At 46.0% G+C, this 237,978-nt stretch overlaps 6 protein-coding genes and 1 non-coding gene across 17 annotated transcripts; 6 read left to right on the top strand and 1 right to left on the bottom strand.

The window, feature by feature from the left end:
- The first annotated feature begins 50,552 nt into the window (after nt 1–50,552).
- Nucleotides 50,553–52,078, top strand: LOC118089034 (ABHD16B-like). The gene has a single exon (XM_035123383.3). It carries the CDS (start codon nt 50,557–50,559, stop codon nt 51,883–51,885), a length of 1,329 nt encoding a protein of 442 aa, XP_034979274.1. The 5' UTR covers nt 50,553–50,556; the 3' UTR covers nt 51,886–52,078.
- Nucleotides 52,079–59,178: 7,100 nt separating this feature from the next.
- On the top strand, nt 59,179–60,594 carry ABHD16B (abhydrolase domain containing 16B). Of its 2 annotated transcripts, XM_088673591.1 has the most exons (2): nt 59,179–59,317; nt 59,393–60,594. In XM_088673591.1, exons 1-2 carry the CDS (start codon nt 59,203–59,205, stop codon nt 60,592–60,594), a joined length of 1,317 nt encoding a protein of 438 aa, XP_088529717.1. In that variant the 5' UTR covers nt 59,179–59,202. The 2 variants fall into 2 exon arrangements, with proteins under 2 accessions (XP_088529717.1, XP_034979265.1); XM_035123374.3 differs by having other exon boundaries at nt 59,179–60,594.
- Nucleotides 60,595–72,221: 11,627 nt separating this feature from the next.
- On the top strand, nt 72,222–101,158 carry TPD52L2 (TPD52 like 2). Of its 8 annotated transcripts, none has more exons than XM_035122296.3 (8): nt 72,222–72,338; nt 75,641–75,780; nt 77,698–77,846; nt 79,169–79,228; nt 83,824–83,883; nt 89,935–90,036; nt 98,601–98,649; nt 99,261–101,158. In XM_035122296.3, the coding sequence occupies exons 1-8, from the start codon at nt 72,320–72,322 to the stop codon at nt 99,354–99,356; spliced, it is 675 nt and encodes a 224-aa protein (XP_034978187.1). In that variant the 5' UTR covers nt 72,222–72,319; the 3' UTR covers nt 99,357–101,158. The 8 variants fall into 8 exon arrangements, with proteins under 8 accessions (XP_034978187.1, XP_034978186.1, XP_088530880.1 ...); XM_035122295.3 differs by having other exon boundaries at nt 75,614–75,780; XM_088674754.1 differs by lacking the exon at nt 79,169–79,228.
- A 7,412-nt stretch (nt 101,159–108,570) lies between these two features.
- On the top strand, nt 108,571–108,642 carry TRNAE-CUC (transfer RNA glutamic acid (anticodon CUC)). The gene has a single exon. It is a non-coding gene; the product is annotated as a tRNA-Glu (tRNA).
- A 1,446-nt stretch (nt 108,643–110,088) lies between these two features.
- On the top strand, nt 110,089–163,217 carry DNAJC5 (DnaJ heat shock protein family (Hsp40) member C5). Of its 3 annotated transcripts, none has more exons than XM_035121646.3 (6): nt 110,089–110,256; nt 132,058–132,148; nt 148,831–148,948; nt 152,477–152,690; nt 154,779–154,950; nt 156,103–163,217. In XM_035121646.3, the coding sequence occupies exons 3-6, from the start codon at nt 148,842–148,844 to the stop codon at nt 156,198–156,200; spliced, it is 591 nt and encodes a 196-aa protein (XP_034977537.1). In that variant the 5' UTR covers nt 110,089–110,256; nt 132,058–132,148; nt 148,831–148,841; the 3' UTR covers nt 156,201–163,217. The 3 variants fall into 3 exon arrangements, with proteins under 3 accessions (XP_034977537.1, XP_088530879.1, XP_088530878.1); XM_088674753.1 differs by having other exon boundaries at nt 132,058–132,253; nt 156,103–157,108; XM_088674752.1 differs by lacking the exon at nt 110,089–110,256 and adding an exon at nt 122,474–122,531 and having other exon boundaries at nt 156,103–157,108.
- Nucleotides 163,218–164,139: 922 nt separating this feature from the next.
- LOC118088418 (tripartite motif-containing protein 54-like) lies at nt 164,140–195,002 on the top strand. The gene is made up of 11 exons (XM_060277357.2): nt 164,140–164,721; nt 171,215–171,375; nt 173,427–173,592; nt 177,338–177,433; nt 178,940–179,173; nt 187,177–187,199; nt 187,329–187,453; nt 188,484–188,722; nt 189,574–189,822; nt 192,873–192,994; nt 194,728–195,002. The coding sequence occupies exons 1-10, from the start codon at nt 164,554–164,556 to the stop codon at nt 192,975–192,977; spliced, it is 1,566 nt and encodes a 521-aa protein (XP_060133340.2). The 5' UTR covers nt 164,140–164,553; the 3' UTR covers nt 192,978–192,994; nt 194,728–195,002.
- Nucleotides 195,003–195,097: 95 nt separating this feature from the next.
- On the bottom strand, nt 195,098–196,918 carry LOC118089389 (uncharacterized). Its single transcript, XM_035123995.2, has one exon. It carries the CDS (start codon nt 196,916–196,918, stop codon nt 196,484–196,486), a length of 435 nt encoding a protein of 144 aa, XP_034979886.1. The 3' UTR covers nt 195,098–196,483.
- Between the last annotated feature and the right edge of the window lie 41,060 nt (nt 196,919–237,978).

Below are 237,978 nucleotides of genomic sequence, written 5' to 3'. Positions count from 1 at the left end.
GATGGTCTCTTTAGATAGTAAAATTCATGTTAAATTGCTGTTTTAGGGGTTGCTGTTTTTAAAAGTCTGGCACGGATTAATCCATTATGCATTACTTTCTATGGGAAAGCGTGCCTTGGGTTTTAGAACACTTTGGTTTTGGAACGGCCTTCCGGAACAGATTAAATTTGAGATCCAAGGTACCACTGTACTGGACTAGATGGGCCTGATCCAATAGGATTCTGCCGTATGTTCCTATCACTTCAGCCTCATTGCAATTCCAAGTAGATGTAGGTTTCCCCTTTTCTTGGACTGGAGAGCTTGGTCATAGAATCATAGAATCATAGAATCGTAGAGTTGGAAGAGACCACAAGGGCCATCCAGTCCAACCCCCTGCCGAGCAGGAAACACCATCAAAGCATTCCTGACAGATGCCTGTCAAGCCTCTGCTTAAAGACCTCCAAAGAAGGAGACTCCACCACACTCCTTGGTAGCAAATTCCACTGCCGAACAGCTCTTACTGTCAGGAAGTTCTTCCTAATGTTTAGGTGGAATCTTCTTTCTTGTAGTTTGAATCCATTGCTCCATGTCCGCTTCTCTGGAGCAGCAGAAAACAACCTTTCTCCCTCCTCCATAGCTGCCAAGTTTTCCCTTTTCTCGCGAGGAAGCCTATTCAGCATAATGGAATTTCCCTTAAAAAAAGGGAGAACTTGGCAGCTATGCCCTCCTCTATATGCCCTCCTTTAATATATTTGAACATGGCTATCATATCACCCCTTAACCTTCTCTTCTCCAGGCTAAACATACCCAGCTCCCTAAGCCGTTCCTCATAAGGCATTGTTTCCAGGCCTCCTCTGGACACGTTCCAGCTTGTCAATATCCTTCTTGAACTGTGGTGCCCAGAACTGGACACAGTACTCCAGATGAGGTCTGACCAGAGCAGAATACAGTGGTACAATTACTTCCCTTGATCTAGATGCTATACTCCTATTGATGCAGCCCAGAATTGCATTGGCTTTCTGGTCAGATTGCTCTATTGGTATGAAGCATGTATTCAGAGGTGCATGACTGGCGTAGCCCGCAAATGTTACATCATGTGCCAGATTAGATTCGGCTGTCACAAGCTCTCATTTTTTAGGAAGGCCTCGAGGTCTCGCAAGGAGCCAAAGAGGAACTGTGTGTGCCTTGCGCCTGGTGGGACGACGAAGGGAGATGTGGCTGAAACAGCACGCAAGCCACAGCCACTTTCGGAAGCCAAGGTGGGCGAGGCCGCCTCTCCCACTCAAGACTCTCCACCAAAGAGCAGGCGAGACTGTGGCTGCCAGAGCTTCCTCTTTCAGAGTCAGTGGGAGAGGCTGCTTCTGCTCAGAGCTGAAATGGAACAAGCCAAAGGAGAAGCATTTGGTCCTGACAGTCATGTGACCAGATGCAAAGGAGGATATAGTTTCAGGCAGGTAGCCGTGTTGGTCTGCCGTAGTCGAAACAAAAATTTAAAAAATCCTTCCAGTAGCACCTTAAAGGTAAAGGGGCCCCTGACCATCAGGTCCAGTCGTGTCCGACTCTGGGGTTGCGGCGCTCATCTCGCTCTATAGGCCGAGGGAGCCAGCGTTTGTCCGCAGACAGCTTCTGGGTCATGTGGCCAGCATGACAAAGCTGCTTCTGGCGAACCAGAGCAGCGCACGGAAATGCTGTTTATCTTCCCGCCGGAGCGGTCCTTATTTATCTACTTGCACTTTGATGTGCTTTCGAACTGCTAGGTGTGCAGGAGCTGGGACCGAGCAATGGGAGCTCACCCCATTGCAGGGATTCGAACCGCCGACTTTCTGATCAGCAAGCCCTAGACTCTGTAGTTTAACCCACAGCGCCACCTGGGTCCCATCGGATGTGTAACTGAAGAAGTGTGCATGCACATGAAAGCTCATACCAATGACAAACTTAGTTGGTCTCTAAGGTGCTACTGGAAGGAGGATATGTTTTTAAGGAAAGCTAACATGGCGCATCATAATAATAATAATAATAATAATAATAATAATAATAATAATAATAATATTTTTTTATTATTTATGCCCCACCTGTCTGGCTGGGTTTCCCCAGCTACTCTGTGCGGCTTCCAGCAAAATTTAAAAACATGATAAAACGTCAAACATTAAAAATGTCACAATATAGGGCACCACTATTTTCAGGTGAAATTCAACAAGAAAGCAGAGGAAAATGAGTGCTGCAGCAGCACAGAAAGCTCTTTCATTTTTTTGCAAAATGAAAAGGGAAGTTTAAACACCGACCTATGCAACAGAAGGTTGCTTCTACACGACATGTTTATCGAGGATCCATCCCGCTTTGTTTCTGCAAAGTTTGTTGGGTGGTTATACAAGGCCGGCTATTTACTAACAGTTCTAATACATCTGTGGGGAGGTTAGACAAAGTTGTGCCAAAGTTATCCTACACTTTCCAGCACATTTCCCCATCCCTTTTCTTATTGCAAAAAGTATGATTTATTTATTTTTTTAAAAATTGGTTGGAGAACAGGTTTGTTGCACCAGAGTGTGAAAGCAACTTTAATTGCGCAACCTGAATTTGTAGGTCTGTGGTCAAATTCCACTCCAAAATAGGTACACTCTGGAACTTCCCTTAGGCCTTTGAACTTTGCTGTGTTTCTCCCCTAATTCCTGCAACTGAAGTTCAAAATCTGTGTGTGTGTGTGTGTGTGTGTGTGTGTGTGTGTGTGTGTGCGCGCACACACACACACACACACACACACACACACACCTGGTCCTTTTGCACTGTGATAGGTAAATTATGCACAGAATTGCTCCTTAGCACATTCAAAGCACATTCCTTCTCTCAAAGAATTCTGGGCACTGTAATTTACCCTTTACAGTTACAATTCCCAGCAACCCTTAGCAAACTACAGCTCCCATAGCTCTTTTGGGGGAAGAGGGGTATGCTTTGAATGTGGCTTTTGAGGTATAGTACCGGTACAGTGGTACCTCGGTTTATGAACACAATTGGTTCCGGAAGTCTGTTCATAAACTGAAGCGTTCATAAACTGAAGCGAACTTTCCCATTGAAAGTAATGGAAAGTGAATTAATCCGTTCCAGATGGGTCCGCTGAGTTCGTAAACTGAAAATTCATAAACCGAGGTATTCATAAACCAAGGTTCCACTGTACGTGTATGTAGCCTTGAAACGGCTTTTTGGACCTTAGTGTCTGAAAGGGAAGTCATGCATGGGAAATACAAAGGGGAATTTGTGCAGGGAAAGCTATAAGCATCCCTGAAGTTTACCCATCTTCTGTTAAATATATGACATCCCTTTGGCTATGGCAGTGGCGTCGCAACATGCAGGGAAGCCACAGGCCTCCTGCTGTTAGGCAAGGCTTCCTTTCATGTCTGAAGCGACTCCTGAGCCTTCACCCCCATCTCTCCCTTTCCTTATGCGAGACAATGCTTGCATTTTGCACTGCTTGCTGCTCCTAGCAGATAGCTTTCATGGTTTTTATCAGATCACAGGTTTTCCCGAGGAAGGAAGGGTGAGTCACTGAGATGGGGAGAGTTCTTCTCTCAGTATGACAAGCTGGGAGGATTGTCCGGTGATGCTATGAGAAGCCAATGTCTACATTCCAAGCCAAGGAGCACTCAATATAGTACCCTAGTCTTTTTTCCTTCAGTTCCCTGCCCAGGGTGATAGGGAGCGGGGAGGTCAGTTGAGATGGAAGTGCAAAGCTTATCCAGACACTGTTGTGGTCTGGGAAGCCATTTCAGACATGCAAGGTTATCTGTGAGTAGCCAGATCTGTGAGTAGCCAGATCTTACTACCATGCATGCTTGGTAGTAAGTGGAGCCGAGGATTTTCTGGGTCAAATCCTGCCTCAGCCATTAACTCCTGAGGCAGTCTGCAGAAAACCAATCTGCCTTAACCTCCTCAGCCCCCAAATTTGCAATCTGGGGATAGTACTATAATACTCACCAGCCTTTCAGGTAAACTGCTGCTGAAAATGGAGGCTCCATTGACATTCCAAAAACACTATAAAATACTAACTTGCAGTATTCAGCCTGCATCCTCCTCCTTGGCTTACCAGGTGACAGCACGGTCAGAAAATGCGTTTTCTGGGCCCAGTCCCCAATTTATATTCTGCTTCATCTCCTTATTAACATTGATTAGAAATCATATTATAACTTTTGGAGGTGGTTTACCCAAAGATATGATTAGTCACCACCTGGTAACTCAGCATTAGATTATCTGCAATAAGATGCCCAGGGCCGTCTTAAGCGCCCCTGGTGCCATGGTGCGACGGATCCCTCCCGTGCCCCCCTGCCCAGCGGTGGGTGGGCGCTGCTGCGCAGCGGGCGGGCAGGCACAGCGCGGTTGCCGTGGGCGCAGCTGCGCAGCGGACCGGCGGATTGGCCGGCCAGCGGGCAGGCACAGTCGCGGCGCCCCCCTGGCGGGCTGGCGCCGTGGTGCCCTGCGCCACCCAGCCTGGCTGTAGGGCCGGCCCTGAAGATGACTATACTGAAAAGTATTTGGCAGTTTTGGCAGAGTTCCCCGGGAAGACGGACTGGTTGTTAAGCCACTCTGGAAATGGTAGCTCTGGGAGGGGAACATGGGTCTCCTAACAATTTTCAGCACCCTTAACAAACTATAGCTCCCAGAATCCCAGGAGCGCTTTAAAGGTCTGGTGTGAATGTGGCCTGAGACTATATTCAACATTCACTGTGAGAAGAAGAGGGTGAAATGCACCATAGTTGGGACTCTTCCAGGCTGTGAGAAGCCATCATGAGCTGCTTCTTAGGTTTTGAGAGTTCAGTGTGATGTACTGTAGTGCAGGGGTGGGGAAATTCACGGCTGGGGAGTTCAAGACTTCCCATCTCAGGACTCTCCCAAGGCCATCCTGCTCTCAGTTCCACTCTGACCTTTCTTCAGGGGCTTTTGGCTAGATGAAATATGTCCTCGAACTGCAATAGAGTTTCTTGCGTGCTGGATGGAGGGTAGAGGACCGTCTCTCTCCTATGAACCAACCCAGACCTTGAGATCATCCACTGAGAGCCAGTGTGGTGTAGGGTAGACTCATAATCTGGTGAACCGGGTTCGCTTCCCTGCTCCTCCACATGCAGCTGCTGGGTGACCTTGGGCTAGTCACACTTCTCTGAAGTCTCTCAGCCCCACTCACCTCACAGAGTGTTTGTTGTGGGGGAGGAAGGGAAAGGAGAATGTTAGCCCCTTTGAGACTCCTTAGGGTAGTGATAAAGCAGGATATCAAATCCAAACTCTTCTTCTCTTCTCCTTCTCCTTCTCTGAGGCCCTTTATGTGTGCCTCCTTTGCAAGAGGTCCAGAGGGTGGCAGCGTGGGAGTCATTTTGGACTCACAGCTGTCCATCGAGACGCGGGTCATTTCTGTGTCCAGGGCAGCTGTCTACCAGCTCTATCTGGTACGCAGGATGAGACCCCATCCGCCCGTGGATTGTCTTGCCAGAGTGGTGCATGCGCTGCTTATCTCTCGCTTGGACTACTGCAATGCGCTCTATGCATTGTAGGTGACGACAATTAATCCAGAATGCGGCAGCTAGACTGGTGACTGGGAGCAGCCGCCGGGACCATATAACACCGGTCCTGAAAGACCTACATTGGCTTCTAGTACGTTTCTGAGCACAATTCAAAGTGTTGGTGCTGACCTTTAAAGCCCTAAATGGCCTCCTGCCCAGTATACCTGAAGGAGAGTCTCCACCCCCATTGTTCTGCCCAGACACCGAGGTCCAGCTCTGAGTGCCTTCTGGCGGTTCCCTCACTACAAGAAGAGAAGCTACAGGGACCCCGGCAGAAGGCCTTCTTAGGAGTAGCGCCTGCCCTGTGGAACACCCTCCCATCAGGTGTCAAGGAAATAAACAACTAACTGACTTTTAGAAGACATCTGAAAGCAGGCCTGTTTAGGGAAGTTTTTAATGTTTGATCTTTTATTGTGTTTTTAATGTTTTGTTGGGAGTTGCCCAGAGTGGCTGGGGAAAACCAGCCAGATGGGCGGGGTATACATGTTGTTGTTGTTGTTACTACTACTATACCACAAGAACGGACTTTTTTCTGCAGTGGCTCCCCGTTTGTGGAATGCTCTCCCCAGGGAGGCTTGCCTGGCACCTTCATTATACACCTTTATGTGCCAGGTGAAAATGTTCAACCAGGCATTTGGCTGATTAACATCTGTCAGGGGTTGTTGTGGCTACTCTTGAGTAATGACCCTCCACATCTGCTTGTCTTTAAGATGTTTTTATTTGTGCATATTATTTACAGTGCAAAGTGTCCGTAAATCATGTCTGCTCAGTCTGAGTCAGAACCTCGCAATGGCTGCTTTCTGTTTCGCGCCCAACATAACAGCCTGGCAACCCCAAAGTGCCTCCCCTTGCTCCTACGGGGAACCGTTCGTCTCAATTCAGGCGTTGGGGGGAAGGGCCTCCCTTCTGACTGTTTGCCGGTCCCTTCCTCCACAGCTCTTTCTCCCTCCCTTTGGAGCAGGGGCTGTCTGAGGCCTCCAGAGCCTTGGATCTCCCTTTCTGTTTCCTGGCTCTTGTAATCTGATCCGCTGCTGGACTTACTGCTCTGCGAGGAACTCGACCTGGTGAGGGGGGGGGCTGTTCCCTATAAGCCTTCCCCCTTACAACATAGAATCATAGAATCATAGAGTTGGAAGAGACCACAAGGGCCAGCCAGTCCAACCCCCTGCCAAGCAGGAAACACCATCAAAGCATTCTTGACATATGGCTGTCAAGCCTCTGCTTAAAGACCTCCAAAGAAGGCGACTCCACCACACTCCTTGGTAGCAAATTCTACTGCCGAACAGCTCTTACTGTCAGGAAGTTATTTCTAATGTTTAGGTGGAATCTTCTTTCTTGTAGTTTGAATCCATTGCTCCGTGTCCGCTTCTCTGGAGCAGCAGAAAACAACCTTTCTCCCTCCTCTATATGACATCCTTTCATATATTTGAACATGGCTATCATATCACCCCTTAACCTTCTCTTCTCCAGGCTAAACATACCCAGCTCCCTAAGCCGTTCCTCATAAGGCATCGTTTCCAGGCCTTTGACCATTTTGGTTGCCCTCTTCTGGACACGTTCCAGCTTGTCAGTATCCTTCTTGAACTGTGGTGCCCAGAACTGGACACAGTACTCCAGGTGAGGTCTGACCAGAGCAGAATACAGTGGTACTATTACTTCCCTAGATCTAGATGCTATACTCCTATTGATGCAGCCCAGAATTGCATTGGCTTTTTTAGCTGCTGCATCACACTGCTGATTCATGTCAAGTCTGTGGTCTACCAAGACTCCTAGGTCCTTTTCACATGTACTGCTCTCAAGCCAGGTGTCACCCATCCTGTATTTGTGCCTTTCATTTTTTTTGCCCAAGTGTAGTACCTTACATTTCTCCTTGTTAAAATTCATATTGTTTGCTTTGGCCCAGTTGTCTAATCTGTTGAGGTTATTTTGAAGTGTGATCCTGTCCTCTGGGGTATTAGCCACCCCTCCCAATTTGGTGTCGTCTGCAAACTTGCTCAGGATGCCCTCAAGCCCATCATCCAAGTCATTGATAAAGATGTTGAATAAGACTGGGCCCAAGACAGAACCCTGTGGCACCCCACTAGTCACTACTCTCCAGGATGAGGAGGAGCCATTGATGAGCACCCTTTGGGTTCGGTCAGTAAGCCAGTTACAAATCCACTGAATGGTAGCATTGTCTAGCCCGCATTTTACCAGCTTCTTTACAAGAATATCATGGGACACCTTGTCAAAGTCCTTGCTGAAATCAAGATAGGCTACATCAGGGGTCCCCAGACTTACCGTGCAGCGGGCCGGTGCCCACCGCGCCGACCGCGCGGTGGGCCGGAGGGCAGGGGAGTGCGCGCGCAGCGGGCCGGAGGGCGGGGGAGTGCGCGCCCGTGCGCATGCGCACACGCGCCCGTGCGGGGAAAAAATCGCCGAAAATCGCTTGTGCGCATGCGTATGGGCCTCCCCTGACCCGGAAGTGCACCAGAAATGACCTCTTCCGGGTCAGGAGAGGCCCATACGCATGCGCACAAAGGATTTTTGGCGATTTTTTGGCGATTTTTTAGATCGTCGCTGCGCCGCGCGCCGTGAGAGCGGGCGGCGGCAGCGGGCGGCGGGGGTCGTCGCGGGCCGGATTGGAAGGCCGATTGGGCCGCATCCGGCCCGGGGGCCGTAGTTTGGGGACCCCTGGGCTACATCCACAGCGTTCCCTTCATCTACCAGGCTTGTAATTCTGTCAAAAAATGAGATCAGATTAGTCTGACATGACTTATTTTTCAGAAACCCATGCTGACTTTTAGAGATCACAGCGTTCCTTTCTAGGTGCTCACAGACTGTTTGCTTAATGATCTGCTCTAGAATCTTTCCTGGTATTGATGTCAGGCTGACTGGGCGGTAATTGTTTGGGTCCTCTCTTTTCCCCTTTTTGAAAATAGGGACAACATTTGCCCTCCTCCAGTGACCACATCCAATGACCTTTTAAATGTGTTGTGGGAGCAGGGTAGTTTTACTATGTATTGTTATAGATTTTTTGGGGGGGACTCCCCCTAAACCTTAGAAATTAATAAATGGTAGGATTTTGCTTAATGGGGATATGGATGAAAGTACAAGCTGCACAACTGTGCCAGACAAGGAATCCCTGAGCTGGCCTATGCAAACCAGCCTGGCTTGCCTAGTGAAGTGCAAAATGTGTTAATATGACCAAATGGAATCTGAGAGGAATCCTTTGGCCTGGGGGACAAACGTTGCCAAGGTGGTATGTGTTTGAGGTGACAGGAAAAGAGAGTCTTTGAGCAAGGTGTTCTAGGAAGAAGAAGAGGAAAGAAAAAAAGACTGGGATCCATCTTGGGCAGGTTGACTGAAGACTGGCCACATGCTGTGGGGGACAAGCCCCTCTTGAAACGACCATTCTGTAAGATCTGGACTCACTCCATGCAGACTGAAAGTATAAATAGGTGAATAAACCATATTTCTTAAAGCCATGGCAGTCTAAGTTCTCCAAAGGAAGAAGACCCTGACTGAGTACCTGGAACACCCCTGGGATCTTGCTACTGCTAGGCAGAAAGAGAGAGAGGCAACCAACTTTGGTAACAGCAAAGTGCGACTTCAGATTGGCTGCAGGAAACTCCTGCAGCCAATCAGAAGCCTTGGAAGCCCCGCTGGATGTTCGGTTTCCAAAAATAGTTCACAAACCGGAGCAGTCATTTCCGGGTTTGCAATGTCCGGGAGCCAAAACTTTCGAGAACTAAGCTGTTTGAAAACCAACTTATGACTGTGTTGTAATTTTATGTTGTTAACTGAGAGATACATTCTACTGAAAGAGTGATCTACTAAGACATACATTCAACTAAGAGATCTAACTAAGAGATGCAGAAGGCTTTCTGGCAGAGCCTTATATACAAGGAGCGGAGCCCACGCCTGTGAGCAATGAACAGAAATCACCGGCACCTGTTTCTCTTAACGGACAGTATTTATATTAGACCGGCTCTAAAGTAACTTGACTATTCAAAAAATCCAAAAGGGTGGTATACAAATTTAATAAATGATAATAATACTCTCCAGTCCCCAACTCCCCACACCGTGAATAATAATAAAGGCTCTTAATAAATAAAGAAACTCAAAGCACTCAAACATTTTCAGACAACAGGGTCGTCACCATCAACCCAGAAACGAAAGAGCAACCTTTTGGTCCGAGGCTACCAAGCTGTTCCAAAGCTGGCAAGGCTGGACGTGTTGACTTGAATTATTCACAAGGAAGCTGCGCAGTCTAGCAGGAGAAGCCTGGGGCTGAGGAGCAGAAGAGATGAGCCTGTGTCTGTCTGAGGGGTGCCGGGGGGGGGGGGGAGAGACCTCTGGTTCTCATTGCACATCCTCACTGTGGAATGAGATGGCTGCAAAATGACGGGAGGCCAAGCGACTCACTTCAGCTGTGCAAGATCCGAGGATCTCTCCGGGCAGCTCAGCAGTAAAAGTGAATGGATACCATTTAGAATACAGTGGTACCTTGGTTTAAGAACAGCCCTGTTTACAGGCTATTTAGTTTACGAACTCCGCAAAACCGGAAGTAGTGTGCTGGTTTGTGAACTTTACCTCACTCTAAGAATGGAAGGTGAATGGTGGAAAAGCACTGGCGGCGGGAGGCCTCATTAGGGAAAGCGCGCCTCGGTTTAAGAACGGTTTCGGTTTAAGAACGGACTTCCGGAACGGATTAAGTTCGTAAACCGAGGTACCACTCTACAGTCGTACCTTGGTTTTCGAACAGCTTAGTTCTCGAATGTTTTGGCTCCCAAACGCCACAAACCCAGAAGTGAGTGTTCCGGTTTGCGAACTATTTTTGGAAGCCAAACATTCAACAGGGCTTCCACGGCTCCTGATTGGCTGCAGGAGCTTCGTGCAGCCAATCAGAAGCTACGCTTTGGTTTCCAGGCGTTTTGGAAGTTGAACAGACATCTGGAACGGATTCCGTTTGACCTCCAAGGTACGACTGTATAACAGGAGCCTGCTGGATCAGGCCAATGGCCCAGTCAGGCCACCATCCTGTCCTCAGAGTGGCCAGATGCCTGGTATAACCTGCTACCTGCTTGAATCTCTCTGCCAAATGCAGAAAGTCTGGAGGTGATCCAAGACTCTCCGAAGGGGTAAAAGGAAGATCTGTTCAATCTAGTTCATTTCTAAAGTTCATGGTGAAAGCCGAAACAAAATAAAAAAATTCCTTCCAGCAGCACCTTAAAGACCAACTAAGTTTTTTATTTTGGTATGAGCTTTCGTGTGCATGCACACTTCTTCAGATACACTGAAATAGAAGTCCCCAGACCCTTATATGTAGAGAAAGGGTGGGGAGGGGTATCACTCAGAAGCCGTAAGCAGAGAAATGCTGTTTAATTATCTGTCCTTCTCCTAGGAGGACACACAAATCTGTCTCTCTATTTGATTTATCAGCTGCTGGTGGGTTTTATTTGTTGCTTTCCATTTTCCTTCTGAACTCCCATGCACATCCCACTTATGGGCATGGTAAATGTTCTCTCCTCCATTCGCCGCCCATGCCATCTCTCTTAATAATTGCACTGTGAGAGGAAAGAGGGAGAATGGGCAGCCCAGCCTCTGCGGCAGCTCAGATGGAATTCCCCCAGGGGAATTATGTGGGGGGTGGAGTGGGGAAGCAGGGAAATGTTTGTCTCCCAGTGAGACAAAAAATGGGAACAACGATTTGCACACAGCGGAATGCTTCTGTCACCTGGAGGGACAGGACAGACCCCCCCCCCAGTGTTCCTATTTTCCAGGGACAGTCCCGGGTTTACAGAAGCTGTCCTGGTTTCTGATTTGATCCTGGAATGTTCTGCTTTTCCTTAGAACATCCCTATTTTCATTGGAGAAATATTGGAAGGTATGGAGCTATGCGACCCCCGAGCCAAGGAGATAACTAACTAGACAACCTTTAGAAGACATCTGAAGGCAGCCCTGTATAGTTTTATTATTAAAAAAAATCCTTCCAGTAGCACCTTAGAGACCAACTAAGTTTGCTATTGGTATGAGCTTTCGTGTGCAAGCACACCTCTTCAGATACACTGAAACAGAAGTCACCAGACCCTTATATATACTGAGAGGGTGGGGAGCATAGCTGCCAAGTTATCCCTTGTTTAAAGGGAAATTCCATTATGCTCAATAGGCCTCCTCGCGAGAAAAGGGAAAACTTGGCAGCTATGGTGGGGAGGCGTATTACTCAGAAGGGTGGTGGGAATACCCCTCCCCACCCTCTCACTTACCGTATATAAGGGTCTGTTTCAGTGTATCTGAAGAAGTGTGCATGCACAGTAAAGCTCATACCAATAAAAAACTTAGTTGATCTCTAAGGTGCTACTGGAAGGAATTTTTTTATTTTCTTTCGACTATGGCAGACCAACACGGCTACCTACCTGTAACTAGTTTTATTATGTTTTTATATTTGTTGAGCAGCTAGGCGGGCAACCCAGTCAGATGGGTAGGGTATAATAAAATTACAGTCGTATCACAGAATGCGTTCTGGGAGTCCATTCAACTCCCAGAACTGTTCAAAAACCAAGGTGCGGCTTCCGCCTGACTGCAGGAGTGTCCTACAGCCGCTGAAGCCACACTGGATGCTCGGCTTCTGAAAATTGTTCGAAAACGGAACACTCACTTCTGGTTTTCGATCGTTCAGGAGCCGAAACGTACGGGTTCCAAGGCGTTTGGCAACCAAGGTATGACTGTATTATTATTATTACTACAGAATAGGACATTTCATTGTCGTAATTTCATTGGAGAAATGTTGTGGTGGGGGCATGATAGGAGACAAAGGCTGACTTCAGCTTCCCCAACCTGATTACAGCTCCCACCAGCCCCTGCGAAGAATGAACTACCAGTACTGCTTCAGCCCTACATCTCGTGGACCTCCAGTGAAGCTGAATGCTGGAAGATGCAGGATGGATAATTTCCCCTCCTTTAAGTAAAAATAAGCAAAGCCATCCTCTGCCGCAAAATGCTCATAGAACTTCGCCATTTGTCCTTCTGCTTGTTTTTTTTTCTCTCTCTCTCCTTTCTTCCTTGGCTAGCCATGTGGTTACAAGACGCAGGCCCTTTTCTGAGAGCCCTCGGCGCTTCAGAACTGACCCCGGATTCCAAGCATCAAGCACTCCCTCGACAAACAAGAAGTTGGCCTCTTCTACCACCGCCCCCAGCCTCCAGTCCAAAGAGACAAAGCAAGGAAATAAAAGAAATCTCTACATGAGAGCTAAACCAAGTTATATTGCAAGAGAAGCCTTATGGGGGAGGCAGGCTGAGGGCTCAACCCTGAACTCCACCCCCCCAGGGCAGTGAACTGACTAATGGAATGTGACCAGGCCTGCCCCTTTCATTAAGAGCTTGGAGCTCTTCAAAATTACTTTCTCCCCCCCCCACCACCACCACCACCAAATGGGAGGAGGAGTGGGGGAATCTGTTCTCTCTCTTCTTGTGATGAATGCCAGCAGGTGTGGGAGATGTGACAATCTTGGATCCTAAAATGCAGCCCTACCTGCTCTGAGTCTCCTCCCCCCTCCCCCCCCAACCTTGGAGACATTAGGAACAGCCAGAAGGAGAGATGAGGGGTTCTGTGGATTGGGTCCAGAGTGGAGTCTAAAAGAGATGCAGCCTGATTCTTAAAAAATGTAGAATAAACACCGGCAACTGGGAAACACTGGCCTGCGAGCGCTCCAGTTGGAGAACAGCCTTTACCAAAGGTGTCATGGACTTTGAAGACACTCGAACTCAGGATGCAAGGGAGAAATGTGCTAAGAGGAAGGCATGCTTGGCAAATCCACACCGTGATTAACTCCCGACCCGCCGGGAAACAATGTCCCCACTGTGGAAGGACGTGTGGGTCCAGAATTGGCCTCCACAGTCACTTACGGACTCATTGGTAAAACTGTGTTTATGGAAGACAATTTTGCTCGGCTACGAGTGATCGCCAAAGAAGAAGGTGCATGTTTGCTTGGAAGTAAGACCTGTTGGTGCCAATGAGAGCCGGGCTATTTTTGGGGAAACAATCAAATGCACAGAGGACTGTAGCTGTGCAGCATGATGCTATTACATGTTGACCCAGGAACACCCCAGACTTTCTCCCAAGAAACTATTCATAGGCCTGCAATGCTGATCATTTCAACAGTTAAACAGTTTCAATCTTTAACTGGTAGATTAATCATAGATTCATAGAATTGTTGAGTTGGAAGGGATCACAAGGGGCATCTAGTCCAACCCCCTGCGATGCAGGAATCTCTTGCCTAACATGGGGCTTGAACCCACAACCTTGAGATTAAGAGTTTCATGTTCCACTGACTGTGCTATCCCAGCTTTAGTCTAAAAGTTAGGATTTAAGTAAAGCTCATCTGCTTTCCAAAAGGGCTTTCCCAGTGTCTAGTCTTGGACCATGCAGACTTTCAGACTTGTGGGCGTGCGCATGATTGCAACGCTCCCTGGAAATTGACGTTTATAGCTCAGGCAGTCCCGAGGCTCCTTCACAGCACATGGCAAAGTATGGAGTGCTATTTTTCTAGAAAAAAGGGTGTGCCGGAACTCACCATGAATGCCTCCCTTGTTCTCTTAGAATAGCTATGGTGCCCACCTGAGAAGTACCAGAACTGAGGTTGGGCTGAAAAAGTGGTTTTATAAATGAGATACCCATTTTAAAAAGCTAATGTAGTTTTCACAGCAATCAGTGAGAGTGACTTTTAACATCTACATGCAGCCGCTGGGAGATATCATCAGGGGGTTTGGGCTGGGTGTTCATCAGTATGCGGATGATACCCAGCTCTACCTCTCTTTCAAATCAGAACCAGTGAAGGTCCTGTGTGAGTGCCTGGAGGCGGTTGGAGGATGGATGGCGGCTAACAGATTGAGACTGAATCCTGACAAGACAGAAATACTGTTTGTGGGGGACAGTCCGCGGGCAGGTGTGGTCATTTTGGACTCACAGCTGTCCATGGAGGCGCAGGTCAATTCTGTGTCCAGGGCAGCTGTCTATCAGCTCCATCTGGTACGCAGGCTGAGACCCTACCTGCCCGCAGACTGTCTCGCCAGAGTGGTGCATGCTCTAGTTATCTCTCGCTTGGACTACTGCAATGTGCTCTATGTGGGGCTACCTTTGAAGGTGACCCGGAAACTACAACTAACCCAGAATGCGGCAGCTAGACTGGTGACTGGGAGCAGCTGCTGAGACCACATAACACTGGTCCTGAAAGACCTACATTGGCTCCCAGTATGTTTCCGAGCACAATTCAAAGTGTTGGTGCTGACCTTGAAAGCCCTAAACGGCCTCGGTCCAGTATACCTGAAGGAGTGTCTCCACCCCCATCGTTCTGCCGGGACACTGAGGTCCAGTGCCAAGGGCCTTCTGGCGGTTCCCTCGCTACGAGAAGCCAAGTTACAGGGAACCAGGCAGAGGGCCTTCTCGGTAGTAGCACCCACCCTGTGGGATGCCCTCCCACCAGAGGTTAAAGAGGACAACAATTACCAGACCTTTAGAAGGCATCTCAAGGCAGCCCTTTTAATATTTTGTTGGAAGCCACCCAGAGTGGCTGGGGGAACCAGATGAGCGGGGTATAAATAAATAATAATAATAATAATAATAATAATAATAATAATAATAATAATAATTGATGGTGCAGATAAAAGAACGTGAAATAATGCCAGCGATGTGCTTGCCTAGTAATGAACTGTGGATGTCTGGTTTGCCCAATGCAGAGACTGTATGTGTGCAGAATCTCATATTAACATTTGTTTGCTACTGTTTATGCAGCCGGTGTGTTATTCTTGTTTTTCTGTAAGTTGTACGTTATGCAAAACAGTTATCCCCTCCCCCACCTTTTCTACTTTAATGTAGGTTACTTAGAGACCTTTGGGTAACAAGTGACTAATAAAAAAATTCCTTCAGTAGCACCTTAAAGACCAACTAAGTTTTTATTTTGGTATGAGCTTTCGTGTGCATGCACACTTCTTCAGATACGAACACGAAATGCACACGAAAGCTCATACCAAAATAAAAACTTAGTTGGTCTTTAAGGTGCTACTGAAGGAATTTTTTTATTTTACTTCGACCCAGACCAACACGGCTACCTACCTGTAACAAGTGACTATTAAGTTTAATAAATCAAAATAAATAAAACAACATTTTGAGCTGGAGACAAAGGGCCCCTCCAGACTGGTGCTTTATTGCGGGCGTATTCTGCAAAATGCTGTGATTCCTGCATTGCTGGGGGTTGGACTAGATTTCCCTTGGGGTCCCCAACTTTGTAATTCTATGATTATATGTTCTTGACACAAAAAAGTGCATTTGTGGTGGATTTATTCTGTTTTATTAGTTTTAGTTTTTCTGTGATGCTTCTCCCCTGCATTGTTGCTGTCCAGAGGGGCGGCAGCGTGACAAAAGTGGTCAACCCCCACAAACACATAAATTTGCAGTACGAAAAGTTACAGGATTTCAGGGGGAAGTTACAGGAGATGCTCTGAATGGAAATGGAGCAGTATGGCTGCCCCAATCCTTTGCAGGAGCAAATAGCACTGAAAGCATAAAACTGTTCCGAGGGTACCCCGAAGATAAATCATCATGGATGTGCAATACAGAGGAGGATGTGCAATACAGAGGACCCTTAACTCTGGGAGGAAATGCCCTTCAGTTTGTGACGCAACTGAATATTGCAAGCAAGGGGGGCAGATCCGCATCTTATGTGTTCTGTGGCAAAGTTGTCACCGGTTCCTTTCTACCAGACCATTTCATTCACCAGCAGCTTTGCCACGGGCACAAGCATCTAACATAACATGAGAGCAACCCTGGACTTTTCCAGGTCTTGCTGGAGATAACGTCTCCACCTCCATCATTCTGCCCGGACACTGAGGTCCAGCACCAAGGGCCTTCTGGCGGTTCCCTCGTTGCGAGAAGCCAAGTTGCAGGGAACTAGGCAGAGGGCCTTCTCGGTGGCGGCGCCTGCCCTCCCAACAGATGTCAAAGAGGAAAACAACTACCGGTACTGTACCAGACTTTTAGAAGACATCTGAAGGCAGCCCTGTTCAGGGAGGCTTTTAATGTTTAATAGATTACTGTGTTTTATTTTTCTGTTGGGGGCCGCCCAGAGAGGCTGGGGAGGCCCAGCCAGATGGACGGGGTGTAAATAATAAATAATTATTATTAAATTATTATTGTTTTAAGTGTGTGCCAAGCGCTGCGGGAACGCCCACTGAGGGAGATTTCCCTTGCCAGGTAGAGGCGGTCTGGGCTGCAGATCTGAACAGCGGTGAACCATAACACTGGAATAAAAAAGCAGCTGTTGTCACTGGGGGCAACAACTCCCTTGCCTGGTGTGTGTGTGTGTGTGTGTGTGTGTGTGTGTGTGTGTGTGATGAGCAAATGGGGAAAGGGAGCCAGATGTGGGAGGAGAAGCTGCCAAATCAATCTCGAGAGAGGGTCAAGCCCACACTTAAATTACGATCTGTACTTGAGTCTCAAGGGTCAAGGCATTGCGCTTGGTGCCCTCCTAACCCTCAACAACAGACAAATGAAAGGAAGATATCAGGAATATTTCCATAGCTATCTGTCTCTCCGAGTTGAAAGCGCAGGGGAGTTAACAGCTCCAGACTCCCAAAATACAAGGAGTTAATGTGCATTGATGCAGGTGTCTTCATGCTGTCGGGGTGACACTGGTTTAACCTTCTTCTTCTCCTCCTAAAAGTATCGTTCACCTATGTGAATCACAAATGTGTTGCGCATAAGCCCCACTCGAGACACGAATGCAGCGGTATGGCAGCCACGGAATATTGTGATGCCCTCCAGATGTTGTGAACTACAATTCCCACTGTGCGTGACCATTGGCCATGCTTCCTCGACCTGATGGGAGTCATAGTCCATAATATTGGAGGGCCCCAGGTTGGTGAAGGCTGATCTAATCTCTCAGGCTGGGGTGGCCTGCAGACCCAACAAAATGAACTGTGTCCATTCTGGCATCAATCTATGGAACTCTGGAAACTGTGTGGATGCTTGGTAGTTTCTAACAGAATCCTCATATCCATGCGCTCAGCAAAATATAATGATCAGGATTCTTTGGGAGAAGCCAAGAGAGTTTGGCTGGTGTAATGTTGGCACAAAGGCAATTTAAGTTCCCAGTGGGCACTTCCAGACAGCTTGAATTTAGCATTTATCCTGATTGGTTTGCAGGGAGATTAGATGATGTCAGGTCTATAATGAGCATTTTCCAAATTTGTTTGCAGGGAGATTAGACAAAGTGTCATCAAAGCAAGTGTTATCCATCACTTTCCAGTGCATTTCCCCTTTCCCCTTTCCTTTTCACAAAAAGATAATTTGGGGGAGGGGGCAGGTTTATTGCACAAGACCTTCCAATCAGCTATACCTGTATGACTTGAATCTGCGGGCATCCCACTTGAAAACAGTGGCAGTCTGGAATCTGCTTTCTTGTAACATGAAGCCATTGGTTCGAGTCCTACCTTCCAGAGCAGGAGAGAGCGAGCTATACGTGGTTCAAACACTCCTCATTTAATCCCTACAACAACCCTTTGAGGTAGGTTAGGCTGAGAGGCAGCGATTGGCCCATGGTCACCCAGTAAGCTTCATGGCTGAATGGGGATTTGAAGCCTGGTCTCCCAGGTCTTGACACTCTTCTAACCACTATGCCGCACTGCATCCTTTTCTCACAGCGACCAGCTCAAAGTGGAACTGTAATTTATCCTGTACTAGTTACAGGTAGGTAGCCGTGTTGGTCTGAGTCGAAGCAAAATAAAGAAATTCCTTCAGTAGCACCTTAAAGACCAACTAAGTTTTTATTTTGGTATGAGCTTGTGTGTATCTGAAGAAGTGTGCATGCACACGAAAGCTCATACCAAAATAAAAACTTAGTTGGTCTTTAAGGTGCTACTGAAGGATTTTTTTTTGTTTTATCCTGTACTGAAAGGGAATGGTGCATGCCTTTATTGCAGGGCATACGGAAGGGATTCTCCCAGAAGGTATAGGAATCTTGAGATGTGAAAACAAAACCTGATCCTTGCAAATGGGAGCTTGGCAGTCTCACTTAGCTTGTCTGGTAGTCAGTGAGCTCTGCAGCTCCTCATCATGACTGCAGGCAGATTCGAGAGGGTGAAGCCCAGTGTATTCTGGAGGCAGGAAGACAGCTAAATTAAGCAAGCAGCTGAACAATGCAGCTTAAAGCTGGTGAAACTGAGACTTTGTGGGGGGTGGGTGTGCATCTGGTGGGGGAAATGCGACCTTGGTAGGGAAAAGGAATAAGCAACCCTGAAAAACAAGAAGAAGAACTGTTGCACGCAGGGGGTGTCACAAAGGTGAAGGGGAGAAGGAAGTTGAATCTGGGCTGCGGGTGGGGGGGGCAGGGAGAGAGAGAGAGAGAGAGAGAGAGAGAGAGAGAGAGAGAGAGAGAGAGAGAGAGAGAGAGAGAGAGAGAGAAGCCAAGGGGCCTGGGTGGAAACAGCCAAACGAATGACCTCTTGGAGAAGCAAATGATGAATGTTCTACAGTTCACTATGTATGTGCTGTGGGCATATAATGTCAGTCCTGGCTTGACAATAAGTTCCCAGGCCTAATTCAAAGTGCTGGTTTTGACAAAATGAAGAGGAGGAGAACTGTGTAAGTTACAGACCCTCTAAGGGTCCCTATTTTCCAGGGACATCCCTGATTTAAAGAAGCCATCCCAGTTTCGGATTTGATCCCGGAATGTCCCACTTTTCCTTTGGACGTCCCTTTTTTCATTGGAGAAATGTTGGAGAGGATGAAGTTATCTGACCCTCAAGAAGTCTGAAGGCAACCCTGTATAGGGATTTTTTTAAAAAAAAAAAGTTTAATGTTTTATTATGTTTTTATATATGTTGGAAGTTGCCCAGTGGGGCAACCCGGTAAGATGTGTGGGGTATAAATAGTAAAATTTTCGTTATGGAATGGGACGTCCCTATTTTCATTGAAGAAATGTTGGAGGGTATGAAGCTACCTTGAAGGCCTTGGAAGAAAGGTGGCATGCAAATATAATAAATCTTCTTCTTTGGCGATCCCTCGTATCTGAGTAAGAACAAGACTGTCTTCCTTGAACACAGTCTTGACAGTGAGTCTGTGACTGTGGAGGCCAATTCTGGATCCACACGTCCTTCCACAGTGGGGACATTGGCTTCCGAGCAGGAGTTGATCACGGTGTGGATTTGCCAAGCATGCCTTCCTCTTAGCACATTTCTCCCTTGCGTCCTGAGTTTGAGTGTCTTCAAAGCCCATGACACCTTTGGTAAAGGCTGTTCTCCAATTGGAGCGCTTGCAGGCCAATGTTTTCCAATTGTCAGTGTTTATACTACATTTTTAAAGATTTGCCTTGAGAGAGTCTTTAAACCTCTTTTGTTGACCACCAGCATTACGGTACGCTTTCCATTTTTAAGTTTGGAGTAGAGTAGTTGCTTTGGAAGGCGATAATCAGGCACTCGAACAGCATCACCAGTACAACAAAGTTGATGTTGAAGAATCATTGCTTTGCTTCTTCCAGTACACTGGCATTAGTTCTATCTTCTTTGTCCTGATTCTACACATTGTTGAAGAGAAACTCCCCACTGGAGTAGAACTCATATATTGAACAGATGGAAAACTCTTTAATCTGAGCAGGCTGAAAGCAAAGAGTAAGGTTACCATAACTTCCGTCATAGAGCTTCCCTATGCTGATGACAATGTAGTGTGTGCACACTCAGAGAATGACCTCCAAACCATCCTAAATATCTTCACCGAAGCTTACGTAATAAATAGCAACAACAGCAACAACAAACCCACCTGCCCCCGCCCCAAAATAGACATTTTGCAATCAGGAAAGCACCAGAAAAATGTACTGGAAAGTGTGTGAGAAGAACTCTGGGTGCAATAACATCTCACCTCCCTGCAAATTTTGGGTGCTTCCAGAAGACCTGTTTATTGAGCACCCATCGTTATTTGCTTGCAGGGAGATCAGATGATGTCGGCTGCTTAATGAGCATTCACCCTGAATTGTTTGTGTCAGGATAGATGTCGTTGCATCAGAACAGTTGTTCTGCCCATCATTCTGTTGGATCTCTCTCTGTGTGAGAATCATTTGTTCTAGAAACAGAAAAACAGAGAAGAAGTTTCAAGAAGCTGCAGAAGGCTGAGCTTGTTGTGTCTATGCAAGGACATTTTCTGTGGGAATTGTTCTTTGGACAAGCGCAGTGTGACAGGAAGTACTGATAACAACGGTTCTGCGTAACTTGTTGTACGGTAACTTGTGAGTCTCTTGTTTGCGCCTTGCGGTGAGAGAAGCAGAGAGAGAGTCTTGGACTCTTGTTGGACTCTGAGCATGCCTTGACCACGACAGTGGTGAATGTCTGTACAGTGGTATCTTGGAAGTCAAACGGAATCTGTTTCGGAAGTCCACTTGACTTCCAAAATGTTCAGAAACCAAGGTGCGGCTTCCGACTGGCTGCAGGAATCTCCTGCAGCCAATCGGAAGCCACAAAAGCTGCGTCAGATGTTCGGGTTCCAAAGAACGTTCGCAAACCAGAACACTCATTCCAGGTTTGCGGTGTTCAGAAGCCAAAACGGTTGACTCGCAAGGCATTCGGGATCCAAGGTACGACTGTATATATTTGCTACTCATATGCTTTTATGCCTGTCACGCAAACTTCTGCACTTGACCAAATCTTTATGGCATCCATGAGTGTTTATTGTCTACTGTATGTACCTTCAACCCCAAAGACGCTTCCAAGAAAGGAGCTGTGTTGAGATGTAACTCTGCTGTGTATGGATACTGGCACGCACACACACACACACACACACACAGAGAGAGAGAGAGTGCAAAAGTGATGCCGGACCCAATCCTTCTAAATCATCCATCAGAGGCTGATGGATTGATCCAACTCACTCTCCTTCAAGTCTGATCTTTGGAGGAAAGCAGGTTTGTTGCATCTCTAATTGGGCAGCTTAAATTTGCGGAAATATTTCTGGATCCTACCCCAAAATAGCGACAGTCTGGAATCGCCCTTTGTGCAAACAAACTTGGGTGTCTGCTCAAAAAGGAGGGTTGTCTCGAAGCAACCTAAACAAAGGTGTTTGGAATACGGCGAATGTAAGGCAGCGGGGTGAGGACAACTTCCTGAGCAGATACAGTCTAGCCCTGCCCTCTCTTTCAGCCAGCATCTGGCCAGCTGCAGTAAGAAGCAGGATGTTGACCTGGGCGATGCAGACATCATTCTGACCTGTTGAGGCTTTCTTCTGCGCTGGAGGGCAAGGGAAGGGAAGCCAAACGCTGTGGGGGGTGCCGCTTGGTGTCAGAAGGCTGAATCCGACTCAGGAGGGATTTTAAAAATGGGGTCAATGATGGCTGGCCGGCCTGCGACGAAGTAACTATGGCAACGGCAAGCCGCTTCCAGGTGGCAAATCTCCTTGCTCCACTGTAAGATCTGACACAGCCTTAATTAATTCATTAATTAACCCACCGGGGAAGGAAATGCATCACCAGCCTTTTGATTTAAAAACCTCCCAAGGCGGCTAGAGCAAACATCCTTCCCGCAATGCAAATTCACACAGCATCGGTCCCCTTCGGAGATCCCTTTTTACGTCGCCTTCATCAGGATTTGTGCTCAAGGTGGTGTTGGGGAGGCTATAAGCAGCCCTTACTGCTTGTACCTCACAAATGTTTCGTGCTGAGTTCCTGTAACTTTTTGCAGCACAAGTGCTCCAGGGGAGTTGCTGCACTTTTGTGTGGGGATGTAATGCATTGGAGCAGTCAAGTACAGCATTCCTTGTTTCCCTAGAGTGGACACAGACAGGGGGATGTTACTCCAGGCAAGGTAGAATTTCCTGTTATACCTGGTCTGGAGCACCCTCCCCCTGAGAAACGCGCTAAGAGGAAGGCAGGCTTGGCAAACCTTCACTGTGACCAACTCCCGCCCGGAAACCTATGTCCCCACTGTGGAAGGACATGTGGATCCAAAATTGGCCTCCACAGTCACTTACGGACTCACTGTTAAAACCGTTACAGGTAGGTAGCCGTGTTGGTCTGACGCAGTCAAAATAAAAATAAAAAATCCTTCCAGTAGCACTTTAGAGAACAACCAAGTTTGCCATAGGTATGAGCTTTCGTGTGCATGCACACTTCTTCAGATACACTGAAACAGAAGTCACCAGACCCTTATGTATAGTCAGAGGGTGTGTGGGGTGTGTGTGTGATGGGAATGGGTGATGGGCTGATAGGAGTGGTAAACCTGTTGATGATGACTGTTAACGACTGTTAATGACTGCAATTGGTCTTGCAGGAAAAAGCAAGGTCTGAGGTGCTAAAGAAAGCTTGATCATGTATAATGTTAAAACCGTGTTTTTGGAAGACAATCTAACTCGGCTACGAGGGATCGCCAAAGAAGAAGAACATTCCCACAATGAGTGCCCCTCCCAATGGCAATAATGTAGTAACTTCAGGGAAGCAGCATCTTTGTGGCAACAGAGCAACTTCTTTGGACATGTAAATGGCAGTACTTAACTGGCCATTTTAGGCTGTTATCTTACAGAGAAGCTAATCCGATCAGTTCAGCAAGTTTCCGCCCACAGAGTCACATAAGCAGGATCACAGGCTTGGAAGGGACCCACAATGATCATCCAGACTGACCCATCAAACCTGTAAAACTAATAAAGAATGGAGGAAACTTGTGGCCTGCGGTCGTACCTTAGTTCTCGAACAGAATCTGTTCCAAAAGTCTGTTTGACCTCCGAAAAACCAAAGCGCGGCTTCCAATTGGCTGCAGGAGCTTCCTGCACTCAATCGGAAGCCGCGTTGGACGTTCAGCTTCCGAAAAATGTTCGCAAACCGGAACACACACTTCTGGGTTTGCGGCGTCCAGGAGTCAAAACGTTCGAGTCACAAGGTGTTCCAGAACCAAGGTACAACTGTATTTGAAAAACCATCGTAAACAACTGAACTCATTAGCAGGATTGAAGTAAAACGAGTAGTGAAGAAATAATTCAAAGGGCGTTTTAAGGAGAACTGGGTTAAAAAGTAGTCTTATACGCAGGAATATACTGTGGTATAAATCTGGATTAAAACAGAAACCGGGGGTGGGAGTAGGGGTTGGTTTGAGGACTGGTTGTTATTTTTTAATTGAATTTGTATTGGTGCATTTGTTGTAAAATTGAAAAATGATGTACAAAATTATAAACGAAAAAAGAAAAAGAAAAACTTCCCAAACCAACTGAATTCCAGCTAGCAACAGATTGAACATGAGCAGAATTCAATTGCAATGGAGAAAAGAGTCGGAGCTGAGTTTGCCAGGCGTCCTGGTTAGAATCATAGTGTTGGAAGAGACCACAAGGGCCATCCAGTCCAACCCCCTGCCAAGCAGGAAACACCATCAAAGCATTCCTGACAGATGGCTGTCAAGCCTCCGCTTAAAGACCTCCAAAGAAGGAGACTCCACCACACTCCTTGGCAGCGTATTCCACTGCCAAACAGCTCTTACTGTCAGGAAGTTCTTCCTAATGTTTAGGTGGAATGAATCTTCTTTCTTGTAGTTTGAATCCATTGCTCTGTTTCCGCTTCTCTGGAGCAGCAGAAAACAACCTTTCACCCTTTTCAATATGACATCCTTTTATATATTTGAACATGGTTGGTTGGGCTTCTGCCTGGATTTTACTCAGGCAGCCTGATGCCCATTTGGCCCATTGACTGGCCTGCATTCCCAGTTTGTCTAGCCTTAATATCTCAGGTGAAATTATGCAAGGTTCTAATGCCAGCGCTGATCTTAACATGCAGGGGGGTTCCAATGGGAGCAGGCTGACCTTGAAGTTTCCTGGACCCAAAGACTTTACAGCTTCAAAGGTCCAAAAAGACAAGCCAGTCTTTCAAACTGGGCACAGGAACCAACCGGGTGCCTTCGGCGCAGCACGGTCAGTGTTCCGTTTCCCTTAGACCCTTACCTGTCTCCACACCCTCCTGGCTTCGTCTAGAGCGCATTGCAGCTTCCACCACAGCACAATGTAAAGGCACATCCTCCTCCCACGGCAAGATGTTTCAGCGGTGGTGGTCAGTGGAGGGAAGGCTGGCTCTGGTGAGGTTATTATGGGATATGCTAGCATGCAGTAAGACTGGAACTCAGGAAGCTGTCTTACGCTGCGTCAGAAAATTGGTCCACCTGGTTAAATACTGTTAAAATGACTGAACGTAGCTTCCTGTCTGGGTTTGCAGGGCATCATAGAATCATATAATTATACACCAATTATCTCAGTTTAAGGGGTTACGTTAAGTTTTAATGTTGGAATGTGTTTGAATGTTGAATGTGTAATTGTACTGTATATCTAGACACACACAAAAATTCCTTCCAGGAACAGACTGGAAAGAGAAGTTACTGAATTGGAACTCATTACCAAGCTTAAAACCATGGAGCCACCTGGGATGAACAAAGACATAGGATTCTTATCTCGTTATGCATGATCAAGCTTTCTTTAGCGCCTCAGCCCTTGCTTTTCCCCCGCAGGACCAATTGCAGCCATCAGCAGTCGTTAACAGCCATCTACAGGTTTACCACTCCCATCAGCCCATCACCCATTCCCACCTCCCCCCACCACCCTCTGTATATACATAAGGGTCTGACTCTTCTGTTTCAAGTGTATCTGAAGAAGTGTGCATGCACACGAAAGCTCATACCAAAATAAAAACTTAGTTGGTCTTTAAGGTGCTACTGAAGGAATTTTTTTTAAGTGTTTAATGGTTATTGTATTTGTTTCAAAACCAATACCAATTTGTTTTTAAAAAAGAATCATAGAATTATAGAGTTGGAAGGGACCCTGAGGGTCATCTGGTCCAACCCTCTGAAATACAGGAATCTCAACTAGATCTAGGTTGCAGGTTTGATCCCTGTTTGGGAGACCGGCACATTCCTGCATTGACTGATGGGTCAGATCTGGGGCTGGGGGCCTCATGATATGGATATTGTCCTGCTGATGCCAGATAGAGGCTAGTCGCAGGAGAGCGCTATTAAACCCAGGACGGTTTAACTCTGGAAACTTTCTTCTTCGTATCATGACAAAACAGTCCCAAACCTCCACGTGGGGTTATGTAGCCAAGAGGTCGGAAGTGGCCCACAGCCTTTTTATATGCGTGTGATTCTCTGAGTACATTAATTCCACAAAACACTGACGACATAACATTCGCGGAAACACACAACAATAGACAGCAAATGGAGGAAGGACAAAGGTAAATGAGGTAAACGAGAGAGGAAAACGGGTGGAAAACAGGGTTGCTGCCTTTCTTTCTGACAGAAGTCCCAGTCCCTTTAAGCAGCGGCGCAACAGGCAGAAATAATAATAATTATTCTTATTTTTCCAACAGAAAAATAAAATAAAACAATCTATTAAACATTAATAAACCATAAAGAAGGCTGATCGCCGAAGAATTGATGCTTTTGAATTATGGTGCTGGAGGAGACTCTTGAGAGTCCCATGGACTGCAAGAAGATCAAACCTATCCATTCTTAAGGAAATCAGCCCTGAGTGCTCCCTGGAAGGACAGATCGTGAAGCTGAGGCTCCAATACTTTGGCCACCTCATGAGAAGAGAAGAATCCTTGGAAAAGACCCTGATGTTGGGAAAGATTGAGGGCACTAGGAGAAGGGGACGACAGAGGACAAGATGGTTCGACAGTGTTCTCGAAGCTACGAACATGAGTTTGACCAAACTGCGGGAGGCAGTGCGAGACAGGAGTGCCTGGCGTGCTATGGTCCATGGGGTCACGAAGAGTCGGACACGACTAAACGACTAAACAACAACATTAAACATTAAAAGCTTCCCTAAACAGGGCTGCCTTGAGATGCCTTCTAAAGGTCTGGTAATTGCTGTTCTCTTTGACATCTGTTGGGAGGGCGTTCCACAGGGTAGGCGCCACCACCGAGAAGGCCCTCTGCCTAGTTCCTTGCAACTTGGCTCCTCGCAACGAGGGAACCGCCAGAAGGCCCTCGGTGCTGGACCTCAGTGTCCGGGCAGAACGATGGATGTGGAGACGCTCCTTCATCAGAAATCCAACAGGCGCAGTCCCCACCAGCACTCCAGTGCTGGTGGGAGCATTACTTGCTATGTTTGCACCCCTTGCACATCTGCTGCATTTCTCTCCCTAATTTTGACAATTCCCCCCCCCTCCTGCCCCAGCAAAGTTCCTGTCTCTGCAACACGGCAGAAATCCAACAGTTGCTGAGCATGGAGAAAATGCCCCATCCCCCGGTGCACGTCCATTGCTGCTGTTCAAAAGTGGAAGAGCTCCAGCAGGCCAAGGAAAGCTGGCAATCCCAAAAGGAAGCGCAAAGGCAGCATGGGCAAGTCCCAGCATGCCTAGCTCACAGGGTTGGCGTGCCAGGGATCCGTGGCCTGGGCTGGCATTGTACCGGCAGGACAATGCATCTCACTTTTCACGTAATGCTAGATCTGTGGGAAGTCACACACACACACACACACACACACACACACACACACACACACACGACAGAGGCCTGTGTTATAAGAATTCTAAGGTCCCAAATATAAAATGGGCACTCATAAATGTACAAGGCAAACACATACATACCGGTAAGTATATAAACCACATGTCTGCAATCCTGAAGCCATTTTGATTCTCCCAGTGACCTCAAATATTCCTCTGCAGTGAGGAAAGAAATAGGGAATCTTCCCTATTGTCTTTTTGCTCACAAAGCCTGTCTTAAGGGCGTATTTGTGTATGAATACGGTGAGTCTGTGACCAGGATTCAGGAACTAAGTATTTAGCATCTCATAAAGAATGGCCAGGCTGCCCAGGTAAAGCAATCAGTGACCATTATCAGGAATCCTGACACACAGGATTTCTGTTGGAGACCGCCTCCTTCAGTGATGTATGTATGTATGATGTTTTCGGGGGTGGTCTTCAGCTACAAACCTAGACAGCATCTTAAAAAGCAGAGACATTACCTTGCCAACAAAGGTCCGTATAGTTAAAGCTATGGTTTTCCCAGTAGTGATGTATGGAAGTGAGAGCTGGACCATAAAGAAGGCTGATCACCGAAGAATTGATGCTTTTGAATTATGGTGCTGGAGGAGACTCTTGAGAGTCCCATGGACTGCAAGAAGATCAAACCTATCCATTCTGAAGGAAATCAGCCCTGAGTGCTCCCTGGATGGACAGATCCTGAAGCTGAGGCTCCAATACTTTGGCCACCTCATGAGAAGAGAAGACTCCCTGGAAAAGGCCCTGATGTTGGGAAAGATGGAGGGCACAAGGAGAAGGGGACGACAGAGGACAAGATGGTTGGACAGTGTTCTCGAAGCTACGAACATGAGTTTGACCAAACTGCGGGAGGCTGTGGAAGAAAGGAGTGCCTGGCGTGCTCTGGTCCATGGGGTCACGAAGAGTCGGACACGACTAAACGTCTAAACAACAACAACTTGAGCTACAGGGAGGGCAATTTCAAGGGCTTGCACACCATTGTTCTGGGTCCCTCCTGCTTGTGGTGAGCGAGCACCCTGTTGCAACAGTTAATAAAGATCAGGCTTACTAGCTGCCTTGCTTCTCAATATTCTCTGTTATTTTCTCCTACCCGTAAAGACTCTATATGGGCTCTTGGATACCCCATAAGGGAAAAGGAGCAGCTTTTTTCTTAAAATACCTGCAAGCTGGTTAAATCAGGGCCAGGTGGGCACAGCGCTGGCAGAAGCCCCTTCGGTTCTGCCCCTCTCCCCACCCCAGCTGGGCACAGGCCGCAAAGCAGGCACCCTCTCAGGAATCAGACAATGCCACTGTTGTCTGTGGCCTGGGAGTTTCCAAACTAACCACATGCTGTTTGCATTTTGAGCCTGTTCCCCTCCTCGGGGCTGTTGGAGAGCCAGCGGGGGTGGTTTCCTGGCCTTTTCATCCCTCTCCCCCTCTTCCTCCTCCCCCCCCAGCTCCCCCACCACCTTCCCCTGGCTTTCAGAAGCCTGTCTGCTTCCTCTCTTACACCCCCAGGGGCTTTCCATGCTTCCAGAAAATAAATCTCAAGCTATTTTTAAAATGGGGTGTGTGTGTGTGTGGAGAGAGGGAAATGACGGAGGTCCCCTCCTGCTTCGAGGCTGGCTCTGGAGACAGATGCAGCAGACCAGGAGGCAGGAAGGCTCCCCTGGTGAGGGGGGGGGGAGGAAGGGAGGAAGGGGGGGTTGCAAAGGGTGGATGGGGGACTTTAATCTCTCCCCCTCTGAGCTGGATGCCCAGGGGGAGTGAGGGGCAGATAAGGAGGGAAGGTGGGGGGGGGGGTCTTCTTCTCACGCTTTGGGGGTGGGGGAAGTGGTGGGAGCCATGCAGGAGCAAGCCTCCAATTTCAGCAATTCCGCAACCCCCCCCCCAGCACTCTAGTAATTGCCAAGAATGTGAGTTTCCCACAATGCCCCTCTGCCAATGTAGCATCACTCTAGGGCACTGTTGTTGTTGTTGTTTAGTCGTTCGGTAGTGTCCGACTCTTCGTGACCCCACGGACCAGAGCACGCCAAGCACTCCTGTCTTCCACTGCCTCCTGCATTTTGGTCAGACTCATGTTCATATCTTCAAGAACACTGTCCAACCACAACGCTTACTAGATACCTACTAGCGGATTTTAATCCAGAGTGCACTAAGAATGTAGCTAAATTTTGTTACTACGCATCAAGACTAAGACACGCCGTGGCATCAACCGATAACAGTGATAAAGCCGCCTATTAATTCTCAGCGGATAATAGTTAAAGGGAACTATCCCTCATTAAATCTTAACCCAATTTTAATTTAAAATAGGATTATGAAACATAATTGTTCAAAGATGATACTTAAGAACTATCTATTTTATGTATTATTGGTTTTCTTTTTCTTTTTTGCTGGTCTATGACCGTAATAAAGATATTACTTACTTACTGTCCAACCATCTCGTCCTCTGTCGTCCCCTTCTCCTTGTGCCCTCCATCTTTCCCAACATCAGGGTCTTTCCCAAGGATTCTTCTCTTCTCATGAGGTGGCCAAAGTATTGGAGCCTCAGCTTCAGGATCTGTCCTTCCAGTGAGCACTCAGGGCTGATTTCCTTCAGAATGGATAGGTTTGATCTTCTTGCAGTCCATGGGACTCTCAAGAGTCTCCTCCAGCACCATAATTCAAAAGCATCAATTCTTCGGCGATCAGCCTTCTTTCTGGTCCAGCTCTCACTTCCATACATCACTACTGGGAAAACCATAGCTTTAACTATACGGACCTTTGTAGGCAAGGTGATGTCTCTGCTTTTTAAGATGCTGTCTAGGTTTGTCATTGCTTTTCTCCCAAGAAGCAGGCGTCTTTTAATTTCGGGACTGCTGTCACCCTCTGCAGTGATCAAGGAGCCCAAGAAGGTGAAATCTCTCACTGCCTCCATTTCTTCCCCTTCTATTTGCCAGGAGGTGATGGGACCAGTGGCCACGACTTCAGTTTTTTTGATGTTGAGCTTCAGACTATATTTTGCGCTCTCCTCTTTCACCCTCATTAAAAGGTTCTTTAATTCCTCCTCACTTTCTGCCATCAAGGTTGTGTCATCAGCATATCTGAGGTTGTTGATATTTCTTCCGGCAATCTTAATTCCAGCTTGGGATTCATCCAGTCCAGCCTTTCTCATGATGAATTCTGAATATAAGTTAAAAAAGCAGGGAGACAATATACAGCCTTGTCGTACTCCTTTCCCAATTTTGAACCAATCAGTTATTCCATGTCCAGTTCTAACTGTAGCTTCTTGTCCCACATAGAGATTTCTCAGGAGACAGATGAGGTGATCAGACACTCCCATTTCTTTAAGAACTTGCCATAGTTTGCTGTGGTCGACACAGTCAAATTCTTTTGTGTAGACAATGAAACAGAAGGTGAAACTCGGAAAATTAGAATATCGTCGAAAAGTGCATTTTTTTCCAGTAATGCGACTTTTTATTTTATATTTTAATTTTAATTTTTACAAATGCTTTCTTTTGGAAATTCCACAGTACTAAAACAAATAATTACAATAACACAAAAATAAACATCACTATTACATTTCATTAATTACATTCCATTGATAATTGACCTGCCTAATGACAAATAATTACAATTACAACATATAAAGGCTTGACATATTTTGCTTTGCATGTCATGCATCTATCTCATATACAGTATTGGTTGCACCTTTTAAGTTGCATTACTGAAATAAATGCACTTTTCGACGATATTCTAATTTTCCGAGTTTCACCTGTAGATGTTTTTCTGGAACTCTCTAGCTTTCTCCACAATCCAGCACATGTTTGCAATTTGGTCTCTGGTTCCTCTGAACCATAGGGCACCATGGGAAGTTAAAGCATTGCCTCATCGCCCGGCAGTGACCAGAATGCTGCTGTTGCTGTCTGTCTGCCCCTCTTCCCCCACTGGGCATCCAGCCCAGAGCGGCAAAGGTGAATGCCCCACATCGGTCCTTGCAAACCCCTCTCCCTTCCTTCTTCTTCCCTCTCAGCAGGGAGAAAGAATAATGCCACATGGATAAGGGGGGATATTAAATGAGGCACAAGGGGTTCACGATCGATCAGCATTAAGCCAAGGTATGAGGGCCCTTCATTGATGGTGCTGTCCTTCCTAAATCCCAAGATTCCCTGGGCTTTGAAAGTCTGAATAGGAGAGATGCATTTAGGGAGGAGAAGGTGAGGACAAGGGAGAAGTCAAGAATGTTGCAGAGTAAAACTGTAAAAAAAAAAAAGTTTTTAAGGGCCCCCAAAACTAGCTTCTCTCTCCATCCTTAACAGCACTTGCATGTGTTCATAAATCTAAAATTTAGCAAAGCTTTTTTCTCAGTCGAAATAATAAGAAAATAATTGTCCAGTAGCACCTTCGAGACCAACTAAGTTTGTTCTGGGTATAAGATTCCGTGTGCATGCACACTTCTTCAGATACCTAGAACAAACTAAATTGTTTGTTCTTAGACTCTAGCAGGAAGAAAGAACAAAGAGGCTTGACCACAAGGCTGAGCCTACTTTCTTTGGCCTTAACTCCACACACACCCCTACCTTTGTCCTACCTGGCCAGGTGGCGGGTCATAGGCCAACCCGAGCAGGTGGGTGGCACCTGTTACAGGTAAGCCTTGTGCGATATCGCAAACCCCGCCCACCCGAGGGGAAGGGTGAGGGAGGGAATTGGTGTCTAAGGTGCTACTGGACAAATTTTAATTTATTTCAACTGTGTCAGACCAACACAGCTACCTACCTGAATCTGTTTTCTCTGTGTAAGAGCTCACAGGCGGCGGAATTAAGTTTATTTGCAGTGTGTGTAGCGGGAAGGTTTGAATGAAGTCCTGTATTGGAATAGTTCTTAAAAACAATGGAATAAACATGCATTTGGGGGATGTTTTATGCCTGACCACGATGGCCTCACCTTGATGCACAAGGGACAGAGATTGCTCCTCAATGGCTCTTTCACCCTCATCCCTCTCACAGCCGCTGCTGCTGCTTCCCTGGCCCCCTCCAACGCCCCTGGCCCATTCTTTACCTCCATCTCCCCCATTCCTGAAGCCCCCGGGGGAGGAGATGATAAGGGTGGGACTTTCTTGACCTCTTGCTCCCAGCTCCCTCTTTGGGAGGAAAAAACCTGATAAGGCTCAGATTAAAATAGCCCCCTTATCTCTGCTCCCCCCCCACAACTGTGTGTGTGCAGCGGGGCTCCCTCGGTCTCACCAGAACCCATTTAGTGCCTGAGAACAGAGAAGCCTTGTAAGGAGAGCTCAGGAAGGGAGCTTTAAATGGGGTCTCCTGGGGTCAGGGCTGGGACATTGGCTTGCTGGTTTTAATCTGCGTAAGTGACTTAGAGGTTGGAAACGAGATCGGCTTCTTAACAGCAGTCTGGATGAAAGCTGGTTGCTGTGTGTGTGTGGGGGGGGTGTTGCTCGGCAGCTCCAGCTGGCTTTGCAAGGGTTTGAGTCCCCAAGGGTATTTGGGGGTGTGCTTGGAGGGCAGAAGAGGAGGGGGTGGATGGAGCAGCAGAGGAAATGACAGCTGGAGCTTGTACTCTGCAGTCAACCATTCAATTGCCTTCTCCCTTCTCCTTGGGCCGGAAAGCACCTTGGCTTCTGAAAGGCAAGGTGACGTAAATTCGGAGGAGAAATTGTTGAGTGGGCAAAAGCCTGGGGGGTGAGAGTGTCGCAGCAAGGCTGGGAAGCAGCTTTGAGCGAGGCAGAAGCAGGGAAGCAGGACCTGTGAGACCAACAATAACAACAACAACAACAACAACAACAACAACAACAACAACAACAACAACGATTTATTATTTATACCCCACCCATCTGGCTGGGTTTCCCCAGCCACTCTGGGTGACTTGCAACAAAATATTAAAATACAATAGTGTGTCAAACATTAAAAGCTTCCCTAAACAGGGCTGCCTTCAGGTGTATTCTAAAAGTCTGGTACTTGTTTTTCTCTTTGACATCTGGTGGGAGGGCGTTCCACAGGGCGGGCGCCACTACTGAGAAGGCCCTCTGCCTGGTTCCCTGTAACTTGGTTCTCGCAGCAAGGGAACCGCCAGAAGGCCCTCGGCGGTGGACCTCAGAGGCCCCAACTCAGGAATAATCAATGAACATGCTGGAGCCCTGGAAAGCGCAGGGGAAAAGAACTACAGTATTTATTATTTATTACATTTCTATTAGTGTGGACGAGCCCCCAAAGTCCAAACGGCTCTGTAATGAGGCTGCTTGCCACATGGGGCAGTGGTGAGCAGTACCGGACCAGAGAAGGTGGGAAGTCACAACCCTACGTGGTCTGCAGCTTGGGCTCTGGGCAGGTGTTGCTTCTTTTGAATCCTTCTGATATGGAAAAATCCTGGCACCCAGAAAACTAGCATGCCAGGGATGAGAGCAGGAGGGCTGGAGACTGTATCTGTTTATTCGTTCATTTACAAATGGGCACAGTGGAAGCAAGCGTACTCCAAACTCCAAACATACTGCCAAATGCAGCTAAAAATTCCCCAGCGTTCCCTCTGACTTTCTCTCCCTCTCCCTCAAATTAAATGTGCTACATATTATTTTGCACCACTTGCAGGACGGTTTCCAGATATTTTCACCCAGTAAGGAAAACTCATGAGGTTAGCTGGACAAAACCAAAGGACTAAAGGACTGTGCATTATCATCTGTTGTTGTTGACGGCATCTGTTGGTCTAGAGAGACAATGGAGTGTGCCTCCAGGGATGAAGTCAAACCCCTACCTGGGGTGCAAGCTTGGGCAGTGTGTAGAGGTGGGTTATGGGGAGTGCGACCGGTTCGCCCACACTGGGCAGTGAGCCGAGCCGAGAGGGCACCACAGGGGGTTCCACAGCAATGCTGAAGGTAAGAGGTGGCTCATCTTCTCCTTCCCAGGCTGACGAGCCCCGTTTGCCCCTCACTTCCTTCTACAGCACATGCAGAAACCGCCTTCTTGACTGCAGGACCCACTATTGATCTTGTCTGCTCAGTCCGCCGGAGCCTGTCTTCACATGCAGAGGAAGACCCTAAGTCACTGAGGGTTTGAGACCCACTGGCTCCCCTCACCCGGGTATAGTCGGTGAATTGAAGCCATTCCCAGAATGTGGCTGCTGACACATACGGACAGCTTCTGGGAGCCACCGGTGAGAGCTGAGTGCAGCGTTGAGGCCAAAAGTGGACTAACAACCCTACCAGAAGTGCTATCCCTCTTCTAGCACCCCAAATACCCCATGATCATCTAGATTGATAGGAATAGTGTAAGGCAGCCTTCCACAGCAACACTCATGCTGGAATCTGCTTGCAAGGCTTCACAGAGGCATCTAGTTGGCTGCTGTGAGAACAGGATGCTGGACTAGATCCAGCAGACTTTTCTTATGTTCTTCACCTGGCCTCCTGCAGATGCTTTGTGAAGTGTAGGTGGGTTCCCACGAGGCAAGACACAGTGATAACAGCAATAACCTTTATTGAACTACATAACTGGGAAACAGGCAAAGCAACTGCTTATATACATTTCTGAAAACCTGGACCATTCCCACTCCCAATGTGATTGGCTGTCTAAACTCCCAAGCTGCAAATCACAGCTCAGAGTTCAAGGGCCAATGGCAGAGGCCGAAATCCTGAAATGTTCTGTGATTGGACATCATGTATCGAATCGGAACACAGGAGCTCCGAATCCTTAGTCCTCCAGACTCAAGTTCAGGCAAACACAGACCACTGAATACATAACACCTTGGACTACAACTCCCAGCAGCCCTTGGGAGGGCACATGGTTGGAGATGGCTGAACCAAACGCATCAAAGATTACGGCTGTGCCAAACCTCCTGGGAGGAAGGAGAACTAAAGCAGTCAAATCTTAAAGGATACAGGAGAAGGTTAAAGGCCCTGCGAAAATCCCTGAGTTTCTGTTCTTTCTGCCGCCTCCACTGTGCCAGGATTAAGAGTTGAGCTCTGAGGCAGCAACTTGTCTTTTCTGCAATTTGCCAGCCAAGAAATCCAGCACGGATCAGGATATAGGTGTGTGTGTTCAGCACTCTGGCTTTCTTCTGTCACATCTCTGGGATTAGGGATATCTACTCATTTTTTTTAAAAAAAAATTCCATTTGTTCCACACCCAGTTCCTCTCCTTCGTTTCATCCTGAGCCCCTGAGTGCTGCGCAGGTTCCCTCTGTGTCCACCAAAACAGGACTTTGCAGAGCTGCTTAGGAATGGAGCCAATTCACCCCAGGGCCAGGTGGTGCCTGTTAAAAATAGGTTGTGCCACATTTCCAGAGCCTGGCTCATGCACGTCCCGGAAAAATTAGGGTCACATTCACATCGTACATTTCAGGCACTAAGATACCACTCGAAACCGCAGTGGCTTGCTGCAAAGAATTCGGAGAACTGTAGTTTGTTAATGGCACTGAGAATTGTTAGGAGCCTCTATTGCCCTCCCAGAGCTGCAGTTCTCGGAATAGTTTAACCATCAATCCTTCTTTCCAAGAGAACTCTGGGAATTGTAGCTCTGTCAGGAGGCTGTATTGGGTGTTGGGGAGGCATAGAACCTCTGGCGGGGGACACGTCATGCTCCTTCTGGGGTCGTTTGTCCACCTTTGGTCCCCACCCTGCCCTCAGCTCTCGCCTGCGGCTCCTAGAAGCTATCAGCATGCGACAGCAGCCACACGCTGGGAATGGCTTCGACAGGCTGGTTGAACCACGTGAGGGTAGCCGGTGGGTCTCAAAGCCTTGGTGAGTTGGGGACTTCCCCTGCCTGCAAAGACAGGCTCCAGTGGATTGAGCGGATGATACCAGCAGTAGGTTCAATGGTCAAGAAGGTGGTTTCTGCATGTGTTCCTAGAGGGAAGTGAGGGGCAGGTGGGAATTGTCCACCTGGGAAGGGAGTCCGTCTTGGAGAAGGAAGATTGTGATCTTAAACCTCTGCTGCCTTGCAGGATATCTTTGGGATATCCAAAGATATCTCCTCCTTGAATTAGTCTAATCTTTTAAAGCCAGCTAAGCTGGTGGTCCTCATTGCCTCCTGTGGAAGGGAGTTCCACAGACTTGAGTTTGCAATGCACTTTCTTTTAACTTGCCCTTCTCTCTGTCCTTCACAACATGCAGGCCACCTGGAAGAGCCCCAGGTCTGGTGAACTGTGCTTTAAAAATGAATAATCTATGTGCAGAACTAAAAGGAAAAAGAGGGACCCAGAGTCCCTTGCACGGGTGACCTTGTAGAATAAAATCCACTGAACAACCCTGCAGGCTCTTGGAAAAGGTTAAGGGAAGTAGAGGACCCACCATCATCCTGTTTTTCCCTTTTGGAGGGTGGTTGAAGAAGAGAATTGTCTTCCAGATCCTGGAACGATATGGGATGGCCCCTGGGGGTTTGCTCTAAGAGGGGAGCAATGAGAAGGAGTGGGCTTTAAAGGCCATCTGGAGCTGGCATTCGTCAGAGACCTCAAACAGACAACCGTCTGGGCTGGAGCTCTTAGGCTGTCTGGAATGAATTATTGCCCTTTTTCATGTTTGGTTGAGGAGGTGAAGAAAATACACATACTGAATAAACAAGATTTATTAATTTTTTTAAAAGGGGAGGCGCTGGCTTTGACTCTGGACTCAGCTATACAGCTGCAAATAAAAGGTTTCCATTGTGTTGTAAAGTGCATTATACAAATGCGACAATAGATGGCGATGGCGAGCTATGGCAAATTCAATATATGTTTCGATTTTAAAAAAACCCAAGCATTTCACAACATTTTTTTATATGGGTCTAGATTCCACCTTCCTTGAACGTTCTGGGTTTGCACTTTCTCAACATACAGACCACAGAACAGACCTCAAGGCATTGTGGAAAGCTGGCTCAATCCCCCAGCATCTCCAGAATGTCCTCCTGAAATTCTGGAGAGCTGCTGCCAGTCTGTGTAGACAATACTAAGCTAGATTATTCTTATTCTTATTCATTTCATTTCTATACTGCTTTATATCGGACCGAGGGTCTGCCTTGTTATGAAGCAGTATCTATGTTGTTAATGTACGATCCCCCCGATGACCTGTGTCCCAAAACACACTTCACTTTTGCTGTCTTTGGAATAAATCTTACAGGCCATTTCTGAGCTGCACTCATCCTGGGAGTTTCATTTGTTGTTTGGACTGCATTGGGGGGGGCAGTGAGCAGAGGAAAATAGATGAGGCGAGGACACATCTGGTAAGCAAAAGGCTGGTAAGCAAAAGGCTGGGGTTTCCAGGAGTGAATTCCCAACTGCCAGATGTACAGCATCTGCCTTGGCTACATAAACCCATCACCTCCAGGAAGATCCACTGAGTTTCCTCAAGTGGTCAAGCTGCCCCCCACCTGTATCCTTTCCATTAAGTCACCACCTCTCGAATTCTGTTCTCTCTCTCTTTCACTCCCATAATATTTCTTTCTCTTCTTCGAGCTTCGTTTCAGCCCATCAGAAGTAGGCAAAGAAATGCTGGCAGGGTCTGATCTCAGGCAGAATCCGTTTCAAGGCCAAAGGCAGGAGAGAAACAGGTCAAGGCCAGGGAGACACTCAAAGCATGTATTCACACGACCGCCTTAGAGGGCAGTGGAATTCACGGTGCAAAATTCACCGTCCCAAACCCTCCAAGGTTCAGCTCCACTGGATGTCTACGCGTCCAGTATCATGATTTCTTTCTTTCTTTCTACCCGCTTTCCCCTTTCCTTGGATGATTTTACAAGCTTCTATCATGTCGACTGTTACTCGCCTTTTAAAATTTCTGCCCCACCTTTCCTCTAAAGAGCTCCAGGCGGCATTCCTCCTCTCCCCCCTCCCATTTCATCATCGCAACAACCCTGTGAGGTAGGCACTGGCTTGTGGTCACCAAGTGAGCCGCATCGGATAAGCGGGGATTTGAACCCTGTCCTCCCGGGCCCTAGTCCAACACCGTAACCCCTACGGCACATTGGAGGCAGAATGCACACTGGCTTGAGAAGAAGAGTTTGGATTTGATATCCCGCTTTATCACTACCCGAAGGAGTCTCAAAGCGGCTAACATTCTCCTTTCCCTTCCTCCCCCACAACAAACACTCTGTGAGGTGGGTGGGTCTGAGAGACTTCAGGGAAGTGTGACTAGCCCAAGGTCACCCAGCAGCTGCATGTGGAGGAGCAGAGACGCGAACCCGGTTCCCCAGATTACGAGTCTACCGCTCTTAACCACTACACCACACTGGCTTGAGGGGTGTATGTTTGCACTACTCCTGGGAATCCTATTTCTTTTCATTCTCCCCATCCCTTTTCTTTTAGCCTTTGTCTTTCTCTCTCTTCCTCTTCCATTGCCGTTTATCCCCATGTATTTCTGTAACCTAGAATTGCTCCAGGGGGACGGGAAGAGGGTTGCCTGATCGCAAGCTCTTTGACGACATCTTCTTTGCAGAGAGTCCACCCTTCCCTCTCTGTGCCCTGGGAAAGTGGGCATGCTGCTGGCAAGCAGCTTTGCGAACCCACGTTGGAAAAAGATGAGATGGAGGAGAAGAGGGAAAATAGGGCAGATGATGCAGTTGGGGGGAGGGGGGCTGGTAATCTGATATTTATGATGGACTCCCACTGAACTGGGATGCTGTGCAGACAGACACTTCAGTTCAAAGCCAGCCTTGTCAGAGGCAAAGGCTTTCCTGGGGTGGGTGGGATGGAAGCAGGGGGTTCAATCTGGCAAGGGGGGAAGGAGCCATCCATATGTCTGAACAATTAGGGGGTCGTTAGGGGATTAGAAGTCATGTTAATAAGCCCTGGCTGTTTGGAATCAGAGGCTCAGCTGCAAAAGCTGCCGGCGGAGAGATGGTCTTGGCAAGAAAAGGTCACAATTAACACAGCCCAATGCAAGTGTCTCTCATCAAGGTCATATTATTGCGGGAGCAGGGAGCCCCCCCCCCCCAGAATGGCAGGGTGTACAGTATTGGGGAAACACAATCTACATGCCTTTGGCGAGAAACAAAGCGGGCATTTGGGGTGGGGGTGGGGGAGAGAGGATGGTTGGGTTAATTGCAAATCCAGCTGACAGCATGAATCCATTTTGGAGGGAGTTAAATCCCCTTCGAAACCTTGCAAGACCCAATCTGCGTTCCTCCTAGGAGGGCACGATTAGGAGGTTGTGCCAAAGCTCTGCATGGCTGCAGTAGCCCGGAGGGACATCTGCCGGCCATTCTGCATGGAGGGGAGGGGAGCTTGGAAGGGCAAAGGGTCAGGAGCAAGGCATGCTGGGGAAACAGGCCTAGTGGTCATATAAACACCAGCAAGCTGTTGGCAAGCCGGTGCCACAATTGCCACTCGTAGGATCATAGGATCATAAAGTCGGAAGGGACCCCAGGGGTCATCTAGTCCAACCCTTGGCAATGCAGGAATCTCAACAGAAGCATCCACAGCAGATGGCCATCCAACCTCAGCTTAAAAACCTCCACGGAAGGACAGCCCTTTAAAAAAGACCCTCACCCTCCTTTCTCTTCTTGCTTGAGCAAAGGGCTGTTGGTCAGCCAAAAGAGAGGGGATGAGGCCTCAGTCCTACTGACTGAATTTGGTGGGTTTTTATTTTTTTATCAATATCAATATTTCTCCCCCCCCCTCTTTGGCTCCCCCCCCCGTATTTCCGTATTGGTTTATTAAACAAATTCTATACCCTGGTAGTTTTATATACTGTAGTTGTGAAAGTTTAGTCAAAACCTGCCAATGAGTCCAAATCTTTAAACGTACTGTCTTTTTTATATAGTTTATAAATGGTTCCCACTCCCTTTTGAACTCAATGTTGTCTCTCTCATGTATCCTCTCTGTTAGCTTAGCCAGTTCCACATAATCCATAAACTTGGCTTGCCATTCTTCCTTTGTTGGCGTTTTCTCTGTTTTCCATACTTGTGCTAATAAAATTCTTGCTGCTGTTGTTGCATACATAAACAATCTTGGGTTTTTAAAGCAACTTGATAGTCTCTTATAAACACTCCTGTAATAATAATAATAATAATAATAATAATAATAATAATAATAATAATAATAATTTATTTATTTATTTATATCCCACCCATCTGGCTGGGTTTCCCCAGCCACTCTGGGCGGCTCCCAACAGAATATTAAAAACACGATAAAACATCAAACATTAAAAACTTCCCTAAACAGGGCTGCCTTCAGATGTCTTCTAAAAGTCACATAGTTGTTTATTCATTGGCATCTGGTGGGAGGGCATTCCACAGGGCGGGTGCCACTACCAAGATGGCCCTCTGCCTGGTTCCCTATAACCTCACTTCTTACAGTGAGGGAACCGCCAGATGGCCCTCGGAGCTGGACCTCAGTGTCTGGGCTGAACAACGGGGGTGGAGACGCTCCTTCAGGTATACCGGGCCGAGGCCATTTAGAGCTTTAAAGGTCAGCACCAAGACTTTGAATTGTGCTCAGAAATGTCCTGGGGGCCAATGTAGGTCTTTCAGGACCGGTGTTATGTGGTCACCAGTCTAGCTGCCGCATTCCGGATTAGTTGTAGTTTCCAGGTCACCTTCAAGGTAGCCCCATGTAGAGCGCATTGCAGTAGTCCAAGCGGGAGATAACCAGAGCATGCACCACTCTGGTGAGACAGTCTGCAGGCAGGTAGGTTCTCAGCCTGCGTACCAGATGGAGCTGGTAGACAGCTCCCCTGGACACCAGACTGGGGGACGCTATGCCAGCCTGACTGGATGCTTTGAAAGCACGGTGCTTGGTCTCGCCCTGTTCTGGAGGATTCGGTTTGAGTCAGTGTTATACAGCCACCACCCTGCCAAAAATGAAAACAGAAACATTTGTCCACGTAGCACAGTGTTATTATGCCAAGGGGTTGCCCCGCGGAGGGCAGACACGTGTTCTGCCCAGAAACCACAGGGCTGCCTGCCTCCCTCTCACTGAGCCAACGTGCTGGTCTCCCGCTGACTGGTGGAACAAAGGCACAGATCCAATTGACAGAGATTAAAGAAGATTAGCCTCCAGGGTGGGAGATTTCCCCCCCCTTCCCCCAAGCAAGCAGATGGCCTCAGGCGGATCCGGGTGAAGGAAGCCAACTGGGGTTAAGACCTAGTCGGCTGGCCTGCCCTGACTCATCTGTGGTGGGTATTAATGCCCTTCAGTTTACTTTGCAGAGGGACAAAGTAAGGTGGGGGAAAGATGGGCCTCTACCTCAAGGACTTTGCAAAAGAGAGGCAAGGCAGGGGATCATAGAAACCCAGAACTGTAGAGTTGGAGGGTACTCCAGGGGTCATCTAGTCCAACCCCCTGCAACGCAGGAAGGAGGGAAGGGGATGTGATACTTTCATCAGGGAATTTCATTCTTGCCGTAATCCTAGAACCAGCATGTTTTCCTCCACTGCAAAGAGTTGCCATTGCCCCTAGTAACGTGCCTTAGGTCCAGGAGGAGTCCCAATATGACTCGCAAGGCCATTTCCCCCCAGGCCACCCCCTCAAGACACCCCCCCCTTTATCATATGTGGTGGTCATGTAAAGTTATAAAGGCTTTCTGGGAAGTGATATGTAATGAGTTGGAAAAAATGTTTAAAATAACTTTTGTAAAAAAACCAGAAGCCTTTTTATTAGGAACTAGCTGGCCCTGCACGCGTTGCTGTGCGTTAGTCTGTGAAATGGAGGGTAATAGCCCCCCTTCAGATCCCCCTGAGTTGAGGTGAGACACTGTGGAGAGGGCAGGTTTCATCCCTGTGTCTCCCCCCCCCCCGTTCTGACCCATTACGTATCCCTGCCCTCTATTGTCCCTCCCACCTCCACTTGGCCTAGTCTGGAAAGCGGCCTAGTCTGCAAAGCCAAGGGGAGATATTGTAGAGAGGGCAGGTTTCATCCCTGTGTCTCCCCCCACCCTGTTCTGACCCATTACGTATTCCTGCCCTCTATTGCCCCCCCCTCCACTTGGCCTAGTCTGGAAAGTGGCCTAGTCTGTCTGATAATGGCCGCCTGTGTGGTTTCAGTTGCTTGGTTGATGATGTCATTTGGTTTGTGGGTGTGGCTTAGATTTCACAGGACGGGAGGGTGTGTACTGTGGGAGGAATTCCACTTGAGGGTGCTGTTTGAGTTGGTGGAAAACCAGGTCTGTACCTGCGCAGGTGTGCTATTTGAGGGATTTTTGCCCCCAACAATGCACGGGGAGTGGCCTGGATTGTTGTGTCAAAATTTCAGGACGATCGGTCAAGTGGTTACGGAGAAAAGTGGAACCTGGATTTTCACGATTTTTACATTTTTATATATATAGATTGTAGGTACCAACATCCCAAAGGAACAGAAAAGACTTTTCATGTGTGTGACAAGAGCAGCACAGATGCTATTAGCCCAGAGGTAGAAAGAAGACAAAAGTCCCTACCAGGGAGAAATGGCAAATCAAGCTGTTAGAATATGCTGAAATGGCAAAACTGAACGGCTCAGGGATCGAGAAGACAAAAATTTCAAGAAAGAATGGGAAAATGTTATAATTTACTTAGGAGACCACTGTAGGCAGATGAAAACATGAGCAGCATTTTAATCTCACTTGTAACATTACAATTACTATGGATAATATGGATAGATGTAAAATATAGACTATGACATAATATGCAGTTGAAAAGTTGACATTAGGACCCATGGAGGGGATTGGGGGGGGGAGTATTGAGATTTGGATAAATCTCTCTCTATGGATATGTCTTTGGTTTCGTTATAAATTTATATTTGTAAAATCAAATAAAAACGATTTTTTAAAAAACGGCAGACCCCAGACATTAGCCGTAACATCTGTAGTAGAACAGATACATGCTGTGTACCTGTTACTGCTTACACTGGTGTGTTCCCAGTGCTCATGTGTTCTCTGTCGCAAAGGGAAATTGAGGCAAGATTGCTGCTGATAGACCAGGATGAGCTGTGAGCTGCCGGGATTTCGAATTTCTGTGCGCATCTTGAATCCCAGCATATTACCCTGCAGTCATGCCCCCCCAAAAAAACCCTCTCAAATAAAACGACCCTGTCCCTCCATGCCACTCCCCACATCCCCACAATCCAGCCATATTTCAAGGGAGAGGTTTTGTTTTTCTTCGAGACATCCTGACCTCCCCTTCTTTCTCAAGAGAGTCACCCTGGGCCCTCCTTTGCTGCCCCAGTCGCCCTCTTCCTCCCCTCTCGGTGATGAATGTGACCTTTCACTTGCCAGTGTAGCCCTTGATCCCATTTTCTGCAGCCTGTTCCTCCCCCTGTTCCCTCCCATCCATCCTTGCAGAGGAGATCAACCCAAGGACTTTGTTCAGCTCTAGGGGAATTATTGCTGATTCCAAAACAGGGATGTTTTACAGCCGGAGTTAGAGTAGCAGCAAATTCTTCCCCGCCGGAGCTGGTCAGCAGCCAGGGGGGCCTTTGCAGACTGTTGCTATCGTGATGTCATGGTTTGAGTGTTGGAATGGGACCTGAAAGGCATCTAGATCAAGGGAAGTAATAGTACCACTGTATTCTGCTCTGGTCAGACCTCACCTGGAGTACTGTGTCCAGTTCTGGGCACCACAGTTCAAGAAGGATACTGACAAGCTGGAGCATGTCCAGAAGAGGGCAACGAAAATGGTCAAAGGCCTGGAAACGATGCCTTATGAGGAACGGCTTAGGGAGCTGGGTATGTTTAGCCTGGAGGAGAGAAGGTTAAGGGGTGATATGATAGCCATGTTCAAATATATAAAAGGATGCCATATAGAGGAGGGAGAAAGGTTGTTTTCGGCTGCTCCAGAGAAGTGGACACGGAGCAATGGATTCAAACTACAAGAAAGAAGATTCCACCTAAACATTAGGAAGAACTTCCTGACAGTAAGAGCTGTTCGGCAGTGGAATTTGCTACCAAGGAGTGTGGTGGAGTCTCCTTCTTTGTAAGCAGAGGCTTGACAGGCATATGTCAAGAATGCGTTGATGGTGTTTCCTGCTTGGCAGGGGGTTGGACTGGATGGCCCTTGTGGTCTCTTCCAACTCTATGATTCTATGATTCTATGGTTCATATCCCCACTTAGCTGTGAAGCTCACTGGGTAACCTTGGGCCAGTCACTGCCTCTCAGCCTAACCTACCCTATCTCACAGGGTTGTTGTGGGGATTGAATGAAGAGGGGGAGAACAAGGTGTGCCACCTTGTGCTCATTGGAGAAAAAGGTGGGATATAAACACCGTCAGTCAACCATTCAATTTTGCTAGATTCCCATTTCCCCCCCATCTCCCAGCCAGCATCACCAAGGTGATAGGACCTATAAAGGTAAAAAAATAAAATAAAAAAGGTAAAGGGCCCCTGGATGGTTAAGTCCAGTCAAAGGCAACTATGGGGTTGTGGTGCTCATCTCACTTTCAGGCCGAGGGAGCCAGCGTTTGTCCACAGAAGCTTTCCAGGTCATGTGGCCAACATGACTAAACCACTTCTGGCAGAACAGGACACCGTGATAGAAACCAGAGCACACGGGAACACCATTTACCTTCCCTCTGCAGTGGTACCTATTTATCTACTTGTACTGACATGCTTTTGAACTGCTAGGTTGGCAGGAGCTGGGACAGAGCAATGGGAGCTCACTCCGTCGTGGTGATTAGAACCACCAGCCTTCTGATCAGCAAGCCCAAGCGGCTCAGTGGTTTAGACCACATATCTGGAAAGCCACAGGTTCCCTTACACCTGTTGTAAGAGTTCACAGAATCACAGAATTCTAGAGTTGGAAGGGACCACGTGAATCATCTAGTCCAGCCCCCTGCAATGCAGGAATCTTTTCCCCAAAGTGGGGCTCAAACCCACGAGCCTCAGATTAAGAGTCAAACGCTGTACCAATTGAGCAATTCCTCAGTCTTAAATAAAACTCCTTTGTTGGGGACTCCTGCTTGCATCATTCATGAAGCAAATAATACATCTGGAATAGACACTATTATTTATTTACTTGTTTCCTTGCAGCGTTAAAAACCTAGTCTTTAGCAAAAAAGGGGGGGGGCTTTCAGAATGCCTTCACAAAATCCAATTCTTAGGTGGTCCCTGCCCCCAGGCTTATGATATAAAAAGATTCAATATGCAAGTGAAAAGGATCGGGGTGGGGGCTAGGAAAAAGAAAGCACAAATTAAAGTTACACTTTTAAAAGTTATGGTCCCATCCACACTATTCATTTAAAACAATATCATACTACTTTAGAACTGTGAGAGAACTATTGTTGCACACCACCTTGAGTTTCTTGCAAGGAAGGTGGGATATGGATGTAATAGAGAAATACGTTTTTGGGTGGAATTCAGTTGCATACTGGGTAATCCAGGCTGTGCAATTAGAACTGATCTCCTGCACAACATTCATCCCTTCATTTTATCTGTATGCAGCTTTTCCACGCCAAATAAAGCTCACGACAGCTTACAACAAAACAAAGAAAACAGGAATACATTTCAAACAAACACTTCTAAAGCGGTTTCATAACAACAGCAGAACAATAGCAAATTCAATAGCACACAAAACCCCCACATTTTGATACTAAAAACATTGCAAGATTACTTAAACAACATGTAGCATTTAACAATAGCAAAAATTACAAGGGAGCTTCACAGTTTCACCTGAGTCCTAGAAATACCCCTCGTAAAACCCCCACAGACTTTTCTTGATAAGGAATAAATAAAGAAATAAATGACTAGCCAGTGTCACCTGAACTTTAAGAAACTCTGTGCAAACAGATCGGCAAGAAAGCTCAATGAACAGGTTATCTGATCTGAACGCAACCCAGGCGAAACCCACATTGATCATGTTATTTAGACGCCTGAGGCAGAATATCCACAAGCACCACTCTGCTTCTCTGGGAGTCAAAACAAAACAAAACCCACACGCAACAAGAAAATACTGTAAGCTGTTGCCCTTTCCTGACACTTGGCCCGGGGGGGGGGGGAATAGGGACCTTCCGGGATCAAATCAAAAGCCGGGATGGCTTTTATAATTCCACGACTGTCCCTGCAGAATAGGGACCTTGGGGGGGGGGGTATGTGATGCAAGCAGTCTTCAATCTCATAAAGACATGCCCCCCCTCTAACACCAAACGGCAACTATGCGGAAATGGCAACAGGACCAGTCTGGCCCATTTTTGACCCCCAGGCCAGTTGCCAGAATATTTTGTATGTAAAAAATCTGGAAATTGGGGCAGTTGCTAGATGCTTTTCAGTAAAGCCAGGATTCTCCCCTCCTTCCCTGCCCCCAGTTGAAGGCAACAGCTGCATGTTCTCTCTCTCATATTCATATATATATATATATATATATATATATATATATATATATATATATATATTCATTACATTTATAGGTCACTTTTCTACCAATTTACCAATTCAATGCAGTTCAGAGTTTTTAAAATATGTTAATGGCTTACTCATATAATAGAATTGAGGAAAGGGCCAGAGAGGGAGGAGGAAGATAAGCATGTCCTACTCTCCTTCTCATGCAGCCAGGTGGAATGGCAGCTGATGAGGCACTAAGGCTGTGTGGCATAGTGGTTAGAGTGTCAGACCTGGGTTCAAATCCCCACTCGGCCATGAAGCTCACTGGGTGACCTAGGGCCAGTCATTTACTCTTAACCTAACCTTCCTCACAGGGTTGTTGCGAGGATAAAATGGGGAGGAGGAGAATGATGTGTGTCCCCTCAAGCTCCTTGGAAGAGAGGTGGGATACAAATGTGATATAGAGCAATGATGACCATTCACTCTGGTTCTAATGTGCTCCCGCCACTAGTGTTCGAAGCCGAGTGCCCACAATTGTTTATCCTATATAATAATGTCCATGTTGTCCCTGCGTCCAGATGTCCCGTGTGTCCCTGGGTCACTGCGCATGTGCCCCAGGGATACAGGGATTGGACAGCAGAGACTGCGCGCGCGCACTCTCCCCCCACTCTGCCTCCTCCAACCGCCGCTCCCGCCGGGGTGGAGGCCGGCGAAGGCCTCCTCACAACCCTCCCTGGCCGTGAGGAGCGGCGGTTGGAGGAGGCGGGGGGGGGAGAGTGCGCGCGTCCTTCCTGTCGGCGGCTGGGGGAGAGGAAGGAAGGAGGAGAAAGCGCCGCTTTCTCCTCCTCCGTTCCTGTCCCCCTGCCGCCGACAGCAAGGACGGGTCCCAGGGTTCGGAGAAGCGCTGCGCAAGCGCTTCTCCGAACCCTGGGATGTCTGCTTCCTGTCGGCGGCTGCGGGAGAGGAACGGAGAAGGAGAAAGCAGCGCTTTCTCCTCCTCCGTTCCTGTCCCCCTGCCGCCGACAGCAAGGACGGGTCCCAGGGTTCGGAGAAGCGCTGCGCAAGCGCTTCTCCGAACCCTGGGATGTCTGCTTCCTGTCGGCGGCTGCGGGAGAGGAACGGAGAAGGAGAAAGCAGCGCTTTCTCCTCCGTTCCTGTCCCCCTGCCGCCGACAGCAAGGACGGGTCCCAGGGTTCGGAGAAGCGCTGCGCAAGCGCTTCTCCGAACCCTGGGATGTCTGCTTCCTGTCGGCGGCTGCGGGAGAGGAACGGAGAAGGAGAAAGCAGCGCTTTCTCCTCCTCCGTTCCTGTCCCCCTGCCGCCGACAGCAAGGACGGGTCCCAGGGTTCGGAGAAGCGCTGCGCAAGCGCTTCTCCGAACCCTGGGATGTCTGCTTCCTGTCGGCGGCTGCGGGAGAGGAACGGAGAAGGAGAAAGCAGCGCTTTCTCCTCCTCCGTTCCTGTCCCCCTGCCGCCGACAGCAAGGACGGGTCCCAGGGTTCGGAGAAGCGCTGCGCAAGCGCTTCTCCGAACCCTGGGATGTCTGCTTCCTGTCGGCGGCTGCGGGAGAGGAACGGAGAAGGAGAAAGCAGCGCTTTCTCCTCCTCCGTTCCTGTCCCCCTGCCGCCGACAGCAAGGACGGGTCCCAGGGTTCGGAGAAGCGCTGCGCAAGCGCTTCTCCGAACCCTGGGATATCTGCTTCCTGTCGGCGGCTGCGGGAGAGGAACGGAGAAGGAGAAAGCAGCGCTTTCTCCTCCTCCGTTCCTGTCCCCCTGCCGCCGACAGCAAGGACGGGTCCCAGGGTTCGGAGAAGCGCTGCGCAAGCGCTTCTCCGAACCCCAGGATTCTAGCGCCCGTTATTGAACGGGCTGAAAACCACTAGTTTAATAATATTTGCATGCTGCTTAACTGTAAAGAAAACCTCTAAGCGGCTTGGGACCCTTGTACCTACGGGACCGCCTCTCCTGGTATGCCCCGCGGAGGACATTAAGGTCCACAAACAACAATATTCTGGAGATCCCGAGCCATAAGGTGGCTAGATTGGCCTCAACTAGGGCCAGGGTCTTTTCAGTATTGGCCCCAACTTGGTGGAACACTCTTTCACAGGAGACCAGGGCCCTGCGGGATTTGTCATCTTTCCGCAGGGCCTGCAAGACAGAGCTGTTCCGCCTGGCCTTTGGGCTGGATTCAGTCTGACCCCTGTGTTTTCCCTCCCTCATGGTTTGGATTTATGGACTACTTAAAATGAGGCTGCATTTTAAATTTTAATATTGTATTTTAATCTGTATTTTAATTAATTGTTTTCTTTTATGTCTTATTGTAATTTTATTGGTGTTAGCCACCCTGAGCCTGGTTTTGACTGGGGAGGGCGGGGTATAAATAAATAATAATAATTTTTTTAAACTTTATTTATGAAGAATATAAAAGAGGCGTCGATTTTTTTAAAAAAAATCAGCATGAAAAGCAACATGCAGAACGAATAAAAGCATACATTGCAAGATAAAATTGCAGATTAAGATACATGTCTGTGTACAGCATAGCTGCCAAGTTATCCCTTTTTTAAAGGGATTTTCCCTTATGCTGAATAGGCTTCCTCGCGAGAAAAGGGAAAACTTGGCAGCTATGGTGTACAGTATATGTAAAGTTATTAACACAGAAGTAACTAAGAATCTGATTAGAGACAGAGTTTGTTTCCTCTGCTGGGTGTGTGTGTGTGTGTGTGTGTGTCCCCTATTTTCACTTTTGTTCAAACTGCACTTACAGACTTGTTCTCCCAGTGATGAAAATGGGATGATGGATTTGTACCAAAACCAGGCTCCTCTCTCTTACACACACACACACACACACACACACACACACACACACACACACACACACACACGCTGGCTCTCTGGGGCTTGAAAAGAGCATCATCGCTGCCCTTTCCTCCTTCCTCAAAGAGTTTCACAGGCAGGAACCCCTCCAGTTCTCCAACAGTCATCTGTCTCCAGCGGGGGCTTTTGCAACCACCCTGCTGCCCCCTCTTCCCTCTTCCTAGGAAAGAGGAATCGAGGAAATGCCGTCCGCACCCCGCAACGGCGTCTGCCTCCTGTTGCATGGGGGTTATTGTGAGGTTTTTCCAACACTGTGGGTTGAGATTACACATCACCCTGAGAGCTGCATTTGTGGCGAGGAGGAGGAAAGCGATGGCCCTATGGTCAGTGCTGTGGGTGGGGTGGGGGAAGAGTTGGGAGAGTTGGGAGAGCAAAAAGAGAGACGGCTTCTCCCACTGGCTGGTCACACTTCCCTTTCAACTTGAGCATCAAACTGTACGTGGCATAAAACGTATCTAATGTGCGGCTTTTACAAAATGCTTTTTCCATCAGTTGGGATGATGGCTCACAGCAAGCATGGAGGGGGAATTTAAACCTTTAGGAGGAATTTAAACCTTTTCTCCCCTGCAGATGCCTAAATGACAATGGTTCCCCTCAAGTTGGAATTTACACTGGGAACTTCTCCCCCCTCAATTCAAACGATAGCTGCCAAGTTTTCCCTTTTCTCACGAGGAAGCCTATTCAGCATAAGGGAAAATCCCTTAAAAAAAGGGATAACTTGGCAGCTATGATGCAAACTGAGTACCAGTTGCTGGAAACCACAGGCTCCTGTGTTCGAATCCTGCTTGCTGCTTTCCCACAGGCATCTGTCTGGCCACTGTGAGAACAGGATGCTGGACAAGGTGGGCCATTGGCCTGATCCAGCAGGCTCTTCTTACCTTCTTAACCTTGTTGCCTGACCTGGTACCTTAGAGTGAAGGATGGGTAACAAGCGTTAATAATGTTACTGATGGAAGAAGGTGCCTAACCTTCGATGAGGCCCACTTTCCGGTCCCTGAGATAAAGGGGCGCTCTGGCCTGCAAAGAAGCCTTTGTTCCATGGGACCGACAGACGAGGCTGGGATTGATGCAGCAAAGTGGACAGACTCTGTGCTCTTGCTCCACCACCCCAGAGAGGAGTTTGCAAAGTCCACCTCCAGACCCCCCCTGGCAGCTGATGCCTTACCAGCCAAGTCCTCAGAGGAGTAATTGCTCACAAAGGGGGCTGACCTTTGCTTATTATTACCTTTGCTTTGAGTGACTGGCCTGTAGGGACTCTTGGAGGAAGTGCCCGGTTGCCCTTTGCAGGATATGACCCTCCCAACATCAGCCAAGGGCAGGTGGGCAGCAGCCATCTCAAGACATTCTAGTGCTGCTCCACATCCACTTCTGGGTTGAACCCTAATCGAAAGTTGCTAACTCCCAGCCTGGCTCTATAAATATCACTTTGGCCTTCTCTTCTTCAGGTTCCCCTTCCTTTAACTGACCCAGCTTGCTGAAAGGCGCCATCGTTTGATCCCTTGAACGTTCCCCCCCAAAGAGCTCCAACATGTGTTACAAAATGAAAACCTACTTGATGATCAAAGACAGCTGTCTGTTCAAGAAGTGCCCGGTGGAATATCGCTGGGATGAAGCAGGGACCAGCACCGTCACCAATGGACACAGCAGCAGCAGCACCATCTGCATCGACAACCGGAACCCCCAAGGGATGCTTACGGTTCCCCAGGAGGGCGCTGTGGCAGAGAGCTCCACATCCAGCATCTTCCACTCCTTCAAGCATTGCTCCAGCAAGTTCGCCAGGTATGCGATTGCTCACTCCATCGGCCGCTGGCTGCTCTACCCGGGTTCCGTTTGCCTCTTGAACAAAGTCCCCGCCAATATACTGGTGAATGCCCGAACTCGCCTCATCGAGGATTTCCATGGGAAACGGGCCAAACTGATTGCCCGCGATGGGAACGAAATTGACACTATGTTTGTGGACAGGAGAAAGAGGAAAAGTCCAGAGAAACGGGGGATGCAGCTGGTGATCTGCTGCGAAGGCAATGGCAGTTTCTACGAGGTCGGATGCTTTTTCACCCCACTGAAGGCTGGGTACTCTGTCCTGGGGTGGAACCACCCTGGTTTCGGCAGGAGCACGGGCAAGCCCTACCCGGCGAATGACGTCAACGCTATGGATGTGGTCATCCAATATGCCATACGTCGCTTGGGTTTTGCCCTGCCGGACATTGCCATCTACGGCTACTCCTTAGGGAGCTACACAGCCACCTGGGCTGCCAAGACTTACCCGGAGCTCGGTGGGTTGGTACTGGATGCCTCCTTTGACAGCTTGCTCCCTTTGGCCATGAAGGTGATCACAAAGAGCTGGAAGAAGCTGGTCATCAAGACCGTGATGGAACACTTCAACCTCAACGTGGCGGAGATGCTGTGCCAGTACCCCGGCCCAGTGCTGCTTGTCAGGAGGACGTTGGACGAAATCACCAGCACCCACTTCCACTCGGAGAGCAAGCTGCCTGTCATCAAGACCAACCGAGCCAACGAGCTGCTCCTGCAGCTCTTGAGGTGCCGTTACCCCGACCTTATATCCGAGGAGGAGGAAGTGGTGCGCAGCTGGCTGGCTGCCGACTGCCCTCAGATGGACAACCTCATCTACAGCTTCTTCTACAAAGTGGATGAGGACTGGTGCCTCCAAACACTCCGCAGCTACAAAGCCAGCCTTGGCTCAAATTGCAGCTTCCCGTGGAATGTCGGGAAGAACCTTTCCCCCGCGAAGAAGAAGCAGATGGCCTTGTTTTTGGCCAAGAAGCACCTGAAGAACGTGGAGACCACCCATGGAAGAACTTTGCCACCAAACGAATTTCAGATGCCCTGGAAGGTCTAGCTCAGCTGGGGAGGTGGCGGCTTGACTATAGAGAGAGAGAGAGAGAGAAATAAAAACTAGCATTCATCATTGCGGTTGGTTTGTGCAGACGGTTGTGAGGTCTTTTGGGTCAGATTCTACCTTCTGCTGTTCCGGAGGCAGGACCCAAACCACCGGATTCAAATGACAAGAAAGGAGATTCCAGCTAAACGTTAGGAAGAGCTTTTGTACAGTAAGAGCTGCGTGTTGAACAGACTGCCTCGGAAGGTGGTCAATTCTCCTTCACCTGAGGTTTTTAAACAGGAGTTGTATGGCCTTCCGTCAGATATTCCTTAGCTGTGATTCCTGCATTGCAGGGTTTGAGCTAGGTGACCCTTGAATCTCTTCCAACCTGTAATCTATGAATCTATAGCTTCTGAAGTTTGGTTCTTGTGACTCCCAGCTGGGCAGAGATGCCCTGAAAGCACAGCTATTGCTGCTGGTTATTTCTTTAATTCCAAAGAGCTGGGACCCATTATGCATTATGGTCCCATAGAGCCGAGGGCAAATAATTCCTACTCTAGATATAATATTTGGGAGTACGTAGGAATAAGTATGGAGGATCAGTGTGGCGTAGTGGTTAGAGTGTTGGACTAAGACCTGGGAGACCTGGGTTCAAATCCCTACTCAGCTATGAAGCTCACTGGGGGGACCATGGGCCAAGCACTGCCTCTCAGTTGAACCTATCTCACAGGGTTGTTGTATGGAAGGGGAGAACCATGTGCTCCTTGAACTCCTTGGAGAAAAAGGTGGGTTGCAAATGCAATAAATAGGGACCCAGGTGGCGCTGTGGTTAAACCACTGAGCCTAGGGCTTGCTGATCAGAAGGTCGGCGGTTCGAATCCCTATGACGGGGTGAGCTCCCGTTGCTTGGTCCCAGCTCCTGCCAACCTAGCAGTTCGAAAGCACGTCAAAATGCAAGTAGATAAATAGGTACCGCTACAGCGGGAAGGCAAACGGTGTTTCCGTGTGCTGCTCTGGTTCGCCAGAAGCGGCTTTGTCATGCTGGCCACATGACCTGGAAGCTGTACGCCGGCTCCCTCGGCCAATAATGCGAGATGAGCGCGCAACCCCAGAGTCGGTCACGACTGTACCTAATGGTCAGGGGTCCCTTTACCTTTACCTTTAAATGCAATAAATAAAATAAAATGGGAGAGTACCTTGCACCAAATCAGGCCGTTGGTCTACCCTATATTGGTTCTCCAGAATTTCAGGCTGGACTTTTCCCTAGCTCTACCTGGAGATGACGAGGGCTCAGCAAGGGGCCTCCTGTATGCATTTAGGAGCCTTGACCCTAAGCTATGGCTCCATAGGCAGGTATAGCAGTAGAAGGAAGGGTAAGTAGAGAGCGTGACATGTGGCCTGAGCCTCTGCTACCAGCAGAGCCAACCTACCTGGAAAAACAGAGAGGGTGGATTGATCACATGGGCTGCCTGGGTGAGGGGATGGGCTATTGGTCAATGCAGCGCTGCTGCTAATTGGCCCACAGTGTCCCAAGAGTGGGAGCCCCTCCTCCTTTCCCCAGTGTGCCAGTGTGCCTGGATTTGAACCAGCAGCTCCTCCTGGCATGTAAAATATGAGCTGCACATTCCTGGGATCGATGACTGGGGGCTGGGCCAGTGGAGACATCTCAATTGGGGTGAATGGGAGGGCACTGCATCTCCAAACTCAGCCGGCCTTCTTACTTGCAACAACAAGCAAGGTAGGCTCCCTTGCTGTCGGGCTTCCTGTTCCTCCTTAATCTCAGGGCTGCCCTTGCAAGACGCTGCAGGGAGGAGGACGGATGGGGACAAAGATAGAATGAGTTGATTCGGCCTCTCTGGTGCCACCACTTTTAGCCTCCCTGTCTACTCCTTACCAATCCCAATGGCCACCAGCCACCACTGGCCTGGGGCTGGAGGAGGGAGAGAGACATGGCTGATTCCAGACAGTCTACTGCTGTAGCTGAGAGGCTAGGGAGCTGCTTTGTGGAGCTTGCAGGGCAGGGTCAAGTCCTTTGTCTCCCTCTAATATGATGGGTGGGGATACGCATGCAAAAGGTAAGTGGGGGTGTGTTCCCCTCCATCCGCCCTGGTAGGACTTGATCTCCTGCCTCCCGACCCTGTTTCCTATGCATCGAGCCAGTGGAAGCTGCTGCTCTCTGTGTGTGCCTGGGGTTGCCCTTCTTGAGTGTTCTCTGTTCAGTTTCTGTTAATTGGTTCTCATGGGAAACTTACAGATTCTTGCTTCACTCAATTAACTCAAGGCAGTGTCAATTTACTCTTGGCAGAAAGCCAAGGTCTGCCTGGCCTGGAAACTACTCTCTGATTGGTTAATGACCAGCACTGAACTCTGTTATCTAGGAATGCTAGCACAGTTGTTCCTTGTTGGGTGTTAGGAGTAGGAGTGCTGCGTATGGTTGAAGAGAGAGAGAGAGAGACAGAGAGGATTTATTTTGCTTTGCTTTGTATGCAGAAACTCTGCTGGTTTTATTTTCTTTTAATAAATCCTGTAAATAGTTATTCTGCGTCTAGCCGACTAGTCATTTCCACCTCAACTAGCTTCTGTGCTGTGCAGGAAAACTCTGCTACGTTTGGGCTAAAGCCACTAGAGCTATGCCTGACACTTCAAAATTCTAAGATTCTCATGCCACCCCTTGGCTTCTCAGCAAAAGGGTCTTCCCCTCCCAGGCGGGTCTTGAACTCTTGTTCCAGGAAGAGCTGGCGTGCTCTGCACGGCCTCCACACACATTCCCCTCCATGATAGCCAGGGAGCTGTGCCGAGTGCTGCATTGCGGGTCTTTGCCTTCCTGCGCTTTGTGAGTGTGTGTTGCAAGGAGCGCAAGGGGATTTGAACTCCAAGCCTGTAGGGGTGAAAAGCGAAGACTGACAGTAGCAGGGTAATTGCTGGCTGGGCCACTGGTGCTGATGCTCTGGTGAGATCTCACATGTTGCATGTTTTCTGATGCAATGAGGAGGCGTGTCCTCATTGTCATGAGTTCATTGGCTGATTCTCTGTGTGGGCGTGGTTCGCAGCACATGCCCTGATTGGCTTCTAGGGTCTCTGTGGGCAGAGGCATCTTTCCCATAGAGCTTAGTGGCGCGTTGCCCCACAGCACTGCCCTTTTGGAAGAAATCATTGTCCAGACCCATAAATATATGATTCAAATTTTTACTAGCAGAACTCTTCAGAATAAAACAGAAACATCAAATGATACACCCAAAATGTCCATGCAATGTCTTGTGCTGTCTAGCACAGGCTCAGCAACGTACAGAATATGACAGGATTCCATTTTTAGCTTGGAGTTGTTTTCTCTCTCTCTCAGTCAGAGAGGGTCTTTTACATGTCCTTATTTCCCAGAGCCTTGAGACAAAAGATTTGCAACTCAATACCTTCGCCGCATGATCTAATGACTGCGATCCCAAATGACTGCGATCTACTCACAGAGTTTAAAAACAGGCTGTGATCTACCCCCCTTTTTTGGGGTTCAGGTCAAAGTTGTTGAGCTTTTTTTTTTTAGGAACGAAAGCCCTGGTTTTTTGGGTTTCAGGTGCAAGAGTTGTTTCCTTTTTAGGGAGGAGGAGGAGAGCCCCGTTTTTGGGGGGTGCAGGGAGAAAATGTTAAATGTTAAGCTTTTGTTTTAGGCGAGCCAAAATTGTTGAGCTTCTATGGGGGGAACCAGTGATCTACCAGTGATCTACCACAGACATCCAGTGATCTAAGGTTACAACACTCACATGTTCGCTACCAGAGAACAACAACCAGTTAATTATCAACTCAGCGAGAGCTCAGAAGGCTCTCCTTGGCTTTAATATAGCCCCCTGGAAAATCCCCATGTTAAACCTGTTCATCAATACACATTTAGGTATTCTCATTTCATTGTCTATTAAACTATTATACTTAACAGGGACAGGCTCCCAAATAGCTGGACAATATGTCTTGATCCATGCATTAGTCTAGGAGGTGCAGATGAGGCCAGTTCCCACCGAAATCCACCGAAATCAACTTCCTCATGCACCCCTAGAGGAGGAGACTTAACCCAATGGGATGAAGCGGACACGGAGCAATTGATTCAAACTACAAGAAAGAAGATTCCACCTAAACATTAGGAAGAACTTCCTGACAGTAAGAGCTGTTCGGCAGTGGAATTTGCTGCCAAGAAGTGTGGTGGAGTCTCCTTCTTTGGAGGTCTTTAAGCAGAGGCTTGACAGGCATATGTCAAGAATGCTTTCATGGTGTTTCCTGCTTGGCAGGGGGTTGGACTGGATGACCCTTGTGGTCTCTTCCAACTCTATGATTCTATGAAATGCACATTGTTTACAGAAGGGCCCAGAACCGATCCCAGCGTCTTGCAGGATGATCAGCTCAGGCAGCAGGGCTGGAAAAGACCCACTACAAGAACTCTGAGGAAATGCCGGCAATGTGAACCTCAATCGAGGCCTCCAGATATCGCTGAACTCCCAAATCCATCAGCTCCAGCCAGTGCGGCAAGTAGAGATGATGGGAGTTGTAGTCCAGCAATATCTGGAGGGCCACAGGCTCCCCATTCCTAACCTTGATGGACCGTTAAATGCCTGAGGGTGGCAGCTCCTCATGTGCTTCTTCGCTTACAGGACCCACAGAAAGGCAATGCATAATGTCATCACACTTAAGTGTTCCATGGCAATGACATCACTGGGACCGAACTGTGATGTCATGAGGGTCAGGCTGATAATGGGAAATCTAATCTTCTCCCTCCCTCCTTCCTCTCCATTTCTACCTTTGGGATACACATAAGGTATCTAAATGCTCGTCCACACTTACCCTTCTAACAACATTACGATGAGCTTTGCTGGATCAGGGCAATAGCCCATCTAGTCCAACATCCTGTTCTCATCTCACAGAGGCCAGCCAGAAGCCTGTGGGAAATCCTCTGTTTTTTCCTTAAACTGTTATTAGGAGCGGGTTCCACAGAGAAAGTTTGTGCTTGAAGCTGACTGCTAAGTGTTTGCTTCCGGGGGGGGGGGGGGGGGAGCACATAACACAATCCTTCCCTAACGGTGTCATTCATTTAATGACACATTTTTGAAAACGTTTTATTGGATACAACTTTCCCTCCCTCTTTAGGGCTTATCGAGTGCTATGCTCCCTCTCTTTCCAATATTTATCTCTTAGTAACAACTGGGACAGGTGTTGGGGGCAAGTGAGTGGCGGCTGGTAGCAGAATCCTAGGCCAGGAGAAGAAAAAGATTTTGGCCTTGAAACATCAGACATGCCTCTATTGAAAATAATGGGGGAGAAGATAATTGAGCTTGGCACATATGTCTATTTTGCTTAGAGCTTCTTGAGACAGGGGGAAAAATAGAGTTCAGGCTTTGTTACCTTTTTATATAAGTGATGTTTATGGAAGTTTATAGAGTTACAGACAAGGAGAGAGAAGTCTCTGCCCCAAAGAGCTTGCAGTCTAACATTTGGCAAAGGGGAGGTACAAGAAGGAAGGAGAAGGGTGTTGAGGAGAACCAGGACACAAATATGTGACCAGCTTTAGTCTGGGTAGCAGGGAGAGGTGAAGATTGGCGCCAGAAGTTTTATGATGGGGTAGGGAAGCTCTTTCAGCCCGAGGGCCACATTCCCTCCTGAACAGCTTCCTGGGGGCCACTTCCAAGTGGTGGGCGGGGCAACAAATGTAAAATTTGCCTTCCTGTGATAGGCTCGCTTCCATACACATGCATTTCTTTCCTCCACCCGGACAAGCAGTTGCAATGGGTCTACTCTGAGTAGAATTTAGTTGGCTACAGCCCCAGGTTCATGTAGAGCAGGCATCCCCAAACTGCAGCCCTCCAGATGTTTTGGCCTACAACTCCCATGATCCCTAGCTAAGAGGACCAGTGGTCAGGGATGATGGGAATTGTAGTCCAAAACATCTGGAGGGCCGAAGTTTGGGAATGCCTGATGTAGAGAGTCATCCCTTATAAAAACTGCCAGTATGTGTTAATATCATTATAATTGCATTCATAGCTCGCCTGTCTCATGAACTCAAGGCAGACAACTGCGATTTCACCTGAGGACCACCCGATGAATGTGAACATGCAGGTTTTCAGGAAGCAAGGTTGGTCATTCAGTCAGTCACTCTCTCTTCATTGAAAACTACAGTGGGGAACCTCAGGTAAAGGGGCCAAATCCAGCCCCTCCAGGTCTCTCTGTGTGGCTGGAAATCTTCCTGGGTCATGCCACAGATGTTCATAACCTCAGGTGTTTTTGCCAGAACCTTAGTTGATGCGAGTATTAATCTGTTTCTAGTCTTTTGTTATTTTAACTCTTTGAACATTTAAGGTCGCAGTGGCTAACTTTTCTTATTGGTGTTTTATTGTTTTGTCTTGTTTGTAAATCACTTTTGAGGCTTTGCAATCAAATGGTATATACGTTTTTTTATGAAATAAATAAATGAGGGGCAGGGAATGTGTCTCAGTGCGGGCACGCCGTTACGGAAGTGAATGAGAGTGCATAAGAATGTGCATTAAACACACAAGCAAAACAACCCAATTGCTGTCCTCTAGAAGTTAACCCACCATGTTTCTTCCGTGGCTTCTCCAGCCCAAGGCAACAATAGCCAAGTTCTTATAGTTTGCAACAGAACCCTGGCTGTTCACAGCCCTGATTGGCCGCTGTTCGATGATGTCACAAATCCTAACCTCATCTCCCCTGCAGAGCATCCCTGCAGTGTTTTAAAGCTTGATCATACGAGTGTTAAAATAAAGCACATTCACACACATACAGCCTGATTCCTCCTCCTTGCTCTGGAAGAAGGCGGGAATGAACTTTGGGTTGCCGAAATATCCAAGGAGGGTTTGGGGAGGGTGGACTAATACCTGAAGATTGGGGGAGAACATGGCAAATGACCAAGACACCTGCTAAAAGCGATGGAGGTGTGGGCAATAAAAGTGTGGGAGTTCCAAGGAAGGAAGGACCTCGGCCACTCCTCTTTTCAAAGTGTATCTGGGGGCACCGGGACTGGTTGGTTTGGCTACTTCTGAGTGCAGGCCTCTGCTGAAATGTTCACAAAGGAGGCATGACCTCACTGATTATGACACTCCCCTGTGGACTAAGGGTGCAGAGGCCCCCTGATGGGCAGGCGCGAATGACCAGTTCACCATGGCCAAAGGGGTGAACTCCAACCAGTTCCAAAGCCCGCATCATGTACCTATGAAGTAATCTATCCGTCAACGGGAAAGGTTCTGCTCTGGAGACATCAGAAATATCTGCCGTGGGGCAACCTTCCCTGCCCACACCTCTTTTTATGTAATTTATGCCTCTCCTAGAAGATAACCATTATCTCTCTCCATGTGCGTCTTCTGTTTTCCAAAGGCTCTGGCCCACATATTCAAAACCTATTTTATGGCCAGCTACGACTTTGATTTCAGCAACTGGCCTGTTGACTTCCGGTGGGACGAGGCCGGCGTCAACGGCAGCCCGCCCAGCCATGTTGGCAGCAACAGAGGCCACGGTGGCCGCCCGATCCTGGTCAAAGCAGCGGCGAGAGCGTGCCCGCTGACCACGGCCTTGATGCGAGGCCCTAGCAGAGACCGGGCCTCGCGCTGGAACTTCCTCAGCCACTTCAAGCAAATGCCCAGCCAGTGGGCCAGCTACATCATGGCGCACTCTTTGGGCCGGTGGCTGCTCTACCCCGGCTCTGTCTTCCTCCTGAACCAAGCGTTGTTGCCCGTCCTGGCCAAGGGCCAAGCTCGCCTCTTGAGGGATTACAACGGGAAGAGGGCCAAGCTGGTGGCTCGCGACGGGAACAAGATCGACACCATGTTTGTGGACCGGAGGGACAAGCTGAAAGGACAAGGGGATCAGCGGGGGAACCGGCTGGTGGTTTGCTGCGAAGGGAACGTCAGCTTCTACCAGTGGGGCTGCCTCTTCACCCCCTTGAGGACCGGGTATTCCGTGCTGGGGTGGAACCACCCCGGTTTCGCCGGGAGCACCGGCCATCCCTACCCAGAGAACGACGCCAATGCAGTGGATGTCGTGATCCGGTATGCCACCAGCCGCCTGGGCTTCAAGATAGAAGACATCATTGTGTACGGGTGGTCCTTAGGGGGCTACTCGGCCACGTGGGCTGCCATGACGTACCCGTCTCTGGGAGCCTTGGTGCTGGACGCCACTTTTGACGACCTGCTCCCCTTGGCGCTCAACGTCATGCCCAAGAGCTGGAAGAAGCTGGTGGTTCGGACGGTGAAGGAGCACTTCAACCTCAACGTGGGTGAGCAGCTGTGCCTGTACCAGGGACCCGTCTTGCTGATCCGCAGGACCAAAGACGAGGTCATCACCACCTGCCCGTCTGGCCTCGAGGACCAGATCACAAACCTCAGGTGCAACAGAGCCAACGAGCTGCTAGTGCAGCTCTTGAAGCACCGGTACCCCGAAGTCATGTCCCAGGACGGGTTGGAGGCTGTCCAGGTCTGGCTCAGGGCTGCCAACCCCAAACAGGAGGAGTCTGTTTACAAGCGCTACAGGATAAACGACGAGTGGTGTCTCAAGGAGCTGCAGAAGTACAAAGACAGCTTTGAGAATGGGAGCCCCTCCTTCCCTTGGAGGGTGGGGAAGCACCTCGCCCGCCGAGGGAAGCAGCTGATGGCCGTGTTCCTGGCCAAGAAGCACATGAGGAACGTGGATGCCACGCACTGGTCTCTCCTCAAGCCGGATGACTTTCAGATGCCCTGGAAGTTGTAGCAGGAGATGGGGAGAGGGATCAGGAGGAGAGAGAAAGACACATAAAGAAAGAATGAGAAAGAGACAGGCTTGGAAAAGTTAATTGGGTGCCCAGATTTATCCTTCCCCCGACAACAACACTATGCTCCGTCAGTTCCTTTTGAGTTGTGGGGGGAGGAGAGGGAGGGAGAAAAGAGACGGACATAGAATCATAGAGATGGAAAGGACCCAAAGCGTCCCCATGCAATGTGGGAATCAAATGCACACTGTTGTGAAATGCAGAGAGTTGCCAACAGACAGCTCTTCCTTGCTAATAGTGCTTTTGAGGGTGGGCTTAGGGTGGAGGTCATAAGCTTTGTTTGGCCCCACCCACGGTTGTTTGCTTTATTACCCTGCTGCGATGGGATGGTCAAGGGCCTGGTTTGCTTCCAAAGGGAGACCGAAACCTGGAGAAAAAAGCACAGCGTTCTCTCTGCCACAGCTGAGAGAAGCAAGCTAGGTTAGGGAGCAGAAGGCAACCCACACAGGGCACATACAGCTGTGTCTTCACACAACTCCCTGTCCCTCAATTTTTGCCACCCGAGGCAGCCCCTTCACTCCACCCAATGATAGAGCCGGCCCTGGTGTGTGGAGGAGCTGCAATAAAGAACAAACTTCAGGCAGCTATTTGCTATATTTTTGGACTTATCCTAAAATTAGAATATATTGCGAGCAAATGTTCACATCATCCCTGCTTGTGTTCACACCAGGGGGTGTTCACAGCGGCAGGGGTGTCTTTACGCCACCTTGGCTAGACATGAATTAGGAAGGGCTTAAGGATCCGGATTAGTGTGAAGCTGGTTTGAGAAGCAACACACCAAACTAGTATTTTATAGCAAAGTACAGGATATACCCAGTGGCGGAGCTTCATGCTCCAACACCAGGGGGCATGACGTGTGTCCTGGGGGTGTGATGTGCCGCCTGAGGGGGTGTGGCGCCCAGCGTGGGCGGAGGGGGGCAGCGGTGATGGCACCCCACCGGGATCACGCTGCCGGGGACAGTGCGCTCCCCCCGCACTCCTCTTCCTCCGCCAGCGGATACACCTGCATTTTGGATAACGGTATGTGAACATGGATTGAAAATCCCGCACTGGAAAGGCAAGGAGTGCATGGTAGATGGGAATGTAAACACAGCCTAAGGAAAAAAAAGAGAGTGACCGTCCCAAAGAATAGGGATTTGAACCCGGGTTCTCCCTAGTCTTGGCTTGACCCTCTAACCACTCCCTTTATTTTTGGGACATGCAAACACTGGTGCTTTTAGAAGCTTGTGCAGAAGAGTGCTTGAAATCTAGGGGTGGTATTCGAAGTAGTTTATTCTGTGTAGACCTACTGAAATAAATGGACCTAACTTGTTCATTAATTTCAGTGGGTCTTACTCTGAGCAGAATTTCATTGAATATCACCCTGTGGGGTGTGGGGACTGATATGCAGGAGGAGGCCAATTTTGCAAATGGATAGCCTTTGAACCCACTCTTGTTTTTTTAATTCACAGACATTCATTTATTTATAGAAGTATTTACATACCACCAATCCATACAGCATAACATGGCAGTGTGCAATGATATTTTATTGTACGTATTGACCATGTTTCATGGAAGACAATCTTGCTTGGCTACAAGTGATTGCCAAAGAAGAAGAAGGCAATACAATACAATAAAACAGGAAACACCATTAATCAGTATATAATTATAATTGTAAGGTTATAATTAAAATCACTGATTGAAAAACGCAGCTGCATAGGCCTATCGGCATTCAAAGGGTCTGCCAGAGACGTCTGAAAAATAGAAAGTGAGAGTGCCTGCAAATCTCTGCTGAATGAGTGGTCCCAGTGCCGGATTTACGTATAAGCTAAACAAGCTATAGCTTGAGGCCCCACTCTCTTGGGGTCCCCTCCAAAATTTCACTATTAATATACTTCTTCTTTATTGTATTTCAGTTCAACAATTACTTTGATAAAATACATATTTTGTTCTGTGCAAATGGCTTTAGATACCTATTAGGTCCATAAATTACCACATAGTATATATGTCCATGGAGATGCAGGTCAATTCTGTGTCCAGGGCAGCTGTCTATCAGCTCCATCTGGTACGCAGGCTGAGACCCTACCTGCCTGCAGACTGTCTCGCCAGAGTGGTGCATGCTCTGGTTATCTCTCACTTGGACTACTCCAATGTGCTCTATGTGGGGCTACCTTTGAAGGTGACCCGAAAACTACAACTAATCCAGAATGCAGCAGCTAGACTGGTGACTGAGAGTGGTCGCTGAGACCATCGGTCTTGATTCTTGAAAGACCTACATTGGCTCCCAATACATTTCTGAGCACAATTCAAAATGTTGGTGCTGACCTTGAAAGCCCTAAACTGCCTCGGTCCAGTATACCTGAAGGAGCATCTCCACCTCCATTGTTCTGCCTGGACATTGAGGTCCAGCTCCCGAGGGCCTTCTGGCAGTTCCCTCGTTGCAAGAAGCCAAGTTACAGGGAACCAGGCAGAGGGCCTTCTCGGTAGTGGCACCCGCCCTGTGGAACGCTCTCCCACCAGATGTCAAAGAGAAAAACAACTACCAGATTTTCAGAGGACATCTGAAGGCAGCCCTGTTTAGGGAAGCTTTTTAATATCTGAAGGACTATTGTATTTTTATATTTTGTTGGAAGCCGCCCAGAGTGGCTGGGGAAACCCAGCCAGATGGGCGGGGTATAAATAAATAAAATTATTATTATTATTATTATTATTATTATTATTATTATTATTATTATTAAACACAAAAAACAGCCACAATTTGTTGTTGATAAAGGACAGCTGGAAATATATGGGGCCCCATTAGCTTCAGTAGCTTAGGGCCTCATTAAACCTAAATCCGGCCCTGATTGGTCCACAGCAGGGGTCAGCAAACCTTCTCAGCAGGGGCCAGTCCACTGTCCCTCAGACCTTGTGGGGGGCCGGACTATTTGTTGCCATGATTATGACCCACATTTTTGGCAAAAACCCTTATTGGGACCAACCCCAACGTTGCCCAAATGTGATTGTCTTTTTTCGAGCGGGGGGACACGTTGGCAGTCATTATTTATCTTGTAAGGTGGGGTGGGGGCTGAGTAAGCGCGCCATTCCTGTCAGCCCTGGAGAGCGTGTGCGCATCTGTGGGTGAAGGGAAAAGCCGTTGGCCACACAGAGTCAGGCCGGTGCCGCTCAAGCAAAAATGTTATTTTCCCCGCGCGAGGGAAGAGGAGGCAGCGGCGGCTGTTTTCCTTTCCATGGCTTGCACCATGTAGCTAAGGAGCGGCCTCCCCAGCAGAGTGCAGAACTGTTTTGGAGTGCAGCCACCCAGGGGCTCCCCACTTCCTGTGGTGGGGAGCACCGCCGCCACAGACACTGGCGGGGGTTGCTCCCAAGGCGCCTCCGAGCCCCTGCCGCCGCAACTGCTTTTCCTGAGGTCAGTCGCCGGCAGCTCCATGGTGGAAATCTGAACTGTGGCTCCTTTTCCCTCTTCCCCACCCTGAAAGAAAAGATTGCTGTGCGCGCGCGGCGGACAGAGAAGGGGCTTGTCTCGAGCAGCCACCCGCCTCACTTTTGACCCCCAAGCCTGGCTCAGTCGCAAAAACCATCGTGCATGCACGCTATGCTGGCTGCCTGGATTCCCGGACGCTCCGCGGGCCGGATCCAGAAGACAATTTGGTCTGATCTGGCCTGCGGGCCTTAGTTTGCTGACCCATGGTCCACAGCATGGGACCAGTGACCCTAAATGCTCAACTTCTAGTCGAGTCCAGTCAGATCTCTCTAGCATTGAGGACAGCAGAGCAATGCATTTCTTAGGAACTATTGCAACGTCAAAAAAGGATGCCTGTTATTATGCAACGTTTTGAGTTCGACTGAAAAATGGGTTTAACCATATTGTTTACATTTGGGTGCTTTCTAACAGCCAACGCTTCTACCTGCAATGTTGGTCCACTGTAGGGGTCACTATAAAGCAATGAACCTGCTGCTCGTCTCGGATGTTGTTCTGCTGATGGCGTTTATGGGATTTGTAGTCCAAAACAACTGGAGGGCACTAGGTTGTCAGAGGCTGCTATAAGGGATGGGCGAATCAGTCTAGTCTTGACATCAGTCTAGTCTTGACAGTCTAGTCTGTTTGCACTTGTTCCCCATAAACCCACCCCACCCTGTTTCAACATTAACCAGAAATTTTTTAAAAAAGAAAATATTAATATGAAAATGCAATTTTTTTAAAAAAAAAAATGTTTCCTCTCAAAATATGGATTTCCATGCAGTTTTTTTTTAAAGCAGCTTCAGGATCTGTCCTTCCAGTGAGCACTCAGGGCTGGTTTCCTTCAGAATGGATAGGTTTGATCTTCTTGCAGTCCATGGGACTCTCAAGAGTCTCCTCCAGCACCAGCGGTTCTGGGTAGGGAACTCTAAAAATTGTAGCTCTGTGAAGGGAATAAGGAATCTCTTAACAACTCTCGGCTAGGGTTGCCATACCTCCAGGAAAACCCGGACATGTCCTCTTTTGGGGGGCCAACATGCCTATCCGGGAGGATTTTTTTAAAAAAAATTAAAAAATTATTGCATTTTTAAAATTTACAAAACAAGAAAATAAATTAATCCTTACACCCACATATACTGAAAACAATACATAAACGAAAATATGAAAAGAAAAAGGGGGAAAAGAAGAAAAAGATTAAAAAAGAAAAGGGGAAAAAACATTTGTCAAATACACAAAATTATTTAAGGAGTACAAACCACAATTTGAATATTCTATATCCAAAGTTCCTAGAAAGACGTTACCTTCATATTTCATATTTTCTATTTTTCTTTACTGTCACTTTCATTCTATTCCACTGAACTGGTTTGAGTCGCTTCTATGTTCATTGACTTCCCTCTATCTCTTTGCGGTTTCCATATTTCTCTTACATTTGAGTAATCTGTATTACATTATTATTATTATTATTTTAAATCCTTATTTTTACATTTGTTTACATTTTAAAGGAAATGTCTGAGTTTTTTTTTTAAAAAAGGGGGGTGGGTGGTTTTTTTGGGGGGGCACACACATGCTCAAGAGCAGGGATCAGCAACCGGTCCACTGTCCCTCAGACCTTGTGGGGGGGGACTATATTTTTTTGGGGGGGGGAATGAACAAATTCCTATGCCCCACAAATAACCCAGAGATGCATTTAAAATAAAAGGACACATTCTACTCATGTAAAAACACACTGATTCTTCCCGGACCATCCGCAGGCCGGATTGAGAAGGCGATTGGGCCGCATTCGGCCCATGGGCCTTAGGTTGCCTACCCCTGCTCAAGAGGGTGCTGAGCCCCACAAGCGCTGCAGCAGAGCGAAGCCGTCACAGTGAAGATCAGATATGAGCTGGGGTCCTGCCACCGCTCGGGCTGGCAGTGGCTCAGGCTTGGGCTGCTCTGCACACCGCAGCTGCTGCCAGCCCGAGCTGGGGGAAAAGGCTTGCGGGTGCAACAGTCTCTCATGCCTCTGCTCCTCTTTACCCGGCTTGGGCTGGCAGCAGCTCAGGCTGTCCTCTTTTTTGCTCGTCAAGATATGGCAGCCCTACTCTCGGTGTACTTAACAAACTACAGCTCCCAGAATTCTTTGGGGCAAGGGAACCCATGACTTCAAAGTGGTCTCATACTGCAATAATAATAATAATAATAATAATAATAATAATAATAATAATAATAATTTATTTGTACCCCGCCCATCTGGGTGGCTTTCCCCAGCCACTCTGGGAGGCTTCCAACAAAGATTTTAAATACATTAACATGTCACACATTAAAAACTTCCCTGAACAGCCTTCAGATGTCTTCTAAATGTCAGGTAGTTATTTATCTCTTTGACATCTGATGGGAGGGCGTTCCACAGGGTGGGTGCTACTACCGAGAAGGCCCTCTGCCTGGTTCCCTGTAACTTGGCTTCTCACAACGAGGGAACCGCCAGAAGGCCCTCAGCGTTGGACCTCAGTGTCCAGGCAGAACGATGGGGGTGGAGACGCTCCTTCAGGTATACAGGACCGAGGCCGTTTAGGGCTTTAAAGGTCAATACCAACACTTTGAATTGTGCTCGGGAAGGTACTGGGAGCCAATGTAGGTCTTTCAAGACCGGTGTTATATAGTCTCGGCGGCCGCTCCCAGTCCCCAGTCTAGCTGCCGCATTCTGTATTAATTGTAGTTTCCGGGTCACCTTCAAAGGTAGCCCCACACAGAGCGCATTGCAGTAGTGCAAGCAGGAGATAAGCAGAGCATGCACCACTCTGGCGAGACAGTCCGTGGGCAGGTAGGGTCTCATCCTGTGTACCACATAGAGCTGGTAGACAGCTGCCCTGGATACAGAACTGACCTGCGCCTCCATGGACAGCTGTGAGGCCAAAATGACTCCCAGGCTGCACACCTGGTCTTTCAGGGGCACAGTTACTCCATTGAGGACCAGGGAGTCCCCCACACCCACCCGCCCCCTGTCCCCCCAGAAGAGTACTTCTGTCTTGTCAGGATTCAACCTCAATCCTTTAACCGCCATCCTTCCTCCAGCCACCTCCAGGCACTCACACAGGACCTTCACTGCCTTCACTGGTTCCAATTTAAATGCATAGTGCAGGTGGGGCCAGCCAGCCAGTTCTGGGGTCAGAAGAAGGAGGACCCATTTCTTTTGCTTTCTGCTGGGACGTCACAAGTCAAGATGAATAGAGACATCGGATTCTTATCTCATTATGCATGATCAAGCTTTCTTTAGCACCTCAGCCCTTGCTCCCCCCCCCCAGGACTAATTGCAGCCATCAGCAGCCATTAACAGCCATCTACAGGTTTACCACTCCCATCAGCCCATCACCCATTCCCACCCACCCCCACCACCCTCTGTATATATATAGGGTCTGACACTTCTGTTTCTAGTGTATCTGAAGAAGTGTGCATGCACACGAAAGCTCATACCAAAATATAAACTTAGTTGGTCTTTAAGGTGCTACTGAAGGAATTTTTTTATTTTGCTTCGACTCAGACCAACACGGCTACCTACCTGTAACAAGTCAAGACTGTCAGCCCAGAATCTCTTATCTGTTTCTCCCCCCCAGGTGCAAGGTGGTCATGGACCCTCAGGCCTATGTCCCTTGGACGGTCTCTCTCTCTTTCAAAAAGCACCAGCATGATCAGTAAGTATGGACAGCCATAGAATCCTAGAACTGTACAGTAGGAAGGGACCACGTGGGTCATCTAGTCCAACCCCTTGCAATGCAGGGTTCTTTTGCCCAACGTGGGACTCGAACCCACGACTCTGTGATTAAGAGGTTCGTGCTCTTCCGATAGAGCTATCTCTTCCTTGCCACGTTACTTTGGTGGACGAAACAGAAATATGATGCATGGCTTAGCCCGTCTGTGCCGTACATGTAAAGCACTCTTGTCAGGGCCGGCCCAAGACGTTTGGGCACCTGAGGCAAACCACAAAATGGCACATGTACACCTGCCAGGGAGGAATGGGGGAGTGGAGAACTTGACTGGGAACAAGGTGAATTAAATCAAGCTTAGCTGATGGTTGATGTGGGAATCAACGGCCATTGTGGGGTGGAAGGAGACCAGCATTGCCTCCCGTTCATTGAGAGGTCACTGTGGAAACGGCATTGGTGAGGGGTTGCCAAGGAGGTGGCAGAACCAACCTCCCAGCAGGCAATGCATTCCATGGAGACCAGATCTGCTGCCCCTGTGGATCCTGCCACCTGAGGCAGTCACATCACCTTGCCTCATGGGTGGGCCGTCCCAGACTCTTTGTTGTTGTTTAGTCGTGTCCGACTCTTCGTGACCCCATGGACCAGAGCACGCCAGGCACTCCTGTCTTGCACTGCCTCCCGCAGTTTGGTCAAACTCATGTTCGTAGCTTCGAGAACACTGTCCAACCATCTTGTCCTCTGTCGTCCCCTTCTCCTAGTGCCCTCCATCTTTCCCAACATCAGGGTCTTTTCCAAGGATTCTTCTCTTCTCATGAGGTGGCCAAAGTATTGGAGCCTCAGCTTCACGATCTGTCCTTCCAGTGAGCACTCAGGGCTGATTTCCTTCAGAATGGATAGGTTTGATCTTCTTGCAGTCCGTGGGACTCTCAAGAGTCTCCTCCAGCACCATAATTCAAAACCCAGACTCTTATACCAATTCAATTCATTCCCCGTAAGAATCCTGGGAGCTGTAGTTTCTTTGAGGTGCTGAGAGTCGGCAGGAGACACTTGTTCCCCTGGCAAAGCTACAGTTCCCAGAGTGGTTTAGCAGTCAACCCCTTTTCCCAGGGAACTCTGGCAACGGGGATCTCCTAACAGCGCTTTTAACAAACTACAAACTGTCATGCCTGGAATTATTTGGGACTCTGAAAGTGGTATTAAAGTGTTTTAAACGCATGGTGCAGATGCTGAAGATGGCAAGGATTTAACTTGGGACCAGGCCAAACTTCCGAAAGGCTAGAAGTTCAGCCTGGGTATTTTTGTTTTTAAGGGGAGAGAGCAGAACCGAACGAATGGTGGTGTGTGAAACCAGTTCCCTTATTTTGCCTTTGGGATGCTGGTGGGTGAATTTTGTAGGAGCATGAAAGTCATGTCAGCCAGGGCTCTGCTACTGACAGCTGCCATTTTAATATCCCCACCCCCCCAGACATACCCCAGAAGGGCAATACTTTGTGATGTTTGTGTAATTTATTGATTTGTTAGATATCTTATTCACTCTTTATACAAGATGCAGGGTGGGTTACAACCATAAAATATATACTGATAAAACAGATAAAGCATTGTAACCATCAAAAACAGCAATTCTATATACAGCAACAATGTGGACATTTTAAAACAATTCCACATATGAAAACAGGTATAACAAAAAAATTAGAAAAATTCCTTCAGTAGCACCTTAAAGACCAACTAAGTTTTTATTTTGGTATGAGCTTTCGTGTGCATGCACACTTCATCAGATACACTGAAACAGAAGCCACCAGACCCTTATGTATATTCAGAGGGTGGGGGTGGGGGTGATGGGAATGGGTGATGGGCTGATAGGAGTGGTAAACCTGTTGGTGACTGTTAACGACTGTTAATGACTGCAATTGGTCTTGCGGGGGGGGGAAGCAAGGATTCTTATCTCATTATACATGATCAAGCTTTCCTTAGCACCTCAGCCCTTGCTTCCCCCCCCCCCCGCACGACCAATTGCAGTCATTAACAGTCGTCAACAGGTTTACCACTCCTATCAGCCCATCACCCATTCCCATCACCCCCACCCCCACCCTCTGAATATACATAAGGGTCTGGTGGCTTCTGTTTCAGTGTATCTGAAGAAGTGTGCATGCACACGAAAGCTCATACCAAAATAAAAACTTAGTTGGTCTTTAAGGTGCTACTGAAGGAATTTTTTTATTTTGTTTCGACTCAGACCAACACGGCTACCTACCTATAACTAAAAAAAATTAGTTCTACTACAGATGCAGACAAGTGGGATAGCTGAAGAAAGCATTCCATTCATGTAGAAAAGACAATAGAGGTGGCTGTCTAATCTGTAAGGGGAGTCCCAAAGGGTAGTTGCCACCACAATAAAAGCCCAGTTCCTGAGCCGAAAGACCTCTTCACTGTGTAATGCGGTATACAGATGTCCCTGAAAGCAGAAACGGTTAAGTCAGAATGATTTCCCCAGAAATCCCTTTAAAAGTGGTTAAACTGGATTGCCTCAGCTAAGCTGCAACATGAGAGCTTATTTTCCCAGCGACTCACCACTTGCCCCTCGCTTGCAGAACATCTTTCTGCCAGGATGCTAAACCAAGGTGTGTGGATTCAGAGATATTAATTTGGAGATGTGAAAGCAACAAGCCTGGGGCAGAAGGGATACCTGGACTGATAACTCCACCTACAGTCCAAAGGGAGACATAACAGACTGGAGGAAGGAGAGGGGAAGACTCCCCTACTAATCACACCCACCAGAGCAGCCTTTACCAACCTGCAGATGATTGTTGACCAAAACTTCCCTCAGTCCCAGGCTTAATGGAGTTGGAGGGTGCCAGGCTGGCGAAGGTTGTACTAAGGCATGAGTCCCATTAAACTCAGCAGGGCTTAGTCCTGAGAAAACACCACCCTGCCTAGTCCCCTTCAGCCTGTGTTGTGTAACATCCTACCCGCTGAAGGACTCGAAAGCTTGCCACACCTTTTGCGATGTTGTGGTTGGACCCAATAAAAGTATTGTTTAGCTGTTGGATCTGGGGGGCTGGCTGATTGAAATCGGTTGGGCCCAAAGGAGCCTGTGAACAATTCAAATCAAAATGTGTTGGGTTAAATTATAGCATATTTCTACACAACTAGAGCAATGGTTACAAAACCGCCCACCGCCCATGACTTGAAAATTGCTGAGGGTCTTGGTGGGTCACTGAATGGCTTTCCTGGCTGTAGCTGTTGTGCTGTGCTGTGCTGGGTGCTTGAGTTTAAATTGTATTGTCGCTGCTGCTTTTATTTCCGAGTATAGCTTCCATACCAGGAGACTGTGAGCTATTAGGCTTGCTTACTCTTTGCACATAGGTGCAAACTGTTGTTTCTGCAACCTGCTCAAGTGTTTGCGCGAAAGGGTGTATACAGTTCATTTGTTGGGTACACACAAACTACACACCTGTTGAACGTTATCTGTGAACCCACCAACTGCCAAGTGTAGTTACAGGTAGGAAGCCATGTTGGTCTGAGTCGAAACAAAATAAAAAAATTCCTTCAGTAGCACCTTAAAGACCAACTAAGTTTTTATTTTGGTATGAGCTTTCGTGTGCATGCACACTTACCAGAATAAAAACTTAGTTGGTCTTTAAGGTGCTACTGAATGAATTTTTTTATTTTGCCAAGTGTAGTGGCGCTAGTTAATATATATATGACTAAGTAACCACGTCCAGGGCAGCGCCGTCAAGACTGCCCGGAAATCATGGTATCTGAAGAAGTACTGAAGTATCTGAAGAGCACACGAAAGCTCATACCAATGACAAACTTAGTTGGTCTCTAAAGTGCTACTGGAAGGATTTTTAAAATTTTTGTTTCGACTATGGCAGACCAACACGGCTACCTACCTGTAACCGGAAATCATAAGCACAACTTTGCGATTGAACCCCTTTGACCGTCTGCAGCCAAAGAGTAACACCAAAGGGCTGCAGGCTGGAGCGAACCTGCAGGCTAGTTCCGGATCCCGATCGCAGGTCCTAGCAGCGCGTGGATTGAACGGCGAAGACATTTAAGCTTCAGTGCAAAATCAGAAACAGAAATGGAATTTCTGCTTCAGATTTCTACGCCAGCTTTTAAAAATGCTTCCGAGATAGGTTAGAGGCAGACCGCCCTGCTTTGAAACAGCCACGCTTTTCTCCCCAAAGCAGGGGGAATGGGGGGAACCGAAGGCTAACGACACTTTGATCACAACCTCGGCAAATGTGGAGAAAGCAAATGGAGCGTCTAACCCCGATTTATATTAATGATTTATCCTCAATATAGAAGCGTCAAAAGGGAACCGGAAATTAAGGCGGCAGCCGTGGCCCTTTGTAAGCTCCTCTTAAGGCTGCAAGCGCCTCCTGATGACGTTGACAGCTGCGACTTCCGGGGGAGGGAGGAAGTGCGCGTGCGGAGAGGGAAGAGCAGGAGGCGTGTGACGTCGCCGCGCCGTCAAGCGAGGAGTTTGTTGTCGCCGCCGCCGCCTCCTTCCCTCGCGTAGCTGCGCAGCGGCCTCCGGGCGAGATGGAGAGCGCCAGCCAGGGTAAGCCAAGGCAGGCCAGGCTAGGGAGAGGGCCGCCGCCGCCTCGTCCCCCTGGGAAGGCCGCGCTGGGTTGGGAGGAGGAGGCCAGGCCCCGGGGCGGGACGTAGCCCACCTCCGGCCTGCTCTCGGCTTCCTAGGGCGACACCGCTTCGGTTTGAAGGAGGGCGGCAGGCGGGGCGGGGCCTCGCAAGGGAGCGCATCCCTGCATGTAGAAAGCAAGCTTCTAGGCCATGTAAGTGGAAAGAGAATCCTGCATGAATAAGGCTAGTTATATGTCGAGGGGAAGGTTTTATCTAGGCTGTATAAGCGAAGAGATTCCTGCATATAGAAAGGTAACTTATGGGGGTAGGATTTTAGCCCATGTGTAAGTAGGCAAAGCCCTGTACAGTATGTAGAAAGCTAGTGTATCGGGGAGACGGTTTCTAGGCTGTGTAAGTGGACAGATTCCTGCATGTAGAAATGTGGTATATTGCAAAGAAGGCTTCTAGGCTAGCCTTCTCTCTGACATTAGATTTTTATGTGCAGGGGTTTTGAAAACCACTTGAAGGTGTTTTTTTAAAAAATTATTATTTTACGATCAGGGGGTGTATAAATTTTATGAAATGGGGGGAAATTATTCTTTCCCCCCCTCTCCCCTCCCCTTTTATTTGTATTGTGGAACAACGTGAGTTTCAGTGAGCAGGCTGGCAGGCATGTTATGTGGGAGCCTTCTCAATGGCGGCCCCATGATTATGGGATACCCTTCCTGGTGCCAGTAGCTCCTCCCTTGCGAGCCTTTAAATGGGGATTGAGCATCTGTTTGTTTTTGAGGAGTGGCCTTTGAGAGCAGATGCTGGGGTTTCAGCTGGCTGGAGAGTTTGTAAAGTCATAGCTGGTGCTGGTGTTTTTTCCTATGCTGGTTCTTGTAATTAACCATGTATTGCTTTTAAGCTGGCAAGGAAGTTGTCTTAAGTAGCACCTACCCTATGTATACCCCACAGCTTCTTTATTATTATTATTATTACTATATAAAAATAAGACCACCTCAAAGTTGAGAACTAGGACTGGATCTAAATCCAGTGCAGCAGGAATGTTTGCTTTTGAGGTGGGTTGGGTTAGGGTGTGCCACATGGAGAGTGAGTGGGAAGGGGATTTATTAAGAAGGGAAGGTGTTTACATGCAAGAGTTGTTTCTGTGTAGGCCCAGCTGAGGGAAGAAGTTGGTGGATCAGAGAGCTTACATAGTTCTCCTCTCCTCTTTTAATCCCCACAACAAGTCTGTGAGCTAGGTCAAGTTTAGAGGCAACGGCTGGCCCAAGCACACTCAGTGGGGTTCGTGGCTGAGGGGGGATTTGAACCCTGGTTGGATGGGCATGATGGTTGAATTTAGGTGGGCAGGGCATATAGATTGATGAGTGATTATGGGAGTCAGGAGACTCAAAATGTTAAGCTTGGTCCTTGATTTTGCGCTACCCCTTACGTAGGGAGCCCCACGGATTTGATCAGGGGGCTAGGTGGGGAGGACCTGCGATGGAATTCCAGGAGGCTGAATATAGAGCTCGAAAATCTGAGCTCCCCGCCATCCTTTTAAGTGGGTTAGCTTGAGATCAAAGAGTTATAGCTTTGAGCTTTGGTAGATTCCCTGCTTTCATTTTTCTTGAGAGCTTTGGCTTTGATGCTTACCAGCAAAGAATGAAAGTATATGGTCTGTGCGATTCTCTCCTCTGTTTTTCAAGCAGTTGCATTAATTTTTAACGTGCTTATGTAGGCTCTCGACTCCCGTCCGCTGTGAGCAGTAACACACAGTCGTGTGTGTAGTGAGGTTTTGTTTGTTAAACTAACCTTTTGCCTGCTCCTTTGTGTCTTTGAAAGTGCAGCTGCTATCTTATCTGCAGGGCTTTTGAGGGGTAAAGACAGCAAGAGTACTTCTTCTTATGCTGAAAAGTGGGCAACTTGCAATCTCTAAAGCTGGGGTGGGAGCCTGTGGCCCTAGACCCAAACTTCTCATCTGCGCCTTGCTGTCTGGAGCGGATTTGGGGGCCCACCAGCTCAGGTGCCCCCCCCCCGCCCTAGAGGCTGTCATTGCAATTGCCGAAGAGTAACGTAATTCAGCACATTTGTGTGTGGCTGATTTAGCTGGAAAGGCCTCCCTTCCATTTTGCCCAAGAGTCATCTTTGTGGGATATGGTTAGGGCTTCGACAGCGAGGTCATATTGCATTAGCTTCTTTTAATCATTTGTTGCACTTCCATCCCTCTAAGCAAGCAGCAAGGTGATTTATAGCCTTGCAGCAAAACGATGAGGTAAGCTCCGTGTAGAGATAGCAACTTAGCAAGCTTCTTCTCCATGAACTTTGGAACATAGTATGGATTTCAGCTTTTCTACCACATCTGTATCACAGTTCCTCTGGCTCTATCCTGCCCCAAGCTCATGTTGAGCAAGCAACTAGAGACCTTTCTGTTTACCCCACCCTTTTGGGCTTGGAGGACCACCTCTGCCAGCAACTGTCAGCTTCACCCTTCCATAATATCACTCCTGAGGCAGCATTGCCACCAAATCCCTTGGCACACTTCCAATATAGATTACAAGAAGCAAGGCAACCCATTGTGTTCTTAATAGGCCCACCCCTTCATTTTGCAAGGGGAATGAGAATAATATGAGGATGTGTGCAGTATAGATGCGGTCTTCAGAATGCCAGTACTAGCGTTTGCTCCCTGTCAGGGGTATGGAAGGGGAAGGACTGTAGTTCACGGATCTGCCCTCAGTGCAGAAGGTCCCAGGTTCAAATCCTGGCATCTCCAGGTAGGGCTGGCAGAGACCCCTTTCTGAAACTGGAGAGCTGCTGCCAGTCAGTGTAGACAATACTAAGGTAGATGGCCTTGATAATAAAAAGGCAAGTCCCTATGCATGCTCTGACAAACCTGGGTTTGTTGCTGGGTTACTGTGCGAGGCAGCCTTGAGTTACCTGCTCTCCCTGCAAGGAGAATGACAAGATCACTAGATTGCCATTCCCGAACTTGTCAGCCGGAGGGGAAGGGAAGAGGCCATGTCTCCAGGGACAGCAGACGGTGCACAGTTCTTGTTGTTGTGGATGCAGCTTGTGGGAAGCTGCTTCTCCGGAGCTCCTGATAATGCAAATATGCTTCTGCGGGTCTCTTGGGCAGGACCTGATTTAGAGCAGCCTGTTCCTCTTTTCCCTCTTCATCTTCACTGTATAGAGCGGCGCCTGCAAGACTAACATGCTCTGCCTTTTAGCTGCTTATCCTTTCCCCCCTGGTTTGCTTCTTGTCCATGACAGATATCAACCTTAACTCTCCCAACAAAGGTCTGTTGTCGGATACTATGACAGATGTGCCTGTGGATAACACGAGTGCTGCCGCCCCCGCTGCTCCTCCTGCAAGGGCCTCGGCCTACAATGGGCTCACAGAAGCGGAGGAAGAGGAGCTAAGGGCCGAGCTGGTCAAGGTAAAGGAGGCTGCCTTCACACACTGCTTTTCTCCATGCTGTGCTCTGTTGCTGTGGTGCAGGGAGCCCAGATAATTTATTCCCTGTAGCTCTAAAGAGCTCAGACTTAGAAAGCCCACAGACCAGAATTTCTAAAGTGCCTGGTGTAACCTTGTAGTTCCCTATTTTGTAGACATGTTCCTTCAGAGCAGTTTTTCCTCAAACCTGGCTCTCCAGCTGTTGTTGGACTACAACTCCCCTCACCCTTAGCTAGCACCAGTGGTCAGGGATAATGGAAATTGTAGTCCAACAGCAGCTGGAGACCCAAGTTTGAGGAAACACTGCTTTAGAGTCTTAGACAATATTGTGGCATTTGAAGGCGCTACTATGTGTACAGCCACATTACCTAGGAATTCAAATATCCCTTTAGTAAATTTTTATCCTGCCCGTCCTCTGAGAAGCTGAGGGTGGCAGATGTAGTCTCCACAATGTTTATCCTCAGAACAACTCTGTGAGTTAAGTTAGGGTGACGCACTAGCTGAAGATTACCCAGTGAGCTTCATGGCTATCTCTCTGGGGATGTAAAACTCTCCCCATTCCAGTTCCAACACTGCACTGTTATTTGGCAGTAGGTCTCTGTAATACAGGTCTTGCTCATGGTTTTCTAAAACTGGGGCATAGGACTGGTTTTCAAACCCTGCTCCTTAGAAATCCTGTGGTTGCTTAGTAAAGAAAGGTGGCTGAATACTGTCCATTTAAAAAACAATTTCTTTGATTTGAAGCCTCAGAGTTATGGGTGCGTTCTAGGTGGTGCAGTTGACTTCTGTGGAATAGTGTTAAAGTCTAGCATGCAGGGCAACTGACCAGACCTAAGCTGAAATGGTATCTCCCAAAACATGCCCAAGAACCTTCTGCAACACACAAGGTCCTCTGTAGACAAATGACACTGGATTTCCTTGAGGACCAGAAGCAAATCACTGATATGTCAGGTCCACTGTTCACACATTGCAACACTTTGATATTTTCTCCTGATTGGGCTTCATACCACAAATCAGCCTGCATGTGAAACTTGACTGCAGAAACAGAGGGCTGTGTTCATACAAACACATCCATCAGGAATGTTGCTGTGTCAGGTTTCCATTAAAGTTGATGTGCTGGGGAAACTCTCCGATCAATTATATTCTTTGTACAAAGGCCTGCAGTCTACTTTTTCTTAATCAGAAACTGCATGGTCTAAACTCACAAAAGTAAAAGTGCATGCCCATAATACTTAGGCAGTTAAGGAACAACCGATCTGTAGGAAGTGGCCATGAGTTCTTCACTTGTGTACACAGAGTGTTTGCAGAATTGGATCAAGGTCCAGCTAGTACAGTGTTCTGGCAAGAATCCCAGAAAACCATCAGCTGTTAGGCGGTCCGCTGTGGCCTACTTTCTGGCCATCTCTACTCTAGAACAGCGTTTCCCAAACTTTGGTATACAGCTCTTTTTGGACTACAAGTCCCATCATCCCTAGTTACCAGGGCCAGTGGTCAGGGATGATGGGAACTGTAGTTCCAAAACAGCCAGATGGCCAAGTTGGGGGAACAGTGCTGTAGATAAATAATCTTCAGTCTTCTGGGGACCTAACTTTAGCCCGAACTACTTCTTAATTTTGCGAAGTATTTGTATGTTGGTAGCACCACTGCTGCCTCACACGTTACAACAGGCTACAACCCAGTTGTGGGCGCAGCCCACTAGTTGCAGAACAAAGCTTAAGCAGTTATGTTGATTAATTCATTTAAAATGCTTTGTGGTCCATGTCTTGCTTGCCTCTTCTCTTGGAGGCCAGGACGTCACTGCTCACCTTCCATGCTGAACAGTTACGTACCTGCTCCTGCGACACTTGGGTCTCTAACCCAGATACCTCTCCTCTCTTTTCTTTTTCTTTTTTTTTTGCAGGTGGAAGAGGAGATAGGCACCCTGCGCCAGGTATTGGCTGCCAAAGAGAGACACTGTGGGGAGCTGAAGAGAAAGCTGGGCCTGACCCCCTTGGATGGCCTGAAGCAAAACCTCTCAAAGAGCTGGCATGATGTCCAGGTCTCCACTGCGTAGGTGTTGCCTAGGGTGATTCTCCACCTTAACCTGTAGAATTAGACGTGGTGTTCTATTGGGGCTTGCTCTGACAGGAAAAAAAAAGGCCTTCTCCACCTAGCACGAGTCCTATCTATGAGCTTTTATCCTTTGAGATCCTGAAGCCTTAAATCTTCCTTTACCATAGCAGTGGAGGACCTCTGGTCCAGGAGACTTATCCCCAAACCACAGCCACAACCGATAACACATGTGACAGGGCTGCCAGTGCACAGCCTTAAAATGCTCCCAGTTGTGTATTGGCAGGGGAGGCTTGCTATCACCACCAATCAGTGGAGCAAGCCAGCTGGGATTGGCTGCATGGAGGGGCTGGCAAAGAGCCGTGGTGCTCTTTGTAATCTTGCTCCTGCCCAAGAGGCCCTGCTCAGTTCTTTGAAGGACTGACCACCAGCTGATCGGCAGGGCTCCAAAGCACCACACAGGGCTCCTTGCATGGCCTGCCCAGCGCTCTGAAGCCGCAACAGTTGTTGGAACGTCAAATTGCCCCCTCACCTGACACCATGCCCACCTCCCAGATCGTGACCCATGAAGGGTAGGAGAGATAAGGATCTGGCTCCCAACAGTCAGAACCACTTCTTCACACTTGCTTTACAGGGAAGGAGACTTGAAGGATGCCTACATGGAGCTCCCATTGCCAGTTACGTCATATAGAGGGTGCCCATTAGGCCACTGAGCACCCAGCTTGTTTGTCATAGCGGTGGAATCATAGAATTGAAGAGTTGGAAGGGACCCTGAGGACCATCTAGTCCAACCCCCTGCAATGCAGGTATAGGCAGCTGTCCCCTACGGGGATCGAACCTGCAGCCTTGGCGTTATCAGCACCACACTCTAACCAACTGAGCTATCTAGGCTTGATGCTTCTTTGGATCACAGTCTGGGCTTCTAATTGCCTTGTTGAACCCACTGGTTTTAAAACCCTCCTTGCCAAGACTTCTGCTAGCCTGAGGAACAGCTGTAGCAGCTTTGCAGCGCACACCCCAATCCATTCATCCCCTGCAACACCTTTAATTTTATAATTCTAAATCACAACCTCTTCCCAAAGGCACCTGAGGAACTGTGCATATATCAAAGCTAGAAATATACTGTAGCTCCCCATCCCAGGATGCTGTGAATCTCGCATACTGCTTCATTTTTCTCTGACAGGAGTATTGCCAAGACTGGGTAAGGCTGGGTCAATATTTCATCACCTGCCTCTTGGATGTTGGGTTTTCTTCTCCTCTCTTGAAACCATTTCAACCCCAGCTTTCAAAAGTGTGATTGACCCCCAGGTTTTTGTTTCTAGTTATATGAAAACCTCTGAGAAACTTGGAGAGTGGAATGAGAAACTGACCCGATCGGACCTGTGAGTTCCTCTCCCGCCTTACAAGCACCAACTCCCTCTTCCTTGCTCTTTTCCTCTGACTCATTCTACCCCTTTGGTCCCAGAGGAAGCTGGCTGTGTGCTTGGGATGTTGGAGGAGCAACTTCTGGGCCTTTCGCTTATTAACGTCAAAGCTCCATTCTTTTGCCCATAAACATTTCTTGTCCCCGTTCAAGATTAAGCTAATCTTGCTGTCTTCCGTGACATTTCCTTGCATAGAGAAAGGAAAATTCCAATCAGTTACCAGGCCACATTGAAACATTGCAGAAGTCCAGCCGGGAATTGGCTATGTTAATTTAGCATCACTCCTGTACATGGCAAAAGGGAGGTTTTACCATTTCAGATTCTGATGCTCACATGTAGACCATGGACAAAGGAGAGTGGGAAATGTAAAGGCTGGGTGTTAGCAAATGCAATTTCGTAACTTTTGGTTTTAGCTTTCAGTTGGAACCATCGGGTGGTATAAGTTTTACGCAGAGTAGACTCATTAAAATTAATGACTAAGCAAGGTCTATTAATTTCAGTGACTATACTGTGAATTAAACTTAGTTGAATACCCGTATGTTCCATGGCTACAAAGTGGTGTTGAAAGGGGGAGATCAGCAGTGGGAAAGGATGCTCAACTCTTGCCCATTGCATTCCCCCTGCAAACACTTGCGGGCAGCAGAGAAGGGTTCTGCACCCTGGCTCACTGCTTCTTCACTGAGGACCTCTTCTTCTGAAAGCCAGTGTGGCGTAGTGGTTAAGAGCAGTGGACTCGTCTGGGTGACTTTGGGCTAGTCACACTTCTCTGAAGTCTCTCAGCCCCACTCACCTCACAGAGTGTTTGTTGTGGCGGAGGAAGGGAAAGGAGAATGTTAGCCGCTTTGAGACTCCTTCGGGTAGTGATAAAGCGGGATATCAAATCCAAACTCTTCTCTTCTTTTTCTGGAGGCTGCTTTGCAAAGGAGAAATGGTGCCTTGGATTTCACTAAGTGAGGTGGCTGGATGAATCCGAAGCCGGAATTAAGATTGCCGGAAGAAATATCAACAACCTGAGATATGTTGATGACACAACCTTGATGTCAGAAAGTGAGGAGGAATTAAAGAACCTTTTAATGGGGGTGAAAGAGGAGAGCTCAAAATATAGTATGAAGCTCAACATCAAAAAAACTAAGATCATGGCCACTGGTCCCATCACCTCCTTTTTTTGTATAATTTTTATTAGGTTTTACATGAAGGGGGGGGGAAGGAAAAAGAAAAAAAGAAATTTAAAAAAAAGAAATACAAAAATGCAGAACAATATTATCACATCTTATATCTTCGAACTTCTTCCCTTCCCCTTCTTCCGTCCTTATTAATAATTCTCATAACATTTCCAAATCTTAACTAGACATCATAGAATTACATCTTATCTCCCATTTCATACCTTATTCATAAATGATTCTTATTCATTTTATATAGAAGAGCGAAGGAAAAATATAAAGAAAAAACCCAAAATAATAAAAAGACATAATCATATTTTCCAATTTATAATCTAAACATTTCAGACTTCCTCATTCCCCCTTCTTGAGTTCCTTATTGATCACTAATTATTGCAGTTTCCCAATCTAAAATTACATTCTTCCAATTTATAACTTCTTTTTGACTATTTGCCCTTCATACTTCTCTTTAACTACATTACCCAATATTCTCTACCCTTTTACCCAAAAATATTCAAAATTAATTTTCAAAATCTTTCCCCCCTTTTTATTCCCACCCTTAAAACTAAATCTACCCCCTTTCCTTTGAATCGATGTCTCCAGAGATTTCAGCCAGCTCCTTGATGCTTTCCGAGTTCAAACCATGTTTTATCCACCTATAGAAATTACCTCACTTCCTCCTCACCCCACTCCTCCTCTGTCCCATTCTAAGTTTTGCTCAACCCTCCCCCCCGCTGTATTCCCAACATTTTATTTTCAATCTCATTCTCTTTCTGCCCCCCCCACCTGCTTCCTTCTCCTCCTCTCTCACTGGGGTGACAACCTTTTTGTTTCCCCCCTTTTTGGGGGACTTTTGGATCAAGTCCCTTCCCTGTTCCACCCCTCCCACCGGTGAAACAGTGATTTCTTCTTCATCCTCTTCTGTCTGGTCCCATCACCTCCTGGAAAATAGAAGGGGAAGAAATGGAGGCAGTGAGAGATTTTAATTTCTTGGGCTCCTTGATCACTGCAGAAAGGTGACTGCAGTCACGAAATTAAAAGACGCCTGCTTCTTGGGAGAAAAGCAATGACAAACCTAGACAGCATCTTAAAAAGCAGAGACATCACCTTGCCGACAAAGGTCCGTATAGTTAAAGCTATGGTTTTCCCAGTAGTGATGTATGGAAGTGAGAGCTGGACCATAAAGAAGGCTGATCGCCGAAGAATTGATGCTTTTGAATTATGGTGCTGGAGAAGACTCTTGAGAGTCCCATGGACTGCAAGAAGATCAAACCTATCCATTCTGAAGGAAATCAGCCCTGAGTGCTCACTGGAAGGACAGATTGTGAAGCTGAGGCTCCAATACTTTGGCCACCTCATGAGAAGAGAAGACTCCCTGGAAAAGACCCTGATGCTGGGAAAGATTGAGGGCAGAAGGAGAAGGGGACGACAGAGGACGAGATGGTTGGACAGTGTTCTCGAAGCTACGAACATGGGTCTGACCAAACTGCGGGAGGCAGTGCAAGAGAGGAGTGCCTGGTGTGCAGTGGTCCATGGGGTCATGAAGAGTTGGACACGACTAAACAACAACAGCATGTGAGGTGGCCACAGAAGGCATTGTTCCTTCGTTGGGGTGTGAGAGGCAGCAGCAGCATTCGCAGCTTGCCATTCCAGGTGCAAGAGGCAGCAAAGGAGGATGAATGGGGCCGTGGGAGACCTTCAAGCTGATAGTCCTGCAGTGTTATTCTGTGCATCTCTGCTCAAAGGTTCCACGGAGTTCAGTGTGGCTCACTGCTGAGGAAGCACACCTAGGAATGTATTCTAGGATTAGTTCTTGGCCAAGACGGAGCAACTTTGGACATGACTGTGTTGCAGCCTCCTGGCTGGCTTGGGATTTGGGCTGGGGCTGCCTGGTGTGGTGTTGCTGAGGTGGGGGAGGGAGCTGTGTCCATATGGTCGACTGCTTGCATCCCTATATCTGTAGGTCTGCATGCTGGCATATGAGCACCCTTGCCTGAATTAGTGTATGAGAATCTCGCCCCCGCCCCGTGCCTAGTGCAGAAATCCAAATAAGCTCCTGAATTTGGGACAGGGCACTCTGTTGCTCCTTGGTCCGCCCCTTTGAGCAAATGTCAGGGTAGTGGTGATTCTTTCAGGCTTTATTACTTTACAAGCCTGACAATTCAGCTTAAAGCTGGCACGCTAGAACTGTTTTTGACTCAAATTATTTGTCTTGGCTTGTATTTTCCTTTATATTTGGGACTGGACTAGGTAATTATTGCCAGCCAGCTAACTATTAAGCAGACACTCTCCCCCCCCCCCCCCGTGCAGAAGTTTTTTTTCCAAAAAGCGAAATCTTAATTTTATTTCATTTATGTACTGCTTGATTGTAAAATGCCCCACCCAAAAAACCCCTCAAAGCGGTTTCTGAAAACTGGGTGTTAATAGGCTGCTATAGCACTTGTATTTATAGAATCCTGGGCTTAGTGTGACCTTAAGACGCTCAATTATGTCTTCACTCTTTATTTTCCCAGATGCTGCAGTGCATCTAACTGCAAATGGTAGCCCAAGCCATAGGCAACAGTGAGACACATTCCCCCCCCCCAAAAAATCTAGCCTTTCAGATTGATTTTTCCGCAGGGGAGGCATAGAAATAAATGTTTGAAACGGCAGTTTAAAACCTGCCTTCCACCAGTTTAAAACTTGCCTTCCACCACTATCTGCACTGCAGCAGCCTTGCAGCCTTTTAAACTTAATTGCACTTTAAAACAAAGCACCTGGCAAATGTTAAGTCACGTAAAGGTATGTGTGGCAATTTCTTTGAGACACTGCTGCCTCAACCAAACGATAGTGGGAGAGGGAGAGGCTGATTAAAGTAGCTTTGGGGTCACTGGTGGGTCTGCCTTTGCCAAAGGAAGGAAGAAGAACGGTTGCTGTTTTGATGCACTTCCGTGAACACCCAGCGTAAACTCCTGTGCTTGAATCCTGCCTTGCTGGTTTCCCATTAGAGCATCTGGCTGCCCGCTGTGAGGACAGGATGCTGGGTTAGGTGGGCCATGGGACTGATCCTGCAGGGATGGGCTCTGTCTGTTTCAATCTAACTGCAGCAAAGTAGGAACTGCTAAGTCTAGTGTGGTGCCTTCCCCTCTGCCCTCCGCAAGCATGAAAATGAAGGAACAGGATAGTCCATTTTTGTAACGTCTGAACATTTTATTTTATTTTAAAAAATAAGACTTGTGTGTCTTTGATGGTTCGCCCCAAGAACAGGAAGGAATCTGACCTCGAAATAACACAAACTAGGGAGGAATAAATGCAAAAGCTTGAAGAAATAGTGATGTCTTTGTTACAGCCCTTGTGGTTTGGAGTGCTGTGGAAGAAAGGTTTTGGCCCCTTCTCTAACTTCCATTGTATTTATAGATATGTTTCGGCCAGCAGCACCCTGGAGGACTGGAATGAGAAATTAACCCAATCAGAAGCGTGAGTGTCTTAACCTTCAGCCTAAAGCACGTTCCCTTATTCCAATAGCATCCTGCAACTAACAGTTCCTTCCCTGCACTAACTTGCCTTCCTGCTTGGTCTCCATTCTCTATAAACGGCCATTTATTTTGCTGACTAATTAGGGATAGCGGGAGATGGATGACTTAGACTCTGCAGCTTACTGCGTGGCAGCTTTCCCTATGATTCCATGAATTGATCTGTGATATCCTTGCCACCCTGACGTTTGCCCATTGCTCTTTGGCAGTAAACACCGTTTGCCCATTGCTCTTTGGCAGTAAACACCTTCGCCTGCTTCTGCGCTTCCTTTTGATAGGCCTCGTTCAGGTCAACGCGCAGTTTAAGCTTGCAGATGATTCTTGCTTGTGGACTGCGGTGCTGCGGGAGTGCAAAATGTAATGCAGAATGTAATAGCGGGACCAGAATCCTGAGGTTCTCTTCTTTTAATTAATTTTTTCTAAATGCATGAATTCTAGCCCTTAGGGGTGTAAAAAAAGTTTGAAAGTATGTGGGCAGCGTGTCTGAAATTTCAGCAGCCAGAGAGCTTCAGTGACTGTACCCCACCCATGACTAGCAAAGCAGAATAAATCATGCAAATGAGGGGGAGAAAACCCACAGCATAGAGAGAAATGGTTGCAAATGGCATAGTTTTGCAAATCGTAGAATGCATTTTGTGTGTGCGTGCAGAATTTAGATGGTAAGGGAATGGAGTTTTATTATTTTTTAAAAGGTTTTGTATTCAGTAGGCTCACAGGGCCTTGCAGTGAACCTAACTAAGCACAGTAATGCTCCTGTGTGCAGCATTACTGCATATAATTTAAAGCGAGCTTAAGACAGGTGCATTGTGTAACCCTTAGATGGGGGTTCTGGAGAACCGTAGATTCCCAATCCTAGTTTCAACAGGAGGGCACTGCAACAATTTCATTTGGTTCACCTTATGCCTAGGAAACTTCTGGTTATAGTCCTTATATGATCTTACAGTCATTAGTATCAAGCATGTGAGTCTCTCATGTTAGCATCTCATCCCTGTTGAAATAAGTGGAAGTAACAGAAGAACCCAGCAACTCTGATTGTTTCCCATTCACTTCAATGGAGCTGATGACAGGAAGAGTCCCTGGTTACTTGAATTCAGAGAAGCTGAGGCTGGAATGGAAGGCATTTCTGCTTGCATGCATGTGAGGGGTGGGTGGGTTACTGATTTCCAGTCCTGCTGCAGCACTTCATTCATTGAATGCCATTCTGAAGGATCTCCCAGTCCTTTGGAGTGGCTTTACAGCAGGCACCCCCAAACTGCAGCCCTCCAGATGTTTTGGCCTACAACTCCCATGATCCCTAGCTAACAGGACCAGTGCTCGGGGAAGATGGGAATTGTAGTGCAAAGTTTAGGGATGTCTGCTTTACAGGGAGGATAGACTGCATCAGAAATAAGGAACTGGGAAAGACCTGTTCTGTGAGAAGCTCCTTTGGATTTACAGTCATACCTCGGAAGTCGAACGCCTTGCGACTTGAACGTTTAGGCTCCCGAACGCCGCAAACCTGGAAGTGAGTGTTCCAGTTTGCAAAAGTTACTTGGAACCCAAACATCCGAAGCGACATCCGATTGGCTGCAGGAGCTTCCTACAGCCAATCAGAAGCCATACCTTGGTTTCCAAATGTTTTGGAAGTCGAATGGACTTCTGGAACAGATTCTGTTCAGCTTCCGAGGTACGACTGTATAGTACTTGGCCTTAGTGACTTGTTTGTGGAGCTTCACCCTTCCTCCCCCCTGCCCACAACACTTTTCTGCTTTTGGGGGTATTTTATTGTTTAACTCATTGCCCCTCAGTGCCACCTGCCCTTTTTCCTGTTACAATTTAGGCTGATTAGGGGGAAATTCTGATAGAGGAACTTGACCTCCATTAAACTGAGATTGCTACCTGCTTTCTCCCATGAAAGTGTATGGTTACCTTGCTGTGCATTGACATAACCGGCAGTTGCTTTGAGTTAACAGAAAGCAATTTACTTTGGTGGGGTTTAATCAGAGTTTGTCCTGAGTTTAATCTGAGTGGACACCCCCAGGCAAAGCAGGAAGTTTTGCAAACTTCAGCTTCCTGAAAACTGCAGCAGGAAGTCAACTTCGGTGGAAAGTTTCCGGAGCTGAATTTTTAAAACACCTCTAGGCATGCTATAGGGACGTGGGTGGCACTGTGAAACTACTGAGCCTCTTGGGCTTGCCAATCAGAAGGTTGGCAGTTTGAATCCCCACGATGGGGTGAGCCCCCATTGCTCGGTCCCAGCTCCTGCCAGCCTAGCAGTTTGAAAGCACGCAAAAAGTGCAAGTAGATAAATAGGTACCGCTGCAGGGGGGAGGTAAACGGCATTTCCGTGCGCTGCTCTGGTTCACCAGAAGCAGCTTAGTCATGCTGGCCACATGACCCGGAAAAACTCTGCGGACAAACGTCTGTTCCCTCAGCCTGTAAAGATGAGTGCCGCAACCCCAGAGTCGTCTGTGATTGGACTTAACTGTCAGGGGTCCTTTACCTTTTACCTTTTTTTAGTCATGCTATGCTAGCCTTCCTTTTCAGGTTTTCGTTAAGTACCAACGCTTCACTGAATTCGATGACAAATGACTAGAGGGGTGGAGGTGTGCACCATCCTTCCCCAACCCAGTGCCCTCCAGATGTTTCATAACGTAGTTTCCATCAGCCCCAGCTATCACAGATGGTTCAAAATATGTGGAAAGCATTGGCTTGTGGAAGGCTGTGTATTAGGGTATTGCAAGGCAAATATCTCTTCCCTATATTTGTCGGAAACTTCAGCTTCTGCTAAGACAGCTGGGGCTGCAGGGAAGCCGCAAAGGCAGGATGGGTTTTTGGGAGGCCTCAGCTGAATAAGCAGTATTATTCCAGAGTGGTTCAAGCAAATGCACGAGCTTTCTTGTCAGTACAGGAAGCAACACGTGGCTTCTGGGACGCTTAGGGTAGAAGCAGCTTTTGTACAGTGCTTAAGGAGCTTCCGTGTTGCATGTCTGAGCCAAAGAGAGAGAGAGTGTTTGAAATAGTGCTGGGGCTTAGGGTTACCATTAAAAAAAAACCATAATGTTTGAGGAGTACAGAGACCAGGTGCTGCTGGCCTACGCCTTCAGATGATTATACCCCACGTCTTGGGGGACAAATGGTTAGGAACTTGCTGGACTGTAATCGGGGTGCTTTTGGTGTCAAGGTGAATAATAGGTACAGCTACACGACAGCTGGTCTTGCTAAGTCGTCCCCAGCCGACCCTTGCAGTATCTTAACAACTAATGCAGGGCAGGAGAATGCTGAAGAAGACAAATAGCATTCACAAACCCTTTTAAACAACTGAGGACCAACACCTGGGATAGCTGCAGCCATGTTTAATGAAGCTGCCAATGCTTTAAACAAGGAAGCAAGTAAAATGGCCTAGTTGCTAGATCGTGGGCTCCAGTCCAGCATGTTACCAAGATTCTGTCCCTGAACAGATGGGAATTTTTTCCCCACATTTAAGCTGAACCTCCGCATTGTTCCTGTTCTGTCTGTCCATTGCTTCAATGGGTACAGTTTGGTTTAATTGAAAAAGGACCTTCAAATTCCATTAATAAGGTGCAACTCAAAAGATGCATGCTAAATTTGTAGTACAGATCTTATCCATTTGGCTCCCTCGCAGAGAAGGTTCTGCCTCTGTTCATGCCCTTATTCTGCACAGACAGGGTTGAGAAGCCTGAGGGTTTCTGCTGAAGCATGTCTAGCCTAGGTAGACAGGTAGAAGAAGTTTAATATCTGCAGAGCAGTGTAAGCTTGGGTCCACAGCTGTCATTGCACTACAACTCCCATCATCCCCTAGTTAGCAGGACCTGTGGTTGGGGATGATCGAAGTTGTAATCCAAGCTTGAGAAACACTGCTGTTGAGGAACTCTTGCTGGGACCAAGGCCTCCCTTTGGATGAGATGGCCGACCTGCCTTCTGAGTGGCCCTCTTGAGGATGCAGCTGTGGCTCACATCTCAGACCCTCTACATAGAAAACTGGGGTAGCGGGAGGGTCTAGCAGGTTTGTTTTCAACGGCTGTGTTCCTACTGGAGCACTACTTTTAACTATTAAGCTTCAAAGTGAGCACCCATCTGTAAATCTAAAGTAGCCCAGGTTACACACAAGAATTGCCAGCTTCAATGAGAACTGGGCACCTTTGGGAAGAAGGCTGCAGTGCAGATTTAATAATTAGATAATTAATAATTTTTCAAAGGAAGGAACCAGAGGCCTGGGTTCATGGGCGAGGACAAGTCTTGCCTCTCCATGGACCACAGTCTGAGCTTTCTCTCCAGCTTGGCTCTGATACTTGAAGTGATATTAGCTAGCACACGAGAGCCCGGGGCAGTGAGTTTATGAGGATTCACTGTACAACGGTTTACTTCGTTAGGATATGGAATATACTCGCCACCAGCGATGCTGTTTGTACAGTACAGTGGTGCCTCGCTTAACGAATGCCCTGCTTAATGAAATTTCCGCTTAACGAAAGGATTTTTCGAGCAGAGGTTGCCTCGCTAGACGAATTCGTTTTATGAAAAATTCGTCTAGCGAATCGCGGTTTCCCATAGGAATGCATTGAAATTCAATTAATGCGTTCCTATGGGCAAAAAAAAATATCCAATGCATTCCTATGGGATTCGCTAGACGAATTTTTCGTTATAAGAAAAGACCCGTGGAATGAATTAAATTCGTCTAGCGAGGCACCACTGTATACAAACAATGCAAACATTAGGAAGAACTTCCTGATCGTAAGAGCTGTTCGGCAGTGGAATTTGCTGCCAAGGAGTGTGGTGGAGTCTCCTTCTTTGGAGGTCTTTAAGCAGAGGCTTGACAGGCATATGTCAAGAATGCTTTGATGGTGTTTCCTGCTTGGCAGGGGGTTGGACTGGATGGCCCTTGTGGTCTCTTCCAACTCTATGATTCTAGTGCTATCCTAATTAATGGCAATGTGAATAGTGGTATCTTGTATGTGGCTGATGAGGGACAAGTCCCACTGAGTTTAGGTTGTTAGTGCATGCAGAATTCCAGCATTAACGGTCAGGGGAAGAGTTTAGAAGGTGCTTGGCTGTAATCTTTAATCTGTTCCCTCCGTGCACTGATTTTTTTCTGGGGATGTTAGTGACTTACTCCGTAGGGACTGAAATACTGTGTTAGAACTAAAACAATAAAGACTGTGCCATCTGAGTCTTTGGATTGATGGCAGAAAACTATCCCAGAAATGGGTCCTTCAGTTCCTTGGAGTGTGTTGCTATTGTCCCTGTTTTAAAATAGCAATGTTAATGGTAACTGATGGGAAACATTTTCCTTACATAGCAGAAGCAAGGCTGATTCTTTTCTGAATTAACTTGTCACTGTTAACCGTTCCTTCTAAATTTCTAATGCTGTTGCCAGCTGAAAGCTTTTTTTTTGCTGGGGGAGGGGGGGGGCTGGTTGTAATTTCACGGGTAGATGAGAAATCCTCTTTTTAAATATGGGTGCAAAGGAAAATCATGGCGTCGTTAAGGAGAACGAATGCCCCAAATGCAGTTTGACTGACTTGCAGTGAGAAAACGCTTCTAGCCCTGTGCAATGAGATTTTTTTTTTAAAAAAAAAAAAACCCAGCACTGGTAGTAAAGGCATACGTTAAAGAAACATCTTTACCGCTTCTGTGCAAAAAGGCTTTAACCCATCATTGCACTGGGAACCAGCTAAACAACTTTCCAGCCATTCTCACATATTCACTGAAGTCTTTTAGTTTCAGTAAATGCCTCTGAGGATGTGTGCCAATGTCACTTGCAGCTACGTATGCCCTGTTTTAACCACAGCCGCATGGTTTTTTGGAATGAAGAGCCATGGAGGACCCTCAAGTGTTGTTTGCGCACAATGAGACCCTGGTCAGAAGTGCCGCTGCCCCCTTTATCCACAAGAGCCCTGTTTGCCAGACACCAGCTGCCTTTTCCCCTAGCGCTGCCTAGTCCTTCCTCCTTAATTGCTATCTTCAGCAGCTAACAGGCCTTGTTTTTCTTGCCTAGCTACAAGAAGACGCAGGAAACTCTCTCGCAGGCAGGGCAGAAGACTTCGGCTGCCCTTTCCAACGTGGGTTCTGTGATCAGCCGGAAGCTTGGAGACATGAGGTAATTTTTGCACTATATTTGCTTCAAAGGGAGAGGAAATTGAGCATGCTCCCAGTGCAACAGTAGCAATCAGTATCGTAGCAGCCCTGGTATTATTAACTGGTTCCAGTTACAGGGGCGAGAGGTGCAGGTTGTTGGACTGCCTATTTCACTTACATTTTCTCTGAAGCCAAGAATGGCCTTTCCTTGGTGGCCTCTCCAATAATAATAATAATAATAATAATAATAATAATAATAATAATAATAATGCCCTATTGATATCTGATAAAAGCAATATTCTTCTTAGTTCTGAGGAATTTGCAGCTAGTGTACACTGCTTTTAGAAGCATGTCCCCCACTGCCAGGCACTGTAATGTTACATAAACTGATCTTTTAAACAAATTATTTGATTTCTTTTCTTTTCTTTTCTTGCTCCATCACTGTTTTTCTGAGATGAAAAACGACAGAGGATTTTTTGATTTGTAGAACGTGTTTTGCCTACACATGTGCTTGTGTACTACTACTATAGGCAACTAAGTTTAGAACTTGAGTCCATAACTTAATAACAGTTGTTTGGCATAGATTTCTCTATTTGTTACACACCTAATGTTTTATAAGCTTGATTTAAATGGTCAGTTGGGGGGGCATTTAACCCATTAGATGGTCTAATCCTGTTTGTTCATGGGTTCAGTGAGAACTTGGGTTGTGGGCATACCCCTATCGGGAGTGCAGCAGACCAGTACCAAAAACTTTATTGCTGGTTAACTCTTGTGTTGTGTTGTATTTATGTACTTAAACCTAGAAATGTGTGTGTGTGTGTAATATTGAATTTATTCTCTGTTTGCCAAATCGGTTTATGCTTATTTATTTATTTAATGACATGTTCTGTATTTTGTATATTTGTATTTCTAAGGCTTTATATTTTGATGTTTGCTGTAAGCCAGTTTGGCCAATCTCATTATGGAAAAGCGGCATATAAGTAAATAATTAAAACATCCCCTAAATGTTCAGACTTTCACTAGAGTTCAGCTCCATTGCAAATTATCTATGTGCTCCAAACTTTGCTAGCCTGCAGTCAGGTGATAGTTGTGTAGCGTTTGCTGAAGGGTGCAGTTTCTGGTTTGGAAACTCTATTCAGGTCTTCATTTTAAACTGAACTGCTGGTAGTCTAAATATTTACAGGGCCAAAAGCAGGCTAGAAGCTTAACTCTACCTTTTCCCATGAAGACACATGAAGTCTTACTTGAATACTGTATCCCCACGTAATGCAACACTAGCATTGACTTGCAGCAAGTGAAGTTGCCACTCTGATTCGGTCAAGAGAATATGGAAGGAAGTTATCCAAGGTTCACAGGGTATGTTCACACTTATTTGTGAAATGCAGGACAGCAAATGATTCTCCTTCAATCCTTACTCTTGAGGGTTTTTATAAATGCAAGCTGCGTTGTGCTACACTATATATATATATATATCTCAACTGCTTAATGTGTCAATAGTACTTAATGTAGAATTGAGCCCTTGTATTCACTCCAACATTGATTCTTCTCAGAAATTCTCCTTTCCCTCTCTGGCTGGGAATATCGGGGTGGTAAGCGCTTGATATAAACTCTGATCACATAATAGCACTTTCAGGACTATTGCCACCTCTAGTACATTGTGGTTTTGTGTGTATGTGTGCATGTTGTTCTTTGAGTTAGCAAATAGCACCGTTTTCTTACCAAAAGCAACATGCTTGCTTAAATGTCCCAGAGAATTATTTCATAAATGTGTTGGTCTTGACAACCTTTTCCTGGAAACTGATACAGCTTGCAAACAAGACCCATGCCTCCTCTCCCCCCCCCCAGCTTATTAAGAACCTAGTTTGCTATTTTAGTTTTACATGGTCGACTTCCTGAAATTCACAAATTACAATGTGGCATCTAGAGTGTGAATAGCAAATGTATTTGTCATTGTGGCCAAATCACACAGGATCTGAAAGAAAGCAGGAATAGAACTCATAGCTAGGCTAATGAGGAGAATAAACCTTTGAGAAGGCAGAGCAATGCCCTGTGCCACTTAGTGTAATGTGATAAATGGAGACTTTGGTGGTTTATCCTCGAAGAGAATGAACTTTCAACCCACATCTTAACAAAGGTGTGGTTGAAACTTAGTTAGGACAGATCATTTGTGGTCTCCTCTTTCCCACACTCTGGTAATGTCTAGTTAAATGTCAATAAAGTACCGCTGCATGTAATTTTCTCTGCCCCAGATAGCAGCAGTCAAACAAGTGGGAGAGAGAAGCTGCCTCCTCCTGCAAGTTCTCCATGTTGTCATCCTGATGTCCACAGAGGCTCTTCTCCTAGTCCTTACTGAACCAATTCCCTCAAATGAATGGCAGACTTGTGCCACGAAGCTTGACTTATGTGATCGGAGACTAAAAGGAGTGAAACTGGTGTTTTGCAGTGAACCTCTTTCCTTTGAGTAGAAGAGATTTTTTTCTCTGTTCAGCCTCATTCATCTTTGTCATGTGCCTTTGAGATTCTGCTCTTTTTATACTATTTTCTTAAGAAGCAAACTCCATTCCTTTGTTTTGCTAGTGTGAAGTGTGTTCATAGATGAAACTTTCCAGCTTGGCTGCTCCAAGTAAGGGGAAAGGTAAATGATGAAGGGACAAGGAAGTCATCTGATCTTGGTCAGGTCTAAGCACCAATAATCTCCTTGAACTCGCAGACACCTGCTGGATAAGCCTTCAACTTCGATGCATTGCCTGTATATTTTCTATAGTATCTAATCTGATTTAACTTCCTCAGGGTCCAACTTGATAAGTTTAGTCACACTCCAGTTCCACTGAACTAAATGGAACCAAACTGTGACATAACTTCCTCTGGATCCAACCCATCATAACTAGCTAATTGTTGTGAAAAGCCCCAGTAGAGAAGCCTCTGCTAATCTTTTTTTAATGAATGGAATTAACGGCCTTGCAGCATTGGCCAATGGCATGGTTCTCATGATCCCTCTTGAAAACAAGGGACCACTATCATCAAACTTTTATGTGCAATGCAAATTGGGCCAAATCGCACTGGACTTTTTGGGATGCAAGATTTCATAACAGCTGTTCTCCCAATATTCCTTTGGAACAGAGTCCTTTGGAATCTTAGTCCTCTTAATTCTGACACTGCCACACTCAATTCCTGGCTACCAGACCTTGGCCTGCATTTTCTCCTTGCTGCTCTACAGCTTGTGAGGAATCGAGGGCAGAAAAAGATGCTTTGCGCATGCTGCCAAATCCCACTCACATGACTTAGGAGAAGCAGTTAAGGATCTAAACCAGGCACCCCCAAACTTCGGCCCTCCAGATGTTTTGGACTACAATTCCCATCTTCCCCAACCACTGGTCCTGTTAGCTAGGGATCATGGGAGTTGTAGGCCAAAACATCTGGAGGGCCGCAGTTTGGGGGTGCCTGATCTAAACTCTTCTGCTTTGTTAGGGTGTCCCTGAACCTCTTGGTACAATAGTGTCTGTCCCTTCCAAAATCCATACTTGGGCAGTGTGTCTTATTAAAGCCAACTGAAATGTCTCAAAATCGTGCACAGGATTTTAGGGGTCGGGAGAATGAGGGGAAACATGAAGAAATAATAGTAATAACTCTGCATTTTGAAGTCTCCATTTAGACACTCATCTGAAGATGCAGATGGACTCGGGTATCAGGTTGCCTGTAGGATTCTGGGATGAAGGGGCAAATGCTGAAAGAGAGAGTCCAGCTGTTACCAGTATCTGTTTCGTCCCTTAAGCAAAAAGACACACACATTCCTGGCTTGAAAGGAAGTGTAAAGAGAAATATAGCAGCCCTTACATACAGTGGTACCTTGGGTTACGAACTTAATTCATTCCAGAAGTCCGCTCTTAACCCGAGGCGCACATTCCCTCCATAAGCCTCCCTCAGCCCCAGAAGCGGATTGTGTTCGTATCCCAGGGCAAAGTTCGCAATCCGGGACACCTACTTCCGGGTTTGTGGAGTTCGTATCCCGACGCGTTCATAAGCAGGACTGTTTGTAACCCGAGGTACCACTGTATTGGCAAAGCTGGAGATTAATTTTTGGTGGTGTACTAAGTAAAAGTCAATTGAACCCAGATAGTGTGTTATGCATTCGTGGCTGGAGGGCATGCTGCCCTCGAAATGCAAAGCCCCTCTCTACAAAGTTGAAAATCGTTATCTAGTTGTAGATTTCTACCCTGAAGGGCTAGATACAGAATTCTCCATAGCACGTTAAAATGACACACACACCCCTAAGCCTCTTAGGGAGGTGGAGGTTTTCACTCTCCAGGCAGGATTTACACAATAGTTCATCATGGTTGTTTTCCTCCCAGGCACACTTGCGTCTGAGATGCTTTTTGAGACCAACTCCCCCGCTGTGTGATCTGTGGGTCTGGTAAAATTGACCCACTGGCCACATAGTAAATACAGGTGGATTGAAGGAGTCAGGTTTAACCAGTTAGCAGTGCCTCTGGATGAAAAGTTGGCAAGCGTATCTCTTTACCTATGAGAGTTTGCCACATGCTTAATGATGCAATAAATGGCAGGTTAATTTAGCGTGGCTTAATGCTCTCATGGTCAGTGCCCAGTGCCAGGAATACAGCAGGGCTGGAGCTTACAGTGGCAAGGAATCTGCTTTGCATGCATTGGCTACAAGGTTCAATCCTGAGCATCTCCATGTAGGGCTGGGAATGTTCGCCACCCGAAATCTTGGAGAGCCGCTGCCAGTCTGTGAAGACAGTGCTGGTGTACCAATGGTCTGACTCTGTATAAGACAGCTTCCTCTGTTCCTAACCTCTCCTGAAATCACTGCTTGCTCTTTTATCTGTTGGTCTTTAGGTGGGTTCCTTTGGGATCTCTTGAGTGTTGTACTGGTTGGTGTGGGAATTTGCAACTAATCACCTCTTTCACTGCTTTCCTTTCCTGCTGCCATTGGATTCTTCCAGGGCCCACCCCTTCTCACATTCCTTTAGGTAAGACTGTTCAGGAGGGATATCTGCAAGGAATCTGGTTAAGCAAGGTTGTTTTCAGAGGAATAGACATGAGCCTCCCTTTCAGTTGAAAGGAAAGGGAACCACAAATGGCAACATAACACTCCAGCCCTCCAAGCCCAGAGCCATTTATAGATGCTGCCAGTATCTTTCCAATGAGCTCAAAGCCAAAAGCTTCTGGTTATCCCTCTTAAAAAATGAGAGGTTATTGGCTGTCGGAGGGGCTGCTTAATCTCTCACGCATACATGCTCCCAAATGCCTTTTTGGGGTGGTCATGTTAAACGCAAGAACTGGTTTGACACAACAGAAGAGTCTGAACAGCTTTCCTTTGGCTTCATTCCGCAACTTGGCTCAGATGGGGGCCAGATAAAATGGCTGGGAAGACACTTGAGAACAACAGCCAGTTGGCCTACAATAGACGGTGCTGGGCAAGCTGGACCTTTGCTTCTCCCCAGACAAAGGCAGCTTTTTTTTTTACACAAAACTGTCACAACTGGGCGAGTTCATTACACGCTTGGCAGGAGGAGCTTTCACCTGCTCTCCTTTTCCACCCATGGCTTTAGATTGAAGGCAAGTTGGGGGGGGGGTCGGAAACCTAGTGCTGCAAAAGCCATTTGAATGCCTCTTTCCCACTTTGCTGTGTTGACAGCATTGTGTGCTGCCCTGCCTCTCCCCCCACCCCCTTAAACAGAGGCCACTCCTGGGCTTGGTTGTGGGCCAGATGCGTCTCTTGGGCAGAGCGCAGTATTAAAAGGCTTTCCCTTAAATTAAAATGAATTGGTGCTTGTGTGGGCAGCTTTGGCTTTTTGACCAGAGGCAGTGTAGCTGCAGTGCAACATCCAGCCAGCTCCTGTAATGTGGGATGTTGGACTTTAGGCTCCTCTGGCTGGTGACATGTCCCGTTCATGTCGCCGTGCGACGGAAGAGGGGACCCTGGTGCCTGCAGATCCCACCACCCATCCCTGGCCAGTGGCTGCTTTGGATAGGTCTGAATTGGAGTTGTAGGCAGGAAGGGCTGTGTGTTTGTCACGCTTGCTCTCTAAGGTGCGGCAACACCAGTGGATGCTTTGAATCTGGGGTCCCCAACCCATTTAAGCCCAGGAGCGCATTTGGGAGTCTAAAACTGCTGCGGGTACCACAAAATGCCCATTTCGCAGGAGAAAAACTGGTGGTGCTCAGAGCCTTTCACTCCCCCAAAGACCCAAGCTAAACCCCTACATAGCCCCAAAAGCAGACCACCCTCCGAGAAGCAAAGAACACCCCCCAGACCCCCTCCCGGGATGTTTTAGTGCCCAAAGGTACCATATTGAGGGACCCCAGCTTTAAGTACTCCTCCTCCCAGGCTGATTTGAATCAAGATCAGTAGTGGTGTTTTGTATCTATTTGCTAGTCGACAGGTAGCCTGGTTCTTTGAGCAGAGGAGTAGATTCCTTTGCTTTTAGTTATAAACCTCTGGCACACTTTGGAAGGGGGGGTCTTTATGGGGGCGGGTTCAGAACCTCGGAGAGCCTACTTGTAAAAGGTTGCATTTTCAGCTGTGGTGGCCTATCGAGCAAGGGGGGGGAAGCTATACAATTTGCGCCCCCAAAACACAGTTCTGCACAAAGGAAGTCTCCCAAAATGCTTTGCAGTTTTGTACATGGCGCTGTGTGGATGGGGGCAGCTGGGTGTGGCGGCTTCCAGGGTTTTAACTGCTTCTAATATGTTCCTCCTTTCCCCTTAACGCTTCCGAGTAGCAGCTACTCCATTCGTCACTCGATAAGTATGCCAGCTATGAGGTAAAGTAGCAAAAGCCCCCATCTCTTTTGCAACTCCCATATTTGACTAAGGGTGACTCTGGCTCTGCTAAATGTATGGGGTGGTGGTGAGGCACACACTCAGAGGGGAAAAGATCGTGTATTGTGAATTGTTCATAACTTGGATATTTATGTCCTGCCTGTCAACAAGGTTTTCTCGGCAGCTAACAAACACACAGTTACAAATATTGCAAAATATAAAATACAGGATAAAAAGGCAAATCCATAAAAATGTAAGCAGTTGCGACAAAATATTACAGGAAGAAAATGAAGGTATCTGACTGGTGCTTAAAATACATTGAAGGAGGTGCCAGGCAAGGCACTCTGGGGAGGGTGTTGCAAAGTCCTGGCATCACCACCGAAAAGCCCCTCTCCTCTTCCACCCCCCCATCCCCAAACAGCCACTTGCCACGCTCAGGACCCAGTTAAATTGCTTTGCTTTAAAAATATTTCATTCTGTCTTGCCTGCTGCAAAAGAGCAGTGGGCTGGCTGGTCATTGGATATTAATAGGAATGAATCTTCAGTCTACAGATATTAACTAAGGCAGTTATGGGGGTCCCTTAGCATGAGCTTGCAGCCTTGCCTGCAGAAAGTGGACCGTAAGGGCATCACGTCAGCTTTATGTAGACAATTTTTTTAAAATCAACCCACAAATGTTCTGTGCAATGGATCACTTTTAACTGGTGGGCCTGGCAAACTGCTTTTTCAGAATCGGTCACTGTCCACTCTTAAGTGAGTGCTAACATCAAAGCTGATGAAACTACTTTTCAGCTCCTGTGTTTGATGGCTGGTTCACATTGTATTATACAGTTCTAGTTTTTTGAAATGGCTATCGCAAAGCTTTCATATGGCTCAAGAACACATCTATGGGGACATCTTCTCAACCATGACTAAGTCCATTTCGATAGCTGGTGCCTCGGCCTACTTTGAAAGTAGGATAGGCTGAGAGATTGTGACTTGCCCATGGGCTTTGTGGCTGGGAGGGTGGGGATTCAAAGCAAGGGATCTCGGGCCCATAGGCAGTGTGGCATAACGGTCAGAGTGTTAGACTGGGACCTGGGAGAGCAGGGTCTGTATCTCCACTCAGCCATGAAGCTCACTGGGTGACCTTGGGCCCAGTCGCCATCTCTTAGCCCAACCTACCTCACAGGCTTGTCGTGAGGATGGAATGAAATGTGGAGAACCATGTACACCACCTTGAGATCCTTGGAAGAAAAAGGTGGTATATAAATGTAATAAACAAATATATTCTATCAGTTACACCATGCCGAATCTCAGCCTACTTTGGGAACGTGACTCTTAGGTTATGAAAGTTTGGCAGCTCTTGGTAACCTATTCTCCAAACTAAGATAAATGAAGACGACTGGAGGCAACTGAGATACTTTTGAACTAATTCCACTAAATATTTTTTGTGTGTTCCTGGGTCTCTTGATATTTGATTTTTCTCTTTTTCATTTTGGGGAGGAGGGGACGTTGTGTATGTGTGTGCTACCTTAGGATGTTCTCTGGTTGGGACCCTAAATTAAAAGCTGCCAAGTAGTTTTTGATATTGACTTCCTCTGCAGTTGGGTGCACGTTTATTTCTCTGAAACGAGTTGGTGAATGCTGGTAGCAGAACCAGGAATTTGCAGCAGCTGTGGTTGAGCCAAGCTTTTCAGGGGCCATGAGTGCTTTGGAGGGGTCTGTAGATGCTTCGCCACCTGCCTCAAAACGGAATGCAAGTTTCTAATATGCTTCTGCAGTTTTATTTTCTCACTTGCTTCTTCCTCTTTTTCCCTTAAGAAATTCTGCAACCTTCAAGTCTTTTGAAGACCGCGTTGGAACCATAAAGGTAATTTCCCTCCTGTGACATGGTTACAAAGCCTCAATGTGTTTAGGATCGACGCGTTTCTGCTAGACAAGCAAAATGCCCGCTGTCATAACTGGCTGGGTGTGTGCAACGGGAGAGGTTGCATATTGCAAAACCAGGGAGAGAGACCCATATGAATGAATGAAAAGCCTCCTTGGATGAGAAAGGGGATGTAGGTGGGGGCAGCCGCCTCTGTCATTAAGGACCTGTCCTCCTGTCCGCTGAGTCCCATCCTGTTTTTATATTGCTTGATCACACTCTGTGTGAACTGGCTTCTGTACAAAGGTTTGTGCACAGGAAAGTAGATTGTGGGGAGGGCAAGGATTCAAATGACGCTGGGTGGAATTCAATGCGCTATTACAAATGTTCCAATCGTGCAAGCAGTTCAGCTTGCCAGCTGCAATGGTCCTTCCTGTCCTCTCCCCATGCTCTGTTCCGGGGGCACATCTCACTCCAGTCCAATTTCAGGGGAAATAGAAGGGAGGGGAAGCTCCGTTGCACAACTGGAGGGCTTCTGCTGATGGGGTTCTTCGTTTGAGTCCTGGCCGCTGCTTCCTGCTCTCACCTGTTCCCATTTCTTCCTTTCTGTCCAGTCCAAAGTTGTGGGCGGCAAAGACAACGGCACTGATGAGCTCCACTCCCCATCAGCATCTGGCGACAAGCCCTCCCAAGACAACGCGCCTTTCTAAGTCTACATCCGTGGTGCATGACTGCCAGAGCCTCGCCCCTTGTTCTTCCCAACATGCAAGACAAAAGGAAAAGGGTCCTGGGCCGCAGGTCCCACTCTGACGAGAGAGATCCATACATCATATATGTAGACGTTCTTTTGCTGCTGGATTCTTCAGGTCCAATAAAGTGAACACACAGTTTTTTGTACACTTATATATTTTACACTAAAAAGGTTTCTAGATGGAACACATTGCTGGGCTGCCTTTTTTGGAAGAGCACCAGCAATGAGGATTCTGCAACCCTGGCCCAAAACAGCCCTTTTTTTTGGCACCAAAGTCCTGCACTCTTTCCTCCCACCCCGATCCCCTCTAATGTGCAGGCAAAAAAATGATTTCTGTATGTCATGTAGAAAGAATAGTTCTCAGGTGCCGCTAGCTGCACAGGGAGCTTCTCTCGATTCCTGCTCCATCTCCTCCTCTGCATATAGCTAGCCAGCTTTCTGCTATCGTGGCTTTCTCTGCGATTGGAAGCACCGGGAAAGCTTCGGAAGTCTGCAGTTTCCATTTAAGATATATATAACCAGGTTTGGGGTTTTCTTCCGGGAAGCAGGGGAGGGAGGGTGATAGAAGATATTTAGAGCCTCTATTTAGCGACTGCCTAGCTTTGCTACACCGATTCTCTAGCTTTAATGAATCTCAGAACCTTTATTTTTTTGGAATGCAGTGGACTTCAGAACATGCCAGCTTTTAGCATCGACATTTAGGGGCAATCTACCTTTGAATGCGGAAGCTGAAACACAAGCCTTACATCACCACCTGCTTTACTGGTTTATAACCTTTTTTATATCTCAAAAGCGCAAAGAATTCTTTTTTGGGGGGGAGGGAAGGGGTGAAGCACTGGAGTTCTGCATCCTACCATAGTAATCGCATGTGGATGTGCTGGTCTTGTGTTCATTTCATCGGTGTGTGGTGGTTCACATGCCTGCTTTTGCTCTCTTTCTCTCTTCTGAGTGTGTGGAACTTGCTTCTCTGCCTCTGGGCTTATGCCTCTGTTTCCTTAGTCCACCCATTTAATCAGATTAAGGAAGGACATGTTGATCGCAGCACAAGAGAGCTATTGTGGAGGGCTCCTTCTCTCTCTCTCGGTTTGGTTCTCCTACCAGGAACCTCCTTAAAATACGTTGTACACTTTATGTGATGACAAAGAGATCCACCTCTGATGCTTTTTGTTCGCAACACTTGCCACCGGTTCCTGGCTCTGTTTTCATTCAATGCTAGGAGCACTAGTGTGTGGTGTGTCTGCTCCTCCTTCCAAAAAAAGGCTGCAAACCTTCCACTGTCCTGGCCCCTTAGTACTAAGGCAAAAGGTGCCTCTTAAATTATCCAAACCTTTCTGTGCCTTAGAGGCTCGGTGGGACTTCAGCAGTGCCCGAAGTACATATCGATAAAGCTGTTTTGCTTCAAGGCCTTGGTGCCCCCAGAAGGCTTCAAGCTCTTATCTGACCCCTCTTGCCCAGCCGCCCACTGAGAAGCAAGTTTCAACACTTAACGTGCTGATTGTAGAACTCTCCCTGTTTCCTGTGTTGCCTATGGACGATGACCATGCCGTGTAGACCTGGCACAACGGAGGAGAGAATCTGCAGGGTGTGGGGGGTATCATTTGCTGGAGTTCGTTCAAGGGTAAAGTAGGCACCCGTGTTGGGTGGGGAAAGCGGTGCCACTGGGACCGGGGAGCTGTTAGAACACAGACTGAACTGTTTCTCCTGTACAGGTGACTACGGGGGGAACTTTGTCAATAAAATATTCTTTTTTGAAAAGCAAAACGGCTGTCTTCATCTTTGGGTTTGTGTCCCAGGTGCGAACCTGCCCAAGAGCCATGTGGTTTTGACCTTGGCTTCAGGGTGACCCTCCTTGCATCACAGAGAGTTCAGACATTTCTAAATGGATGACATGGTTGGTTGCTCCCGATGTGATTGCCCTTGTTCACTGCAACTTATTTGTGCCAGCGGTGCTGAACTGAAATGATGGCAGCTTAGGGTGCGGGAGGCTTTGTCTGCAGGGGATGAAATATGAAGGTGGTCAGGGGTTGGGTGATGAGTGGAGGTGGGCTAGAGGAGAGTCATCTGGCAATGAAGAGGTGATTCAGATGGTTTGGGAAAGGCTTTGGAAAGGAGGCGGGGGGGAGGGAAGTGGTTTCACAAGTCTCTGTGCCCATACACAACGCTGTCTGGAATCAGTGGGTAGATGAGCACACAAGCAACCTCTCTAAGGGTAAAACAGTCAAATCTCTTAGTCTTTAAACAGAATTTATTAGCTAGAGGCCACTTACATGCACCTGACAGTTTCATGTTGGACGATCAGTACAATGCTCTTACACCCATCGCTGTAGCAATGAGAAACGGCAACCATATTTACACCTGTTGTTTGCACAGAAGGCCTGTTGCAAACCATCTGTACCTTTGCATTTCATAGCTTTCTGACTCACCTGTGTATACTGCTGTTCCTATTTGTCCTCCTGCCCCTGCTGCCCCCCCTTCAAAGATGAAGGTATTTGTGTAATACAATCTGCCAACTGAGGTTAACTTTATGCCTTGAATTTCTATACCACGCTTCACCCAAAGATCACAGCCTGGCTTACAATATAAAAACACAAAAATGCATAACATAACACAAGAACAAAACCCTCCCCCCCCACCCCGGGCCACTCACACAGTTTAAAAGGCCGTAGATTTTTTTAACTAGCCAAGTGTCTGGGAGAAGAGGAACATTTTTGTCTGGTGTCTAAAGATACATAGCAAAGGTGCCAGGCATACAAATTAGCAACTGCAGAAAAGGACCGTTCTCTTTTTGCCACCCACTGGACCTCTCGTGGAGGAGGCACATGAAGAAGGGCCTTGGATGATGATCACAGAGTCTGGGTCAGTTCATATGGGGAGAGGCGGTCCTTGGGGTATTGTGGCCCTGAGCTGTTTAAGGCTTCATAGGTCAATGGCAGCACTTTGAATTGGGCCCTGAAACTAATTGGTAGCTATTGCAGTTGGGCCAGGATAGGTGTAATATGCTCAAAAGAAGAAGAAATATGCTCAAACCATCTTCAGAGGCAGCCTTAAGTTCAACTTGTTGCTGTAATTCATCCTAGTGGTTAGCAGAACATAGAAAAACTGGTTAGTTTTAACAAGCAAGCATAATAAACAACAGTTTGAAGTTTGCTCAGGCAAATCATAGTTAAAACTAGCAACTTTTCTCCCATACCATAACATAACATTCTGTGGTTAGTTGAAAATATGGGAAGCAGATATCCAATGTATCTTGTAGTGATGCTCAAGGAGGAGGGGATGTTAGCCCACACTCTTTCCTGAAGTGCTAAAACTGGGCTGCATATTTGGCACGAAACCCGTCTGTTACAAATACAATTGGGTGCCAAAGTATTAAAAGGGCACAAGAATCACTGTTGCGTTTGGGTTCTGCTTGAGGGGTTTCTCACGGGCATCTTGTTGGACACTGTGAGAATAGGATGGTGGACTAGGTGGTCCTTTAGCCTGACCCACCAGGGCTTTTTACATTCTTGACTGTTTCGAAATTTGTATTTGCAGAAAGGAAAGCAGACAGTAAAAGCCAATTTGGCAATTAGACTTTTTAACAGCTGAGGCGTTGACGTTTAATTCCTGGCATGTTGGGTGCAGATTGTTAGAACTTGTCCAGTAAAAGCACCTGTTCACAGCAGCTGGAGAGTGGTTAAATGCCTTGTTGATACTGCAGTGTGGATTTCCTTCAGATAGGAAAATTTCCTTTAGAAATGTGTATCAGCATTATTATACAGACAAGAGATCAGTTTGGAATTCTCTTTCTGCACAACGAACCAGGACTTGCTGAGATGAGTCACCTGGACAACAAAGATAAAACAGCAAAAAAAGTTTGCGTCCTCTGCCTCTTCTCTCTGGTGCTCAAGGGATAATGCAATGCAGAAAGACAATTAAAAACATCATGAATCGTGCAAAGCAGTCTGTCTGGCTTCCTTGGCTCTTGAGATACTGTCACAAGCAGACACTTGAAGTAGCTACTGTCTTAAGCTTGGGAAGGATTTTGCCTGTAAATTTAGGCACTGAGCTTGAGTTCACTCAGTATATTAGAATTCTGGATCCCACAACAAAGCTAATTAGCCACACTGATCCAGGACGCGTAAAAGAAAACACAAACACCAGACCGCAATCCTAACCCCACTTAGGTGCATGCAAGGTTTACTGAATTCAACAGGACTCGCTTCTGAGTAGACCTGGTTAGGACTGCACTGTTAGATAACTTTAAACATGGTTGGACAAACTGATGGAGAATTGGTCTAGTTGTGCCATCAAATAGAATGTCCATATACAGCCAGGACAGCCAACATGACAAAAGGATCACCAAACCTTTGTACCTGCATTAAAAACTCATTTTTACAAATGAGAACAAATCTGAGGCATAATTGTCTTAAGGGCCGAGGGTAATTAAAGCAGTTTGAATGGTTAAGGTATCTGTCTCAAGTATTAGTTATAGGTAGGTAGCCGTGTTGGTCTGACGCAGTCAAAATAAAAATAAAAAATCCTTCCAGTAGCACCTTAGAGACCAACTAAGTTTGTCATAGGTATGAGCTTTCGTGTGCATGCACACTTCTTCAGATACACTGAAACAGAAGTCACCAGACCCTTATGTATAGTCAGAGGGTGGGGAGGGGTGATGGGAATGGGTGATTGGCTGATAGGAGTGGTAAACCTGTTGATGACTGTTAACGACTGTTGACGACTGCAATTGGTCTTGCAGGAAAAAGCAAGGGCTGAGGTGCTAAAGAAAGCTTGATAATGTATAATGAGATAAGAATCCAGTGTCCATATTCAGACCAGGTCTCTCCATGGTTTTAAGCTTGGTAATGAGTTGCAATTCAGCAACTTCTCTTTCCAGTCTGTTTCTGAAACCAGTAGGAGAACACTTCAATCTCCCAGGACATTCTATACAAGATCTCAAAGTAGCTGTTTTATTTCAGAAAAATTTCAGAAACAGACTGATTACCAAGCTTGAAACCATGGAGAGACCTGGTCTGAATAAGGACATCAGTGTATCTGAAGAAGTGTGCATGCACACGAAAGCTCATACCTATGACAAACTTAGTTGGTCTCTAAGGTGCTACTGGAAGGATTTTTTTTAATTTTTATTTTGTCTCAAGTATGTTTTAGACAAGGAAAATATATAGCCACAAATATTTCTTACAGATGTTCTGCCTTGTGGCTTATTTGGAGTTGATGCCTTGGGCTCCTTTGGGAGAAAGGGTGAGATATAATTTTAATACGTAAAATAATAAATAATGTGGTGCCCTTCAGATGTTGCTGGACTCTGATTGCGTCGGCCTCAGCCGGCATAGCCAATGGCTTAAGGATGCTCACAGCTGTCACTCAAGAGCAGCTAGAGGCTGCCATGCTGACTACATCTGATGTGCAGAGACAGCATAGATCTGTGGACAAATAAAAGGCAGGCAGCCTCCTCATGCCCTGTTTGTAATTGCCTGGGTCCCTCTGCACGACTGCATTTGGAGATGGCGTGCCAGACGAGACAAGGCTTTGATCTATTCCAGCAGGACTGTTTCATATGATAAAGTAGCTCAGCAAGAGATGCTCTCATTAAGCAATGGGTGGGAGGGAAGGAGACACACAGCCCGGTGAGGTGTCATCCTCATGGCTTTTTGTGTGGTGGAGATTTTGCATTCCATAACATCCTGTCACCTCTTCTTTACTAGATAAAAGCCAAATTCCTGGACACCTTGGGAGGAGCATAATTAGCCAAAAAGAAATCTGCAACTAATTCTGATTTTAGAGTTTGAAAGTGGTGCATGGACCATGCCTCCGACAGCTGCGATGCATGACTGCAGCTGCCTGCATGAAAAGTTGGCCCTAGGGCGAAGGAAGGTAAATGGTGCCCCTTAAATCTCAAGTTCTTATTGCAATGCTCTCATGATATTTTTCTGAAGGCTAATTTCATCAGAACCTGAACTGCTAATTGAAAGAAAATTGGGAGCTTCCAAAATGAGGCCAAACTAATTTGCTATCATAACAAAACTAGTCTTCATGACTAGAAGAAAATGGAAGAATGTTATAAACAAAATTGAGTGAAGCCAAGGATGATGATGGGTATTTAAAATTATGAAATTCACAATTTCTCCTCTAAAGGACATCAGAAAACTTCATCAAAATTTGTTTGTCTAAGTTTGCCTACAAACCTACTAACCTTGCCTACAAAGGTCCGTATAATTAAAGCTATGGTTTTCCCAGTAGTGATGTATGGAAGTGAGAGCTGGACCATAAAGAAGGCTGATCGCCGAAGAATTGATGCTTTTGAATTGTGGTGCTGGAGGAGACTCTTGAGAGTCCCATGGACTGCAAGAAGATCAAACCTATCCATTCTTAAGGAAATCAGCCCTGAGTGCTCACTGGAAGGACAGATCGTGAAGCTGAGGCTCTAATACTTTGGCCACATCATGAGAAGAGAAGACTTCCTGGAAAAGACCCTGATGTTGGGAAAGATTGAGGGCACTAGGAGAAGGGGACGACAGAGGACGAGATGGTTGGACAGTGTTCTCAAAGCTACCAACATGAGTCTGACCAAACTGCGGGAGGCGGTGCAAGACAGGAGTGCCTGGCGTGCTATGGTCCATGGGGTCACGAAGAGTCGGACACGACTAAACGACTAAACAACAACAACAAAGTTTGTCACTTTCAATGTACAGAATGCTCAGTGAGCACAACCTCTCTTGAGACATTGTGGCCCTTAATTCATTTTTAATTTTTTTGAGTCTTGAAAAACTTCTCTCTCCCGAGCAGTTAGTGGCCATAATAATATTTCAATATTCGGCTTCCAACCGAATATTAAAAACAGTACAGCATCAAACATTAAAAACCTCCCTAAACAGGGCTGCCTTCAGTTGTCTTCTAAAAGTAAAACAGTTGCTTATTGCCTTGACATCTGCTGGGAGGGCATTCCACAGGGCGGGTGCCACTACCGAGAAGGCCCTCTGTCTGGTTCCCTGTAACCTCACTTCTCGCAGCGAGGGAACCGGCAGAAGGCCCTCGGTGCTGGATCTCAGTGTCCGGGCTGAATGGTGGGGGTGGAGACGCTCCTTCAGGTATACAGGACCGAGGCCGTTTAGGGCTTTAAAGGTCTTTAAAGCTAAGAAATTGCAGCAAGATTGCTTCCACATTAGGAAAGGCCACCTGAATTTTTCCTTGTACTGTATATAATTTGATAAAGGTCTGTATGAGACAGAGAGTGCTCTGCTGTAAGCCTATGGCTTTGTCTCACATACAGGTGAAAGTGCAAAGTTTCAGATCCATCTCTTCTGGGTATGCTCCCATCAACAGTTTGCTGAATTTCTTGCTTAGATGCTTTCAGAATAGCAAGAATGGAAAACACGTGTGCAACATAACTGTACACAGTACTTTTTAAATTGGCTTCAAATACATCTAATATAGCAGGGGTGGCCAAGTCCGAAGAGACTGTGATCTACTCACAGAGTTAAAAACTGGCAGTGATCTACCCCCTCTTGGGGGGTTCAGATCAAAGTTGTTGAGATTTTTTTAGGAAGGCCCATTTTTAGGGGTTCAGGTCAGAGTTGTTGAGCTTTTCTGAGGCGGGAGGAAAGCCCTGTTTTTTGGGGGGTGAATGGCTAAAATGTTGAGCATTTTTTAGGGGAAGCCAAAGTTGTTGAGCTTCTTTGGGGGGAGCCAGTGATCTACCAGTGATCTACCACAGACGTCCAGTGATCTACCGGTAGATCACGATCCACCTGTTGGACGTGCCTGTAATATAGGAATACTGTAATGGATTATATCCTAAATGTATCTCTTAAAGAAAGTGCATCTAAGGCCCTAGGCTTCAGCCAACTTAGCCTAGACATAAATCCAGCACTGGGGACATCCAATGAAGCTGGGTGCTTGAAGAATCAGGACAAATAAACAAAAGTACTTATTCGTGTAGCGTACAGGTAAACGATGGAACTCACTGCAACCAGAGGCAGTGGTAGCCACCAGCTTGGATTGCTTTGAAAGAGACTTAGGTAAATTCATAGAGGAGCGGCAACGCTTCTGAATACCAGTTGCTGAATACCAGCCACAGGAGGGGAGAGGGCTCCTGCGCTCGGGTCTTCTTTGTGGGTTTCCCACAGGCACCTTGGTTGGCCACTGTGAGAACAGGAAACTCACAGCACAATCCCAAACACTCAGAAGTCCTATTGAGCTCAAAAGGGGATTTTAAAGTATGCTTAGAAGTGCCACTGATTTTCATGCAATGAAAGCGGCATTGTGTCGTACAGTGCACCATGCAGCCTACCTTACAAGGCTGTTGTCAAGATTACAGGTACTGGATATTTGTAATGGTTGGACCACTAATCCTAATAATAATTTTAAAAAAAGAATGAGAAAGGCAAATGCTAAACACTGCTACAATTTTGATTTGCCTAGACTAGCCACGGCACTTCTCCAGATCCATGCTGGAAGGGCAAATGGCTAGAATCACAGAATTGTTGATATGGAAGGGAGTCATCTAATCACACCCCCCCTTCAAAGCAAGAATCTCAACAGTGGTTTCCCATCCAATTTGAAACCACATAGGACCCTGCTTAGCTTTGATAAATGTGCTAGCAAAATAAAAAAATTCCTTCAGTAGCACCTTGAAGACCAACTAAGTTTTTATTTTGGTATGAGCTTTCATGTGCATGCACACTTCTTCAGATAGCTGTTCTTGTTTATTGCAACAGGTTTGTCCCTTTACTGCTTTTGACAACAATGTACAGTAGCTGTTTAATTATTTGGTGGTGCCCACAGCCCTGACTGCGTCCCAGTGGCCAGTCGGAAAGCCATGAGGTTCCAGGGGCAGATGAATCCATGTGTTCCAGAGGTCATGCGGTTGCAATATTTTTACTTGAAACAGAGTGCACAATCCATATTTACTTTTCATTTCCGGGCAGTGCTGAACAATGACATCTCGTTATTCCAAATTTTAATTTAAAAATGTATTATTATGTAGCTAAATACCTCTCCCCACCCCCACCCCTTTCATGGATGCACTCTGGCCATTTCTTGCTGTTGCCTTGCCTGGAAGTTGGTGTAGAGATGAGACCTCATTATAACAACATGCACTCAACTTGGGGGAGGGGAAAAAGAGACTGACGTCATTTCACGAAGATAAGCATGTCAGCCAACTCCTCTTTTAGCCTTCCCTGGTGGTCTAGTGGTTAGGATTCGGCGCTCTCACCGCCGCGGCCCGGGTTCGATTCCCGGTCAGGGAATGACATTTTTTAAATCAAAAATTTCTTAAATCCACGTAGATTTACAATGGGTGGGGAGCTCGCTTTGATTTTTGCATTTGCTTCTACACTGGCTGCTCTTCATTCCCTGAATGCAATACTCTGCAGGCCAGCCGCTTTTGCTTTTTTTTTGCATTTGGAAGCGTGCACCATCCGCTCGATGCATGCGCCCTGTTCTTTCCAAGGGAGGCCGCCGCTACTTCTGCCGCCGGCGGCTGCACCCTTCACGCTCGCTCCGCGGCCGTGCACACGCTTAAGAAGATTGCCGCCGCCATGAACGAGGCCGGCGAGCGCGCTTTGCAAGGGGGAAGCCCGCCCCGCGCGCCTCTGCAGCGCCAGGCTGCGATCCCGCGCCTCGTTGCTTCCGAACAAGCCTCGCAGGGCTCGGTGGACCTTGCTCCCGAGTAAGCACGCCTAGCAAGGCTCAGCAGAAGCAGGGGGCCGGGGGGAGTCCCCGATCGAGGATGCGCGCTGCAAGGAGATGGTTCGGGGCAAAGATTTGCAAGGCCATTCCGTGCACCAGCCAGAGAAGAAGTGGGGCTACATTGCCTGGGGTGCGCCGAGACGTTGCCACCGGCCTCCTCCAGAAAAGCGCCTCCTTACAATAATTATACTATTACAGTATTACAAATTGCGCGCGCGCTCGGATACCCTGCGTCGCATCCCGCACCTGAACACGTACACGCCCACTACCACCCCTCTGATTTGTGCCTGCAACTTTACTCAAGCTTACACCTAACGTCTACTCAGAAGTAAAAACAAAACAAAACACCCCATTGAGTATGTGTGCAATATGACACCCAAGTAAGAGGGTGTCCGGGATTGCGGGTGTTTTAGGATTTCCAAGAAAACTAAAACCGACGGTTGTTTTTATTATTCTTATTCTTATTCTAGAGTGCACGGCGTCCCTCCTTTATTTTTATTTTTTGCAAAGCGCACGACCCCTCCTCCTCCTCCTTAACCCTTGAGTCGAGATTCCTGCATTGCAGGGGGGTTGGACTAGACGACCCTCGGGGGTCCACCCCCCACTTCCCAGCTCCACAACAAGTTTTACGATTCCCAACTCCTTCCTTCCTCCTCCCCACTCCTCTTACGATTTTTGCTGCATGCCCTCCCTTCCCCCTCCTCTTTTCCCCCTCTCCAGGCGAACCAGACAGGCGCCTGCTGCCGAAGAAAGGGACGGGGAAAATGGATAGGCAAGCAGGCGCGCCCCCGCGCGCTCCCTAGTTCCCCGAGCCTTGCCTGCGTCAGGCTGTCTTCTTTTCCTGCGCGGACGGGGGGGGGGACGGGAAGGTGAGCGAGGGGGAGCGCGCGCGCCCACGCACGGAGACAGGCGCACGGGAGCGAGCCCTGCGCGCGCGCACCCTTCGGAACAGCCTGGCGCGTGCCCGAGCCTCTTCCTCCGTGAGCGCGCACGCTGCTGGCTCCAGTCGTCGTCGGCGTCGTCCTGCTCCCTCCCGGCCGCCTAGCTCTGTCTCTCTCTCTCTCTGCTCGGTGCTGCCGCTGGCCCCCTTCTCCCCCCAAGGAAGGAAGCTGCGCAGGATCCGACCCCACCGTGCCCAGCCCGCCGGGAGACGCCGACGGAGGATCCGGCAGGTGAGGGCGCAGCGGAGGAGGAGGAGGCGGCGGCGGCCCAGGCGGGGGAGGAGGAGGGAAGCGGCGGATTTTCTGTCAGCGTCTCTCGGTCGGTCGGCCGGGCGGAGAAGGAGGGAGGCCGCGAGAGGGGGGGGGGAAGAGAAGCCATGGCGGGAGGGGCTCGTGGTCTCTCTCTGTGGCGCATTTGGGGGGGGGGACGTCGAAGAGGGGCGTGTGGGGAAATGGAGGGTGGGCGAGAAGGGTTTGAGGGTGGGAATGAGGAATTGGGAGGGGTCGTTGAGGGTGGGGGGGCAAGAGGTGAGGGGGAATGAGGAGGGTTTGTGGGGGGTAAGGAGGAATGGAAGGTGAGGAGTCATGGAGGGGTGTGTTTGAGGGTGGGGTTTGGGAATGGGGAGGGGTCGTTGAGGGTGGGGGGGGCAAGGAAGAATTGAGGGTGAGGAGGAATTGAGGGGACCATTGAGGGTGGGGGAATGAGGAGTGTGCGAAATGGGGAGGGGAGTGTGTGAAAGAGAGGAGAATTAGGGGAGAAATTGAGGCCCACCCCAGAGGTGGGGGGGGGAGAGGGAGAAGAAGATGGGTGTGTTTTTTGGGGGGTGGGATGTAGTCAGATTGTGGTGGGTAGGAAAAGAGGAGTGCAAGGAGGTGGGGGATGGGGGTCGTTCAACCAGGGATATGGGGAGGGGAGAAGAAGGGATGAGGTGGGTTTGGGAAGGGCTGACGAAAGAGGAGGAGTGGGAGATGGGGAGGGGAATTGGGGGTCCCGTTTGTGCGGAGGAGGCCGCCGGTGCAGTTGAAGGGCAGAGAGAGGGCTGCTGGTCCGGGTGGGGATGACAGAGGAAAAGGGGTGGGGAGAGAAATCGAGGCTGGAATTAGGTGGCTGTGGGCAGATCATGCATAGGGCTGTTTGGGTGTTTGTGAAAGAGAAAGTTGGGGTTGGAAGCTTCTGTCTCTTCCTGCATGACATAACATCCCCTCTACGCACCCCCCCCCCGCCAGAGTCTGCCTGGTGATGAGGACAGCCCTGTTAATGCTGAAAGACAGATTGGCAAGAAAAAGGCCTCAAGTCATTGGGAAGAAACTACGAGGGGGTAAAAGAAGATGAGGCGGGGTTCCCCCTGGGCTCTATTGCAGATGTGTGTGTGCATGTGTGTGCTCCTCAACATAATGTGGAGAATGGGGTTGATAAAGCAGTAGTTCCTGCAGGGGAGAGCTGGAGGTTTATTCTTGGGAACCTCTTTCATCCAAGGTAGGCTGGGGGAACTCCTCATCCCTTCACTGACGTACCTTTACTCTGTGCCAAGGGAAAGCTATTATCATAGGTACGTGCTCAAGCTCCCTTCTCATGCAGTTCCAAGATGATTAAAGATTAAAAAGCTCATAGATTATATAAATAATGGTTTTATAGGTAGGATCGCTGTGTATTCACTGTGATTGATAATGGCAAGTGACATGGGTGGGAGAGAATCAAGAAGTCTCGTCCCCCTAATCGATGATTCCACAGAATCATTGCACAGTTGAGTTTTTATGACGCGATGCATTAACTGCATCTGTGAAATGAGCTTGAGAGTTGAATTTGCATCCTCCCTTTTTTGGTTTTGACTGGTGGCCACCCCACAGATAGTGCCTTTAAATGTTGCTGGATGAAATGAGCAAGGGCCATGAGTCAGAGCAACACTTAGTTGTCCCTTCTATGCTTTACCAATACCTTGCAGTCGTAGACATGGCGGAACAATTCATTTGACATATTACTGGAGCATGTTATGTTGCTGGAGCCATCCCCCCCCCCAAGAGGTGAAAGCCATCCATGCCAGCTGCTGGCGCTGTGACACAGAAGGGACTTAGAAGCTTTCACATCTTGCTTGCATTTTATCCACTGAAGTATCAGTTTGCAGTTAGTGTGTACTGCTAGCTTTTGCTGTAGGTCTCTGCATTTTGTGCTGTGTCTCAGGCTGCAAGCTCTGTAGTATAATGTGTATTCAAGGGTAAAAGACAAAGTCAGTACATCATTTTGAACTAGTGTGAGATGAAATCTGCCTTATCTGTTCAAGCTGTTTTATTGCTGTGATTTTCTCCTTGGACTCTGAAAAGGTGAGGTTACCTTTCATTTATGACACAGCAGTTGGTCACTGAAGCAAAGCAATGTAAGCTAGAACTAGATTGGTCATCTACTGATGAGCTTAGCAAGTATATAGCCATCTCATTAAAGAAATTAAGCTCTGATTTGGGATGAAAATGGTTGTATTTATGCATTTCCAATCATGTAAAACCTGGCATCCGCCTTTAAGCCCAATGTTGGACCTAGGAGCTACTTTTAAATGATTTCTGAATACATCTCTTTTTCTGTCACCTTTTCTTTGAAAGAGAAACAAAACAAAACAGAAAACCTCACAAATGTAAAGGTTAGGGAAGTAGCCAATATGGAGCCCTCCAGTAATTGTTGGGCTATATTTCTCATCAGCCCAAACCAGTTTGGCCAGTAGTTCAGGTTGATGAGAGTTGTATTATCTCAGAGGCACCACATCAGCTACCCCCTGGGTCAGACTGTGCTCATTTGTGGGTCACAGGCATGCACACGAAAGCTCATACCAAAATAAAAACTTACCGGTAGTTGGTCTTTAAGGTGCTACTGAAGGAATTTTTTTATTTTGCTTCGACTCAGACCAACACGGCTACCTACCTGTTAATATTGCTAGTGATGCATGATTCATTTCTTTTACAGACTCTCATAAAGCCAATTCAATTAACAAATGGTTATAGCACATTTTAATTTATTCTGTGCCTACTGAAAAGGGAGATTAAAATGGAGGAAGAAGCAGGGTGGGAAGTGAAGGTGTTGCTCTTAAATTTGCACCAGTTGGATATGCTTCAATTCAGTAAATTCTGGGAGGTGGTGGGGGACTTACTCTGCACTTTTCCATAGTGTGGCACTTTCATTTGCAACCAAATTGCATTTCCACATTCTGTAACTCCCTTTCAGAACTGGGCCAGTTTGGAAATCAGTTGGGCAAGAAAATATGTACAAAAATATTGTAGGCAGCTTCTCTGCTTCTCCAATGAAGTGTTGGATTGTGGACGGAGTGTTGCTCATTAAGTCATGCTATTCTTGTGAGCGGAAGCTTCTCAGCTGCACAGCTGCTGGTTCCCAGTGATCTGGCTGCTTTATCACCAACCTCTCTTACAGACCCATGTGTGTTGTCTGGTAAACTGATACTTGTTGTTTAGTCGTTTAGTCGTGTCCGACTCTTCGTGACCCCATGGACCATAGCACGCCAGGCACTCCTGTCTTGCACTGCCTCCCGTAGTTTGGTCAAACTCATGTTCGTAGCTTCGAGAACACTGTCCAACCATCTTGTCCTCTGATACTACAATAAACTGATACTATTCTATTGTATTTTGGAAATAGAGAGAGCTCTCATGCATACGCATGACATCTTTCCCTGTGCTATAGAAATGTAATCTGTGGGTAAATAAGAATCCAGGAAATATAACGTGTCAATTTCCTGCTGCCGTGGCCGCAGAAATTATTCCTATAGTTTCCTGACTTCAGTTTTATATGCCATGGTTAATGGAAGCTGATGGCTCACACGTGCCTTTGTCAATACTGAACAGAAGACTGGTAATTGGTGCCTGAAAGAGAAGGGTAAGCCTTTCTAACACTGAGATGTTGCAGGCTTTCAGTTCCATTTCTTTGAGGGTGGGGAAGCGCATAGTTACTGAGCAAGAAAAGAAGCTGATGCAAAACAGAAGTCACTGCCACAACTAGAGAGTTAAAGATGGAAGCATGGAAGTGTCTTCCAATAAAAACACAGATCAGGTTGAGTAACCAGGGTACCATTTTTGGCTTTCTCATCAGTCTGTTTACCTCAGGGACGTCTGTCTATGCATGTGACAGTATCCTTAAACTGGTCCTTAAACTGTGTAGCAGGCCCCCCCTGATGGAGCGCGGGTGTAGGGGACTGCTTTGTGCGAGATAATATTATTATTTGTTAGGCTTTTATCCTGCCCTTCCACCCAGGGTTGGGGCCGTCTGGGAATACGCATGCGCATTCTTGTTTTTCTTCCAGTTTGGTCTCCTGGAAGGAACATGGCTAAGCATGAGAATTAGTAGGAAGCAGCAGACCTATTGGGGGAATGTTGTAGCTGGTGAATCCACCCCCTTATGTTTAGACTAGAGTAACGAAACATCTGTCTTAAGATGTCTTCAGAATGTTGCTCTTACCAGCTTGAATGTAACGTTCAGGTCAATGTATGTATAGACATATATGCGCATGACACCCATCATATATGTGCAGCGAGGGCTGCATGCATTAGCTACCCCAGCACACATACCAGATTGCTAGCCACGAGTGACTTGGCCTTAAGAAACTTTAGATGACTGGCATCTTTTGTTCCCCTCCCTGAAAAGCTGTAAGGGAGGAAATCCCACCATAAGGATATAATCAGAGCCTGGTGACCCATCTCACCTGCATCCTGTACTCAAAATGGCCCAACCAGATGCCTATGGAAAACACAAAAGCATGACGAGTGCAGGAGCACTCTACCCACTTGGGGTTCGCCAAACTGGTATTCAGAGGCATAATGCGACAGTAAAGGTTGAACATGGTCACCATTTCCCACCTTAGTGTGGAGCTGAATGTTATATGGGAAACATGAGGATTACCATCCTCAGTGATGATGATGGGGGGGGGGATTTGAAGGGGGAGTATCTGCCAGTTCTTACCTTACTGGTCTGTGGTATACTCTTCCCTGGGGTGAAAATGAGTAATTTGCCCAGCTAAACTCGTACTGGAACTAAACCAAACTGAGTGTGCGGGGGACAGTTTGGGGAACATTTGCAGGTGAGAACTAGTGGCTGGGGACAAAAAAGGCACATTTCACTCACTGATCCCCCTCTGTTCCCTGTAAAGGTAAAGGGACCCCTGACCATTCGGTCCAGCCGTGACTGGCTTGGGGGTTACAGCGCTCATCTCGAGTTGTTGGCCGAGGGAGCCGGCGTACAGCTTCCAGGTCATGTGGCCACATCATGACAAAGCCGCTTTTGGTGAACCAGAGCAGCACACGGAAATGCCGTTTACCTTCCCACTGTAGCGGTACCTATTTATCTACTTGCACTTTGACATGCTTTCGAACTGCTAGGTTGGTAGGAGCTGGGACCGAGCAACAGGAGCTCACCCAGTCGCGGGGATTTGAACCACCGACCTTCTGATCGGCAAGCCCTAGGCTCTGTGGTTTAACCCACAGCGCCACCCGTGTCCCTGTATCCCCAATACTGTATTTTAACAAATGTAGGTTGGGCAACAGGTGTTTGCCTAGTTCTGCTCTTACGCCGTTTGTTCACTTGTTCATATGGTTAGGAAGTTGTTACTAAAGTTCAGCTAAACCCAACTTCCTCTGATTTAAGCTGCTTGTTGCTTGTGCTGTTTTTCTTTTTAACGTTTTAACTATTTTTTGAATTGTCAATATGCACCCTACACCTTTTCTCTAGGCTTAAAAATACCCTGCTATTTGTCTTCTAGAGCTTAGATTAGGCTTCAGTTTATATGTCGCCTTTCCAGAAGGAAATTGTGTTCATGGCAGATTACACTGTGCAAGCTAAACAAACTGCAAAGCATAATAAATAGTTAACAAGCATTTCTGACTTTAGATTTATTTATATCAACATGTATTTAAATCAAAGTTAAAGATACAACAACACAAACTCTGCATACATATTCAAATTAAACTATGCAAATGCATACTGTAGCTTATAATGCATGTTTTTTTCAAAGTTATTTTCAGGTTATCACTGTCCATGCAAAAAATGCATCCAAAACAGTAGTCAGAATGAGTAAAAAGTAGGTCTGTTACTTCCTGGCTTGAACACATGTGATGACACTTCAGTTATCAGGAGTTATAGTGGCCGTTAACTTTTCTGCCATAGCACCCCATTTTTGACTAATTTTGATTTTATTAAATGGTACCCAAGATTACTTTCATTCTTATCAGTGCAATACCTTTTCAAACTGCCTTAAGAGATTTGATTCATTAGTTTACAGCAGCATTAAATTGTGCTCCAGTGAGTTAATTGTCTTCTCTTATCTCTTCGATAACTCCTAAGAGCAAAGCAGGTAAGTGCTCAAAGGAAGGGCTACAGAAGATTCATTTTCTGTTGGTTTATTGCATTATGTAGCAGTTCTCCTTTCCCCCCATGCAAATGCGCCTAGACATACAGTCTAGAGTCACATTGTGGAAAATGAAAATGAAAATATTTCAAAGTAGCAAAAAACAAACAAAACAAAACTTCCTAGTATGCTCCAGAAACAAAATGCATGCCAAGGCCATTCAGGAACAGATGCTGGTTGTGTTTTATGCAAAGGCTTGCTGTATAACAGTCATAAATTGGGGTGGAACTAAATATGACATTGATCACTGGTGTGCTGCTGAAAATGACAACCCCATGTTGAGTTTCTCCCACCACCTGTTATGTGTTGCCATACCTACGTGTTATGGAAAAGGTGTCACACGCAGCACTTACCCTTCTGTTCTGTGTGCTTCCTTTGTGTGTTGTTGCAACTACTTCCAGTCTAAACAGGCTGTTGAGTACATCAGAACTTTTATTATTATAAAAAAAAAACACATTTGGGTATTTTCGTTTTGATGTTTGGAGCAGCTTCATGAAATTGAGCATGGTAAGCTGGTGAAATCAAATCTCTGTCTGCAGTCTTATAAGATTATTTACTCCAAAATATGCAGATAGCTATTAACACATTTACCTCTGACATAGCTGATCGTGAAATGCTGACTTGCTGAATAAAATAATTTTCTAAGTCATGTCTTGAGGCATCTGCAAATGTATCTATGGAAATGATTGGTTGCTTTTAGCTAATGACAAAAAGATGAAGAATCAGAGTTTTACGTTTTTGTTACTTAAACTGTCAAACTAGCAGTTCTTTTAAAATTATGTATGCCAGTTAATCCATTTTATGCTCATTAGTTTTGCTCACTTTCAATTTTGAGTAGTCCATAAAGAAGTCCAGGAGTTGGAAAGCACAAACACATTCTTGGGTATGTTTAATTGAATCATGGTGTCATTTACTCTTGCATTCAGATTCTAAGCATTTGTGCCTCTGGAGCTCCATTTACTGTCTCTGCCATGCTCACATAATGGCTTCTGACTTTGGGCTTGTGACCCACTAGTGCATTAGAACCAAGCTATGAAATTTCTTATAAAATGTAGAATTTGCAAGCAGTTTGTTGACCTGCTGGGGAATCTTTTGAAGGGGAAGGTAATGTAGGAGACTTATAACTGCTTGGCAATATGTTCTCTTTACAGTGGTGGTGCATGGAATGTCAGTTTCACACGCTTAGTAATTAGGATGAGAATTACGTTTCTCAACTATGTAATAAATTCATTTGCTTAACAGTGAAACTTGACCCACCAGCAATCTCCAAGATCGTTTTATTTTTCATACCTTATGGGTATTCACCTGTGCTTAATGTATAAAGACTGTTTCAGTTAAGCCTGCGGAATCCTGTCTTTGTCCAGAAAATGTAGGGAATTCTCAGTGCATGGTAGGTATACTCCTCTTGGAGCTGTCCAGCATGGGAAATCTTGAGTTTGGTTTCCTCTCTGAAGTGGAGTTTTAGGGTATCCAGACTCAAGAGTTACTGGATTCTACTCCTGATGGCCCCTTTATCTTTGAAAAATCAGCTTTGTGTGTGTGATGAAATAGGAGGGCAGAGAGGAGGTGCATAACCCTTTCCCTACCTCCTGTGTTTCTTCTCCAGGTCACCCGCTCCCAGTCACACTTTCCCTTGCAGGATATCAAATGCGTTTTAGGGGAAGTTAGCAGATGTTTGGAGCCTAGCTTGGAGGGTGGCCAGATTGGTGGGTGATTCAGAGCAGAAAAGTGGGTGGAGAAAAGATTAGTATCTCTTTCTCTCCCCCCTTGCTATTTCTCTGCTAGGCATTACTTCCTCGTGGAGATCCTTTTTTGGGTGTTGGTGGTAGGGAACAGCCATTATAATGAGTTACATGCAAACATTTGTAATATGTAGCTCTGTCCTTTTCCAGACATGGACAGGCTTTTACAACGGTTTCCATGGAGAGGTGTCCATAAGACCGTATTACATTGAAGTAAAAAAATTCACATAGCAGGTTCAGAGTTGAGTGTGAATTCTTGCTCTTTTCTCTTGCTTATCCGTGTGTTACCCCAGATTTGTTAGCCTTGGGTAAACAGGTTATTAAGGGAGGTTGGTGTTTTTCCTTGTTTGCTGCATGCTCTCAGTACCGTATTGAGGATGCTAGCTTGAATACAATGTGAGGAAGCAGGTCAGGAACAAGCCATAGTTGTAGAGATAAATCTGAAAATGTGATGGCAGACTTGCTGATATGTTAGTCTATATCTGTATTGGATTTGCTTTTAAGATTTTTTAAAAACACTTGTTTGCTGCTCTGGGCTCCTTTTGGACGAAAGGTGGGATATCAATTTAATGAATAAATAAAACACTGAAAGCAAGGAATAGAGTAACAAAAATAACTATGTAGTCCATCTTTGAAGCTTCTGGTTATTTGTCTTTACATCTTCCCCCCCCCCCCAAAACGGCTCATTTATGATTTCCGACAGTTGTACGTAACTATATCAGATTTAAAGATCTTGTAGAAATGAGACATGTCCCAGTTTTCTTCGCCATCTGCCAACTGAATGAAAGCAACAGAATTCGGCTTGTTTTGTGTACTTCATAGAATTCTAGAGTTAGTTGCAAGAATCATCCAAGTCCAGCACCCTGCAATGCAGAAATCTCATCCATGACAAATAGCCATCCAGCCTCTGCTTAAAAGCCTCCCAGGAAGGAGAGTCTGCCACTTTCTGAGGGAGTCTATTCCATTGTCAGACAGCTGTTAGCCATCAGAAAGTTCTTCCTCATGTTTAGTTGGAATCTCCTTTCTTGAAGCCATTGGTTTGGGTCCTCCCCTCTGGAGTAGAAGAAAACAAGCTTGTTCCATCTTCCTTGTGACAGCACTTTAGATATATTATCTTAGTCACCTTCCTCTATACACGTTGAGGCTTATCAGTATCCTCCTTCGATTGTGGTGCCCAGAACTGGGACTAGCCTTTATTTTTTCAAATATGAAAGGAGGTCCTGTCTCTCCCACGTGGTGTTATGGTTAATTTACAAACTAAAATCCTATTGGTGAAATGGTGCCTTCCTGTTTCCTGTTGCACATGCTTTTTTGGTGGTGGTGGTGGTAGTAACATGTTTTAAGGATGCCAAATGCGGAAGTAACACTGCCTCGCTTATGTAACAGTCTTTAATTCCAAAACTTTTCCAGATAAAATATATTGCATAGTTGCCAGTCTGGTTACTAACAGGGGCTGCTAAAAAGCAAGTATGCTAAAAATGGTCCATGAATCACCAGCTGTGCGTAGACCTGACAATCTGCTGAATGAAGCACTTTGGGGAAATGAGCACCAAGGAGGGAGATGTCCTAGCATGGGTATAGTCTGAAAACTGCTGCCATAGAATATCGGTGGAATAGAGTGCACAGTCAATACTGTAATAGCACTTGCAAGGATGCTGATGAGATTGTGTCTAATAGTATAAAGGTAAAGGACCCCTGACAGTTAAGTCCAGTCGCAAAACCAGAGCAGCGCATGGAAATGCCGTTTACCTTCCTGCCAGGGCAGTACCTATTTATCTACTTGCACTTTGACATGCTTTCGAACTGCTAGATTGGCAGGAGCGGGATCTATATTTCAGGTGTCAAGGCCAGATTTGAGGTTTATTATACCTGAATATGGGACGTGGGTGGCGCTGTGGTCTAAACCACAGAGCCTAGGGCTTGCCAATCAGAAGGTCGGCAGTTCGAATCCCCGCGGCGGGGTGAGCTCCCATTGTTTGGTCCCAGCTCCTGCCCACCTAGCAGTTCGATAGCACGTCAAGTGCAAGTAGATAAATAGGTACCACTCTGGCGGGAAGGTAAATGGAGTTTCTGTGCACTGCTCTGGTTTGCCAGAAGCGGCTTAGTCATGCTGGCCACATGACAAAGAAGCTGTCTGCGGACAAACGCCGGCTCCCTCGGCCTATAAAGTGAGATGAGCACGCAACCCCCATGACTGGACCTAACAGTCAGGGGTACCTTTACCTTTGCCTTTACCTTATACCTGAATATAAAGCCTAGGTTAAGGATTGGTTCCAAGCAGGATATCAAGCCTCCTTTGAAGTGAATCTTCATGAAGTGGTTAAGCATTTACTTCATTGAAGGAAGTATGAAAAACTGTTGCCCCACTTGCCCAGCCTCTTTGCTTGCAGGTAACAAGTAAGTTTCATGGTTGACTTTTGTATGCTCTCAAGGACAAGACTTAGCTCAGTAAACTAACCAATGGCTTCCATGACCCAGCTTGAATATCACAATAAACTGCAGTTTCGTGCTATGTGGGGGAGCCTTGGGCTTGCTCCTGTCTTTGGGGACTCGAAGCACCTGCTTCCCGTTTTTCCTCTAACTTCTGTTTATTGTTATATCTGGAAAGGACAAACTATGGTCAGCTTTAACTGTGGTTTATTAAAAGAAGGAAGTATTGAAACTGATTTATGGTCCTGGTTTGTAGTAAACTATTTCTTAATGCAGGGATAGGAACTGTCACGGAATTCTACTCATTATTAATCCAGAGCAGAACTCCGACATAGTGTTAGCAGAGTAAAAACTTAAACACGTTGCAGGATTCCCCCCAAAATAGACCAGAGGCAATTGTATTTCATCCAGCAGAGCTTTACTGCTACTGAAGGCAAATGAGCATAATGGTCAAAAATACAAAATACATTCAGGATTGGCACTGTCCATAAGAAATCTAATTGCAGCAGCCCTAACTTAAACTTACAATAACTTATAATAAGACTAAACTTTAACACTATACAGTATACAGAACACCACACCAGAAGGAAGAGAGACAGAAAGAGAAAGTGAAACCCAAGCTCCTTCTGGCCTTATTATTATAGTCAGCTTGACCTTGACAGAAGAGATAACAGAATCTGTACCAGCTGTACAGTGCTTGACTTCTCTGAAGGAATAACCCAAACACCATGAACCTTCTGCTTGTTTCTTTCACACACACAAGCTTCCAGAACCCTCTTGAATTAATTAGAATAGGAAAGATCTCTACACATCAGATCAATACCTCCTGTACTAAGAAATGCAAACTGTCAGGAACTTGTGGCGCTCCATACGGTAGGTTCTTGGACGCTCAGCTTCCATCAAGCCCTGGCAGCATGGATACTGGTTAGGTGTGATGGGAGTCCCTATAGGTCCTCTCCAAAATACCTTGTAAGTTTGGAGTCATCAAGGGTTAAGGCAACATCCAGGGTCTTGGTACCATGGTTAAGTGTAACATTTGTACTGAGCTTCAGTGTTCCCTAGAAAAAGCTGTACCCAGCGTGCTCATAAATCAGCAATATATTATGTTAAGTACCCAAGGGAATATTGTTGCCACTACTTTCAAAATTCCTAAGGTGATATTTATTTATTTTACATATAGAGAGAAAGAAACTAAAAATAAGACTTAGTTGGCTGTTACTGTTAATCTTACTTGACAGAAATTTGAAATATATTTGATCCCTAACATGGGCATTTCTGAATTCTCTGCTAGCTTTTTCTGAGTACAGCCAAGTATTTAATGGTGTTTGTATGGGGCCAGGCTGGAATAATCGCCAGGTTGTCCAGAAACTTGAAATATGTCCTCACCCTGCAGCCCTTGTTTTTCTTAAGGCTGGGTGGAGTGCTATAAACCTGAATACAGTAGAACCTCTACTTACAACTGCCTCTTGTTGTTGTTGTTTAGTCGTTTAGTCGTGTCCGACTCTTCGTGACCCCATGGACCATAGCACGCCAGGCACTCCTGTCTTGTACTGCCTCCCGCAGTTTGGTCAAACTCATGTTCGTAGCTTCGAGAACACTGTCCAACCATCTCGTCCTCTGTCGTCCCCTTCTCCTAGTGCCCTCAATCTTTCCCAACATCAGGGTCTTTTCCAAGGATTCTTCTCTTCTCATGAGGTGGCCAAAGTATTGGAGCCTGAGCTTCACGATCTGTCCTTCCAGGGAGCACTCAGGGCTGATTTCCTTAAGAATGGATAGGTTTGATCTTCTTGCAGTCCACGGGACTCTCAAGAGTCTCCTCCAGCACCATAATTCAAAAGCATCAATTCTTCGGCGATCAGCCTTCTTTATGGTCCAGCTCTCACTTCCATACATCACTACTGGGAAAACCATAGCTTTAACTATACGGACCTTTGTCGGCAAGGTGATGTCTCTGCTTTTTAAGTGATGTCTCTGCTTTTTAAGATGCTGTCTAGGTTTGTCATTGCTTTTCTCCCAAGAAGCAGGCGTCTTTTAATTTCGTGACTGCTGTCACTGCTCTACTTGGGCCCAATCCATGTTGCAACCACAATCCACAACAATCACAATCCACAATCCACAACAATCCATGTTGCAACCACAATCCACAATCCACAACCACAATCCACAACTGCCTCTACTTGGGCCCAATCCATGTTGCAACCGCGGCAAACCCAGAAGTAAATACCGGGGTTGCCATGATTCGTGCACACGCAGAAGCGGCTGCCGCTGTCTGCACATGCGCAGAAGCGCGCTGCCGCCAAATGCACCTGCGCACAACAGCGCTTCTACCAGTGACCCGGATTGACTTATGTACGGACCTCTGGAACCGATTATGTCCATAAGCAGAGGTTCCACTGTACTCTGTTTCAAGGAAAGAATATCTCAGTTGGCAGTACATGCAGTGCAGGACACTTTGTCTCATTTATGAGCTTGCATTGCCTGGTAGTATTTGACCAGAGTGCACACTTTTCTTACTGGCATTGTAAAACGTGAAGTGGCAAAAAAGCACAGCTAAGGTTAGAATCTTTTGAATGCCACACCCTTACAAAAATGGATGACCATTGCACTGTAGTGTGTGATTCGGTTTCCCTTGTGCAGAAGAAACTAAAACAGCTGGCAGGATGGGAACTAAGCTCCTCTTTCTCTGTGTGTACTTTGCCTGGACACATCCCTGCCTAAACACCCTTCCCTTCTACCCAGTGCCACTTCAATTCACCTTCCTTTGTTTTGCAGTTGGAATGATGATCCAAACTTTACCTCCTTGTATCCTGTCTTGACATGTCAAAATATACCTTCTGACTTCAGGCATGCCTAGAGATTCATGAACAGGGTCTCTCGCTGTTTGTTTGTTTGGGTTTTTTTTTTTTATGTTAATGACACTTTGGAAAGTTCCAATTCGGATTGAAACAGTGGAGATGCGGGAGGAGTGTGAGTTTAACCCTCCCCTCGCAGTCATTTCCCCAATTAAAATATATCCTCCCCAAGCTGCTGTTTGCCCCATGGCAGGTCACTTGGTGCGCACCATGCCCCATTGATTGAGGAGAAAGCTATTTAGCACACAATCTGATAGCAATATAATATCTAAAATAGATGGTGTCCAATGCTTACCCTCCCATGATATAAGCACTGAGGTTAACCTTCAACTCAGTGGTCTTGTTCTTCTCAGTGACATGAAAGAAATTCTCAATTGTATTGTTCTCATAGGCAATACCAGGAACCAGAAGGAAAAAACCCTCTTGCACTCTGTGAAGAGTTTGAAGTCTTCTAAATGTAGTCTTTGAGTCCTTTACTCTCAACCACCTTCATTCCCCATTTAGCATTGACTCCTCATTCTTTATTTGTTGAGCTGCCATCCAGTTTGACAGCCTAACATTATTCATAGACTTATTGGAATACCCATTCTTTCTTACAGGCCTGCACTCTATTCACTAAGCAACTAATCTTCCACCATTCCAAATAACCTTTGAGCAGCAACACTTTTCATTTGCCTCAGAGTATTTTGGGACTGATCCTCTTACAAACATGGGGTCCTTTTTTTTTTAATAGGTTATGTGACCAGTAGTATTTAATACTTGTATGCCATCCTTTTAAAAAGTCAGGGTATGCTGATGGTCTTTCCAACATCCTGTGATGAAGAATTCAATGAATTAAGCATGTGTTGTTTTCTGTCTTGAACCTTCCATAGAAACTTGTGTGTCCTTATCTGTCCTTTGCCTAGAGCTGGACCATCAAGGGCTCAGTCGTGTCATATTTTTGTTCTTACAGATCTTAATTAGTGGTTTTATCTGTTTAAAGTCATCCCCTTATGGTAGAGAAGTTCCTGGGTGAGAAGCAGACAGGCTTAAGGCTGGCAGGGCCTATTCTATTTTATTTGTTTTACTAGAATCCTGAGTTACATCCATGAGAGCTTGGTATAGAAAACATACAGTTGGAAAGAAAAGAAATATGAGCTCATGACTTGGTTTTAAGTACCAGAATGGAACAGAGCCCAGTCCTTCCACAGAAAAATCCACTTCAGGCCATGGTCACTTTTCTGGAGGAATATCAAAGATATAGTGTGTTGGATGAAGTGTTTGTAGTAGCAGTTCCCAAAATAAGGGTAGGGGGTGAGGCAGAAAGACGGAAGCTAATTAATGAATTCAGATGCTATTTTATGGGGGTAGAGTGTGTGCAAGAGAATTTATATAGAGCTTGTGAAAGCCTCTAAGCGGTTTACATAAAATATAAAATGTACAGTATGTTAAAGTTACTTATAAAAGTCAGAAGCAAAAAGCAAGTTGAACTAAAAATATATATAAGTAAAACCAACAGTGTAAAATATATAATAAAATTAAAATGCATGTTAGCATCACTTGTTAGCTACAGTGGGCTAACATGGTTGCTGTTCTGAAATCTCTCCCTTGGTCTTTTGCAGGTGGCTATAAGGAAACATTGCACATTAAATAGTATGATTCACATTTCCACCTAGCATCCTTGCCCTTTGTAAACAGCCTCCTTTCTCAAAAAAACAGCAAACCAAACTTAAAGTGTGTGTTTTTCTTTCACTCTTGTCAGATGCATCTATAATGTATGCATATAAATCATTGGCCCTAAGTGTGCCTGAGATTCTGGGATTTTGAAGGTGTCCTAGTGAGTTCCTCTAAGAAAAAGGAAAGAAAAACTTTGAAGTTTTCAAAAAATGAAAACATTGACTACCCTTTTAGTTGTTGGAGCTTATTCTTATCTTCACCAGAAGGGTCCCCAAACCCTTTGGAACAGATTTTAAAGGGTGCATGGGAACGGGGGGGGGGGGGGGCGCACAGAGGAGGGTGAAGTTCCATCGTAGAAGCAGAAGTCTGCTTCCTTGTTTGCAGCTCATTGTCAGGAGATTTTGCTTCAAGACACTGTACACAGCCAGTTCTCCTGTTAACCACACCTTTGAAAAGGGAAAACCATCAACTACAGTATAAATTGCTTTGCATAGGTCCTGGCTGGATGCTTCCATTGCTACTACATTTGGAAAGATTGCTCCGGTATTAGTGTAGCTTACCCACACTGGAGGCGCATCCTCTTACGCACTTGACACCCTGCCAGGCCTCTCGCTGCTGCCCGTGGTGCGCAGTCTCATGAAGTCACTCTGACTCTGCTGGTGCTGCTGATGTCACAGTTTCTGAGCTCTGCTCTTAGCGCTCTCGTTTCACATTCATAATCTGGTGATTCTAGGGCAGAAAAAAGCATTAGGCTTTTTATGTGAGCAGGCGGGTTTCAGGATAATGTCAGTCAAACGGCTCTCGAGCAGCAGATAGAATAAATATCTGATAGAATAAACAGTATATTGCTAATGTATTTTGACATGTTCATATTGTAGTGGAGGTTTCAGCTTTAGATTTTATATATAATTCATATTTAGGTCAAATAACAACAGTTCTTCATGCCTTTGTAGCTATAGTTGTTTCTTACCTTCCATCTTTAGGCTATTCCAAGTGGGTTTCTGCTGACTCTTTCTTTCTCAATACATAGAAGTACTTTATTTCTTTTTCTCCTGACAGGATATTTTCCATAGGAAAGGTATGAACCATCTATATTACCTTGGCACTGTTTTTTCATAACCTGGTCTGGTTACATATTTAACTAGGTCCCAGCTTTTTGGGATATTTAGCTACACTGTTTGAGGTGATAATATGTTGCCTTAACTCTTGCACAGTTTTGATATATTAAAAATTAGCCAGCATCCTCTCAAAGCCACATGCATGATATTAATGCCTGTCATTTCTGGGAGGCAACTGATGTTGGTTTTCTTTCTTTCCTTTTCTGCTTGATTTGTATATTTGAATCCTAATATAGTTGTTTTTTTATTTTAAAAAAATACTTATTTTTTTAGAAATAAGTCAATAAGCAGCCCAGGTTAAAAGGCTCTCTTCTAGATGACTTGTTTCCCCCCCCCTTTTTAATAACTTTTCCCAAAAGAAAGCCTTCATTGTTTCTTTCATTTAACCAGTTCAGTAATTTAGTATGTGAAATGGAAGGCTTTGGGAGTTTCTAAAGAATTCAATTTCTTTAACATCTTAGGGTCATATAAGAGTTTGAATTCTACTTGCTATGGTAACTGCTTTTCTACCTTTGGTGAAAGCCCCTCTTAGTGGGGGGGGGGGGGGTGAAGGGTGTTTGGGTTACTACTGAATCCCTTCAAAGTGTGCATAAGGAGGGAGCTTTTTATGCACAGCATGAGAGGTAATTAACTTTCCACCCTGTATTGTTTGCTCCCTCAATGCTTTTTACCAGTGTTTTCAGGGTGGGGGTGAGTTCACTTCTGACAGGAGAGGCAAAAGCTGCTTCAGGGGCAAAGTGCACTTGGAGGAGTCCCAAACCACCCCACGGTGTGGTTTAAATCATTCCTCCCCCAAAGCATACTTTATAAGGATTCTGCATGACTCTGTGGTGCCCCTCTTATGTCTAGTTGCACTCAATATCAGTGTGTCATATTCTTACATAGAGTACAAGGTCACAGGCCTTTATAAGAAGTTGGTCAATTAGACTTAAATGGCTAAATTTTAATCCACTAAGCTTATTAGAGCAACAACATTTGGGCAGCGGTAGTTAAACTTGTCACAAGAGAGTGTAACCTGTAAAACAAGGTTAATGATGATGGTTAAAAATATTTCTTAGTGTGAGCTAGTTGGGGGCCGTAATTAAGCTGAAAAATTGTGTGCATGTGGTATGTACTAGATTGCTCCAATTAGGTGATGGAAACATAACTTTTTACCTAATAAAAATGAGTTTAAACAACTCTAGATCCTCAGCTTCTCATAGTGTGTTTCTAGGCCAAGAGACCCACTAAACACACAGATTGGTCGTGTTCATATATCACGCTAAGCTGTACTATGGCTTAATGTATATATACGCCGTTTCCTGTGAAGAAGCCAACAGCTATTTTGCTCATCTCTGGACTTTATAGGTTGGACTGGCAAATAATCCAAGGGTAGGCATACTGTGTCATCTGAACCCGTTAAAGTATTTCCTCCTAAACCATGATTTGTAGCCAAGGTTGGGGAGGAGAGACTTTAAACACAATCCTGGGTTTGCCCAACACTGTAAGCTAAATCCTGGCTGTGTTACCATTATGTGCTGAACTAAAAATTCTGCGGGGAGCAAAGCGACTGCAGGCTCTTTGTGGGGAGCCAGCATGTTTATATGGTCATGATAAGACACACTTTCGCTTACTATGATGTGCAGACCTGGCCATTGCCTCTTCCCATGTGGATTCCTCAAAAGAGCTCAGCAACAGAGGACCCAGAAAGCAGTAAGGGTGATTTGAATCAACCAAACAAATCTTTTTGTGTTGTGCATCTCTCCAAGTTGCGACTTGACAGTACTCGATACGATTCAACAGTGTATTTCCTCTGGGTGAAGGCAAGGTGCTTTAGGTTTGATACAAAGCTCCAAGCCTATAGGTCTGCTGAAAAATAGGTTTGAGGCAAACATTGCCCACTTGGGATCTATTCTGAAAGAGGTCGGCCAGCCTGATGATGGCTTCTGATGCTGATGAATCTCCCCATAATTTAAAACCTGGCATGCTGAACTTGGCTGTAGAAATGTCTTAAATATTTCAGCTATACAACAAGTTTGGGTCCTTGAAACAGGAAGGACTACATTACTAACTGGAATACTGGTATGCTGTTGAATTTCATCTGAATCAGGAGAGACTATTCAGGTCCTAAGCTGGTGTCTGGGGGCATTGACCAGCTTCATTAGGGCCAATAAATGGGGCAACAAAGTACGATCATATAACGCCAATCCAGAAAGCATGGCACTGGTTGCCTCTGAGCTATTGGTTCCTGTTCAAGGTGTTTGCATTAGTATTAGAAGCCCTGGACAACTTAGGGCCTTAGTACTTATAGAAGCATCTTTTCCAATACTTGCTGACTTGTGCCTTAAGATCTGTGGTGGAGACCTTATTCCAGGGGTCAGCAACCTTTTTCAGTCGTGGGCTGGTCCATTGTCCCTCAGACCATGTGGTGGGCTGGACTATACCGTATTTTGAAAAAAAAATATGAACAAATTCCTATGCCCCACAAATAACCCAGAGATGCATTTTAAATAAAAGCACACATTCTACTCATGTAAAAACACCAGGCAGGCCCCACAAATGCAGTACAAAAGGCATTGAATAATAGGTCATCAGCCCAAATCTTCCTTGCCAAAGGTCCAGGCAAACAGGTACATTTTAAACTGTAAGCGAAATTACATCACCATAGGAGACAAACACAATTCTACAGGGGGAGAGGTCCAAAGTCAGGGTGCTCCCTGCGGGCGGTGACTTATCTCACATCATTGCCAAATAGGCCATGCCCAATGGTGTGGGTTTTGAATAAGCAGGGGTAGGCAACCTAAGGCCCATGGGCCAGATGCGGCCCAATCACCTTCTCAATCTGACCCACGGATGGTCCGGGAATCAGCGTGATTTTACATGAGTAGAATGTTTTCTTTTATTTAAAATGCACCTCTGGGTTATATATAAACTCCTTTACTGATACCCACATAAAAATGCTTCTTAACAGTATTTTAATTAGATTGTTTTTATCTAATTTTGTACCACTCTGGGCTGCTATGGGAGGAGATGCAGGGTAAAAAAATATAATAAAATACTTTCAGGTTTCAAAATTTATTATAGCAACAATATTTAATATTGTCATTGGGTTATATCCATTGTTAGTCATCATACTTTGAGTAGATCCATTGAAATAAGTGGATGTGACTAACTTGGAACCACTAACTTTAGTGGGTCTACTTGTGAGTAGAATTTAGTTTCCCCTCCATCTGTTAAGAGCATCAGGCATAGCTGACAACAAATCTATCAGTTTTTTGAAGGCCAAGTGTTGCTGTTAGCAACCTAAGATGACAATAATTTTCTCTGTATACCTACTGCCCCTCTAGCATATGAAGATACTTTATTAATTTCAAGGAAAGTAATATGAGTTTAAAGGGGGGGAAATGTGATTGTAGAACCTGCAGTTTTAGTGCAGTCAGAAATTCTGTGCAAATGGAGGAACTGAAGAAAAGTACCATAGATTTCAAAGCATTAACACTGAATTGTGATTTTTCTCCTCTCATTTGGATGTGTGTGGAGGGGAGGGACCAATCTCTTCTCTGTATAAAATGCAGTTTATGAAAATATAGTCAGAGTATTCCAAACAACAAAAAGATTATTCAGTAAACACAGAGCTTTATTTTAATCCAAACCTCTGCCAATAGGCTGGGATCTGAGACCGTTCCATACTAGCAGGGAGGCTGTGTGCGCCTTCCTTGCTGACATGTGCATTAAGCATCATTGATGGTAAATAGACAAAAAAATGACATAAAAAGGGCAATAGAAGCCAGTAGGAGACCATTACAACCTCCCAGGAACACTGTTACCGACCTTAATTAAGGTGGCTTTTCTTGAGCACAGATACTTCAAAGGGAGACTCCAGTGTGAAGCTCCTGAAATACAACCAATAATGAATTTCAGTTTAATCACCTGTGATCTGAATAGGAATAAACAGCCTTTTATCTCACTAAGGTGTTCATTAGCTTACCAATTTCAAGATGTCAGTGGGCACAGTCATAATTTTACATAAATACATGTAAGCTGTAACCTAAATGACAGTCTTGAGTTTCCTTCTTATCTCACTACTAACATTTCTTGTCCTTTACACCCAGTTGCTGCCATTTTTTAAAAAATCTAGTTTTATTCCTTTTTAATTTTAGCTGGATGGCTAATTAATTACACCCTCATGCGTTCACAACCATGAAAACAGACAGAGCTGTCCGTGGCTCTGACAACCCACAGCATTGTTTTCTACAGTGAAACTAATGCATGGAACCTCATTGCACATTGCAGATTTCACCACAAAATCCCATGGTGTATTACCTTTTGATGTAATTTGTTAACCAGCCATTTAATTTAAGTGTAACCTGAGTAATGAAACTCCATAGTGCATCTGCAGCAGCACAACTGGGCACGGTCATCTGCCCCAGCTGCAACCAAACATGTCTCTCCCATATTGGTCTCTACAGCCACAGCAGGCACTACAGTACAACCTTCCAACAGTTTGACTTCACCCCAAAAGGTGCACTTCTCTGCTGTCTCCCGAAACACATGCCAGCCACCAGAACAATGGGGCACACACTTGTTTGAATCACTTGTAAGAGTATTTCATATGGCAAAGGCCAAAGGTTCTTGGCCAAACCCTTTTAGATTTTGCTTTAAAATCTTTTATGTGGGATTTTGCTGAAAGGTTGCAGTCATTTCGCTCAACTGATCCTGCTTGTTCTAATCCAGGCTTCCTCAACCTCAGCCCTCCAGATGTTTTGAGACTACAGTTCCCATCATCCCTGACCACTGGTCCTGCTAGCTAGGGATAATGGGAGTTGTAGGCCAAAAACATCTGGAGGGCCGAGGTTGAGGAAGCCTGTTCTAATCAGTTGCACAAATTAGCAGCTGATGAACATTAGAAGAAGAAGAAGAAGAAGAAGAAGAAGAAGAAGAAGAAGAAGAAGAAGAAGAAGAAGAAGAAGAAGAAGAAGAAGAAGAAGAAGAAGAAGAGGAAGAAGAAGAAGAATTTATTATTGGCCAAGTACATTTTCCAACATGGGGTCACAAAGAGTCGGACACGACTAAATGACTAAACAACAACAACAACAACAACAACAACAACAACAACAACAACAACAACAACAACAACAACAACATTTTCCAACACACTTGGAATTTGTTTCAGCTACATTGCAATGTAAACATACACACACTGTTCCACACACAATACAAATAAACAAAGAAACCCACCCATAATTGACCTCCCCTTCAGCTACACATCTACAAATTTAACAATTTAATGGCACAAGGGAAAAAACTGTTCCCGTGCCTGGCCGATTTTGTATATGAAGACCTGTAGCAGCGTCCAGATGGGAGTAAATCTAGCAGATGATGACCAGGATGTAAAGGATCTGCTGCAATTCTCTCTGCTCTCTTCTTAACTCTGGTAGCATAGATTGTCTCTATTGTAGGCAGGCTAGCACCAATTACCCTTTCTGCAATTCTTACAGCTCGTTGGAGCCTTTTCTTGTCTGTCTTGGAGGCACTGACCATATCGAATTCTAGTGCTGTAAGAGGCTTCACATAAATGGGAAGTCCAAGTCACCCATCATTCCCAGTTGCCTGTAGAAATTTGCATGTATCAGCTATGCAAACTGCAGTTGTTGGAGATTATATTTTTCTGTCAATGAGTAAAGTAATAAAACTGTCTTCTGGATCATTTAAATCAGTTATTATTAAGCAAGAAAGATTTAGATTAGTGTTATTATAAACATTTGACATTGTTAAATGTTCTCTGCCCCTCCTCTGTTCTCCCAATACACAGTGTAATATTAGCAATCTGATATATTGTTGTTTACCTGTGCTTTGTCCTTAGGAGAATCCTGTTCTGGAACCTGAAGGCTGAATTTTTGGGATCCCACATCTAGGATCTAGCTCGGCTGTTTCATAAGGACGGATTTGTTAAGGCAAGTGAAGCCTCTTAACCTCTGTTAAGAGTTTGAAAATCTCAGCTCTCTGGCAGATGATGTGGCAGGAGCAGAAAGCAGTTTGGTTCCCTTCAAATGCAGCAGGTAGAGAGCGATTCCATCATTGCTTTGTGGGAGTTGGTAGAAGTGGAGGATGAGAATTCTTTCTAGTTAGCACTAGTTGCAAGGACTGCATCTTGGATTAGCCTTATAAAGGATATTGTACATGAGTTGAGCTACGCTTGAAAGTTGCCAGATTTTAACTTTTATTCTTAATTAACATTAAGCTGGTAGACTGTATGTTTGATCCTGCACTGGCACTACAGGTTGGGGAAAAAACAATAGTTAGTAATCTGTCATATTATTGAGTCATTTTATTGATTAAATATTGACTGAAAGAGAAACAACCCTTTTAATTTCATTCCTGTAGCCATCCCTGTTTCAAAAGTTCAGGGTGGGCAACTACAGTTTTACATAAGAGATTGAGTTGCATTGCCAGAGAGCTCTTGTTCCTCAAAGGAGCAGTAAAAGGGTATATTACAATTCCAAGATGTGCATTGGAAAGTTAGGTTTTAATAGTGATGTGAGGTGAGAATATTCTCCGGAGAATATTCTTGAGAATGAGAATATTCTTGATAATATTCTCCGCTAGAAAATTCTTTGGACAGTATTCTCCACAAACTGTAAATTCTAATGTAAGAACCAGTTTTACAACCCACATTTTAAAAATCTAGTAAATAATAAGTTAAGCTGTGATATTGCCAGTGTAAGTAATGAATACTGTTTTGTTTTTAAAAACAATCCAGTTACATTACTGGGCATTGTGTCATTCACCATTGGCAGTTCTGAATTGTGAGCTACAGAAAACATTTTTTTTTTAGTTTTAAAAATGCTATTCATTTAATTTGATGAACATTTGAATTCGTATGTATTTCAACTATATGTAATAGCTTTTCCTCCCCTATTTTGGAGTGACCTTATTCTTAGCAATTCTATACCCTGGGCCAGACAGTGTGATATATATATATATAACAAAAAGTAGCTTTAATGCTTTATACATTTAAAGTACCTAGGCCTATACAGTTATGTATAACAGCATGTGAGGTGGCCTTGATTTAAACAGTTGACGTTTCTATATTATTATTTAGTGCCAGTAACTGGTTTTGGCAGTGCCATTGAATGGTATAATATTCTAATTAATCCAGATTATTCTCGAGAATTTAGCATCACCAGGTTTTAAATAGAAAGATGATGATGATGATGATGATGAAATAAATAAATAATAAAGATACCCCGCCCATCTGGCTGGGTTTCCCCAGGCACTCTGGGCGGCTTCCAACAAAAGATTAAAAATACATTAAAACATCAGTCATTAAAAACTTCCATAACTAAATAAAACTAAAGAGTTCTGAGATCTAATGTGACCTGAGTTCTGGAACAATAACCTTTGAATGCCCAGAATTTAACAGGTGCTGGTGTGCAAGACTCATCCCTTGTTTCCACAACTAGTTGTCATGCATGCAGTTTGAGAAATGTGTAATGGAGTGCCAAAGCTAGTTTTGAAGGGTAGAAGGTGGTATGCTGCATTGGCATCTAAGTTCTCAAGAGTGATAGAGCAATAGAGAGTGACATGCACAACTAACTAATAGACATCAAAATAACAGTCTAATGAAGTCAGGGTCCCTCCTAGTTTACCATTGATTAGCATAGTCCTTTAGATGCTTGGGTTTCCTCATCACTTGAACTCTGGGCTCTTTTTCTCCATTAACTCAAGCCCCCACCAGCCGTGGATCAGCAGATGTGGCTATCTTTTAGCTATGTCTGCATAAATGATTTCAGGGAGGTCTAATGCACATCTGTCCCATGCAATCCACAAGGGATTGACTTCGAAACTGCACTGGCCTTTTACCTGTTATCTCGAATGCGGGCATCTGGGACCTCTGTGGACTATTTCAGAGCTGGCATGGGGTTGTCCTGCACTCCTTTTTAAAGGATTTGTTGCAGCGCTGTTGTGCTAAACTGGGAAGTGTGCCATACCTGTGTGCCCTTGGTGATCCCTCTGTAAGGGTAATCAGGCATACCTTCTGACATGGTTGATTTGGGGCTGGGAGCCGTTTCCCCCTAGGAATAATTCCTGGCTGGTGGAGCACCTACTTTTCTTTGCTGGCTTCTTATTCATAGCCACCTGTGCACTTACAGGGAGCGCTTCATACAGCATACTTCTGTATACCAGAGATTAGTGTGCTGCTATTTATGAGTGTAGCTACAAAATGAGCCACAAGGGATGCTAGCATTTTAAAAGGCATTGGCATTTTATAAGAATATGCTATACCAGCAGAAATTAACAAAGCTATTACTTTGAGAGGTGAGAACGGAATCCCCTTCAGTCTCACAACCTTTCCAGCAAGTATAGGCCAGCAGTTCTGCTTGCTGTGGCAAATGTTCCATCACACTCAGATGAGTGTAATGAACCCCAGCCTTCCTTCCACCCTTGGAGATAGAGGGTGGGGATTATCCTCTTCTCCAGCTTTGGTGGTCGGGAAGAGAACGGTACAAGGGAATGCTGAGGCTACTGCTGAGCTGTCAAGGCACTTGAAGCACCTCAAGGACATAGGACAGAGCTTGCCAGGCCCCATAGCTTTCATGCAGGCCACCTTCCCATCATTATTAATCTCCATCTGCCAACCACCTGTTCCCATTGCTTGTTTCCATCTATTGCATTTTGGTCGCTCCTCTTTTTGTAGGAACACATGATTCTGCCTTACTCTGATTCATTTCTCCCAATTGATCTAATCCAGTGCAATCTGCTGTGGGGGTGGGCTGCAGTTTTTACTTTGCTACTACTTAATGGGTTTTTTTTGTGTGTGTTTCCATATTGTATACCACCCTGTAATCCTCGGATGAAGGGTGGTATAGAAATTTAATACATCAAATAAAATAAATTAGCAGGCTCTCAAGGCCTTAGGCAGAGAGATCTGTTTTGACCAGGGGGATAAAAATCAATTATTATTTTTTTTAAAAAAATAAAAAATCAGATTTTTTTGATTTAAATCGGATTTTTTATTTAAATCAGATATTTTTTAAATAAAATGCTTTTCGAGCAAAATATATTACCATCCAAAGGTTGTTCCATCATGAAATAAAGATTAGTTTTTTAATTATGTAGAATAAGGTTGTATATGTTTAATTTTTGGGGTAAATAAATTCCATTAATCCATTTACAATGTCATGCTCTTCCAGAGGTTTTTGTAAGATTATTGGGCAGTTTCTCTGCCTACAAGATATTATCACAGATGCTTGGTTTACTTTTGCAGTTCTCAAAACTGAATTTGACTCAACAGAAATCACATGCCTCTTCTTTACAGCAAAAATGTTATAACATGAACAGAGTTGAGAAAAAGACCTTAATCCTATTGTTCTACAAACCTATGAATACAGAAACAACCCCTTCAGTGCTGAAGTTCACTGAACAGAATAGAAACAATATTTTTCTGATTGTTTGGAGTAGACAGTGTTTAAGTTTTTCATGTGTAGGCTGGGCTGACAGTCTAAGTTTCTTAAAATATATATATTTTGTTTTTGTTTAGCCAAATTAGTTAACAAACATGGTTGTTTGTTTAAGCAAATAACATATGCTGTAATGTTATTGTTTCAGTTGAATAAATCTATTTAAATTGTTATTATTAAGGTAATGGTTATTTTTCTCCTTCCTAAGTACAACAGTAAAGTTGTCCAAATATGAATGATTAACCTATTAAACTGGGGATAAAAAAACTAATATGAAAAGTTGTTATTCTAAAAATCTTCATCTACTTGCATATTAAAGTTATACGAGCAAGAATTAGTCTTTATGTAGAAAACTATGATTTAAATCAAGCCTTACTGACTAGTGATTTAAATCGTGATTTAAATCAGTTAGATTTAAATAAAATCCACCCTGGTTTTGACCCTATTCATGGTGGTTGCTTAATTGAAAATGCTGGGTACTCAGCCTATGTCTTTTATGCATGCCAGTCATGTGCTGGGCCACTGAGCCATGGCTTCCAACCAAGGTAGCCCTTTCACAACTACCCATTTCATTCCCTTCATAATAGTCTTTCCCAGTGCTCCCCCCCCCAAAAAAGATGTTTAGTGGTACTCTCATTTTCCTACTCATATTGAAATACTGCCCCTCAAAGAGGCCAAACTTAGATTCACAAAATATTTAGGGGTATGCTTACCCCTGCGTCCCCCCAGAAAAAAGCACTGACCCTCCTTGTATCTGACCTCCTCCCGATGCCATATGAGCCCCACAGTTGATTTACTGTCTTCCTTGCTACTTTTCTATCTCCCCACCCCTATCATTAGTCAGCTATTCTTCCCTGGCCAGTTCCCATATCTTTGGTCTTTAGCTACTTCCCCTCCCATTGCTAGCTAGCTATCCTGCTCACTCTACACCTGCCCTTTTCTCTCTCTCCCCCATCACTGACAAACCAATGTCAGTTGTGGGTACTTCTCCATTTTAGTTGTCACACTCATTCTGGGATTGCGGTACTAACCTTTTGGCACTGTCATCTCCAGCCAATCTTTGCCTTTTGTTTCTGTGGTTCCTTTCCACGTGGTCCGTGTCATAGCCTTCAGCCCTATAGTCTTGCTGGGGCTTCATCACTTCTGAGCTTCAGTTGTGCTGCCTCTCCTTTGCAGCCACCGATGTTCAGTGCTCCTTCAAAATTTCTTTGGCTCTTCTGTTGCTTGTTCCATTTTGTGATGTCAACCAATTCATTGTGATATCAGAGCTCCCATTAAGTAGTTGAGAGGTCATTCAGCTTCATAAGAAAGGAAGTGTTTCACCCAACACGCTTCTTAGCAGTTGGCAATGTTGAGGATGGTCATTGAATTGAAGTTCATTGATTTCACGTAGGTTTGTATTCTTATCATCAAATGAGTGTGCATCTCTTGTGAACAAAGCCTCATGCAGGATCCGAAAATGCATTGTGGAATGGGCTTGTGTGTCTCTGCAGATCTAGTGCTGGCTACTGCTGGAAGACAAGGGACTTGGGCAGGTGGGTGGTAGATATTTTGATGTTGCAGGAGGGTGAGAGTTGGCAACATGCAAAATGCCAAGTCCTATAAGGCCATGTTGAAAAGAAGGTCTCAAAAGATTAATTGTATTTTAAAGATTTCAAAGCCATGTGCTACTAGAAAATACCAAAGTGGCGTACAGAAAAGAGAAAGTGCATAGCATAAAAGCAATATAAAAATAACATACAGGTGATAAAACTGCTGCCAGTGGACCAAATAAATAAATAAATAAATGGAGCTGATTTGCAAACTGATAATCCTGGATGGAATTCAGTTGATGCACCACACTATCAGTTTTGTAGGATTCGGTCATACTAAGTGGGCAAGCCTGGTACACAATGCACTAAAATAACATCAGCTTGGGGGGGCTTTGTGCCATATATGCACCTGTCCATAAAGCTAAGGAGGTCGCTAGTCTCAGGCCACACATTTGTGCAAAAGGGTAGGGAGATGTTACTGGACAGCTTTGAAATTGGACCATAGCCCAAGAATTGATGCATTTGGAATAAAGAGATATTAAATAATTATTTTTTACTGCATTTATAGCCCACATTTTTCTCTAAGGAGCTGTCCCCCTCCCCAGTTACTGGCCCAAAGTCACCCAGTGCGCATTGTAGCTGAGCAGGGATTTGAACCCTGGTCTCCCAGGTCCTAGCCCAACATTCTAACACTATACTACATTGACTCTATATTGAAGATCCCAGTGGCTGAAGATTTCAATCCATTGCTTAATTTCATGTCAGCATGTAGGTGTTCTAGAAGTGGGCCTGGTCAATTGGCTTTGCGAATTCAGAGGAAGAAGTTGATCAGGCTCTTTGAAAACCTCCTCATGTGCTGTACAAGCTGCACATAGAGGCTGATCATTAGAATGTTCACAATTGGGGCATATTTGGCGTTCTTTCACCGTAGCACTTTAGAAGACTAATGAAGTTTGTCAGCTTGCTGGCTTCAGAGATGTATTTTCATTGCCAAGGCAGAGTAAGCAACTTGGGATCAGTCACTCCTATTAAGCCGCTTCAGTTTGTTTAGTTAGACATGGGGAATACTCTTAAAATCGGCTGTAAAAGGAGGGCTATTGTAAATGACAAAGCATATGTACCTTGCAGTTTCCTTACAGAGTTATATGTTGGTGCTGATACTAATATATATCAGAGATTTTGAAGGTGTTGGATTGTTAGTTTGAATAGCCCCCCTTCTTATTTTCCTGAGGGGGGGCCGCATGAAAACAAGACTGACAGCTTTGTACTCCCCCCCCCCCAGCGACCAAATTAGCTTGCATTGTGCAGTGATTCCACCATGAGGCTGGGTGTTAAAATGAAGGCACAGATGTTCACTGATAAAGGAGGGACTCTGAGTCACTGTAGTGACTCAATGCGCAAAGACGTGTGTTAATCTAAATTAAGTCTGACATGATACACTTAAACATTGGTTAAGATACATGAAAACAATGAAAGTAATGAAGAAATGTGGAGCAGACATATGTGCATGTCTGTTCCCCTCACCCCCCCCCCTGCAATAGTACTAACTATAAACCCTTAGTGCTTGGTATTTAGACAGTTAAGAGTGATGCTGTTTTAATCCAGGAGATTACCTTTCTTCATAGCCTATGGAGAGAAACCACTTCAAGGGAACCCTCCCTGCCTCGAATGCATAACAGATGGCTGGTGAGTGTGTAGCAAGGCATGCTCTTTAAAGGTACAGAACATAAGTGGGACCCATGAAATAGGGCTCCCCAAAAGGGCTGAATCTGTGGAAAAGATAGTGATATGGTTGTTCTCCAGAATATAAAATCTGTACACATTAGATATTCCATTACCTGTGAAAAGCGAACTTGTAGGTTTTCCATTATATGGAAACTCTTTTGTCATCTCACATTTAAATTAGTTTTGCTTCCATTCTGGCACCTAACTTTATTTTTGAATGCAAGACCATCAGGTTCAAAGCAGAATGAGGCTAAAACGAAATGTTTGTTTGTAGATTTGGGGTTCTGGAAGTTTATAGTTTGTAGCAAGGCAGAGATTTGCAGAAGAAAACTGGTGAGGCTGGGTTTAGAGAATCAAACAAGCCACACTTTGGGTTAAACAGACCAGGGTGTTATATGCCAATCTGTCCACTATCTGCCGAATCATGAGAGCAGCTGTGTTGAGATATGTGTTGCTTCTCCAGGTTACATTTGCTAATGGGGTAAGATAGCTTTCAGGACGCGGGTTGCGCTGTGGGTTAAACCACAGAGCCTAAGGCTTGCCAATCAGAAGGTCGGCAGTTCGAATCCCCGCGATGGGGTGAGCTCCCGTTGCTCGGTCCCTGCTCCTGCCAACCTAGCAGTTCGAAAGCACGTCAAGTGCAAGTAGATAAATAGGTACCACTATAGCAGGAAGGTAAACGGCGTTTCCGTGTGTTTCTCTGGTTCGCCAGAAGTGGCTTAGTCCTGTTGGCCACATGACCTGGAAGCTGTATGCCGGCTTCCTCAGTCAATAATGCGAGATGAGCGCCGCAACCCCAGAGTCGGTCATGACTGGACCTAATGGTCAGGGGTCCCTTTACCTTTAAGATAGCTTTCATGCATTGAGAAATCCTCTGAGCAATGCTGGTATAAGCCTACGTTGTTGGACCTTCCTATTTAACTGCTGTCCCAAACTGAAAGAGTCTAGATTTTAAAGCAGGCATCCCCAAACTGCGGCCCTCCAGATGTTTTGGCCTACAACTCCCATGATCCCTAGCTAACAGGACCAGTGGTCGGGGAAGATGGGAATTATAGTCTAAAACATCTGGAGGGCCAAAGTTTGGGGATGCCTGTTCTAAAGTATCCCTGTCAGATTGACTAAAGTAGGTAGCTAGATTTGTCAGATTAGCATCATGTGACAAGTTGAAAATATTTTGCAGTATGACTGCTGATATTAATAATCTATAGAAAACAACTGCAAGGGGAAAGATTTTATCCAGAAACTAGGACTGCTTTTTAATGGAAACCAAGTCTACCAATTGAGAAACAAGGAAGGGATAGGACTCTTCTATAACTTTCTCAAAAATCCTTGTGGGTGCTCAGTGCTTAGAATCATAGAATTGCAGAGTTGGAATGCAGGATCTTGCCCACAGCAGTCCCTTGGGTGGGTTCAGACCACCAACCTTCTAGTTAACAGCCAGATGTACTGACCCATTTTTTTAATTTAAAATTTTAACTTACTTTATTCAGATTTTTTAAAAAATACAAAAACAAATATAACAACATAAATTCAAACTTAAGCCACCCAACGTAAAACAATACATAAATTAAACCAAATTAATTTATACCTATTGGGCAAAATAAACAAATCAACGAATTAAAGCAAATCCCGAAACAGAAATCTATAGAATAAAAACATAAAAACCTATACAATATAACTTAAAATTGACTTCCAATCGTTAGTACATCATTTCCCTTAATATATACATGTAACTTGCTTTACCTCTTAAAAATTTGGAATATAAAACTAATTAATTCACCTTTCTATATATACGTATTCTCATGTGCCCTCTTAATCAAAACAAATCACTAACTCCATTTTTATACCTTCTTTTTAAAAAATAATCTTCCACATACTTCCATTCAGCTTTCGATCTTTGTTTTGGTATATTCCTAATTGCCGCTGTCATCTTTGCCAAATTCATAAATTCTACTACAGTAATTTGATCTGCCACTCTTGGATTATTGGTGTTTCCTCCCCTTTCCAATTTTGAGCTATGTGTAGTCTCGCTGCTGTGCCGGCATACAAAAAAATAATTTTCCTATCTTCTGGTATATTTTCTGGGATCAAACTTAATAAGAAATACTCAGGTTTCTTTTCAAATGTAATTTTTAACATCCTTTTCAAATTCTCATATATCTCGTTCCAAAATGTATAAATATTTGTACACTCCCACCAACAATGAAAATAACTGCCGACTTTCTCCTGACACTTTAACATTCCTTCGATTCTGTTTTAAAGATCTTTGCCATCTTTTCTGGTGTCAAGTGCCACCTATACACTAACTTCATCATGTTTTCTTTGATTCCAGTACAGGCTGTAAATCTCATAGTTGATCTCCATAATTTATCCCACTGTACTTTATAGATCTTGGGCTGATCAGTACATCTGATCATCATCACATAAGATCTAAGATCAGATGTACTGACCCATTGTGCCATGTTCTGTTCAATACAAAGGATATTCTTAGTGCTAATTAATTGTTTAGTAGTAAAATTTTCTCAGGTATCTCCCACATATTCTCATGTTCTCTTTACTGGCATGAGAGCCAGAAACTTCATTTTTAAAATCTTAATATTGATATCCTTAAGATGCCAAATTCAGTTCCAGCTACTGTACTTTTGCAAGCACCCATCAAAATACTTTGTCCACCTTACACAACACTGAAAATGTTAAAGTGTAAAGAGGACTCTCAGTGCCATCCAACGAGGGAAATAATTTGGTTTCTGAATTTCAGTTAATCTCAGATGAACATGCAGGGAATTTCATGCTGATGCAGCTCTGTGTTTTCATCCTGCGTTGCATTTGGGCCTTGGAGCTCAAGGCATAACTGCTTAATTTAAATACTATAAGGCACCTCAGCCAGAGCTCTCAAAGCACAATGTAGCTGCAGTGCAAATGAAATCTAGCATTAAATGTGAATGTATTGGGATTTTCTGGTTTGTATCTAAGAAAGTCATAGAGTACTTGAAATCAATGAACTGAAGATAGTCATGTCCATTGATTTCGGTGGGTGCACTCCGAGCTCATAAATTAAACCCAGATGCCCTTGTTTCAGTGGGTCTGCTGTATTTGCAGAAGTGGATTTCAGGCATATATGCAAACCATCCTTACAGCTGGGATCATTATGCCCACTGAGTCACATAGCTTCCCCCATCTTAACATGGCTTTGGGGGGGGGGATTTGCAAAATGTCTGCTTTTTTATTCTAGCTGTTGCAAGTCTTATTTACTTGTCACACTCACACACCCCGCTAAATTTCTTTACCCACCACCAGGATGGGAGCATGATTTGCCTCTGGTATGCAATGCATCTAGTTCTTTTGAAGAGCCAGCTTTGAGAACCAAATAATGCTCAGTTTTGCTTTGTTTTTATAAGCATCTTTTGTTGAAAATAGATAGGCCCGTGCCACGAGAGAGAGAGAGAGAGAGAGAGAGTTAAGCTGGCTGAGAGCCACGTGCTTTAAAAATACCTCCTCCAAAGGCCTATTTAATCTAGTGTGGGCTAGCTGAAATGACCTAATCCAAAAATAGCCAGAAGCCTGTCTTTTCCCAACGTGTCTGCTGCTGAAGAATGGCAGCTCTTCGTTTTGTTAGCGGCATTGTTGTGTTGGGCTTGATTTTGAGGGGGTTTGTACGTTAAAATGTGAACCGAGGAGAAAACCCAAGCATAGGATTTTTTTAAAGTCCCTGTGTAAAGCAATTTGCCTTTTTACTAATAATGCCTCCAAAGGCTGAATTACATCCTGTGAATGTTGATAACATTGTGCTTGTCATCAAGGTATTACTGTAACTGGATTCTTGGGTTACTGTAGTTTTAAGCATTAACGTTCATGGAACCATAAGAGAACAACGTTCATATTGATCACATCACATTGGTGCTCTTTCAACTGTGCTGGCTACCAATTTACTTCTGGGCTCACTCTGAAGTGCTAACTTCAACCTTTAAGGCCCTAAGCAGTCTGAGTCCGTGATACCTGCCTTCTTTTATATGAAACAGTCCAGATGCCCCACTTTCAAGTGATGCTTTGGGAATGGTCTTCCCGCTGTCCAATGTTTGAGATGCAAACCATGGCCTTTTGCAGCCTTCCACTGGGCTCCACTGGGAGCCGGTAAATGATTTTGTCCATCTGGCAAGTCAGCTATGACAGTGGCTTGCCCCTCCAGAAGGGTACGGGAGTATGTGATGCTAATGACCAATGCCAAGATGAAGGTCTACCAGGCTTGCATGTTGAGCATGCTATTTTATGGTGGTGAGACGTAGGCAGCTTGCACCTGCCAGGAGCAATGCCTCAACGCCTTCCACATGTACTGTGTCAGGAAGGTTTGGAGCATCACATGGCAGGATAGGGTTTCAAACAAAGATGTGCTCTCCCAGCATGTTCTGTCTCACCGATGTCTACACTTGCTTGGTCATGTCCACAGAATGGAAGATGGCAGGATCCCCAACGACATGCTAGTATCTTTTGATAGCCCTCTCCTCCCTGAAGTTGGTGCCTCCTGTGGGAGCAAGTTCCAGAGTTTAACTGTGCTGCATAAAGAAGTGCTTTCTTTTATGTACTGCCAGTCATGTGGGTAGTAAAAAAAGGTAGCTGAGAATCATTTTGCATTTCAATCATGCTTTGGAATGTTTCACCATTGTTGTCGTTTAGTCGTGTCCGACTCTTCATGACCCCATGGACCAGAGCACGCCAGGCACTTCTGTCTTGCACTGCCTCCCGCAGTTTGGTCAAACTCATTTTCGTAGCTTCGAGAACACTGTCCAACCATCTCGTCCTCTGTCGTCCCCTTCTCCTTGTGCCCTCCATCTTTCCCAACATCAGGGTCTTTTCCAGGGAGTCTTCTCTTCTCATGAGGTGGCCAAAGTATTGAGGCCTCAGCTTCAGGATCTGTCCTTCCAGGGAGCACTCGGGGCTGATTTCCTTCAGAATGGATAGGTTTGATCTATGTTTTAACATAGCATTTCCCAAATCTGCAGATTCCTGATCATAAATGATTTAAAAGCTCATTCTCAGAAGGTAAAAGCATCAGAGGGGGGTGGGGTTTTTTGTTTTGTTTTGTTTTATTATGAGTTTTGTGTTTTTAACTTGTATTTTTATGCTGTAAACCACCCTGAGATCTATGAATGAAGGGTGGTATAGAAATAATAAGTGGAACTTTGCAGCATTTCAGCAGCCAAAAAGAACAATGAAAGAAAGTTACCGTATGTTTCCGAGAATTTGGGGCCTGTAAGAAATATCCATTGCAGAGGTACAATTGTTGGTCTTATTGCCACTTTAGGAGGCATATGGGTGGTGTGTGTGTGTGTGTGTGTGTGTGTGTGTGTGTGTGTGTGTGTGTACACACATGGTATACATGATACATACATACGGTACACACACACACACACATATATATATATGAGAGAGAGAGAGTTTATGCTTCACTTCTTGGCCCTAAAAAGCCCCCCCCCTCCCGTGATCAATGATAAAATACCAGAAACAGTACTGTAATATAATAAAATTAAATATGGGGTGGGGAGAGAGAATCCACACCAAAAGGGCAGACAAAATTAAAAGAACTTACCTGAAGTTCAGACAAAGGCAACCCAGTGAGATGGGCGGGTCACATCATCATCATCATCATCAAGCACAGCTAGCACAGAGTCACGCGGGCGAGGCCTTTTGAGAGTTGTAGTCTAAAAAACATCTGGAGTGCATCAGGTTGAGAAAGACAATGCTAACATTTGGTGAGCATTGTGTCTAAATGCAGCTGGCGCGGCAGCATGAAGATCCAGCTCAGTATCAAGTTAGTTTTGTAACTGGATAGCAAAGAGGTCAGGAAAGAGGTTAATTTATCTGTGAAGTGCTAAAGGAGTCTACGATAGAATCTGTAGAAATTGTTATATCTGGCTTCTGTCCTCAGGTTTATTGTCATGGAAGGTGTAAGAACTATGAGTGTTGCGTTGTGGATGGCGGGAGGACGTTGTCATTTATTACCTTGAGGTTGTAAGAAGAATTATCTTTTTTGTGCAGAGTCAGGTGACAATCCCGTATTGCACTTCTAAACCTGTGGAATGCGTCCCAGCCAAATGGAACAGCTCGAAATGTCCGATGGTTTCCGCAGAATTTGAGTTTGCTTTTCAGACTCTTATTAACATGCCTGACAGACTTCTTGGTCTGCTGTGAGTTTTGGAGCCTTGAGCCGCCTGATGCTTCTTCTCTTACCTGAGAACATGAACAATGTTTGAGGGTTTTGTTGCCCTTTAACCATTTGGATCCTGCGTGCTTAAATCTTTGACATCTGTTTTGGTTGTCATATAATACAGGCTCCTGAAAAGTGGTGCTTAAAATATATTCTAATTATTGCCTTACCAGATGGCATCGAGGCTTCACGTGTTTCACACTGTGTCTCAACAGGAACTTATTTGCCTCACTCTAAAGTAAGATTTTTATTCTAGTTTTTAAAGTAATTGCCCATGGAGCAGCTTCTACCTGGTTTCCGATTTGCCTTCATAGAATCATAGAATCATAGAGTTGGAAGAGACCACAAGGGCCATCCAGTCCAACCCCCTGCCAAGCAGGAAACACCATCAAAGCATTCCTGACAGATGGCTGTTAAGCCTCTGCTTAAAGACCTCCAAAGAAGGAGACTCCACCACACTCCTTGGCAGCAAATTCCACTGCCGAACAGCTCTTACTGTCAGGAAGTTCTTCCTAATGTTTAGGTGGAATTTTCTTTCTTGTAGTTTGAATCCGTTGCTCCGTGTCCGCTTCTCTGGAGCAGCAGAAAACAACCTTTCTCCCTCCTCTATATGACATCCTTTAATATATTTGAACATGGCTATCATATCACCCCTTAACCTTCTCTTCTCCAGGCTAAACATACCCAGCTCCCTAAGCCGTTCCTCATAAGGCATCGTTTCCAGGCCTTTGACCATTTTGGTTGCCCTCTTCTGGACACGTTCCAGCTTGTCAGTATCCTTCTTGAACTGTGGTGCCCAGAACTGGACACAGTACTCCAGGTGAGGTCTGACCAGAGCAGAATACAGTGGTACTATTACTTCCCTTGATCTAGATGCTATACTCCTATTGATGCAGCCCAGAATTGCATTGGCTTTTTTAGCTGCTGCACCACACTGCTGACTCATGTCAAGTTTGTGGTCTACCAAGACTCCTAGATCCTTTTCACATGTACTGCTCTCAAGCCAGGTGTCTCCCATCCTGTATTTGTGCCTTTCATTTTTTTTTGCCCAAGTGTAGTACTTTAAATTTCTCCTTGTTAAAATTCATCTTGTTTGCTTTGGCCCAGTTGTCTAATCTGTTAAGGTCATTCTGAAGTGTGATCCTGTCCTCTGGGGTGTTAGCCACCCCTCCCAATTTGGTGTCATCTGCAAACTTGCTCAGGATGCCTTCTGGCTCCAACATATTCTGTGAACTGGAGTTCTTTATCTGGGTGCCATGTGACCCGTGCTATAGTCTGGCAAACTTAAGTCAAACCCTCAGTGCTGTTTGAAAGAAAAAGATACCTTTCAAAAGCATTGAGCATTTCCTTTTCTTAATTGCTCTTTGCTATTATATACGATTATAATTATGTCCATCTTTAGAACATTGCACATAATACTGGTTATCCAACACTGAAATAATTAATCATTATTATATGGTCAGAGACATGGATTTTCTGGAAAATATTCCTCTGCACACTGAGGTGTAATTTGTATTGGAACAATTTTTGATGCCCTATTTACTTGTTTTTAGTAAAGCTGCTAAGCTTGCCTATAATCTATTTGTGGTTCAACTGATGAACTTATAAAATGGAAAGTTTCCCCTGGGAAAATAAAGGAGTGATCCTCCCCCCTTCTGTGTCACTAATCATGGCTGAGAGGAAGAAGGTGCAGAAAGGAGCGATTTAAGTTGCGAGAAGCTAAGTTGCAGGGAACCAGGCAGAGGGCCTTCTCGGTAGTGGCGCCCACCCTGTGGAACGCCCTCCCATCAGATGTCAAAGAGAAAAACAGCTACCAGATTTTTAGAAGACATCTGAAGACAGCCCTGTTTAGGGAGGCTTTTAATGTTTAATAGATTATTGTATTTTGTTTTTCTGTTGGAAGCTGTCAAGAGTGGCTGGGGAAACCCAGCCAGATGGGCGGGGTATAAATAATAAATTATTATTATTATTATTATTATTATTATTATTATTATTATTATTATTGGGGTATTTGTCGGGGTGTTCCATGAATATAGGTTGGTTGAGACGCTATGGCTCTAAGTCTTTGAGAGAAGAGAAATGTTTGAGACCATGAGAAGTATGGACAGAAGTGGATTCTCAAAATGAAAATGCAGTTGGGGCGGGAGAGGAACGAGAAGCTCTTCCTCCTCTGAAGCCACCCGCCGCCGCTTGCAAAAGCGGAGCGCGCTGGGAGCGGCTTCTGAGGAGGAAGAGCTGCTCGTTCCTCTCTCCCCCACCGCCGCCGCCGCGCTCCGCTTTTGCGAGCGGCGTCAGGAGGGGCAGACGGGCTTGCCCCTGGAGAGCCAGCAGCGGCATCAGCGCGCTCCTTTCGGGGCTCTGGTGCTGCCACCGGCTCTCCCAAGGAGGGGGGCAAACGGGCTTGCCCCTGGAGAGCTGGCAGCTCCTCCCCCTTCACCGACAGCGACAAGGGGGAGGCAGCATCAGCCCGAAAGCCAGCAGCTGAGGGTTGAGAGAAGCGGTCGAAATTGTGCTGCTGCTGTTGCTGCCGCCTCCCAGCCTTTTAGAGGAGGAAAACCAGAAAAAATTTTTTTCTTGTTTTCCTCCTCTAAAAACTAGGTGTGTGGTATGGTCCGGTGCGTGTTATGGTCCGTAAAATACGGTAATTTGCATCTAAAGCTAGATTGTGAAGTGTTGCTTGGATTCTAATGGTTGCCAAAAACATATTGCTTATGTTCTGCGAGAGTTTTCTGTGACCCCTTTGTTGTGCAGAGTATTGATGGGAGGTTATTGGCTATACATAAACAGCAATTACAAACTGTGATGTGGGATTTTTGCTCCTCAAGTAGTGCAGGAGTCAAAGAAGTAGTAGACCGGATCACACACCGTGGCTAAGTGTGAACAAGCAAGCCTGTTCAAATTGGTGCCACTTTGCTGCTCCCCCATTTCTGCTGCTGCTGTGTTACTAGGAATTAAGTCATGGTTTGGCTTAGTGCCGTGTCCTAACCTGGTTTCGTGGGTTGTCTCACTTCAGACAAGCCATGAGGTGAAAGTAAAGTTTGCCCTTGGCTTGCCACTCATGGTTTGTTTGGGGGAGAAAAACCACAAGTCAGGTTCAAACAAACTGCTTAACCAAACCATGACTTAGCTCTGTGTAGAGCAGCGTTTCCCAACCTTGGGCCGCCAGCTGTTTTTGGACTACAACTCCCATCATCCCTAGCTAGCAAGACCAGTGGTCAGGAATGATGGGAATTGTAGTCCAAAAACAGCTGGAGGCCCAAGGTTGGGAAATACTGGTGTAGAGCAACAGCAGCAAAACTGTGGGTAGTGGTTTTTGTTCTTAAGTCCCGGCGTGTTTGCTTGTCAATGCTTAGCCACAGTTTGGCGTAGTGTTACGTGCGAACTGGGCATAGTCATATCTTCAGAGATGTTAGGTGTTTTTCTTAAGTTACTGTCTACAAAAAAGGGGGTTGGAAGAAGCTTGAGATTATAAACCAATTTCATCTTCTTTGTGTCACGCCCTTCCTTCTGGAAGCTTAGAGTGGCATATATGGGTTTTCCCGACAGTTACTCTCAACACTCTTGTGAGTTTGGTCAGGCTGGGAGATGGTGATTTCCCCAAGGGCACCAAGTGAGTTTCATGGCTGAGCAGGGCTATGAACCCTGGTACACCACCTAGTGTGAAATCCAGCACTCGGCCCAATTATGATTTTTATCCTAAACTCTTCTCTCCCCAGGTTAGCTCAAGATGGGAGACCAGAGGCAACGCTCATTGTCTACGTCTGGGGAATCATTGTACCATGTTCTAGGACTGGACAAGAACGCCACCTCAGATGATATTAAAAAGTCATACAGGTAAGAAGGCTAAGAGCTCGCTCTAAACATAGCATACATTCTAACACAGCCAGCTTGCCTCATGATTATCACCTCCATAAGTTTCTGCTACCTCGGAGATGCTAAACACTGCAAGTGAGATGATTCTGTTTATCTCTTGGGTTATCTGAAACATAGATAACTATGGTTTCTCTCTGAAAAAACCCCACACAAAACATGGTAATAGGAATCTAACCCAACTTCCTTGTTCAAAGTACAGTGGTACCTCGGTTTACAAACAGTCCCGTTTACGAATGCCGCGAACCCAGAAGTGTTTACATCCGGGTTCCGCAGCGTTGGATGCGCAGATGCGATCTGCGCAGCGTGTGTGCGCGCAGAAGCGCTCGGTGCTTCGCCCATGCGCAGAAGCGTGCCTTCGGGGAGCGAATGCCTCCGTTTACAAACGCCTCCGTGGAACCGATCGCATTTGTAAACCGAGGTTCCACTGTAGTTGAGTAGAAGATATCTATATGTACCCCCTTTACATAGTACACTGTTTGCTCTAGTTGTATCGTGTGATGATTTTGAGATAAGTAGAACCTGAGATTTGTTCACTTATATTTTCAGAACTTCAGCTTTTTCAGTCATAAGTCATGCCACTGAGAAATAAAATCTCTCCTAAAGTTTGGAACATAATAAGGCTTGAATCATGATCTACAATTTTCTTGTCAGTCCACATAATGTTGCTTTTATAAAGTTGTGTCTTCATCACAGCTATTTTACTGGGCAGCAATGGAAAAAGAAAGTCCAGTGACTCAGTGATGGGTCTTGTCTTGGGAATAAATCTTAGCTGTAGAGATCAGTCTGCTTTTCACACCAAACTTTTAATCACATTTTTTTAAAAAATCAAAACTTTTGATGCTCTTGCTTTAAAACTTTTTGGGAACAGTGGAAGATAAAAGTCCATAGGCTAAATAGATGTGCTGGTGAACCAGCAGTAGTCTTCTAGGCATCAGTTTGAGAGGTTTCTTTCTTCTTTACTCTGCTTTTCCCAGGGAAAACCACAGTTTACTGCTGAATTGGAACAAACGTCAATTGAGTTTTCTGCAGATTGACATATATTTCGATTCAGCAGTAAACAATGTTTTTTTTCCTGGGGAAAGCAGCAGGCCAAAATGAAAATCTCCCGGACCCGTGTCTTGAAATCATGAGAAGAACAAGAAATCTCAGGACAAAGAAAGGGAAGTGAGGATGAGCCCAGAGGTGAGTTCAGGGGGCATACTAGTGATAAACTGCAATGAACTGAATTTTACACTAGGGGTCAGCAGTAAACCTTTTCACGATGGTAAGTGATTTAGTGAGAGCAAGCTACTTTTCCTGAGTTTGCACTAACAGGGTGGAAACGATGGGTTCCAAATAATAAACTTTAATTGTATTCCCACTATTTCTAAGAGCAGAAGCAAACAATAGGAGATGTGTGGAGATTCTGGCTACAGGTATTCTTTTGTGAACAGAAATTTGTGGAAATTTATGTTAGCTTTCGTTGTACCATCAATATAATGCAGCTTCCTATGTTCAGTACCACAGTGAATCTTCCCTTTCTTTGAAAAATGTTGTATTATTCCTCACTGTAAATGGATAGCTGTGCATCTGTCTGGAAATATTAGTCTTTTGTTCCTCCTGAAGTGGAAGAGTCAACCGGCAACTGCAGTTCTCTGCTTTGGGCAAACATCTGCTTGAAGTTGTATCTCTCTCATGTGACTTTTGAGACATGGAGCTCTTTGCAGGATATTTATGTGCAGAAATTGTCAGCCTTTCCAGAGTTGCAGCTATTTGTAGTTTTCTAATGGGCTTTTGCTCTTCATATAAACCACCCCTACATTGACTATGTTGGATGCTTTCTGCCATTACTGACTAAATCTGGGTACAAACAATTTTGCTCTTTTTGACTTGATCAGCTGTATGCTGTAAAAATTTGGCAGTGTCGGAAACTGCTGCAGAAAATATTAGGAGGAGTAGATTTGGGTTGTAGTCCTGTACATGTTTGGGAGTAAGTCCCATCTGCATTTCATATTGTGCGGCAGCTAAGAAAAAGGTGAATTCCATTCTAGGGAACATTAAGAAAGGAATTGAACACAAAACTGATGCCATCATACAAATCTATGGTGCGGCCACACTTGGGATACTGTGTATAGTTCTGGTTGCTTCACCTCAAAAAGAATTTTGTAGCGTTGGAAAAGGTTCAGAGAAAGGCAACCAAAATGGCCAAGGGCAGAGGTTTTCAACCTTTTTGAGTTCATGGCTGTGGGATACCAGGTAAAAACATAATTTCCCTCCCAAACCCAGAGCCAGGCTTTGCAAGTGGCACAAAGTAGACCCAGGTCTGCCACCAACTGCAAACATCCCTCAGCCTGGGAGTTGCTGCACTCAGTTCTCAGATTCTGCCCCCAGCAAGAGCACCCACATGAGACTCGCGTCAGATACGTTCATACCTTACTTTTTTAAAAAAATGAAAACAAGGTACACCCAGAAGCGTGAAGAGGCCCCCAAAGGAGGTGGGGCTTTAAGGCACCTTGTGGAATAAAGGCAGGGAGCAGACAGCACTGTCCTCCCCCACTTCCCCCACCAGCCCTTACAGACAGGACTTCCAGGTCAACTATCTCTATCCCATGACAAGTGAAGGTTTGCTGAACCTCAGTATCCCAACTCGGAGATGCCTTGATGGAAGCAGAGCATGCAACTTGTTTGAGTCCTCCTCCACCCCTGTAAGGTCTTTTTAGTTTAGAGAAAGAGTGAGTAAGGGGGAACATGTTAGAAGTTTATAAAATTACGCATGGCATGGAGAAAGTGGGTAGAGATCCCCCCCCGCCTCTTAACACTAGAATTTATTGATACCCAATGAAACGGGATTTTGGAAGATTCAGGACATACCAAACAAAGTACTTCTCCGCACATCACATAGTTAAACTATGAGAGCCAGTGTGGTGTAGTGGTTAAGAGCGGCAGACTCGTAATCTGGGGAACCGGGTTCGCGTCTCCGCTCCTCCACATGCAGCTGCTGGGTGACCTTGGGCTAGTCACACTTCTCTGAAGTCTCTCAGCCCCACCCACCTCACAGGGTGTCTGTTGTGGGGGAGGAGGGGAAAGGAGATTGTTAGCCGCTTTGAGACTCCTTCGGGTAGTGATAAAGCGGGATATCAAATCCAAACTCTTCTTCTTCTTCTTCTTCTATGGAATTTGCTCCCACAAGGGACAACGATGGCCACCAACTTGGAACTTTAAAAGAGGATTAGACAAATTCAAGGAGGCTATTAATCAGGCTATTAATAGCTGCTAACCAGGATGTCTGTGCTCTGCCTCCACTATCTGAATCAGTATGTTTCTGAATGCCAGTTGCTGGAAACCACAGGAGGGGTAGAGTTCTGCTGTACCCAGATACTGCTTGTGTGTTTCCTATAGGCATTTGGTTAACCACTATGAGAAGTGTGAGAACAAGATGCTAGACTAGATGGACCTTTGCCCTGATCCAGAAGGCTTGTCATGTTCTTCTGTGGTTTCTTCTTTCCACAGGAAACTTGCGTTAAAATATCACCCTGATAAGAACCCAGATAATCCAGAAGCTGCAGAGAAATTTAAAGAAATCAACAATGCACACGCGATATTAACTGATGCTACAAAACGAAATATTTATGATAAGTATGGCTCCTTGGGTCTGTATGTAGCAGAGCAGTTTGGAGAGGAGAACGTGAACACGTACTTTGTGCTATCCAGCTGGTGGGCAAAGGTAAGCAACAGACAGATTCTCCTCTGAACATGTTCTTTGTGTAGCACAGTAATAATCCCATACAGGATGACGTTTCAACAGTTTCTAGGAACCTTGAGCGATTCTGCTGCCTCCCCAGTAGGTATGTTAGTTTTTCAAGATAATCATTGAATCACAGAATTGTGGAGTTGGCGGGGACCTTGAGGGTCATCTTGTCCAACCCCCTGCAGTGTAGGTATCACAACCAAAGAAACCTTGACAGTTGACCATACAACCTCTGCTTAAAAACCTCCAGGGAAGGAGGGTCTATACAGTGCCAGTTTCTCAGGGAATTCGTTCCACTGTCAAACAGCTCTTACGGCCAGAAAGTTCTTTCTGATGCCCTAGGGGTGCAACCTATTATAGAACTCCATTAATTAATTAAACAAAACTCATATAATCTATTGCTCAGATTTGTGTATGGGTAAAAACGTTTCAGAAGCAAGAGACGTTGCTGTTCTTGTTTTTAGATGATGTGCATGTGCTGTTGTGGCAGACATATTTCTGTTTAGTTTATTCCTGCATTGCAGGGGGCTGAACTCCATGACCCTGGGGGTCCCTTCCAGCTCTGCAATTCTATTATTCTATATGGAAGAGACATGGCCTCCTGTATGAGGGAAAAAAGCAGAATGCTCCTTTTTAAAGATAGTACTGTCATAAATTTTTGGCTGTGGTGTCCAGTCATGATTAAAAGTTTAAGTGCATCCATTTAAAAATATGGATTCTGGCTTAAAATGGCAACTGATTTAGAAATATTCCACAAGCAGCAGTCTCCGAAGCATTACAGTGGTGCCTCGCTTAACGAATGCCCTGCTTAACGAAATTTCCACTTAACGAAAGGATTTTTCGAGCGGAGGTTACCTCGCTAGACGAATGCTTTTTATGAAAAATTCCTCTAGCGAATCGCGGTTTCCCATAGGAATGCATTGAAATTCAATTAATGCGTTCCTATGGGCAAAAAAATAAATAAATAAAAATTCAGTGCATTCCTATGGGATTCGCTAGACGAATTTTTCGCTATAAGAAAAGACCCGTGGAACGAATTAATTTTGTCTAGCGAGGCACCACTGTATCTCTTGAAAGTCCTGGAATGCTTTTGTAGGTTCCTTGTGGTTTGAAAGAAGATTGTTTTGACTCAAGTTCACAGTACAAAAAGGGTGTGTGGTCTTTTATCAATTAAAAGCTCAGTGTGTCATGTGATGTCAGTCCTTGAAGTCTCTTAACTTGCTTTCTGAATGTGTTGGTTTCCTGTTTTGATGAATCACCCATTGGGATATTTTCTTTTCCTGCTTTCTCCTGACTACTTTTTCGTGAGAGAGAAGCTTTTGAGCGCCATGGAGCAGATAACTGAGTGGCAAACTGAAACAGTTTTGAAATGATTAGCTTTCTTGTAATTTTTGTACAAATCAGGCATGTTTTATTTTATTTATTTTATGCAGTAGCTGGGCTTCTAAGTGCTTCTTGGGGCATATTTTGGATGTATTGGCTTGCATTTTGGGGGAATACAGGGTGGGATTCAACTAATCAGTCTGCAGAAGGACTTCTGCAATGGGCTTCCTTCCCTTTCTTACTTCTGCATGCCCTGCGCTCCCAGAGTTGGCTCTGTGGAGCTGGGAGAAGCTCCAGAACACAACATGGAGTTGTTCCACCTGGCAGTACTTGTGCAGACAGAATGATTGGAAGAGCCCATGGTTGAATTCCACCCACAGTAATTGATGAGAAGCCATAGGCTGGGACAGTCCATCAACTGCAATAGCATAAACTACAGCAGTGCTTGGGAGTGCTAGAGCAGAGGGGTTGGCCTTTGCTTCACCTCAAGACATAGTAACTTGCGGTTGTACAACACATGGGCAGTTTTTCATGAGACCATCATATGTGATTATGACGAGGCAAACCTTTGTCTGAGAGGTTCCCTTCCCATTTTAGATTTTCTGCTACAGGAGGGTGCAAGCTTTTTAAGTTCAATACGCTGTTTTTCTGCTGCTGATATCCCAAGCATGAGATCTAAGTTAAGTTGGCATTCGTCGCAGAGGCGCCGGTTGGAGACACTTTCTCTCTTCCTCCGTGCAGGCGCTGTTTGTATTCTGTGGACTCATCACGGGCTGCTACTGCTGTTGCTGTCTCTGCTGTTGCTGTAACTGTTGCTGTGGAAAGTGTAAACCGAAACCCCCTGAAGGTGAAGAGCAGGAATACTATGTCTCCCCTGAAGACTTGGAGGCACAGCTACAGTCAGATGAGAGGGGTAAGTCTTCTTCTCTCCAGGTCAGCCACTCATGGAATGTCTCAAAATCACAGGGCAGAGTAGAGAAAGGAAAAGGAGGGGGAGGAGGTGTAGCTTCAACTGAAGCTTACCAGGAGGTCCCTAAAAAGCAAATGTGTTTTCTTTCTGAAGACCTGGCTTCATGGAGATTCCTAAATATTTCCCTGAATGAAACCGAGGTTTGCTCATGTACAAGATGGTGAAGAGGTGAGCAAATTAGTTGCTCATATCATTTAGAAGATTTTATAACTTTCCTTTCAGTGGAATGGCCCTTGAGCCAGCTCATAATACCTATACACAAATTGCAAACACACACACACACACACACACACACACAGCCGGGCACCCCCTTTGTCCCCTTTCTGGTGGTTGGGGGCCAGAGTGTGCTGCTTCTCACTTCTGCAGTTCCAGGGCTTGTGGCAGTTGCACCCAGGGGTTCTTTCTGGCAGGGAGAGGGAAAGGCAAGCTTCTTGCAAGCTGCTCCTTCTCTGATCCATGGGTTTGGCCAGGCTGGTAGGTCTCCTTGCTATAGGAGGCAGAGAGTGCAAACGTCCAGTGGCTCTTGACTCCCGGCTTGATGGCAGAAACTGGAGAGTGCTTCCCTTCATCTTTGCAGTCCTATTCATGGAACGATGGTCTAAAGGCACCCAGTGGGTATGCTTCTTTTGAAGCTAGTTGGTGTAGCCTTAAGAGGAAAGGCAAAGATAACATTTGTTGACACAGTTAGCAGTTTATGGAGGAATTTCCCCTACCTTGCATATTACTCACTGAATGGACACCAAGAACTAAGAATATGGTGTTGAAACAATTAATTAAATACAACCCTTCTGTCTGTTTAACTGAAACTGATGGAAAAATAATGAAGCAAACCAGCATCTTAAGAAGGAGGAACTTTTATAAAATTAACGGCTGCACAGAAATCTTAAGTCAGCAAATTTCCCTGTTTCCCCCACAATCCTACCCTGGTCATTTGTAGCTGCAATGAAGAAAAAAATTGTAGACGCCCTTACCCGGTTGCCGAGAAGCACTTAGGGCTGGCAAGTTGCTTTTGACAAGCCTGGTCTTCATTGCGTCGTTTCCTTTCAGCAATTTTAGGAGCGAGCTCTCTAACCACAATTTCCTTTGATTTTTCAGACACCTCAGATACACCTATTGTGATACAGCCAGTCTCAGAGACCACCCAGCTCACAGCGGACTCCCACCCCAGCTACCATACCGATGGATTTAACTAAGTTAAGGAAGCACTGTTAACTAGAATGGATAAGAATAAATAATATGGCCAATCCAGCACTAGAATCATGGACATTAGATAATAGAGTACGGGGAAGGGAGACGTCCTGCCACAAGGAGGGCCGCCTCCAACCTGCTGAGAATATTTTGTAATCCCTTCGCCTTTTGTCACCTTCAGTGTCGTATCTTGATGATACATGGATGATACTGTAGCATGCAGTATTTAAAGCAGTTTAGCTTTTGGTCTTATTTTGTTTCCTTTTTTAAAAAAGAAAAAAAATTAGCATGTGTGGAGTTTATGTTATAAATGTCTTTGTGTTGTAATGTATTGAGGAGTTATCACAACGAGTGTGATGGATACATTCTGCATTTTAAGCAGCGATACCAGCCAAAAAACAATGAGAGAATTTAAATCTGCCACAGAAGCCCCCACACTTCCATACAGTTGAGCTACGAACGTCACTTGAAGGCAGCTGTTGATCATCCACTTGATAGCAACTAAGATTTCCAGTATACCCCGACTGCCCCTTTGCTCCTAACACCCCTGTGTCAAGAGCTAACCTTGAAAATGGCTGATGTTGCATGGAAGGGATTTTTTTTAAAAGGAAAAAAATACTCCCTGCACATCTGTTTCATCTTCTGAGTGTCAGTGGCTTTATAGTTAAGATGTTCTTGTATAGGAGAGGGCCAAAATGTGGGTTTTGCTATAAAACCAGATGTTACTTGAATTATCTCAAATTAAAGTGCACACTAGTTTTGTTTGAATTTAATCATTCCCCTGCACTATTTATGATCAGTTATTGCCATTTTTTTTACTTGTGCATGAACATGGAAAACAGAAACTTATGTATGCTCTCACTGTCGCGTTTGAATGAAGTCTAAGCAAATAAATAGCCAAGAGCAAAGTTTAGATTTCTGTTGTTTGAATATGCATTGCTTTTTACATTTTTACAAGCACCTCTTAAAGAAAACTAAGGCCACTTTACACATTATGCATTCTAGGTATACGTCTAAGAGTACTTTTAAAAAATATCTCTAGTATAAATGCTGCAGGTATACTTATCAAGGGACAGAGATTGGCTGTGGCTCCCTTTTGAGTGTTCACTGGGTGGCAAGCTTCAGTTTGCTGCTATGTGATGTAGGAAACAGATCTAAGCTGATTGGCTCAGCAGACAAAACGCTGCGTTTTGGAGCTGAGACATCCAAGTATAGCTACAGCCATGTGGCTTCCTAGCACAAATTTGATTGCCTCTGTTCTACCTTGCTAAAATGGGATCAATAAGTCTGATCTGCTCTAACCAGTGTGCAGTGCTTTACAAAATCGAAGCACTGCATGGTTGTTTAATTAGTATTGCTGAATGGTTGTCAAATAACTAATCACATCTGTTTCCTTGTATGTGGACCCGTGAAATGATTTGCACGTGTTCTTTTTAAAGATAATGTTTATTTCGTTTGGGGTTTCCCTTACTTCCCTTCATTGATAACTTTGTGATGGATATTCTGGAACGGTTTCCCTCTCTACGGTGGAATAAAAATTATGAATGGAAATTGTGTGTGTGTGTGTGTGTGTGTGTGTGTGTGTGTGTGTGAATGTGGTGGGTATCATGAGGCTTCATTAGGTATCTTAGCATCTTCTCTGCTATTGTTTGTTCAGTCTCATTTTAGAAAATGTTCGATCCACTTAAAAAATGTGTCACCCAGAGACACTGATGCTTTAGAGTTTCAGAGCTCAGATCAGTCTTCCTTCTGTTCCCTTTCTCTCTCCCCCCCCCCCAATTTTGTCTCTCCTCCTCCTCCTTTTTGGAATTAACTGTGGCTGTCTCTATGTACACACCATTCTGAGGTGGTACCATTTCAGATTGCAAGTGGGAGATGCCAATATGAATATTCCCCAGGGCATGTGGAGAAAAGCAAAGTCAATGCAAATAGAAAAATTAACACACAAGGAAAAGTGAGTCTCATTCAGCCCTTTGCCTGTTGGACAAGTTTATTGGGGAGCATTGTAGAAATGTCTTCCCTTGTCTGCAGTCTGAAATAGTGCAGTTGGGCTCTGCCAGCACCTCCTCAGCATCCCACAGTCTCGTAATGCAGATTGTGTGGGATGAGGCCTGACTTTGTTCTACATGTGTTCTGCTTCCCCACAAGCAGGGTTTGCTTTCTTTGCAGGACTTCGTCTTCCCTACACCTGACCTGAAATCTGTACTAAAGGAAAGATCTTTGAAAGCTTCTTAACCATATGGACCAAAAGAGTCTTTTGAAAGCCAAGCCAGCTCTTTTCTTTCCTCCCCTGCCCTCTCCAGTCTTCTTCAAAGGTGCCCAATATGACATGTTCTCTTTACTTAGGCTAGGCAGAAGGGCAGTTCTTTACATTTGGATGAGCTAACACATTACTAACACTCGTTTTGATATTACACCCTTAGTTTTCGGATAAATACTCTGGACAGCTCAGTACTTTAATATTCCTTGAATCCATCTGCATGATTCAAAGTTAATATATTTCAGACTTGTATCTCTAGGCAAAAACAGGCTTATCATGCATTCCTAATGCCTGCCACTGGATTTTACTCAACGTCCCACACACAGAGATTTACATATCTAGACTTGAAAGCCTCATCCATCTTGTTGAGGGTTACATGGAGGGTATAATATGGAGAATTTATAGGTGACAGAGTTCTTTGCCTAAAAGTAAAGAATGATCTCAGCTGCGCTCCTGCTGCCCGGCTTCAGTCTTGATTTTAACATAACTAAAATTGACCATGTTGGACTGATTTCATGACCTAACAACATTGGCGCTCCAGAGCAAAGCATCTAGTGAAGAACTTGGGCCATGATCCGGTTATTACAAACATGTAATAACCCCTAAACAGTTTGCTGCCACTGGAAACAAGCTGCTTCAATCTCTAGCATAGTTAATTGTTTTAATACAGTTTCAAGGCACTTTCCCCCTCCCTTCTCCTTCTCAGTCTTGGAGTTCAGAGTATTGCTATTTGTGTTGATTTAAAGTAGATCAATTTATTAATCATTTTGCTGTTGGGCAATGATTTCCATAATCATTCCAGTAGCAATTTGGGTGTAAAGCTGTAGTACTTCCTGTGTTTTCTTAGGCCACTGTGTCCTTTAGATTTGCATCCATCTGAAGCTTGTTCTAAATATCCATTAACTGCTAAGCTAAAATGCCAGGATGAAGGTGCTTCACATAGTCTTAAAACACAGTCTCTGCTCTCTGCTCCTAACCTTGTGTTGCTGCACACAGGGAACAGGGGCTCTTTCAAAGTCTGCTTGCTGTTTGATCTAAAGGAAAGTTTCTAATTCTAATTTCTAATAGCTCTATCTTCAACTAAAATTCAGCAAACAAAGCTGAAAATTATTTGAGAGGAGTTTCACCTTCCATTGCATTTGTGTGCTTGCTGTAAGTCTTCTTGTTTCTGCCTCTGGACAAACAGGACTTGAGGGTTTTTGAGACCATACCAAAGTCATTTAATAGAAGGTGAGAGTGGGGAGTGAGCATACATGATGCTGAGTGTGAGCCACCTTTCAAGCTACCTTTAAAATTTCTGGAACAAAACCCACATCCATCTATCTTCAGTCTTATTTATCAAGTCCACTACCTCATCCCCTTACAGCAGTTTTCCTTTAGACTGCCATGGCTCACCCTTTTTCATTTTTTTCAAACTCATATTATGTTGTTAGAAGACTTGCAGAAGGTTGTCCATTAGTCCCATTTAGCTGTGTCAAAACCAGTGGATCCAGCCAATTAAAGTGAGTTCCACGCGGCTTTGTGATAGGCATATATAATGCCCCAAGCCCAGAAGTACCTGCTTCGCTTTGCATGGTGGCCAAACCACACCCTAGCTCTGGCTCTTTGGCTCAATTCAGCTCCCAGGGACTTGAATATTCATTTGGAGCTAGTGAGAATGAAGAGAGAAATGAAAAATGGGCAATGAACTTTTCAAAAGTCCATTGGCACTGGCTTACATGAAGAACGTTCACTGCCAATGCATATGAAACTTTTGCACCATTTTTCTATGCTTAAATGTGTTGCCAGCAAATTAAATTAGTGTGTTCATTTTTACTTTAAGTGATGCTAGCTTTCCCAAGCATCTTCATGAGCCTGCCCATTTTGCTCTCAGATTGTATTCGGGGAGCTGGCTGTGTTAGCAACTCCTAACATAACATGTTCATACTGCCCAGTCGTCAGACTACTTGTGCAGAGTCAGGGAGGATCTGTCCAGCTTCCTGTGGTACGGAAAGAGCTTTGAGGGCTGCCGTTTTGATTACCTGGGAGATGCAATTTGGGGCTAATGCAACCTGAGGAAGGTTGGTAGTTTGCTGGTTGGACTTCCAAGCTTCTTACTAAATCATGCCAAGCCACAGGCTTGCATCCGGAAACTTGCTTTGAGCGCTGATTCTACACCCCTTTCCCAACACAGGAGTGACCCTGGAAGGCTTTCCCGTGTCTGAAAATGTATCATGGATGCACTGATTAGATATAACTGCCGTGGAGAAGGCACACTGTTCTCAGAGTTACTAAGAACCAGATGTTACGTTTTCAGACACCAAAGTGCCAAGTCCTGATGTGTTCAGGAAAAGTGTCGCTTGGGAAACTGGTCTTAATTTGTTCTACATTCCAGATGAGCTCCAAATCCCCTCAGCAGCAGCTGCTGTTGAAGTGATAAAAAATAAAAATAAAAGAAGTTGTTTGGTGCAATGAGCAATGCAGTCATCCTTTGTTTGGAGAGCCAGGGGGCATTGTACCTACGAATGCTAAATAAATTTCACAGGCTGTGTATGTATGAATCTGTTGTTTTTATCTGTATATACATGTATATATAAAACATTTACGTAAACATCCTTGCAGCACTTGTGGGTAGATTTCTGCCATTTCTGATGTTACCAAGAGCTTTTTTCTTTCAGCTTAGTAACTTCCAAAAATTGATTCTCTCCACCCCCCCTTTTCTTATAGCCCTCGTAGTAGTCAATAAAAAGTGATGCTCCATAACATTTCATTGTGTAGTGACCTATAATAAGAGCACCCCTCCCAAGCTTATTCAATGGCAGAGTTTCACATTATGTTCTCAGTGGTGGGGTGGTGTTGCTGGGTGGGGTGGGGTCTGCTGTTCAATCAGCAACCTTTGTGGCAGTTTTTACCTACGTTACAGGTGGAGGTGGGCACTGTGCCCTGATTCTAGGAGCCTCCTGCAGCAATTGGGGCTCCTGCAAACAAACACATCAAGAACGGACAGCAAATGCATGTTGGCTTGATTCAAAGAGAAGGCAGCAATATCCTGAGAGGCAAAGAGTTGTTTCTGGTATGGTTGTCATGGGTTGAAGTGGGGAAAAGGTGGCTTCTGAAATAGTTTCAGGGCATGGCTAAAAATTAGATGCCTCTAAGCTGTTTCAGGAGGCAGCGTATTTAACAAAGTGGGGCATAGCATGGGAAATCGTAGGATGAGTGCTTGCATTGCCATGGTTCTTTTCTGCTGGTAATTCAGCTTTGACTGTTAAGGAGATGAGTCGATGTGATTGTCTAAAGCAGGAGTTGGCAACCTGCGGACCATGGGCCACAAGTGGCCCACAGGGTCGTTTAAATGGCCCACGAGCCGCCCCTGAGTCCCCGCGCGCTGTGCTAAACTGGCGCAGCACGGAGCGAGGACTTGCTTCCGTGGTGCCAGAAATCACGTCTGCACAGACGCAAACACCGGAAAACGCACCTGTGCATACGCAGACACTGGAAATCACATCTGCGCAGACGTGATCCGGCCTACGGAGCAATCTCCACGGGAGTGAACTGGCCCAGGCAATGTAAACCTTGCCAACCCCTGGTCTAAAGACCCCAAAACTAGGCATGGCAGAGACAGCCTCCCCCCCCTTCCCTGTTGGAGGAGGAAGACAGGGACCCTTCCTGTCTTTCCATTGTTTCTTTACCTCTTCCCGCAGTCCCAATGCCTAATTATTAGACTCTAATCTGCAGGCCAACAATAACACTTGACATTTGATTTTTGGTATTTCGCTGGAGGCAAACCAACCCAAATTGTTTAATTGCACAGCGCAAGACCTGCAGCTTATTTCCGTTTCGATGTTTTGACTCGGCGATCTTGTTTTACTTTTTGGTACGCCTGTGTGTTGTGTGTCAATGGGTGGGCTGTGTGTGTATGTAATGAACCTGGAGATTTGCCAAGCTGCAAAAGCTGTAGAAGTTGCGTTTTCCACATTAGTTGTGTGGGTGTATGTGTGTGTTGCGTCGTTCAGCTACTGCTGGTGTTCTATTAATTTTTGTATCATCATCTCCTGCTGCTGCCCCTTCTCCTCTATTGGGGAACATGGTGTGTGTTTTTTGTTTTGTGTAGCTATCGCTCTATTCAAGGCAGCCTCTTCTTGCATATGAGTTAAAAAAAAGTTCGGATGAGCTGTGGCCCAGCCAGCCATTGCTCCTTTCATGCCGTTCCTTTCAGTGAAGGTTTGCAAGCCCCATTGAAATGAACCATGGCTCCAGAAAGCAAAGTTTGGTAGATTCCATCATTCACTTAACTGTTGATTTTTTAGTAAGATTTATTGTGGCCTCTCCTGAAGTCTCTGTGACCTGATGAAGATGTATCAAGAGTCCCATATTGCACTTGTACTTGCTGGAGAAAAGGGGAAATCCAGATTTTTTTTTTAATTAAGAAAAATGTTAGTTGTAAAGAACAATCAGAAAGTATAAATGCATTTGAAAAGCAATTATATATATATACATATACATAGAAAATATATATATATATTTTGTTATGTTACTTAAAGGGTCATCCTTTAAATTGTATGTAAGTAGCTGTGGCTGTCCGAAGTTTGTGGATTGTTAACACTCGCAAATACTGAGCTCCTGTACATACCTACAGTTCAAGCAGAAGGAATTTATTTTATGTTTTAGCATGTAATTTATGTATTGTATGTCTGAATAGGAACATAAAATTGAAAAAATAAAGACTGCTAAATTATCAGAAACCAAGGTTGTAAAATAAATGTTTTCAAGGCAAAAAAAACCACCCAAAGTGTTCTCTTGATCTTTTTTTTTAAAAAAAAATGTTTATTTTAAGGCTGGATTAGGGCATTTTCTGCCATTAACCAAAATGCTGTGGCTTAAAGGAGGAAGAAATCAAACATGGAAGCCACCTTCCTTGTGTAGCTTGGGTTCTTGTCCCGAGGAACTGTGATGATAATCATAATAATTTATTATTTAAACCCCGCCCATCTTTGTGGCAGCCTTTGGACGCAAAGCTATCTTGTGTAGAGTGGCCACAGAAATTTCTGAGGAATTCTGAGGAGAAGTGGAAGTTTTCAATAAGACCAGCCTATCTATATCATAACCTTTTCCTCTAAGGCAGGCTTCCTCAACCTCGGCCCTCCAGATGTTTTGAGACTACAATTCCCATCACCCCTGACCACTGGTCCTGCTAACTAGGCACCATGGGAGTTGTAGGCCAAAAACATCTGGAGGGCCGAGGTTGAGGAAGCCTGCTCTAAGGGGCTCAAGTGGGCTCATATGGTTACAACAACCCTGTGAGGTAGGTTAGGCCAAGAGGCAGTGAGCTTCGTGACTAAGTGAGGATTCCCATGATCTCTGACCACTGGCACTGTTAGCTAGGGATCATGGGAGTCGTAGTTCCAAAACATCTGGGAGCCAAAGGTTGCCTATGCCTGCACTAGCTAGACACTATCTCACCAGAGATAATAGCCGCTGACTGCATTCTATATTAGCTGCTGTTTCCATGCAGTCTTCAAAGGGAGCCTCGTGTATTGCCCCCATCCCAACCAAAAGTTGCTCCATAAGGTTCTTCTCTATTTTCAAAGGAAGGGGTGGAGGTTTTAGCTCTGTGTTCTGATTTCTGGTTCTTTATAGTGTTGTGAAGACGGTGCTTTACAGAGGAAAATGCGCACAAGGCAGGTCCCTGCCCCCAAGCAGATTACAAATAAAAGTTTAAATGAAACCATATATCCTAAAGACGCCAACTTCATTCCTGCTGGCCTTCATTCCAAAACAAAACCAAGCGCTGAAACTCCTGGAATCTCTCGCTGCTTGGAGATTGGGGTAACAGTATCTTCAATGTGTCTGAGCAGGGATGCTGAGGCAGAATAAAAAGGCAAACTGTCCCCTGTCTCGAGACGGCAGGAGCAAGAGAGTCTCCACCATCACATTCCTGGAGCATTCGAGCCGAGCTTTTGCGGACCTCGGGGGAAATCAGAGCAAACAGCTGCCTCCCACATGGAGGCGTTGGCAGGGGTGAGCCGTTCCTCTTGCCCTTTCTCGCCGCCGCACTCCAGGACTGGCGCGAGGGCACACAGGGAGCCACGTCCAGACCGGCACTTGCCTCTTCCCTTGTCATGTCGACCCACATGGACTACAACTCCTGCCCGAGAGGTTGCCCCACCATGGATAGCCTGGAAAGGCAGCTCATTTGCCCCATTTGTTTGGAGATGTTTACCAAGCCGGTGGTCATCCTGCCCTGTCAGCACAACTTGTGCAGGAAATGTGCCAACGACATCTTTCAGGTGAGCCGGGGACGTGCCTGGGTTAACAGCTTAGTTTGGTTTTCATTTGGGGGCTAAAAGCGCATAGTGTTCAGTTGCCTGCTGGCAGGAGAGAAGGTGGCACCAGGGATATGGAATCGCTAGCAAAATGCCCGTCGTCATTGCAGGTGGTGTGAGCTTTGAAGAAGGGCCTGTGTCTTGTAAGATCACTGGGGGAATCTGCATGGACTGATGGACACATGCTATAAGTCAGGGGTTCCCAACAAAATTTTCTCGAGGACCCCTCATTGAGCCGCTATTGTGACAAGGACCCCCATTAATTCCTAATCCTAAAATTAAAAAGTGAGAGCCAAATTAAGAGCCTTTTTATAAGAGTCCAGGGAGGAGGGAGGGGAATGGAGAAGACAGGGTACCTGCGCAGTAGCGCACAAATGAAGCCGATGCGCGCAAAGCATCTTGGGGAGGTGAGCGTTAGTAGAATGCACGCGCTGCCTCTTTGCAAAACAGTAGTGTTTGTAAAGCGCCACCTAACGGCATACAGCAGAACTACTGCCTTATCTAATTCTAGTTTTGCGCTAGACTCTGCTCATGCAGGAAGCGGCCAAAACAAAAAATCTGTTATCATACGAAATATATTTAATATATTTTTTATTCTAATAGCATCTTGCGGACCCCTCTGGCATAGCTCACGGACCCCTGGGGGTCCCCGGACCACCTGTTGGGAACCACTGCTAAGCAACCCCTGTAAAGGGGGGGCACTCCTGGCTCCCTGTTAGTATTTTTTTAATACATTATATAATCATGGAGTTACAAGAGGGCTGGGGAAGCTTTTGCAGACTGAGGGTTGTTTTTCCTTTTTTTAAAAAAAGCAATTTATTAAATTTTTCAAATAAACACATTAAACACATTAAAACAAAACATTCAACAACAAACACAACACACACAAATTTTCTCTTTTTAACATCTATTCACCTATCTCAAATTCCCAATGCTCTGCCGAGCTTTGACTTCCCTCCCTCCCCTCATTTGGTTTTCTTATCAACTCTTATCTCGCAGTTCCTTTACTCCTCCTACTTAAAGTCATTTCGTAGGATTTATTTCAATCCTGCAAGTGTCTTTAAACTTCTACAATTCCTCTCCATATAGTCCACAAATTTACTCCAGTCTTTTTGGAACTTTGCCTCTCCCTGGTTTCGGATCCTGCTAGTCAGTCTTGCTAATTCCGCATAGTCTATAATTTTTGTCTGCCACTCTTCGATCGTCGGTAACTCCTGAGTTTTCCATTTTTGGGCTAACAAAGTCCTTGCCGCGGTTGTCGCATACATAAATAATACTTGATCTCCTTAGGGTTGTTTTTCCTTCTGGGGGCCACAGGCCAGAGACAGAGGCAAAGGTGGGCAGAACAAATAATGCCAATTTTACCTTTGTTGGTTACTTTTACCTGCACATCCCTTTGTATCCTACAGCCAGACAAGTAACAGTTAACATCAGAGGACAAGGAGACATTGAGAGCAGGCAAAAACACTCAAGGAGGGTTTGAAAGTGTTGAGGGGTGTGGCCTGGGAGTAATGGGCGTGGCCTGTGGAAGAAGGGGTGTGGCCTAGGGAGAGCTCAGAGGCCCGGGTAGTGAGGCCCGGAGGGCTGTATTTGGCCCCCACCCCTGTGCTATAAGATAGCTAAGGACATGGTACCTATTATAGAACAGAATGGCTTGCAAAAAGCAGAGAGGGAGAAATACTTCTCCATAGCTCTAGAACTGGGGGATCAGCTGATGAAACTGAATGTACTTCAGCCACAGTACCCGCTGCCTCGTGGGACATCTTCGGGAGAAGAGAAAGCTAAAGAGCAAACTCTAAACAAATCCTGAGCAGAGTCCCTAAGATGGTTGGATTGCGTCTTGTATATGCCTCCTCCTGGCGACTCCTTCAGCCAAGCTGGTGTCCAATGTCTTGCTCTGCTTTCCTTTGGACCACATCAGTGAGGCCAAGAGGGGGGTCTTGTCATCTGGGCAGCGCAAGACCTCCATCCACACTGCCTAGGCTTGCCACACACACCCCACGTGTGGCTTGTGTGCGCTGCAGGCTCCGCTGTGACGAGTGCTGCCCACCATCTTGTCACCCCCATCAGGGTGACCCTCGGGGCGGACTGCACCCGCTTCATACGTCCCTTGCACATGACACTGTGCCCTAAATGGGGAGGTGCCTCCAAATGCTCTGCAATGGACAGCAGTCTTCTCTTATTGAGATGCCAGCTCCCCAGCCCTGCTGGTACGAAATGGAGAGATGGCACAGGGACCCATTGCATCACCTCTCTGTTCTGCACAGGGATTGCCAGCTCAGAAGTGGCCCTTATCCTGCTTCTGACCCTGCAGCTGGTGTGGGACTGGGTGGAAACATAGCGCGGTACTAATCCAAACTGTGCACGTGCAGATTCATCACTATTCCATTAAGAGGAAAGCACGAGGGAAAAACCCAGTGGGGAAGTGCTTAGAGGTAATGATATTGAAAAGAATGATTGCTGACCTATAATTACCACATTGCCTAGAATCAACCCAGGCCACTTGGATAGCAGTCGAGTTTAAACAATGCTGCTATCAGCATAAAAAATGCTTTGCCTTCATGGCTTCAACTGAATGGCTTGCTTATGAAGCACGGAATTGTAGGGTTGGAAAGGGACCTTAAGAGTCATCTAGTCCAACCCCCTGCAATGCAGGAATTGCAGCTACAACATGCTGCGCTGAGGGTGCATTTCAGGGGGAGAGCAGCCTTTGGCAACACTTCCACAAGCCCAAGAGGCTCGATGGTTAGACCACAGCGCCACCCACGTCCCTGATAATGGAACCTTTGGCTCCATTGGGTGGAGAAGAAAGGGTCTTTCTCTGTATGTAGAAACTAGTCTACTGTACAAAGGTAAAATGTTTCTTTCTCTGCTCACTTTGACTCTGCTTACCCCTGGCATGTGCCCCCCCCCCAAAAAACCCCAGGCTGAAGAAGGTGCCCCACCCATAGCTGCCAAGTTTTCGCTTTTCTCGCGAGGAAGCCTATTCAGCATAAGGGAAAATCCCTGTAAAAAAGGGATAACTTGGCAGCTATGGCCCCACCCCTGATCTAGGTCAGTGTTGTCTACTCTGGCTCGCAGCAACCATTTGGGGCATCCATTTGGTTCCTAAGCTGGGTGGTGGCATTACAGGGGGGGGGGCCTCCAGAGGTATAAATGACCACCAGTCTTTGAAAAGCCGGTATCGAGTCCATCCACTTTGTTGTATTAATTTAGCCGAATAGCTATAACGGGATTTTGAACGAATGTGCAATTAATCATTACTGTATTGCTTTTTAATGTTATTGTGCTGTTATCTTCCTGAGTGGGTTTTGCAAACCGCTATTCTGAATAACACTTTTTATAGGGTAGGGCCAGAAATAAGGGGGCAGTGGCTCCCCAAAATTTGGGAACCCACTGGGCTAGGGTCTCAGGCATCTTTCCCTCGCCATCTGATCCCTTCAACGAGAGATATCCTAAGTTGGACATGGGATGGTATGTTCTGCAGAACTGAGCTGCGATCCCCCTCCCAGAGAGCAATTAGCTATTAGCCGAAGCAATTAGCATTTCTCCTCTGCCTGCTGGTGATTAACACTTGCTGTGTGCGTTGTTGTTATTTGTTAGCTGGCTCCTTGAGTTCTTTTTACGCCGCTTTAGGTATGGTGGCATGCTATTTGCTCTGTGATTTCTGTGATGCACTGACTGGTATGATTATTATAATTAATTATTTTAGGTGAGTTTTTTTGTTAGCCTCTGATGGAGGGGGAAAGCAGGTTGGAAATCCTAGCATCGGTCAACAAAAACAAACTCTTGAGCTTCAAGGTGTGGCTCTATCTAGCTCTGCACATGCTGTGGCCTCCACCAAGCCAGGGGCATCCTGATGTCTTGGACTACAACTCCCATCAGCCCATGCTTGCTGGGGCAGATGGGAGATGTAGTCCTTCACAGCTAGACGGCCCCAGGTTGGCAAAGGCTAGTTTACTGTGACTTAATTTCAGTGGGCTGAAGCATTGGGGTGGGAAGACACCAAATCTTGACGTTTTCCCCAAGACATTTGCTTGCTTTGCAGGGCTTAGATTCCTTCCTCAGGCTACGTCCAGACAGATTTGGATAACTAGGAGATTGCGACTGTTCTAATTTCCAGCCCCTTCCGTTCTCCCGAGAGATGCCTGACACTTGCCTTCACACGATTAAATGTCTTGCGTTTTGCTCTTGGCTTCTGGCCTTTGGTTACTTGTAAAAATATCACCAGTCCTTCTTAAGCAGCCCACGTAACTTGTCTCCTTCCTGGAAGCCTCTCTGGAGGTTTCCGCGATGACTTTCATTATAACACCTGTTCTGAGCTGAAGTTGTGATATATTTCAATACCATAGCTGTGTTTTTGAAGACTCACTGGGACAATCTAGTCACCTTTTATGAAGCTCAACAGGGCCTCAATCAAAATAAAGGCAACACTAAATAACGCAGTGGCCTATTATTCTTCTAGAATGATTAGAGATGAATGTCCAAATACAAAAATGTAAATTTGGTCCCTTGTAAACTGAGAAATCTCTATGTGGGACAAGAAGCTACAGTTAGAACTGGATACGGAACAACTGATTGGTTCAAAATTGGGAAAGGAGTACGACAAGGTTGTATATTGTCTCCCTGCTTATTTAACTTATATGCAGAATTCATCATGCGAAAGGCTGGACTAGATGAATCCCAAGCCGGAATTAAGATTGCCGGAAGAAATATCAACAACCTCAGATATGCGGATGACACAACCTTGAGGGCAGAAAGCGAGGAGGAATTAAAGAACCTTTTAATGAGGGTGAAAGAGGAGAGCGCAAAATATGGTCTGAAGCTCAACATCAAAAAAACCAAGATCATGGTCACTGGTCCCATCACCTCCTGGCAAATAGAAGGGGAAGAAATGGAGGCAGGGAGAGATTTTACTTTCTTGGGCTCCTTGATCACTGCAGATGGTGACAGCAGTCATGAAATTAAAAGACGCCTGCTTCTTGGGAGAAAAGCAATGACAAACCTAGACAGCATCTTAAAAAGCAGAGACATCACCTTGCCTACAAAGGTCCGTATAGTTAAAGCTATGGTTTTCCCAGTAGTGATGCATGGAAGTGAGAGCTGGACCATAAAGAAGGCTGATTGCCGAAGAATTGATGCTTTTGAATTATGGTGCTGGAGGAGACTCTTGAGAGTCCCATGGACTGCTAGAAGATCAAACCTATCCATTCTGAAGGAAATCAGCCCTGAGTGCTCACTGGAAGGACAGATCGTGAAGCTGAGGCTCCAATACTTTGGCCACCTCATGAGAAGAGAAGAATCCTTGGGAAAGACCTTGATGTTGGGAAAGATGGAGGGCACTAGGAGAAGGGGACGACAGAGGACGAGATGGTTGGACAGTGTTCTCGAAGCTACGAACATGAGTTTGACCAAACTGCGGGAGGCAGTGCAAGACAGGAGTGCCTGGCGTGCTATGGTCCATGGGGTCATGAAGAGTCGGACACGACTAAACGACTAAACAACAAAACTCTAGCTAGCTCATTTATCTTTCACTTTCTCAACCCTCCCCATTGCCTGAGAGGGACATCGTGCCTGGATTACCCAAGTGTTTTAAAACTGCAATTGACAGCAATATATATAGTTATGAAGGTTTTTTTTTTGTGTGTGGGGGAAGTGGGCTGTATGCCGGGACCCTTCTAACCCCTGGATCCAGCAAGTGTTAAAATAGAAGCAAGGATTCAAATTCCTGGTGAGGTGATAGCTTAGGTAATGGGCCATTAAGGAAACAAAGGCAATGGATCTGTGCCAGACAGGAAATGGGTAGGCCTCCCTCCCTCAAATGTCTGGTGGTTAGACAGACACAGGCCAGAGTGGAGGGAGGAGTGATGCCAGCTAGATGCTAGGAGCGGAAAAGCTGCAGGCTGAGAAGCTAGAGAGATATCTCTGCCTGATTTCTGTTTGAATAGAGTCGTACGTTAGTTCTTGAACACAATCCATTCTGGAAGTCTGTTCGACTTCCAAAAACGTTCGAAAGCCAAGGCGCAGCTTCCGATTGGCTGCAGGAGCTTCCTGCACTCAATCGGAAGCTGCGTAAGCTGCGTTGGGTGTTTGGCTTCCAAAAAAAAGTTTGCAAACCGGAACACTCACTTTCGAGTTTGCGGCATTCAGGAGCCAAAACATTTGAGTCACAAGGCGTTCGAGAACCAAGGTACGACTGTACAAGGCTGCATCTATGGGAGAAGCAACACCCTTTTGGGGTGTTAATGCTGTGAACCCCTCCATCGCAGGCTCAGGTTGTAGATAGGTGGAAATAAACCAAATATCATAAAAACACCACATTCTCTGATGTGCTTTGTTTCCAAAAGGAAACAGGAACTCTAGGTAAGCGCCTGGAACCGTGCAAAATAATACACACACAAACACATGGGTTTGAGGGGTGTCCCTGCCTCCAAAACATCTCTTCTGTGTGTTTCAGTCTCGAGGAACGACCTTGGGCTCTGCGGGGAGGTTTCGCTGCCCGTCTTGCCGCCATGAAGTGGTCCTCGACAGACATGGCATCTACGGACTGCAAAGGAACCTTCTGGTTGAGAACATCATTGATATTTATAAGCAAGAATCAGCCAGGGGGCCCGAGAGGTATGTGGCACCCAGCCGTCATTGTGTATGTTTGTGGTGTGTGTGTGTCTCTCTCTCTCTCTGTGTGTGTGTTTTGCACACCCCAAAATGTTGGCAAATGTGGACTTGTAAAAGGATAAAATAGCATTGGGAAATGATCCATAATGAATGGGAAAAAATGTTTAAAAGTACTTTACTAAAAAAAACAAGAGTCCTTTCTGTTGGGGATAATCAAAAATGATTATTTATGTATGCTACAACTGTGGCCTGTGTTTTGTTAGCCCCCAAATGGAAAACGAGTGAAGTCCCAACCAAAGAAGAATGGCAACTTAAGTTGACAGAATATGCACAACTCACAGACTTCCAGAGAGTGGGCGTTCCAAGGCATCCTGCCTCCGACCAACACGTCTACCTACCTGAATCAAGAACCTTTCCATGGTGTTCTTTTCTTGACTTATAAAGATGCTATATTACTTAGATTTTTCCCATTATATACATTAATTATAAATTATTAAACTGCAATTCTCATCTCCTGATATTCTTCAAATTCGGCATAAGTTTTAAACTCCTGCATATGTTTAAAAAAATATCAGGGTCATGAAATGTTACAGCTGGCCACTAGAGGTCTCTGTATGCCACAGAAAAAGAGATTTTAATCAACCTTTCAGACCCCTCTCCTCTCCCCCTCTCCTCCCTCCCTTCATTGTAGGTGGTGATATTTGCTTTAGGAGGGAAGGAAAAGAATGCTGGTTTTATGACATGCCCAAAGCATTTGGTCACTTGCCCAAAAGAACCCAGGTGACCAAGGGCAGCCTTGTAGCAGGATGAGACCAAAGGCCTACCAGGTGGAGCATCCTTTGTTGCCTGCCCACAGTGGCCAACCAGACTGCCCAATGGGAAACCCACAAGCAAGATAGGAGGGCAATGGGCCTCTTTTGCAGCTGGCCCAGCGACTGGTAATTCAGAGGCATGCTGCCTCTGACCATGGACAGAGAGCATGTAGCTGTGGTGAGACTAGTAGCCGCAAAGAGGGCCTTTAAATCCCCTTTAAAGCCACCATAGTTGAGAGCAGTTTCCTGCCATGTGAATAAGAGATCCCGTCGTTTTTGCTGGTTCCGAATCTCCTGGCCAGCCAGAAAGGAGACTGAGGGCGTTGAAGGGGACATGGAAGCAAAATTGTAATAGCCAGGAATGGCCAGTGTGGTGACTTCCAGGTGTGTTTGGACTCCAGCTCCCATCATCCCCAGCTGTCTTGCCCAGGAGGATGGGAGCTGGAGTCCAATATCAGGAGGGCAACCTGTTGATTACCTTGGTTTAAGTACTTTTCCTAGGGGCTTAGCTTTCCCCATTATAACTGGAGACTCTAAAAAACGGTTCACCTTTACAAATGCCAACTAGCTGAAGTGGCCAGGTCTCTCTTTCACTGTAGCCACAATACTGTATGTATTTAAAGCACCCCCTGCACAAAAAAAATCATCACGAGAACTGTGGTTTCCTGCTTGCAGCACCCTTAGCAAACTACCTGAAGGAGCGTCTCCACCTCCATCATTCTGCCCGGACACTGAGGTCCAGCACCGAGGGCCTTCTGGCAGTTCCCTCACTGCGAGAAGCGAGGTTACAGGAAGCCAGGCAGAGGGCCTTCTCGGTGGTGGCGCCCACCCTGTGGAACACCCTCCCAACAGATGTCAAAGAGGAAAACAACTACCAGACTTTTAGAAGACACCTGAAGGCAGCCCTGTTCAGGGAGGCTTTTAATGTTTAATAGATTATTGTGTTTTCTTTTTCTGTTGGAAGCCGCCCAGAGTGGCTGGGGAAACCCAGCCAGATGGGCGGGGTATAAATAATAAATTATTATTATTATTATTATTATTATTATTATTATTATTATTATTATTATTATTATTATTACAGTTCCCAGGATTCTGTGCTGGGGAGTGTACTTTAAATGTGTAGCGTGCAACTCCGTATTGTCTTCTCCTGGCTGGTGGCTGTTTTCCTTGGCTTAAGTCTCTTGCCTCTGTCTCTCCCTACATTATAAGCTCATTTCCCTCTCTTGTCCCCCCCCCCCGCAGACCCCCTTTAAAAACCGAGCACCCGATTTGCGAAGAGCATGAAGAAGAAAGGATCAACATCTATTGCGTGACCTGCGGGGTCCCCACGTGCTCCCTCTGCAAGGTCTTCGGGGAGCACAAGGATTGCGAGGTGGCGCCTCTCTCTGACATCTACATGCAACAAAAGGTTGGCTTCTCGCTGGCGGCTCCACTGTTTCCTGTTTTGTTCTGCGACGTTGGCAGTAGGACCTGTCGCTTAGCTGGAGACACTGGCGTCGGAAACCGCTCAGGCACCCGGAGCGGCAAACATGACGCGCACCCCGGGGTGGGGCATGGCTACATGCACACGCAGTGTTGCCACATACGACGCAACGGCGCATACATCGCTACATACGATGCATGCGCGCTACATAGCAGGGTCCCAGCGTCGCGGCTTGCGCTGCCCCCCCCCAAGGCAGAGCTGGGAGCGGTGGGTGGGTGGACGGGAGGGGATGCTTCTTCCTGCCAGCCTCCAGCCTCCCGGTAAAAAGCCTCGCTTGGCGTGGTGGCGGCCGGCTTGCTCGCTCACCTGCTCGGCCGGCGCGAACTTTGCTTCTTCCTTCCTTCTGGGCAGAGCCGCAGAGGCAAGGGGTGGGCCAGGGAGGCCTCACCTCTGCGGCTCCGTCCAGCAGGAAGGAAGAAGCAAAGTGTGCGCCGGCCGGGCAGGTGAGTGGCTGCCGCCGCACCGAACTAGGATTTTTAACGGGTGGCGGGGCTCGGCTTGGGTGCTGCAGGTGGGGCGGCGGCCCGAGTGTCATCCCCCCTCCAGAGTGGCACCCAGGGCGGCCCGCCCCCAGCGCACCCCCTTGCTACGCCCCTGGCTGGAGCCGCTGCTAGGCAGTGCTGGATTTATGGGTAAGCTAAACAAGCTATAGCTAAGGGCCCCACTCTCTTGGGGGCCCCCAACAAATTTAAAGGGGGGGAAAAACTGGATGTACATTTCCAAAATATAAGATAAAAACAAATAAAATAAAACCTACATACAGCAACAGTGTTTTGTGTTATGTAGGTTCCTATGATGTAAGTCATGGGCCCCGCCTGCTAGCCTGCTCCCTAAAATATCCCTGGTTTGCTCATTTCTCTATATAGGGTGCCTACATACTGCTATTTATAATTATTAGTGGTTTGCATCATATATTTACACCTATTATGATCTCATGTTATAGCAAGTTTCTAGAGACTAGAATATGAGTCTTTGTAAATTGTGTTTCTGAAGGAACTTTTGTTATTGCCAAATGCCAATCTGTTTGCATTATTTAGTTTGTTATGCATAAAAAATCATTTTAAGTTAGAGCTTAATGATTATTTCACTAGTAATATACTTCTTCTTAATTGTGTTTCACTGTTAATATACTTCTTCTTAATTGTATTTCAGTATTAATATACTTCTTCTTAATTGTATTTCAGTTCAACCATTACTTTGATAAAATACATATTTTGTTATGTGCAAATGGTTTGAGATACCTATTACAGTAGTTCCATAAATTACCATATAGCATATTTTCAAGACAAAAAAACCAGTGACAATTTGTTGTTGACAAAGGCCAGCTGGACATATAAAGGGCCCCATTACCTTCAGTAGCTTAGGGCCTCATCCAACCTAAATCCGGCCATGCTACTAGGACACAGGTGTGGCATCCTGCAGCCAGGTGGGCACACATGCCTCATTTTATCAAACCCCCAACACCTCCCCAAACTCATCAGAGCTCCTTCCTTCCTCTTCATTTCTTCCTCTGTTCAGAAGGAGAGCGCTATTGTAAAGTGCTTTCTTCCTACGTAGTTTCAGAACAATGAGAAGGAGCAATGTTTAATTTGAGAAAAACTAATTGATGGATTCTTTTTATATGTATGCATGCATGTATAATGTTTGGTCCCCCCCCCCCCGCTCTTTGAAGGGAACAAATTGGTCGACTTTTGTGTACCAACCTGAAATCTTTTAAAAATTAATTTCTTTTTAAAACCCAGCTTGGAAAACCTTTAAAACACACATATAACTGCCAACCTAGCAGTTTGAAAGCACGTCAAAGTGCAAGTAGATAAAAGGTACCGCTCCAGTGGGAAGGTAAACGGCGTTTCCATGCGCTGCTCTGGTTCGCCAGAAGCGGCTTAGTCCTGCTGGCCTCATCACCCGGAAAAACTGTCTGCGGACAAACGTCGGTTCCCCGGCCTGTAAAGCGAGATGAGCGCCACAACCCCAGAGTTGTCCGCAACTGGACCTTAATGATCAGGGGTACCTTTACCTTTACCTTTATTACTGAGAAGCTACTGGGAATGGTTGGAATGCTTAATTTTGGCTACAAGGAATAGATTCACACACACACACACACACACACACACACACAACAACAACAACAACAACACAATCCTCTTCCTCCCACAGTGTTGCTTTCGGACAAATTCCTGCAGAGGAAAATACACCCATGGAGGAGGGGGAAACTGGAGAACTATATGTCATAGAGTCATAGAACTGTAGAGTTGGAAGGGACCCCAAAGATCCTCTAGTCCAACCCCCTGCATTGCAGAAATATCCAGCTATCCCATGGAGGGATCAAACGTGAACCCTTGGCATTATCAGCATCGTGCTCTAACCCACGGAGCCATCTTGTCCATTGCCTCAGGCAGTAGAATGTCTTGGGCCTTCTACCACCCTGTGGTGGTAATAATAATAATAATAATAATAATAATAATAATAATAATAATAATACCCCGCCCATCTGGCCGGGTTCCCCCAGCCACTCTGGGCGGCTTCCAACAAAATATTAAAATACAGAAATCCATCAAACATTAAAAGCTTCCCTAAACAGGGCTGCCTTGAGATGCCTTCTAAAGGTCTGGTAATTGTTGTTCTCTTTGACCTCTGGTGGGAGGGCATTCCACAGGGTGGGTGCCACTACCGAGAAGGCCCTCTGCCTGGTTCCCTGTAACTTGGCTTCTCGTAGTGAGGGAACCGCCAGAAGGCCCTCGGCGGTGGACCTCAGTGTCCGGGCAGAACGATGGGGGTGGAGATGCTCCTTCAGGTATACTGGACCGAGGCCGTTTAGGGCTTTAAATGTCAGCACCAACACTTTGAATTGTGCTGTGGTAGTTTGGCCATCTGTATTATCCAGCCCAAATGGTAAGGAACATTTTGTCACAGATCACAACCATGCCTGTGATAAAATAGCCATCTGTGTGAGGATAGGCTTGCCCCCTGTATCATCATCATTATCACCACCATCATCACCATCATAGTATATTTTAAAGCCACCTCTGTAATTTATGTAGCAAGGTGGCGTACAACATGAGATCGAGTACATTAAAATTCCATTTAAAAACCAATAAAGCAACAGACAGGGACTTGCTGAGCCAAAAGAGGATTTAAGATCTAGTAAATGCTTGTGCGAGAAAAAATGTTTTTAACTGCCATTGAAAGCATGTTGCCAAAGATGCTTGGTGCATTTGCACCGCGGTGTGTGTGTGTGTGTGTGTGTGTGTGTGTGTGACTGTTCAATAATATACTTCTTTGGCGATCACTCGTAGCTGAGTAAGATTGTCTTCCATAAACACTGTTTTAACAGCGAGTCTGTAAGTGACTGTGGAGGCCAATCAATAAACAAATTCCTTTTGGGGTCGGCATGAATAAAGAGTGTCTCCTTTGAGCCATTTCCTTCTCCATTGTGTGTTGCTGGCTGTGCAGCATTTTGTGTTTTGGGCGGCCTGAAGTTGGGTGCAAGGCGTGATCCCGTGATCCCGTGCTCACAGGGGGGATCCCTTCTGTATCTCACTTTGAAATTGACTCTCCTGGGTTGGATGCGGCCGTCTGAAGCACGGCCTGCTGCTTCCGGGAGCATTAGGGGAGCAGACTGAGCCGTGTTGTTGGCACATCAGTCTAATTTTGGTCCTCTCCCTTCCAGGCAGAGCTGACGGGGGGGATTGGTGCACTCGTGGCTGCGAACGACCGGATCCAGGCCTACGTTGGGGATTTGCAAGGCTCCTGCAGGAACGTTGAGGTAGGACGCGACTCCTCAACATTTCGGTATTTTTTATTTATTTTTGCCATCTCTCCATTTATCTGTGTCAGGTCACAGTGTTCAAAGGATCAGTGACATTTCCTTTGGTAATTTCCCCCCCTCTTCAGTAGCACCTTAAAGACCAACTAAGTTTTTATTTTGGTATGAGCTTTCGTGTGCATGCACACTTCGTCAGATACACTGAAACAGAATCCACCAGACCCTTATGTATATTCAGAGGGTGGGGGCGAAGGGAATGGGTGATGGGCTGATAGGAGTGGTAAACCTGTTGATGACTGTTAACGACTGTTAATGACTGCAATTGGTCTTGCGGGGGGTGGGGAAAGCAAAGGCTGAGGTGCTAAGGAAAGCTTGATCATGTATAATGAGATAAGAATCCTATGTCTTTGTTCATTCCAGGTGGCTCCATGGTTTTAAGCTTGATAATGTATAATGAGATAAGAATCCTATGTCTTTGAACAAAGACATAGGATTCTTATCTCATTATACATGATCAAGCTTTCCTTAGCACCTCAGCCCTTGCTTTCTCCCCCCCCGCAAGACCAATTGCAGTCATTAACAGTCATTAACAGTCATCAACAGGTTTACCACTCCTATCAGCCCATCACCCTTTTTTTTTTCCCCCGACTCAGACCAACACGGCTACCTACCTGTAACATTTCCTTTGGTGTCTATGTCACAGTGCTTACCACATGAATGATTGTTGAGATGAGGGGTGGTTTGTTTTTTTTTTTTTTTAAAAAGTCCATTTCAGTGGAGATGAACGATATTTGCTCTAAGACTTCGGTAAAAAGTTTCCCTGACGACTAAGCCAGAGGATTTGTCTGATGGAAGTGCACAAACTGCGTGTTCAGATAAGGACTCACCATTTAAGAACTTTTGCTAAGATGGTTGCATTGCATTAAGATTTATGTCATTAAATACTGTGGGGAGGGGGAAACCCTGTTTCAGAGAGATCTGAATTAGCTTTGCAATTTCCCCTCCCTCATATCACCTTCTCAACTGACTGTAGGTAAATGCCTTTCTGTCAAAAACCTAAGGAAATTAAGCAGAATAGATTTGGGGGAGAAGGTGGGTGAGATTCACATACTTTTAAAAAACAACAACAACAATTGCTGGTGCTAATGGATTTATGTGTATGAAAGAAAAAGCAAAGAACAACAAGTTATTTTTCCTGGAGGAAAGAAAATCTGTCATCGTTTTAAAAGTATCTCACATATTTCTGCAGGGAGCCTTTTTTTTAAAAAAAGTCAGTTTTTGAGAGGAGATGAATAAATATTGTTAATTTGCTCAAATGTGATAAAGGTAAGAAATGTTGCCCTCATTGTAGTTTTTTGCCTTAGAGAAGCTGTGTAGAAATTGTTGTTCCTGGAACCTGCTCTCAGAACGACAGACCACCTTTTGTTAAGTCTGAAATGGATCGTTTTAGTACCAAGAGACCAATTTCAGTCTAAGCTTTCTTCCCCTCCCTTTTTTTTTGAGCAGCACAACTGCAAAGCCCAGAAGCAGGCCCTGTGCGAGAAGTTTGATCGCATGTGTGCCATTTTGGAAGAGAGGCGGAAGATCATGCTGCAGAGGATCACCTACGAACAGGAGGAAAAGATCCAGCACCTGAAATCCCTCTGCAAAACATGTGGCGACCATATTGAGTCTTCTTCCAAATTGGTGGACACAGCCTTGCAGTCCATGGAGGAGCCGCAGATGGCTGTATTTGTGCAGGTTAAGTAACCGAAAACCGCTCTGCTTCCACACTCCATCCAACAAACAAGGCAGTAGGCTCAGGTGGAATCTACACACATATTTAAAAAACGTTCTGAAAATGTGTGTTTTTAAAAAATGCATTGAATTCCCCATAAGGCTCACTGTCACCATCTAGTGTCACATTGTATGTTGTTGTTGTTTAGTCATTTAGTCGTGTCCGACTCTTCGTGACCCCATGGACCAGAGCACTCCAAGCACTCCTGTCTTGAAACTTGTGAAAAACACTTGAAACTTTTTAAAATTATTTTTTGCAGCGGTATAGCTGAGTTCTCGGAGTGGTTCAGGTTTTCCTGGGCTGTTTCACTTCTGACTAGAAGTGTTTGAATGCTGCCCCACAAAAACAGCTCCCTGTTGAAAAGAAGTGTAGCATGTAAGGAGGCAACCATTTCTCTGAAAAACTGGGTTTCTATGTGCAAGAGTCTCTCTCTCTCTCTCTCTCTCTCTCTCTCTCTCTCTCTCTCTCTCTCTCTCTCTCTCTCTCTCTCTCTCTCTCTCTGCATTCAAACAGGTCCTAGGACAGGGGTCAGCAAACTTTATCAGCAGGGGCCGGTATTGTCCCTCAGACCTAGAATCATAGAATCGCAGAGTTGGAAGAGACCACAAGGGCCATCCAGTCCAACCCCCTGCCGAGCAGGAAACACCATCAAAGCATTCTTGACATATGCCTGTCAAGCCTCTGCTTAAAGACCTCCAAAGAAGGAGACTCCACCACACTCCTTGGTAGCAAATTCCACTGCCGAACAGCTCTTACTGTCAGGAAGTTCTTCCTAATGTTTAGGTGGAATCTTTTTTCTTGTAGTTTGAATCCATTGCTCCGTGTCCGCTTCTCTGGAGCAGCAGAAAACAACCTTTCTCCCTCCTCTATATGACATCCTTTTATATATTTGAACATGGCTATCATATCCCCCTTAACCTTCTCTTCTCCAGGCTAAACATACCCAGCTCCCTAAGCCGTTCCTCATAAGGCATCGTTTCCACCTTATGGGGGGCCGGACTATATTTTGAAAAAAAAATAGTGAACGAATTCCTATGCCCCACAAATAACCCAGAGATGCATTTTAAATAAAAGGACACATTCTACTCATGTAAAAACACCAGGCAGGCCCCACAAATAACCCAGAGATGCATTTTTAATAAAAGGATACATTCTACTCATGTAAAAACACACTAATTCTTCCCGGACCGTCCGCGGGCCAGATTGAGAAGGCGATTGGGCCGGATCCGGCCCCCGGGCCTTAGTTTGCCTACCCATGATGTAAGGCAATCATCTCCCTGAAAAACTGGTTTTCTATGTGCAGGAAGCGTCTCTCTCCCTTTTGGTAGGCAAGCATTCAAACATGTCCTAGGAACATAGGAAACGGCCTTATATCGAGGCAGACCATCGGTCCATCCAGTTGAGTATTGTCTACACTCCTTGGCAGCCTCTCTCCAGTGTCTCAGACAAGGGACATTCAGGAGACTTTTTGTTAATGTGGATGGCATTGCCATGTTGTCAGGTGTAGCTGGACTTTTGGATCCATTCCAGTATTAAGATTCTAATAAGTTCTGAGATGGACCTGTGAAACTCAAGGCGATGGGAACAGCTCATCGATATTGGCCCAGATATTGGCTGGAGCAGTTTTCCTTCTGCAAGTGCAATGAACCTGATTTAAAGAAACCCCAAGACTGCATTTAAGTAGCCCAAGGAAGCTGAATTGGGGGCCCTGTACACATTACACAAACCAAGCCCATATTTGCAAGTTTTGCGCGGTTTGTTGGGGTCCCCTCCTCGTTGGAAGGCGCGAACAGCTATGGAGGCGAATGAAGCCGTCCCTAGGTGACGAGTTAAAATCTTCCTCAGACCTTGGGAAAAAGCCATAGCGCAGTGGTAGAACACACCCTTTGTCCAACTCCCAGCTCCTTTCAACACCAGCCAGCACAGCCAATGCTCAGAGATTATTTCACTGGATTGATTTCTTTCACCGTTTTCATAGCCTGCCCTCCTTCCTCCCAAAGGGAGCTCAGGGTGACTCACAAGATGTTGCGTGTGGGTGTGGGGGAAGAATCTTAGAACATTTCTTAGATTTGGAATCACAACCAGCTTCTAAAGCAGCAGCAATTAATATAGATAGCCTAGTTTTCCTTTGCAAAGGGAAAAGCCAGTCTCCCTAGGCTGGAGAGAGTTCGTTGTGAGGGTGAGGGAGAGAGCCCCACAGGTCTCCCCTTTGCCTGATGTAGACAATGCAGAGCTAAATGGAGCAATGGTATGACTTGGGGGTGAGGCAACAGTATGAGCCTATAGCTACAAAGGTAAGGATGGGACCCTGGCTCTGTGACAAAGCCCCTGCTTTCTCTGCAGGTAGTTACAGGAGTCCAATCCAGTGCCAGATTTATGTATAAGCTAAACAAGCTATAGCTTAGAGCCCCACTCTTGGGGGCCCCCAAAAAAATTAAAGGAAAAAACACCTGGATGTACATTTCCAAAATACAGTGGTACCTTGGCTTATGAACTTAATCTGTTCTGGAAGTCCATTCTTAAACCAAAGCGTTCTTAAACCAAGGCGTGCTTTCCCATAGCAGCAGGGGACTCAATTTACAAATGGAACACACTCAACAGGAAGCGGAACATGTTCTGCTTCCAAGGCAAAGTTTGCAAACCAAAACACCTACTTCCGGGTTTGCAGCGTTCTTAATCCAAGTTGTTCATAAACTAAGCTGTTCTTCAACCAAGGTAGCATTGTATAAGATAAAAAACAGATAAAATAAAACCTACATACAGCGACAGTGATTTGTGTTGTGTAGGCTCCTGTTGTTGTTGTTTAGTCGTTTAGTCGTGTCCGACTCTTCGTGACCCCATGGACCATAGCACGCCAGGCACTCCTGTCTTCCACTGCCTCCCGCAGTTTGGTCAAACTCATGTTCGTAGCTTCGAGAACACTGTCCAACCATCTTGTCCTCTGTCGTCCCCTTCTCCTAGTGCCCTCAATCTTTCCCAACATCAGGGTCTTTTCCAAGGATTCTTCTCTTCTCATGAGGTGGCCAAAGTATTGGAGCCTCAGCTTCACGATCTGTCCTTCCAGGGAGCACTCAGGGCTGATTTCCTTAAGAATGGATAGGTTTGATCTTCTAGCAGTCCATGGGACTCTCAAGAGTCTCCTCCAGCACCATAATTCAAGAGCATCAATTCTTCGGCGATCAGCCTTCTTTATTGTCCAGCTCTCACTTCCATACATCACTACTGGGAAAACCATAGCTTTAACTATACGGACCTAGATGCTGTCTAGGTTTGTCATTGCTTTTCTCCCAAGAAGCAGGCGTCTTTTAATTTCGTGACTGCTGTCACCATCTGCAGTGATCAAGGAGCCCAAGAAAGTAAAATCTCTCACTGCCTCCATTTCTTCCCCTTCTATTTGCCAGGAGGTGATGGGACCGGTGGCCATGATCTTGGTTTTTTTGATGTTGAGCTTCAGACCATATTTTGCGCTCTCCTCTTTCACCCTCATTAAAAGGTTCTTTAATTCCTCCTCGCTTTCTGCCATCAAGGTTGTGTCATCTGCATATCTGAGGTTGTTGATATTCCGGCAATCTTAATTCCGGCTTGGGATTCATCTAGTCCAGCCTTTCGCATGATGAATTCTGCATATAAGTTAAATAAGCAGGGAGACAATATACAACCTTGTCGTACTCCTTTCCCAATTTTGAACCAATCAGTTGTTCCATATCCAGTTCTAACTGTAGCTTCTTGTCCCACATAGAGATTTCTCAGGAGACAGATGAGGTGATCAGGCACTCCCATTTCTTTAAGAACTTGCCATAGTTTGCTGTGGTCGACACAGTCAAAGGCTTTTGCATAGTCAATGAAGCAGAAGTAGACGTTTTTCTGGAACTCTCTAGCTTTCTCCATAATCCAGCGCATGTTTGCTATTTGGTCTCTGGTTCCTCTGCCCTTTCGAAATCCAGCTTGCACTTCTGGGAGTTCTCGGTCCACATACTGCCTAAGCCTGCCTTGTAGAATTTTGAGCATAACCTTGCTAGCGTGTGAAATGAGCGCAATTGTGCGGTAGTTGGAGCATTCTTTGGCACTGCCCTTCTTTGGAATTGGGATGTACTGATCTTCTCCAATCCTCTGGCCATTGCTGAGTTTTCCAAACTTGCTGGCATATTGGGTGTAGCACCTTAACAGCATCATCTTTTAAAAATTTAAATAGTTCAGCTGGAATATCATCACTTCCACTGGCCTTGTTATTAGCAGTGCTTTCTAAGGCCCATTTGACTTCACTCTCCAAGATGTCTGGCTCAAGGTCAGCAACCACACTACCTGGGGTGTACGAGACCTCCATATCTTTCTGGTATAATTCCTCTGTGTATTCTTGCCACCTCTTCTTGATGTCTTCTGCTTCTGTTAGGTCCTTACCACTTTTGTCCTTGATTATGGTAATCTTTGTACGAAATGTTCCTTTCATATCTCCAATTTTCTTGAAAAGATCTCTGGTTTTCCCCATTCTATTGTTTTCCTCTATTTCTTTGCATTGCTCATTTAAGAAGACCCTCTTGTCTCTCCTTGCTGCTTTTTGGAAATCTGCATTCAGTTTCCTGTATCTTTCCCTATCTCCCTTGCATTTTGCTTGCCTCCTCTCCTCCGCTATTTGTAAGGCCTCGTTGGACAGCCATTTTGCTTTCTTGCATTTCCTTTTCCTTGGGATGGTTTTCGTTGCTGCCTCCTGTATAATGTTACAAGCCTCCATCCATAGTTCTTCAGGCACTCTGTCCACCAAATCTAAATCCTTAAACCTGTTCCTCACTTCCACTGTGTATTCATAAGGGATTTGATTCAGATTGTATCTTACTGGCCCAGTGGTTTTTCCTACTTTCTTCAGTTTAAGCTGGAATTTTGCTATAAGAAGCTGATGATCTGAGTTACAGTCAGCTCCAGGTCTTGTTTTTGCTGACTGTATAGAGCTTCTCCATCTTTGGCTGCAGAGAATATAATCAATCTGATTTCGATGCTGCCCATTTGGTGATATCCATGTGTAGAGTCATCTCTTGTGTTGTTGGAAGAGAGTGTTTGTGATGACCAGCTTGTTCTCTTGACAGAACTCTATTAGCCTTTGCCCTGCTTCATTTTGAACTCCAAGGCCAAACTTGCCAGTTATTCCTTTTATCTCTTGATTCCCTACTTTAGCATTCCAATCCCCTGTAATGAGAAGAACATCCTTCTTTGGTGTTATTTCTAGAAGGTGTTGTAGGTCTTCATAGAATTGGTCAATTTCACTTTCTTCAGCACCGGTAGTTGGTGCATAAACTTGGATTACTGTGATGTTAAAAGGTCTGCCTTGGATTCGTATCGAGATCATTCTGTCATTTTTGAGATTGCATCCCATTACAGCTTTTGCCACTCTTTTGTTGACTATGAGGGCCACTCCATTTCTGCTACAGGATTCTTGCCCACAGTAGTAGATATGATAGTCACCCGAACTGAATTCGCCCATTCCCTTCCATTTTAGTTCACTGATGCCCAGGATGTCGATATTTATTCTTGTCATCTCATTTTTGACCACATCCAGCTTACCTCCATCCATGGTTCTTACATTCCAGGTTCCTATGCAATATTTTTCTTTACAGCATCGGACTTTCCTTTCGCTTCCAGGCATATCCGCAACTGAGCGTCCTTTCGGCTTTGGCCCAGCCGCTTCATCAGCTCTGAATCTACTTGTACTTGTCCTCCGCTCTTCCTCAGTAGCATGTTGGACGCCTTCCGACCTGAGGGGCTCATCTTCCAGCGTCATAACTTTTATATGCCTGTTGTCTTTGTCCATGGAGTTTTCTTGGCAGGGATACTGGAGTGGCTTGCCAGTTCCTTCTCCAGGTGGATCACGTTTAGTCAAAACTCTCCACTATGACCTGTCCATCTTGGGTGGCCCTGCATGGCATAGCTCATAGCTTCTCCGAGTTATTCAAGCCCCTTCGCCACGACAAGGCATTGATCCATGAAGGGGGTGTAGGCTCCTATGGTGTAATTAATGGGCCCCACCTGCTAGCCTGCTCCCTAAAATATCCCTGGTTTGCTCATTTCTCTATATAGGGTGCCTACATTCTGCATGTACTGGTTGCATGGCAACACGTGCAAATGGCTTGAGATACCTATTAGGTCCATAAATTACCACGCAGCGTACATTCGACACAAAAAACAGCGACCATTTGTTGTTGACAAAGGGCAGCTGGACATATAAAGGGCCCCATTACCTTCAGTAGCTTAGGGCCTCATCAAAGCTAAATCTGGCCCCTGATCCAGACCCTGGAGTCTCTGGGGAAAGTTCTGTGCCTGCAAACCCAGATTGCTGCTGCTGACCCAGAGTGCAGGAGAGGTTGACGAGTGTAGCAGGAAGATTCAAGGACAATCACATAAACATTGAAACATTTCAGTGTAGTGTATACAGGCAACGGCCAATTAAGATGCGTCTGATTAATGCGCGATCGCGCACGCACACTGAACCCAGAAGTGACCCCCAAATGCCATGGAAAGGGCAGAACAGAATGGAACGCTTTATGTGGGCCCCATGCACACATGCAGGGATCATTTTGTTTGGATATACAGTGGTACCTCTGGTTGCGAACAGGATCCGTTCCGGAGGCCCGTTCGCAACATGAAAAGGCCGCATCCTGAAGTGCCACGTCTGCACACGCACCTGACACAATTCAGCGCTCCTGCGCATGCACAAAGTGTGATTTAGTGCTTCTGCGCATGCACGTGTGCCGAACCCGGAAGTAACCCATTCCGGGACTTCCGGGTTCAGCGCGTCCGTAACCTGAAAAGACGTAACCCGCAGAGGACGTAACATGAGCTTTGACTGAACAACCAGAAACAGGATCCGTGCCTCTCTTTTCAAGAGCACTGGCTCTTTTCCTGCAGTTCTCCCTGACATATTGCTGTCAAAGGGGATTTTCAACTCTGGCAAATACGAAAGATCAGAAACGAGAAAGGCTTCTTTGTATTGATGAGGAGATGAAAGTTTGTCTCAGATTAGGCCTAATATAAACGAGATTATGCGACAAAAGCAAGCGCACGCCCCTCATTGAGTTTGTACACGTACTTAAGTTACATATGTAAGAGGCTCGTTTATAATTATATTTTGGGAAGGATGCACGTTCTTATGCTGCTGCAGCCTTTTCTCCTTTATAATGTGGTCCCATGGTCATCTTATAAAGTAGTTGTGTTCTGTGTTATATAAATCAAGGACGGATAGGAGTTGTTTCTTTTTGCTTTCCAATGTATTTCTTATCAATAAGAATTTTGGTGCAGCAATAGGTAAAGGTAAAGGTAAAGGGACCCCTGACCATTAGGTCCAGTTGTGACCGACTCTGGGGTAGCGCGCTCATCTCGCATTATTGGCCAAGGGAGCCAGCGTATAGCTTCCAGGTCATGTGGCCAGCATGACAAAGCCGCTTCTGGCAAACCAGAGCAGCACACGGAAACACCGTTTACCTTCCCACCTATTCATCTACTTGCATTTTGACGTGCTTTCGAACTGCTAGGTTGGCAGGAGCTGGGACCAAGCAACGGGAGCTCACCCCGTCACAGGGATTCGAACCGCCAACCTTCTGATCAGCAAGCCCTAGGCTCAGTGGTTTAACCACAGCACGACCTGGGTCCCTTTACCTTTACCCTTTACCTTTTGCAGCAATAGCAAATAGCAAAATCCTGAAAGTGTGGCCCAGGGGGAAAAGTCTGAGAACCACTGGTGTGCTGATCTTGATGAACCCAGAGGTCTGCTTCAGCAAGCCAGGCACCTCTATACATTCATGTGCTCACTGGCCACCTTCTGAGATTTTGCCAGGTATTACTAGCTATTGCAGTCAAGTGTTTTCTCGCACAGAGTTGACTCATGGACGTAGAAATGAGGGGTGGCTCTCCTCTTGCTTTGTCATCCGCTCTCAACAAATCACGATTCTTTCCATTCGTGTCTTTTCTCTCCCTACATCAGAACGCCAAAGTTCTCATCCAGAAGTAAGTATCATTCCTTGTCTTATTGCCTCTGCATACCTACCCTCTTTCCTTCCTCCCCTTCTCAAGTTTTGGGGTTTCAAAAGATGGAAGCTCTTCACCAGGGACCTGTGATTGCTTTCCTTCCTGCAGGATTTCTGAAATGTCCCAGAGCTGCAAACCTGAGAAGCTGGAGTCAGGCTATGACAACATGGATCACTACATGGTCGATTTCAATGCGGAAGAACGACTTCTCTACCAGCTGGATTTTATCAAAGGTGGGGTGGGAAGCACCCCTAGGTGCCCCCATTCAAGTTATTGAAGGATTTGAAACCAGGATTTGATTGATTGATTTTCTTTATTATTAGCTCACTCTTCATAAAAATAACCCTGTGCATTTATTTTTACTTAGTTCATAAAATTTATACACCACTTCATTATACCAAAATAATAATAATAAAAGAGGTTTACAAAAAAAGAATAAAACAATAAGCTCATCAGCAAACAAGGTTTTAAAAAAGCTGTTTAAAACATTCCAAAATAATTAAGACCGATAAGCTAAAAACAGATTAAAACACATGCAAACATTCTACATATCTGGGTTAAAAAAAAAAGTGTTTTTAGCAGGTGCAGAAAAGAGTACAGTGGTACCTTGGTTCTTGAACATAATCCATTCCAGGAGTCTGTTTGACTCCCAAAACCATTCAAAAACCAAGGCACGGCTTCCGATTGGCTGCAGGAACTTCCTGCACTCAAGCGGAAGCCGCGTCGGATGTTCGGCTTCTGAAAGACATTCGCAAACCGGAACACTTACTTCCGGGTTTGTGGCATCCGGGAGCCGATTTGTTTGGCAACTAAGCCGTTTGGGAATCGAGGTTTGACTGTTCAGTGAAGCCCTGCATCAATAGGCAGGGAGTTCCAAGGTGAATATGAATTCTCAATACACAATGAAACCCAAGTACATGGAACCAGAAGTAGGAATGGATCAAGAATTCCTATTCTGGAGTCCAAAGTCCACTCTGGGATTTCGATGGAGCATGTGGATCCAGATATCTAAGTCCGCACAACACGTCGTAAGCAGTCTTCAGATTGCGGTGGCTAATTTCATGACCTCCAGAGGATGTTGAAGAGCAGCTCCTGCCACCATGGCCAATGGCCAGTGACTATGGCAGTTGCAGTCCAAGAGTGTTTGGGGTGTAGAGCATCGGGGCAGGAGTAGGCTACCTTAGACGAAACTTCTGTGCAACAGCTGTGTGCCACCAGCACCTTCGCCTTCATGCTGTCTTTTTAAAATCCCCCCCTTTCTAGTTGAAGAAGAATCTGAGCCAATGGCAGAGGAAGATGGAGCCTCTGCCGAGGCTGAAGATGCTTTGGCAGAGTACGGGGCAGCAGCTGGCGAGGGACGAGAGGACCCTGAGAAGGAAGAGCAGGCTCAAGGAAGAGCCCCAATGACAAATGAGACGCTGAGCAGTGGGGTGAAAGCTACACCGCAGGCTGGGACAGAAGTCCTGGCTGGCAAAGAGGACGATTTATGGGGTGGCCAGCAGGTGAGATCCAGATCTAGGTTCCTTGAGTGTGACGTGGGGCTGCTCTCAGGAGGCAAGAAGGGGGACATGGGAGGTTCAGGCTCCTCTGTCTCCTTGGGCTGTGCACTTGACCTGCAGCATTTCTGCTTTTCTCATAAAGGGTTAGGCGTGGTAGAAAGGCTAGCTAGTTTTCCACGGCATTTTGTCCTGACATCTCAAGGTAGGGATAATCATAGGATCATAGAGTTGGAAGAGACCACAAGGGCCATCCAGTCCAAACCCCTGCCAAGCAGGAAACACCATCAAAGCATTCTTGACATATGCCTGTCAAGCCTCTGCTTAAAGACCTCCAAAGAAGGAGACTCCGCCACACTCCTTGGCAGCAAATTCCACTGCCGAACAGCTCTTACTGTCAGGAAGTTCCTCCTCCCAGGCCTCACCCCTCAATGACTCTGCTTCACATTCTGAGTATTTTTGCCTAGATGGAGGATAGGGGTATGTGGATGTGTGAGTGTGCATAGAAACCAGATAAACAAAAATAAACTTTTTTGCTCCACCCACTTTGCCTCTGGCCCCTTCCACCACTGCCACGTGGCCCTTAGAACATTGACCAGGAAGCAACAGGACCGTCTTACTCATTTGAAAGGAAATAAAAGAGGCAAATGATGGCATATACAGGCAATTATCACAATAATTCATTTTTTCCATTTGAGTTTTTAAAATAAGATGGCTAATGAGTAAAAATCAAACTTGTTTAATGAGCTGTGTCATTGATTTTAAAGGTGTTGCAAAGTTTTTGAGCTCAAGAGTTGGGCAGAAACTTAGGTTTCATTGTAGCCTTTCATCTTCTCCTGATTTTTTCTTTCTTTCAGAGTCAGCTGGATGGGGAGCTCCATCTGACCGGCTCCAGTCCCCCAGCGACCTTGCCAGAATGCAATTTACAGAGTAATGTTCTCACCCAAGACATGGAGCAGCCCAAAGTGGAGGGAGACACTAGTGAAGCCTTCAGCACCACGGACAGCTCAGCAGAGACCGAGGAGAGCAGAGGCCTGGGCAGTGGTAGGGAAGGCGAAGCTGGTCATGCCCATCTTCTGAACGGGATGGCATCTGCCACCAGCCAGGTCAGTGGCATCATGAAGCTAGTCTTATTTGTGTTGGTTGTCATGTCACTCAACTTTCTCTGCCCCTTTTTTGGGGGAAGCTGTAAGCATTCTCAACTGGCAAGGCTTTCCTTTGGTGGGAGGAGTGTAACATGTAGCCAGGCTCAGAACGGTTGGCTCCTCTTCAACTGTGGACCTTCTACCATTCATCCTCATTGGATGTCCCCAGGTTCTAGTGTTACGAGAATGAGAGAGAGAGAGAGAGAGAGAGAGAGAGAGAGAGAGAGGGAAGAGCTTTCCTCTTTCTATATACGTACCAGACCTAAGCCTCTTCCACATGCCTCTCCTCATCTCCCCTCACCCAGTCTTTCTTTTAAAGCAGGGGTGGCCAACTCCCAAGAGACTGTGATCTACTCACAGAGTTAAAAACTGGCGGTGATCTACCCCGTTGGGGGGGGGTTCAGGTCAAAGTTGTAGGGCTTTTTTAGGGGGGAGGAAAGCCCCATTTCTTTGGGGTGCAGGGCAAAAATGTTGAGCTTTTTTTTAGGGGAGCCAAAGTTGTTGAGCTTCTTTGGGGGGAGCCACTGATCTACCAGTGATCTACCACAGACGTCCAGTGATCTACTGGTAGATCATGATCTACCTGTTGGGCGTGCCTGTTTTAAAGTTAAAAAAGCACCAAGATGCTTCAGTCTTTTCTCAGATGGGAATACACAGTTATTAGGAACATGGCAGCTGTTGCATTACAGAGTATAAAAAAAGAAATAAACAAAGATGCACAACTGTTTCCTGAGTTTAATCTTCAGCCTATCCGTGATCAGGCCTTTGGAGAATCTTGCTGTGGCTTTTGACCTCACCCCTTCTCAAGGGGCAATTTTGTGCCACCCAAGGCCCTTTAGGCTCCATTCCATTGCAAGATTGTTAATTCCTGCTTTAGCAGCCAGCACAGTGCAGATGCAGCTGTGGACGTGGGAAGGGTTAAATCAACCTTTTTGAGTCCACGGCTCCCTTGACCAACTACATTCTCTCTGCGGTAACCCTGTGGGGCTCAGGAGCCCAGTTATGCCACCCCTTGCCTGCAGAGCTTGCAGCCTCTCCCCTTTTTCAAATACCCCCCTTGTGGAGTTTTCCCTCAGCCTCCTCTCCTCGGGAGTCCTTTGAACAGCTGCAGCTGCTGCCCCTGGTCTCTGAGCTGCCCCCCACTGCCCCACAGAGAGGTGCCTCCTCATACTGCCCCACAGGGGCCTGGGAAGCACCCCCCTGGCCAGCCCCAGACGCATTATTCACCTGGGGAGCTTGTAGCCAGGGCTGCTGCAACCAACAGCTGTACAAGCCTTTGGGAGGAGGCAGAGACACAAGAGGGCATCCAAGGAGGGAGGGAAGAGAGACAGAGGCCAGTGTTGCCCACAGCACCCCTGACCACCATTCAAGGCACCCCAAGGTGCCACGGTACACTGTTTGAAAACCACTGGGTTAAATGATCAAGCCACGGCTTGGCTGCCACAAAGCGAGTGCAAAGTGGCCTTGCTTCTGAGAATAGCTCTCTCTTCTCTCTTCCTCCAGCAGGGATGATTGCAACTGGGCATTTATTTGGCTGTTTTATTTTAGCAACAGGGAGCAGGTGTCCTAGAACGGTGCCCACAATTGCATGCGGGGCAGGGGCCCTTCTGCTCCTCCAGAGCCCATTCAGAGTTAAACCTTGATGCCTCTCCAGCGATGATTAAACTCTTCCCTCCCTTCGCTTGCTTCAAAGAGCTGCCTGGGCTGCCTGGCCTTGCAACGGACTCTTGGCGAGTCTATTCTTAGCTTCTCTTGTTCCATCCTTCCTCTCTTAACAATACCTCAAGTATGAGCCACACGTTTCATCTGCCAGAGCTTTCACTGAGGTAGGAGCTGGGGCTAAAAGGGAGAGCCTCAGTTTCTGGAGGTGTTTGCACCTGGGTTGATGGGCCCAGAGGATGGTGCCAGGTGTCGTTTGACACGTATCCAAGAGGGGGAAGAGTGCTGTTACCTTCAGGTCCTGTTTGTGGGCTTCCTATAGGCATCTGCTTGGCTGCTGTGCGAACTGGGTGCTAGACTAGATGGGCCTTTGGCCTGATCCAGCAGCCAGGCTCCTCTTTCTGACCTTTAAAGCCCTAAACGGCCTCGGCCCAGTATACCTGAAGGAGCGTCTCCACCCCCATTGTTCAGCCTGGACACTGAGGTCCAAGCTCACTGTGAGATGTGAGGTTACAGGGAACCAGGCAGAGGGCCTTCTCGGTGGTGGCGCCCGCCTTGTGGAACGCCCGCCCTTCAGATGTCAAGGAAATAAGCAACTATCTGACTTTTAGAAGAAATCTGAAGGCAGCCCCGTTTAGGGAAGTTTTTAATGTTTTATTGTGTTTATAATATTCTATTAGAAGTGCCTCCCAGAGTGGCTGGGGAAACCCACCCAGATGGGTGGGGTATGTATAAACAAGCAAGCAAGCAAGCAAGCAAGCAAACAAGCAAGCAAGCAAGCAAACAAACAAACTTTTAGAAGACACCTGAAGGCAGCCCTGTTTAGGGAAGTTTTTAATGTTTGATGTTTTATTGTGTTTATAATATTCTAGCAGTTCGAAAGCACGTCAAAAATGCAAGTAGATAAATAGGAACCGCTACAGCGGAAAGGTAAACGGTGTTTCCATGTGCTGCTCTGGTTCACCAGAAGTGGCTTTGTCATGCTGGCCACATGACCTGGAAGCTGTACGCCTGCTCCCTCGGCCAATAATGCGAGATGAGTGCGCAACCCCAGAGTCGGTCACAACTGGACCTAATGGTCAGGGGTCCCTTTACCTTTAATATTCTGTTAGGAGTCTCCCAGAGTGGCTGGGGAAACCCAGCCAGATGGATGGGGTATGTATGTATGTGTAAATAAATATAATAATAATAATAATAATAATAATAATAATAATAATAATAATAGGTTTCTTTGTACTCTGCATGCATTGGTTGCCTCTATGTTTTTAGAAGCGCACACTCCAAAACTCTCTTCGTCTATCCTTGACCGTTGAGGCTGCTTTTCACTCCCTGAATCCCCCTCCTTTCCCCAGGCTCCTGCATCCAGTCCCACCGCTGAGAGATGGAGAAGTGAGGAGATTACTGAACCTCTCCTCAGCAGCTTCTTCAACCCGACGACCCTTTGGCTACACGATTAAGGAGAGTTAGTGCATAGGTGAGGACGGAACCGGAGGACATCTCAGTCCACGCTGGCAGTTTCCATGCTTTCTGCTCTGCAGTCGCTAAAATACAGGAAGGGAGCTTGGAAGGGGGGGGTCATCAGATTGGACTCTCCTCCAGCTACACAAACATAACAGAGAAAGGGAAACATACCTGAACAAGCATGGCTGAAGCCTTAAGTCAGGGGTGGGCAGAAGGTCAACTGGGATCTGCTAGCTGAACGTTTGAGTGATTTGAAGTTGATCCACAAGGGTTTCTGATGTCCAATTGTTTAACAGTGGCAACAATACAGTGGTACCTCTACTTACGAATTTAATGCGTTCCAAACGCACATTTGTAAGTCGAAAAAAATTGTAAGTCGAATCCCATAGGAATGCATTGGGAGAAAAAATTCGTAAGTCGAAGCAACCCTCTCTAAAAATTCGTAAGTAGAAAAAATCCTATCTAAACAGCATCCAAGATGGCGGACGGAGCTCCATTCGTAAGTAGAAACATTAGTAAGTCGAGTCATTCGTAAGTAGAGGTACCACTGTAAAATGCCTCACCCCCCAAAAAAAAATCCTTCTGAAATGAAGAAGCCAGTGGTGGGGGAAAGGACTTTGAGAGCAGTTCATTTCTGGTTCTAGGAACAAATTATTTATTGCATCATTTATATTCCACCTTTTCCTCCAATGAGCTCAAGGTGGTATGCATGGTTCTCCCCCCCCCAAAAAAAATCCCAACAACAGCCCTGTGAGGTACCGTAGGTTAGGCTGAGAGGCACTAACTGGCCAAGGTCACTCAGCAAGGCTCATGGCTGAGTGGGGTTTTGAACACTGGTCTCCCAGGTCCTAGTCCAGCACCCTGACCACTACACCGTCTCGGGCTCCTCTTCTGCAGTTTCTGCCATCAATACTTGGCTTTGATTGATGCATCTCTGGGTTTGAGTGAAAGCAACGTCAGTGCCCAAAGCCTGAAGTCTTCCCACCATAAGATCACAACATCCATGATTCAGTGTCTCTGAATGTTGCAGTGAGCCTTCAGGGCAGTATCAGGGGACCTCTTTGTGCCTGGCATTCTGAGACCTCGCCGCTGCCGTCTCTGCAGAAAGTGTGTAATATCTGGAGGATTGTGAATTGATGGTTGTGTCAATGGAAGGAGAGAAGGAATTTGGAGCAGGGCTGTGGAAACCTTAGCTTTGGGGACCAAATGTGGCCCTCCAGGGCTTCTTTGGCCCCCGAGGCTCTTCCTGGGTCATGCTTCATCCCAGTCATGGCCTTGCTCTGCCTTCTCCTCGAGAGATTTTGCCTATGATAATGACATTTGTTTGTTGGGGTGGGAGGTGGAGAGATGCATGGGGATGTAGAAACATCTGGCTTTTGCATGGCTGGAATGAACGGTAGCTTCCTGCTTGAGGTATGAGGCATATCTCTTGCTATGCCTGTTTTCACCTCTGGCCCTTCCCTGCACTAGCATGCGGGCCCTGGAAGGTTCTCCATAAGGGAATATGGCCCTCGAAAAATGTTCCCCACCCCTGCTCTGGATAGTGAATGAAGCTATTGCAGATGGATCCATTTTGGACTGGCCAGAATCCAGATTAGGGTCTAAGCCTGAGCACAGATGCTTAAAATCCACTGCCCGATCCTCTCTCCACCTTGAAGTTTTCCATATATCATCACAATATGCTCCCTTGCATCCTGACGCATGTTCTCCTGGTGTTTGATCTCCTGGTCTTTTCTTAACCATCAGGTCCAACTGCACCCTTCAGGAGAATCTATTGCTCAGCACATCAGTTGACCTAACCCACTCCGTTGTGCAAGATCATCAAGGAGGGAGACGCACCAGTGCAGAGCTCAAGCAAGTGAGCCAGACCACATACTCAAAAGGACAGCACCCCCTTGGCACTCCTCAGCATTCCTATTTCCTCTCCTTTCACTGTTACCCCCCCCCAACCACATTCTCACCTTATTCTCTTCCACTTTGGTGCTTTCCAGAGAGGAGTATTAAATTCAAGATGATGCAAAGTGCATCCCCACTCTTTGAATTTGTTTAGAACCTGTGATTTGCAGAGGTTGAAGGCCCCGCCTGTGTTTGACCCCAGCTTAAGAAGGAAGCAGCCTTATTAAAAAATAAAGTTTATTCCGGACACTTCAGTGTACACCCTCCGGTTGGGTGGTTGCTTTAGTAATCCATTGGAGACTGAGAGATAATAACATCTGTACATGACTAAATCAGCCAGGTCACACTTAGATCAGGAGGTATGAACTGCTGGGTATCAGCAAGAGAAGCCACAATGTCTTCGGCACTCTGAACAGACGCACACACACACATACACATGTTTTGCCATGATCACATCCTCATGATCCCAAAGCTGTAGAAAAGATACAAGACATGCTTATAGCACCCTCCCCCCCCCAAACACTCAATAAGCTGTACATTTTTGGCAGGATTTAATCACAGGCTTGATGATGGACAGTTTAAGGACCTCTGCTTCTAGCTGAGTTCCAGCACAGGAAAGATTCTCCCCACCCCACCCCCACTGTATCTGAAATAAAAAAAAATGACCTCCTTCCTTATCAGGAAAGAGTAGAAGACTAGATTCCCCCTGAATCTTGCTCAAAGATCTGCTTGCAGAACCACTGCGGCTTTTCAGTTCTTAAAAATTTCTGTATGAACCTCTGCAGGTTTCCTGCCTTTGGAACAAGCACTTCAAATTGTGTGCTGTACCTGCGAATGCAACGCTAGAAAAAACTCTTCATGACGTTCTAGGAGAGCATTTTCACTCATGATCATAGCCTGTTGTTGTTGTTGTTGTTGTTGTTGTTGTTGTTTAGTCATTTAGTCGTGTCCGACTCTTCATGACCCCATAGACCAGAGCACGCCAGGCACTCCTGTATTCCACTGCCTCCCGCAGTTTGGTCAAACTCATGTTGGTAGCTTTGAGAACACTGTCCAACCATCTCGTCCTCTGTCGTCCCCTTCTCCTTGTGCCCTCCATCTTTCCCAACATCAGGGTCTTTTCCAGGGAGTCTTCTCTTCTCATGAGGTGGTCAAAGAATTGGAGCCTCAGCTTCACAATCTGTCCTTCCAGTGAGCCATAGCCTGTTAGCCTTGCCCAACTCATACCCCCCACTTCTTCTACCATCTCAAATTTGGAACACCTTTTGCACAGAAACTGCCCTTTTCTCACTTATGCCCCTCTGTCAAAGAGGGTTGGTGTGCATTGACAGCACTATAGAAAGTATAGGAACAATATTAATTAGAAACTTTCTGGGAGTTGTAGTAAAACACATTGTCTTCTTTTGTTGCTGGGCAGAAGGACCCCCCCCCACACACATACATACACACACACACACACACAAGTGTAGGAGAAATTGACAGAGCAGACCCAAGATTAAGGGATATCACATCATCTCCCCCCCCCCAAAAAAAACCCCAACTGCACAATTGAAAGAATAAATGTTAAGCTTTACAGTTATGCCCAGTCCCTCCATTCAATCCCTGTTCACTTGCCAATATTATGCAGCAATATTTTGTTACTCCGAGCTTTCTGAGCCAGTCTCTCTTCCCGGGACATCTCCAGGAACTCCCGGAGGAGGTGAAAGGTCAAGTCTAGGGAGTTTGGGCGGCCATCGCGTCTTTTGCTGGAGGCAGCAGACCGCTCAGCTCTCTGCTGCTGCTGGGACCCCGATCTGGCCTCTGGTGGTTTGCAGGACCTGGGAGATCTTTGGTCTTGGAAGAGTCCCTCTTCTGAACCAGCCGGGGGTCTTGGAGGGTTGTCCTCCCATTCTGAGCGGCTAAGCCACTGCTCCCAGCTCAGGCTACTTACAGGGAGCAGATGGGACACGGCTGGCCTGGGCCACCCCGAAGGGAGGCAGGATTTCAGCGGGAGAAACAGGAGGAGGAGGCAAAAGGCAGCTGAGACCATCTGTGCCATCATCAAATGTCCTTTGTCTAGGAGAAAATGCAGCATCCGAGTTAACTATGGGCCCCAGCAGGAATGGATTTACTTCAAAGCACCTCCCCCCCCCACACACTCTAAGAGCCCCAAAGGGGCTAACAATGTAAACAGCATCAAAACAAGAATTAAAAACAAGCTAGCTGCTTAAACACTGGAGAACTGTGAACATACAAGGCCTTCCATTAGCATAATGAGACTTGTCTCCCTCTCTCTTCATCCTGGTTCAGGAGGTTGGGGGAAACCTCAGAACATCATGTGAGGAGAGGAGAGGGGAGAATCAGTCCACCCAGCCAGCTGAAAATCTTTGCACTGGTGGAATGAGGGTGATAATGCTACAATTATTTCCTCCCTGGGTCTTTTTGGGGGGTCTGGGGGTGAGTGGCTGTAGCTTGGTTGTAGAGCAGTACAATCAAGCAGTACACAAATTGAAATCAATTAATAAGATAGAAGATATGTCTGAGAACTTTGAGGGTTGCTGCCAGCCTGAGTAAGCAATATTGAGCTAGGTGGATGTGCTTTAAAGCATCATCAGAGTCTCTCTCTCTCTCTCTCTCTCTCTCTCTCTCTCTCTCTCTCTCTCTCTCTCTCTCTCTCTCTCTGTGTGTGTGTGTGTGTGTCTTTTAAATGAAGTGAATAGTTGATTAATTGCAAGGGTGGTTTGGTAACAGAGGGCAGGCTGTCTTTCAGAGATGCTTTCTTCACATTGCAGAAAACCATAGAATCACAGAATTATAGAATTGGAAGGGAATCAAAGGATCATCTAGTCCAACCCCCTGCAGTGCAGGAATTTCCACATCTTACTGTCAAGGAAGCCCAGCCTTCACCCAAACACAGTTCAAAGACTCCTGCAACTAGCTCAGTGCACTTTGCATTCAACTCAATTCATTTCTGCCACCTGATAATGTTTCAGGGACACCTCAGGAAGCAGCCTTAAAACTGGTCAGTCTAAACTCAGTCTATTGCCTGCCGACTCTGATTGACAGCAGCTCTCCAGGGTGTCAGATTTGGGGCTGGTTGCTCCTGTCACCTGCTATACCTGATTCTTCTAACTGCAAGTGCCAGGGGCTAAATTTCAGATTACCCAGGTAGGGTTAGAAATGTCTCCATTCTGAAAGCTTGGAGAGCCACTGCCAGTCAGTGCAGGCAATACAGAGCTAGATGGACCAAAGATCTGATTCAGTAGAAGGCATCTTCCTGTTGCTATTTGTCTGAGGTGGAGGAGGTGCTGTGTCTTGTTGATAACAGAACATACTTTGCATGTACAGAGTCTATGTTAAATCTCTAGCACTAACTCATTTCCTAAAGAGTCAAGCGTTTTGTGTGTTCATAGAATTGAAGAGTGGGGAGGCGCCCTCAAGCGTCCTCTGATCCAACCCCCTGCAGTGCAGGAATCTCAGCTAAAAGATGGCTATCATATCACCTCTCAGAACACATCTGGAATGGCAATGGAATGGCTACGACCCACTGCCTCATGAAAACCATCAATTAGCTGCTTTCTCTTATTTCCCCGGATGTAGAATCTATGCCTATGACAGCTGCATAGCAAACATTCAACAAGTGTCATTTTTTCATGCTACCCTGTGTACCTATGCTGGACTAAGCCACGCTATTGAATTTGGTTAATGTGTGTCTGCAAAGAACCAATGCTGCATTTACTCCGTGTCACAGCGGATTTAAACATAATGCTGGCATTAAATGGATCTAAAAGCACTACTCTGATGTTGAGAGAGTTGTACTGTGCCCAGAAAAGCACCAGAACACTTTAAAAAATAAATAAATGAAGGGGGGGGGTCATCAAAACTTTATTACCCCCAACCAAAGAGCCATCCCTGTGCTGCAGATGGCCATGTACAAGAAAGATTTGAGCAACACAATGTGGCTGGCTTAAGTAAATGAGCCAAGCTGCACACAAAGGAAAAGCATGGAGCCCTGGGGATTAAAGGAAATAGAGATGAAAAACCAATGTGACTTGGAATAATAACACCCTATATTCGTACCTTGGTCATGAAGCTCATGTTAATTCACCCTGATTTATTGGGAACCAAACATTATCGGCTTCTCTAGAAATGATCACCCACATCCAAAAACTTGCCTTACATTCTCTGCTTGTAAGGAGATCCCTGCTGAATCATATTATGGGTCTAGCACCTGATTTCTAATGGTGTGAACCAAATTCCTTGGGGGAAGTCACTGTCATTTGCTCGCCTTGAGTCTGCCTTCCAGAGCTATACTGCTACAGACCATGGAGGCTCCAGTCTATTTAGCTATAAAAACTACTACCTGCCAATACATTTTCCTCTTCCATGAATGGGTGTGATCCCTCTTCAAACCCATCTACATGAAAATTAGGAGGTCCTGCTGTGGATGGGGTTGCCAGACTCAATAGAGGACAGGACTTCTGTGCCTTTAATTGCCCTGCTCTCTTTTGAGTCTGGAAACCTTGAAGAGAAACCAGCAGACCCTTTGTTTAATTTCCAAGCAAAGGGTCTGCTGGTTTCTCTTTAAGGTTTCCAGACGCAAAAGAGAGCAGGGCAATTAAAGGCACAGAAGTCCTGTCCTCTATTGAGACTGGCAACCCTAGCTGTGGATCAGTGGAAGGAATGAGTTAAATAGGTTTGATTGGTTTTAAACTTGTCATTTATATTGCCTTAACCTGCCCCGGGACCTTACAGTGGAGGGTGGAAGGATGATGATGATAATAATTAATTAATAGTATTGGATTGGAAAGAATAACAAGAATAGCAGCAGCCTTTCAAGTGCTGGTGGGGGTATACCCTCCCTTCCTCAAGACATAGAAAGTTATATCCAAGCATTTAATATCCCATTAATAAATACTTAACAAATAAGCACGTGTCTGCACTCCTGGGAGATCTTTGCTCCTGTCCCTGTTCTATAGAGGTAAACATAGAAATGCCACTTCATAGCTGATCTTTCACCTCCGTCTCCCCAGGTGAAGAGGTTGTACCTACAATCTCTCTGCACCTGTAGCTTCCCGGTTCCTTGGCTTCAGTTACATAGAAGCTTCTTTCCTTCACCCCTCCCCATCCCTCACCTGAAAACCCAAGAGCAGCTCACCTGCCTCTTTGCTTCAGAATTATAACCCCGCACCTTAGGATTCCCCTTGGCATGTAATCACGCCCAACTCCTCGCTCCGGATGCTACATCCCAGGTGCGCTACCAGGGTCTATCTGAAAGGAGGGCTTGGTCCTGGCAACTCACCTTGCGCAGCCTTCAAGAGGTTTCGGTCTTTTGCCCCACAACTCTTGCGTGGCGCTGCTGACACCCCCAATCTTTATCAGACTCCTGTCTGCAAGAAGCCAGCAGACCTATTTATAGGGGGGAGACTCCTTGCACCGCTCCCGGCTCCTTCCACCCCTCCTTCCCCGGCAGGAGCGGGTGAGAGAGAGAGAGAGAGAAAGATGGGGTGGGGGCTCCCTAGCACCGGGAACTGTGACGTAGGTCTTCTCCAGCCCCGGGAGGGGAAGAGGAACGAGGGAGCGGAGTCCTCTTCTAAAGAGATTGCATTAAACATGTACACATATAAAATTGCTGGGGTTGAATTACCGCAAATACGGCAAGGCAGGCGCGGGAGCTGTCCGAAGTGCTGAAATCGCCGGTGCTGGCTGGATTGCGGTGGACGCAACGGGGCTGAAGTTGGTTCCTAGTTTCGGGTTCCTTATTAAACATAGAGTTGAATGAACGGAATGCGAAGGATCTCAGTTTCTTCTTCTATGCTTTCCAGTTACCCGGGCTGGGGACGTGGGGACAGGGAGAAGGAGGGTGCTGGGTGGATGAACATCCTGCTGCAGCTTTGGGGGGGTTCAGTCTTCAGGATGTCCCGAGTCCCGCCTAGTTCAAATAACAAAGGAACATAAGAATAAATTGCTGGGTCAGGCCAATGGCTGATATAGTCCAGCAGCCTGTTCTCACATTGGCCAAACAGATGCCTGGGGGGAAACCAGGGAGCAGAACATGAAAATAGAAGCCCTCTCCCCTCCTGCGGTTTCCAGCAACTGGTATTCGGGTGCATTGCTGCCTCCAAGCATGGAAGCAGAGCATAGCCATTGTAGCTAGTAGCCCTCGATAGCCTCCATGAATTTGTCCAATTCTTTTGGGTTCCTATATCTGTGGGGGGAGAAACTACAAGAAGAAACTTGACAAACTAGTCCCTTTGACTAGGCAATGGCTAATTAGCATAACCAAAGAAGTTGCTCTGGGGCATAGAATGAACGGGTGGGTCTTGCCCTCCCTCCTCCCCGAAATATTAGGGGAAAGAGCAATAGGAGAGTAGTGCGAGTGAGTGAGGTGGGAGCTGGCTGGGAGCTGGACACAGAGACATGCCTGCTCTGGGCTGGATCCAAACTTGTGATGAATGAAGAAGCACGATCAATGGGGGTGCTAATGCTGTGTGAGGCTGAGGTATCTAATGCTCAGGTTGTATCTACCTGCAAACAAAACCATATATCCTAAAGACACCACAGTTGCCACGGAGCTTCCTTCCAAGGAAGCCAAACCTGAGTAAACACCTGGAACCGCTGGATTCTCTCACTGCTCAGAGATTGGGGTGGTGTGTAACAGTACTGTAGCAGTTTGGGCTTGGTTAGTAGCAATCGCAACCACCACAAGTCAACATAGATGGGGTAGCGGACTCGTTCCACTGTTCCAGATCCCCAGTTTCCTCTCCTGCAGAGTCTTAAAGCTTGGGACTTTACAAAGTCCCATTCCTTGTTTGGGAGGGAGCAGTGGGGGAGTGAAGAGTGAGTATTTTATGGATTATTATTATTATTATTATTTTAAGCATATTCAAAGCTCAGCTCCTTCCAGACCTGAGAGGTATATTTGACAATATTTCCTCATCTCTTTTATTCTCACAACATCCTTGTAAGACATAGGGGATCATTACCCCTATTTTACAGATGATGAATTTAGGCTATCCAGTATGTCTATGGCTCTCTTGTGCTTCCAAACCAATTGTCCATTTGATCTTGCCCCAACATAATGAGGGAACTCTGTTTAGATATTTTGAGCAGCCAATACACTTGCAACTCATTACCAAGCTTAAAACCATGGAGACACCTGGTATGAACAGAGGCGTAGGATTCTTATCTCATTATACATGATCAAGCATGATCAAGCTTTCTTTAGCACCTCAGCCCTTGCTTTTTCCCGCAAGACCAATTGCAGTCATTAACAGTCGTTAACAGTCATCAACAGGTTTACCACTCCTATCAGCCCATCACCCATTCCCATCACCCCCCACCTTCTGAATATACATAAGGGTCTGGTTACTTCTGTTTCAGTGTATCTGAAGAAGTGTGCATGCACACGAAAGGGGTGAGATGGCTAAAAAGAGCTTTAGCATGTATAATCCAATTCAGACCAGGTCTCTCCGTGGTTTTAAGTTTGGTAATAAGTTGCAATTCAGCAACTTCTCTTTCCAGTCTATTCCTGAAATTCTTTTGTAATAAGACAGCTACTTTGAGATCTTGTATAGAATGTCCTGGGAGATTGAAGTGTTCTCCTACTGGTTTCTCTGTCTTGTGATTCCTGATGTCTGGGGGGAGAGAAAGAGAACTAACAGCAGCAGATAGGTGTCTTGGCAGTGATATAATAAGAGATTATAACAGGAGTTTAGAGGGGCATAAAGTAGACATACGCTTGTGCTGGTTTTCTTCTTCCAAATGAGAGGCTGCTCCCCTGTCTCATGCACATCGGCACTTCTCTGTGTTGTGCTCCAGGCTGTCTGCATTCTGCATCCAATGTGGCCTTTGGGTATCTGAAGAGTCTCTTCTTCCAGTTTGTATGGGTAGTATTTAGTTGTGAGGTTGCAACTTAGAGACAAAGCTTCTTGTGCCTTTTAAAAAAAAAACACCCAACAACCATGGAACACCATTTGCTGTGTTGCTGAGTTGTTGGAAACTGGAACTGACTAGTGGACAATGGAGTTCCCTGTGGTGTTGTGGACTTTAGTTGGAGGATGTAGGGTTGGAGGCAGAATACTGCGTGAGAGGGATAGTTAAGCAAATACAAAAAGAAAATGGTTGCTGGAGTCCAGTGTTGTAGGCTGCAATCGGTAGGTGCATTTATTTTTATTTTTGAAATTTACCAGTAGCTGCTGCATTTCCCACCCTAGGCTTATACTCGAGTCAATAAGTTTCCCCAGTTTTTTTGTGGTAAAATTAGGTGCCTCGGCTTATATTCGGGTCGGCTTATACTCGGTAACTGTCAACCTCCCTCAGTCTGGGGCTCCATGCAAGATCTCATCTCGTGGAGTTGAAATGATCAGGAGAATGGTGATGAAGCAGCCCAGAACTACATGGGGGGAACTTGTCAATGATCTCAGGGCAGCTGGGACCTTAGTCACCATGAAAACAGTTGGTAACACACTACGCCATGAAGGACTGAGATCTTGCAGAGCCCGCAAGGTCCCCTTGCTCAAGACAGCACATGTACAGGCCCATCTGCAGTTTGCCAATGTACATCGGAATGACCCAGAGGAGAACTGGGTGAAAGTGCTGTGGTTAGATGAGACCCAAATCAAGCTCTTTGGCATTAACTCAACTCACCGTGTTTGGAGGAGGAGGAACCCAAGAACCCCAAGAACACCATCCCCACCGTCAAACATGGAGGGGGACATATTATGCTTTGGGGGTGTCTTTCTGCTAAGGGGACAGGACACCTTCACTGCATCGAAGGGACGGTGGACGGGACCATGTATCGTCGAATCTTGGGTGAGCACCTCCTTTCCTCAGTCAGGGCATTGAAAATGGGTTGAGGATGGGTATTCCAGCATGACAATGACCCAAAACAAACAGCAAAGGCAATAAAGGAGTGGCTCAAGAAGCAGCACATCAAGGTCCTGGAGTGGTCTAGCCAGTCTCCAGACCTTAATCCCATCAAAAATCTGTGGAGGGAGCCTCAAAATCTTACTGACTTGGAGAGGATCTGCAAAGAGGAGTGGGACAAAATACCTCCTGAGATGTGTGCAAACCTGTTGGCCACCTACAAGAAACGTCTGACCTCTATTATTGCCAACAATGGTTTTGCCACCAAGTACCAAGTCATCTTTTGCAAAGGGATCAAATACTTACTTCACTCATTATAATGCACATCCATCTCTGACTTTTGTCTTCTGGGTTTCTGGGGTTTTTCCTGTTGTTATTCTGCCTCTCACAGCTACAATAAACCTACCATTAAAATTATGGACTGGTCATTTCTTTGTCAGAGGGCAAACGGGCAAATTTAGCAGGGGATCAAATACTTTTTTCCCTCACTGAACCTGCTTCTGGTAAAATCCTGAATGTGTTCCTGACGGGAATCACAAATTCACTCCCAGACTCTGGACTTTCCCATCATGCAGTGGGGACGGCGGCAAAAAGGCAAGACAGTTGGACAACTCACTGTTCAGCTAACATGTGCACTATTTATCCAAGGTTACATTGACTTAGGTTGGAGGGAGCAAATCTGGGTAATTTAGATGTTTCAGATAGCTGGCATTCAGATAATGGGACTGTCTCTACTGTCATTTTTAAAATATTCTAATTGGCAATTTATAAGGACCTTTGTGTGAAGGGTTGGACTTTGATAGCTTCCTCTCATAACTAGATTATTTTTCCAGGCTACCATTTCATGCATCAAAAATAAGGAATATTTCTCTAGGTGCTTTGTGCGTGATTCATTTCGTGATCTCATGCAGTTTAAGACACCACTTAAGAAGCCTGGATAGTACTCTTGAAAGCAATTTTCTTCCCTTAGTTGAGTACGGAGGAAGCCTGCTTTTCTTTGTCTAATCACAAATAAATGGACCCCCCAAGTATTAACGTAAATTGGAGCTGTAGTTTACTTCACACACTCATCTATGGGGTTTCTTCTCTTTTTATGGCATCATTCAGCATTTAGGATGGGAATGAGTTATCTATTGAGAGGCTGAGAGTTTAACATTCCATTCACAAAGCGTGTATATTTCTCAAAAGAACAGATAATTCGTGGAACTTTGCCTGCATGCAAACTACTTCCTCTCATCTTTTCCATGCTGGATCTTTAAGGTGAGCCACTGACATCCACAATGGTATCCTGGTTGGTTGGTTTGTTTCTTTTATGCCTTTAAGTCTCCTCCCCCCTCCCCACCAATGAGTGAGTGGACATTGTAAGTCTAGAGCACACTGAAGTGACCTCTCTGGGGTGCAAGCCTGGGCAGTGTTCATGGAGGTCCTGGGCTGCCTGAAGGAGTGTCTCCACCCCCATTGTTCTGCCCGGACACTGAGGTCCAGCGCTGAGGGCCTTCTGGTGATTCCTTCCCTGCAAGAACCAAAGCTACAGGGAACCAGGGAGAGGGCCTTCTTGGTAGTGGCACCCGCCCCGTGGAATGCCCTCCCATCAGATGTCAAAGAGATAAATAACTACCTGGCATTTAGAAAACATCTGAAGGCAGCCCTGTTTAGGGAAGTTTTTCACGTGTGATATTTTAATGTATTTTAATCTCTGTTGGAAACCCAGCCAGATGGGCGGGGTACAAATAATAAATTGTTGTTGTTGTTGTTGACAACAAGACCCCTCTCTCAGCCTCACTGATGGGGTCCAAAGGAAAGCAGAGCAAGACGTTTGGCACCAGTTTGGCTGCAGGAGTTGCTGGAAGGAGGCAAACAAGATGCCATCTAACCATCTTAGGGACTCCACTCTGGATTCGTGTTGGGTTTGCTCCTTAGCCCTTTCTTCTCCCAAAGATATCCCTCAAGGCAGCAGAAGTTCAGGATCAGTGTTTTCTTTCTCCTGGATGGGCTACCTTCCCAGGATGATGAACCTCATCTGCCCCTCACTTCCCTCTGCTACCCCTCCACTAATAATAATAATAATAATAATAATAATAATAATAATAATAATAATAATATCCCCTTGGGGACCCAGGTGGCGCTGTGGTTAAACCACTGAGCCTAGGGCTTGCTGATCAGAAGGTCGGTGGTTCGAATCCCTGTGATGGGGTGAGCTCCCGTTGCTTGGTCCCAGCTCCTGCCAACCTAGCAGTTCGAAAGCATGTCAAAATGCAAGTAGATAAATAGGAACTGCTACAGCGGGAAGGTAAACGGTGTTTCCATGTGCTGCTCTGGTTTGCCAGAAGCGGCTTTGTCATGCTGGCCACATGACCTGGAAGCTATACGCCGGCTCCCTCGGCCAATAATGCGAGATGAGCGCGCAACCCCAGAGTCGGTCACGACTGGACCTAATGGTCAGGGGTCCCTTTACCTTTACCTTTAATATCCCCTTAGAAATGTCACCTCTTGGCTTTCTTCTGAAACCAGAGTCTCTATTGAAGCGCTCCTTAATGCTGAATGAGTGACCACTTTTACCTTTTTCTGGGCTGTGTTGCGATTGGACCCTGGGACAAAGGAGATTGAATGAAGCATCTCATTCAGAGACAAAGAGCAGAAGCTGTCGATTGCTACTAATCTAAGCCTTCATCTTTTGTAAGATGGAGTCTCATGAAACTCCATCATTTCTAATGATGTGCAATGATAACTCTTGCCATTGTGTGGGAAAGTGCAACCCAGCGGTAGGTTTCTGGCTCCCTCCTCTTTGCTTACTTTCCTCGTGGATTTCAAATGGGGAGGCTGCGTTACATGATGGGATACAGCATTTATATTATAAGTTTATGGCATTGTGGGCAGGGGCGGAGGAAGGGTCGCCCTGGGTGTCACCACTGAGGGGGTGACAAAATGGCGGGCGGCACTAACCGCTGGGCCTGCAGCATGCCTGAGCCACGCGTCTCTCCTGGAAGTGACACGGTGGCTTGGGCGCCTGCAGGCTCCGCGCTGCCCCGAACGGTCCCCACGGGGTGCTGGCCCCGTGCCGCCCCAGGCCCCCGATCGGCTTGCTCCGCTGCTGATTGTGGGGCATTTGATGTTGCAAATGGCAGGTGAGAAATGAGAAGTTTATCAGGATATGCAAACAGAGCATGACATCATCTATGGGCTCATCTACACTTCCGCTTGTCCTGTGATTTCTAGGCACAGGTCTGAGGGATTTTCCTTTTGTCTCTGCATTCCCCAGGAAAACCTGCTGTTTACTGCTGAAGGGGAAGAGACGTCAGTCTGCAGAAATCCCAACTGATGCTTGTTCTGATTCAACAGTAAGCAGCGGGTTTTCCTGGGGAAAGCAGAGGGACAAAAGAGATGCCTCTCAGACTTGTGCCTAGAATCATGGGACAAGTGGAGGTGTGCCTGAGCCCATTTCACGAATCCACACAACTCATTTCCAAGCTCATATTTGTTTGCATGGCAGGCAACAAAGACAGATTGATAAATATGCTTTGCCTCAAGGATTAGAGGCAGCAAAGCTTCTGAATACCAGCTGCTGGAAACTGCAGTGGGGGGAGACAGCTCTTGTGCCCAATCCTGCTTGTGGGTTTCCCACGGGCATCTGGTTGGCCACTGTGAGAACAGGATGCTGGACCATATGGGCCATTGGCCTGATGCTGCCACGTTCTTTTTCTATCCTTATGTTCTTAAATGCCTGTTGTCTTTGTCCATGGAGGGATACTGGAGTGGCTTGCCAGTTCCTTCTCCAGTTGGATCACGTTTAGTCAAAACTCTCCACTATGACCTGTCCATCTTGGGTGGCCCTGCATGGCATAGCACATAGCTTCTCTGAGTTATTCAAGTCCATGAAGGGGATCAAACCTATCCATTCTGAAGGAAATCAGCCCTGAGTGCTCACTGGAAGGACAGATCGTGAAGCTGAGGCTCCAATACTTTGGCCGCCTCATGAGAAGAGAAGACTCCCTGGAAAAGACCCTGATGTTGGGAAAGATGGAGGGCACTAGGAGAAGGGGACGACAGAGGACGAGATGGTTGGACAGTGTTATTAGTAGGATTGGAATAAGACTTGTAGTTTAATGTTGAATTTTGGCTAGAATGGAGACTGAATAGATTTGGATTAATAGAAATGAGAAGAGAAGAATCCTTGGAAAAGACCCTGATGTTGGGAAAGATTGAGGGCACAAGGAGAAGAGGACGACAGAGGACAAGATGGTTGGACAGTGTTCTCGAAGCTACGAACATGAGTTTGACCAAACTGCGGGAGGCAGTGGAAGACAGGAGTGCCTGGCGTGCTATGGCCCATGGGGTCACGAAGAGTCGGACACGACTAAACGACTAAACAACAACAACAACAACATATTCTTAAATGGCACCATCTATGTATGGGACATTTTACAGCAGCTTCTGCTAACCTGGGTCTCTTCGGGAATTTTGGACTACAACACCCACCCATCCCAACAGGATTGGGGAATGCTCAAGGATGATAGGAGTTGTAGTTCAGCAACATCTGGGCAGTCACTGACACCCAAACCCTGCTCTAGAAGATCTTGCGGACTGTGGGCAAGCAGAGATTCAGCAACAGATGGAAGGGCAAAGGGGCGGTCTATGGCAACCCTCTTTGGGGAAGCCAGGTCGACTAAACTGTCAGTTTGGGACCAGTACCTTCCATTCCTGGTGAACCCAGAAGGCTCACCGAATTCTGTGCAAGGAGAGTGGGAAGAAAGGACAATCATTCTACATTTTTACACCATTGCTCTCCTTTTCCTTCCTTTCACGGCATTCTCAGTCCATTTCCTCCCCATTGTGCGTGGGAGAAATTTCAGCAATTGCAGACGTATTATATTCAATCTGAAAGCATATATTGCCAAGGGATATATTAGGGGGCCTTTGATCCTGCAGAAGACTACAAGCGGTAAAGATCTTGGCACCTTCACAGAGCCTCGCTGAAGCCAAAGGAAATTTAATTGCTGGACCGGGATGTTCATTTGTTCATTGATTGGGAGCTGGGGGTGGGGGTGGGGAGCAAGGTAGAAAAACCTCATACTTTGAAGGAGTTCTGTTGACTCATGCAATCCAACCCTCTTTTCATTAATAAAACACTTGTGATATCTCAAGTAGCGTCTAATGAATTAGGAGACGAGTTGTTTATGTAACATGGAGAACATAAGAAAGGCTCTGCAAGATCAGTCTACTACCAGCCTCCCAGCGGCCAGCCAGAGGTCTATGAGAAGCCCATAATGTCAGGGCCTGGACAGAGGAGGAATGGTGGAGACCGCCTCCCCAGCCTGACCCTTCCAGAGAAGAGGAAGACAGTATAGATTTACAACAGATTTATAGATTTACATCTGAAGGCAGCCCTGTTTAGGGAAGTTTTTTTATGTTTGATGTTTTATTGTGTTTTTAATATTCTGTTGGGAGCCGCCCAGAGTGGCTGGGGGAACCCAGCCAGGTGGGCGGGGTATAAATAATAAATTATTATTATTAACAGTGGTTTGCCAGAGGTCACAGCTCAGAGGCAGATGAGGGGGAAAACTGGGAAATAATGGGAGAGGAGGAGGAGGAGGAGGCAGAGTTGGAGCAGTTGGCTAACACGTTATCACTAGGAAGCATTCCAGACCCCCCCCCTCTCCTAGCACCTGGTGAGCACTGAAAGTAGGAGAGCAATGGGCTCGGAGACAGATGGCCCCCAGCAGCAACCATAAGGTGGGTGGTACTGTTGACGAATGAGGAAGTAGGAGAGAAGCGGGGTGGAGAATTATTCAGAGCAACACCATTACTCCAAGAGGCTGCATTTCTAAGCCTCTCTCTGTGAACGTTAAATAAACAACATTGGTAAGAACTTTCCTTGTCTTATCCATTCCTGGCAACCTACCATGGGGGAGGGGGAGTTGGATCCTCTGACGCCTGACACATAAGCAGCACATGAGGGCCATGCCACTCCCTGGTACCCGGGGATATCCAGAGATGCTGCCTCCTGGAGTCTTAATTAACCGGGCCTCTCCATGTTTCAGTGTGTTAGTCCTAGGTTAAGGATGCACCATCAGAAACAGAGAACCAAAAGAAGTGCCTAAGCATTCCGAATCCATGGACCACCTATTACAAAAGTTTGCAAAGCTGTGGACTTTGCAAAATGGCAGCTTGCATTAACCCACCCACCCACCCTGTCCCAAATCCAAATACAGCTTCAGCTGAAGGCGTTTTACCCTGAGAGGAACTGATTTGGGGGCTTCAGAACCAGGGCCGGCCCTACGGCCAGGCTGGGTGGCGCAGGGCGCCTGCCCGCCAGGGGGGTGCTCCGCAGCTGCGCCCACCCGCCCGCCGGCCCAGCCGCGCAGCTCCGGCCGCGCTGCTCCGCCCACCCTTCGCGCTGGGAAGCGGGACGGGGCGGGGGCGCCGGAGGGATCCGTCGCACCAGGGCGCCAAATATACTTAAGACGGCCCTGTTCAGAACTGAAGTCTATAGAGATGTGGGCATGCAAAGCTGCCACATTCTGAGACTGCTCTTTGGGTTATCTACCCCAGTGGTAGCTAAAGCTGCAGATACTGTTGGATGACCACTGCTGTCATTTCTGACCTTTGGCTCTGCTGGCTGGGGCTGTTGGGAGCTGGACTGGACTGACATCTGGAGTGCACCATGTCTGGCTATCCCTGATTCTAGCCAACTATGGCCAACCGTGACCGGCAGCAGCTGTCTGGAAGGGGGCATTTCTCAGCCCTCCGAGTCCCTTTGTCACTAGAGAGGCCAGGGATGTAGGAACATTCAGACATGCTTACAGCACAGGTGAGTTTCCGCTTGGAGATGTGAATGGCTTTGTATTCAAGCAGCATCAGGAAACTGTGAATAACAGTGAATAAATGACCAATTTGCAGAGGTACCGTACCTGCCACTGAGCTCATTTTGAAAGGGGGGGGGAATCTGTACGCACAGAGCAGATGATTGTCCCAGAAACTGTAGACTGGGATGGAAGAAATACTTTGGTCAAGAAGCTCTGCTTTATTACAGAAGTAGGCCTGAATATCATACCTTTACCTAGACCTGAATATCTTTCCCAAGGGGAGGAAGGCTTTTGTCAAGCCAAGACAATACAGCAGTGCAATGAAGTTACAAGATTTGTTACTCCATGCAGCTAGTAGCATGCGCTGGGGGATGTTTGGGGGCCTTCCTATAAGGCTTAAAGGTAAAGGACCATTAGGTCCAGTTGTGACTGACTCTGGGGTTGAGGCGCACATCTCGCGTTATTGGCCGAGGGAGCCGGCGTACAGCTTCCAGGTCATGTGGCCAGCATGACGAAGCCGCTTCTGGCGAACCAGAGCAGCACACGGAAACACCGTTTACCTTCCCACCGGAGCGGTTCCCATTTATTTACTTGCACTGTGTGCTTTCGAACTGCTAGGTTGGCAAGAGCTGGGACCGAGCAATGGGAGCTCACCCCGTCGCGGGGATTCGAACCGCCAACCTTCTGATCAGCAAGCCCTAGGCTCTGTGGTTTAACCCACAGCGCCACCCGTGTCCCTCCTGTAAGGCTTAGGGTTGCATCAACCCCTAAAACAAGAGAAAACTTTCTCTGTGTGTTTTGTCTTTACCAATAGAGAGCAAGTTTTAGATGTGAACAAAGACAAAGTTAAAGGAGCCAATCAGCAAGCAGGAAAAGTTTTTGGAGATGTTGGGGAGCAGAGAGAGGGTTCATTTTCTTCCCTGGACACCATCATAGCTTCAGCTCTCATCCAAACAAGTTTCCCACCTGTCATTTTGGGCTACAACTTGTCTCTTATCTGGAACACACACAGAGAGACGAAAACTTTTCTATTATAGTCTGTTCTTACTGCTTGCACAAGGTTAAGTTTTTCTGTGCTGATTAATTTATCTTACTTGTTTGGGGGAGATTTTACTTTGCCTTTTTCAGAAATCTTTTTGATTATTACACAGAACTAGACTTTTCCTGAGCATTGGCCTATGAATAGCTTTGAATATTCCTTTGACAGCTTTGCAGAGATTTAACTGATTTATAGATTACCTTGTTTCCAGGCGATGCTCCGTATTATATTTTCTAAACATTTTCTGGTTTGGATTTTTCTAGATCCTATGTTCTGGACACCAGATTGACCATTAGCAAAAGGTAAAGGTAAAGGACCCCTGGATGGTTAATCCAGTCAAAGGCATAGCTGCCAAGTTCTCCCTTTTTTTAAGGGAAATTCCATTATGCTGAATAGGCTTCCTCGCGAGAAAAGGGAAAACTTGGCAGCTATGGTCAAAGGTGACTAAGGGGTGCGGCGCTCATCTTGCTTCAGGCCTAGGGAGCTGCCGTTTGTCCACAGACAGCTTTCTGGGTCATGTGGCCAGCATGACCAGGGCCGGCGCATCCATTAAGGCAAACTAGGCAGCTGCCTAGGGCGCTAAAATGGAGGGGGCGCTGGCCAGCCTGCCCACTGCCCACCTGAAACCGCTGAGTTCGGCACCCCTGATGGCCAGGCGCCCTGGCGCCTTGCGCCACCCAGCCTGTGCCTAGGGGCGGCCCTGGAGGCGCTCGCTCGCTCGCTCAAGCTGGGCCTACCCCTCCAGCAGCTAGTGCGCCAAGATTGGGCTCCAGAGGAAGCAGGGGAAGGCTGCGCCAGAAACAGGGGAGGCCGCTAGCTGACAAGGTAAAGAGACTGCTTTTTACCCCTTCCCCTCACCAACAACCAAGGAACTCCCTTTTTATTTTTTTATTTTTTCTAATTTTTAATTTTTTCCTCTTTTCTCTTTTTCTATTTTTTATTTTTATTTTCATTTATTTCTTTATTTTATTTTTTATTCCACTTTTTAATTTTTCTAAAAAAGGTCAACAACTCTGGGAAATTGGGGGGGGGGGCGCCAGAAGGTGATCTCACCTAGCTTGCAAAAAACCCTAGCACCGGCCCTGAGCATGACTAAACCACTTCTGGCGCAACGGAACACCATGATAGAAACCAGAGCGCACGGAAACACCATTTACCATCCCACCACAGTGGTACCTGTTTATCTACTGGCACTGGTGTGCTTTTGAACTGCTAGGTTGGCAGGAGCTAGGACAGAGCAACGGGAGCTCACCCCGTCGCGGGGATTCGAACCGTCGACCTTCCGATTGGCAAGCCCAAGAGGCTCAGTGGTTTAGACCACAAGCGCCACCCAAGTCCCTATTGATAGCTTTATGAGCTGGTCTCACCTGCTTTTGAACCCATCCAAGTTGCTAGCATTCCCACCGCGCTTCGCACCACGTCACGTCTCTCCTGTCCTGCTTCCTGCAGGTGTCCTGTTTCCTGAAGGTCTAGATCAAGGGAAGTAACAGTACCACTGTATTCTGCTCTGGTCAGACCTCATCTGGAGTACTGTGTCCAGTTCTGGGCACCACAGTTCAAGAAGGATACTGACAAGCTGGAACGTGTCCAGAAGAGGGCAACCAAAATGGTCAAAGGCCTGGAAACAATGCCTTATGAGGAACGGCTTAGGGAGCTGGGTATGTTTAGCCTGGAGAAGAGAAGGTTAAGGGGTGATATGATAGCCATGTTCAAATATATAAAAGGATGTCATATAGAGGAGGGTGAAAGGTTGTTTTCTGCTGCTCCAGAGAAGCGGACACAGAGCAATGGATTCAAGCTACAAGAAAGAAGATTCCACCTAAACATTAGGAAGAACTTCCTGACAGTAAGAGCTGTTCAACAGTGGAATTTGCTGCCAAGAAGTGTGGTGGCATCTCCTTCTTTGGAGGTCTTTAAGCAGAGGCTTGACAGCCATATGCCAAGAATGCTTTGATGGTGTTTCCTGCTTGGCAGGGGGTTGGAATGGATGGCCCTTGTGGTCTCTTCCAACTCTATGATTCTATGATTCTATGGTGTTGTGGCTACATTATCCAGCCTTATGGGGTACCAGTACCACCAGAAGACGTGTGGGAAGCAGTTGTCCGAGGTCAGTTGTCCCTAGTAACATGCATCTAAGACCGCAGGAGTCTGTCTCCTAGAATTCCACTCTGGATTTGTAGCCTTGGAGTTGTTTACTTACGTGGGTCAGTGTAGGATTCAGCAGTGGTTAAATCATTAATCTTAATCTGACATATTTTAATCCTTTCATGTAATAAGCATTTTATTGTTTATTAGATTTTTTTCACTCCCCGAGATTTATCTCTGCGTAATCTGCTGTTGATTTCCCTGTGGTACTATTATTAAGTTTATATCTTTGATAAGCGGAGGTGCAATCTCCTGGTCTCCTGCTGATGTATTTAAAACAAATCTTTTCCAAGTGGATTATTACCTCTCAGGTCTTGCTTGGTCATCACCACCCCCTTGCCTACTGGGGCAAACGAACAACTTCACTTTCACTTACGGGGGCCCCCCGCCCCCATGCTTAGTCTACTCTACCCAAAAAACTTAGCGGGACATTATATGATGTCGACTTTTCACCGAGCTCCTGTTCCGATTTGTTTGTGGGAGGTTATATGACATCAAGTCCGGCACTTTCCAGAGCATTTTTACATCCCTTCCCATGCCACAAAAAGTTGTGGAAGTTTCCCCCCCCCCAAATCCACTTTAATTCCAGTCCAGTTCTGGGCACCACAGTTCAAGAAGGATACTGACAAGCTGGAACGTGTCCAGAGGAGGGCAACCAAAATGGTCAAAGGCCTGGAAACGATGCCTTATGATGAACGGCTTAGGGAGCTAGGTATGTTTAGCCTGGAGAAGAGAAGGTTAAGGGGTGATATGATAGCCATGTTCAAATATATGAAAGGATGCCACATAGAGGAGGGAGAAAGGTTGTTTTCTGCTGCTCCAGAGAAGCGGACACGGAGCAATGGATTCAAACTTCAAGAAAGAAGATTCCACCTAAACGTTAGGAAGAACTTCCTGACAGTAAGAGCTGTTCGGCAGTGGAATTTGCTGCCAAGGTGTGTGGTGGAGTCTCCTTCTTTGGAGGTCTTTAAGCAGAGGCTTGACAGGCATATGTCAAGAATGCTTTGATGGTGTTTCCTGCTTGGCAGGGGGTTGGACTGGATGGCCCTTGTGGTCTCTTCCAACTCTATGATTCTATGATTCTAATTGCACTAGGAAGCTGAATCCCACCTGAAAAAGAGCAACAGCTTACAGCAGAAGCAGCCGAAGAACATGCTTTGTTTCCTCAAAAGGTGGGAGCCCTCAGTGGCTACATCAACCACCCCCAAACCTGCTACTCTCCAGATGTTTTGGGGTACAATTCTGACCAGCTCCAGCCTTAGGCTGCTGGGAGTTTAGTCCCAAACATCTGAAGGGGGCACCCGGATGGGGAAGCCTGGGTTTGTGGATAATGGTGCAGTTTCCTGCCTCAAAAGAATTTCAGAAGCCTTTTATGTGGGAAATGTCTTCGATATAAGCAGCTGTAACCTGGAGGTGGGTGTTTTGATTTGATTTGCGCAGCTACAACGCACCAAGTCTATTTTAGGAAACCCCCCTTCCGGCATTTCCATTCTCTTGGGTCTTCTCAGAAACTCTGGGTCGAAAAACTGCAGAGAATCTTCTCCAATCTCTTCAGAGTCTGAGTCACAAAGACCTTGAGCAACGAGTCATCCCTCCTCGCCCGAGCCTCTTCCCCATTACAGGCCTGAAAGCTGGCCGGTGTCTCTGTGTGAAGACCTGGTTTCGAGTGCGTAGCAGACCGCATCGCAGAGCAAGGGACCCAGGCGGAGAATGCAGTTCGTTTGCCGAAGACAATGGATTTTTGCAGGGCACAGTGACATGTTAAAAGAACATGGTGCTGCCAGGAAAAGCAGGAACCTTGAGCCCTATTCATTGCTCTGCATCATCAACTCTCTTGCCCTTTATTTAGAAATGAGAATTCTGGCTAAACTTTAGGAAGAACTTTCTCGAGGTAAGAGCTGTTTGACGGTGGAAAGGACTCCTTTGAGAAGCAGTGAGATTCTCCTTCCTTGGAGGTTTTTAAGCAAAGGTTGGGTGGCCACCTGGCATGGGCTCTTTAGCTGCAATTCCTGCATTGAAGGGGGTTGGACTAGATGAGCCTTGGGGTCCCTTCCAACTCTATGATTCTATGGCTTTATGATTTAACATTTTTGCTTTTTTTTGTTTTTCATAACACTAGAACCCACAGACGTCCAATGAAGCTGAATGCTGGAAGATTCAGGAAAGATAAAAGAAAGAAAGAAGAAGAAGAGTTTGGATCTGATATCCCGCTTTATCACTACCAAAAGGAGTCTCAAAGCGGCTAACATTCTCCTTTCCCTTCCTCCCCCACAACAAACACTCTGTGAGGTGAAAGTACTTCTCCATTCAGCATGTAGTTAAACTGTGGAACTCACTTCCACAGGAGACAATTTTGATGACCAACCTTGATGGCTTTAAAAGACGAATTCATGGAGGAGGGGGCATCGGTGGCTACTAGCCACAATGGCTACGTTCTCCCTCCACTGTCAGAGGCAGCATGCCAGTTGCTAGAAACTGCCGGGGTTAGTGTGCTTATTTTTATTTTAGTAAATGTATATCCTGCCTTCCCATTGAAGGATGTCCAAGGCAACTAACAATACAATTCCTGGCAGGCGAAAGAAAGTGTTTCTTCACACAGACTATGGAACTCTCTTCCACAAGAGGCTGTTTAAAGATACCTTTAAAAGAGGATTGGAGAAATTCATGGAGCAGAGGGTCATCAATGGCTATAAGCCAGGATGTCTCTGGCTGCTGTCAAAAATTCTGCTCACTGTGCACTCCCAGTGCTGGGTAATAATAATAATAATAATAATAATAATAATAATAATAATAATAATATATTATTTATACCCTGCCCATCTGGCCGGGTCTCCCCAGCCACTCTGGGCGGCTTCCAACATAAGAATAAAACACAATAATCTATTAAACATTAAAAGCCTCCCTAAACAGGGCTGCCTTCAGATGTCTTCAAAAAGTCTGGTAGTTGTTTTCCTCTTTGACATCTGTTGGGAGGGCGTTCCACAGGGCAGGCGCCACCACCGAGAAGGCCCTCTGCCTAGTTCCCTGCAACTTGGCTTCTCACAACGAGGGAACCGCCAGAAGGCCCTCGGTGCTGGACCTCAGTGTCCGGGCAGAATGATGGGGGTGGAGACACTCCTTCAGGTATACTGGACCGAGGCCATTTTAATCCACGTTCACACAGTATTATCAGAAAGGCCTATGCATCCTGCACTTTTTTGTAAAATACTGTTGTCTGCATGGTGGTGTTTCTCAAACCAGCTTCACACTGACTGGAGCCCTTAAGCCGTTACTATAATTCAGCTCTAGTCAAGGTGTGAAGACCATTGCATGGGGGTAAAGATATTGGGGCCCCATCAGTGCTCCCTGGTGTGTACACAAAGAGCAACTAATCTGACACTAATGAAGCTGTGCTCTTGTGAACAGCCTGGAGGGCGAAGGGCTGTGAAATGCATTGGGAGGGGACACACACACACACACACACACACACACACACACACACACGTCCACTGTGTTCTAAGGAAGTAATGTGAACACACTTTATGTTGCAGCTAGCCCCAATCCTGGGCTGCATAGGCCGCTGACCCCTCTTTGTGTTCCTATAAGTTCTAAAAAGTAAACTTGTGGAGTATGGGAAGCAAAGTATAAAACAACAAAACTTTGAAGTTGACCCAGCAGACAGATAAAAACGCAACATGAGAGCCAGTGTGGTGTAGTGGTTAAGAGCGGTAGACTTGTAATCTGTGGAACCGAGTTCGAGTCTCCGCTCCTCCACATGCAGCTGCTGGGTGACCTTGGGCTAGTCACACTTCTCTGAAGTCTCTCAGCCTCACTCACCTCACAGAGTGTTTGTTGTGGGGGAGGAAGGGAAAGGAGAATGTTAGCCACTTTGGGGCTCCTTCGAGTAGTGATAAAGCGGGATATCAAATCCAAACTCTTCTTCTTCATCAATCAGATGCATGTACCAATGTCTGCCAAAACAAGATGGGTCGTTTTGAAGGAACGAAAGGTCATTAAAGATGGGTGCCACAATGGATCGCTCCTGGCAGGCATCTCAGAACTTCTGGCAAGCACCGAGAAGCACCGGCTTGTGACGGTGATAATATGGCAAATTTTCCACTTGGGAACTTTCAATGTCAGTCCGCCTCCCTGCATTTGTTGCTCCGACACAACAATAGGAGAATCGCCTAGAGATTAATTAAAGACTTGTGTGTACTTAAGCATGTCACTTGTCACATTTTAATGAATGGAGGAGACATCGCGGAGCGTTTCGGAAGCTTTCCGAATGGAATCAAACGGAGAAATGAACTTCCAGACTCACTCAAGGAAATCGTTGCCTCCCCTTGTTGCCTCACCTAGGCTTTTGCTACAAGCACATGGGGTAGGCGGGTCTCCCGGAGGTCACAGAGACTGGCAATTAAAGCTGTCAAGCTGTAAGGTATCCTGCCTGGATCCCCCTGGTCTACGCTGATCTGGGAACCATGAAGCTGAATCATACTTGTCTGGCACGTCTCTTAAAAGAGGAGCATATCTGTTTACTTTTGGCATTTGGAGTCTTATGCCTGGGGGGGGGGCAGGGGCAGAGGGAGAGGAATGGAAACAAGATTCCGTCTCCTCCATTCTTTCTCACCCCTTGCAACATGGCAGCAGGTCAAGCCTTTGAAACAGCAGGATTTTATATTTTCCCAAAGAGGGAGCAGGTGGGCCAGCCTTCTTCCCTGTATCACAAGGTACAAGGGAAAATGTGTGCAGAGAAAGGCGGCCGAGATGACCAAGGATTTGGAAACCAAGCCTTATGATGAATGGTTGAAGGAGCTGGGCATGTTTAGCCTGGGGGAAAAAAGGAGACTGAGAGGATAGCCACCTTCAAATATCTCAAGGGCTGACTCATGGAAGACGGAGCAAGCTTGTTTTCTCCTGCTGCAGAGGATAGGACTCGAACCAATGGCTTCAAGTTATAAGAAATGAGATTCCAACTAAACTCCTGGAAGAACTTTCTTTTTCTTTCTTTAAAAAATTATTTTTATTAGAGATTTTCTTGGTTTACAAAAGTACATGCCTTATCTCTTTTTTTCAGATTACTCCAGGAAGAACTTTCTGACATTAAGAGCTGTTCGACAGTGGAATGGTCTACCTTGGGCAGGGCCGTCTTAAGCATCCCTGGCGCCCTGGTGCAGCGGATCCCTCCGGCGCTCCCCGCCCCATTTCCCAGCGCGGCGGGCGGGCTCAGCGCGCAGCGCGGCTGCCAGCCCACTGCTGCCTGGCGGGTGGGCAGGCTCAGCGCGCAGCGCGGCTGCCGGGCCCAGCTGCACAACTTCCCCCCCCCCCTGGCGGGAGGGTGCCCTGGTGCCCTGCGCCACCCAGCCTGGCTGTAGGGCCGGCCCTGACCTTGGGAGGTTGTGGACTCTCCTTCCTTGGAGGTTTTTAAGCAGAGGATGGATGGCCATCTGTCAGAGATGCTTTAGCTGATATTCCTGCATTGCAGGAGGTTGGACTAGATGATCCTTGGGACCCCTTCCAACTCTAAGAATTTATGATTCCATGAAACCCCTAGAGTATCTGCCACAGTCTCTTTTGGATGCATTTATATTTGATTTACTCATCCCTTTTTGCAAAAAGACTTCTCAAATCCATGCCCAGTTGGCGTGTCAGGGCCTTTTCCTGGCCACCTTTCTTCCTGACATGTTTGGAATCGTGTGTTTCCATGCCAGAAATCTGAATTGGAACAGTCCAGATATGAGATTTCCGCCTAGCCTGTTGTTTTGTGGGGGGTCTTCACCCATGCTGCAACCCTCTCCCCTCCCCCCAACAGTGGCAGAATTAGGCAATGTTAGACTGCCAACTTAATGGGCTCATCTGAAAGTGTAATTGCTCCACTTAAATAATGAAAGGATGCATTAAATATTATTAAAGTATATTATCGTATTCGAGATTGGTTCGCCTCCAGACTGTCAGTATTTTGCAAGAGGGGTTCAAGCACATACCAGAAAATCAGGATTGATTGAAGGCGCATTCATGTGCTCTTCCAACCTCGTGAAACACACCCACTTTTTAAAAAGGTGGGGTTTTCTTTGCAGTTAGGAAGTGACTGGGATTTTTTGGGGTAACCCCACCCCACCCCACAAAATGTCCTACGCTTAAAGGCATACATGTGTGCTAGCATATCACCCACAAGGGCTTTTTTAGGTCACAGAGTTTGCGGTTGAGTACAGTGGTACCTCGGTTAACAAACACAATTGGTTCCGGAAGTCTGTACTTAACCTGAAGCGTACTTAACCTGAAGCGAACTTTCCCATTGAAAGTAATGGAAAGTGGATTAATCTGTTCCAGACAGGTCCGCGGAGTACTTAAACTGAAAATACTCAAACCGAGGTGTACTTAAACCGAGGTATGACTGTACAAGCTCCCGCCCGCCCCCATCAGGGACTGGCAGGGCGCCGACAAAGGTGCACAGGGGTGGGGTGGGATGGGGGAAGCAGGGTTGGAGTCTGACTCGGGAGACGGAGCCAGTGATTTGAGGGGAACTGTACCAGCCAGGAGGCGAGAGTCAGAGGCAGGGGGAGCTTCAGAGCTGGAGGAAGAGGCAGGTGAGGTCAGCCAAGGGCCAGGTGCTTCCCCACCCTCTCCTGCACCACTGTCTCCCAGAACTGTGGGGATGTTCACGGTGGCAGGAGAGGATATCTTGTTTATTAATATCCTTCCTAACTTGCGTTGGGAGGTTCCTTTGCTTAGCAGTTTTTACATTCCCCTTTTACATGCACAGCTGGTCGCAGGCTCGTGTGAGTCTTTCCCTGTTATGTAATTCAGTCTGTCTCAGATTGAATTGTACGTGCCTGGTAAGTTCCCTTGAATCCCTCTTAAAAGAATAAACATGCCACATCTTATTCATAAGTCAATAAAATAAGTTTACTCACATCAGTTCACAGTTGGATCCCTGAAGGCAGACTTTGTTACAAATATGTGCCTGTGGATCTACCCCATATGGGGGGATAATCCCAGTGCTTTTGCTAAAAGCTGGTCAAACGAAGAAGGAAGTGAAAAAGAGGGAAGGGTGCTGCGTGACTCGTCTTTTTGTTACCTGGACAGGTTAGGTCACGCCCACCTTCTATCACATGCAAGAGGAAGGATGCTTCAGCCCGTCAGGGGAAGGTACATAAACTGATGGAGGAGGAGGAGGCCCCTGTTGCTGCTGCAACTTCTCCATTGAATGTGGACCTGGGAATAACTGCCTAGATGCTACACTGGTGTGCATGGGTATTCAGAGCTGCCCGGTTTGACAATAAAGAGTTAACTTTCTTCCCTGTGCATTCCTTTGGTTGGGGAGCCCCCTTGACACCCCCCCCCCCGATCACATAAATTAGCAGCACAGGGCCTCTGATTCAGAATGGGGCCCCCAGGTTGGGGGAGGCAAGGGGGTTTAGCACTTCACATCCCACTGTGGTTCCAATCCGGTTCGGACGCCTGAAATTTGCATCTTGGGGTCCCGATCTGCATAGGACCCCCAATGCTCACGGGTGTTGCTCGGGTGGGGCAGCTGCTCCCCCCCTAGATCCACAAAAATGATTGAAAATCATTAAAAGTACTCAATTAATTGGAAAATGGTTTATTGAATATTGACAGATAAATTTTAAACATATTAAAAAAGATTGGCAGGATTATTGTAATAGCCTGCAGTTTTATAAGAGTATATATTTAAGGTAGATGAATAAATGAGCAAATTAAGTTAATTTGGATATGCAAAAGATAATAAAAATAAATTTAAGGAATTACAGAAAGAGGGGGAAGGAAGTCCAAGTTTTGCAATGTTAAAATGACTGCAAAATTAGTGAAATGTATAAACTTGAAAAGCATAAATAAAATTTAAAATGGAAAGTACTCAATTAATTGAGGTTCCTCCCTCCCCCGCAGCAGATGGCTGCCCCCCCCCCAAATCCTGGCTATGCCCATGCTGTTCACAGGTAAAAGCAAGCACTTTCCCATAATGACAAACTCTGCAATTAGCGCCCTTTATACTTTGGCCCTGAAAGTTGGAGAGAAGAAAACTAAAAAGGAACTTATACCAGGGGCTCACATCCCCACAATGAATCCATGCTTAAATCATTTATATATTTATTGACAGTGTTGGTTTTCTGCCCTTTAGCCAAGAAAGGTTCTCAGAACAGAATTCAAGTCCTAAGAGAGTTCCTGAAGCGTGTCCAAAGTCCGCCATGGGGGCTTAATTTGGCCCGCCAGTCGGTTTATTCTGTTATTCTGTCGGTTTAAACTGCCCCTCAACAACCTCAATCCTTAAAAAAAGCTCAACAACTTTGGGCTAAAATCATAAAAAAGATCAACAACTTTGGTCGGCTCTCACCTGCTTAAAATGATCTCACCTGGTGTCGGAAGACAAGACTGGCCACCTGACTGGTGCTTGCTGGTCCCGGCTGCCTCCAGAGCTCTGGAGGAAGCGTCTCATGGGCTGACGGACCTGAGATTGACCTTCATGTTTCACCATTCTCAGGTTAGACAGTCCTTGAAATGCCCCTCACCTGGGCGAGTGCTCCCTTTGTCTTTCAGGTGTGGTCACTGTGGGAAAACAAATACCTGAAAGGCAAGCATTACCGACAGATCCTAATTTGGAGAAGATGTGGTTACCATATTTCAAAAAGTAAAAACCAGGACGCCCCTAAAGTCACTGAGCTTTCATTAAGAAACCACCAAAATGCCAAAAGAACCACGATCCAGGACTGAAGTCAAATGGGCCCTAGGAAGCACTGCTAATAACAAGGCCAGTGGAAGTGATGATATTCCAGCTGAACTATTTAAAATTTTAAAAGATGATGCTGTTAAGGTGCTACACTCAATATGCCAGCAAGTTTGGAAAACTCAGCAGTGGCCAGAGGATTGGAGAAGATCAGCCTACATCCCAATCCTAAAGAAGGGAAAGTGCCAAAGAATGCTCCAACTACCGCACAATTGCACTCATTTCACACGCTAGCAAGGTTATGCTTAAAATTCAACAAGGCAGGCTTAAGCAGTATGTGGACCGAGAACTCCCAGAAGTGCAAGCTGGATTTCGAAGGGGCAGAGGAACCAGAGACCAAATTACAAACATGCGCTGGATCATGGAGAAAGCTAGAGAGTTCCAGAAAAACATCTACTTCTGCTTCATTGACTACGCAAAAGCCTTTGACGGTGTCGACCACAGCAAACTATGGCAAGTTCTTAAAGAAATGGGAGTGCCTGATCACCTCATCTGTCTCCTGAGAAATCTCTATGTGGGACAAGAAGCTACAGTTAGAACTGGATATGGAACAACTGATTGGTTCAAAATTGGGAAAGGAGTACGACAAGGTTGTATATTGTCTCCCTGCTTATTTAACCTATATGCAGAATTCATCATGTGAAAGGCTGGACTAGATGAATCCCAAGCCGGAATTAAGATTGCTGGAAGAAAAATAAACAACCTCAGATATGCAGATGACACAACCTTGATGGCAGAAAGTGAGGAGGAATTAAAGAACCTTTTAATGAGGGTGAAAGAGGAGAGTGCAAAAAATGGTCTGAAGCTCAACATCAAAAAAACTGAGATCATGGCCACTGGTCCCATCACCTCCTGGCAAACAGAAGGGGAAGAAATGGAGGCAGTGAGAGATTTTACTTTCTTGGGTTCCATGATCACAGCAGTCATGAAATTAAAAGACGCCTGCTTCTTGGGAGAAAAGCAATGACAAACCTTGACAGTATCTTAAGAAGCAGAGACATCACCTTGCCGACAAAGGTCCGTCTAGTTAAAGCTATGGTTTTCCCAGTAGTGATGTATGGAAGTGAGAGCTGGACCATAAAGAAGGCTGATCGCCGAAGAATTGAAGCTTTTGAATTATGGTGCTGGAGGAGACTCTTGAAAGTCCCATGGACTGCAAGAAGATCAAACCTATCCATTCTGAAGGAAATCAGCCCTGAGCGCTCACTGGAAGGACAGATCGTGAAGCTGAGGCTCCAATACTTTGGCCACCTCATGAGAAGAGAAGACTCCCTGGAAAAGACCCTGATGTTGGGAAAGATTGAGGGCACAAGGAGAAGAGGACGACAGAAGACGAGATGGTTGGACAGTGTTCTTGAAGCTACGAACATGAATTTGACCAAGCTGCGGGAGGCAGTGGAAGACAGGAGTGCCTGGCGTGCTCTGGTCCATGGGGTCACGAAGAGTCGGACATGACTAAAGGACTAAACAACAACAACAAGATCCAGGACAAAGCACTGCTTTTTTGAAAATTTCCCCTGGACATCAAGTCTGCCTTTAAAATCCCAGTAATTGTAAACAGCCCTAGAGAATAAGACGGGCCACTGCCACCTGTAGCAATTCACAGCTAGGCTTCAGCTTTAGAATAGCCTGGACAGGGCATTTGAAATCAACCAAACCAGGGTTCTTAGCTCAGTCTATAGAGCATCAGACTCTTAATCTCAGGGCTGTGAGTTCAAGCCCCGTGTTGGCCAAAATATTCCTACATTGCAGGGGGTTGGACTAGATGACCCATGTGGTCCCTTACAACTCTACAATTTTATCATTCTATTTATTAATAAAACAATCCACTGCTCTTCGCTGGTAGCTTACAATTCTCAGAACAACTAATGGTTAAACCATTTTATTGATTCATTTGTAAAATACCTCTGTGCTGCCATTTCATTATCTTCATTGTCCGCAGGAACCCGGCAGCATAGAAAGGTTTTCAGCAAATTTGCGAGCAGGATCTGATTTAGGAGCGACAGAAGTAATTAGATTATAAAACTGTGGTTGTGATTTAATAGATAGAAGATAGGGTGCAGCAGAAAGGGAGAAACAACAGGTCCATGGAAAACGGGGCGGGAAGTAGATAAAAATAAAATGAAAGACAAAGTTATGCTTTGATTGTACATGTTAAGAATGTTGAAACTTAAGAAAATGTAATTGGGGAAAAAGAGAAAGGTTTTCATCTTTCAAAAGTTCAAAAGTTAAAATATAAAGTGACTGAGTGCCCGGGGCTGTGGGTGCCATGCAGCGTGCGTGGTCCTGGCGCCGAAATTTGTGGGTGCCCAGCCCCTTCATGGGGAATTTTGTGGGTGCATGGGTACCCGGGGCGCAAGGCGCCGGCACCCATGGGTGCTGAATCTCTATTTCAGAGGGCTGGCCAGTTGACACTCAGGACTCCATGTCAAATGAGCTCCACCAATGCAGGAGACAACCATCGAGGGTCCAGAGTTGGCTTTCAGTACGTTTCCGTACTGAATTGGCTACATTGGCTCCCAGTACGTTTCCGAGCACAATTCAAAGTGTTGGTGCTTACCTTTAAAGCCCTAAATGGCCTCGGTCCAGTATACCTGAAGGAGCGTCTCCACCTCCATCATTCTGCCCGGACACTGAGATCCAGCACTGAGGGCCTTCTGGCGGTTCCCTCGTTGCGAGAAGCAGGGAACTAGGCAGAGGGCCTTCTCGGTGGTGGCGCCTGCCCTGTGGAACGCCCTCCCAATAGATGTCAAAAAGGAAAACAGCTACCAGATTTTTAGAAGACATCTGAAGGCAGCCCTGTTCAGGGAGGCTTTTAATGTTTAATAGATTATTGTGTTTTATTTTTCTGTTGGAAGCCGCCCAGAGTGGCTGGGGAAACCCAGCCAGATGGGCGGGGTATAAATAATAAATTATTATTATTATTTCTAAGAAGCGGGACCACCTCTTTAAAGGCAGCGGGCAACACTCCATCCCACCAAAATGTGTTTACCCTTGACCCGTTCAGTCTGGATAGCTTTAAGAAGGTGGGATAAACAAGGATCTAATGAACAGAAGTTTGGGACATCACTGCCAGTATCTTGTCCTCATCAGGCTGCAGTCCCTGGAACTGACCCCACAGCACTGGGTTCAACATGCTGTTGGAAACCTTGGCTGGTGCTGCCACAACAGCAGCATCTGAATCAATGCGGAGCTGATAAACTTTATCCTTAAAGAGGAGCTGGAGCGCTAATACCACTGCTCTGGTAAAGAAGGCCCAGCAGAGAATTTATTTCCTCAGACTTTTAAAAAAGAACAAGCTTGGGGAGAGACTGCTGGTGTCCTTCTACCGAGGCTCCATAGAGAGCATTCTTATATACTGTATCTGTGCTTGGTTTTCCAGCTGCACAGTCATGGATAGGAAAGTGCTCTAGAAGGTCACAACCACAGCCCGAAAGATTAGTATCAGTCATCCCTTCCCATCTCTGGAAGAACTATACAGTTCCCGTTGCCTCAAAAAAGCAAATAATATTTTGCAGGATTCATCTCATCCTGGACGTAGTCCTTTTGTATCATTGCCTTTAGGCAAGAGATACAGAACAATTAAATCAAGAACAAATAAATTAAAAAACAGTTTTTATCCAAGAGCTATAACCATCTTAAATGGTGTAACTAAATAATATGATCTTGGGGAGTTGCGATGTGTGTGTATGTGTGGCTGTAATTGTGTTTTCTTTTTGTTTCTATGGGATGGCATTCAATCTCATTGTACTACGTATGTACAATGACAATAAATCTATCTATCTATCTATCTATCTATCTATCTATCTAATCTATCTATTTATCATCTATCAAAGTGTTTAGCCAGCGGGTTACAGGCGGACACATTTTGCTTCGGAGATACACACTCTTACTTAGGCGTGACCAGCATCTGAACTGCCTGGGAAAACACTGTTAGTGCTGGGTGTCTCCTAAAATATACAGTGGAGGATCTCTTTGCTGCATCAACAGCCCGATTATCATAGACTCATAGAATTGTAAAGTTGGAAGGGACCACGCCGGTCATCTAATGCAATGCCCTTGCAATGCAGGAATCTTTCACCCAACGTGAGGCTCAAACCCGTGACCTTGAGATTAAGGGCCTTGTGTTCTACGAACTGAGCTACTCCGGGTTTATGATCCTGAAAAGGTGCTCAGTTATCTCTGGAGTGAGATTTACCCCAATGTACTTTGCCGGGTACATTCCATTGCTGGTAGCTCCTCAATATACCAATTTCTATCTTATTGTGAACATCTTTGGGTAGTGCAGAAATGCATGAATAAAATAAAGGAATTGTAATGAACAGATATAGAATCCACCAGGAACATTAAGAAAGACATAGACAGACTTCAGAACTGTGGGTTCTCTTTAGGGATTGTTTTTTTTTTTTTGTTCTGCTATAATACTGAGGTTGGTTAACCTGACCTGGGTATAAAACAGGGGCTTGGGGGAGAGTTAATTGCCTCTCCAGACTGTGACCTACACATGCAAGCAGAAATTTGAGTTTCACAGATCAGGGATTCTAAAAGCCCAATTTGGGGAAGGCTTTCTTTCTTTTTGTTGTTAAAGAACTGGGAGACAAAAAACCTTTGCTGACCTGTGCAATCCTCATATAATGTTTCTCTGGTAGTTTACGGATGGGGAAGGAATTCTATTCTGTTTCCATTTAGAGCCAAATGCATCGAATTCACACTTTCTGAAACAACGAGAATCAAAAACACAGACATCCTTCAAAACCCACACTTATCCAGATTTTGCAGCGCAGATCTCCTGCCATACAGTGCTTACAAAGGTACCGCATAAATGTTTTTTTTGGGGGGGGGGGAATGTGTGTAAAGACGAATCTGCTAGTGAAAATAACATACAGTACAGAAATGCATTACTGGGCGATCAGATTGTTTGCAAAAATGTGTGTGTTAGTTAGTTAAAATGCCATGCAACGATGTGTTTTGTTTTTGTTTTTTTTAAAAAGGATAAATTCACTCCAAAATGTTGAAGAATTTCCATGTGGTTTTTATTTATTTATTTATTTGAATCACAAATGGCTGCAGAAATGCAGAGAAGTGAATTTCAGACTGGGAAAACGCGGCACTGAGAAAACTAAAATTAACAGAGCTTTCCATCCATATGGAGGGCTGGAACCCTGAACTGGAGCAAGTGCTAGGAGATGAGGATATGCAGTTGCTTAATTCGTAGATAAACAGCTGCTTTGGTTGTGGGTTTTTTGGCTCAGTTTGTGTGTGTACATGTATGCATCATGTTTTACTTTGGTTGCCAATATTAATGTCTAGTTTTAAGATTTATTGTTACTGGGTTGCAGCTGAGACTAGTCCAACTCAGAGCAGACCCATTGAAATTAATGAACCTAACGGTCATTGGCTACAACCGATTATTACAAATCAATTTATTAATAGTCATTGACATGTTTCCCAGGACAATTTGCAAGAAAACTGCCTTGAGATCTACGGGTGAAAGGTGGTATGCAAACTTAATAAACAACACCACCACCACCTAAAAATCCAGCTAAAATAGTTTTAATACCAGTACAAAAAAAAAAACAATTAAAGATGGCTTTTAAAAACAATATAAAAATGAGCACCAAAGGCAGAGACTTTTTCAATTGGCTGATGAATATTTGTATTTGCATTTCTGCATTTTTAATATTTGTATTTCTGTTCTCTTCCTGTGTCTTTAATTTTTTAATTTATTTAAATGCATTAATTTAATGCATTTGCACCCCACCAATCCTCAACAGAGCTCAGGGCAGCCCTGTGATCTTTGGATGAAGGGCAGTCAACACATTTAATAAATAATCATGTTAATAGCAAATGGTTTTTCCCACACCTCTTTGTGAGGCAGGTTAGACTGAGAACAAGGGACTGGCCCACGGTCCCGCAGTAAGGTTTGTGGCTGTGTGGAGATTGCCTCTCAAGTCTTAGTTTAACTAACCATTATGCCCCATGAGCAGGTGTATTTATCAGGAGAAATTTGCAGGCGAAACAAAGGATATTGGTCAACTTCAGCGGCTAAATTTCACATATATTTTATATTGCTTGCTGGGATCAGAGCAATGAGCATCTTAATCCTGAAAGCCTTTTCCGGTAACAGCCAGCCAAATACTTCTGGAAGGCATGTAGCTCAGGGGCGCATGCAGAGTGCTAGGTGCTGTCTGGTTAGTGCTGGTCTCAAGACAGGGCCTTGGTGGTGGTGGTTCCCCGTTTGTGGAATGCCCTCCCAGATGAAGTGCGTAGCCTCCAACATTTCTCCGATGAAAATAGGGACGTCCTAAGGAATAGCGGGAGATTCCGAGGTCAAATCGGAAACCGGGGCGGCTTCTGTAAATCTGGGATTGTCCCTGGAAAATAGGGACAATTGGAGGGTCTGGAGGGGCAGCCGCCTGTCTCCCTCATTTAATAATATTCAGGAGGAATTATAAAACATTCTTGTTTGCCCCAGGCATTGAGTGGCTGAAAGGTAATGTCTCCAGAAACCTTTGAATTATGAGCTGTGAGGGTATGCGGCTGTTTTAAAATGCTTTATAATTAATGAAATAAATAAATTTATAAATCTCCCTTTGTCCAAAGATCTCAGGGCGGTTCACAGAAAGAAAGAAAAAACAAGATCAAGTGCAGTAAATAACTAAACCGAAACAACACTCCCCTTCCCACAGATATATTTAAAAGGCTGTAGGATATTAATCAACCCAAGGCCCGGTTGAAGAGGAACGTTTTCGCCTGGTGCCTAGAAATATCTAATGAAGGCGCCAGGCAAGCCTCCCTGGGGATAGCATTCCAAAAACAATGAGCCACTGCAGAAAAGGCCCCGTTCTCGTGTTGCCACCCTCTGGATTTCTAGTGGAAAAGGGCCTTAAATGTTCTTAGCTGTTTTCAAAAATATTTTTCATTTTTAATGGTATTGCTTTACTGCCTTGCTGTTTTGTCCCTTGGGCCTCCTTTAGAAATTGGTAAATATAAGCCCAGAGATGGAAAGAAGACAAAGGTCCCTACCAGAGAAGAAGGGCAGTTTAAGTTGATGGACTATGCCGAAACGGCAAAAATAACCAGAAGAATCAGAAATCAGGAAGACCAAAAATTTTATAGGAATGGGGACAATATATAACTTACCTTAAAAACTGCTGTAAACAATTAAAATTATTAGTAGGATTGGAATAAGACTTGTAGTTTATTGGCTAGAATGGAGACTGAATAGATTTGGATTAATAGACAAGATGCAGGAGGAAAAGGTTAATATAAGGACCCCAAAAAGGAAGGAGGGACATCCTGGAGATTCTGCCAAACTCTCTTTTTATTTTGGTTGTTTGATAATTGTCAATTTCAAAATTTGGAAAAGCCAATTTTTTTAAAGAAATTGGTAATAATAATAATAATACCACTGTGCTGCAGAAGCTCCTAGCTTCAATCCTCAGCATCCCTAAGGAGAGCTTGGAATATCTCCTTCCTGAAACCCTGGAGAGCTGCTGCCAGTCAGTGTCAGACATACTGAGCTACATGGACCCAAAGTCTAGTTCACTATAAGGCAGCTATGAAAAATATTTTTTAAGATTCCAGTAAGGCATTGCCGACCTACCTGGCCTGTTTGCGCCGAGCATTTGGCATTCGTGGGTATCCTGATTATGCATATGCCGGTAAGTTCCACCCTGTCAACTATTAGCTGCCGATACACTAAAAACAGGCACCATTGCAGGGGGTTGGGCTAGATGACCCCTGGGGTACCCTCCAACTCTACAATTCTATGATTCGAAGAAAGCTGGGAGAAGAAGGGCACTGAAGGACATGGGGGGTGGGACTCTGCCAGAGGCTATCCTAATTAAAAATCAAAGTTTGTTTCTCTTACCTGGAGCTGCGCATTGCGGGGGGGAGCTGATAATTTGGACAGGATCACACAGCCAGGCAGCTTCTTCCTGCCTCTCCTTATCTCTAGCCCCCTTACCTGCTTTTATGAGCCCTCCGCAAGCCAAGGCAGCTCTTACAACTTGCCACACCAACAACTGGTTTCCTGTTTCCTCGTAGAAACATCTGCGCTGAAATTTCCATGACACCACTGGACAGAGCGAGGTAGCAGAGAAGGCCTTGAGAATGAAAGGGGTTTTTTTTTTGTGTGTGTGTGTGTGTTTAAAAAGAAAAAGACTTTTAAGGGGTGAAAAGAGGAGTTTAGGGCTCATTTGAAGGGGAAAGTCACAGAATTTTGCTCTTTTCTTTCTTCGGCCATGTGGGACTGTGTGGTGCAGCACATCGCCTCGAATCACGAGGTCCCTGGTTCAGATCTTCCCTCCTTGAGACGGGAGGAGAGTCAGTATTTCCCATCGAGGTCTCCCACCGAGGGGGAGCACCAGACCTCCCCGAGGGGTTTCGTACCCTACGGGGTGATTCATGCGTTTCAGGCCTTCAACGGTGATTCACCAGAAGTGCCTATTCATCTCTGATGGCGCCAGCTCACCCGTTCTCCGCACAAGGGGACTGGAATGATGAGCAACGAAACAGGGTTTCGGGCTCGATTCATGCACGATGGACGATGGCTTTCGTCCCTCATAGGTCATGCGTGGTAAAGCACAGAAAGCCCCCAGTTTGACACCCAGCCCACCCCAGCATCTTCAGTTAGAAAGGTCAGGTTGCACCACACAACATCATGCAGGAACGAAATTCAGGGTTTATCTTTTGTGCAAAGAAGGGCTTTTGATTGCCTGTCCTGAATCTTCCAGTGTTCATTGGATGGCCTCAAGTTCTAGCACTATGAGTGAGGCAAAAAGATTTCTCTCTCCATGGTTATACATGTCTATTGTGTCCCCTCTTGTTCCTAAACCTTGTTTCATAAATTGACTTCTCAAACCTGTCCCGCCGCATTGTATCTTTATCTATTATAAAAACTTTCTCTGTTGCAATTATTTTGTCATTTTCCTTCCGCTGCTTTCATCTCAAATCTTGCCCAGGCGATATCATTTCATGACTTATAATTCCCTGCCCTTTTCCTGATCCCTTTCAACTGGGATGTAACTGTGAGCCACAGCGTGGGGAACCAATGGCCCCCTGGAAACTGTGGGATTCCAGAGGCCATCAGCCCCCAGCCATCATAGTCAAAACACAGAGAGCCACAGGCTCTCCACAAATTTTCTATTGCAAAGCAAGGAATCATAGAATCTTAGAATCATAGAATAGAATCATAGAATCATAGAGTTGGAAGAGACCACAAGGGCCATCCAGTCCAACCCCCTGCCAAGCAGGAAACACCATCAAAGCATTCTTGACATATGCCTGTCAAGCCTTCTAGAGTTAGAAGGTACCCCTGAAGGTCCTTTAGTCCAACCCCCTGCAATGCAGGAATCTGAACTAAAGCATCCATGGCAGATGGCCATCCGACCTCTGCTTAAAAACCTCCAAGGAAGGAGATTCCTTCTTTCCCGCAACGCATTTCCATGCTGGGAAAAGCTGAATCGCCTTTTCTCTTGCAGTTGTGAAAAGCAGGGGTTGGGGGGGGGAAATGTAGCTGTGTTTAGAACAAAATTTAAAGACCTTCCCAGCACCTGTACTGAAGATTGGTCCTATTAGCTAATAGAAAAAGATCGCTGTTGAAGATCTTCATTCCAAGTTCTATGGCCTACACTACGTAGGTGAACCTTATGCCTGCTACAGAAAAAAAGTTCAGCTCCTAACTTTTGGCATGCCAGGGTGCTTTTAAAGCATCTAATAATTTTAAACATCTAATAAACAAGGCGGTTACTGATGCGTTCATTTAACGTATTTTGATCCTGTCTTTTGATACGACTGTTTTCAGTGCAGCACCCCAATTAAGGACACACACACAAAAAATGTCAGGTACCACAAAGTTGTCAGACAATACAAAATGATAAATTCACTGCACCAGCAAATTTATTTGAAGCAGCAGTAAAACTCAGTTGCTCAGTAAAACTCTAAAAGATCCCAGCAGGTAAAAGAAAAGTACCGTATATCAGTCAGTGCAGCTTAATGGTTAAAGGGGTGTCAAACTCAAATTCATCGGGGGCCGCATCAGCAGTTTGGTCACCCTCAAAGGGCCGGTTGTATCTGTAGGACTATGTGTCCACTCTTTATTATCTTATTGTCACTGCATTCAATTATTACTGTTTTTTGTAATAATGTAAGTAATAACTAACATAGTCAGAATAATGGCAAGTAGATATTCAAATGTACAATTATTGTACAATTTATTGAAAAATGATTTTTGGTAACTGCACTGGGTGGTGGAGGCTCGCTAGGGTTTCATGCAGGAGCTTTGCAGAGCTACTGGTACCTGGAGATGCTGGGGTCCTTCTGCATGCAGGACAGATGCGTGGCGCTTCAGCAGCAAGGTCCCGCTGCTGGGTCCCGCTGGCTGGGGCGCTCGGCGGGCCACATGGCGAGGTCTGGCGGGCCGGATTTGGCCCGCGGGCCTTGTGTTTGACACCCGTGGATAGTGTCAGCCTATGATCTGGGAGAGCAGGGTTCAAATCCCTGCTCAGTTTCCTTATGGTATAAAAATCTCTGAAATTTAGTTATTGCAGAACAAAGTCAGCAAATAGGTTGTGGATCTCTAAGGGACAGGAAGAGATAACACCTAGTCCATTTGTTGGGATTTCGTTTTACAGAGTTTTCAGATTTACAGGCATCTCTCCCTGTGCTGTGAAGAGAGAGAGACGTTTGTTATGATTTCAGACTAGTTGTTATAATTTGATATGTTTAGGTTTTGTGCGCTGCACCTTTAGTTGGATATATTATTTATTTATTTATTTATTTATTTATTTATTTATATCCATTCCATCTGGCTGGGTTTCTCCCGCCACTCTGGGCGGCTTCCAGCAAATACAAAAATACATTAAAATCACAGATTAAAAACTTCCCTAAACAGGGCTGCCTTTAGGTGTTTTCTAAATGTCAGGTAGTTGTTCATCGGAAGGGCATTCCACAGGGTAGGTGCCACTACCGAGAAGGCCCTCTGCCTGGTTCCCTGTAGCTTTGCTTCTCACAGTGAGGGAAGCGCCAGAAGGCCCTTGGCGCTGGATCTCTGTGTCCGGGCTGAACAATGGGGGTGGAGACGCTCCTTCAGGTATATAGGACCGAGGTCGTTTATAATATAATATAATATAATATAATATAATATAATATAATATAATGCTATTATTTATTTATTTAATTTGTATACCACCCTTTATTTTTGTTGTTGTTTAGTTGTCTCTGTGGTCCTATAATAAGTTTACATTTAAAAAGAAAAAGAAATCATACATATCACAGTTATTAAGTGGCGTACAATGGAGATAGAAAAGGATTAGAATAGGGATAGCATAAAATCGGTGAAAACCAACGAATAGAAAACTCGTTTGTTTATTTATTTTTAAGAAACCCCCTGCTGAAATTAAGAAAAAAAGTCTTCACCAAACACCAGAAATTCAAGCCTGTCTGGTCTCAGCCAGGAGGGAATCCTACAGAATTGGGGACCCAGCACTTGGTTCCTGGTGGATATGAGCCATTCATTCCAAACTTGGGGTACCAGGAATAATAATAATAACCCTCCCACACATCTAATAATAATAATAATAATAATAATAATAATATATTATTATTATTATTATTATTATTATTATTATTATTATTATTATTATTTATACCCCGCCCATCTGGCTGGGCTTCCCCAGCCACTCTGGGTGGCTTCCAACAGAAAAATAAAACACAATAATCTATTAAACATTAAAAGCCTCCCTGAACAGGGCTGCCTTCAGATGTCTTCTAAAAGTCTGGTAGTTGTTTTCCTCTTTGACATCTGTTGGGAGGTCGTTCCACAGGGCAGGCGCCACCACCGAGAAGGCCCTCTGCCTGGTTCCCTGTAAGTCGGCTTCTCGCAACGACGGAACCGCCAGAAGGCCCTTGGTGCTGGACCTCAGTGTCCGGGCAGAATGATGGAGGTGAAGATGCTCCTTCGGGTATACTGGACCGAGGCCATTTAGGGCTTTAAAGGTAAGCACCAACACTTTGAATTGTGCTCGGAAACGTACTGGGAGCCAATGCAGGTCTTTCAAGACCGGTGTTGTGTGGTTTCGGCGGCTGCTCCCAGTCACCATTCTAGCTGCCGCATTCTGGATTAGTTGTAGTTTCCGAGTCACCTTCAAGGGTAGCCCCACGCAGAGCGCATTGCAGTAATCCAAGCGAGAGATAACTAGAGCATGCACCACTCTTGCTAGACAATCTGCAGGCAGGTCTCAGCCTGCTTACCAGATGGAGCTGTTCTTTGGTCACCATTTGCCCGACTTCGGTAGATGAGGGCACCAGAGAAAAGACATCTCCAGAAGGTCTTCAGAAACAGGTTTGTTTTTTAGGGTACATAGAAGAAACCACATACTGTACCTGTCTTCAGGAGAGTCCTGCTACCCCTTTTGCTACCGATCTAGTCATGCCTCCCAAATGAAAAAGAAATAAAGGGCAGCTCCCCTGAAATTTGGGGGTTAGGAACCTTGGAGTAATTGAGTAATACCTTATCTGAAGAAGTGTGCATGCACACGTAAGCTCATACCAAAATAAAAACTTAGTTGGTCTTTAAGGTGCTACTGAAGGAATTTTTTTATTTTACTTCGATCCAGACCAACACGGCTACCTACCTGTAACCTGAGTAATACCTTGATAGTCATAACACATGACATGAGCCATTCTCTCATCAAGCCACAATGTGCTGTGGAAACGAGTCTAAGGGTAAAGGAAAAGGGGGGTGGGCAGGGACGGATTGAGGTCTGATGAGGCCCTAAGCTACTGAAGGTAATGGGGCCCTTTGTATGTCCAGTTGTCCTTTTGTCAACAACACATTGCCACTGTTTTTTTGTGTTGAATATATGCTGTATGGTAATTTGTGGACCTAATAGGTATCTCAAGCCATTTGCACATAACAAAATGTGTATTTTATCAAAGTAATTGTTGAACTGAAATACAATTAAGAAGATGTGCAGGGTGAGTCTTTTAAAAGAGGCCCTGTGGAACATGTGAGTCTTTTAAAGGACTCACCCTGTATATTAATAGTGAAATACATTTAAGAATTATATTAATAGTGAAATAATTATTAAGCTCTAACTGTATGTAGGTTTTGTTTTATTTGTTTTTTATCTTATATTTTGGAAATGTACATCCAGGTTTTCTTTACCCTTTAAATTTTTTGGGGGCCCCCAAGAGAGTGGGGCCCTAAGCTATAGCTTGTTTAGCTTATACATAAATCTGGCACCGGGGGGGGGGGTTGCCAGCAAGCCTCTGTGTTGACAGAACATTTTCCTTCTCTTTGACAAGCCGGTCATGGGCTTGGCTCTAGTCATACTGATTTGAGTGAGTCTGCTCCAGGCATGACTAAGTCGAGACCAAGATCATTGGGCTCTGCCTGCCCTGTCAATTACAGTCTCTGTTTTTGCACATATGATCTCCTGATCTTGGTGTTCAGGATATTGCACAGCGGGGAGAGGGGGGGTCCCCAATGCTTAAGGGCTGGTGGTTACCGCTCTATCAGCAACATGGCAGGGGACAGGATTTAGGCCGCTCCTGTCGTTAGGCATTGACGGGTGGCAGTTGATTTTGGGCGTCATGAATAGACAGAAAATTGTTTGTTATAATTTGTTCTGTTTTGTTTTTTTGCCAGTGAAGAGGAAAGGCATGTATGGGGATTTCTGCCTTGAGTACCACAATAACTTCATTAGCATTGGGTGGGGGCAAGCAAATCTGTTTCCTTTTCATTTCTCATTTTTCCAATGCAGTTCTTTCCCCCCTGAATATTCCTGCTAAGAATTCCTCAGCGTTTATCCCGATATACGTGTTGTTGGATGCCTTTTTGCCTCATATACACAAAGCGGTTTCCCATTTTCATATGCGTCTTTTGTGCGCATTTTTATGTACGCTTTGCAGGGCTGCCTTAAGTATATTGGTGCCCTGGCGCCGTGGTGCGACAGATCCCTCCGGCGCCCCTGCCCCACCCCGCCCTGTTTCCCAGTGCGGCGGGCGGGCGGGCGGGTGCAGCGTGGCTGCCGGGGGCACAGCTGCATGGCGGGCGGGCGCAGCTGCGTCCCCTGGTGGCCTGGCGCCCTGCGCCACCCAGCCTGGCCATAGGGCCGGCCCTGACGCTTTGTGTTCTGATATGCAAATTTAGGAAGATTTTGCTAACTGATTGACTGATTTCGTGACAGCAGTGCATGTCATTAACATAGGACCGACTCATAAGAAATCTGAGTTTCTCAATACTGAGGGTTGAAGTATTGCCAACTTTCTGTCTCCCTCTGATACTGGCCCTTTGACAGCAACCTGCCCCACAGAGGTTTAGCAGATGGAACTGCCGGCGCCCTTTCTCTCTACAGCAGAAAAGACTCAATTTCGTGCCATTAAACAACTTAATTGACCTTGCAGTGTGGGAAAGGGGTTTGTGAGGGTGGTGCCGGCTGTAGATCTATTGTTCTGGAGGGCGGAAAATAGCATTTTGGCACGTGGGCTGATGAGGGAGAAACCGAAATTGAATTGTAGGAGGGGTCACCAAGAGGTCTCCCAATAGATTTATTTGCAAAATCTATTCCAAGTATCTCTGTGTGAACCATTGGGGAGAGCGATGGGCCGGATGTGGCTGAACACGGAAAATATTCAACCCCGAATCCAGCAAAATAATTATCAGAGTAGACCCACCGAACTCAATGGGTGTGGCTGGCTTAAGCCCATTGATTAGTCCATTGATTTCAAGGATGACTTAGTGGGATGTAGTCCATTGTTTGTTGGGGAGGGTTCTGACCTTCTAAACTGGCCCTCCCCTCAACCTCTCCATACAGGGATGCCCTGGCTCCCGGTGGAGTACAGGGTCAGATTTAAGGTGCTGGTTTTGAACTTTAAAGCTCTTCACGGCCTATCGGTAGGACCCTCGTACTTACGAGACTACCTCTCCTGGTATGCCCCATGGAGGACCTTAAGGTCCATAAATAGTAACACCTTAGAGGTCCCGGGCCTGAAGGAAGTCAGATTAGCCTCAACCAGAGCCAGGGCCTTTTCAACACTGGCTCCGAACTGGTGGAACGCTCTGTCTCATGAGACCAGGGCCCTGCGGGATCTGATTTCTTTCTGCAGGGTCTGTAAGACAGAGTTGTTCCCCTCCTCCACTTTCCCCTTTTCCTTCTGTATGAGGCTGCATTTTAATGTTAATTTTAATGTTGTATTTAATCTTGTTTTTAAGTTATATCTTAATCAATTGTTTTATTTTTGGTGTTAGCCACCCTGAGCCTGGTCTTGGCTGGGGAGGGAGGGGTATAAATAAATTATTATTATTATTATTATTATTATTATTATTATTATTATTATCCTGAGAGCCACATTCTACTCTGTGCCAGCTTCCCAGGGCCACATGGCGCTGGTGGGCGGGGCCAGAGACAAAAGTGGGCAGGGCAAGGAGTGCAAATTTTACATTTCTCCAGTAGGCTGGAGCCATTCTGCACCCATTTACATGTCCCTGTCTATCCTCCATTTGTATCAAGGGCACACACCAGCCAGGGAAGGACACT

This window comes from Zootoca vivipara, chromosome 7, assembly GCF_965207765.1.
Source record: "Zootoca vivipara chromosome 7, rZooViv2.hap1.1, whole genome shotgun sequence".
Lineage (NCBI taxonomy): Eukaryota > Metazoa > Chordata > Lepidosauria > Squamata > Lacertidae > Zootoca > Zootoca vivipara.
This window is presented reverse-complemented; position numbering and strand designations above follow the sequence as displayed.

Coding starts and splice junctions, on each gene's coding strand:
- LOC118089389 (XM_035123995.2), bottom strand. CDS start 196,918: ATGATGGCACAGATGGTCTCAGCTGCCTTTTGCCTCCTCCTCCTGTTT.
- ABHD16B (XM_035123374.3), top strand. CDS start 59,203: ATGTGCGTCTTCTGTTTTCCAAAGGCTCTGGCCCACATATTCAAAACC.
- TPD52L2 (XM_035122295.3), top strand. Junction 79,229..83,823: donor AAACTGACCCGATCGGACCT/GTGAGTTCCTCT, acceptor TTGTATTTATAG/ATATGTTTCGGCCAGCAGCA. Junction 83,884..89,934: donor AAATTAACCCAATCAGAAGC/GTGAGTGTCTTA, acceptor TTTCTTGCCTAG/CTACAAGAAGACGCAGGAAA.
- LOC118089034 (XM_035123383.3), top strand. CDS start 50,557: ATGTGTTACAAAATGAAAACCTACTTGATGATCAAAGACAGCTGTCTG.
- DNAJC5 (XM_035121646.3), top strand. CDS start 148,842: ATGGGAGACCAGAGGCAACGCTCATTGTCTACGTCTGGGGAATCATTG. Junction 148,949..152,476: donor GATATTAAAAAGTCATACAG/GTAAGAAGGCTA, acceptor TTCTTTCCACAG/GAAACTTGCGTTAAAATATC. Junction 154,951..156,102: donor GCTACAGTCAGATGAGAGGG/GTAAGTCTTCTT, acceptor TTGATTTTTCAG/ACACCTCAGATACACCTATT.
- LOC118088418 (XM_060277357.2), top strand. CDS start 164,554: ATGTCGACCCACATGGACTACAACTCCTGCCCGAGAGGTTGCCCCACC. Junction 173,593..177,337: donor ACATCTACATGCAACAAAAG/GTTGGCTTCTCG, acceptor TCTCCCTTCCAG/GCAGAGCTGACGGGGGGGAT. Junction 177,434..178,939: donor GCTCCTGCAGGAACGTTGAG/GTAGGACGCGAC, acceptor TTTTTTGAGCAG/CACAACTGCAAAGCCCAGAA.